We start from the raw sequence: 278,672 nt of genomic DNA, 5'->3' as shown, positions 1-278,672 counted from the left end.
TCCATCCTAGGACATTGCCAGTAACCTCCAGGGTATCATCTAGCACTTTGAAGGTTCAGCTATAGCCCACTTTCTACAACTATTTCCAGAACATTGATTTCCCAATTTGATCTACTAGCCTAAGGTGTAATCATCTCAAGACATGTAGAAACATTACCACCTTGAAGGCTTAGACTAAATTTTTGACTCTGAATCAAGTGACTAAGGCAGTTTTTTTAGAAATGAAAACGCACAGTTACTAAAAGTAAGCTTGTGATGGAACTCTTTTTGTACTGACAAGGTTTGTGACTTTTAAACAGGTGGCAAGTATTTTATCTTGAGTGTGCTCAGCACTTTTGGTTGCATTGTGTAGGTCTATAATATCATTATCATTTATTTATATAGCATATTATTTATTTATATATAGCATATTTCACAACACTGTAAAGTAAATGTGTTTATACAACTAAATCACATTTATTACATACATAGAACATATGGAGTTACATACATCAAAACCAATACCAGTACAATTGGTAAGGAGCATACAATCTAAAAGGGAAGGGAATAAGTCACAAGGTGGGGAAGTGGGCAGGATTTGAGTAGCAGGTCAGTTGAGGAGTGTAGCAAGCGGTTGGATGATTATATAGAGATGAGGTCAGAGATGTAGGGTGGGGCAGAGTTATGAAGTGCTTTGAATATCAGGGTTGTTAATTTGAATTTTATTCTGAAAGGTAGCGGAAACCAGTGTAGGGATTGGCAGAGTGGCATGGCAGAGGAGGAGAGGTTGCTGAGGTCTATGAGCCTCGCAGCAGTGTTCATTATGGATTGGAGAGGTGACAGTCTCTGGAGGGGAAGGCCAAATAAAAGAGAGTTACAGTAGTCTAGACGTGATATGGCGAGAGAGTGAATAAGAATTTTGGCAGCATCTTGGGTGATGAATGATCATGTTTAGGATATGTTCCTTAGCTGGAAGTGACGTGATTTAATAAGTGACTGGATATGAGGAGTGAATGACAGAATCTAGGATCACCCCAAGGCACCGGGCCTGGGGAGATGGGGTGATAGTGGAATTGTTAGTTATGATCAGGGCCGGAACTAGGGGTAGGCAGAGTAGGCACGTGCCTAGGGCACAAAGGTGGAGGGGCGCCAGGCACGTACTTACTCCTACCCCTAGTCTGGTCCCTTCCCTGCCGACCGCCCACCTGTTCTGATCTGTGCGCGTATGCATGCGTCAATTTGCGCATGCACAGAAGCGGTTTTTTCGTGCATGCGCAGAAGCGTCTTTTTGCGCATGCGCAGACGCGTCTTTTCGCGCATGCGCAGAAGCGCTCAACCAGCCGGCGCAGCAGCCGGGCAGGCTGCCTAGGGCGCCTGCCCGGCTTGGCCCGGCTCTGGTTATGATGGATAATATATGTATGCAGTAGCCTAAAGCAGCCACACAAGCCGCAGTATTCTTGATAGCAGCTTTGGGATCAGTAGTGATGGACATTCAAGGGAACTTCTTGGTGGTTTAACCAGGTGTCAAAAACAGAAGCAACATTTACATTAAATATAGTTATATATCTTTTTATGAAACCTTTGTCAGTAATAACATTTGTGACCTGCATTTTGATTTGATTTTGGTTTATAAACATCCAAAATTAAAGGAGTTAACCTGGTAACATTGTGGGGATATACAATGTGATGGCCCATAATCTATCCCTCTGAGCACTGATGATATACTAAATAGTTTCCAGAGTTCTCATCACAAGATCTGCTTCTGACTTTCTGCCATATGGTTGAGTTCCAATATCTGGTTACAGTAATATCCAGGCCCAGATTTTTTGTGAAGAGGCCACAAAGGCCCAGGCCTAGGGTGGCAAAAGACTCCCCAGTGCTCCGGCGCAAGCGAGCTTGCCCACATGCTCCCCCGCTAAGACCATGTCTAAGCATAAATGGGCTGCTTCCTTCCCACTGTTTTTGGCCACCTAGTGGTCCATTTTTACAGTTTCTCATCTCCAGCTTACTCTCTTTTATAAACTGTGTACTGAATAACCTCAAGATATTTTACAGCTTTATGACTGCTGACACACAATAATTCAGAATTAAAATGTTCACATAGTTTCTCATTTTAAAAGCATTTATATAGCTTTCCTTTGAAACTTCCTTACAACAGCCAAGCTACCAAAAACATACCAAGAAACTTTGACCAAAAGTTATAGCAGTGTGTAATAAGCTTGTTTTTATGCAATTATATTAGGCCAGCCAGGGAAACACACTGAGGCCCAGCATGGCAGTAATATATCAGCAAATAGTTTGTTTAAATGATAATTTATGTTCATAAATTACATTTATAACTTGATCTCAAGGGTTTATCAGGGGGCTATTACATTTTTGGTTTTTAACTCTACCTAGAAATAAATCATAATCTGACATACTCTAAAGGGGAAATGTATTAAAATTGAGATATCTGATTACCTTAAAGAGGTTGTTCACCTTTTGAGATAACTTTTTTCAGGGTATAAATAGTTATGGGCGAATTTATTCGCCAGGCGCGAATTCACGGTGAATTCCCGTGATTCGCCGCCGGCAAATCAACTCACGAAACTGCCGTGAAAATTCGCCGGCGTCAAAAAAATTGGATGCCGGTGCCGTTTCGCAAATTTTTCGCACAAATTCACCCATCACTAGGTATGAATAGAAAGATGAGTAATAAAAAGTACCAATAACAATACATTTGTAGCCTTACAGAGCATTTGTTTTTTAGACAGGGTCAGTGACCCCCATTTAAAAGCTGAGAAGAGTCAGAAGGCGCAAAATAAATGAAAAAAAATGAACAAAGTAAACAATGAAGACCAACGGAAATGTTTCTTCCAGTTAGCCTTTCTATAACATTCTAATTGTTGACCTGAAGGTGAAACACCCCTTTAAAAAGTTGCTGCAACTTTTTGAAATGCATCAAATAACTAGTGTTATAAATAAAAAAGGCACTTGTTCCATGTCAAAATGTAGGATAAATAGAGCAATGTCTGAACTTATTGTAAACTAAACCCCATCTATATATTTTTCATTTTATAATGTTTGTGTTTAAGCCCCAGAGCACCTCCCCAACAACATCATTGTCACTACCCCCTTCTTGCCAATAACTTACATGAAAGATGGTTAAAGAAAGTGTTGTTGCCAGAGGTGAAAGTTGCCAAACTTGCTGTCAGCCCTGCTGGGGCTAAAACATATTTTTTTCAGGGGATTAATTTCTCTTTAAAGGTAAAAAATACATTGTAATAAACTTTACAATTAAATAGTTTTCTGGTTGCAAGGCAGGGTCATAGACACAAACAAACACATATCGTATATCTGACTTTGAAGAAAGTCAAAATAAATACGGAAACTATTCCAAACCCATATAGTCATATAGTGATGAGCAACATTTTTTTACCATGAAAATGATGGCCATAGACTCAACTTGATGAAATCATTTCTCACGCATCGAAAATTTGTCACCAATTTGTCGCACGTCAAAAAAAAAATGTATCCCATACATTTCTGCAAATTTTCGATATGTATGGGGAAATGGGTCAGATTCGCCCATCACTATTGGACTGTTTGGTATTGGGACAGTGGAGTTTACAATTCATTCGAGCTATAGTTAAAGAATCTTGATTGCTTTTTCCCAAGTGTTATCACTATTTTCACCTATGGCTGTGGCAATGGCTGCAGCCCAGAATGCCCACTTTGCCCTGTGCTAGGCCTGAGGATCAAAATCAAGCTTCACCACATTTTCTTCCATAAGTTCAAAGAATCCCAAATATGACAGTGCAGGAATGTATATATTTTATTGCAACTCTGTTATTTGACTTATATACATGTTTAAAACATACAATATTCTAAAAATATATATATGTATATATATATATATATATATATATATATATATATATATATATATATATATATAAATGCACAAATAAGATCCGCACTCACAGGACTTATGAAAATTATAGAAAATTTATTGCAAGAGTCTAACGTTTCGGCCTCCTCCGAGGCCTTTTTCAAAAGATTCAAACAGATTGAAACTGTTGATACTGCAGCCAGGCGTTTGAAACTATGTATCGAGAGTGCCGGCTTCACGAAGGACTATATATATATATATATATATATATATATATATATATATATATATATATATATACATATATAGTCATGGTAGTCATGGTACCATTGTAAAATATTAATCATCAACAGAGAAATACTGTATATTTGGTGGAGAATGCCTTTTGTAAATTTAACTTGAATTGACCGTGGAATTTTACAGGGATTCTGTCATGATTTTTATGCTATAGCTTGTATTACTAAATTACATTGTGTATACTGCAAGTAGTTCATTCATACCATTTAAAATTGTATTCTTGAACCAATGAATGTATCTTTTTTTTTTAGTTGTAATATACAGTATGGGGCAGATTTATCAAGGGTCGAATTTCGAAGTTGAAAATACTTTGAAATTTGACCATCGAATTTTTCAGCGAATTTGGACATCCTGCGATCGAAGTAAAATCGTTTGATTGAACGATTTTACTTCGATGTGTAAAGACTTAGAAAATGGTTGTAGAAGGTCCCCATAGGCTAATATAGCACTTCGGCAGGTTTAAGTTGGCGAAGTATTGAAGTCAACGTTTTTTCAAAGAGACGGAACTTCGATTATCGAATGGTCAAATTTTCGAACTATTTTTGCTTCGAAACAAATTCGAAGTAAATCCGAAGTAGTAGTATCCTATTCGATGGTCGAAGTATCCAAAAAATTACTTCGAATTTCGATTTTTTTTTACTTTGAAAATTCCCTCGACCCTTCACTTCGACCCTTGTTAAACCTGCCCCTTGGTGTGTAGGCAGCCATCTTAGTCATTGTGCCTGATCATGTGCTTTCAAAAAAGGAATTGTTTCTCCTACTTCATCTAATTGATATCACTCCAGCTTGCAGTAAAGAGTGACTGAAGTTTATCAGAGCACAAGTCACATGGCTAATGGCAACTGGGAAACTGATCTATTATCTAGCCTCATGGCAGATTTCAAAATTAAATATAAAAAATCAATGTGTTCTTTCAATGCAGGGTTCTGCTGGAAAAGCTCTATTAACTGATGCATTTTTTAAAAAAATATAAAAAACACTGACCGTTTGTAATCATTTTCAGTCAAACAGTAGTATTCTGACTCCAATTGCTGTAGTAATGGCTGAATCCCCGTGAGACCTCCCTGCTGGGCCTGTATGGAGCTGTAACAACCACTGAGGACAATCTTTGCCAGATAGCTGAACTCACCAGACACTTGTAGTCCACAAAGCTGCTTTATTTGAGGTGGATAGACAAATGTAGCAGTGGATGAATAAGTGCTGCAGGTCAAAAACAATATTTCTTTCCTAACCCTTAGAGTAGCTCCTCACTCATGGAAGGCAGGAACACAAGAGGATGATGGGAGGAACTGACGTCACACATAAGGAAGGAATAGGGTTGCCACCTTTTTGAAAATTCTTTACCGGCTGGTGGGGGGCGGGGACATAAAGGGGCGGGCCGTGATGTCAAAATGGGCGGGGCCACGTCACAGACGTTAAAAGAAGGAAAAGAAAAGATAAGTCCCAGGGGATTGGGGGCAGGCCGAGGGCTCTTTTTAATCGTATTACAAATTTACCAGCAGCTACATTGAAAATACCGGCCGGGTGGCAACCCTTGGAAGGAATAGGAGGGGGGTTTACAAACAAGGAAATACAGAGCCTGCTGAATAGCTTTGGTCACTAGGTGGCAGCATAACAATGGGTATGCAAATAAACATAAGCAATTTAACATATATATTCTAACCCTGATTACTTTAACTGCTGGGGCAGCACAAGTAGGCATGTTATAGCATATCTTCCATGAACGTATTTATATTTCTGATATATTCTGTTATTTCATTAAGTTTCCACACGACAGAACAGTAATTTTCTTACCCTCTGACTTAGCTGGATGATAAGATTCAATAGCAAAGTCCAAAGTAGGGACAGTAGGCACTAAACTATGTTTACTCTCTGGAAAATGTTAGTGGCTAATTATGTTACAAGGTTATTATATGGTTTATGATGTTGAAGTGATAATAAAAATATTTATATATGCCAAGTGTGACCATTATGGAATCTCTCCATGTTGTACAAACATTTCTTAGTCCTGTCTGAGAATTATGTAATTATCACAATGCTTATGATCAGAGTAAGGTGTCTAATCCCTCACCTTTCCTTCCAAAAAAAACATTGTGTTAAAACATTGATTAGCAATGGGGAAATATACCTCCCTTCTATAAAAACAAAGCCTTCAGCTGTAGACTCTTGTTTCAAATCAACACTTTAGTATACCAGGCACACAAATAAACTGACTAGAGGGGCAGATTTATCAAGGGTCGAAGTCAATTTGAGGGAATTTTCGAAGTAAAAAAAAAAATCTAAATTCAAAGTAATTTTTTGGATACTTCGACCATCGAATAGGATACTACGACTTCGAATTTACTTCGAATTCGATTCAAAGTAAATTAGTTTGATTATCGAATATTCGAATATTCAAAGTACTGTCTCTTTAAAAAAAAATTTGACTTCAATAGTTCGCCAAATTGAACCTGCCGAAGTGCTATGTTAGCCTATGGGGACCTTCTTTGTAGGCAAAGTAAAATGTTCGATCGAACGCTGAAATCGTTCGATCGAATGATTTTACTTCGACCGCAAAGCGGTCAAATTCGGTAAAAAAAACTTCAACTTCGATATTCGAAGTCGAAGTATAGCCATTCGATGGTCGAATTTGGAAGTATATTTCACTTCGAAATTGGATCTTTGATAAATCTGCACCATATATCTACTATATAAATTATGAAACTGCTGTTGCAGATTACACTTTCCAAATGTGCCTTTAACCATCAAATCCCACAATTTCAAATTACATTTATATAAATATATATATATATATATAGATAATGGGTTGAGTGCAGAGGACTCTTGTATTTGACTATATATATATATATATATATATATATATATATATATATATATATATATATATATATATATATATATATATATATATATATATATATATCTATATATATATAATTGAAATATATTTCTGTACGAAAAGTATCTTGAAAGCTGGCCTTTTGGTGTTCTCTCTTTGGATCCAATTGAATTGTCTTGTTTTCTTGACATGGGCAGGGACAAATACCTGCCTTTTTCCCTCAAACTGGCCTAGGACAACCAACTCGCTCACCATACATTTTATTTGTTGGAGTCTTTTGTCCACAGCTTTATTGCACAACAGATTATTTAACAATAGATAACACATATATCAATAACAATAATATTAACAACATTATAAACATACAATATGAACAGTGATATACCATTAACTTTTTAATCCTCTGCAAGGCCCCTGGCAATGGACCCAATTAGGTGCATGCAATCGTTAAGCCACCAGCCGCTTGTGCCTTCTAGCATGATGGGTACACAGGACTGCATGCTACCCCCAATACAACATACCCTCCCAGAGACCACCGCTCTTAGAGAGGAACACCACCAACCATTAACCAACTTGGTACTTGGTAAAAACTCCACTTAGTTAACTCTCCCCATTGCCAGGGACCCGCCGCCCGGCTGTGACAACGGGCTATTCCCTCTCATCACCTCTTGGTTAGTCAGCCCAATACTCACCATTCCACATCAACTTATCCTGTGCCCAACTAACCCAGGCCACAATTGTGACAACTAGCACAAAGGGTAATACAAGGGAGGGAGGGTGGGACTCCTTTTCTTCTTCCAAAATGGATGCCCTCCTTAGCAGTTAGTGCTACACATCCCTTTACAACTCCACCCCCCAACTACGTCACTAAACCCATTGCTAATCCCCTGCCAGGCAGCTTTGTCCCGCCCCTGTCATGCACCCTTTGCCAGCATGCACTGTCCTGGGTTTCACTATCCTGCTACCTAATGTTAGTCGTATTCTTTATTGTATAGAAAAAATAAACAGCTGCTAAACTGGCCATACACAGGCAATTTAGCTAACCCCTTCAGACTTAGCAGATTATTTGCCCCTGTATTGGTTCTAACTGACTTCCTCCCAGCCATTTAGACTAGAATCAGGCAGATATTAGAGGGATGTAAGTCATTAACAGAAAAATATATGTAATACTAACAGGTTTTTTTTGTTTCAAAAAGACTGATGCATACTTTGTTCTTTGCACCAGTGTATCCAATTAAACGTCTTCTTGAAAAATATTGGTGCCCAAAAATAAAAAATGCTACCTTGACGAAGATCTCAAAAGTACACTCTCTATTGGTTACAGTATGGGGTTTATTTATCAAAGGTCAGGTTTGTGAGGTTTTTTCTACCTCGAATAAACTCAAACTTATTTATGAAAATAATAAATGTGTACAACCGGCTCTAATCCTTGCACTATAAATGATTGATCAAATAATAATTAGTACTGAACCATATCTCCGAGCAATGCAATAGGCTGCAAAGTAAAGTTGAACTGCAGCTCACTCGATGGAAAAGATGACCTGGGTATGAAACCCAAGGTCCGTCGCCTTTGGACCTTATCTATGCAATATACGTGTTGAAATGAAAATAATATCAGCTTCTATCGCACTCACCAAGGACGGCAGTTGGCTCGGGAGCCATGCCCTGAACCATAGCTTGAGGCGAGGACTCCTGGAGCCAGCCAATAAAGTAAAAACAAAGTTTATTCCATGTTAATAAAAGTTACACATCCTAACGCGTTTCGTATCCGCTGATACTTAATCATAGGCACCATGATTACGTATCGGCAGATACGAAATGCGTTGGGACGTGTAACTTTAATTAACATGGAATAAACGTTGTTTTTACTTTATCGGCTGGCTCCAGGAGTGCCTGCTCGTTTTGTTTGGTTATTTATGAAAAACCCCAATGTAAAAAATTTGATTGAATTCAATAAGGGAAAAAAGCTTGAATACCTCAAATTTATCGAGATTATCATGAGTGCCTATGACTAAGTACCAGTGGGTATGAAATGCGTAAGGCAGAGCATCAATGGGTCAGTATGCTTACTTTTTTAAATTATGTATTGAATAAATATTGATTTTTAATACTGAACGAAACATTTTTGGAGTATAATTTTTGTAACTGATATTTGGGCCCTTTTGGACTGGGGGCTGTATTCCAAAAAACCTTGGCCCTTAGGACTGGCCTTATATACGCAGCAGTTGGGCGTTATTAGTACTAAAAACCTCAAATAACTCGAATTGATCAAGTTTATAGGCTAAAAACCTTGAATACCTTGAATTGATCAAGTTTTCAAGATCAAACCAGTGTAAAAAAAAATGAAAATCATGAAGGCAAAAAACATCTGCAAATGGTTAAAGAGACCTGTACCATTGACTTCTACATGACCTCGACAGGTTTTAGCTGGAGTATTTTCAGATTTGGGCTTTTAGCAGCTTCGAGGTATAATAAATCTCCAAAAATGTTTGCTTTTTTACTGAACAATTTGAGTTTTTTAGTGAAACCACCCTCAAAAACACAACTGGACATTTGATAAATAACCCCCTATATGTTGTGTATTGAATAAAATTATATTGGGAAATGCAATGTTCCCATTTATAACTCTTTTTTATATTCACCCATTAGACCAGTGATCCCCTCAAGCAACATGTTGATCTCCAAAGCCTTGGATGTTGCTCCCAGTGGCCTCAAAGCATTGGCTTATTTTTGAATTCCAGGCTTGGAGGTAAGTTTTGGTTGCATAAAAACCAGGTGTACTGCTAAACAGAGCCTGCTGTAGTCTGTCAGACCACATAGGGGCCACCAAATAGCAAATTACAGCCCTTATTTGGCACCCCAGGAACTTTTTGCATGGCTGTGTTACTCCCTAACTCTTTTTATTTTTGAATGTGGCTCATCGGTAAAAAAGGTTGGGGACCCCTGCATTAGACTGTTTAGGCTAATATAACAACCCTTTTGAGTAAAATGAGTTTGTTGCTAATTGCAGAAAAGAAAAAAATAAAGTAGCCCAATAAGTTGTTGGGACAGAAGCCAGCCATGATGATGTTAGGAGGGCTGTCATCCTTCCCCTAGGGGTGTGATTGGCTTGGAGGCCTCTGTGTTAAGGGCCTGAAAGATACCTGAATAGTTGGCTATGAGCAGGTGAAGGATGTTGAGTACAGCTAAAATCAAGCATTTTAGTTGATGGTGGAAATGGTTCTTCTGAAAATCTACTGCCAGTACCCAATCTTATACAAATCTATTCAGACATTATTGTGCAAAAAAATATTTCTGAGTATTACAGGCTTCATGTAAGATCCATCCCACATTAAATATTGTTTTATTGATCCAAATTATGCTGGGACATACACCTAACTATAAGGAGTAAACAATAACAGTTTCTAAGTACTGGATAAGTGAAAAGACAAGAGCTGTGTTGCCTGATCATAGTTTGTTGTTCGGCAGTATTAAACAACAAACACAGAGATTATATTATGTATAACCAATAAAGTTTAGTTACAGAGAGGTATGTATTTTTTGACATCTCTCTGAGCTGCAGTACTGACAATGGTCTTGCTTTATTATACCCAGAGCTGGATTTACATTGCCATTCATTGCCCCCATTCTCTCCATTTTTTTGTGCAAATTTTCATTGTCGGGATCAGAGCAATGGGGATCGGTGTTTCTGAACAAATGTGGGTGAGGTTTCGCAGTATGCCACCCCCTAATATCTTACCGCCCTAGGCCCAGGCCTTGGTGGCTTTTCCACAAATCCAGCCCTGATTATACCTCTTAGTTGTTCCTATTTAAACAGGACAATACAGTTTCTAAGGCATGAAAAGGGTCGGAGCTAACATGGCAGTAAAAATAGTTTGGAAGGCGTGCAGCATATCAGGGTTAAATCTAAGGGCATCGGCCAAATTCGTCCGATATTGATTAGTGTCAAAAACTCATTTAATCAAGGTTCGTTATTAAAACCAACTACTGTCTCCTTGGATGGTATGGGTTATCCAGAAAGCTCCAGATTATTGGAAGACCATTTCCCTACAGTCTGTTTTATTTAAATAATTCTAATTTTTAATTACTTTAAACATTTTCTAATGTTTCTCTGTAATAATAAAATGTTGTACTTGATTGTAACTGAGTTGCATGAATCCACATTGGGGGCAAATCAATCCCACTGGATTTTAAAGATTTTAGCAGACTAAAGGCATGGAGAGCCAAATTACAGGAAGAATCCCAAGATCCCAAGTATTCGGCATAATAAATCCCTTACCTGTACTGTATTGTTTTGCTGGCTATGAGATTATCAGAAATAGTTTTCTACAAGTCAGCAGCCAGTAGACTTGGACTGGAATGCATGGGAGGGGGGATGAAAACTGAAGGTAAAGATAAAAGGATCCATAAAGTTCAGATGACATGATAGCTAAGGTACACGCTGCTCCTATCTATGTAACATGCATACTCATAGATAAACCTACCTTATAGGTGTTTTCACTTTATACCTTCTATGAACTATGCATGCATGAGCTTACCCATACACGCTGCTCTTATATATATTATATATATAGTGGTTTGTGTGTGTATCAGCATTTCCTCTGCCCCTCTGGCGCTAGTGAGATCAAATTCTCATTACATCTAATTGCTGATTGGTGGGATCAGACCACAGTTAGGGAGTATTTCTAGTAAATGGAATAATATATATTTAATATAATTATAACAATGACTAGGGTGAAAACACTGCTCTCCGAGCTGTTGTTCCATCTCCACGTTGGCCACAAGTGACAATTGATGTTGTTAACAGCAAACAGCTGTAGTTTATTAAACCACTAATCCTATCAGAACAAATCGCTCAGTCTTAGCAAAACATTGCCACACATTTGTTAATGTGGAACAGGAGGTTCTGTGACTACTGCCTACAGTGCAATGGTCTGCCTCTGGTCTACAAAAGCCCGGGCATAGGATGGAGATATTTAGGGGTGGTCTGTTTGCATCCCACTGTATGAATATGAAATGTGAATATTGTTATATTGAGCTCTTTTATGATTACCTTTGGTGTGACCTGCTGAAGTGTCTTTGTGCTTATTTACTTTTTTAGGCCAATATCTGCCAACTTTCCTCCGGTTTGGGCTTACCTTAAAATAGGTGAAAGTCTCGAGTCTGAAGAATTTTGCAACTTTTTATTTGGCAGCTCTGGAAGGTACAGATGGAGCATACTAGACATTTGTTTTACCATATTATGTCACTCTCAGGAGTGGAGGAATTAATAGGCTACTTTAGGATTAAGGGCCCAGAGTGCTCAGGGGCCCATCTAGCTTTTTCAATTATTATTTTTATTGTTATTTTTATCTACACTGTGCTGAGCCGAGCCTGGGACCAGTCGGGTGCAGTTCACGGTTGGTACCTGCTTGCTGGGAGAAGATTTGGCAGCCAGGAGGCAAGTTACAGGCTTGTGTGTGTCTGTAAAGCATGCGAACTTGAGTTTGTGATGGGTTTGCAGATGGGTCTGCACTATAAAAAGTGGCTTCAGAGGATGTAAAGGTCCGCTTCATATTTAACATCTACTTCCAGACCTGATTATCACCTTACCAAGAGCCTGTGGAAAGAGTAGCCTAGAGGCCTAACATCTCAATAATCCACCACTAGTTATTTAAATATATAATTTCACACCTTTTTAACTTTGCTCCATCTTTATGATAGTCCTTTTGTTATCCACCCCCAGACAAGTCCACGTACATCTAGCCTGTGTGCATTTAGGTAGGAATAAATATAGAAATAGGTAAGGATTTTGACCATCCAAGACCCAACAAAAAGCCCATCATGAAAGCAGCTTTAAAAGATAGGATTCCCATGTCAGGGATATGACTGACTGCACACCAATGTAGAGTGCTTTGCTGGCTTTGCTGTTGTCTTTAACCTTGTGCCCTCCTGTTGTAATTTTCCTTTTAAACATTTGTCATGACATTTAATTCTGTTTATTTTGTTAATCATCATTAAGCCAAAGTGGCAAAGGTTAGAATTCCAGCACATTTGCTGATGGCATCTCATTCTGGTGTGTAGTTTCAATGGCGTGTAAGAAACACATCAGAGTTACATAACTAAATCTTCATTAACGTACATCAGATTTTAGTCCGGTTTAATAACCAGCCATTGTCTATCTTAAATTCCAAGCTCTGCAAGGAAGAGATACCAATTTATTTGTTTAAAAGACAATGGAGGAAATTTACAAAAGGGCAAATTTTCGCCTCAGAAGGCTCCGCCACACTCCGTCAGGCGTTAATTCGCAGTGCATATGCCTATTTGTCAAAATGCGACGTTGGCAGGTGATAGCTGGCAAAGAGTCGCCAGCGAAAAATTGTCAGCACAAACATTTCATTGTGAACTTTTGCTAGCTTTAATTTCTGTTTAGCGAAACTTCGTTAACACACTTACGCTTAGGTGAATTTGAATAGGGAGGGTACATATAGGTCATATATATATATGTCTTTATTAGAGATGTTGGTGCAAATGCTTGAAGTGGGCACTTATTATTACAAATAGTGATGGGCGAATTTATTCGCCAGGCGCGAATTCTTGCGAAACTGCCCCGAAAATTTGGCAGTGTCAAAAATAATGGATACCGGCGCATTTTTGCGGGCAAATATGCACCGGCGTCCAAAAAAAATGGACGCTGGCGCCATTTTGTAAATTTTTCGTCATTTCTCAAATTTCGCTGGAAATTCGCAAATTTTTGGGCAAAACACCCCACATTCGCCCATCATTAATTACAAATGTCGAAGGAAGCAAAATAAAGACTAAAGAGATCCTCTAATGCCCTAGACATGAGCCCACCCTAAGGCAAATGTGGCATGCCCCTCAAATTAAAAGATGTAACAGTTGCAACTTTTAAACATAATCCCACTTTAAATTATAAAAAAGTGCCAGTCTTTTTTATGATTTTTAGGGCATACAGGATATGATGTCACTGACATAAGATTGCCTGGTGCAAATTCGCTGTGAATTTCCATGTTTCGCCTCCAGCGAATAAATTCGCGAAACTGCAGCAAAAAATCACGTGTCATAAAAATTTGGACGCACGTCGGAATAGTCACTCGCGTCAAAACTGTTGCACATTAACATCATTCGGACGCTCGTTGATTTTAATGCAGATGTCAAAATTGACAAGAATTGATGTGGGCATCAAAATTCGTGTTTCGCAAATTTGTCACCATTTTGCGAATTTAGTGGGAAATTCGATAATTTTCAAATTACTCAATAACAGCCCATTGGAGTAATTTACAGACACCCCATATGCAAGTACAAGGGCGCTGCTAGGGTCACTTAAGAAAAGCAACTCAAATCCATGACAAGCAGCAGAGCAATAACATGACAGTGACTAGGGGTACCTACAAGATTGTTACATGCACTTCTTGTATGAATTTGCTCCTAAACTACAATAGCTGTGGCTGCGAATTATTGTCTGTGGTTAACATCTTGAAAACATACAGCAATTGGCACCATAAAAATGTTTCAGCAACTGCGACATATATTAAAGGTACAGTTTCCAATTTCATTCAATTGTGCTGCATAGATTGCATGTCATTTAAGAGATATGTTTGCAATCAGTGCAGCTCAGCAACATGTATATAAAAGTGTCCCTGATTTCTCAAATAATTTGGTGACCTTCATTAAAGGGGTTGTTCGCCTTTAAGATCGCTTTTTGTATAATGTAGAGGCACATGCAATTGGGTTTCATGTTATATTATTTGTGGTTTTTGAGGTATTGAGCTTTTAATTCAGCAGCTCCCAGTTTCAGCAATATGGTTGCTAGGGTCCAAATTACCCTAGCAACCATGTATTGCTTTATTGCTTTGAGTAAGAGGCCTGGATATGAATATTAGGGGCCTAAATTGAAAGACAAGTCATAGAAAGAAGCAATAACTCCTCCTAGACATTCGTTACTCAGCTGGCATTCGTGACACTGCTCTTTCATGGTTTACATCTTATCTGTCTGACCGTTCCTTTAAAGTCGCCTTCACTAACTCTACTTTTAATACATTCCCTCTCTCTGCCGGAGTTCCTCAAGGCTCTGTTCTAGGCCCCCTGCTGTTCTCACTCTATACTACTTCTTTAGGAAAATGTATTCAGTTGTCTGGACTTCAGTATCACCTTTATGCTGATGACACCCAACTCCTGACCTCTCTCCTTCTGTCCTTTCCCAAGTTACAGACTGTCTCTCTGCTGTCTCCTCCTGGATGTCTCAGCACCACCTGAAACTGAACCTTTCAAAAACAGAACTCATTATATTTCCTCCAAGATCTTCCCCTGTCCCTCAGATATCACTCACAGTAAACAACACCACCTTTCATTCTACCACACAAGCATGCTGCCTAGGAGTTATACTAGACTCGCATCTGTCTTTTTCACAACACATCCAAACACTTGCAAAAACTTGTCGTATTCAACTGTGCAACATTGCCCGAATACGACCAAATCTCAGTTCAGAATCAACGACAACACTGATTCAGTCTCTCATCAGTGATGGGCGAATAAATTTGACTGTCACGACTTTGCGTTGAATTTCGGGATTTCGCCGCTAGCAAATAAATTTGCGAATCCCCCACGAAAATTCATCTGCGTCAAAAAATTATGGACGCATGTCCGAAAAGTAATTCACATCAAAATGGCTGCATGTCATTGAATTTTTTTTCAGATTTTCATGATTATTTCGTGATTTTTTTGCCGTTTCGTGAATTTTGCAGAAAATTCGCAAATTTTCTGGGAGAAATTCGCCCATCACTGTCTCTCATCATCTCCCGCCTTGATTACTGCAACCTACTCCCGCAGGTATTCCAACAAGTTGCCTTTCAAAACTCCAATCTGTTCTAAATGTGACTGCAAGACTCATCTATCTCACCACTCAACATCAGCTGATCCCATATTCATGTCCCTTCACTGGCTCCCAATCTCCTCTAGAATCAAATTCAAATTACAAATGCTCACATTCAAGGCCCTTAATAATGAAACCCCTCCCTATATTTCATCTCTGATCTCCAAATACTCTCCTTCATGCAACCTTTGCTGTGGTTCTGACCTTCGCCTCGCTTCTCCTCTCATCACTTCTGCCCATTCTCGTCTTTCCAAACTTTCAAACGCTCCTTAAAGACCCACCTGTTTAAAGAAGCTTATTCAATATACCTTAATTAATCATTGCTGTATCAAAAAATTACAAAATTGTTTCTATAATCCTAACGTCTCAGTTGTACCCTAACCTTTAGTTTGTAAACTCTTATTTGTAGGGCCCTCTAATAGGGATGGGCGAATTTGACCCGTTTCATTTCGCCAAAAATTAGTCGCCATGTTCTGTATCTTGTCTCTCATTGTCTTCTATTCATTAGGTGATCTTGTAATGTTACAATACAATTTTAAATAGGATAATGCTACTCTGAATTCACAATGTAAGATTTCCTGAACATTCCTTTGAACCAGATTATTATACAATCTGGCAATAAATGGATGATGTAAAACCCTTACAGACTCACCTTTATCAGGGTATTTTATAGAACCTTTCACCATTCCCTTTAAAATAAGACCAATGCAATATGTTGGGCTGCTCAAATCTAGCAGAGATATCATTAGTATTAGCTACTATCAATAATCACTTATATTACTGATGCCTGTCTATTATCTTGCAATCATATTTTAAAATGTTATTTTTTAATGTATTCTAGAAAAACTTTGCATGTGCATGTTAATATTGTACTTGCTTAATTGTACAGTGAAAAATGGAGAGAGGGCAATTGGGTTTTTGCTTTTTTTTTTTTATAAATTTTGGGACTTCTTTTCAGTAAATATTTTCCATAATTCCCTTCCAGTAGTAGTTTATGTCTAAAATTAAGTTTGAATGAAGAATCATGTTCGCTCCTATTTTGCAAGCACAGGTGTTTTCTGAACAAGTTTGTCTCAGTTATTTATTGAGTGGCTGTGTTGATCATTACTTCATTGGTTATCTGCATCAAAGTGCCTAATAAAATCATTAACTGCTCAGAAACCATAATAAACAGCATTGTCAGATAATTGTTTCTTCATCCAGATAGATAAACTTCATATGTATGTGTGTATATATATATTTATATATATATATATTTATTTATTTATTTATTTATTTATTTTTTATTTGTAGCCATAAAACATACAGGCAGATCTGTTTTTAGGGTACCTGTCCTGTGACCCACCTATACAGAATAGCAGCTGTATGAGATCTAAACAAGAAACCACAAATTAACCTTTGTGTTCGTGCAGGGAGAACAGCATGGCTTATAGGAGTAGCAGGGGTAATAGCCTTAGAAAAGATGGGGTAGCTATTGAACATCAGCTGTGATAGTGTTTAATAGATGGTGGAGAGATTATTCCTCCTTATAAAGACTGTGGAGGCATAGTAGTGCAAGATAGTGCCAATAGTAAAAGTGGGATAATAGTCCCTGGGAAGGGGGTTTGACTGTTGGATAGCAGGTTTAGTAAGGAGAGATGGTGTCAATAGTAACAGTGGGATAATAGTCTCTGGGAATGGACTGTGGCTGTGGGATAGCAGGTATAGTAGGGAGAGATGGTGTCTATAGTAACAGTGGGATAATAGTCTCTGGGAAGGGAGTGTGACTGTGGGATAGCAGGTATAGTAGGGAGAGATGGTGCCTATAGTAACAGTGCGATAATAGTCTCTGGGAAGGGAGTGTGACTGTGGGATAGCAGGTATAGTAGGGAGAGATGGTGCCTATAGTAACAGTGCGATAATAGTCTCTGGGAAGGGAGTGTAACTGTGGGATAGCAGGTATAGTAGGGAGAGATGGTGCCTATAGTAACAGTGCGATAATAGTCTCTGGGAAGGGAGTGTAACTGTGGGATAGCAGGTATTGTAGGGAGAGATGGTGCCTATAGTAACAGTGCGATAATAGTCTCTGGGAAGGGAGTGTGACTGTGGGATAGCAGGTATAGTAGAGAGAGATGGCACCTTTAGTAACAGTGGGATAATAGACTCTAGGAAGGGAGTGTGACTGTGGGATAGCAGGTATAGTAGGGAGATATGGTGCCTATAGTAACAGTGGATAATAGTCTCTGGGAAGGGAGTGTAACTGTGGGATAGCAGGTATAGTAGGGAGAGATGGTGCCTATAGTAACAGTGCGATAATAGTCTCTGGGAAGGGAGTGTGACTGTGGGATAGCAGGTATAGTAGGGACAGATGGTGCCTATAGTAACAGTGCGATAATAGTCTCTGGGAAGGGAGTGTGACTGTGGGATAGCAGGTATAGTAGGGAGAGATGGTGCCTATAGTAACAGTGCGATAATAGTCTCTGGGAAGGGAGTGTAACTGTGGGATAGCAGGTATAGTAGGGAGAGATGGTGCCTATAGTAACAGTGCGATAATAGTCTCTGGGAAGGGAGTGTAACTGTGGGATAGCAGGTATTGTAGGGAGAGATGGTGCCTATAGTAACAGTGCGATAATAGTCTCTGGGAAGGGAGTGTGACTGTGGGATAGCAGGTATAGTAGAGAGAGATGGCACCTTTAGTAACAGTGGGATAATAGACTCTAGGAAGGGAGTGTGACTGTGGGATAGCAGGTATAGTAGGGAGATATGGTGCCTATAGTAACAGTGGATAATAGTCTCTGGGAAGGGAGTGTAACTGTGGGATAGCAGGTATAGTAGGGAGAGATGGTGCCTATAGTAACAGTGCGATAATAGTCTCTGGGAAGGGAGTGTGACTGTGGGATAGCAGGTATAGTAGGGAGAGATGGTGCCTATAGTAACAGTGCGATAATAGTCTCTGGGAAGGGAGTGTGACTGTGGGATAGCAGGTATAGTAGGGAGAGATGGTGCCTATAGTAACAGTGCGATAATAGTCTCTGGGAAGGGAGTGTGACTGTGGGATAGCAGGTATAGTAGGGAGAGATGGTGCCTATAGTAACAGTGCGATAATAGTCTCTGGGAAGGGAGTGTAACTGTGGGATAGCAGGTATTGTAGGGAGAGATGGTGCCTATAGTAACAGTGCGATAATAGTCTCTGGGAAGGGAGTGTGACTGTGGGATAGCAGGTATAGTAGGGAGAGATGGTGCCTATAGTAACAGTGCGATAATAGTCTCTGGGAAGGGAGTGTAACTGTGGGATAGCAGGTATAGTAGGGAGAGATGGTGCCTATAGTAACAGTGCGATAATAGTCTCTGGGAAGGGAGTGTGACTGTGGGATAGCAGGTATAGTAGGGAGAGATGGTGCCTATAGTAACAGTGGGATAATAGTCTCTGGGAAGGGAGTGTGACTGTGGGATAGCAGGTATAGTAGGGAGAGATGGTGCCTATAGTAGCAGTGGGATAATAGTCCATGGGAAGGGAGTGTGACTGTGGGATAACAGATATAGCAGGGAGAGATGTTGCCTATAGTTTTTTTTAATTATTTTTTTATCTGTTTCTTCTTCTCTGTATGCACTTATGACTATGCATAAGGTTATCAGAAAGGCCAGGATACAACTAATATTATCAGAATACACATATCCCTGTTCAGACTAAATGTGGCCATACTCTGAATGATCTTCCACTGTCTGCAACAGATCAGCCTGCAGACCCAACACACAAATACCAGACAGTCTTCTTCACTTTCTCATTTGATAAAGCACCCACTGGTTTGGGCCTCTGGCAGACTGAGTTTCTGAAGAAGACACATCACACCCCTGTCTTTCCCTACATGCCCAGATGGTAAGTCAGTTGGCCAAACTCCCTGACCAAATCTGAACATGTACGGCCAGCTTTAGCAAGTGATAAAAACCTAGTGGGCCCCGCTGACCCAGATCCGCACACGTCTGCTGCCCCCACAGACCCACACTGCCCCATTATCTCCCCCTCCGGCTCTTATTGAGTGAACATGTATGTGTGGGGTTGAGGGGGCCCAGAGGGGGATTTGGGGCCTTTGTGTCAGAAGCCCCATTTTGTCTCAGACCCCCCCCCCCCAGTCCAATGCTGGGCAGATATGATTTTGTACTAATAAGATCACTGACCAGATTTTCTAAAAAATACTTGACTGAGGAAGAAACTGCTATGACTTTACATTTTTAAAAGAAAAAATACTTTTAGGGGCTGTTCACCTTCTAGCACAGTTGGTTTTAGATAGTTCACCAGAGATAAAGACTTTTCTCAATTACTTTCTATTTTCTATGTGTGACGCGTGATGTTTTTCTAATATTAAGGAGTAAAGTGCAATTTTTCACCTTCTAAAGCAGCTTTGGGGGGGGGGTCGCTGACCCTGTAAACTGTTCTAAATGGATACATTTAGTTGATACATCTCTTATCTTTGTCCCTGCTGAGCAGAAACTCTGGGTTTCATTACAGACAGCTGTTAGAATTGATACAATAGTTGCTAATACTCCAGAGATGCTGCTGAGAAATGGATCAACTCAATGTTGCAGAATTGGAACAGTTTAGAATCTGCACCTGAATTATTGAGCTGCCAGACTCAAACACCAGAGACACGAACATTCAACTTTAAACTTAGATTTTGGAAAAACAGTAAAAGATCAAAAAATGGAAAGCAATTGAATAAAAGTCTTTATTTGTTGAGAACAATCTCAAAACAACTTTACAGAAAAAGTGTTTGGAAGGAGAACAACCCCTTTAATAAACATCACTGAGGGCAACAAGTAGAGGTGCAGAACATTCATTTACCCAATACAGGGAACGCTAAACATTTACTAAGCTCTGTCACTGCCCCCCACCCTGCACCATTTCACATCTCACTATTTTAGATTTTTTATAATGTTTAACCCAATACAGACTTTATAAAAGGAAAGCTGAGTTGTATGGCATGCATAACACCAAATAACCATTGCTTACCCTTCTTCAGGTAGTAGGTTGCATTGTTGTCTTTTATAAAAGAAAAACCTTTATGTGCCAGAACATCGGAGGTTTTCAGAATGACCGAGTTTGTGATTCCTTCCCTTAAGACATTTGCATCTTTGGACTATCTTGTTTTTGCTGCACTTTTTATGGTATCCGCCAGCATTGGCGTGTTCTTTGCAATCAAGGAGCGAAAAAAGACGACTTCTGCTGACTTTCTGGTCGGGGGCAAGCAAATGACATGTGGGCCTGTAGCCCTGTCCCTAACTGCCAGTTTTATGTCTGCTGTGACCGTGTTAGGAGCACCCGCAGAGGTGTATCGATTCGGAGCCTCGTTTGGTCTTTTCTTCATCTCCTATACCATCGTTGTTATTTTCAGTGCTGAACTCTTTGTGCCAGTCTTCTATAGGTCTGGAATCACCAGTACATATGAGGTAAGGTGAACTCTGAATGTCAGCCATATTGTTTCATACAACACTTATTATGACCACAATATCTTTTGAGCTATGGAGGTTAAATTGAGGTACAGATTGTCTCATTAAATACAGTAATGTATTACACTATACTGCTGTGGTCATTGGACTTGTTCAGCTCAAGCTTCTCTTACAGGTCCAACTGTTGCTCAGGGCTCTTCTCAGCTCATAACAATGTAACGCTAACTTGGACTATACAGACCAAAAGTACTTAATGTCCAGCTAGTGAGAGGAGCATGAGTTACATGTGACTAAAACACTTCAGCCATTGCTAAGTGGAAGATTTCAGGAATGGTGTAGTGTTAGTACAACTCTCAGGTTACTGTGCAATAAATATAAGCATAATGGACGCCAGGAGCTTCTTATGATGAAACATAAGAGTAACAAATTTATTTGTTCTAGACAAATGACCACAGGTTTACTTACAGTCTTGAGGTTTATGCAAGTAGTATTAGCAGGCTGAAACAGGTTGGATGACACAGCTGAGGAATTTGACTCCCATAGGCATTGTAGTCAAGCAGTAAGGAACATCACCAGGCAGATATAACTTTAAGTGGTCCAGATCCCACCCAGTGGAATGGTCAAGGAGAAGGAGTCTAAGCATGACGCCCTATCCAACTGTGGTCCCTTCACTAAAGGCAATCAAGAGCCTTGGGAAGCTACTCCCTGCTACAGATCCTTGATGGAGCACAAAGCTGCTCTTGCTATATGTACTCTCTAATCTATAACAGATATAACCCTGTCTCTAGCTAACCCCGTTCACGGGATTCCGAGGTCCCCGATTTAGACACTAGAGCTGCTGGTAACTTTAGGGTGATGACTTTACTGGGCCTTGGTGTACCCAGGCTCAATGAGCACATCCAAATGTTTAGGACACCAGCACCCAAAGACGAAGATCCAGCCCTTTCCAAACACTATATTGAAGTGTGGTAGGAAGTGGTCATTACACCTCTTGGCCAATAACACTGGAAACGTAAATATAACTAGATACATGGGCTTTTGCCCAGCAACTAGGGAAAAGGAGGAAGGGTAGGGATTTTAAGGCATAGGGGCAATTTAACCCTATGGGTCCCTACAACAAGGTTACAGACGTAGAAAAATATTGGCGGATAAGTCATTCAGCCATAGTTCCAAGTATATATAGGACAGCAAAACATTTACACCCAAGATCTCACCATACGTGATGTTCACCTGGGCTTTTAAGACTATATAGGAGATCAGATAGGCACTCTCCTCTATCTTATCCTAATTGACATTAAACCTTTGCTGGTTTTAGTTCTCCTTTAATGTACCTCCTCACAGCTTGTTTTTCTTTAAAGGGTTGTTCACCTTTCAGTTAAATTTTAGTATGATTTAGACAGTGATATTCTGAGACAATTTGCAATTGTTTTTCATGTTTTATTATTTGTCGTTTTAAGTTACTTTTCTTTTTATTCAGCAGCTCTCCAGTTTGCAATTTCAGAAATCAGGTTGCTTGGGTTCAAATTACCCTAGCAACCATGCACTGATTTGAATTAGAGACTGGAAGATGAATAGGAGAGACCTGAATAGAAAGATGAGTAATAAAAAGTAGCAATAACAATACATTTGTAGCGTTACAGAGCATTTGTTTTTTAGATGGGGTCAGTGACCCCGATTTGAAAGCTGCGAAGAGTTTGAAGAACAGAAAAGAATGCAACTAATTAAATAAGATAAATAAATAATGAAGACCAATTAAAAAGTTGCTTAGAATTGGCCATTCTATAACATACCAAACGTTAACATAATGGTGAAGCACCTCTTCAAGTAACCTTGTCAATTCATATTGCTCCCAATTCTGTTGTGCCTCTACTTTCTTTACCTATGTAGCAGATCCCCAGAGTGCTAGAAATAGCAAAAACCTTCAATTTTTCATTATGGAATTAGCATGTAGTCAGCAGGGTTTGTTTCTTTTTGTGTATCAGTAGCACCAGAATTTATTACCTTACAGCTGGAAAAAAGTTAAGGAGGGGGTTGCATTACACTGTGAGCCTAAGGGGTATGGGGAACTGTTCCCAGTCAGCGCAGGCAGACTACTATTGTTTTCTTTCGATCTGTGGAATATGTACTGTATGTCTGCGTAAAAAAAACAAAGAAAGAAAAATATTATATGTATTTTATGAAGTTCACATAGAGGCAGATTTATCAAGGGTCGAATTTCGAGTTCATGGGAGTTATTTTTAAACTCCCATGAACTCCCATAAACTCGAAATTTCCCATAAACTCGAAACTGAAATCTATATATAAAAAAAAAAATCAAATTTTTGTTACTCAGGTGAATAGGATCGACCCGCAAACTTGAATCTAATTTGAATTGAATTGAAATTTCAGAAAAAAACTCAAATGTCAAGAAAGCTGCAAACAACTCCAAATCGATCCCGAGACGTCCTCCATAGGTTAAAAATGCAATTCAGCAGTTTTGAGGTGGCGAATAGTCGAATTTCTAGTTCTTAAAGGGCCAATGTATGATAAATTTTGAATATCGTATTCGATTTAAAAAAAAAACTCGAATTGAATTTTAACAATTCACTAGTTAAATTCGACAGTTTTGGCCGTAAAAAAAAAAACATGAAAATCCGAATTTGAAAATTCGAATTTTCACTTTGACCTTTCATAAATCTGCTCCATAGTGTTGATGCATATTTTTACATAAAACTAACTTACAAAACTATGTAAAAAAGGGGGTATATTTTTCTTTTAAATTAGCGTTACTGGGTGTGACTTTTTAAGGACCTTACCCTGTAAGCTTCACTGAACCAGGGACTGAAATTTATGATGAACATGTCTGTAAAGTGATGCGTAATCTGTCAGCACTATTTCAATGAAGGGTAGTAATAATAATAATAATTTGTACCTAGGGTGGTTTGTCTTTTCAGTCCATGGTTCAGTCTTCAAGAGATTAGATATATTGTAAGGTCTCTCAATGAAACCACTACCAAAGTCCAAGGCATAACACTTTGTCAATGATATTCTTCTTAAAGAAACAAGAAAGTACAAAACATTGGGGTTCAATTCCTTAGGCACCACCAGTTAGAAAATGTGTTGACCAACTACCAACCAGCACAAAAACACATAATTTAATGGAGAAATTCAAATAATGCCAGTGTCATTGCCATTGACCAGCTGGTGGTCCAGATCATGTGCCTTTATGTCTACTTCTTGTCTAAGGGGCAGATTTATCAAGGGTTGAAGTAAAAATTCTAATTTTGAATTCTGAATTTATAAATTCGAATTTTCAAGTTTATTTTAGTGTAATTGGACTAGGGACTCTGTGGAATCAATATAGAATAGTTTGGAGATATCCTGAAAATAAAATCAAATTCAATTCAAATTTGGTTTGAGTTAGCGGGTCGATCCCATTCACCCGAATTTAAAAATTCTATTTTTTTAAAAAAACTCTGATTGGTCATTTCCCCCCCCCAAATTTGGAGTTCCTGGGAGTTCATTTTTACAAACTCCCATGAGCTCAAAATTCGACCCTTGATAAATCAACCCCTAAATGTTACTATGTTTTTAAACAACCTCATGTACTCACTTATGTTATATCAACATAACAACAATCGCTCCACTCCAACAATTCCACCAATCACCACAAAGGCCCAGCTAGAAGGGAGGCTATTAAAGCAATGGTGATCTGTTTCTGGCAGCTCCAAACATGATTTAAACCAAGGTTACATCCTGGAGGTGGGGCGAATGTCCTGCATAGCACCACCAATTTTGACTTGACTTGAGGGTTAAAACCTCAAAATTATATTATCAGATGTACTTCATACTAGGTAGGCCAAGGAGTAATGGTGTTGTCACATGATTTACAATGTTAGAATACCATCTGTCTGACCATTGTATAAAATACTCTTGCAGGTATTTAATGATGTAAGTTACTATCTGTTTATACGCTGACTAGGGTTTGACGCTCAGGTTCTGGTTTAATAAATAAGAGATTGCACAAGCAAGAAGTGCTGAGTGCCATGACTTAATGTGTAATACATTGACGCTCATGATACCATAACCTGGTAGATTTTATTTTGGCTGGGTATCAATAGATTTTATCACCTGGCAAATGTTTTAAGGGTGGAAGCTAATACGTCAGATGATACGCAGTGGCTGGGAGTTAAGTGTGAGAATACTGCCGTCTGATTTTTCTGGGCGGAGGCTGATACTCTCAGTAGCCTTATCTGACATTGGCTGAGATTTAATGCAGGCAGTCAAATTTACCGTTGCTGTAAGTCGGGCATAAGTGAATTAGTGACTGTGCGCTTATCCAAAGATTTATCCAAATGCCATCATAAAGTCTCTTGGACAAAACCCAAGGCCATGTCAAAAATTGCATCTGTTCTAAGGGCTTCAAAGATATTTTACATCATTCCCTGCACTAGAGAAATATAAATTTAATGTATTAACAGTCTTAGGTTTTACAGCTGACCAGTAAATGTTACCTGCTGTCTCTTCATTGGGTGCCATGGGTTACTAGATAAGTAGCATAATACTATTTATAGTGATGGGCGAATTAATTCGCCAGGCACGAATTTGTAGCGGAATGCCGTGTTTCGCCGGCAGCAAATAAATTTGCAAAACTGTGCCGAAAACTCTGCTGGCAAAAAATCCACCGCGACAAAGAAACAATTGACGTGCGTCAGAATAGTTATGCGCATACAATTTTTGCACGTAAAAATTATTCAGACACCCATTGACTTTAATGCATTTGGACAAAAAAGTCGCTGATATAAAAATTGTTGTGCATCAAAATTATTTTGACGCCGATTGATTTCAATGCATTTTGCGAATTTTTCACCGTTTCACAAATTTTTCAGTTTTGTGATTTTTTCAGTAAATTTGCAAATTTTTCAGTGAATTTGCAAATTTTTCAGTAAATTCGCAAATATTTCAGTAAATTCGCAAATATTTCAGTAAATCAATCCTAGAACCCCCAATAAGGGGTTTTTAGTATCTGTAACACCCATTCAAATCATAATTTCCAATGTAACGGGCATGGGGAGGGGATGATTTAGATAATTATTTTCCACAATTCTTCCAGAATAAACTGTGAAATAGGAAGGAATTTTTACCTTCATCTAATAACTGCACACGTCGGAACTGTAGCACTTCTTCTATCCCTAAAATTAAGGATGCACTAAATCCAGAGTTTGGTTTTGGATTTGGCCAAACCAGTTTCAAACCCCAAAAGTCATGTGACCCTGGATGATTGAGGGGAAGGGGAAAACATTTTTTACTTCCTTGTTTTGAGCCAAAAAGTCACGCAATTTCCCACCCCGCCACTAATTTGCATATGCAAATTAGGATTCGGATTTGGATCGGCTGGGCAGAAGGGTTTGGCCGAATCCAAATCCTGCTGAAAAAGGCAGAATCTTGGCAGAATCCCAATCCGAATCCTGGATTCGGTGCATAACTACTAATTTTAATGTACAAATAAGGGCCAAATGCAAAAATGTTGCATTTGGTGCATCCATAGTTATTATTGACCAAACCAACACAGTCATTTTTATTTCTGTCCAAAACACAATCTGTTCCCATTTATAATATCTCAAGGCAAGAAGAGAGGCAATCCCTTGGCAATTTTAAATGGGTTGTTCACCTTCAACTTAGCTTTTAGGGGGTTATTTACTAAACCTCAAATTTATCTGGTATGGCTTTTTGGGGCAAAAACGCAGATTTTTAGCTGAAAAAAATTCGAAATTTTCAAGATATTTTATATCCCGATGCTTAAAAAAAAAAAAAGCCTGAATCTGAAAATCTGCAATCTTGGACTTGTTAAGGTCCTGTATAAGTCAAAGGGAGAGGCAACTATCTCAATTTCAAGTTATTGTGGTTTGTACTACTGGGCTGATCTGGGCTTTTTGTGCAAAAACTCAAAAAATCAAGCGATTCACAAAAAAATTGAGTGATCCTGGTTTTCACTCAATTTTATTGAGTTTTTCCATAATTTTGATTAATTTGGGTTATTTCATTGATAAGGTCAAATTGGGCATGGAAGTTTGATCATGGTTTTTTTCAATAAAATATTTTTTTCAGATTTTAGTAAATGACCCCCTTAGTATGATGTTGAGAGTGATATTCTGGGACAATCTGCAATTGGTTTTAATTTTTTTTATTATTTGTAGCATTTTTAGTTATTAAGCTTTTTATTCAGCATCTCTTCAGTTCACAATTTGAGCAATCTGGTTGCTAGGGTCCAAATTACCCTAGCAACCATGAAAAATCAATAGGAGAGGGCCTGAATAGAAAGATGAGTAAGTTGCAATGACAATAAATGTGTAGCCTTAAGACTAGTGATGGGCGAATTTGCGCCGTTTCGCCGAAAAATTTGCGAATTTCGCTCGAAATTCGCGAAACGGCGAAAAATTCGCGAAACGGCGCCGGCGTCTCGTTTTTGACGCCGGAGCCCGTTTTTTCGACGCCGGCGCCCGTTTTTGACGCCGGCGTCCGTTTTTCGAAATAATAAATTTTGACGCCGGCGAATTTTTTCGGCGAATTTTCGCGGGCGTTTCGCGAATTTATTCGCTGGACGCGAATCGCACAAATTCGCCGCAAATTCGCGCCTGGCGAATAAATTCACCGTTTCGCGAATTTTTCGCCGTTTCGCGAATTTCGAGCGAAATTCGCAAATTTTTCGGCGAAACGGCGCAAATTCGCCCATCACTACTTAAGACCATTGGTTTTTTTAGATGGGATCAGTGACCCCCATTTGACAGCTGGAAAGAGTCATAAGAAAGGCAAATAATTCAAAAACGATAAAAAATAAATAATGAAGACCAATTGAAAGTTGCTTAGAACTGAACATTCTATAGCCTACTAAGGGGGTTATTTATGAAAGTCCGAATTAATCTCAATACTTTCTGCTACAAACTCCGATCAAATCAGAGTTTTATTTTTTATTACATTTTCTGGAAAATTTGCTTTTCGGGAAAGTATCGGATTTTCACGAATTTTTGGGATTTTTCCATCAAATTTTCATGATTTTTTTGGATCTTTCACCGAAAACTTCTGGGTATTGCACAAACCCTGCGCACATCCAAAAGATCATTGGGATTCTCCCATTGATTTATATGCAACCTCAACAGGTCTGAGATGCTGGATTTTCAGATTCGGAGTTTAATAAATTCCAAAAAATTTGTGATTTTTTAAAAGTCCGATTTTATTTAAAAAAAATCACAAATTTTTCCTTATTTTTGCATTCGGAGTATAGTAAATAACCCCCTTAAAGATAATGCAAAGGTGGACCACTGCCTTAAGTGGCAAAACTCTGCGGTAACCTATATCACCTAGAGATTTGCCTTGTTCTGGCGGTTTAAAAACTAGTAGGTTGTTATGGGTCATTGCACTGGGGGAACCTGATGGTAATAAATGAGCCTCCAAGACTATGATCTACGAACGCACTTTGCATTTATTTCCATAAAAACAAACAAAAAAAAATGGGTTCCTTTCTATCCATAATCAGCACATATTCCAAGAAGCCCTCAACGTATCTCTGAGAAACTGAGTGACAACAGATCAGCCCAGTAAGATTAAGGTCCATAAAAATTTCCCTTCACTTAAGCCTCCGCCTGTGTTATCTCTTTTACAATCCCTGCTGTTGTTAGGGAAAAAAAGTGTTAAGATGCATGTATTTGTTTTATTTCAATCAGAGTAATGTTTAACTTTAAAAAATATAACTGGAAGAAAAAAACAGCGTTATCAAGGGATCGAGCGATACCATTGGCTGCCTTCTATTTCCGTGCCTTGCTGAAAGCATTTATCCTCTGTTTAGCTGGAAATCATTTCTTTTACAAATCAGGCATGTCCTATTAATTAGCTCCCATCAGAAACCTCTCAGAATGATTTAAATCAAATTAAATAGAGGGTTTGCTTTTTAATTTACCCACTAAAAGTTCAAAAGGGAGACATTTTAACACCCTGTTTCTGCCTCAACAACATATCTAGTCATGTCCCAATTTGCAAAACCCGACATCAAAAACTTTGTAGTGTGGGACTATGTTGTTTTTGCTGCCCTGCTGGTCGTTTCGGCTGGAATCGGAGTCTTCTTTGCCATCACCGAGAGGAAGAAAAAAACATCTAGTGAGTTTTTGGTCGGAGGAAGACAGATGACATGTGGCCCCGTGGCCCTTTCACTGACAGCTAGTTTTATGTCAGCAATTACAGTCCTTGGAACCCCGTCAGAAGTTGTTCGTTTTGGAGCACACTACCTTTTTTTCATCATTTCCTATACTTTTGTAATTATCTTCTCAGCAGAACTATTCATCCCTGTGTTCTACAGGTCTGGGATTACTAGTACATATGAGGTAAGGTGTCTGACTTCATATATACAGTAGGTATGGGATCCGTTATCCAGAAACCCATTATCCAGAAAGCTCCCAATTACAGAAAGGCCATCTCCCATAGACACATAATCCAAATTTGTTGAAATGATTTCCTTTTTCTTTGCAATAATAAAACAGTACCTTGTACTAAGATATAATTAATCCTTATTGGAAGCAAAACCAGCCTATTGGGGTTATTAATGTTTATATGATTTTCTAGTAGACTTAATGTATGGAGATCCCGACCATTCTGGATAAGAGGTCTCTTACCTATATATATATATATATATATATATATATATATATATATATATATATATATAAATATATATATATATATAAATATATATATATATATATATATATATATATATATATATATATATATACATATATATATAAATATTATATAGGTACGTTTAAAGGGGTGGTTCACCTTAAAGTAAAATTTTAGGAGACTCCCATAAACTCCCATAAACTTGAAATTCGAAAAAAACGACTTATCAAAATTTGTCAAAAAAATCTAATTTTTCAAATTCAGATGAATGGAATCGACCTGTAAACTCGAATCAAATTTTGAATTCTCCAAAAAAAAAACTAGATTTACAGGACCAACTCAAAATTGATCCTAGGAAGTCCCCCGTAGACCAAAACAGCAATTCCGCAGGTTTAAAGTGGTGAATAGTTGAATTCTTAAAGGGCCAGTACATGATAAATCAAATACAATTTTTTTTTAAAAAACTCGAATTGAATTTTAACTATTCCCTAATCGAATTCCCCTTAAAAAAACCTCTAAAATTTGAATTCAAAATTTGAAATTCAAATTTTCACTTCTACCCTTGATAAATCTGCCCCTTAGTATTAAATAGTTTTAAATAACTTTTCAATTGGTTTCCAATATTTCTTTTTTATAGCTTTTGAATTATTTACCTTCTTTCCAGCATTCAAATGGGGGTCACTGACTAAATAAACAAATGCTCTGTAAGGCTACAAATGTATTGTTATTGCTACTTTTTATTAATCATTTTTCTATTCAGACCCTCTCCTATTCATGTTTCATTCTTTTATTCAAAAGAATGCATGGTTGCTAGGGGAATTTCGACACTAGCAATCAGATTGTTGAAATTGCAAACTGGAGAGCTGCTGAAAAACCATTGCAAATTGTCTCAGACTATTACTCTCTACCTCATATTAAAAGGTTATTTATAGGTGAATAATCCCTGTAAAAGATTGGATCAGAAGCAAATGTATCATTATTATAAATTACATCCTTATTTACAGTATTATACTGCTTGGCAGGCTTTAAACTTAACAGCTCTCTTTCAAGGCCAAGAGTGTCAGTGAACCTATCTATGTTATTTCTGCCTTCGGTTAACCCTCAGATTGCTGACTCTCAGTTGAGTAATAAGCCTGATGCCGGCAGTCTAAAAATGCAAATATCTCAGAAACGCTAAATTAATGTAAACTGTGCTCAGGGCAGAACTCTGGGCGATTTGGCATCACCAACATCTGTGATACACGTTATTTAGTAAATGGCAATTGGACTAGAGAAAAATGATGGGTGAAAATTTTCTCCAGGTTTGACCACAAAAAACACCTATAGACTCCAATGTGTTATAAAAAAAAAAGTTGCTTCGACTTTAATGTGTTTCACACATTTTCACTTTTTTATGGCGAAGGGAAATGGCGTAGATTCACCCATGAGTTTAAACAGTTCTTGAGCTGGTTACATATCTAATGCAATGTACCTTCTAATGTCTCATGCTCCTTGTGAACATGTAATTGAACATGTATTTAGAAGCTGAGGCCTATTCTTTCCTTTTCTATCTGCTCTAAAGTGTCTCCTTGTTTTTTTCTTCAAGTATTTGGAAATGCGATTCAACAGAGCTGTCCGATATGCGGCAACAATTATGTACATTGTGCAAACGGTAAGAATTTTTCGAATGCAGAGGCATTTATAAACATTATAGTATACTTGTATGGTCTTAACAATATTAATGGGACAATTTATGTATTTATTCCATGCCACTTGGATCATACAAAAAGTTCTTGATCGCAAAGGACATTTTGAATTCAGTGTGTGTGCAAAATTGTGTGTAGCAAATGAAAGACATTTTCTGGAACCCACACTTTGGCTCAGAGATGTTTATGGCAATTGACAGATGCTCTTTAAAAACATATACTTAAACTGCCAGTACAATATTTGCTAAAACTATGGCACAACAAAGCCTTATTGCCCTGATCCAGTGGATTGCCATGTGCTAGAGGACTGTGCGTTCATGGACACTAATGATGGCAACTGGGATGTATTCTTTGCATTGGTAAATGGCCAACTATCTTACTAATCCACAACAATTACTGTAGTCTTCACATATAATTGATGCTCTGCTTCAATGATCCCCAACCAGTGGCTCATGAGCAGCATATTGCTCACCAACCCCTTGGATTTTGCTCTCAGTGGCCTCAAAGCATGTGCTTATTTTTAAATTCCTGGCATGGAGGCAAGTTTTGGTTACATAAAAACAAGTGAACTGCCAAACAGATGCTACTATAGGCCCAGTCCATATTGGGGCTACCAAACTGCCAATCGAAGCCCTTATTTGGCATCCCTAGGATCTTATTGCCTGTTTATGTTGCTCCTCAACTCTTTGTCCATTTGAATGTGGTTTACAAGTAAATAAGAATGTTGGAGTCCCCTACTCTATTTGATTTAGTGTTGCATGGTCCAGTGGTCCAGGCATACAATTCTAATGTTTCTTTTGTGGCCATGAAATACTGTAAGTCATGATAGAGGTTTTTTTGCTGATAATTTCCCTTGAATCTGCAAAATATCCCATTTATTTGCTTATTTGCGCAATTTGCAATAATCTTCTTTTTCCAAATGTTGTCTCTAGATACTTTACACTGGAGTGGTGGTATATGCTCCTGCTTTGGCACTCAACCAAGGTAGGTATTGTACAAATGCCAGAGTATTTTGGTATAATGGGACATTTTCTTCTAAAATTCAGTTAGTATGGGCTAGAGAGTCTACATTGCAAATTGTTGTCTACAGTTTGGGGGCAGATTTAACAAAATCTGAGTTCATGAAAAAAAAATGCGGAAGAAGAAAAAAAAAGCTGATAAAACGATTTTTTTTCTTGAATGCAAGCAGAAGTCTCATGCCAGCGAGAATCTCTTTGTCCCATTCATTTTGAATGAGGCTGAAAATCAAGAATGTTTTAATAAACTGGGAAAATAAATAAGTAATTGAAGTTGTCAGAGAACATTCCCATTGACTTCCCATTGACAGCTTTTACTTGCCAAGTTTTTTCTGGCAAATTTTTGTGGTTTTATTGTTTAATAAATGGCGACTATTCAGAGTTACAAAGAATATTCTCTAGTATATTCGTACTCATTTTTCTCGAATCATGAAAAAAACTAAAACTCGATTTTTGATAAAACGCCCCCTTTATGTACGGGTTGCTGAGATTAGTTGAATTAAAAAGTTTAAAAAAACAACAATTTGATTTGATGACTTGATGTGAATAATCATTAAAATGTCGTTATCCTTCGGACACAAACATGTGTTTCCAATACATTTTTGTTAATTCTGTAAAAACAGACGTAGCACTGCAATACTTATTTCATAACAGATCATTGTTGAAATTCTCTCCCAAGAGTATTGTAATCAATAGTTTTGTGGACTCATCAAAAAGGGCACATTTTTGCAAGAATATTATAACCTCGCATGAAGTGTTGGAGAAATGCAGCAGGCACTAAAACCATAAATGAGTAAACTGTATGCCATAAATTTATAAAACTGGCTGGGCAGGGAGGTTTTAGCAAAAGTGCAGTGACTTACACATCCTTGAGTCTAATGCAGCCAAAGAATTCTGCACATGAAATATAAGACAAACAATCTCACAAACAGTTATAAAATAAAACAGCATATGTATGTATCTGAGTAATAAGAGTGAAAAAGAAAGAGTGATGAGCCAGCTGAGTGGTTGCTTTAAGAATAAAATTTACTGGCCTGTTTATAAACATGTGAATCTGTGTAATTCTAGAGGTTTTTCCTACTTCGAAGAAACGCACAAATAATAAAAATAGAATGTTTGCTTATTTATTTAAAAAAAACTTGACTCAAGAAATCATAAAAATAAATTGACGGCCACAAATTTGGGAGTTTGCATGCTCAGAAATCTCAAAGACTATTCATTTGTGAGTTTACAAGCTCAAACCTTTTCAAAAAACTCATTCAATTGAAGAAATCATTAAAATATTGTCTAGGACAGCTCTTATTGACTTTTACATGACCTCACGTGTTTTTAGATGCTAAACTTTTATCGAGTTTTTCAAGTTTTTTAGCTTGATTTGAAGTTGTAATTTGAGTTTGGGAGTTTTAGCACAAAAACACTTGAATCTCAGTAAAACCCAAATTTAATGTTGATAAATCAGCCCCTTAAACAGTCCAACATTCATTCTATGAAGGCCAATATTGAAGTCCTTCCTCTTACTCTGCCCAAGAGGGATATCATGCAACTTTTGCATGAGGTCCAGTAACCCATAGCAGCCATTTTTCATTTCTCAGCCATCTCTTTGAAAGCAAATATATTTCTATGGTTTCTGTGGGTTACTAGATGTTTCAGATTAACCCTGGATATTTTTCTCATTGTATTTACTCTCCAAGGTCTGAATTTTATTTGTCTTTGATATTCCCAAAGAATAACTAAAATAATCTATAAAAAAGCCAACAAACTCTGAATTCTACTGTTAGGTTCTACATGAAGGCCAACCCATGAAATGGCTAACTGCACCATAGTGAATTGATTGCATACCATTATACAAAGTATTTGCTAGTAAGCAAGAACACTTGCACTTGTAAATCAGAGCAATCCAATGTCTGAGATGTAGAACAAAAACCTTTAAAGGGATACTGTCATTGAGAAAAAAATTTTTCTCAAAATGAATCAGTTAATAGTGCTGCTCCAGCAGAATTCTGCAATGAAATCCATTTTTCAAAAGATTTTTTTTATATTCAATTTTGAAATCTGACATGGGGCTAGACATTTTATCAATTTCCCAGCTGCCCCTGGTCATGTGACTTGTGCCTGCACTTTAGGAGAGAAATACTTTCTGGCAGGCTGCTGTTTTTCCTTCTCAATGCAACTGAATGTGTCTCAGTGGGACATGGGTTTTTACTATTGAGTGCTGTTCTTAGATCTACCAGGCAGTTGTTATCTTGTGTTAGGGAGCTGCTATCTTGTTACATTCCCATTGTTCTTTTGTTTGGCTGCTGGGGGGGAAAGGGAGGGGGTGATATCACTCCAACTTGCAGTACAGCAGTAAAGAGTGATCGAAGTTTATCAGAGCACAAGTCACATGACTTGGGGCAGCTGGGAAATTGACAATATGTCTAGCCCCATGTCAGATTTCAAAATTGAATATAAAAAATCTGTTTGCTCTTTTGAGAAATGGATTTCAGTGCAGAATTCTGCTGGAGCAGCACTATTAACTGATTCATTTTGAAAAAAATTTTTTTCCCCATGACAGTATCCCTTTAATGTAAATTACCAGTTTATGGAGAAACTGCTGTCTAATCTGAGCAACTCTTCTCAATATCCAAGACCCTGATTATCCCGAAGATTTGATCATTTTACATCGAGGCAATTAGTAACTTTGATAAAGATTTACAGCGGACTCCATTAAATCATATGCACTAAAAATAGATATAAAGGTACTTGGCAGCTATCAGATGAGTAATTAACTTTATTACAGTGTAGTTTCTTATGTAGAACCAAACTTTACTGCCTTATTACAGTTGTGCTTAAATTAAAGTTCATAAAGGCCCAAACCATCCTCCCCCCAGGCATAATATTTAGATTAGCGTTTTCCTCCAAAAATAAATGAGTATGCACCCTACAAAGACCCCTCTACCCACCCACATGGTACACTGGAATACATGTGTAGGCTTGCTCTAAGTCTAGTATCCTATAGCAACCAATAAGATGCTTGTATTCAAACAGAGGTCCTACACATTATACTTGCATAACATTTGGCAGTAGAATAATCGATAGAATAATAAAAAATTCATTGTTTCTATTCTTTCAGTGACTGGATTTGATCTTTGGGGATCAGTATTTGCTACTGGGATTGTCTGCACTTTTTACTGCACTCTGGTATGTATCAATAATAGCACAAATAAACAAGACTGAAAGGTGCTAGGGGGAAACTAGTCAATTGAAGATCTCCCCAATTATCAATGAGCCCTAATAACTCCTGGTAATTTAGTGTGGCCTGGCAACAATGGTAATGATTTACATTTTCAAATACATCGAAAAAAAAAACTAAGACGTGGGGTGGGGAGGAGTAGAGAACTCCTGTAGATCATTCCAGAGCTTAAGGGGAGAGAAAACAAGTAGCAATAGTATTTGAAGTGAAATAATAGAAACTATACCAGGTCATTCACTACAGCAGGGGCAATGTACAATTTTAAAGGCATAGTACAGAGTTTTACCAATAATGCAACATTTTCCCCATATTTCTAACGTAATTGAGGCCGTGCTTTAAGTTGTGTCTAAAACAATTGTGCCTGGTGTGTCAACATGGACCCAACTGTGTCTTTCCCTTATGAGTATGGAAGTTCAGGAACTCATATTGATGTAAGTATCTTGATCCATTTTGGAACACCAACTTGAAAAGCAAAGGGATCACTACTCTGGGGTAATGTGTTTAGAGCTGTAGAATCTGCAGCCTCTAATTGTTTTTGATCTACAAATCCCGACATTGATCAAAAGATGAAGATGACATAAACATGATTTTTTGTTTGTTTTTAGGGGGGCTTGAAAGCTGTTGTATGGACTGATGCATTCCAGATGGTTGTGATGATAGTTGGATTTTTATCTGTATTAATTGAAGGAACGATTCAAAATGGGGGGCCTTCTAAGATCTGGGAGACAGCCATGAATGGATCCCGAGTAGATATTGCTAAGTAAGTAAAAATATATTTCTATATTCAGTTACAGATGAAGCAGGGGTTAATGTCACAATGTGGAAATTGTCCTGTTACCTGTTTTGGCAACATATCGATTGACTTGAATTTCAGGAATCCCTGAGTTGTAAGTGTTTGTTTGCATGTGAGTTTTCTCTATATATATGTTTTCTCTCTGAAACATCATACAAATAATCTTTATCTGTCCTATAAACAGTTGGTTAATATGTCAACCAATTACCCCCACACGCAGGCCAAAAAGCTTGCAACTTAGTCATGAAGAGTCAGTATCTATTAGTCCATGTATGTCAACCATCACACGAATTCTACAAAGTGCAAGGCAAAGTTTTTTTGCACTTTTCACTCTACTTTGCATGCTAAATGAATTGCCTCAGGGCCCCTTATGAGTACAGCAATGTCAGTGTTTGGTAGCTCTGTATTCATGAGGTGCACACAAGGGGAGGCATGTGGTCTTCACCCCCACCAGCTCCTTACCTGCTCCCTTAACTTGCATGTCATTCATACTAGCATGTTAGTGTGCATTTGGGTGCACTGTCAACAATGTCAAGTCAAGTGTAAATGAGAACTAGGGGGACAGTTGTGAATGAGCCCCAATAATTAAAGGACTATTAACACCAACATGGAAATAAATCATTTGAGTTGATATACCAGCAATGTACATGTAAAAAAGCTTCTTTGATAATAGGTATGCACAACCTATCCAAAAGCCGTGCCAAACCAAACTTCATATAACGTATTTTTTTTTTAAATGAACACATATATTACCCTTGCACTGTAATTAACTGAAGTTCAATAAGTTTCTTCTGGCTGATAATAAGTAAATGATAGACCCATGTTCTGATGCATTGGTGCAAAGTCAACCCATAGCATAAGTAACAGAAAACTTAGATCTCAGCATATTGAAACCAGTTTTTATTGCAGTGAGGTAAAGACACTGATTTAGCAAATAATCTCTTTCTTGGAAAGCTGAACTGATAAAGAGTGATCATCTGATGAATCTACAACTGTCCTACCTACTGCTATGACTTTGGTCAGCAGTGTTGTATTCTAACACAGTGATGCATCTAAAAAAATAAGGCTATTTGGTAGCCCCTATGTGGACTGGCAGCCTGCAGGAAGCTCTACTTAGTAGTACTCTTAATTAGGTAAATAATTCTTGCCTCCAAGCCTGGAATTAAAAATTAAGCTCCTGCTTTGAGGCCACTGAGAGCAACATCAAAGGAGTTGGTGAGCAGCATGTTGCCCATAAGCCACTGGTTGTGGATCACTGCCCTAAGGTTAAGATGGGCAACCTGAAAAACTTCAATGTTCTCTGAGGAAGCCCTATCAGGAAATGGAATTGCTGGGTACTGCAGTTCACAAAAAAATGGACATTAATGGGTTGACCACTATTAACAACATTTGGTCAGTATGCCAGGGACAGTTGTCCAGGTGTGGCTACAACTTTTGCAGTCACATATAGGAGATCATATGAGTTTCTTGAAACTCCCATATTCAATAGGGCGCTTGCTGTCATATTTCCAGAGGGTTTCCTTGGACTCGGATCACTCCCAGGAAATCACCCATTTACCAAGTTTACCTGTACTTTGCCGAATGCCCAAGGCAATATAAGCTGGGGGTTCATGGCCCACCTGGGCCACCCCCTTCAGGGCCCACTACCTGCATTCCCTTTGTGAACTCTGCCCCCCAACCCATGCCCCATCGCCTACCTCTGTCTCCTCTTTGGACCTGCCATTTTCAGTCAGTAGGGAGGGCAGCAATCCTGGGTCAGTGGAAGGCCATGAGAGACCCATGCGGCCCTTCAGCAAGGTACAAGTGAGCAAAACTATAGCAGCTTGTACACTGGGTTTCTTTGTCCTCTGCACCTTGATCTACACTTGGTAAATGAGTCCCAGGGCTACCTTAAATTTACAGCACTATGCTCTGCACACAGCACCTCTCCACCTTTGTAATCCATGTCAAGACACTAAGGCGGGGTCATTGAGCCATGCTCTATCTGAAGTCATGGTAAAGGAGCCCTATTCTCTCAGTTGTCCTTGTCTTGAGATGCAAAATGTATAGTTACTGTTACACCGTATTCAGTAGCATCTTGGTTAATTAGTGCTTATTGACTAGCTAGAATTATTTTCAATGAACATGCTATTTGATAAAAAAAACCTGATAGTCAGATAGTTAAAGGGCAAGGTTTATGTTCATGGCTGATAAGGAGAGCAATACAAAAGATGCAAAATCATTACATTAAATCTTGGTGCAAAGCTTTTACTGACTTGCTTTACTCAGTTAAACTCCACCATTATAGATTAGGAGGGAGTTATTGTATATTTGCCGTATCACATACAAGAAGATAACACAAACTTCATGTACTGTATTCTACTTTTATAGCCATTAGACCTTAAAATTAGGACTTCAGATTTTTTTCTGCTATGATTGTGCTTGTCTATAAAAATTGTGAATGTGCATAATTTTTAATTTGCTCAATTTCACACTTTTGTAACGTTTTATTTGTATTCTTCTGTATATCAGTTTATAACATTGTGAGTTACACCTTTATGTTTACCATTTGGTATTGATGGCATCCTGTTAAAGCTCTATGGGCTGGCTAATGACACGTGGGGCTGAAACTTGACCTGCTGAAAAAGTAGGCCACTAATCAGCCCCAATGCTGGAACTAGCCCCTTACCTTGCCTGAGCCAAATTCATTGCATCAACCTGGATGCAGGCATATGAGAAACTCATGAGTTTGCATTCTGACATTCATTCATTGCATTCTGTAAAGGGTCATTTACAAACACAGTGTATGTCTGACACAACTGTGGCCAGTGTATAAAAAAAAATGTGCAACTGCCAGCTAAAAGTATTTGCAGTTGAAGCCAAGTCTGGATTAGCTTCGACTATCCATGCTCATATCCTCATCCTGGGAACAGGACATACCCTGGCAGTACTCTGCTTTGTATGACCGGGTACAGAAATTCAGAGCACTATAGGGGTTTCCCAATGGAGGAGGGTAGGAAGGAAACCTCAGGATGTAATTTAGGATTTATCCACTAAAATTGTTCCTGCTCTCGTATTTTGGAGTTAGTCATGGTTGTGTGTTCTCTAATGCTTCTGACTTCTGTTGACAAAGCCTTATAGACTAAGTCAGAGAATAAGCTGAATAGTCAGCAATTTAGTACTACTGATATACAACACAGATTACTGCAGTGGCTGGTTGCTCAATTAGTATTCAAATAAAGGGGTTGAATGATTCACTGGCCAAAGAGATTTTCAAACAATATCAACCCTATCACAATTTTAATAATCCAATTTTTATTTTTTTGCATTTTTATTTCTTAGTTTTGATGTAGACCCATTGAGAAGACACACGTTTTGGACCATTGCTGTGGGAGGCACATTTACATGGCTGGGAATCTATGGTGTTAACCAGTCGACAGTACAAAGATGTATTTCCTGCAAGACTGAGAAGCATGCTAAACTGTGAGTCTTACTAATGTATTGTTGTGTTCCATGCCTTTGTAATGGTTAGAAAAGTGTCTTTGTGTGTGTGTGTGAGTTGAATTTGAGGCAGTCCAAAGGAGTAAAACTAGAACATGGCTTTTGCCTTCACAGTATGATGTTCCCTTTTCATGAAAAAAATAAATAAATATATATATATATATATATATATATATATATATATATATATATATATATATATATATATATATACTTACTGACTACTGAGATATATTTTTGTTTAATTAAAATTAAATAAAGTTTAATTAAGTCAGCCATCAGTACCAGTTCACTATGTTAAAGGTGGCAAAATATTTAGGGCTGCAGCTATCAAACTGCACAAAAGCTGTCCCTAAACTCCACCGGCCCAGTGATACTTACACCATCTTGAAAGTCCAATTGGGCTTAAATTGCTAAACACACTCTTGTTGGGTTGGAAGTATTATGATCCTTCCATACTATTGCATGCACCCCAGCCCACCATGACCTTCTAATGCAGAATAGGTCAATAGTGCTGGGCCAGGGTGATTTCAGAGTAATATTGTTAAAATTAATTGGGTGCACTGCATAATTGGAAATTTACCTTAATTTATTGTCAATGTCACTGTTTGGTATGTCTAGTGAAGAGCCCTTACCCCAGCCCAGCCCTGCTCAGCTCATAATTGCACATGCCTTCTGTATAGTTAGTGAGGACTATGCCAGGTCTATACTAATAAAGATCTATATTGTCTGTATTGTGCAATGTTTTCCTCTTGGCCATGTTCTGGAACAAGGGCCCAACACTGGGTGATCTCAATGTCTCCACATCCTTTTTAATTTTGTCTTTTACAATAGGAAAACTCTAATTTTTGAGTGAAGTCCAATCCCAATCTTTTTTTAGATAACTCCCTAATCTGTTCTTTTTTTCAAGTGCACTCTATCTGAACTTGCTTGGACTGTGGATAATATTGGTGTGCGCTGTATTCACTGGACTAATCATGTATGCCCATTTTGTGAGCTGTGACCCTTGGACTGCAGGCTTTATAACAGCACCAGACCAGGTGGGAAACACATACTTATTTTAAACAGAGATTCGGATATGTTGCAGATATTTAGCAGAAAAGACTTAGGAATGACTGGACAAGTATGAAACGATGAGGGATATTTATAAAGATGCAAAACATTTAAATTCTCTGTTTTTGTAATACTTGGGGTCCTTAACAATCAAATTTTTTTTCCAAAAATTTGTGGATTTCCCATATTTTCAAAAATAGCTCTAAAAATTCAAGATTTATTAAGTGAAAAAAGCACGAAATCCTCTAATACAAAACTTTGCCAGATGAATGTTGTTGAGGTGCTACAGAAGTCAATGGGAGCTGTGCTGGTCCTATTGGACCATTTCAAATCAATTCGGACATTTAGAGGTCTTTTAAAAAAAATTTCTCTAGGAATTGTCCGAAAAACTCATTAGATGTTTTCAAGGTAGTCATATCTTTTTTTAGTGCATCGCTCAGATTCATTTTCAATCTGTAATTTTTGTATTGTTTTTTTAATAAATGTCATGACATTCATAGTTTTAGAGTTTGTGAGTTTAGTCGTGGTTTCAAAAACCACTATAATATGACCTTTGATGAATAGGCCCCAACAAGTGTAAAACACATGGTTTAAGAACAGGCTGATTTTTTGAAAAAGCAAATCTAGAATTCTCAAGATGAATGTATTGGTTTGAATGCATCTCGATTTGAGGTTTGAGTAGAATTTGATCCTCAGGAGAGAAATCTTTTGAATAAAATTTGTATCTCAACCTTCAATAAATCGGCCATTCTGTATAACTCTTGCTGTTTTTAAGGTTCCCTTCTCTACCTCTGCCATTTCCCTTAACTTACTAACACTAGTAGAACCACAATTTTAGATGACCAGAAAAAAAATTTAAAATATGGGAAAATGTAAAATCATGGAAATGCAAAATTCATTATACATAATATATTGGTATATACATATATTTTGACCACAAAATGCGGTAATATGAGGGAAAACTTATAATCAGGGCATGCTAATGTTTCACTGTATATGTAAATATACAGTAGGATGAAACTCTTGGGGGCAGATTTACTAAGCTCAAGTGAATGGTTTGAATTTCAAAAAGTTCGAATTTCGAAGTAAATTTGTAGGTACTTTGACCATCGAATAGGCTATATTTGACCATTCAACAACAATTCGAAGTAAAAATCGTTCGACTATTCGACCATTCAATAATCAAAGTACTGTCTCTTCGACTTCATACTTCCAGAGTTTTTTTTGGACGAATAAAAATCCTTCGATCGATCGTTAAAAATGGATTCAATCGTTCGATCGAACGATTTCTTTTCGAACGCTAAATTTGGTGAAAAATCCTTTGGCTTCAATATTCGAAGTCAAAGGATTTCAATTCGAGGGTCGAATTTTGAAGTTTTTTTAACTTCGAAATTCGACCCTTAGTAAATCTGCCCCTAGAAGTACAGCACCACAAATCTTGTTGAATAAAAAGCTCCCTTAGTGTAGTGCATGAATTATAAATGCTACTTGACTTTACATCATTTACAATACTATCTCAGAACAAACTCTTTGCAAAAATTTATTTTTCTGATGTACAGAAATTTTTTTACACCACTGCAAACCCCCCATTTATAGATTATATACATTATGCAGTATCACTAAAGGCAAAATTATAATTTTAAAACAAGGCAGAAATTCAGAGCTTTCTTTAAGGGTGGGCATCTGCCATGGGTCCTGCAGCCCCAGCCATACAGCAGTGCAGAGCATTACCCAAGGACTTCTTATAACTTTATCTTTTTTTTAGATGATGCCATATTTTGTAATGAACATATTTGAAAAAATGCCGGGGCTTCCTGGACTATTTGTTGCATGTGCCTTCAGTGGAACATTAAGGTAACTTTTATTTCGTCATCATCATACTATTAAAATGGAATAAAAGAGAATGTATAGTCTATTCATAAGCAGGACTTTGTGTTTAATTAAACATAAGAGTAGGCTACACATAGGACATTACTTATCAACAAAGCTTCTGTTTACAAATATGAGTGGGAAATGGCAAGCTGCTTCATTTTTGGATGTAGAATTCTATATTATTCCCAGAATCCCAATGAAACAATCAGTGTCGGACTGGACCACCGGGATACCAGGAAAATTCCCGGTGGGCCCAGGTGTCAGTGGGCCTCTTGCTTCTAACCATTTGCTCTATTTCATGATCATTCCCTATTCCTTTATGGTAAAAAAGAGGCTTAATAATGGAAGTATAGTAATAATAATAAAGTACAGTAAGTATATATAAAAGACTAGGAGAATAAAGAGGTTGACTACAGAGAGGAGGAATAATCGTTTGGTCACCGTTTACCGATGGGCCTACCATCTAAAGTTTTCTGGTGGGCCCCTGGCATTCCAGTCCGACACTGGAAACAATGAAGGCTTGAAAAAAATGTTAGAATAAGAGACTGGAATATGAAAAGGGGAGGGTTTGAATAGAAAGATGAGTACCGTATATACTCGTGTATAAGCCGACCCGTGTATAAGCCGAGGTACCTAATTTACCTAAGAAAACTGGAAAAATGTATTGACTCGTGTATAAGCCTAGGGGCCCCATGTCAGATTTCAAAATGTGAATGTGACCCAGCCGCAACAATTGGGGGACACTGGGCAGGTACCTGTTACTGTCTGTGACTGACTGTGTCGCCGACCGGATTTCATGTTTGCTTCCCTCTGCCACCCCTATTTCATGTTTGCTTCCCTCTGCCACTTCCCCCCCCATCTGTCGCTCTCCCCACCCTGGCTGCTCTTCCCTCTGTCCTTCCCTCTGTCACCTCTGCTCTTCCCTCTGTCCTTCCCTCTGTCACCTCTGCCCCAGCCGGACTGCCTGTGACTGCCTGTGTCGCCGCCCGGAGCAGGTCCAGGAGCTCCGGGCGGCGCGTCCTTCCCTGCCGGCGTTCGCTTTCAAAATGGCGGCGCCCATGGCCGCCACGTGGGTAGCGGCCGGCGCCGCTACCCACGTGGCGGCCATGGGCGCCGCCATTTTGAAAGCGAACGCCGGCAGGGAAGGACGCGCCGCCCGGAGCTCCTGGACCTGCTCCGGGCGGCGACACAGGCAGTCACAGGCAGTCCGGCTGGGGCAGAGGTGACAGAGGGAAGGACAGAGGGAAGAGCAGAGGTATGACCCGCGTATAAGCCGAGTTTGAGTTTTTCAGCACATTTTGGGTGCTGAAAAACTCGGCTTATACGCGAGTATATACGGTAACAAAAAGTAGCAATAACAATAAAGCTGGCCAAAGGTGTAAAGATTTTTCAAAGATCCAACCATCTTCGTGAGACCACGATTATCTCGAAATGATCGTTTAAATGGACAATGTGTCCTACAAACGCTGATCAAATCAGCTTGGGTTTTTTATGCTTATTTATTTTTTTCCCGAAGATTTGCTTTCATGGGAAAAAATCCAATTTTCACGATTTTTTCGGATTTTTCATCTGATTTTAACGATTTTTTTGGATTTTTCACTGGAAAACTCAGATTTTTGCCTGAAAACTAAACCGGGTATTGCTCGAAACCCAGCACAAATCAAAAAATCATTGGGACTTCTCCCATTGACATATATGCAACCGGATTTTCTGATTCAGACTTTTCCATCCTCAGGGTTTAATAAATTCACAAAAATTTTTGATTTGTTAAAGGTCCGATTTTATAAAAACAAAAAATCAAGATTTTTTTGTGATTTTTTGCTTTCGGAGTTTAGTAAATAACCCCCTAAATGGCTCACAGAGCATATGTTTTTTTAGATGGGGTCCGTTGGAAAAGTGTCAGGAATGTTAAAGCCAATTACTTGAAGAGTTCAAGCAGTTAAAACTGCTTAGGTGTAACAGCCAATCAAAGAGAACTCAGCGCAGGGAACGACAGGCAGAAGTCACTAGGCAGGCTGAAGTCGGAAGCAGGCAGAGATTGGTAGGCAGGCTGAAGTTAAACAAAGTCAGGGACAGGCCGAGGTCAAACACCAGAAGATCATAAATATCAAAAGCAAGCCTAATCACACAGGAAACGTTCACAAGTGAGAATCACAAGCTAGGAAAATAACCAAGCGCTGTTTACTTCCTCAGACGTCTATTTAATGGGACGATTTTGGTGCCAAACGGTAGGGCGCAGCGTGATGACGCTGTGCGTCAAACATAGCGCGTCCGCATTTGTTGCGACATGAGCGTCCGAATAAACGGTCGCACACGTGCGCGCAAAGACGCATGCACAGGCAACAAGCGCCAAGAATGCACAGAACCCTGCACACCCCTACGCCTGCGCACAGGCGAAGGCTTAGCTGAGTCCAGTGGTACTTTACTGAAAGACTCAGAATAAGTCAACAAATAATTCAAAAAACTATAGAAAAAAAAAAAGAAAACATCAAAGTCGCTTAGAATTAGCTATTCTAAAAGTTAACTTAAAGGTGAACCATCCCTTTAAGGGGAGGTGTAATAGCAGAGGCAAAAGATTTAAAAAGTATTTTTCCTTTCTAGTAGTCCATAGCCACCAATTTATGGTTATCGCTTCCTCTATTGGTAAAACTATCCTCAGTTCTGACAAACAATGAATTTTAAAAGATTTAAACATTTTATACTCTCCAAGGCCAGTAGCCTAATTATGCAGGAAAAAATAAGAGTATTTTTTTAGTTCTAAACACGCACATCCTACTGTCATATGACTTTAATATAACTCTCACAATTAAAAATGGAACAGCTAATCCCCTTATGTTAGATAAAGATAAGATAAGTGAGGTAGTTCTGGCAAGCTGGCTTCTGATTGGTGCAGATTTGGGTGAAATATTTTTGAAAGTTTCCCATATACCTTAAAATAGGAGGAGTTCCTGAACTCTACCATATATAAACATAAGGAGACAACAATAAGGAAACATCTTCATACTACATTATCAGAATTCCTGCTTTATTTGCATAAATACACCTATAAAACCAGCACATCATCTAAATCATATTTCCTCCTCCATGACCTACTCTTCCTCCATGATCTATTTATTTTATATGAATCATCACATGATGGGTTTAATTTCTTGCTTTTCCCTTCAAAACTCTTACATGATATGAAATGTGTCTGTCGCTTCTAGTACGGTGGCTGCCAGTATCAATGCTCTCGCTACTGTAACTTTTGAAGACATCGTCAAGAACTTTTTCAAGAATATCTCTGATAGGAAAAGTACTTGGATCAGCAAGGGATTATGTGAGTCACTTATATATCTCTGCTTGTTTCATGTTTGCAAGCCTCTTTCCCATATACATCCTCCTCCAGGAAGAATGTCCAAGAGGAAAAAGAAACATGGCCAACCCATTCCCTTTCATTCTCTAGGACGGGGGTCCCCAACCATTTTATACCTGTGAGCCACATGAGATGTAAAAAGAGTTGGGGAACAACACAACAATAAAAAAATGTTCCTGGGTGTCTCAAAATTGATTGGCCATTTAGTAGTCCCTATATAGACTGGCAGCCTACAGGAGGCTTTGTTGAGCAGCACACCCGGCTTTTATGCAACCAAAACTTGCCTCCAAACCAGGAATTCAAATAAGAACCCGCTTGTGGTCACTGGTAGCAATACCCGAGTTGGTGAGCAACATGCTTACAAGCCACTCAAAAGCCACTGGTTGTAGATCACGACTCTAAGGAAAACCTCTAGATGCTCCTGTAGCCATGGGCCAAATATAGTGAAATAAATACCAGTTTCTCTAAGGATGTTTAATAGGGTAACATATTGCCAGCCTTGGCTAAGCTCTTATCTCTTTCAACTAGTTAATAAATAAAAGTTAATAAAAGCTCATTTAAAGGAATAAAAATATAAGGCAGTTTTCACCTGCACTGGTAAAACTGGTGTGTTTGCTTTGGAAACACTACTATTGTTTACATAAATAAGCTTCTGTGTAGAAATGAGGGCAGCCATACAAAGGAGAAAAGGCTCAGGTTACATAGCAGATAAGCTCTGTAGAACATAATGGTGTATCTGGTATCCTCTGTTTAACCAGTGCCATATAGCCTTTTTTCAATTGCCACCATTGCTACTAAACAGCTTGTTTATATGAACTATAGTAGTGTTTCTGAAGCAAACAAATCAGTTTTACCAGTGCAGTGCAACACTATATGATATTTTCATTAATTTAAAACACTTTAGTTTTTTGGTGTTACTGTTCCTTTAAACAATGGGCTCCACCAGCAGCTACAGCCACAGTCCATGCCCATGAATGATTGTACGTATTAGTGATATGTCATGGACGTGGGATGTATGTATGAACAGCAGTATCTGTTTTATTCTAGGTGTTTTGTTTGGTATTCTGTGCACTGTAATGGCCGTTGTAGCATCCTTTATGGGTGGAGTTGTGCAGGTAAGTAGTACTACATCTTGCCTATATAGTGGTGCTGTCCTGCAGAATGGGATAGCTGCCTGGACCATCTACTTGATAAGATTCTTATTTGATATGACATTGGGCAGCTGTAATAACCTAATGAGGCATTGCATGACACTTTTGTATTTCCAACAATATTTTCACCTAATCGAATACATTTTTTCCCCATAGGCTGCTCTAAGTATTCATGGAATGTGCGGGGGACCTATGCTCGGCTTATTTACGTTGGGCATCATATTCCCATGGACAAACTGGAAGGTAAAGCCATAACTCCTTTGACCATTTAGCACTAGTTATTTAAGTGACTTAAGTGAGATTTTCATCAAGCAGATACCATTTAGCCCTATTTAGTTAAAGGGGGAGTTCAGCTGAGTTAATTTTTAATTTGATGTAGAGAGAGATATTCTGAGACAATTTGTAATTGGTTTTCATTTTTATTACTTGTGGTTTTTGAGTTATTTAGCTTTTTATACAGCAGCTCTCCATTTTCAGCTATTTCAGCAATCTGGTAACTAGGGTCCAAATTACCCTAACAACCGTGCATTGATTTGAATAAGAGACATGAATAGTAGGGGTCTGAATGGAAAGATGAGTAATAAAAAGTAGCAGTAACAATACATTTGTAGCCTTACAGAGAATTTGTTGTTTAGATGGGGTCAGTGACTCCCATTTGAAAGCTGGAAAGAGTCAGAAAAAAAGGAAAATAATTAAAAAACTATATGAAAAAAAAATAAAAATTGCTTACAATTGTCCTAAAAAATACTAATAGTTAACTGAAATGTAGTGATGGGCAAATAAATTTGGCTGGCATGAATTTGCGGCGAATTTCCGCGACTCGCCGCCAGCGAATAAATTTGAGAATCTCACGGTGAAAATTTTCGATTTTCACAATTTTTTCAGGAAAATTCAGATGTTCACGATTTTTAAGAGAAAACCTTCAAATTTCATGATTTTTGAGTGAAGTCCTTAAAATTTCACGATTTTTGAGTGAAATCCTTCAAATTTCACAATTTTTGAGTGAAATCCTTCAAATTTCAAAATTTTTGAGTGAAAACCTTTAAATTTCAAGATTTTTTCGGGAACTTTCCAATTTCACGATTTTGCGCAAATTTTTCTCTGTTTCGCTAATTTTGCGGGAAATTCGCCCATCACTACTTAAAGGTGTACCTCCCCTGCTAATAATTAACTTAAAGGTAGTGATGGGCGAATAAATTCGCCTGGCACAAATTTGCCGCGAATTTCCACATTTCGCCGCCAGCGAATAAATTCGCGAATCTCCCGTGAAAATTCGCCGGTGAAAATTTTCGATTTTCACGATTATTTCAGGAAAATGGCAGATTTTCACGATTTTTAAGTCAAAACCTTCAAATTTCACGATTTTTGAGTGAAATCCTTCAAATTTCACGATTTTTGAGTGAAATCCTTCAAATTTCACAATTTTTGAGTGAAATCCTTCAAATTTTATGATTTTTGAGTGGAATCCTTCAAATTTCACGATTTTTGTGTGAAAACATCCGATTTACACAATTTTTTTTGTGAAAACGTTTGAATCTAAAGATTTTTTCGGGAACTTTCCGATTTCACGATTTTGCACAAATTTTTCACCGTTTCGCGAATTTTGTGGGAAATTCGCTAATTTTTCGCCCATCACTACTTAAAGGTGAACCACCCCTTTAACATAAGTTGCTATTACTCTAGTCTCCATTGCAGCTTTTGTAGCACCCAAGCTTAATTTGTAGATAGAATAATACAACTGTTTGCTTAGACAAAGAACTGGAGAACCATTTTTGGCACTTAGCAACTAATGCTGAATTGTGGGGAGAATTGGCATTTGGGAATTTCTCAGAGGTCAAAATTTCTAATTAGAAAAAAGTGCCTCTAGTCCTAATTAGTCCTAATCAGAAATGTTTCATGAAAGCATGTACCGTCCTTCATCTTAAAATTACAAAAAAAATAATATTTAATTTTTGCTAATAGCCTGCATTCCTTTTATAGGGGGCATTAGGAGGTCTCATGATCGGATTCACCATGTCTTTTTGGGTTGGTATTGGAGGATTCATTTTCCCTGCCCCAGTATCTAAAACGATCCCACTTCTATTGAGAACCGATGGGTGCCTGCTAGCCAACATGACTGTTAATGCAACAGAGACAATTTCAACAACAATTGCTTCAGTACTGGCCACCACTCCACCTCCGGCAAGGTAACATTATATTGTATAACGTGTCTCTCTTATATAACTCCCATGATGGGAAATTAATTGTACAGCGGGATGCAACATCACTTGGGTTGTCAATACTTTTATAGGGGTGGTTCACCTATAAGTTAACTTATAGAATGGCCAACTAAGCAACTTTTCAATTGGTCTACATTATTTATTTTTTAATTATTTGCCTTCTGCTTCTGACTCTTTTCAGCTTTCAAATGGGGGTCACTGACCCCATCTAAAAAACACAAATACTCTGTAAGACTACAAATGTATTGTTATTGCTACTATTGTTATTGCTACTACTTTCTATTCAGGCCTCTCCTAATCATATTCCAGTCTCTTACTTAAATCAATGCATGGTTGCTAGGTTAATGTGGATCCTAGCAACCAGGATTGCTGAAATTGCAAACTGGAGAGGCACTGAATAAAAAGCTAAATAACTCAAAAACCACAAATAATAAAAAATGTAAATCAATTGCAAATGATCTCAGAATATCACTCTCTACATCATACTAACGGGCATATTTATCAAGGGTCGAATTTAGAGTTTATGGGAGTTTGTAAAATTTCCCACAAACTTGAAATTTGTAAAATTTCCCACAAACTTGAAATTTGAAAAACAGACGACCAAAATTTATTAAAAAATTAAAATTTTATAAATTCGGGTGAATAGGATCGACCTGCATATTTGAATCAAACTTTTTTTCTTTTTAAAGTCCACCAAACAACTCCAAATGGATTGTAGGAGGTCCCCCATAGGCTAAAACACAAATTTTCCAGGTTTTAGATGGCAAATAGTTGAGTCTGAATTCTTAAAGGGACAGTACATGATATCTTTTGAAATTTGAATGTCACACTTTTTTTAACTCAAATCAAATTTGGACTATTCCCTAGTCAAATTACACTAAAATAAACTCAAAATTTGAATTTTCAATTTGACCCCTAAAAGTTAACTAAAAGGAGAACTTTAAAACACTTTTTAAAACACTACTGATTACACTGGCAGGCTTGACAACAGAAGCAATATTTTCCTCTGTAATTGATGTATTTAAACATTTCTGACAGTCAACAGTTTGCATGTATTTGGATAAGATATGATGGTTTACTTAGTTAACTGTATAATCCATTATTTCCAGGTCATTGTTAGCAGATAACTGGTACAGCTTGTCCTATCTGTACTACAGTGCTGTTGGATGCCTAGCATGTATTATATCTGGGCTGCTGATTAGCTTTGTTACAGGTAAGAATTCTTACTTCCTGACTGTTTTCAGTACGTTCTTCTGCAGAATATATTTATTTATGAGTCATGTCCCAAAAAGGGTTGCCAATTTAATGTGGGTCGGTAAGTCACAATTTACAGAATATTTTTAGTTTGCAGACAATATTAATTTATCTGCAAAACTGAGATTGGTCCACAGTTGTTATAATATTGTACACCCAAAAATAAGTTACAGTATGTTGAATATGCCCTACAATACTATCAAAAGGCTGCATATTAGAAGTGCATCTCAATATATCTCTTTGTCGGCACAAGAGCAGGGTAGGACAGTGCTTCCTAGAGTTCCCCCCAATGGCAGAGGTCCCTATCCTATTTTAAAGTTTCTGTGGTCTACTCTGGAATTAGCCCCAAAAATCAAATCATTTCTGACTTTTCGGCCAAAAATCCAAAAAATTGGGGTTTTCGGGAAAGAGCCCGAAAAAAACAATGCGGGGGAAAAAACTCGTACAATTTGGGTTTTCATTCAATTTTATTGAGTTTTTACCTTAACCGATTAAATCAAGCTTTTTTTAATAATAAATAAGGTAAAATCAGGTATTAGAATTTGGTCATGGTTTTTTTATTTAAATAATGAGATAAATTCTGTTTTTTTTTTGTAAACAACCCTCTTAATGTCATAAATGTTATTGCTGTGATATGGTTTAGTGGTGGAAATAAGTGAGAGCTGAAGGCAATTGTTATGGTTTGCAACACACCAGAGCCTAAGCCTACTTTGAGATTGCATGGTTCCCTGTGTCAGGGAAATTTAGTTACTGGAGACCACTTGAAGTGAAAGACAAAGTTTTTTTTGACACAAACTCTGTGGATTATGAATTCACAAAGCGTTAGGACCCAGAACAAAGCAATCACAGAGTTTTAATGGACTCGGAGTTACCAATGGGAGAGAATAGGGATATCTCTCCACAGCACAGAAAAGCAAAGAACTGCTCTTACAGCCAAGCAGGTGGCTCTGCCTCAAGGCAAGGGTACTAGTGACCTAGGCTATCCCGAGAACAGAATCCATCCAAGTCAGTGGGCTCAAGTGATAATCTACATAAACAGAATTTAATTCTATTTCACCTGGAAGATAAATTGATCCTGCCCAGGAGTACAAAGAACTTAGTGGGACTCCTAACCAGTGTGGAATATCAATACATCAGTGCAAAATCGTTTCCAAGCTGTTGGTGGTGTTGGTTATTCTTAGAAGTGCACAAGGAACTGTTCTTTATTTAGAAAACAAAAAAAACAACAAATGCCTGTTCTTGCTAGTTAATGCTAGTTAGCAAATAAACTTAGGCACTGCCCTAGGCATTTCAAAAGAACCTTTTGACACCATATGGGAAAATGTTATTGATCCTTTAAATGTTAATACCTGAGTATTAACCTAAATTTCAGTATCAATCTGACATTAGTATTGAGCATTTATTTTTCCCCATTTTATGTACCAGTGCTTTTTATAATCTTGACTATCTGCCTTTAGCAACCAAGGTTTGGTCTGAACCCTAAACTTTACCTTATGCAGGTCATGAACATGGAAAGAATATTAAGCCCCTGTTGATAAGGCCCGTCTGCAACCTTTTCTGTTTCTGGTCCGACAAATACAAAACCAAATGCTGGTGTGGCGTGGAGCATGACAGAGAAGAAGAAGACTTTGTAAGTATATTTTTTGTTAGAGTTTAATAGAAAAGAAAAAACATGTTGAAGCAATATTGCAATGCCTCCAACAAATGCTGGAGAAGGTGTGGCCATGTAGGTAACTCTGTCAACTTCTAGTGAAAAGGCCCAGAAATCTGTACATTTTGGAACAACGTCGATGAACAGATTTGTCAGATCCTAGCAATTCCCATCACTCTAATTCCAACTTTAGCTCTTGTCTTCTTCTGGGAATAGTACAAGCAAACATACCCAACAAACCCCTTTCACTTCTATACTTCATCATTCTTATTAGATCATTAATCGCCAGGCCCCCAAGTGTTAATCTACTATTCACAGACACACAATCTGAACTAGAATAATACAATTGTACAAAAGTATTTAAATAATTGACCTGCCAGACTGCCTGGAGAGAGCTACCTACCACAGGATCATCTTTAATAGTGATCTGATATTGCACCAAGTGGCCTCAAAGGTAATAACTATCTTGAGGTAGTGTTGGACTGGCCCACCGGGATACCAGGAAAACTTCCAGTGGTCCCAGCTGTCAGTGGGCCTTCATGCTGCTAAACATTTGGCCTATCTCATGGCCATTCCCTATTTCTATGTGGAAAAAAAGAGGCTAAATAGTTGGAAAACTAGATTATAGTATGTAAAGAGAGAATAGGAGAATAGAGGTTGAGTGAGAAGAGGAAGAATAATCGTACTGAGTCTTAGGTTTTTTGGTGGGCCCTTGGTCTAAGGTTTTTTGGTGGGCCCCAGGTCTAAGTTTTTGCATGAGCCCTTTGTGTCCTAGTCCGACACTGCCTTGAAGGCAAGATTTAGAGGCTTATGGATAAAGAATATTTTCAAACAAAGCCCCATAAGGTCTAATAGTCCTCTAAGTGCTACCAAACAACTATCAGGACCCAAGGCACCAAGCTAGCAATATAAGTATTGCATATCTAAATCTACAGCAAATCTCTATCCACACTGGTTTGGTATACCCCATTCCATCCTTCTCTTGCCTTTTTGCTGTATCTAGAGTCTTCAATATCTCTATCTCTCCCCAGTTTTTGAGTTGTTGTAAGAAGCATCAATGACAGTGATAAATAATGTCCTAATCACTATGAATAACACACTGTTTGATAATTAATTATTCGTCCTCTGTGTGTGTAAGACAATATTTAAGGAGTGAGGGGAAATCTGTGTCACAATTATGCCTAGTGGACAATACAGCAGCTACAATGACAAGTACTTCCAGCTCCTGCTTCTTCAACTTTACGCTCAAAAAATAAGCATAATGTTAAATAAAGGTGGGATTGATGGTAGTTTACTTACAGAAAGGTTTTTTTCTCAATTACTAAATGGACTTCTTTGAGCCAGAGAGGAAGCTTTGGTCATTTAATGCTTTTTGTCATTGTATGACCACACAAATTTTTTTCTGCCGCATATGCAGCTTTAACAATTTTTAATCAAGATTATGAACTCTGAGAGATGTAACACTGTACTGTTTGAATTAAGGGTACCCATATGGTAGGTTTTGATCTACCTGTAGATCTTAAGCTGATGACCAGGTGATCACAGTAGTAGATCATTGGACAAAACAGGTCCGTTAGATCACCCTTCCGGATACTTCACTTCCTGAAGACGGCCTGAGTCAGCGTTTCGAAACGTTGAAATACATTTTCCACTATTTTCACCATTTCAAGACCTTGGAGTGCGGTTTTATTTTTTGGATTATTTTTTTTGGAATATATATATATATATATATATATATATATATATATATATATATATATATATATATATATATGAAACTACAAGCATTTTTCAAATCAAACTATTGAAACAGGCAAACACTTACCAACGGTAATAAACAGAACAGCTAACAGTCATAAAATATCTTCAACAATAAATAGGTACAAAGTTTAGATCTCACTTAGTTAAACTATTTGACTTTTGCTCTGTTTCCAGATATTTTCTAGATTTTAATCTGCTTTAATCATTAATAGTTAAGAGGAACATGATCTCAAACCTGTGAAATTCTATTCCGACTATTTATAACGTTCAAGGGTAGATGTACTGAAATTCAAACTGTATAATTCTAAAGGATTTTTCACAGCCGGAATGTTAGCACATTCACAAAAAAAGAAAAAGAAAAAATAAATACATTTATCAAAGCAGATTTTGGCATTTGGTGAGTTCTAAGCACCCGGGAATTATTTTGCTCTATGGGATGTTAAAGGAATTGTTCAGTGTAAAAATAAAAACTGGGTAAACAGATAGGATGTGCAAAATAAAACATGTTTCTAATATAGTTAGTTAGCCAAAATGTAATGTATAAAGGCTGGAGTGATTTGATGTATAACAAGTCAGTCAGAGCACTACTTCAGCTCTCTTGGTTTACACTGACTGGTTACCCTGGTTACCAGGCAGTAACCAATCAGAGACTTGAGGGGGGGCCAAATGGGTCATATCTGTTGCTTTTGAATCTGAGCTGAATGCTGAGGGTCAATTACAAACTCACTGAACAGAAATGTACCATGTGGCCCCCCTTCAAGTCGCTGACTAACTCAGAGTTATAGAGCTGAAAAGCAGGAAGTTGGATTCTGGCTGTTTTATTAGACATCTGTTCACGCCAGCCTTTATACATTACATTTTTGGCTAACTAACTATATTAGAAACATTTTTTATTTTGCACAGCCTATCTATTTACCCAGTTTTTATTTTCACACTGAACTATTCCTTTAAAGCTAATAGACAGCTGATCTCGAATACCCATTTGCATTATGATATCCATAATGCAAATTTTAAGCAGGAATTAACATTTTGGAAAGTTTTGTTCCAGTGTGAAAGACATCATCTGAAATAAGTGTTGTGTCAAAGTAATGGGATTTCACCATATTATATCAAGTCAATTATATTTCAATATAACAATTTCACTTTAAGATACTGATATGATTTTTTTATGCTTTGTAAGTAGGAATCAAAACAGAATTCAGTCCACCCTCAATTGGTGCAAGTGTAGAAGGACCAACTTGACTGTGCATGTGCTAATCGAGGATGGTACCTACCTGAGCTCCATTGCCAGATTTTTTCGGAAGTGACGTTGGACTTTTTTTTTAAATAATTTACCATAAAGGCATCCAACGACAACCCCCCAGATCTGCAGCCTTAGGCAGGGGCTCTTGAGTGCCTTTATAGTAAATATGGCCCTGCTTAGAAATAGAGATCATATTTAGCCGGTTTTTCCATTTTAAGTCTGACTTGACCAGTCAACAGGAGTCTCAATTTACTGTATTACTATATTTACAGATGTGGTTGACCTTTAAGTTAACTTCAAGTATGTTGTAGAATGGCCAGTTCTAAGCAACTTTTTAATTGTTCATCATTATTTATTTTTATATAGTTTTTTTTCATTCTTTGCCTTCTTCTTCTGACTCTTTTCAGCTTTTAAATGGGGTCTGACCCCATCTTAAAAACAAATGCTCTGTAAGGCTACACCTCTCCTCTCCAGTATTCATGTTCCAGTCTCTTATACAAATGAATGTATGGTAATGCTAGGGTAATTAGCAACCAGATTGCCAAAACAGCAAACTGGAGAGCTGCTGAATAAAAAGCGAAATAACTCAAAAACCCCAAATAATAAAAAATGAAGACCAATTGCAGATGGTCTCAGAATATCACTCTCTACATCATGCTAAATGTTAACTCTTTTAAGCCAGTTCTTGCATTTAGGGACAGGTTCTAAGAAGTTTTGTAATTATTTTATTTCTCTTTACTAATAGGACCTTAAAGATAACCCTGAAAGCGACGTCAAGATGACTGTGACGGAGAAATCCAGCCAGAATGGATACGACAACAACTCCTGCAAGAAGCTTCCACCTGGTTATAATGAAGAAGAGAAGTCGTACACAAATGTGAATGAGGAAAAAATCTCTTATATGTAGTGATAGTGAATAAAGCATCGAAAACGAATCCCCAACTGTTATTCAGATGGAGCAGACTCATGGCACACCAGTCATTTACAATTCAGTTGGAAGATATCACCTCTGGATTGGTTTCTGTGTGTGCAATATAAGCCTTCCTTCCTTTGTACGCCTGTTGGGTCTGTACGAATTGTAACTAGGAACTGTATAGTATTTATCCATTTTTATGTTATCTTGGAATCAGCTCGTATGTCAGCGATTATGAAGAGAAAGTCACCCATGCAATAACTGTATTGGGCACAGAAAAACATGTAGAAAATACCCATTTTTTTAAAAAAATTACAAATTGGATATTACTGGACTGAAGCATTATAACAATATTTGATGTCATGTAACTGTAAGGGGGTTATTTATTAAAGTCTGAATTCAAGTTTTTTTAACTATAAAATCCAAATTATTAGTGGGAGATTTATTATACCCCGAGGATGGAAAAAGTCTGGATCCAAAAATCCAGCATCTAAGACCTGCCGAGGTTGTATATAACTCAATGGGAGAGGTCCCTATGCTATTTGGAAGTTGCTATGGTCTGTTAGCCTGATAATAAGACTATATTGTACTTTTCGGGCAAAAATCCCAACAATTCTGGGATTTCGGGAAAAAGCCAGAAAAAAATTGAGCTATTTGGGAAAAAACTCGTACGATCCGGATTTTCGCTACATTTTTCCGTGTTTGTCCCCGATCTGATTAAATTGTGATTTTTTTTTTTAATAATAAATAAGGTCCAATCGGGGATTCGCGTTTGGTCTGACTTTGTTCTTCAAAATAATCAGAAAAATTCGGACTTTGATAAATAAGGCCCTCAATGAATGATGTTTTTGTTGTATTATTTTGCCTGATTTAAAAAAAATAAAGAGATATTAGTTTATTTAAAGTGGTACTAAAGACAATATTTTGCTTTTATTTTACTATTCAACCAGCCAAAAATATAATATCATTGGCTGCTTTCTCTTATGCGCACACTCTAGAGGTAATATATGTTCACAAGTGCAGTTAGCAAATTGCAGTTTTGAGCACAATTGCCATGTTTCGCAGTTTTTGACCCCCCAGAATTTGCTGGGGGCATCTGTGCCCGGGGGGGGGGGGGGTTGTGTCTGTGGCAGATGCATCAAAATGCACTTCTACTTTGTCACAGATCAGACACAATGGTGCCGAATATTTTCAAGGTCCTATTGGTGTCATTTCCGGTGTTCAGTGTGAGAGGGAGGTCCAGAGCCTGGAGCATCAGTCCATGATTTGGAACAAGACACAGGAGGTTCTCCAAATGACTCCCAGTTAATATATAAAATACATATACATATAAACAAACCTAAACTAACTTGCTTAAATGGCAAGTTTACCCAAAGGCAACTGATCGACCAACCTGTCTTTGCTGGGGAACTAAGACTTCTGCAACATTGTTTGAAAAGTAACCCGCAGGAGTTAAGCAAATTCTGCTTTCAATAGCACTTGATTTTACAAATAACTTTAAAAGCACTGAAAAATTGTAGTAAATGTATATTGGAAAGTTGCTTAGAAATATTTTTTCTTTTATTAGGCAAACTTTAATTTTGGTTTTTACTTGCCCTTTAAAACCCATAGAACATTTGTAATGAATGTATAATGCAAGGTTGCTTTGAAAAGTTTTCTTTTATTAGGCAATCATTTTTTTTGGGAGGTTGACATTCCATTTAAATAAAAATTCAATTCCTCTAGTCTAAATGGGTGGCCTCATGTGCAGTGATCCTTTTTATGGAAAAACAGATCTGTCTATAATAACCCTCTAATGTACATGTACAGAGTAATCATGTCTCCTTGCAGAGAAAACAACCCCAACCTTGACAGTCTCCCCTCATAATTTAAGTCTTCCATCCCTCTAACTAGTTTAGTTGCACATCTCTGCACTCTCTCCAGCTCATTTATATCCCTCTTAAAGGGGAAGGAAACCTAGTCGGCGCAAACCACCCACCCCCCCTCCCGTGTGTTACCCACCCTCCCTCCTCCCCCCTGGCCTACCCGTCCCGCTGGGCAAATGCCCCTAACTTGTTACTTACCCTTCTGCGCAGGTCCAGGGAGTTCACAGACGACATCTTCTTCCACGCGATCTTCTTCCTGCTATAAAACGGCGCATGCACAGTAGGATCATTTCGCCGGTACGATCTACTGCGCATGCGCGTGACTTTTGGCGCATGCGCAGTAGATCCGTACCGGCGAAATGATCCTACTGCGCATGCGCCAAAACGCCGTTCACAGCAGGAAGAAAATCGCGTGGAAGAAGATGTCGTCTGTGAACTCCCTGGACTGGACCTGCGCAGAAGGGTAAGTAACAAGTTAGGGGCATTTGCCCAGCGGGACGGTAGGCCAGGGGGGAGGAGGGAGGGTGGGCAACAAACGGGTGGGGGGTTTGCGCTGACTAGGTTTCCTTCCCCTTTAAGGACTGGAGTCCAAAACTGCACTGCATACTCCAGGTGAGGCCTTACCAGGGACCTATAAAGAGGCATAATTATTAGTGATGGGCGAATTTATTCATCAGGCGCGAATTTGCGTGATTCACCGGTGGGGAAAAAATTAGCAAAACGCCCACAAAAATACGCTGGCGAAAATTCGCCGGCGTCAAAAAAATTTCAGAAAAAAACGGACGCCGAAAATTGAGGCGCTGAAATTCGCAAATTTTTCGGCGAAACGGCGCAAATTTGCCCATCACTAATAATTATGTTTATAATCACAGGTATACCAAGACCTTGTGAATGAGGATTATTATATGATACACCCAGAAGTATTAGACAGAATCAGAGAGAATTGGAAGCTCAGTTCCCCAGCGTTGGCGAGGCATTGGGTTAGTATTTCTAAGGAATGCTATTCTATGGATAACATTTAATCTCTTTTTCTGCTCTGGATGAAAAACCTAATACTGAAGTCCAGATAGGGAGGAATGCGGGACACTGGGTACCTTTGAATCGGAGCAGGGTGACTATTATGAAATGTTGTATAAACTGTAAATCATATAACCTTGCTGTGAATAGATGCAGGGTCAGACTGGACCATTGGGGGCCCACTGGGTTTTTCCAGGTATCCCGTTGGCCTAGTAAGACCTTGAATATATGGAATCCATGACCAAAACAAAATAATAACATAAAATTGCTTTTGGAACCTTAAAAAAAATCTTAAAAATTACTGCTTTGAGCTAAGGGGGAAGTAAATGTAAATGGTTTAATGTACAGGTGGTCAATAACTAAACTAACTAAACTAAAGCCAAACTGTTTTAAAACTGCGCGTTCTGTAGAATCACACTTGTAGTAGATGTGTATACAAAACTAATCATGAACCCTTTTTATTATTGTATTATTATTGTACAATATGTCTGAAGTAATAATGATAAACCATATTTTCAATGTTTATATTACCCATCTAATTCTGCAGGAAATGGGCAGCGGTATGAAACTCATAATAATTCCATTGGAAAAAAACAATAATATCATTTTCCACAAGATGGTGCTCTTGTACTTCTTTCCATAAAAGCCGAAAAACATTCAATTGAAAATGTCTTGCATCGTGCACCCTGAAATGATCATTGACACCATAAATAGATTTGATTAATTAGGACTGATTTGCATCTGTACAAATATTTCTTTTTTTTATATGGAAGTGTACTTTTTTACTGTCAATTAGTGATGGACGAATCTGTGCAGTTTCGCCAAAACATCTGCGAATTTACTACGAAACGGCGAAAAAATTCACTAAAGGCATTGAAGTTAATGGGCGTCAAAATAATTTTGATGCACGTCAATTTTGACATGAGCATCAATTTTTATAAGTGCGACTATTTGGTCCAAACAATGGGCATCTGAATCATTTTGACGCGCAACAATTTTTATGTGGGCGTATTGTCACCGAAGTTTCGCGAATTCATTCGATTGCGGTGAAACATGGACGTTATATGCGAATTTGTGTCTGGTGAATTTATTCGCCCATCACTACTGTCAATGACTAAATCAATCAGTAAAACTGTTGTTAAATTTTTAACTTTCCCAGGGCCAACACTGTAGGAAAGTTGGACAATGTATTACAATGTGCATTCCCTGGCTCACAGCGGTGAAAGTCAAGAAAGAATGCCTACAGTGCTGGGTACATTTATCATAAAAAAAAGAACCGGTCTGGAATAAAAAGTTATTTCATTAAATTGCAGTACTTATCAACGTGAATAAGATGTTCCTTGTTTTTAATATTAATAATGACTATATTAACTTTTAGTATGATGTAGAGAGTGATATTCTGAGGCAATTCGTAGTTGGTTTCATTTTTATTATTTGTGGTTTATTTAGCTTTTTTTTTCAGCAGCTCTCCGGTTTGCAGTTTCAGCAGTCTGGTTGCTAGGGTCCAAATTACCCAACCAAGCATGCACGGATTTGAATAAGTGACTGCAATATGAATAGGAGAGACCTGAATAGAAAGATGAGTAATACAAAATAGCAATAACAATGCATTTGTTGCCTTAAGGTGGCCATACACGGGCCGATAAAAGCTGCCGACAGACCGAGTCGGCAGCTTATTGGCCCGTGTATGGGGGCCCCCGACGGGCTTCCCCAATCAAGATCTGGCTGAAAGTCGGGCAGATCTCAATCGGATGGGACTAAAAATCCCGTCGGATCGCGGCCGCATCTGTTCGTTGATGCGGTCCCGCGATCCGACCGCCCGTTCGTTAGGATCCGATCGTTGTCCCTAGGGCCCACGATCGGATCAGCCCGATATTGTCCACCTCAAGGTGGGCATATCGGAGAGAGATCCGCTCGTTTGACGACATCGCCAAAAGAGCTGATCTCTCCGTGTATGGCCACCTTTACAGAGCATTTGTTTTTAGATGGGGTCAGTGACCTCCATTTGAGAGCTGGAAACAGTCAGAAGAAAAAGGCAGGTCCCTATTGTTGTCATGGAGGGGTGTGGAGACATGTTGTAGCCTGGGTGAGTGGATTATGTCCCACTGCTAGTGTGAGACGCAGACTTCTTGAAGTCTTGAATACCTCCTAAATCCTTTTAGGGTTCAGAAAGAAATCAAATAAACATCTACAGTGCTTATCACAGGTCCATCACACCTGGCTCCATCCGACAGCCGTTACAACTTGTACTCTGAGGAGTTATCTTTCTATGTTATCGAACCAATAAAACCAATCACAATCTTACACATGTGTTACAAATAACATATTTTATACACAGGGCTAATGGCTTTAGTAATCCTTGAATGAACTACATGTTAAATAATAAAAAAGGATTATTTAACATGTAGATCATTCAAGGATTACTAAAGCCATTAGCCCTGAGTATAATATATGGCATTTGTAGCACATGTGTAAGATTGTGATTGGTTTTATTGTGGGGAGGGACTATGAGAGCTAGTATCTAAGGAACAAAAAGGAACTGACTAGACAGATATTGCCTATGACTAGGTAAGCATGAAACGCATTAGGTGCTATATAGGGAATTCTTGAATAATGTTTTTTATAATATTGATGTAATAAACTAAACTTTTTACTTACTAGCATGCTCTGGAAAATTATTTAAGTATATATATGGTTGTAACTCTGTTTGGTCACTAGAGGACTCCAGCATGCTACCATAATGTTTACCAGACTCTACTCCCAAGCTGATTAATATAGAAGCTGTAATAGGTCACTATAGGAGTGACAGATCAGTTCAGGAAAGTTAGTGAGTAGCATCCAAGGTTTAATTGATCAAGAGTGAATACTGTGTGTGTTTATACCACTGTGGTAATCCCTTCCTCCATACCATAAGCGAGGGCCCCACCTGAGGATTAATTATATTGTGCCTATCGGGAGTTGCTGGGAGTTGGACCCCTTGCCCGGGTACCGAAACCAATGGATAGTAACCCAAAGGAAGGTTTAGGAAGACCCTGACCCATCCACCTGTTACACTTAAATATACTTTAACTTAGCCTCTTGAGTGCTCCCACCACCCCCTCATTTTGTATATTATTCATAAGCTACAAATTCATGATCCGCAAACAGGAATTGTTCATATAGTTTCCGATTTCAGTACAGAGTTAATTTGGCTTGAGCTTTGTTGGAATCTTCTCAAGAAAAAATACATTATTGATTTAGAAAGACAACTTACTTTTCACCCAGACTGAAATTACTGCTTTTTATCTGCAAAAGGTTATTGATTGTTTTTCAGTGATAATGACATAAAGGAATGAAAGATACTCCTTTCAGGTTATTACATTAGGAAATTGGATTAGATGTTTGTTTTGTGGTGCATAGAAGCAAAATAATAGCCAGCAAATCTGAGCTACAGCATCTGCCTAATAGGAAATGCCAATGCTTTTGACGAGTAGCAAATTATTTCATATAAAGTCATATAAATATATATATATTTCCTATCATGGATTGAACTAGGGGTCGACTGAAGAGGCAATTGCCTAGGGCGCAATGATTGGGGGCGCTGGGCAGCTACCGCTTACATGGTTTTCTGTGGAACTTAACCAGATATTCCTACTAACAGCTGGGCAACGTTGGTTGAAATCAAGTAAACAGATTACAATGCTGCGAATGGGCGCCGACGGGTCGCAGGACTGTATCAACTAGCCGATGCGGTCCAGAATCGCAGCAAAAATCAAACTTACCTGATCTATAGCTGCCCGATTTTTGACCTGATATAGATCGAGAGGACCCGTCGGGAGCCCCTACACACGGGCAGATAAGCTGCCAAATTGGTCTGAAGGACCGATATCAGCAGCTTTAATCTGCCTCTGTATGGCCACCTTTACTCCCATACCTTCCCTCTGTCATCCACCCCTCTGTTGCTCTCCCCTCCCTCCTGTCACCCTTCCCTCTGTCACTCCCCCCCCACTCCTCTCCGTCATTCACCCCTCCCTCCCTCCCCTCCATCTCTCTCCCCTACCTCCCTGCTCTCCATTGCTCACCCCTCCCTTCCCTTCATCACTTACCTCCCTCCTCTCCTCTCCATTGCTCACCCCTCCCTCCCCTCCATCGCTCACCCCTCCCTTTCATTGTGGTTGGCACGTGTGTGTGGGGGGGATGGACAGGGCGGCCAGGTTGCCAGCCTGTTTCCTATGTTTGACTTTGTTTCGGTGGACATGAGTAATTTTTGGTGGATGAACAACAATGGATTAGGGCTTCTTTTCATGGTTTGGCTTTGGCCCCTGCTAATGGTGACAGCATTCCTTTAAGCTACAGTGCTCAATAATATTTGAAAATATTCTTTGTATATTTTACAAACATGGGATGTCCCTATCCACAAAGCAAGGGCTCTACAGAATTGGTTTGATGAGATGCAAGTGGAATATTTTGACTGACCTGAAAAAAAGCACTGAACTGAGATGAACTGGAATGACAACTGCAACTCAAGTTTGACCACCCAACAGAAGTATGCAGAACGAATAGAGGCTGTTATAGTAGAAAAGGAAGGACTAACTACATATCTTGGTTTCAGATTGAGGTGTTTGAAATATTCCATCTTGAGGTTTTGGATATATCTTGGTTTCAGATAGAGATGTTGGATTTATCTTGGTTCCAGATTAAGGTTTTTGACATATCTTGGTTTCAGATTGAGGTGTTTGATATATTCCAGTTTGAGGTGTTGGACATATCTTGGTTTCAGATTGAGGTGTTCGAAATATCTTGGTTTCAGATTGAGGTGCTGGGCATATCTTGGTTCCAGATTGAGGTGTTGAACACATCTTGATTTCAGATTGAGGTGTTGGACATATCTTGGTTTCAGATTGAGGTTTTGGACAGTCAGGTGTGCTAGAATAATAATAATAACTAGAATAATAATTACTAAACCTGTGCCTAACATGGAAGCAGAGAGAATTCTGAATGTGGCATTTTTTTGGCGCTCTTAGAATGGAGCACTAAGCATTGGGCCTCACTCTGAATACATCATTGCACAATGTCTAATGTAACACTTAGGTGCAGGGTGCAGCCTCAATAACCAAGGTCATATTTGCCCATGCTGGGGGGTGAAAAGCTTGTACTATGCAGGCACTGATTGGGAAGGAAAGAGGAAGGAACCTGGTGGTAACTGGTACACTGCTGTGAATTGGGGGACTAAAGATTTTCAAAGAGTAGTTGTTGACTTCATCCCAGATGAAAGGACAGCCCCTGGATGCATTCCCTGTACAAATGAATGATTTGTAGTAACATGAGGGCCGAGATATGCAAGGCTGCTGCACAGTGGAGCACCATGATTTTTTAATTAACAGTGCCTGTTGATATTACCTGAGAGGTTTTGTTGCAGTCAGTCAAACTAACATTCAAACAAAATATTTCTTTATACCGTATATAAAATGAACAAAACAAGTGAATTGTAAAGAAATAGCTCCCTCTAGTGGTGTGGTGATAGTACTATTAGTATGCTCTTGGCTATACTGATCATGTATTCAAAGTCTTGAGATTACAATTATTTTACTCAGCAAACTCCTGTACATGAGACTGGGAGCTCCTTATATCGGACACAAACAGGCACAAGCTCTTTATGCTTTATTTGCATTTATTTGTTCAAAATAATGACAACCCGTTATTTTTATTTGAAATCGTGTCTTTTTTTTTTTTGGGTGGGGGTTATAATAGGTAAGAATGAACCATAAGGTGACAGTGCAGTAAAATATCCTTCAGCAGGACCATGCAAAATACTTTCATTTATTTGTTTGTATTCAAAAAACGGTGTAAGGTTTATATAACACACTTACACATAATAACTTCATTACAAAATCTTGCTCGCATAATATGCTTAGAATGGCAGGGGAATGCTGGCTTGGGTGGTAGTTGGGCAAAGTGTTCCTCTGGCTTGTCTGAGCTAATTATTTCATTATGATTGAATTTGGGGTTAGTGAGATCAGCACTTAAAGGACAGAGCTAAAAGTAACAAAGAACTAGGCTAGAAAATTCTACCCAATATGTTTTGAGTTGGTGGACCACTTTAATGTCTATAAAACCCTTTAGCAGTAGAGATATGTGCCTACAAACTTGCTCCAAGTAGCTCCTTCTGCACATGCTCCGAGCTGCTGTCAGTTACCTGAGCTTAGGGGCCGACACCAAATATACAGTATATTCATAACATAAAATTCATAAAACAAGGCTGATTAGTAATTTATTCAGATTTACTTTGCATGGCAGCATAGAGACCAGCGCATTCTGTGGCCAAACTGGTTAATAATAATAAGCGCTGTAGCTTCTATGATAGATGTAACCTGACTTTCTACAAATGGTTTGAAGATTTATAATAATGACCCCAAAGCTTAGCTTTTCAACAGCAACCTGAAGCATCATACTGAGCATGTGCAGTGCCGCTGACACTCAGAAGATGGCCTAACCAAATCCAACATGGGAGAGCTCCTGTGGAGAACTTTGAAGGGTTGGATATTACTGTTAGGGCAGAGACAGACAAAAAGATTCGGGGAGATGAATCTCCTGAACTGCCTTTCCAATGGTTAGAATCAAAATCGTGAGGCAACTTCGGGCGACTTCGGAAAACAAAGTACTTCGAGTGCCATCCCGTAGGTGATTTAGATTCTAGCCGGCAGGAAGGCAGTTCGGGGGGAGATTAGTCGCCCGAAGGAAAGGTGATTTGTCGCCGGGCGACTAAATCTCCCCAAATCTTCTCAACTGTTTCTCCCCCGATAGGGCTGCTTTTTTTTAGGCTTTAGTTTACTTCAAGGCAAAGGGATACATTCAGGGGGGCAAAAATATTATTGTATAGGATAGAAACGACAATGGCTAGAAGTTTACACCAGGCTACAGGGTCAATTCCGATAAATTATTTTATTTTAGTTGTAACTGGTCTTTTAACCCGTAGACTTAAAAGAAAAGCTGTCAGTCACAGTTATTTTCCATAACGTAAAAACTTTATGCTTTCAATAATAATATATATTCTCTTATACTAACTCATTCAACCACAGGGTTTGGGTTTTTGGGTTCTCAGAGAAAAGAGTAAAGCCAACTGCTTTGATTACTTTGCCCAACGCCATTTACAAAACTGCCAGCTTACCCCTGTAAGCGAGGGCAAAGTGTTTGCATGGCAAAGCCCGTCTTTATTTTGTGTTACTTGACATTAACAAACCAATTAGAAAATACTGCTTATAAAAAATCAGCCACATGCTTGACGGAAGCATAAAAATGAGTCGTTTTCCTGAAACTCAATGCATATACTTTGTAAATTCATTTAAAAAAACCTACTAGCTACATTCAAATACATTGCTATTAGATCACAATGTCAATATCTTTCCATGTTGCTTATTTATTTTTTTGGGTTTTCATTTTTGTACATAAGACGTTGTCTTGTCTAAAACCTAATCTATTCTGTAACCACAAAAGGCATACGTTTTTCATCCCTGCCAGGGTAAACTGCATAGATATTATCTCTTGTTCAACAAGTTTTCTTCTAGTTATTAATAATAGTAATAATATTAATGATAAATCTAAAGCTGCAAGAGTGAGCACCTATGGATTATACAGCACCCACTCTGGCAGAAAATGTAAAAAACCTGTAATAAAAATGATGGCTGTTATGAAAGGGGTGGGCAACTTTGAAATTAACTTTTAGTGTGATGAAGACAGCGATATTTGCAACAGATTTATCAAGGAAATTTGAATTTTTAAATTAGAATTTTGAGTTTATTTTAGTCTAGCTCGACTAGGGAATAGTCCAAATTTGATTCGAGCTTAAAAAAAAATTGAAATTTATCATGTACTGTCCCTTTAAGAATTCAAATTCGACCATTCGCCATCTAAAACATGCCAACTTGGTGTTTTAGCCTATGGGGGACATCCTACAATCAATTTGGAGTCATTTGGTGGACTTTTGGAAAAAAAAAATATTTTTTTGGTGAAAAAACTCAAATCAAATTCGATTTGAATTAGATTCGAGTTTGCAGGTCAATCCTATTCACCCGAATTTTAAAAAAATGCTAATTTTTTTTATAGATTTCAATTGGTCTTTTTTTTTGGATTTTGAGTTTATAGGAGTTTTTATAAACTCCCATAAAAAACTAAATTCGACCCTTGATAAATATGCCCCTTAAAAATGTTTTTTTTAAATGTTGTGCTTTCTGTTCACTGTAGATTAGAATTCTTGTTGCTATGGGATCGCTGACTCTAGCAACCTTTCTATGTTTTGAATGGCAAGCAGATAGATAAAAAAGATGATCTGAAAAGAATGATACTTAAAAAATAAGAAGAATACAAATTTAGCTTAAGGATTACTTGCCTGACTGGTTGCTGGGGTCACTGACCCAGCAACCAAATGGTATTTACATTTGCCTTCTTTTTGTTTAGTTTTTTGTGTTTTTTTAGGTATTCATTTTTTTTTTGTTCAGCAGCTCTACCAGTTTAGAATTTCGGCAGCTATCTGGTTGCTAGGGTTCAATTTACCCTAGTAACCAAGTAGTGCTTTTGACAATGAATACAAACAACAGTTACTGTATCAAAAAAATTGCAGCCACACATTTTTGGCTACTGGGTTCAGTGACCCCCCATTTGAAAAATAAAATAAATTATAAAATTAAAAAAATATTAAAATTTAAAAAACAAATATTAAAAAATGTAAAAAATGAGGACCAATTACAATTACTGGGTAAATTGGTAGAAAAGGAAAATTTTACACTGTGGGGAGATGGATCGGTGTGGATTTCAATGTATTAACATGTAAGAAATCACCTTGGACCTCTATGACTCGTATAAAAGGATCTAGCCTGAAACCTTTCTTTGCATATACACCCAAGCACTGCTCCTATGCTAAGAAAATTCTGATAGATCAGGACAATCAAACTGGTGTACAATTTAAAGGGGTCAGGCCGGGTCCCCTTGCAAAAACATCTTCAGAGGCTCTCTCCTATCCCATTGTCCCACCCACTTCCCTCCCCGCCTAGGTCCCGCCTCTGCCCTGCCCAACATCCTGCCCCGACTCCTCCCTTTCCCCCAGACTTGCTTCCCCCTCATTGATAAGAGAGAGCGGCTGGGGTGGAGGGTTTTTTTTATTCGCAATAGAGGAAGCAGACCCCACAGTTTGGGCCCACCTGTGACTGCGGGGTCGGCTTCCTCTATAGTAATGCCACTGGGTTGTTCACCTTTAATTTAACTTTTAGGGGCAGATTTATCAAGGGTCGAATTTCGATTAAAAAAAAACGTTGAAATTCGAATAAAAAAAGACCAACCGTAATTTATTTATTTTTCGGGTGAATAGGCCGTTTTCGTTTGAATCGTATGTATCAAAGTCATAGCGCATTCGATTGAATTCGAATCAAAGTTTAAAAAAAAAAAAACTTTGATATTTCAAAGTCCACCAATTGACTCCAAATGGGTTCTAGGATGTCCCCCATAGGCTAAAACAGCAATTCGGCAGGTTTTAGATGGTGAATGGTCGAAGTCGAATTTTTAAATACACAGTACATGATTAATTTAGATATTTGAATTTTCAAATTGTTTTCAAATTCGATTCTGGACTATTCCCTAGTCAAAGTACACAAAATATAGCTCGAAATTCAAATTTTTTTTAATTTGAATTTTCACTTCGAACTTGATAAATCTGCCCCTTAGTATGATGTAGAGAGTGATATTCTGAGACAATTTGCAATTGGTTTTCATTTTATATAATTTGTTGATCTTGACGTATTTAGCTTTTTATTCAGCGGCTCCCCAGTTTGCTATTTCAGCAATCTGGTTGCTAAGGTCCAAATTACCCTAGCAACCATGTGTTGCTTTGAATAAGAAACTGGAATGTGAATAGAAGAGGGTCTGAAAAGAAAGATAAGTAATACAAAGTAGTAATAACAATACAGAGCAGAGCATTTGTTTTTTTAGATGGGGTCAGTGACCCCCATTTGAAAGTTGGAAGGAGTCAGAAGAAGAAGGCAAATAATTAGGTGCCTCAGTCGATACCTGCCAAGTTCTGCCTCACAGTTTTTTATGTGATAGACAACAGACCATTCTTATAATGGCAGACAGATAGATACCATGAGATATTTGTGTATGTGGCATGTTACATGCTAAGCCATTTGTGGCATTTAAGAGAGTCCCTGCATCTGTCAGACCTCTTCTACTCTAATTCCAGAATCTGCTGCAATGGCAAGAACTTGTAAGGAATAAACAAAAACATCAACTTCATAGAACAGTGGATCCAAAACTGTGGGCCTGGTACTAAGGCCAAATGACTGATACAACATTGGTTTTTCCTATATCTGTAGCTTGGATATGAGCTGAGCACAACTTAGACCTTGGAAATGTCCAACAACCCTTGTTTTAGACAAATGCTTGTGGGCCTTTTTCAATTTAAACCCCAACTTGGAGGTCCATCCTTTGGTCAGTGCCCCTTACAGCTCATAAAATGGCAATAGATATAGAAAAAACACTAGTGAATCAGTCGTTCGGCCATAATTCAAAGAATTTCCTAGAGTATCTAGGAAATCAAATGTATTTTTAACCCCCATCACACCCAACTTGTCCTTCAAGGGCTGGGCATTCAAGGTATATCTAGAAGAGCAAGGAAGTATTCTCATCAAATCTGATCCTAACCTTCCTTCAGTCTGAGCCTTCCTCATCCCTGCTTCTTGCCCACCCAGTTCAAACCCCAACTTGGAGGTCCATCCTTTGGTCAGTGCCCCTTACAGCTCATGAAATGGTCTGAGCCCTCCTCACCACAGTTTGGGAACCACTGCCTTTAACTTATTGTTACTCATTAAGTTTAATGTAAGGTTATGTATGTTATGGTCTATACTAAATACAGTATGGGGGTAGTGGATTAAATATTTTACCAAGTCCCATCCTCTGAGTCTATCCCCACATTATGAAAACCTCAGGTCGTCGGTGAGCAGAATGGAGTCAAGTTGAAATGGTATCTCCATGCATTGCATGGTAACAAGGTATTTCAAAGCTGCTGATATCAGTGGCAGGAGCTGCGCTTGCTCCGGGCAGTACACAGCCTACAAGATGCAAAAATAACTCTTCTGTCTTATCCAGAAAGCACAAAGCAAATAGTATTTTCAAGTCAATGTGGTCTTTGGAAACATCCCAAATGAAAAAGAACTTCATGCATTGCCTTCAAACAAGGAAAAATATAAGAGGATACTTCTTCTATTATCCCGAGGTATCTGCTTTGAGGTTCTTCCTTAAGTTCACCAAATGGACCAGTCCATTCTGGCTTCTGTTCCAGTTTACAAAAAATACAATATACACATACATTATATATATATATATTACATATATATATACTGTATATGTTGTAAAATAAGATCTTGGTCCATTCGGTTTGTGCAGAGTCAAACTTTTGTGCTGTCAGCTAAGGCCATTCATGGTTATAGTGCTTCCCATTCTTTTTCCTCTCCCGCTGTAAATGTTCCAGCTCAGCCTCGTACATCATCTCCTGGACCAGGTACTTTTCTCTCCTCATTCGGTCACACAAGTCTTTCGGCATATCAGGGATCAGGTAGGCAATGAAAGATTTGATTCCAAATACAAGGTGCTAGGAGACCAAGAAGAACAATTTTTATTAATTGGTCCTTCTCTACTTCTAAAACTCAGTGAGCTTGATAAATAAAATAATACAAACGATATCTTGAAAACTGTAAACAATTCTAACATTATTACATAAAACCATGTTGTATTTTCCTTGCCATAAATTGCTAAGCATCACTTCATTGTGCAGTTTTAAGGGGCAGATTTATCAAAGGTCGAATTTTGATTTTCTGTGAATTTTTTTATAAATTCAAATGTACTCAAAACTTGAATGATATCTTATTTAAGAAGAAACTCAAAGTCTAAAATTCAAACGAATGTTACTCACCCAAAAACTCAAATCAAATTTGAATGAAATTCGAATGAAACTCGGTTCGAGTTTTTCTAAGGGTCACATTTACTAAGCTCAAGTGAAGGATTCGAATTTCTAAGTTTTTTTTGGGTACTTCGAGCATCGAATAGGCTACTTCGACCCTCGACTATGACTTCGACTTCGATTCGAACTAAAAATCATTCGACTATTCGACCATTCAATAGTTGAAGTACTGTCTCTTTAAAAAAAACTTTGACAACATACTTCGCCACTTTAAACCTACCGAGCTACAATGTTAGCCTATGGGGACCTTCCCCATAAGTTTTCTAAGATTTTTCTTATTGAAGTAAAATCCTGCGATCGATGGATTAAAATCCTTCAAATCGTTCGTATCAAAGTCTATCATTGTTCGATCGAAAAATTTTTGCTTCGATAGGATTTGCAGTAAATCCTTCGACTTCGATATTCGAAGTCGAAGGATTTTACCTCGAGGGTCGAATTTAAGGGTTACCGTAATTAACCCTTGATATTGGACCCTTAGTAAATGTGACCCTAAATGTCAGGAAGGCAATTAACATCTTCAAATGCGTCAACGGACCATTGAATCCAGTAGGTTTTAGGTGGCAAATATTCGAATTAGAATTGTTTCCATGTCCGGGGTGTGATAAAGCTCACATTCAAATTTATATTCAAGTTGGTGCTTTTAAATATGAATTTGTGAGTTTTGACACAAAAAATAAATTTTGAAAATTTGAATTTGAATTTACCATTGGAACTTTAATAAATCTGCCCCTTAGTCAAGTATTGCAGTGTTTGTGCAATACAAATGTATTCCTGGCAGTATAGTAACAGACCAGCAGAGGGCAGCTTTTTCATGTCACTTAAAATTAATATGAACACTAAAAAAACAAGTGCCGCATTCACACAGATACTAAGGAAATAACTCATCAGGAATTATCACTGTGTTTTAGAGGATACTATCCTGGCCTTGTCATTTTGAATGGTATTTCAACCTGTTGGGGATTCGCTGTACTTGAGTCTGTAAAAGTGATGAACATGGAAATTAGTCACTTTCATTCATGCGGGGTTCTTTTTTTTTTTGTTAATAGTTATATGTATTTTTACCTACTTTTATATTAAAAAAACACTATAAGGTTCTTTTTCTAAACTGTAAGTACAAGAGTACACCCCATAGTGCTCATCTAACAACCATTTTCACCTTGGAGAATGTTGTTCTCTGCACCAAACGTCGGATCAAAAATTTGCATAGAGCAGTTTCAAAAAGCCCAAAGGCAGGCGGGGAGGATAGGGCCCTGATACAGGCGCATACCTCCCAACTCTCCCATTTTTACACAGGACAGTCCCAATTTTGATAGCTCCTCCCGGGTTTTTATTAAAATGTCCAGTTTGATCTCCTGCACTTACGCCAGAAAAAGATATAACATTTCTAAAACTTAATTAAATAAGAGGCTTTTTGGCAGAGAGCCCAGAATACAGAGCCCTGCACTTTGATACATTTGTAACAATTTAAGATAAGCAAAGATACAATTGTAACTATTTAAGATAAGCAGATCTCTTGGGAGAACTGAGGCTTGCAGCTTAAAGGGCAATTCACCTTCATTAGCAAAATTTTAGACAAATGCTTATGGGCTTTTTTCAGTTCAAACCCCAACTTGAAGGTTTATCCTTTGGTCAGTGCCCCCTATAGCTCTTAAAATGGTTATAGATATAGAAAAACACTAGTGAATAATTCATTTAGCCATAATTTAAGAATTTCCTACAGTATCTAGGAAAGGAAATATATTTTCACCCCAAATCTTACCCTACTTGTCCTTCAAGCTGGGCTTTCAAGTTATATCTAGAAGGACAAGGAAGTATTCTCATCAAATCTTCCGACTGAGCCCCCCCCTCATCCGTGCTCATTGCCCACCCAGGGGGGAAGCCCCACAGTTTAGGAACCACTGCTTTAACTCATTGTTACTCATCAAGTTTAATGTGATGTTAATGTGATGGTCTTTTTGTCCCTCTTTCAGATTTTCAAATGTTGGGAGGTACGGGCTATAGGCCTCCTGATTCACAGGTGAGGGGGACACCTACATGTCTCTGCCAAAAGTCTTTGGATTTGGATTGAGTACTGTTTAACCAGGGCCAGATTTTGGGCCTCTAGGTCCCCCCCCCTTGCACACACACATCCAGCTGGTCATAGCTTTTTCACATGGCCCCTGCTTCCTCTGCTCCAGCACAATCATTTCTATGGAGGACAGGAAGGCTGGGAGACTCAAGCGGCTGTCAAAATCTCCTACCCAGTTCCCAATAGAGATGCTGCTTCGACAATTTTTGATGCTCAATGGGAAAGAGAGATAAAAGCGTAGGAAGGCTGATATGTTTTTCTAGAAAAGGTGGCAACCCTAGGCCTGAGCCCTTGGGGCATGCCACAGGTATCTGCTCAGAAATGGATGGCAGAAGTCTGCCAAGTTACATAATACAGGACAGAGTGTGCAAAGAGCATTCTCCTGATCATGTTTACATGCTACGGGCCTTTCATGGAACCCAGATCAGAAACTATGAACAAAAATGTTGAGGGACAGAGGGACAAAATCAAGAACTGCCCATGGAAATTAGGGCCAGTTGGCATCTTTAATATTGACCCGAGCTGGGCACCATACCAGCCTATGTTCATCATGTAAAATTAGAGGCCATAGTCACCATTTTGCAGTAAGAAGGTAAATCTGACTCAAAGCTTGTTCCCTGCCTTGGCTTACACCAGTGTTACATCCCACAATCAGGCTGTGTCAGTCCAAGGCCTTTTGGGTAAAATATTTAGGAGGAAATAGGTGATCTTTGAACCATTCACAGTTTCTCCAAAATGGCAAATAATGGAATATTTTACTTATAAAATAATCTTACCTCAAAAACTATAATGAAAGCCAACCGTGCAGCAAGAACATGCCAGAACTGTAAAGTGAATTCGTAGGGGTTGGAACTCCAAGGAGGCTCTCGGTAATCTCTGTATCTGTCAATACAATTGCACATGTCAGAAACCAGTAACTGTAGTACAGGTATGGGACCTGTTATCCAGAATGCTTGGGATCTTGGGTTTTCCGGATAAAGGATCTTTCATTAATTTGGATCTTCATACCTTAAGTCTACTAGAAAATCATGTAAACATTAAATGAACCCAGTAGGCTGGTTAAGCTTCCAATAATTATTAGTAATATCTTAGTTGGGATCAAGTACGAGCTACTGTTTTATTATTACACAGATAAAGGAAATCAATTTTAAAGATTTGGATAAAATGGAGTAGGGAGAGGGCCTTTCCATATTGTGAAGCTTTCTGGATAATGGATCCCATAGTTGAGTAGTAGTTTAAAAAAAAAATCACAAATTTTTAGGAATTTATTTGGAAAATCCGGCATCTCAGACCTGTCGAGGTTGCATATAAGTCAATGGGAGAAGTCCCAATGATTTTTGGATGTTCGTGGGTTTCGTGCAATACCCCAAAGTTTTCGTGTGAAAAATTGGAAATAAAAATCGTGAAAATTAGATGAAAAATCAAAATTTTCGGGAAAATGTAATAATAAATAAGCGTAAAAAAACCGAGCGGATTTGATTGGAGTTTGTAGCAGAAAATATTGAGATAAATTGTGACTTTGATAAATAACCCCCTTAAAGGTACAATTTTGCAATCCAGAGCTTTAATATATGAGTCTTCTAAGCATCATGCAGAGTGTGAGGAATAGAATTGATGGGATAAAACATTTCTAAGGATCAGGGGAGTGAGTAACTGGGGTGTAAATGGTGGGAGGAAGCAGTGTCGGCCTAAGATGCCAGGGGCCCACTATGAGTCCACTTTCCAAACTATTATTCCTCCTCTCCTCACTCTTCTTTATTCTCCCAGTCTTTTATATCTACTTACTATATTCTTCCATTACTAAGCCCAGCGGGAGTTTTCCTGGTATCCCGATGGACCAGTCCGACACTGGAAGGAAGGGATGATGGGGTGCTGAGAGTAAATAATCTTTGATGGGGTGCTGAGAGTAAATAATCTCCTAAATAAATTGCATTAATGCTTTAGAATGAAATGAGTGCCTTAAAGGGATATTAATGACTAGTGATGGCCAAATAAATTCACCAGGCTTGAATTTGCAGTGAATTTCCGTATTTTGGTGACGCAAATTAATTCACAAAAGTCCGGCGAAAATTTGATGGCAAAAATAAAAATTGGGCGCACAAGTCGCGCTTCAAAATTATTTGTATGCCCATTGGCTTTACTGCATTTGGACAAACTAGGCTCACGTATAAAAATTTCGCTGGTGTCGAAATTGACGCGCGTCAAAATAATAATTTTAATGCCCATTGACTTCAATGCGTTTACCGAATTTTCCTCCGTTTCACGAATTTTGCGGGATATTCGTAAATGTTTTGGCAAAGCGAAAAAGGGACAAATTCGCCCATCACTATTAATGACCTTTTCTTATAAGTAGAAATACACTAGAGAGTAAAACCAGGAGTGGTCACTTTTAACAACCAATTAGGTGTTTGCTTATATTTTCCAACCTCGTGAAACGGAGGAAAATTCCGTAAACGCATTGAAGTCAATGGGCATTAAAATTATAATAATAATCCAGGCACATTATAAAGTAGGAGGGAGGACTAAACCCTCTGATTGAAACCACTGCCCATGTCAGGAGATACTTATCCCAAGAAATGCTAGCTAGCATGGGGGAATTCATCCAGTTTCTCTTCCCCCGAAAAATCTGCGAATTTACTAAAAAATTAGAGAAACGGCGAAAAATTAGAGAAACGCATTGAAGTCAATGGGCTTAAAATTTATTCTGACGCACGTCAATTTTGACGCCCCCGACAATTTTTATACACACAGCTATTTTGTTACTTTAACTTAGCCTTGGATTGCTTCCACACCCCCCTTTTTTGCACTTTATAAAGTAGCAAATACTGTTCCTAAAAGTAGATTAATAAGCACTTCTGTACCTGCAATATCCGGAATATCCCTGGCCGAGCTCTTTCAGATCAAATACAGACAAACTGCTATTTACATAGCCTTGGAGGCATCTGGAAAACAGGAAGGAGAAAAGAAATTCTGATTAAATAAAGTCTACTTTTAAAAAAAAAAAAAAAAAAAAAAAGAATTGGAACAATTTACTCCAATGCGTTTGGCGCAAGAAAAAAAAAACCCATTGCGAAATGCATTGGAGTCAAGGGTTGTTTTATTTTCTTGCATATATTTCTGTAGTTACAATGTAGAAACAATGCAGTTTTATTCATCACCAGATATAGGATGTCTTATCCTTAGCATCTTTTTAACTGGTCGTCTGATCTTTTTTATATCTTGTAGTATTTGAATTATTTGCCTTCCTCATTGGTTGTTGGGAGTCTCTGACCCCGGCTGCCAAAAACTGTTGCTCTGTGAGTCTATGATTTTATTGTTCTTGTTTTGGTTACACTTGTGGGAAGGCTGAAAAGGCTTAAGGTATGGCAACTTTAGGGGCAACATGATGCCCACCCACATCTGCATTTGTTCTGGAGTCCTGACGACTGGTCACATGGGAGATTTGACATTGTTTAAATCCAAGTCCCCAGTGATAAATTTAGTGCAAGTCAGTTGCTTGAGTAGGTGCAACATCTAATGGGGTCTGTGGATGACACACTTCTTCAAAGGGGTTAATCATCTTTAAGTGAACTTTTAGTATGTTTTATATTTCTAACTTTTCAATGGGTTTTCCTTATTTCTTTTTTATAGTTTTTGAATTATTTGCCTTCTTCTTCTTCCTCGTTTCAGCTTTTGAATGGGGGGTAACTGACCCCATCTATCTAAAAAAAACAAGGCAACACACTTAGGGGTTGTGTTATTTACTAAACTCTGAATGCAAAAATCATTTTTTTTAATAAAATCGTACTTTTAGAAATGATCACAATTTTTTTTGGAATTTATTAAACCCCAAGGCTTGAAAATTCTGAATCAGAAAATCTGGCATCTCAGACCTGTCGAGGCTGCATATAAGTCAATGGCAGAAGTCCCAATGATTTTTTGATGTGTGCAGGGTTTCGTGCAATACCCTGAAATTTTCCCGGGAAAAAATAGATTTTGCGGGTGAAAAATCCGAAAAAAAATTGAAATTCGGGTGAAAAATCTGGAAAATCGTGAAAATTTGTTTTTTTTTCCAGCAAAGAAAATGTTTGGCAAAATGTAATAATAAATAAGGGTAAAAAACCCGAGCAGATTTGATCGGAGTTTGTAGCAGAAAATATTGAGATAAATTCGGACTTTGATAAATAACCCCCTTGTTTTTATTGATCAGCTTTCTATCAGGCCTCTCCTGTTCATATTCCAGTCTCTTATTCAAATAAATGCATGGTTGCTACGCTAATTTGAACACTAGCAACCAGATTGTTCTAACTGCAAACAGGAGAGCTGCTGAGTAAAAAGATAAATCACTCAAAAACCACAAATAATAAAATAAGGAAAACCAATTACAAATTGGCTCAGAATATCACTCTACACATCGGGGCCGATTCACTAACTTCGAGTGAAGGATTCGAAGTAAAAAAACTTCGAATTTCGAAGTGTTTTTTGGGCTACTTCGACAATCGAATGGGCTACTACGACCTTCGACTACGACTATGATTTTGAATCAAACTATTCGAACTAAAAATCGTTCGACCATTCGACCATTTGATAGTCGAAGTACTGTCTCTTTAAGAAAAAACTTTGACCCACTAGTTCGCCATCTAAAAGCTACCGAACTCAATGTTAGCCGATGGCGAAGGTCCCCATAGGCTTAGCTAACTTTTTTTGATCGAAGGATATTCCTTCGATCGTTGGATTAAAATCCTACGAATCATTAGATTCGAAGGATTTTATCGTTCGATCGAAGGAATAATCCTTTGATCGTTCGATCGCACTATTTGCGCTAAAATCCTTCGACTTCCATATCCGAAGTCGAAGGATTTTAATTCCCAGTCGAATATCGAGGGTTAATTAATATTCGACCCTTTGTGAATCAGCCCTATCATATTACAAGTTCATTTAAAGGTGAACAACCCCTGGTATTAATTCCAGGGTTCCTTTGTATCCATGTACCCTACACTTAGCACCTTATGCAGAAAAGTGGATACAATTATAAGTATTGAGGAGTCTTCAAGTACTGTGTCATCAAATATCAGAATGACTCTACATGCTGAAATGGAAAAGGTGGTGTAAAACAAGAGGAAGTTACTTTTCATGTCGGTAGCCTTCATCTAAACATGGTCCATACTTGAATGCATACACAAACCGGGGGATATAGTCAGAGGTGATAGCAATAACAAAGGCATTGGTGATAACAGCAAGGACGCCAATCCCTTCCAGAATTCCATACCAGATACCTGAATAAAAAAACAGATGCAAGGTTTAGGCAGGGAGCAACTGCATTAGAGGCGACAATAGCATGGAACACTCAATGTGACCTTGGGTAGATCTCCTGATAAACCCATACTAAACATAACAGTATAGTACTAAACATTACTATAGATCCTGAGTTAAGGGGGAGCAAACATGGTCTTATTACTCAGTCACATTGTCTACTGGGGGATTTAAATGCAGTACAAACTTACAATGCTAATACTTAGGGGCCGATTCACAAAGGGTCGAATATCGAGGGTTAATTAACCCTCGATATTCGACTGGGAATTAAAATCCTTCGACTTCGAATATCGAAGTCGAAGGATTTTAGCGCAAATAGTGCGATCGAACGATCGAAGGATTATTCCTTCGATGGAACGATAAAATCCTTCGAAACTAACGATTTTAATCCAACGATCGAAGCCTATGGGAACCTTCCCCATAGGCTAACATTGAGTTCGGTAGCTTTTAGATGGCGAACTAGGGGGTCAAAGCTTTTTCTTAAAGAGACAGTACTTCGACTATCGAATGGTCGAACGATTTTTAGTTCGAATCCTTCGATACGTAGTCGTAGTCGAAGGTCGTAGTAGCCCATTTGATGGTCGAAGTAGCCCAAAAAACACTTCGAAATTCAAAGTTTTTTTACTTCGAATCCTTCACTCGAAGTTAGTGAATCGGCCCCATAGTGTAGGCAGAGAATTATTCACAGGTGTGTGTTTGTTAAATGCACTTAAATGGAGAGCTCAGCCCAATCCCAAGTAAAGCACTTGTTGTAGGTGCAGGGTGCTTATCCGGAAGACCCTTCCCTTGCATAGGGGTCAGTGGGATAATAGCAAAAATTCAGACGCACACCTATCAGTTGCAATTGTGTCCAAAAGGTGATTTATTAAAGCCCATATATACATCACAAAAGGGCAACATTTCGGACCCCTCCGTTTGTTTGTTGGCTGGGGCTTAAAAGCTCTCAGCTTTCTCACTAGAGCTCTGAGTTAAGGGTAATGGTCTTACTACTCAGTCACACTGATTTTAAATGCAGTACAAACTTATAATGCTCACAAATAGTGTAGGACTCATGCACAATGAGGGGCCTTGACATGGCACATGAGCTTACATATTTTGACCAAAGTGTGGTACTAACACCTTATTTTTTGTAATAATTATTTTTCAAGGTAAAACTTTATCCTCTGGCAAATTTTCTCTTTCTCTTGGTAAACATAACAGAAGTTAGACATTTTAGTAATGTAATAAAAGGCACAAAGGCTGGCAACTGAAAAAATAATTTTGCCTAACCACTAATAAGACATGGGTTGGAAGTTCTAATCTATGGTGTACTAGGTCTCATACTAGAGGTCAATGGGGGTTTCTTACACAAAGACCCCCTTGTTAGGCTGGAGTTCCGGTGACTGGATGCAACCTTGTCATTTTTGTAAACCCAACCACTTAGGAACTTGTTGTGCTGTGACCAGTGGTGAGGAACATTTTGTCAACCAATATTTTCCACTGGATGGCATGGGTGGCACCTACCAGGTGATAACCCTAAGAAAATTCTCTGTGCTGGCCATATTGTTGAAGACAATTTTTTTCTTTCGCTCTTGTTCATGCCAAGATTTGTGGGCAGGCCGCAAAGACCCAGGCCTAGGGCAACAAATTGCTGGGGGCGGCACGGGGTGTGTGTCGAGCAGGTCGAGAACAGACAGGGACGAGCAGGTCGGGAACAGGCGAGTCAGGAGCAGGGAGGTGTGCAAATGGGTAGGTGACAGGGGGTGTGTGCAAGCAGGTTAAGAACAGGTGGGGGGAGAACAGTGCAGGGGGGGAAGCAGCCTAGGGGTGCACCATTTTTAAATCCGGCCTTGTTCTTGTTAATTAAAACAAAAGTATCCCTATGACTAGAAAGCCTTACATTCACTCAAAGGAGAAGGAAAGGTTAAAACTAAGTAAGCCTTATCAGAAAGGTCCACCTAAATACACCAGTAGTCTCAAAGTAATGCTGCTCTGAGTCCTTTGTCAAAAGAAACACTGCATTTCTTTCCTTCTATTGTGTACACATGGGCTTCTGTATCAGACTTCCTGCCTTCAGCTGAGACCTTCTTGCCCCAGGCGTGAGCATGCTCAGTTTGCTCCTCTTCTTCCCCCACTCCATTCTCTGCTGTAATCTGAGCCCAGAACTATAAGTGAGCAGGGAGAGACTCAGGCAGGAAGTGGTGTCACACCAAGCTTATATGGCAGCTGCTATCCTAAACAAACAGAGAGTTTCCAGAGCTTTTTACTCAGGTAGGGTTAAACATTCTACAGAATAAATATAGCATTCTAGCTTGCACTATTGTGGCTAATCTATTGGCAATAAAATGCCTCTGAAGCTTTCCTTCTCCTTTAAGGAAAGCAATGTATTTCCAAGTTGCACTGTTAGATGAAGTAGAGAAGTGTATACAGTTCATTTTCTTTGCCCTGATTCAGTAGGGCAGGTTTACTAAGGTTGTACTTGCTGCTGCAAATTCTCAAACGTACCGATATCAGTTGCGCGAGCCGGCATGGGTCTTCTCCACTGCGTGACAAACTTGTAGGCATCCAGTCTTATCTCAATGATGTTGTTGAGCAATGCCAGGAGTGGAGCCAAGGGAAACGCAGCAACGAATATGGTAGTGAAGCCGAACTGTACAACTGAAAAAGTTGGGTTTGGTTATTCTAATTACGAATTATTTGACTGATGGTTAAGGTAGGTTTTAAACATAGGTTATTCATGTCCATAGCCAGCAGCACTCTACTACAGAATAATGATAGTTTGTTCTCACATCAGAATTCGCTCTCTACCTCTGACCTAGTTTACCCAACCTGAGTTATGTATGAAATATGTGAATATTCTGGGGCAATTATGTAACATTGTGAAGTGAAGCAAGCTCCTTTTTAATATCACGCAAGTAAAACAAAACAAAATATAAAAGAGGAATTTGTGTTCTATGCTCTTTACTGCAGGGATATTTGGTTTATTTATGCCTTAAAGCCTTTCCCACGATGCACCTGTAGAGTTGAAGGAATTTTGGTGTCTTCTTGCATTTTACATTGGGGGTGCTAAAGGGGTGCAAGGTGCTCCATAGTCCTTTGCATAATACTTGTGTAACGTTTAAGTTAACTTCTGGTATGTTATAGAATGGTCAATAGTGATGGGTGAATTTATTTGCCAGGGGCGAATTTCCGCCTTTTGCGGCTGACGTATAAATTTGCGAAATTGGCCTGGGAATTCAGCGTTGGGATTTTTTTGACGCCGGCAACAATTCCTACGCCTGGAGACAATTTCGACGCGGGTGACAATTAAACGGATGCCCGTTGACTTTAATTTATGTCAAATGTCAAAATGATGCAAATTTTTGGCGAAGCTAAATGAGACTAATTCGCCCATCACTAACGGTCAATTCTAAGCAACTTTTCAGTTGGTCTTCATTATTCATTTTTTCTATTTTAATAATTTGCCTTCTGACTCTTTCCAGCTATCAAATGGGAGTCACTGACCCCATCGAAAAACAAATGCTCTATAAGGCTACAACTGTATTGTTATTGCTACTTTTTATTACTCCTCTTTCTATTCAGGCCTCTCCCATTCATATTCCAGTCTCTTATTCAAATCAGTACCTGGTTGCTAGGGGAATTTGGATCCTAGCAAACAGATTTCCAAACTGGAGAGCTGCTGAATAAAAAGCGAAATAACCCAAAAACCACAAATAATAAAAAAAAAAAAAAATCAATTGCAAAAAAATGTCTCAGAATATCAATCGACATCATACTCAAAGTTAACCTTACAAGTAAACAACCAGTTTAAAGGCACAGGTGGATAGGGACAGATCTGGGGCGTAGTTCGGCAGAATGGAAAAGGGAGCAGGGATTGTATTATATTTGAGCATAAGTGGGGTGACTAGAGGTGAAACAAGGAAGATCATAGACACGACTGGGCAGGGGGTAAGTAATGTGTATGCCTAAATGTACAAATACATTGTAGCCAGTGACAGATGACAATCTTAGTACAGTTTCCCCAAATATTCAATGCTTACCCATTTCTAAATATTCTTCCATAAGGCCATGTGCATTCATTGGCTGCAAGTTCCAGTCTTTTTCCCACTGGGGCAAAGTACATTTGTTTTCTACCATCTGGCCACCTTTCTTGATCTTCCTCCGAGACCACCAGTTCTGCAGCAGTCTAAATAAGGCACAGGACGATCAGGATTACACGACTATCTGCATATATAACATATATAATATATATAACATATATAATATATATTATAGCTTGTAACCGAAATGGATGAGTGTACCTCTGTTTGCAGGGCTACTGCTTAATCACTTTAAATATTCACTGTGTGTATGTGGAGTCACCAGATCATCACTTGAATACTTTTACAGGTATGGGATCCATTAACCGGAAACCCGTTATCCAGAATTATGGCAAGGCCATCTCCCATAGACTCCATTTTAATTAAATAATTCCCATTTTTAAAACGATTTCCTTTTTCTAAGTAATTATAGAACAGTAAATTCTACTGGATCCCAACTGGGATACAATTACAGGTATGAGATCCGTTATCTGGAAACCAGTTATCCAGAAAGATCCGACTTACAGAAAGGCCGTCTCCCATAGACTCCCTTTTATCCAAATAATCCAAATTTTGAAAAATGATTTCCTTTTTCTCTGTAATTATAGAACAGTAAATTCTACTGTATCCTAATTAAGATATAATTAGAGGTATGGGATCTGTTACCCAGAAATCCGTTATCCAGAAATATCTAAATTACGGAAAGGCTGTTTCCCATAGACTCCATTTTATCCAAATAATCAGAATTTTGAAAAATGATTTCCCTTTTCTCTGTAATTATAGAACAGTAAATTCTACCGTATCCTAATTAAGATATAATTACAGGAATAGGATCTGTTACCCACAAACTCATTATCCAAAAAGATCTGAATTATGGAAAGGCCTTCTCCCATAGGGGTAAATTTATCAAAGAGTGAAGTTCCGCCACTAGAGTGAAATTCCGCAGCTCTCAATTCATTTCTATGGGATTTTGAAAGGCGTATTTATCAATGGGTGAAAGTGAAAGTTCACCCTTTGATAAATACGCCTATAAAAATCCCATAGAAATGAATTGAGAGCTGCTGAATTTCACTCTAGTGGCGGAACTTCACTATTAACTTCACTCTTTGATAAATATACCCCCTACACTCCATTTTATCCAAATAATCGAAATTTTGAAAAATGATTTCCTTTTTCTCTGGAATAATAAAAGAGTAGCTTGTACTTGATCCAAACTAAGATATAATGAATCATTATTGGAATCAAAATCAGCCTATTTGGGTTTGTTTAATGTTTGAATTACTTTCTAATAGATTTAAGTTAGGCAGATCCAAATTACAGAAAGACCCCTTATCCAGAAAACCTCAGGTCCTGAGCATTCTGGATAACAGGTTCCATGCCTGTAATCCTTACTGAAGGTAAAATAAGCCTATTGGGGTTATATAGGGGCCGATTCATCAATAGTCGAATATCGAGGGTTAATTAACCCTCGATATTCGACTGGGAACTAAAATATCGAATATCGAAGTCGAACGATTTTGCGCAAATCCTGCGATCGATCGATTAAATCCTTCGAATCGAACGATTTGAAGGATTTTAATCCAACGATCGAAGGAAAATCCTTCGATCAAAAAATCACAGGCAAGCCTATGGGGACCTTCCCCATAGGCTAACATTGACTTCGGTAGGTTTTATCTACCGAAGTAGGTGGTCGAAGTATTTTTTAAAGAGACAGTACTTCGATTATCGAATGGGCGAATAGTCGAACGATTTTTACTTCGAATCGTTCGAATTCGAACGAATTCAACCAATTCGATGGTCGAAGTACCCAAAAAATACTTCGAAATTCGAAGTTTTTTACATTCGAATCCTTCACTCGAATTTAGTGAATCGGCCCCATAATGTTTAGATTATTTTTAGTAGACTTAAGCATTTTGAATACCAGTTCCCATACCTGTATAGCAATCCAAATCATGGATCTGTACAATTTGTTTATCCATTTCTCATAAATAATGATCATCAGCTATCAGCCGGAGAATAGTTAGACTACTGTTAATGGCAAATGATACATTTTGGCCACCACCACCCTACAGTAGAGAACAGAGAAGGTCAATACACTAAAACTCACGGGTATCCAAGTTCCATGAAGTTATTCCATATCTGCTTCAATACCATTATGACTCCCATTTGTAAGCACAGGTCTATGAGGCAGCCACTGGGATGACACTAGGCAAAAACAATGAGACGTTTAAGGCAAAGGTAAAAGTCTAGCTAAATATGATTGAAATATAGTCAGCTCATCTAGTACATTAATGAAGAATAATATGTAGAAAAGTAATATTAATATGAGTCATGTCTCATTTGAGCAATAAATCTGTCCTTGTTACTCAACTGCCTGCAAAGTGCTGATTAATTAGAGACATTGTTTTGCAATATTTTATGGGTGTTTTTTTCCACCGTAATGATTCCTAATAGCCAAAACAGACTCAGAACCAAACAAAGGCTGTTTTCATGCTCCTTTAATGTATCTACCCCGTTCAAGGCCCTACTGTTTTTTCTATGTTCTACTGCTTTTCTAAAATGTAGGTTTTAAAAATGAATTAGTTTCATTCCCCCCCCGTATCTAAGATTGGTGGAGACATTTCTCAGCAGCATCAGAGTAATTGTAGTTACTAATGTATCAATTGCAACAGCTGATCTGTTAGTAAAGCTCAAGGAGCATTCCCAGTAGTGGCTGGAACTTTAAATGTGTTGTCCAGACACTCTGTATAATTTGGCCCACTTTCCCTCTTACCAATATTACTCCCAGGGTGATTGTAGGAACACTTAATAAACAGAAGGTTCCATATGTCTTGTTGAACTCAGGAACTTCTCTTTATTGGTCACCAGCACAACTTCACAGTTGCACACACACTTTTCCCCATTACTGTATCTCTTAATCAGAAGTCCCAAGTCACCAGGTCCCATCAGCTGCCTACCTTCCCTGCCTCCTCTGTAACCCAGAGACAGTGTACATCTAAACAGCACCACGGGTCTACATTGCCTTGAGGTACTAGGCCCTGTTGCACTGTCTACCCTGTCCCCTCTCGTCTTGGTCCATAATCTGGATGAGGTACCGCCAAGACACTGGTTCTTTTCTCTCTCCTTGTTGGAGCTCAGCCACACAACCTACAAGGAGCTCCATCAAATTACTTTACCACTAACTAGCCAATCTAATGCTTCTAAGTACCTCTCTGAGAGACAGTGTACATCTAAACAGCACCAGGGGTCTACATTGCCTTGAGGTACTAGGCCCTGTTGCACTGTCTCCCCTGTCCCCTCTTGTCTGGGTCCATAATCTGGGCGAGGTACCGCCAAAACACTGGTTCTTTTCTCTCTTCTTGTTGGAGCTCAGCTACACAAACTACAAGGAGCTCCATCAAGTTACTCTACCACTAACTAGCCTATCTAACGCTTCTAAGTACCTCTCTGTGGTTGCGGGCCTCAGGTTTCCCAGCTTCTTATCTTCATATCAGCCAAAGAGGAAGTTATCTCCTGATCTCTCCCTTATAAAAACTTACCTTGGGTGAACCCTTACCCAACAGCGCCAATTAGAAATAACATTACTTCTAATTTCCTATAAGGCTGCATGGCTGCAAGGATTTTGTTAATCCTTGCTAATCCATAATCCCCTCAATGTATCAAGAAATCTATAGTCTGAACATTTTGGTATATCCAGTATATGTGCCTGCATGTGCTTATGGACTTCCAGTTTACAGAATTCCCTATCATGAGTAAGTATTAATTGTGCCTTGTTGTTTTGATACTCCTTCAGAAATAACATGTAATATGTTTTCATTTACCTCTTCCAGTCTCCACCTTTGAAATAGCCTGTTGTATTTCCCCGGCCTCCCTGCAAATCTGGAAATACAATGTATATGTTTATTGAGCAACTCAGTCCAATACAATAATACACTAAAATTGGCCATTCCCTCACTAACTAATCGACCTTCTCTGGATTTTCCCTAGTTCCATAATGTCTTTTAAGAAATGTAATCCAGTATTTTTTATTGCAAACGACAGGTGTTGGGCATTCAGATTAATATAGTAAAAAGTAGATTTTATTGTCTAAATCTAGAAACCCAACCAGCCTATGTTTTCAAACACAGGACCAATAGATGCTTGCCCAACCTTAATGATCATCCAAATACTTTCTCATTTACAGATATGCCCCATTCATTTAACAGCATTGAAAGAAATAGTAACATACCTGCCCAGGAAAAATGCAATGTAAAAGATTGAACTGTTTAAATTGACAAATTGGAAAAGGAACATTTTCAAGGCAAAACTATTTTCCCATTCAGAATCTGTTCTTGGGTGCTCTAGACAAAAAAGCACATAAATACAAGTTGAAGACTTAAATACTCTAAAATGAAGAAAATGTCTAGAAAAAAATGTATACAGACAAATGTGGGTAAATCAAACTACTATTTTTGCATAGGAAACTAATTTGATATTCTAATTCAGATTGTTCAGGTATGTTTTCAGAAATGAGTTAGACACCTAAACATAATTAAACATGTAGAAAATTGAAATAAACTAAAATAGAATAATATAATTAAATACATATGGTGGAGAAAGCTGACAACTCCAATTCTCCAACAATCTTAGGTCATTTTAGCAATATCTCCAACTGTCTTCCATTGAGGTTTAGTCATGAAGACTGCATTGCTGCCACTTTAGAAGATGCCACCATCTTCTTCTGGTCTTCCAAACATTCTATACCAGTACAGAACTTTTTTTCTGAGATTTCTCTACCGAGACAATTCTAGGTACAGAAATCTCAGAAGAAATGGGAGATGCCTGGAAACAGGAAGATGATGGAAACTAGTAAGCAACTGGAATCACTGGCAGTTACTAACATCATCGTGATTTTTCCTTCTCCTTTAATGCAAGCATGGGTGGAATAGCTGTGAAGCTGCAACAGGCGATGGCATGCCTTGTAGGTTTCTATATAAAAGGAGGAGAGTGTTGTTTTTTTGTATTCCTTCAGGAGGAGGTGGATGTCATGAGCCTGGGATGTGGCAGTATCTAGTGAAGATGTGTGTACACAGTGAGATCCCAAGTCTAGAATTTAATGAATGAGGATAATCCAGAAGAGCTTTCAGTAATAAAAACAGGCACTCTAGTTGAAAGGGCTAGTGAGTGATTATTCTAAGGCTCTATTGAGGCATGTAATAGGTTATTATTTGTGCTGAGTGTTTCACTAATGGTGGAACTGAGTGTGAAGATCTATGGTACAGGAGAATACTGTGATATTTTACTTTGGGGGAGCTGGGATGGCTTTAAGGTTGATGACTTCTGAGTACCTCAAAATAGCTGTGCTACTGACCCATCTGTTTGTGCTTCTACACTTATATCTGCAGTGTCGGACTGGCCCACCGGGATACCAGGAAAAGTCCTGGTGGGCCAAGGTGTCAGTGGGCCCTTGTGCTGCTAAACATTTGGCCTATTTCATGACCATTCCCAAATTCTATGAGAACAAAGAGGCTAAATAGATGGAATAATAGATAATATTATGTAAAAGAAAGAGACTAGGAAAATAGAGGAGTGAGATAGAATAATAGTACTAAGAGTGGGCCCCTGGTCTAAGATTAATTGGCGGGCCCCTAGTCAAACGTTTTTGGGTGGGCCCCTGGTGTCCCAGTTCGAAACTGGATATCTGTAAATGATTTCTTACTGGAGTTCATAAAGAAATCGGTCTGAATAATTCGATTTCGTTTCATCAACTATAAACACTAGTGATGGGCGAATAAATTCACCTGGTGCGAATTTGCGGCACATCTCTGCGTTTCGTCGTCGCGAATAAATTCGCAAAACTCCCGCGAAAATTCGCCCGGCGAATTCACACAATTTTTTCGCGTTTCACTTCTTTTTCACAAGTTTTTAGCAAATTTTTTACCGTTTCACGAAAAATTTGCCAATCACTAATAAACATCCAATCAGTACCTTCATATGAATACCGTCCATGGTCATATTGATGGACATGTGAAAGCAAATAATATGTACTCACCCAAATTAGTAAGAAGATATGCAACTTTTTCATAAACCTAAAAAGAAAGAAAATTATTATAATCAATTTAGTATCAATGTTTATTAAATAAACCCCGTAGTTTTATATGTAGCAAATGTTTCAGCAGCGAAAAGAGGACCCAGCTTTGTATCAATATTCTTGGTTTTGAAAGGACATAGTAGACAGGTTGGTGCCCACATACTTTATATTCTCATAGATAAAAACTGCATTCCCTACACTTATGAATGTCCTCATCTGCCGCTAGGTTAAGCAAGGGTTTATTATTTTGATTGACTCAACTGTGGTTAGGCAGTGTTTATAGTCTGGTCTTCCTCTGACTCCCAAGATCAAAAGGAAGGAAATACTATGAAATCGCATTCGCTAGCAAGTTTTGCATGATAAGTCATAAGTGCTTGTGCTGAGAGTTCCTTGATGAGGGGGTAAAGTACCAAATTCTTTGCATATCTACTTAGCAATTCCTTTTCATTGACAAGTTTTTAAAGATCATGAAGAAGCCATCAGATATTTAATACATCTCCTTGATGCTTATGGATTTCTGCTTACTATACTGGAAACTCAGTAAAGTACAATGTCACCACCATGTGACACATGGGGGCATATTCACTAACCCACGAAAAGTCGACAGCGACCAATTCGCACCCATCGCCACACTTCACAAGATGAAAGTTCGCTCAGACAACGATAATTCACAAAAATGCGGAGTTTCGTTGTGGGCAACGAACGCTTGCGACTTTTTGCTAGCGTTACTTTGCCAATGCGAGAATTTCAACGCAAAGATGCGCTAGTGTTCATTTCTGGCTAGCACAAATTTGCTAGAGGTCTTGCACTCAGGTTAATTTGCATACGGCTAGGAAATTAAAGGTTGACTGGACGTCTTCATGTTATATTTTGCAAATCAAATACATTACATTTCCACTGTTAATTACACATGTTCTGTGCAGGACCAATTTCTAAGACCAGGACCGGACCCGAACTCGCAACCCGCATATTTACCCACTTTGAACCGTTACTCGACCCGGACCCTCAACTGCCTTATACGCAACCCGCAACTCGCTGACCACCATTAAGTGATATTGCTGCAAACCGGAAGTGACATCATCAAATGTGGCCGATAGTCGAGAGGGAGAGGGACAGAAGCTCGCCGTGTGATGTAAGAGAGCTGTGCCAGAAGTCAGATGGGAGGGGGAGATGAGTGGAGGGAAAGCTGCAGCCAGGTCCGGACTGAGATTAAAATTAAAATAGGCCCTGGCATTTCAGGTACACAGAGGCCCAATCAGCCCACATAGAGGCCCAAACAGCCCCCATCAGCCCACTAAATACTGACTTTCTGTGGGACCTTATAGCAGCCCCTCTGGCATTTGCCAGAACCCACAGATTGCCAGTCCGGGCCTGGCTGCAGCACCCACAGACCCGCGACCTCGCAGACCCACATCTATACCCACACCTGAAAATCCCAGCCTCATTCCGCAGGGTATCTGCTTTTTTTGCGGGTAACGCACGCGTACCAGCGGGTACCCGACCCGCTGCAGGAATCTACCAGGGAATCTTATAAAGACAAATGAGTTGTTATAGTGCCCTACACATGAGCCTACTGTATAATTAATGTTCCATATGTTAAAAAATGTATAGGGAAAACTGGTTACCCAAAAAAAAAAATTAAGGACTTTTGCAGGCTTTGAGCTGGTGAAGGCAAGTCTGTCAAAACAGCTAACATTCAGTAAAATCCGCATTTTAGCAAATTTGCGGAGTAACGCCCATTTGCCAGAGTGAATTGTCGCCAGGCGATAGAGTGTGAATGAGCGATAGCGCCTATAGTTTTTGCTAGCAAATTGGCGCCTGTGCCTGTTAGTAAATCGGCGATGTCCCTGCAGGCGGTAACGCTGACAAATTGTCACCAGTGTTTGCCACTTCGCCCTTTAGCAAATCTGCCCCATGGACTTTTGGAGCAATGAGTGGCATCCCATGTTATTACTTTGGGGCATTGTTCATTCTGCACAGTCAAATCCATATCCAGAAAATCAGAACAGGTGGCAGCAAGGACATAAGCAGGCCATCAAAAAAGCAGGTGCCAGCTTGGGCAAAAAGGACTGTCAAGAATCCCTTGTAAATTTTGCACATAATTGGTAGCATTATATAGTACTGTTTTTACTAATAGACAGCATTCTAACTTGGAATAGTGCATACTTACAACATTGAGTGACATGATGATCATGAAATTTATGCAAACCCCAGTGCCAGATGTTGCAAACTGCCAGTACTTTTTAATAAAATGCCAATTAAACGATGCAAACTGCTCCATAGCAACCAAACGGTAGACAACAACAGCAAAGACTGCCGTTAACACCAGCGATATCTGAAAGCAAATAGGAGAGGAATGCTGAATCATCCTTGGACAAACCTTGCAACTTTTAGTACATTATTCTTAAAGTAGAAGGAAAGTCGTTTTAGCACTTGGGGGTGCCAATTGTTAGGCACCGACGTGAATGTATTTACTTACCTGAAACCCCGGGCTGGTGCTCCTATCAGCAGAAAATTGCACCGGTCTGGGGTTATTCCAGCGAGCACCACGGAGCGCTTCTTTTCCGGCTTCTTCCTTCTTCAAACTTCTCGGGGCAGGCGCATGCGCAGTAGAATGAAAAAGCCGTCTTTTTAGTTAAAGGAAAACTATACCCCTATAAAAGAGCTCATAGGTAAATAAACCATTTTCATAATAATATACTTTTCTAGTAGTATGTGCCATTGGGTAATCATAAATAGAAAATTGCCATTTTAAAAAAATAAGGGCCGCCCCCTGGGATCGTACGATTCACTGTACTCACAAACATACCAACAAACCATACTTGTTAGGTCACATGAGCCAATTATCAAACAGAGTTGTGTCTTTTGCTTCCACACTTCTTCCTGTTACAGTTAGAGCTGCAGTATTTCTGGTCAGGTGATCTCTGAGGCAGCACACAGACCATCACAAAATGGTGGAAAAGAGATGCAAAAGATTATTTACTTAAATAAATTGTCCAGTTTGATAAGATTCTTTAATATGCCAATTAATATGATGTAAACTATCTGTTGCTTAAGTGTTAATTTTGGGGGTATAGTTTTCCTTTAAAGTTCAGCTTCTCCCTCTAATGCGCATGTGCAGCCGTGCAAAGAAAGAAGAGGCCGAAAGAGGATCTCTCCGTGGTGCTCACTGGAATAACCCCGGGCTGGTGCAGTTTTCTGCTGATAGGAGCACCAGCCCAGGGTTTCAGGTAATTAAATACATTAATTTGGCACCCCAAAGTGCTAAACTACTTTCCTTCTCCTTTAACTCCAAACATGACGCCTTTGACTGGAATAATAATGACTGTGGATCAACAAGACATTCTGGACATGAAAGATACTTATTAGGCACCACAGTGTCATTCTGATGTCGCCTTGGAAAAAGTTAGTACAGGTATGGGATGCTTTTTTTTATCCAGAATGCTCAGAATTACAGAAAGGTTGTCTCCCATAGACGTCATTTAATCCAAATGATTTAAATTTTTACTAATAATTTCCCTTTTCTCTGTAATAATAAAACAGTATTGTGTACTTGATCCCAACTAAGATATAATTAATCCTTATTGGAAGCCAAACCAGCCTATTGGGTTTATATAGGGGCTGATTCACTATGGGTCGAATATCGAGGGTTAATTAACCCTCGATATTCGACTAGGAATTGAAATCCTTCAACTTCGAATATCGAAGTCGAAGGATTTAGCGCAGAAAATTCGATCGAACGATCGAAGGATTATTCCTTCGATCGAACGATTAAATCCTTCGAATCGAACGATTCGAAGGATTTTAATCCAACGATCGAAGGAATATCCTACGATCAAAAAAACTTAGGCAAGCCTATAGGCTAACATTGACTTCGGTAGCTTTTATCTGCCGAACTAGGGGGTCGAAGTTTTTTTTAAAGAGACAGTACTTCGACTATCGAATGGTCGAATAGTCGCACGATTTTAAGTTTGAATCCTTCGATTCAAAGTCGTAGTCGAAGGTCGAAGTAGCCCATTCGATGGTCGAAGTAGCCCAAAAAAACCTTCGAAATTCAAAGTTTTTTTACTTCGAATCCTTCACTCGAATTTAGTGAATCAGCCCCTTAATGTTTACATGATTTTCTAGTAGACAAAGTATGATAATCCAAATTAAAGAAAGATCCATTATCCGGGAAACCCCAGGTCCCGAGCATTCTGGATAACAGGTGCCATACCTTAACAAACTTCTGTACAGTAGTCTTACAGTAGTTCAACTGGGTTTAAAGAAACAACTAAAAGCAGAAGGTTGGTTACCATGAAGAATATCCCTGATACAGACACCATCAGTCTACTGAGCTTGTCACTGAAAGGTTGGAAAGGCTCTGGCTTGCCTGTGATTGGATTAACACGCTCCAGTTGGGAATATTTGGCTTCAAACTGAGGACGCAGTTCTTCCTGAAAAATAGTGCAAATTTGTTTATACTTTAATTCAATATTTAAAGGGGTGCAATGTAATGATAGTTTGCTTTATGTCTAGTAACCAATGACATCAAACAAAGGTCCAAAAAATTCTGCCCATAGGTTTCTATAGGGTAGGTTGCTAGATATGTTACATATAGTAGTTATAGCATGGCAATACAAAACAATGATCTAGTATTTTGTGTCGGGGGGGGGGGGGTAGTACCAGCTAAACACAATTAAAAGGGTTGTTCATCTGTAGATAGTTATATTCTTAGTTATTTAGCTTTTTATTCAGCAGCTCTCCAGTTTGCAATTTCAGCAATCCGGTGGCTATGGTCAAATTAAGGGTTGCCATGTGGCCGGTATTTTACTGGCCTGGCCGGAAAAATTATGGCTGATCCCAGTGTTATTAATAGGGAAAAAAAGATAAATATATAGAAAGGCCGGTATTTTTTTCCAGAAAAGGTGGCAACCCTAGTCAAACTACCCCAGCAACCATGTGCTAATTGGAATAGGAGACTGGAATAAGAATAGGAAAAGGCCTGAATAGAAAGAAAAGTAATAAAAAGTTGCAATAACAATAAATGTGCAGCCTTACAGAGCAGTTGTTTTAAGATGGGGTCAGTGACCCCCGTTTGAAAGCCGGAAAGAGTCAGAACAAGAAGGCAAATAATTCAAAAACTATAAAAATAATTAAATAGTGAAGACCAAATGAAAAGTTGTTCAGAATGAACCATTCTATAACGTATTAAAAGGTAAATTAAGAGTGAACCATTCTTTTAATACCATCATTTTCTATCATATTGGAAATGGAGCACTTTTTATTTACAGTTCTTGCTGCGAAAAATGTACTGTACCCTTCTACAACCTTATTATATTTTAGGTTTCCTGTGCACTGAAATAAAGATTCCCAGCTGCAGGATTTTTATGTGTGCCGGTTGGAATTTATAAGCTGTGGCTGAATAATTGGTGGCTACATTTTTGGGGTTTTGTTAATTATGTTTTTGTAATGTCAGATAAACACATTTCCACATTAGCTATTTACATTTTTATAATTAGCTCCATGTAGTCCTTTTGTAGTGGATTTCCTGTAATCTTAAACGCACCAGAATAAACAACAATGCTCCAAGGAAAATACTGTTATTATGTTTCAATAATTTTTATAATTAAGGGTTGAACAGGAGTGGCAATGCATGATGGTGAAAAGCAGGAAGATGAGGAGGAAGATGAGGTACGTTCCTAGCACCCCCGCTCTGTTTTGCCATAGGCACGTGCCTCTTCTGCCTATCCCTAGTTCTGGCACTGGGTTCATGTAACTATTTATAAGGTTGCATTGTACTGGCCTCGTCATTGTTCTGTGTAATATGATTTCAAGTGCCGTTGCTTCATAAATGTGTCACTTGATAGTTGTCATCATTTCAATCCAACAGACATGGCAATCAGCCATTTTTTTTGCACTGTGCACAGTGTTTTGTTCTTTACAAATTGCCGCAGGAGCCTAGACATGCGGGTGCTGTCTGCGTTAGGCGGAGCTCTAATTAAGAGAGTCGAGGGTAGGCATTTAGAAATTTTCCAGAATCGCTCAAGTTTCTCTGACTTTTTCCTGATAAACAAAAATGTTTCAGATTTTTGTTCGAAAAGCCCAGAATAGTCGGATTTTTGGACTAATTCTAGCGCAGATCACAGAAACTTCCAAATTGGATAGGGACCTTTCCCATTGACTAACATACAACCTTGGCAGGTCTGAGATGCCGGATTTTTGGATTCTGATTTTTTCCATCAGAGGGGTTTAAGAAATCTTGGGTTTTTTTGGACAAAAAAATGGAAAAAGTCAGAATTATTCGGATTTAAGTCTTAAAAACCGAAATTTTCGGACTAATTCCAGCACAGATCACAGAAATAGGAAAGGGAATACTCCCATTGACAACTTAGGCAGGTCTGAGATGCCGGATTTTCATATTCTGACTTTTTCCATCCGAGACGTTTAATAAATCTCGAAAAATTTTAGTTTTTTTATTCCACTAAAAAAATAAATTTTTCCCAGAATTTATAACATTTTTTTAAGTTTTTGGCATTCTGACTTTAATAAATAACCTCCCTCATGTAACTTCCAAGGTCTAGTCAATGATAGACTAAAGAAAACCTCTCCATGTCCAAAAGGTCTTGATACACTCAGAATAGATGCCAGATGGGATCAATAGCAAACCCACACCTGCTATCAGTGTTCTGTAAGTGACTATTCCAATGGATTTCTATTTAGAATTGTTGCCAGGTAGAGGACGGTTTATTGATAGTAGTAAAAAATGCATGAGCTTTACCTCTTCATCTTCCCAGTCAATGAGATCCCAGTCATATGTCAGAACAGCTCTTCTCCTCTTCCAAAACTCAAGGAAGACAGTAGCTGAAAAAGACACAAATATTCCTAGTTTTAAAACAATAAACAAACACAAAAAATATATATGTATCTCCTTTTGAGCACTGTCACAATGAAAACAATCTAGTAAATACGTTTTAAGAATACAGTAGGACCCAAGAAGATAATCATGCTATTGAAGTTCCACCCTTCAAATTAAGCACATTGTGGCAGAAACTAGAATAGCTACTCAGATCCCTAGTACACTAAAGTTTTATTTGCCATGGTATTTGTCTGTTAAGTTGATGTCTCATGATATAGATCTTAGTCTATACTGGTATACTGGGGTTGGAAATTTTGATTTTAAGTTTGACTTAGACTCCACTGGAACTGAAGCAAATTACAGAATTGTAAAACCTCGATTTTATGGGTAAAACCTAATTTTACCCCAGTATAAGTCAAGTCAGCATCAGTTACCCTTCATTTATTAAGACCACGGAATGCCCAGCAGGAATGCCTGTAAATCTACAAAGAATTTAGAACAGAGTATATTCAAGTTTATACTTGTGCACTCATTATCTTAGTATTAGACCAAGATTAGATGGTTGACTTATTTGCACTGCTTTGTTTTGGTCAAACATTCAGGGTCTTATTTATAAAAATCCAAATTTATTAATTAAAATAAAAAAGTCCGACCAAATCCACGATTAGACCTTATTTATAATTGAAAAAGCACGATTTAATAGGATCAGGGACAAACCTGAAAAAATCTAACAAAAATCCGAATTGGATGTTTTTCCCAGGATCATATCTTTTTTCCCCAGAATCAATTTTGGAATTATGGAATAGTCGGATTTTCAGGCTAATTCCGGTGCAGACCACAGAAAAATTCAAAATAGGATAGGGGCCTTTCCCATAAACTTATAAACAACCTCGGTAGGTCTGAGATGCCGGATTTTCAGATTCAGACTTTTTGCAGCATCTGGCATAATACATGCCAAAAAATCAAGTTTTTTCCCCACTAAAAATTCTGATTTTATAGTAACAAAAATTGAACTTTTTGAGTTTTTGGCTTTTGGACTTTAATAAATAACCCCCTCAGTGAGGCAGTTGCTTTTCACCCAGATACTGTATCTATCAGCATTTTTTGCCATCATTGAGCCATGGAACCTTGTACATTGGTGGCAGTCATTTATTCCAAAAAGAAACAAAGATGTAACAGAACACTTGTAACAAAGGCAATTGTTTGGTTTCATATCTTTCAGAATACTCAACTGTCACCTTGATTATAACATAGGGTAGAAGGGAGGGGGACCAGGAAGGGAACATGGTTAGGCAAGAAAAGGTGTAGGGTACAAAGCCCTCTTTTGAGTTAGAGTTACAAATTAATTTCTCAACAAAAAGTACACATCCCCTTATTTTATATAACATGGACACACAGCACGAGTTCAGTCATCCTAGTTCTCTCACACATCTATACCAATTATACACAAGGTTCTATATCCAGCTGTTGTACTCTTCATCCTCAGCTTACGCAGTAGCATCCGGAGTAGTCACCACCAAGGAAAGTGAATGAAGAAACTCTTACTTTATGGAAACCTCACCTTCTAACATTTCATGCAAAGATCTCTAGTGGAACCAGGGCCACTTTATTACATGAACATAATTATCGCAGCAACATGGGTTGTCTACTGGGTTTGGTTACCACCATAAACATAGCAGTACAGAAGAACCTATCCATATCTATATACCCAACTAAAGTGGAAGAGGTTTTGCTCTGACATCATTTCAGCACTGCACAGTGTCTGAAAGCTCTTGCTTTCAGACACTCCACTTGTTGTATAGCTATCAAGTATGTCTTCCATGACTTTCTCAACACTAGATTATCATAGGGAAAAGAATTTGGCAACCTTTGAGACATAACTCTTTTAGATTACAATGCTCTCTCTATATGAATGTGCGTGAGACCATTGCTGAACAATGAAGTCTTTGTAAATAATCCCTTAGTTCCTGATTACTTACTTATATAACTAACTTTTTTTTAGATAAAGTTTCAGAATATGGATATTATGCTGGGGCCACAAAGCAAGTATGAAAAATACAAAATAGTCAAAAGAAAAAAAGATTGAGTTGCATTTAATAACTTCTTAAACTCACGTGACAAAAAGAATGTGGAAGGGGACAAAAGAATTAGTTGGGTTTGGTTCTCCTGGACTTACATGGTTATGAGAACAAATATGGCATCAATGTAAGTACAGTAAGTAGTCAGAATATGCCAAAAAAAACTGTTACAGTGATTGAAAGCAATACTAAAAACAATTAAAAACAATGGATCTCCCTTGCAGTGCTATAGCTCAACTGTACATAGACAAATTTATTGAGATATGTTTTCAGCCAAAATTTTCAAAATAAAAGAGGGATCATTTGGGCAACATTTGTGCCATGACCACTCCCAGTTACCACCAGATATGCCTTCAATCAACCTCAAAACAATCTTGTAAGCTTCATCCCTTTGGAGGGTCCAGCATTCAAGACTAGCCCACCAATACTGGTACCATTACTAGTCCTTAGCCCATTTTTGCAACTTTAATAAGATAATATTAAACCCGAATCTACCAGTTTTTGGAACATTTGTTTTATTTAACTCATTTCATTTTACTAATTGTATTTGGCTTCATAAAACTGATGTGGATTTGCGTCATTGTGCCTTGCAAAGATGTCTTTCATGAGTGTAAAGGTCAAAATCCACAAATATTAAAGTTAACCATGGCCCTATGATGCACCTTCTGAGTTACACAACTTTGCCCTACTCGTAAATTATCCTGAATATTACTATCAGAGTGTAAAAAGCCTATTCCTGGTGGGTTTGTTACTCCCCAGATGACACTTTAATGCTTTGTGATGAGCAGCCAGTTGTCCGGTCCAACACTTCTATCGGGTTTGCAGCAACCAGTCTCAAAAAAATTCCTATCTTGCCTGGGTGGTTCAAACTATTGATCTGAAGCATCTTGTGAGAGTTTTCTTTATTTTGCAGTTCTGCTAAGTAAGGTAGGCATCCATCACAAAGAACCTGCTTTTGAAGTGTTGCCCTTCCCTCTGCACTAAGAAGATCGCTGAGCCATGTAATTCAAGAGCCATTAAGAGCACTTTTCCTGAATCAGGCTATTCATTATAAAAGCAGAAGCAAGAGGTGGAATCTGCAAGCACGTTATTGTGATTGCACTGTTTCCATGACCCCTGTTCAAATGCCCAATATCTGCCGTGATTCATAAGGTTCAGATGTAACAGAAACTTTTATTTACTATGTCCGTCATGTTTATCATGCAGTTCTAGAAGCAGTGTTTTGGGGAGCAGGTACTTTTAAGTACAGTTGCATGCTTATGCTATAGCTTTAAGCTTCATTGCTCACAGGCAGCAGCATGATGTTGAAAGCTGCAGATGAGCCCTACATTTATTACTATTCTACATCTAGGGAAAAATACAGGGCCCATTCTACAATATTGTCCTGTGCCAAAGGATCCCTTCATGGGACTCGGCAACTATTACTCTTGAACAGGACATCAGATGTGGTATAGCCAGCATAAATAAAAAGGCAACATGGTCTCTTTCTGTTGCTCCTAGTGTGCCCCAGTCTAGGACAATTCTTATCACCCAGTTTCTATATTCATTCATAGATACAAGTGTCATTAAATGTTTTTTACTTACACATTTTATATCCTGGGATTGTGAGAAGGCCCTGGATCTAGGGGCTTGGTGCATTTTGTAGTTTTACCCCCTATAGGTTGCTTCCAGCACCCACAGAATGAAGAGTTGAACCTCTCTTGGATAGTGATCGGCGAATCTGTCCTGGCAAAAAAATTCCCGAAATGACGAAAAATTTGCGAAAAACATTGAAGTCAATGGGCATCAAAATTATTCTGACGCGTGTCAATTTTGACTCAAACAATAGTTTTATACGCACAACTATTTTGTCCAAATGCATTAAAGTCAATGGGCGTCCAATTAATTTTGACGCATGACAATTTTATTGGGGGGGGTTACTTTTTCAGACCCCCTATAGATATTTTTTTTTTTTACGAGAAAAGCCTACGCACAAAGGCATGTCCCTGTGCTTATTTAGCATCCTCCCAGTACATGGCCAGTTGCATAATGAGACCACTTTGGAATGCCATCATACCTGTTAAACTGCTCAGGCACATAGAACACTGGCTGGACAACTTGATTGAAAGATAATTTCAGTTATATTGCACAAATCAAACATTTATGTTGGCTGTTGAACTCCGTCGATATGTTTGTGAGAGGGCTCTAGAGAACAGTGGAATTATTTGCACCACTGGCCAGCTCTATCCACTTTATCTAGTTACTTTAAAAAATGACTGGACTATTTTAAAATAAATTGAACTGATTTATTTTTCAACAGAAGCATATTAATTGTTGCTGCCTGAAACAACCAGGTTGTAATGGCATCCTGTGTTAAAGAGCCTTCAGATATAACACGCACAAGGACTACTGCTGCATTAACATATTGTATTATTAATCCTTTAGACTGTAAACTCGGGTAAGCAGGGCCCTTAGATCCTATCAGAAGGGAAGAGGCTGGCTCCTTCAAAAGGGATTGTAGAGTGTACCCCAGCATCTTTGATTTACAAGGAAGAAAAGAGATGTTAATGAGGTCTAGGGCCTGGGGTTAGCTCCATAAAAGAGGTGCCTAATGGGAGCCAGCACTATATAGGTAGGCAAGCAAATGGTAGGCATATATTGTGCTACTCACATTAGTTGGTTAGAGCTATGAGTTGGGCAGATAAGGCTCCACTGAGGTAGAAGCCAGTAGTCAGTATCCCAGCTGTAGCAGTCAGGGCCACCAGAGTCGGACTGGAGGGTCCGAGGCCCACCGGGGCTTCCTCCATAGGGGTCTCCACTTCCCCCTGCCCCAGTCGTAATCGCCGCTCCGACACCCCAACTGTGTACCGGCTCCCTTTCTGCAACTGTGATTGGGACCAGGGGAGATATCAGGGGTCAGTGCTGGGTCTCAGACAGGAGCAGGTCTGGGGGAGTGGGGTGTCTGGGGCCCACCGGGGCTGCCACTTCAGCTCGACTCCAACCCTCCCATGTGTATCTTATACTACTCTATTACCACCACAATCAAGTGGGAACTCCAATAGGTTCCTGCTGGGCAGCAGATTTTTCCCTGCATGCCCAGTCCAACACTGGCTTTAGTCTGGCCCACACACCTGTGTTCCCATTGCTACAATAACATTTCTATACCCCAGTACAAACCGTTACAGGCTGGTAATCAGTATATAAAAATGAAGCATTTCTAGACATATTCTTTTTTTTAGGCTTCACTTTTCCTTTAAATAAATGCGGTGATGGAATGCTGAAACGCACTGCAGTGCTCTGAGTAAGTATAGTATTGACACGTCCATATTTCTCTCTTTCTTTTCTGCAGATGATGTCGGCACTGTCAATACCAATTTGCTCCTCCTGTGCTCTGCTAATGAAGAGAGCAGATTTATTGAAGCCATTTTTGCTCAGAAAAACTCAACTCAGCGATGGGTCTGTCCCATCTAGTAAGCAGGGATATTTCAGACACCTTGATGATGAATCACTGCCTAAAAATAACACTGTATGTGTTTTACTCTACTGACGCAAGAAACCACATCTATTTGTTATTTGATCATTTAACTCCTTTGGAGCACAGACGTCATTGTTGCTAAATGAACTCTACAGAACACTGTATATTATAGATCTGATCTGGATCATGGACTCGATAGATGGGACTTCAAAATGGTTATATACAATTCTGCCAGAAGCACTCATAAGTCTTGGTAGTGGGACTAGGAGAAAAATAAACGGTGCTTAGCATCGTTTATAATGAAATCCGCAACTTTCAGGCTACTATTGAACTACAATTCCCAGCATTCCTGGGAGGTACTGTATGCTGTTAGTTGTAGCTCAGCAGTTGAAGGTTCAACAACCTTTATATATACACCTTAAGGCTAAAGTTGATCATACAGGGGCCAATATATTCTGCCCCATCAAACCACAATAGTGGCTCAAAGGGGTGGTTCACCTTTAAGTTTACTTTTAGTATGTTGGTTAATTCTAAGCAACATTTCCATTGGTCTTTATTAGTTATTTTATAGTTTTTGAATTATTTGCCTTTTACTGACACTTTCCAGCTTTCAAATGGGGGTCACTGACCCCATCTAAAAAACAAATGCTCTGTTAGGCTACAAATGTATTGCTATAGCTACTTTTTATTACTCTTCTTTCTATTCAGGCCTCTCCTATTCATATTCCAGTCTCTTATTTAAATATGTGCATGGTTGCTAGGGGAATTTGGACCCTAGAAATGCATTGCTGAAATTGCAAACTGAAGAGCTGCTGAATAAAAAGTGAATTAACTCAAAAAGCACAACTAATAAAAAATGAAGACCAACTGCAAATTATCTCAGGATATCCATCTCTACATCATACTAAAAGGTGACTCAAAGGTGAAAAACCCCTTTAATGGCCCATGTACAGATCATTTCTAACATCCTGACGGACTGATATCTTGACGATATTCAGCCAAATATTTGACAGGATCGAAATTCCTGCTGGGGCTGATGCTGTTTTCTCCCAATGGGGCTACATAGGAGTAGTCGGCATGAAAGCTGGTTTTTGTTCTGTTGTGGGAAGCTGGTGGGCAAACAAGTAAGGGTGGGTATAGAGCAGGAGAGGCTCAAGAGGTGATTTGCCTTGCAGTGATGTGCGGGCCAGCCCAAAACCTTCGCGTCCCTTGGGTTGGGCGGGTTTAGGCCAACTTCCCCACAAGATTGCTGGGTTACGGGTTGGTTCAGGTTAAGTTCTTTCTTGTTCTCTCCTGGCTTGTGACCTTACAGTGCCGGTTTCCGCCTCCACTTGATGCTTTTTATAGGCTATGTACCTGCCCCTTCCATAATGTCAGAGCAGGTTAACCACAGGCCTATAACTAGGGTTGCCACCTTTTCTGGAAAAAAATACCAGCCTTCCTATATATTTATCGTTTTTCCCTATTAATAACATTGGGATCAGCCATCATTTTTACCGGCCATGTGGCAACCCCAGTGTTGGACTGGCCCACAAGGATACCAGGAAAACTCCCGGTGGGCCCAGGTGTCAGTGGGCCCTCCTACTTTAAAACATTTGGCATATTTCATGGCCATTACCTATTTCTATGAGAAAAAGAGACTAAATAGATTGACTAATAGATTATAGCATGTAAAGAAAAGAGACTAGCATAAAAAAGTTGTGTAAGGAGAGTAATTATAACAGACTGAAAGTGGGCCCCTGATCTAAGGTCTTTTGGTGGGCCCCTAGTCTAAGGTTTTTGGTTGGGCCCCTGGTGTCCCAGTCCGACACTGGGCAACCCTACCTATAAATACAGAGGTGCTTGTGGTGAAGGGGCAGGAAAGGGTTGGGTGTGGGTCAACTTTTTGGGGCAGATTTACTAAAGGTCGAAGTGGCCGTCGCTAGCGAAAATTCACCAGAAATCCCATCTGCAGGGACATCACCAATTTATTAACAATCAGAGAGGAAAATTCACTAGTGAAGGAGACCGTCGCTAGCGTAGTTTCGCGCCCTATCGCCAGGCAAATTTCAACTCATGAAAATGATCATTACTCAGCAAATTCACTCTTTCCCAGAGTTTACGTTGCCAGCTTAGAATTGATAAACTGATAAGATGAAGCTACTTCCTCCTCAATCTTATGTCAGTGACATCATATCCTGTATGCGAAAAGTCATAAAACTTGAAAAAAAAAAAACGCTGGCGTTTTTTCATATTTGAAAGCCGGATTGTCTTTAAAAGTTGCAACTATTAAACCTTTTTATTTACCATTTGAGGGTCATGCCACCTTTGTTTTAGGGTGGGCTCATGTCTAGGGCGTTAGAGGGTCTTTATTTTGCTTCCTTGGACATTCCTAATAATAAGTGGCATTTGCACCAACACCTCTTATAAAGTCATATATGAACTATATGAACCCGTCCTAAGTGACATATTAATGCTAGTGAAACTTAACCAACGCTCGGCTGCAGAGACACAATTTCGCATAGTGATATCGAATTTGCGCCTAGCAAAGTGGCACAAAGTGTGGCGAAGCTTTCACAGGCATATATTTGCCGTTTAGTGAATTTGCCCCTTTTTTCTTCCTGTACATCTTTGTTGCCTTGGGCAGAAGTTAAGTTTGCCACCCTAGCCCTGGCCAAAACGTGGAAAAGAGTGGGACAATGACATAGCAGTGGATATCACTGTACAGACCAGATACATTGAGGATAGAGCTATGAAATCACTAGATCACAATCAGGAGGACTTTTATCCAGTTTTACAGAACTAAACACCGAGTTTGTTTTGGACCAGACGGCCCCTTGAAAAATATTAGCTGTCCAGTTATAAACCAGAAAGGCAGCAACCCTAGCGCTAGAACTTCTTGGTTCAGCTCTGGATCTTTTGAGGACCTCACCAGTGGATAAGTAGCTTTACTGTACTGTCCCTCCCTATAAGGCAAAACTTTTTGTCATATATAACTTTTGGTCTACGCTTGTCCCAGTTCTAAAGTGTGTTCCGTCTCTTCTGGTCAATTCACAGATTTCTGGCTTGCGACTCCAAGTATGCTGGGAGATGTAATCAAATAACAGCTAGATGGACAAAGGTTAGGCAGTCCAGGATCCTTATTATTAGGGATGTACCGAATCTACTATTTTGGATTCGGCCGAACCCCCGAATCCTTTGTGAAAGATTCGGCCGAATACAGAACCGAATCCGAACCCTAATTTGCATATGCAAAATAGGGGTGGGAAGGGGAAAACATTTTTACTTCCTTGTTTTGTAATGAAAAGTCATGCGATTTCCCTTCCCATCCCTAATTTGCATATGCAAATTAGGATTCGGTTCGGCCAGGCAGAAGGATTCCGAATTCTGCTGAAAAAGGCCGAATCCTGGCCGAATCCTGGATTCGGTGCATCCCTGCTTATTATAAAATAAATATTCCAACATTGCGGGAGCGAGTCCTAGAACTACAGGTTTTCGGTGTCTTCGCATTAATACATTTAGAGTTCTGATTTATTGAGATTTCGTTAGTAATGTTACACCCTCATGTTTGAGTTCACAGAGTAGAAAGCTCTTCTACACAATTGTCATTATTAAGCTGCAGGCTCCAGCTGATTAAAAACCCTGTTTAAAATTACATTGGAACAATAAGAGAATCAGGTCTGTCTGGTTCTCAGGTGCTCTGTTACACACAGGGAAACCCGGCCCCACCTTAAATTTCTGCCTCCCTTATTTTCTTTACTTTATCACATTGTGTCATTCACCTGCCAGCCGCCTGTGGATCAGGACTAGAACTAAAGTCACTCGCCTGTCTTGGAACACTTAGCACTTTTAAGGTAATATTTTTCATGAATATTTGTATTTCTTTATCAAAAAATAGTTCTTGAAAGCAGGTGCATCTGAGGTGTGCAACATACAGACGTTTTACTTTGCAGCTCAGTGGATTCTTTCATAAAATGTTCAGTATATATTAGATGAATGGGTGTTTTTATTATTGGATGGTTTATTAATTAAAAATGAAAATTAAATACAGTTGTATCTCATTGTTGCTTCAGCTCGTGGTAAATCAATGAATCCTAGTTGTTAATATGAGAGATGTTGTTCTCTTTATGTATATTATATTTATTATATATATATATATATATATATATATATATATATATATATATATATATATATATATAATACACAAAAGCCATGAATATCTTGTAAATTATATCCATATAAATGGTGACTAGTGATGCCAGCAGTTATAAACTGTGAGTAGTGATGTCATTTTGGTCACATGACTCACTAAAACTCGTGTATTATAATAAATAAAGCACCCTTTCGGCCTCGTGCTTTTACAGTATATCCTTGTATTTGACAGTAGGGGGTACTTTATTCACAATATTAATATATATACTTGTATATAACAGACATCGATTTGGAAACGCTAACAATAGAAGGCTTTTCTTTGCAGACCTTATAATTATGGTATGAAGCCAGTTATCCACAATGCCAGGGGGTTTCTGGATAATGGATTAGTGATGAGCAAATACATTTGTCAGGCGCGAATTAGCGCCGTTAAAGTGACAGAAGAAATTGTAGGTCGATTGTGGAACCGCTCTTGGTTGCCCTTGAGAATGCTTTGAATCACAGAGCAGAACGTCTCTGTGTAAACCACTGCATAGACTGAGAGTAATGACAATTTCGAGAGGTATACAGGTATGAGATCCCTTATCTGGAAACGGAAAGGCCATCTCCCATAGACTATTTTTTATCCAAATAATCCACATTTTAAAAAATGATTTCCTTTTTCTCTGTAATAATAAAACAGTAGCTTGTACTTGATCCCAACTAAGATATAGTTAATTCTTATTGGAAGCAAAACCAGCCTATTGGCTTTATTTAATGTTTACATGATTTTCTAGTAGACTTAGGGGGTAATAAAAGACACTAAGTTTGCCCAGTAGCAGTAACTCATAGCAACCAATCAGCAGATACAATTTACTGGTCTCCTGTTTAAAAGCAAACATCTTATTGGTTGCTATGAGTTACTGCTCCTGGGCAAACTTAATACCTTTTATGGCATCCAAATTAAGGAAAGATCCATTATCCAAGCATTCTGGATAACAGGTCCCATACCTGTAGAAGAAATATGTAATGAGAATAAACAGCATATGTTAGGCTTTTTATTATTTTATGGATATTCTAAGGAGCACTTTGGAATAGCCAACTGGTTATAAACAGAACTGACATATGTTACAAACCATTCAAAAACAAATACCAAAAATATGTTTTTCCTCATTAATTTTAGCTAAATGCATTATGGGGTTCTAAAGAATAAACAGCAGCTATGTAAACTGCACTTTCACCTGGGAACTGCATTGTGTTACTGCTGTTATTATTTGTCGATAAAGCACTATGTATTTTGGGATGCGGTAGAAGAGAACCTATACTGTAGATATACAAACAAATGAAAAGTGAGAAATTAGCAGGATTAAAGGGGGTTTTTGCCTTTAAACAAAATTTTAGTATGATGTAGAGAGTGATATTCTGAGACAATGTGCAATTGGTTTTCATTTTCTATTTTTTGCAGTTATTTAGCTTCTTATTCATCAGCTCTCTATGTAACACATTCAGCAATCTGGTTGCTAAGGTACAAATTACCCTAGCAACCATGCTTTGATTTGAATGAGAAAAATAAGTGAAACTCGATCGCGTCAATTGGGACGCGGGCGTTAAAGTCAATGGATGCCCGAATAGTGTTAATGTGCGGGGATTTTATTTGCCACAAATTTTTGCAGCAGTTTCGTGAATTTATTCGCCAGCAGCGAGACGCGAAAATTTGCACCAAGTGAATTTATTCGCCCATCATTAGGGGGTCAGTGACCCCCATTTAAAAGCTGGAAAGTTTCAGAAGAAAAAGGAAAGTAATTAAAAAATGATAAAAAGAAAAAATGAAGACCAGTTGAAAAGTCTCTTAGAATTAGCAATTCTGGGACTAAAAGTTAACTTAAAGGTGAACCCCCCCTTTAAGGGTCACATTTGAACTGAGCTAAGAAGTAGGACATAAAGCACTCAGAACGTTCTGAATTTTTGCTCAGACTTCGCCAATTTAGGGTATGGTACTGGGGTTAGTTTTATACTCCCTGTCATGATGTTTCACTCTAAGGGGAAAATTCACTAACAGGCGAAAATTCGCCAGCGATGGCTTCACGCACATCGCAACACTTCGCCAGGCGTAAATTCGCCTGGACAACGATAGAAGTTGCGCACAGGATACCGAACTTTTAAGCCAGCGAAATTACGCTCAGCAGTTCGAAGTTACGCTAGCGTTGGCTAATTAGCATACGGCGTGCGGTTAAAGTACAATGGCTGTATATGCTGCAGCAAATACGTTACACTACACAAGGCCAGGGAACCTTAATAAAATTATATAAAAGTTGTTATAATGTGTTAGCAAATGTAGGGGGGAAGGAAGATACCTGAAAAAAAAATTTACAATCTTTTTCAGTCTATCACCCTTTAAATAGGAAAAAACGCCAGCGTTTTTTGGGACTTAGAAAAATGTTAAACTTTTTTTTGAGGAACTCCTATCTACTCTATTGCACTTCGCTTGGTCTGAGGTGGCGAAGGCAAGTCTGGCGATAGAGGTAAGGGTCAGTAAAATCAAAAAATTGGTGAATTTGCGTAGTAACGCTCTTTCGCCAGACCGTAAATTACACCAGCTACCGTTAGTAAATTGGCAAAGTGCCGAAATGACGTCACGCTGGCGAATTATCGCCAGCATTAGTCACTTCGCCCTTTAGTGAATCTTCCCCCAGGGCATTTTACTCCAATCTGGCTCATGATACTCCAATCCAGGGCACACAACTCTAATCCAGAGAATAATATTCCAGTCTGGGTAAGGAAACTACATTGCAGGGCACTGTCCTCAAATCGAGGTCATAATACTTTAGCCCAGGGCATGATACTTCAATCTGGGTCGTGACTATACAGTGCAGAGTATTATACTCAAATCTAGGTCATAACATTTTAAACATGCCACATATGCACGTCAGCCTAGTTCACAGAAGTACAGAGTTATGTATAACATTCCACTTTGGGTCATCCTGGCGATAAGCTCAGAGTATGATTTTCCAGTGTAGTTCATAGGATATTACTCTCATTTAGATCATGGCACTGCAGGGCAAAATACTCCAATTGGGGTCAAAGACTACTAAAGGGCGTGATATCTCAATCAGGTTACTAAATTATAGTTCAATACTCTAAACAATGACATGAAACTGAAATCCACAACATAACACTTAGGGGGTTATTTATTAAAATTCAAATGTTTAAATCTCGAAAAATCTGTGTTTTTTTCACTAAAAAAGGAAAAAAAAAACCTCAAATGTTTAGAGGAGAAAAAAAACTCAGATTTTTCAAGATTTATTATACCTCAATGCTGCAAAAATCCTGAATCCGAAAATCCACCTTCTCAGACCTGTCGAGGCCCTGCATAAGTCAATGGGAGAGGCACTTATCCCAATTGGAAGTTTTCGTGCTCTGCGATGGGTTTTCGGGCAAAAACTTGAAAAATGTGAGCAAATCGGGACAAAAAAAAACCCCAAAATTTGAGCTATTCAGGAAAAAGCCCGAAAAAATTTGAGGAATTCAGATTTTTGCTTGATTTTATTGAGTTTTTCTATATTCTAATTAAATCAATTTTTTTTATTAATAAATAAGCTAAAATCAGGCATGGAAGTTTGGTCGTTTTTTTAATACAGAAAAAATGTGGATTTTAGTAAAAAAAACTCTTATTTACTAAAAATTCAAATTGAGATAGGTGCCTCTCCCATTGACTTATACAGGACCTCTACAGGTCTGAGATGGAGGATTTTTGGATTCTGTTGTGTTTTCCTCAAAAATGTGTTTGTTTACTTAAAATAACTCGAATTGTTTGAGATTTTACCATTCAGATTTTAATAAATAACCCCCTTAATATTTGAATGTGGACAATTAAACCCCAGTATGGAGATATACCAGTACAGAACATATGTTCTCCAGCCTAGCCAAGATAATGAGCTGTAAATGTCTTGTGAGGCAAATTAATTCAATTTTGCAACAGGTTCCTCAACATACAGTAGAGACCCCTGCCTTATTCTTGTGTCCTCCAACAAAACAAATACGGTTCCTAAGATTATTTAGATGTATCCCCATTGTTCAGCTAAGAGTTGACAGTATCATAGTTGTCCCAACAAGGGTTGAGACAGGAAGCCCAGTAACCAACAAATCCATGTGACCACATTGGTGGATTTTATCTGTGTTTTTATTATTTTCTGTGTGTATGGAGCATTGCTATTCCATTTCTTATATCCTCATAAGGGGCTTGAGAATGGAGGGTCTACGGTGGAAGTGCAAGTCTCATAAAAAAACTAATCCAATGACATGTAAAAACTGAACAACAAATGGGACTCTTGGGAATAACACACATTCAGGGGAATGTAATTAAAGTCACAAAACTCAAAACAATTTGCGCCGATAAGACTAAAAATCCACATCTTGCAATGTAATATTGTTCCTTAAACTGTTATTGCATTGCGAATTGTAATTGCGCACTCTTAAGAAGTGCTTGAAGGCGTCGTATTCTTTTGGAGCAAACATAACGACTTTTTCAGTAAGAAGATTTATTACATTGACTGGGCATTGTCGCAAACTATAACATTCGCAAACGGCCATCCAGTCTCGGAAGTGGTCGGTTATCAGTTTCCGTGCTCGCAAAAGCTATATTAAATTTGCTCAAAGCAAAATTTGTTCACGCAAAGGCATAACTTTTCGCATTGCGAATAGTTTTTCCATTAGCGACTTATATTACATTCCCCCTATTGTGTTTCTATGCTAGAAGACGTTAATGGGCTTCTGCGACATTTCGCCGGCGGAAAATTTTTGGTGAAACGAAACTAGTCCAATTCGCCCAAGCCTACTCTCAACCTGTGTATTTTTGCAGGATGAGAGAAGCGGATCTGCTCTGTGCCACCATCTTTGTTTATTTCAATTGTTTCCACTTGCGTGTTCTCTCACACAGCGGAGTGGAGCAGAGGTCTGCCAGAAAATATCTACCTTTGCCTATTTGAGCTGACCTCCACTGAGTGGGAACACACACAAGTAGAAGCAATTCAAATCAAAGTTGGGCCACAGAGCGGATCTGCTTCTCTCAGCCTGCAAAAATATGTAGGCTGAGAGTCTTCAGCCCGTGTGCCCATAGCCTTAGGGTCATTAGACTAATCTAAATAAGCAGGTTTTGCATGGAGCTACAGTCAGGCTGAAGAACAAGTACATAAAGATCTTGTTGTGTAGCTCAGGTTTAAAACCTTGCAGTACTTTAGCCTTTAACTGTGAGTAAAAAGCTGGGTGCTGTAGAGTAACATCATCTGGATGGAACCAAAGATGAAGCAGACCCTGCGGCTGAGGGGGGCTCAAGAGGAATAGGGGCCCCATGAGTCCCTAATTCATATACAAAACAGGTCAATCTGTAGACATTTTGTGGCCCTGAAAAATAATTAGCTCTGGGGCTCAGTAATATCTAGTTACACCACTATATGGAACAATAAGATGACCCTAGTCCAGGCCTACCTCCATCTCTTTGCTTCTTCTGTGTCACTGGCTAACCCCGGGGGTGGAGAGGTGACATATAATCATTGCAACACATTGGCCAAACCTTAGTTTCAATAAAAGCCAATTCCTAACACATACATAATGTATGCAATGTTATTAGAGATACAAGGCAACACACTCTTTAAATTAAACCATTTATTACTGTGTTTAATGGTACAACAACCAGTGGGCCACTGCATCACTTACAAAATGAAACCCAGGGGGTGTAAATGGATACAGCCATCCACGCAGTATAACATATGCACTATTTTATGAGTAGCCAAGATAAAAATAGCTAAGCCAATATTGTTTTACAATGCCTTGCGTTGCTATGACATCTTTTTAGGATTAAAGTAATATAAGCCGTGCAAGAAGAGTATGCACTTACACGCAGGATCTGTTTTTCTTTAAAATTGTTCAAACAGACTTTTACAATGAAAATATAATAGGAACAGTGATATTTCACTTGGCCTGCAATCTAATTAGCCACTTTCAATTTCCGGCCTTGTGTTACATGTTCTCTATCAGGCAATCTAGGCAAGGGGTCATGTTACTATTGACCTATGTGTGAGGAAATACATTTTGTTGCATTTACTTCCGATTGATTCTCATTTTATACCTTCAGGTTCAAAGTATATTTACATTTATCTTCTCCTGTAGTTTATATTCCCATTGGCCTCAGGGCTGCTTTTAAGCATTTCGAAATCTTCCAGTTGTAGGTATTGATGTATTTAAAATGTCGACTAACGTCTGCATATGAATAATTCCTTGTACTGAAAGTGTTTGGGGTAACAAATTGGAACACCACCCATAAAAGTATACTTTACTAAGCAAATGCAACCTGGAGCTGGCTATAAAACTGTCTAAGCTTTGGCCTAAGCTAGGGGTCCCCAACATTGTTTACCCATGAGCAACATTCAGGTGTCAAAAAAAATGGGGAGCAAACTCAAGCATAAACAATCTTCCTGGGTGTTGCAAGATAATTACTGTGATTGCCTATTTAGTAGACTCTATGTGGACTACCAGCCTACAGGAGGCTCTGTTCAGCAGTACATCTGGTTTTTATGCAATTAAAACTTGCCTCCAAGCCTGGAATTCAAAAATAAGCACCTGCTTTGAGGCCACTGGGAGCAACATCCAAGGGTTTGGGATCAAAGGTCGAAGCTAAAAGAATAAATTGCAGAAGACTTATTGCTGTAAATTACAAAATACTTCATTATGTGGCTTGGTTGTGCCATGCTTATATGTAACGGTTACACCACATTTGAAATCCTATTACTATGAACCAAAAAAGCACAACAGTAAAACCACAATGTCTACTGTCTATCTTCCACAGGGTTTTATCGTAATTAATGTACCCGTATTGTAAAATATATTATAAGTCACAAAGGAGTTCATTAACCATACAAAAGCACAAGGGCGAAGGTGGGTGTCCAGCACAGACAACACCTTAGCACATAAAGGGCAAATCTAGACATGCAAGGTGCATTCTGGGTAAAAAGACATTTTTGAATGCTCTGTAATTCTGTTTTTTATTTAAAATCATGATAATACACAACTGCAAGAGATTACAATCTCTCTACATCAAGGGGCAGATTTATCAAGGGTCGAAGTGAATTCAAGGAAATTTTCAAAGTAAACAAATTCGAAATTCGAAGTCATTTTTTTGGATACTTCGACCATCGAATAGGATACTACGACTTCGAATTTACCTCGACTTCGATTCGAAGTAAAAATCGTTCGAATATTCGACCATTCGATAATCGAAGTACTGTCTCTTTATAAAAACTTTGACTTCAATACTTTGCCAACTTAAACCTGCCGAAGTGCTATGTTAGCCTACGGGGACCTTCTACAACTTTTTCTAAGTCTTTACACATCGGATAAAAATCTTTTGATCGTACGCTAAAATTGTTCAAATCATTCAATTCAAACGATTTAATTGTTCAATCGAACGATTTTTATTCAATCGTAGGATTGCCAAATTTGGTGAAAAAACTTCGAATTCCATATAAAGTTTTTCAATTCAATGATCGAATTTCGAAGTTTTTTGTACTTCGAAATTCGACCCTTGATAAATCTGCCCCTAAATATTGTATCTGTTCACTGGGGATACATGCATTTTTGGGGCAAGATGCCATTCATGTCACTCACAACTATACAAAGTGAAATCTCATTTCAACTGGTTAGAATGAAGTAGAATAAAAATGTTTAAAGAAATGATATTTTTGGTCTCACTGGTCCTTTAAAAGTACCAAAAAAATCTGAAAAAAGAACAATCGCTAGAATGAAGAAATTTCACATACTGTACTTGCTTTGTACCAACGGTTTTCTTTTTTGAGTTTGGGCAGGACAGGAGCGGTCAGGTTTTGCAAATTCCGTTTTAGGGATTGAATTTGAGGGAAGGTGAAACACCGGAGAGCTTTGTCAATCAGTTAATCGGTCACATGCCTTCCACAGATTGTGAAGGCAACAGAACAATAAAAGGTAAATAAGACTCCTAGTCCCTTCCAGTACAGTGAGGGAAGTGTTTATTTTAAGCCATACTTTCATCCCTCTGTTTGCCTTTATTATAACGTTTATCAGAAAAATACACAGTGCACTTTAGAGAGAGATAGAGAGCAGATTATGGAACTGCAATAGAGGCTGCCATTATAAAGAGCTCAGGTAGGGAAATGGGCTAGGCAATGCGTCAGGGACATTTGGTGATATAAAAAGAACGTACCAACTGCCCCCTCCCCTGTAACAAAGATTTGTTCCCCAAGTATCCACCTATATTATTTTTGTAACAGTATGAGAGTCCTTACTAGGCTCCCCCCAAGTGTTAAACCACAGGCATAAGTATTTTCAATCCAACGTGACGCCCTTGCTCTGGGAAAGGTCCATTATCATCATTTCATTAGTTACCATAAATATTCCTGTTTCAGAGTTTACAAGTCTAATTAGTGCTCGACACTCTTCTATTAATAAATATATTCCGTTATAATAGAATTACAAGTTTTAAAACTGCTGCAGAATTGACACATTATTTACAGGGATATGATCAGTTGCCCAGAAAGCTCCAAATTATGGGAAGGCAGTCTCCCATAGACTCCATTTTAATCAAATAATTCCGTTTTTTAAAAATAGAATTTCTTTTTCTCTGTAATAATAAACCAGTTCCTTGTATTTGATCCCAACTAAGATTTAATTAATCCTAATTTGAGGTAAATCAATGCTATTAGGTTTATTTAGGGTAAGGGCAGACGTGAAGATTCGGGGAGATTTAATCACCTGGCGATAAATTGCCTTTTTCCTACGAGGCGACTAATCTAAATTGCCGGCGGGATGGTACTTGGAGCACTTCATTTTCCTAAGTCGTCCAAAGTTTCCTTGTGTGGCAACTTCGGAAAACAAAGCGCACCGATTACCACACCCCTGAACAGAATGTAAATCGCCGGCGGGATGGCAATCGTGTGCTTCGCTTTTCGAAGTCATCCGAAGTTGAGGGAGTTCGGGGAGATAAGTCGCCCAAAAGAAGTAGACATTTGTCGCTAGGTGATTAATCTCCCCAAATCTGAGCATGTGCCTCTGCCCTTAATGTTTAAATTATGTCTGGAGATCCAAAATATGGAAAGATCCCTTATCCGGCAAACCCCTGGTCCCAAGAATTCTGGATAACATGTCCCATACCTGTATAAAAAGTTAAGGCACCAGCGAGAAGCCATGAGTTTTACAACTTCCTCGGATATACTGTAAATAACAATCTTTGGAAACCATCTAGCTTTTCTATAGGGCTGCCATCTAATCACATTGGTAAAGTGGTCTAGCAACAGGGAAAATCCAACTGCAGCAGCAACAGAGGTTCTCAGTCCTTGGACAACCCTTCTGATGCAGCAGTCAAAGATGGTCATTGCACATGCGCAAGTTATGAAGAATATGTTTGGTTTTAGGGCAGGTCATAAATAACAAATATCTATAAATTTGAGAGTCCCTGAAAAAAAATATTATATGTGGACATGTAAATTCTAAGAACCTTTTTCTCTCTGTTTTTGAACTATGATCTCCAGCAACTGAACAACGAGGAGCAGAAGTTATTGTTCAATAATTCAAGTGTCACAGACTGGGCAAACATAGGACCAGCACCCAGTCTTCTTTAGCTTTGGTTCTACTAATCCAGGGGTCCATTTTTTTTACACATGAGCCACATTCAAATAGTTGGGGACAACATAAGCATTCTTAGGGGTGCCAAAAAAGGACTGTAATTTGCTATTTAGTAGACCCTATGTGGGCTGGCAGGCTACAGGAGGCTCTTTTTGGCAGTACACCTGGTTTTTATGCAATTAAAACTTGCCTCCAAGCCTAGAATTCAAAGATAAGCACCTGCTTTGAGGCCATTGGGAGCAACATCCAAGGGGTTGATGAGCAACAAGTTGCTGGAGAGCCACTGGTTGGGGATCACTGTGTGACTAATCAGTCCTGAAATATTAGTGCTGTTGTACCTCTTGGTTGGTGCATCAGCATTATGGAAAAGCAGGGTTGTTTCCTGAGAAAATAATAATAAATGTGTGTAATCTGATGTTCATTTATATATTTCTCTCCAGATCCCTGGAACAAATAGCATAATGCTCCCTCTATTCAGATTGGTGTTGACTTTCTCTCTGCTTTTTAACTATGGTTATGGACAGACTACTGCAGAAAATGTGACTACCCCCTCAGCTACTATGCACCAGGATACCAATAGTACCATACGGAATGAAACCTCAAGCCCAAATAACAGCTCCGGAACTGACATAGCCAACACCACCGAAAAACCAAAAAGCACAGTGGGATTAACAAGCATTGTTACTTCATCTCTCGGCACCACGATGAATGAGAGTACTACCGCAAATGTTACAACAACTTATTCTCCAACTACAGGCACAAACCACTACACAACTAACTTTGCTCCAAATGTCACCACAGTCACGACCAATAACAGTACAAGGAATAATTTTACAACTTCGCCTCCAAATACAACTCATGAGAACATAACAACCACAAACCGAAACTGGACAACCACATCAGTAAATAGCAGTTTTTCACCTACTAGTAGCAACACAACAGAAACCCTAATAACCACAACACTAGGGAGCACTAACAAGTCTACTGCAGCAACAGCCAACACAAGTGCAGCAACAGCCAACACAAGTGCAGCAACAACATCTTTATCGGCTCAAACTACAAGTATCCCATTGACGGCAACAAACACAAGTGATACAGGGATTTCGGGAAACTCAAAAGGTAATATATGCTCCCCCCATTCAGTCATTATATATAAATATTACATATACATATCAGTTATCCAGAAAGCTCTGAATTACAGGAAGGCCATCTCCCATAGATTTTATCCAAATAATCCAGATTTTTTAATTAGTTTGAGCTGACTTGTACTTGACAATAGAAGGTAACACAATAAATAATTCCTAGTAAATACACATTAGGCTCGAAGTGGAGGGTCTGTCTTCTTAAGGCACATTGGGAGCCTTTACTACCTACTCTAAATATGTGTTAAGTACAAGATTCCCTTCAGGAGCACTCGGTTAATGAGGCGAGTTGAGTTACTCGCCTCAGGCGGTCGTGCCCCCTGGTTGCCGCTCCTGATAACTAAGAGCCGAATTTCCGTTTTTCCAACTCAGAAATTTGTCTCTTCCAGTGCAGAAGGCGAATTCGCGCCTGGAAAATAAATTCGCCCATCACTACTCATCTCCCAAAACGCCTTCCCGCTATCAAGAATGCAAATCGGCGGCGGGATGTTTTCCGAAGACTTTGGAAAACTGAAGCGATACGTATGCCATCCCAACGGCAATTTATATTCTTGCTGGCAGGCATTTGGGGAGATTAGTAGTGATGGACAAATTTATTCGCCGGGTGCGAATTTTTGGTGAATTTGCGTGTTTTGCTGCCAGCGAATAAATTCACAAATTCGTTGGCGAAAGTGTCAAAGTTTTTTACCGCTGGCATCGGAAAGCCGGCAGCAATGATTAACAATGAATAATGGATGCCCATTGACTTTAATGATCGCTTCGCTAATTTTTCGCCAGTTTCGTGAATTTCTCAGGAAATTCGTGGCGAAGCAAAATGGGGCAAATTCACCCAATCACTAGATATTAGTCGCACACAGTAGAAAAGATTTGTTGCTTGGTGTCTTTACATGACCAGGAGGATATGTTTGAGGCAATCAGAATATTTGATAATGAATATTGAACCACAATGGAGTGCATTTGTTTCAGATACTGGCCCACAACTAGACTAGACTAGTGTTGGGAGATATAAGGCAGCTATATTTTCTTCCAGCTGTCAATTGGATTTTAAAGGGTGAGGTTCCAAAAGCAAAAGATACAGTATATGAGTTTGGCACGTGAAGCCATTTTAGGGCTTGGCTTTTGAGAAATTAAACCTGTTTGCTCTTGTTCTGTAATGTGAATGAAACTGGCAAGAATAGCTCGGTAGCCTTTTATGCAATCAATTATTCAGAATGGCAGGGTGACTGTTTAGTTGATAGACCAGCTAGCTGGATATTTCAGGCCATCTGTATCTGTCACTGGAAATATCTGTCCGGCCCCAAGTGAATAAATAGATCTTAGAAAAGAATTCCAACTGATGGCACGAGAGGGAAGCATTTGTAACCTAAAACAGTAGAAGCTGGGAAACCTACGCATCTCGAAACTGATACTGAGGCTTAGAACAGAGGCTTTAGTGATGGTTATAAATAGAAAGGAAAAGGTGGAGACGTGAAAGAAAGAGAAAAAAGTAACAATGGAGGGCGTGATTCTGACCCAGAGCAGCAACAGCCCGAGCCGCTGCAGGTTTTTCTTATATATTTGTAAATGTAAACAATTTAATAATGAATCCATTGATCTGTCTGGAATGGTTTCCATAATTAGCCTAGACCCTAGACTGAGTTTTGTTGTCTCATAATCTTAGTGACTAAAGTTCTTTACTGTTCATTAGTCACAAAAATACAAAATCAGGTGAGGTTTGATAGGTAATTCGTGCATGGTTAATAAATAAAGTAATTATAGGATGACAGTACGTGCTGATGTAACATCGACATGCTGAATCTTGACAACTCATTCCATGATCTCGAATGAATAGAAGGGTAAAAATGAAATTATAATGTGAATATAAAGCAGAAGCAGCAATTACAGAACAATTCCTCCCCGCTTGTGCTGTATTTATGCAAATGCTTCCACTCACTGACTGTATTTTATACTATGGAGTTCCTGCATATAATCGCTGAGATTGCACCAACAGAATAAGTTAAACATTTAGCTCACCTATGAGGTCCAGGGTTCCCATCGCAACCTGTTTTCCTATGATATTTGTCTTGCACTCACTGACGCATGTATTGATGCATGCATATGATTTAATAATACAGGTATGGCATCCGTTATTCGGAAACCCATTATCCAGACAGTTCAGAATCAAGGAAAGACTATCTCCCATAGATTCCATTTTATTCAAAATTTGTAAAAACGATTTCGTTTGTCTCTGTAATAATTCAAAAGGACATTGTACTTGATCCAAACTAAGATACAATTAATTATTTTTGGAAGCAAAACCAGCCTATTGTGTTTTTTTTAATTTTTACATGATTTTCTAGTAGACTCAAAGGAGAATTAAACCCACCTTTCAGCAAAAGTCCCCACTGGCCCCCCTCCGCTGGCCCTCCTCCTTGCCTACCCCCTGCACAGTCTTACCCCTGAATTCTGTCCCCTCTAGAAATAGTGACCGCACATGTTGGGGCAGATTTATCAAAGGTCAAAGTGAATTTTCAAATGAAAAAACGCCGAATTTCGAAGTCATTTTTGGGTACTTCGCCCATATATTAGGCCAAATTCGACTTTGATTCAAATTGAAAATACTTCACAAATTCGACCATTTGAAAATCTAAATACTGTCTCTTTAAAAAACTTCAACACTTCACAACCTTAAACCTGCCGAATTGCTATGTTAGCCTATGGGGACCTCCTAGAACCTATAACCAGTATTTGGCTAAGTTTTGAGAAGTCAAAGGATTTTTTTGTAAAATTGTACGATCTAACAATCTTAATAATCCTTCGACTTCAAATGTCTGACTACCCTATACGATGGTCAAATTTCAATTTTTTTTTCACTTCGAAATTCGACCCTTGATAAATCTGCCCTGTAGAGTCAGCGCAGCGGAGCTAACAGGCGATATCTTTGGCTATTCGGTATTCTTCATAATGTATTGCGCCTCATGTGCAGTTGGAGCAATCTTCCAGTTCGCAAAAACTGCGCATGCACCGAAAGTAATGGAGATTGCCAAAGTGCCCCGAAAAGTACTGAAGCACCAGAAGATGTCGCCCGTGAGATTCGCTGCACTGACTCTACATGTGCGATCAGAATTTCTAAAGGGGAAACAATTCAGGGGTAAGACTGTGCAGGGGGGTGGCAGGGAGTGGGGCCAGTGGGAACTTTTGGCTAAAGGGGGGTTTAGTTCTCCTTTAAGGTGTGAAGATTAGTGATGAGCGAATTTATTCAGTAACTTGAAAAAAGGCCATGCAGGCCTGAAACGTCATGTTTGTTCGAGATTTGAGCCAGGAATCCAATAAAGGCTTTTATTATTCAACAAGATTATGTTGCTGTGATTTTGCTATCGAACAAATTTATTCGCCAAATTTATTTTATTCAAAATATATTTTACCCCTGCGTTAGAATTCTAATGCCGGCCACAATTAAAGGCGCTCATTGACTTTACTGGGTAAATTCACAAATTTTACAGAGAAGCGAAACGGGAGAAATTCACCCACCACTAGAGAAGATCAAAATTACAGAAAGATTCATTATCCCAAAAACCCCAGGTCCTGAGCATTCTGGATAACAGGTCCCATACCTGTATAGACGTGTAGCCTGCCCTTTGAAGGAGATTTATCAGTTTTTGAAAATCTAAACTCAAAAAATAAAATGGCATGAATGTTGAAAATGCACTTCCCATGCTGCCATTTTTTTTTTTAAATTCCAATTTCTGGAATTGTTTTGATCGCTAAATCTAGACAATTTGAATTCGAGAAAGCTTGAATTCAATCTTAGGGAATTGTAATCTTAGTGAATGTAGACCAGCTGATACAGAGGCAAAATGACCACCGATGACTTGAATAACGTTACCGTAATTTTAAAGATAAATCTTGGGATCCCTATAAAAGTTCAGTGTGCTAAGTATGTTGTTCACATTTCTATATATGTTCGTCACGTTGGTTATATATTTAGGATCCTTGCCAGTAAATAAGAAAGAAGAAATGCAGTGGGGACAAGTTATGTGAATACTGGGAAATACTGTATATTACAAAATTATAAATATATATATAAATATAAAAAGCATGAAAAAGGTATTAACAATCATTATCACTTGAAGGAAAAGAAGAATACCTCATTGTTGTGAGAGGCATTTGATTGGAACGAGTTGAAATAAACTGGTATATTTTTCATTTACAGATGCAGTTGATAGTGCCGGGGTGGTGCTGGGTGCAATAATTGGCTCAATCCTGGGCATTACGCTGGTTTCCCTGGTTGTTTACTTCTTGTGTGGTGCAAAGAAAGGCAACTCGTTTTCTCATCGCAGACTTTATGAGGATGTCAGAAATGAACCAGGTAATTTATTTAAGTCAGAAAGTACTAGATAGAGTAGCCATATACAGGGTCGGACTGGGCCATATGGGGCCCACCATGTCTGTGAAATGCCCTCTTCCCGGTACCCAACCTAGTCCCCCACCACCAATGTGCATCCTTATCTGGCCTCCTGGTCCGGATGGGGAGGGGTTATGTACCAGATGGGGGAGCCTGATGGGTCACCGGGGCCCATGAAGGCTGAAGTCAACGAAGTTTGTTCACGGTGGCCCAGGCCAACACTGTCCATTTACTATCAACTTGCTTACCTGCAAATATAGTCAATTGGAACTGCCTTCTGGGAGTTGCACAAGGCCCAGCTCAGAGGTGGCAAGGACCAGCAATTTGCACTTCAACTCAATTTCAAAAAGCTATATGACATGAAATAATTGTATTTAAAAGTCACCTTAGAATTCCATGACCTGTACAAATGTGTTCAGCCTGATGCCAAGGAGCAAATCAAATCAGTGACTTCTGACATAGCTTACCTTTACAGTAAGTGGTATAGTATACCCTATATACTTCTAATCTAACGGATGTCAGAGAAAGAGGATTATGACACCATAATGTTTCATTAATGGGATGAGCTATACAGTTATATGGGCTGCCATTCAGGGTAAAATAGACATTTAGGACACACCTTTATGTAGCTGATTACAGACAAAAAGGCCAGATGATTCAAAGAGAAAAACATATTTCATGGTTTATGACATGAAAACTCTATATAAAGGACACCTATCAAAAAATATTATCCCCAACCAAAGTTGCTGGTTAACAGCTTGCATTATGCATGCACATAGTAAGCAAGTTGCGGCATTCACTCATTATGCACATGTGTGTGCCCCAACATGTCCACTTGCACTGGGAGCTCCCTCCCACAAATAAAATATTCTAATATTTATTAAGACTTTTGTGATATAAATTGGGTGCAGTTTATGTGGACATTTAAAAGCACTGAAGTGCTAGGCCGAAATGGATCCACCAAAAAATTCTAGGATTCAGCCAAATAACAAGCTGAATCATGGAATTGGTGCCACTGTCAGACTGGCTGGAGGGACACTGGGTGAAAATCCAGTCGGCCCAGTCGGCCCAGACCCACTCCCCATAGCCACATTCAATTAGTTCATTCCCTGACCTCCATCATCCCCCCAAACCTGATCATGAGGAGCAAAGAGAAGAGCTATGTGTCGGCAGAGGGGCAGAGGGGCATTGCCTAGGCCAACACTGATTGGTGCTGGTCTATTTATTACAACTCTTTATAAAAACTCATAATTTTTCACAAATTATCTAGTGCTCAGGTTGATATGACTGGTGTCAAATCAATGTGCCCCATAGACACATTCAGTGATCACAGTAAGTGTAGGACTCTAGAACAGGAGATATTGTTGGTATAGGTTGTTCAGTTGTTTTCAAGTAGATGGCACTGACCACTTGCATTATAAATGAAAGATTGAATGAGAATGATCTTGTTTTGGGTTTCTGAAGCAGAACGGCTGCCACAAGTGACTTCTTCAGACTATGTCTGCCTCAAGAGATCTTGTTTTTTTATATCAAAGGCATCATCTGTTAACCAACACTGTTCTGTTCTTCTCAATCCAGTTCCTCCAAAAATTGAAACTGATTGTTTTGTTTTTTTAGTGTTAAGACTGGATAACCCAATGAACCCTTACGACGTTAGCTACGGGGATTCGTCCTACTACAATCCAACGGCTCTGGATGCGTTTTCAATCAATAACAACCACCCCCGAGAAGTGATTGCCATGGACGACATGACACCTCACCAGCCTTCAGCATAGAAGGCAATTCAGACGATCCAGCTCCATTGCTCTACAGTTTGTAGACATTTGTTCTCATTGCAATGTCAGTGAAGGGTTTCCCAAAAAAATATCTTCTTGGTACTATCATGCTGGAAACTTCAGCCTTAAGACTTGTTTTTACAAACCTAAAATGTTTTATCCAATGACCATGGCAGACGGCAAGGTCATCTTCGGAGGTGATTCAAAAGAATTGTTTTGCTTGTATATCCAAGGCTGAGGAAGAGCAACGTCTGCTTCCTACAAATGAGACTGTACATCTGCAGGACTGGGAAATCATTTTACTGGAACCAGCTGGATTTGCTGGCACGGAATTCTGCCAACCTTCCAAGCCGCTAAGTGAATAAACTGCAGTTGTACTTTTTTTTAATGACCTATAATTTGCCAGGTCAAATTCAATTCTGTTGCTATTTGTGTGCTGCCAGAATGACTCTTCCCATAGAGATTCTGCCATAGGAGTATAAAGCATCCTGTATAATATGGCTGCTAAAACAGAATTGTAGTTTTAATGGAAGAATAATACTGTAGAACAGTGCCGTCCATCTTTTCTATGTAGAGGGATAGTTTTCCGATTCCATGTTTGTGGGTTGGATTATATTTAAGTAATCATTTTACAGAAATAAGTCTGTAGAGCCATAAAAATCCTTTGGAGACCCACATTCAGCCTATGGGGCTCTAGCTGGACAACCCTGATGTAGGACATATAGAAAGAAAACAAAGTACCCCTTATTTTTTAGCAGCTGCTAATCTAAATATTTGTATTTATTGTTGATTTGCCATATTGCTTCATCTGCTGATATACTATCCAACATTATCCAAAGATTCTGATGCCAATGCTACTGTATTGCCAACATATTTAACTGAATATTAAAGGTCTTATTGACTAATGACAGGGCAGGATGGAAAGTGAAAAAAACACAGAGCTCCAGTTTTGTTTTGCTTTGCACCCTGCACCTTTTCTGTCTATATTTACCGTAGTTCCACTGTATTCATAAGGAGTAGGTTGGGGCAGGATTTGGACATCTCCTTGGTTACGCCCTAGCGTACATATCATTCAGAAACCCAAGCTAGTTCTAGGGAACCCTTGTCCTTACAGCCGGCTTGTGGCATACCCCCTAGTAGTGATGGGCGAATTTGTCCCGTTTCGCCCAAATTTTAGCAAATTTCCCTCAAAATTTGCGAAACGGTGAAAAATTCATGAAACGTAAAAAAAAAACCGATGACGGTCGACAATTCCTATTTGATGCGCGCCTTATATATCCAATTGCCTTAAAGTCAATAGGTGTGCGGTAAATCGTCGCTGGCGTCAGAATTATCGCCAGCTTTGGAATTGTTGCCGGTGTCAAAAAACGTTGCCACTGTCGAAAAATTTATTCGGCGGAGAGACGAGATGCAGAAATTCGGTGCGAATTCACGCCTGCCGAATAAATTTGCCCATCACTACCCCCTAGGGCTTGCACTTACCCACCGTAAACAAGGTAGCAAAGTCAACACTTTTTAATGCAATCAATAAACATAAGCAAAACAAGACTTGGTGATTCAGTTGTTGATAAATATGCCATAAAGGGCCTAGACAAATGTGTTAAAAATGTATTTATAAAATATATACAGATGTATTTAATTTGTTGCTATTGCTCCACTCAAATTCCTATCTGGGTGCTTGTATGCGTAGGCGAAACAACTATATTACTACCTTAATGACCATAAAACTGTTCCTAAAACAAATCTAAGATTTATCTAGACACACTCTGGGTCATTTATCAACACTGGGAAAATTTGCCCATGGGCAGTAACCCATGGCAACCAATCAGATTGCTGCATTCATTGTTCTACTTGCTAATCACTGATTGGTTGCTATAGGTAACTGCCCATGGGCAAATTTGCCCAGTGTGATAAATGAGCCCCACTCTATTGTTAGATGATAATAACTACTTAAAAATGTACAATTGTGATCTCTATGAGAGCATATTGGTTAGGTGTTGTGTAAAAGGCCAGGTACTCCCGTGTGACTTCTACTATATACTTATATTGAATAGAACTGGGTAAATTATCTCTCAAAAATACACAATGGCTTGTTGTGTAGGGATGTGGTGTGAGAAAATGGGGGGTCAGTGTAGGTAGACTTTGAGTCCTTTCCTGCAATGAACTAGAGACACAGTGGTCTTACGGAGGACATACATGAGTTATGTAGAAGAAGAAAAAACACATATTTTTTTAAATGGAATTATAGGGTGATATTTGACAATAGACCATAAAACGAATGAATGTAAGCTCTTCATGTTACTTTGTGCCAAACCTGGCCCAGTGCCTTAACCTTCTCAATCCAGTAAACAACCTTCCTGAGAAATAATTGTTGAATTGAAGGTCATTTATTCTAAACATCTGCATGTTTGATCCTTCCCACCAGATCCTGCTGAGTGGAAGTGTCAGCTAACTGTGAAATAATGATCCATCCTTGACATTTAGAAAACTTATACCAATTTATAGAAAACAACAAACAAGGCATAAATATGTCTGGAGAAACCAAAACTGTGAATGGAATGGTTTGGGCAAACACTCCATTCAACAGGTCCAGCTCACATTTTGGAGCTTTCTTTCCATAGGATACTGTTCCTTTAGAAAGAAGGACTCAGAGCAGGAAGATTACCTGCCTATAAAAGGAACTCCTAGAGGTGCTGGGGGTGCTGTCTGAATGGAAAGGATTGGAGTAAGTACAGGGTTTACCCAAATACAGTATCTTTGCATATACTGCTGAGATGACAATAAAGTTTACTTTGATTTTGACTTGATGTTTGATTGGTAGCCTACAGGGGACTCTATGGGGCAGATTTACTAACCGGCGAGTTTTCGCCAGCGTCCATTTAGCACCCATCGCAACACTTTGCCAGGTTTTGTCCTGGGCGCAGACTGCTGGCGACTTTTCTCTAGCATTACCTCTGCAGTGCGAGCATTTCAAAGTGAAGATGCCCTAGCATTCATTTCTGCTTAGCAAAAATTCGCTAGTGATCTTGCGCAGGTCAATTTGCATAGGGCGGGAAATTTAAAGTTGTATGGACTTTATGTTAAATGCTGCTGCAAATACTTACAAATTGCACTTTTTAAAACATAGGTCTAGGGACAATAGAGATATTATAATGCCCTACACACCTGCCCACTGTAAAATTAATGTTCCATGTGTTTGAAAATATATGAGGAAAACCGCTTGCCATAATCACGCTGAAAAAATGAAAAGTCGCCAGCGTTTTTTTGGACTTTGATGCATTAATGTCTCACAGGATATGATGTAAGTGACAGAAGATTGAGGAAGACGTAGCTACTTTATTGCACTTCACCCGGTCTGAGGTGGCGAAGGCAACTCTGGCGAAAGAGGTAACGTTCATTAAAATCCGCTTTCGGTGAATTTGCAGAGTAACGACCGTTCCCCAGAGCAAAAAGTCGCCTGGCAGTAGAATGCGAATCACCACTAGCGCCGGTCAATTTCAATAGCGAATTGGCACCAGTACCTGTTAGTAAATCGGTGATGTCCCTGCGGGTGGCAACACTAGCGAATTGTCGTTAGCGTTAGCCACTTCGCACCTTAGTCAATCTGCCCCTATGTATTGAGGAAACAACCAGTCGCACTCTGAATAACGTTGTATCAGTGTTCAAAAGTTAAACATTTATTAAGCCCATATGCCAAGGCAACGTTTCGAGCCTACCAGGCTCTTTATCAAGCCCCTCTTGATAAAGAGCCTGGTAGGCTTGATAAAGAGCCTGGTAGGCTCGAAACGTTGCCTTGGCATATGGGCTTAATAAATGTTTAACTTTTGAACACTGATACAACGTTATTCAGAGTGCGACTGGTTGTTTCCTGCATGTTGTTTGACCCAAAGACAGGAGTGGGTCTCACAGTACAGCACCTGACGCTACAAAAGCGACACTCGGAGAGGTGAGCACTCCATGTATGTGTTTCTGCCTATGTATTGAGGAAACACAAGTTTACGTTGTGTCTAGAAGACAGGAGCTATTTTAATGTTATTAAATGTCATTTGAATGCTGTGGTGTTCATGCAAATGGCCTGTAGATGTCACTGTGTTCATACTTATACGGTGCATACTTCCTGGTAGCTTAAAAGTGAAAGTGAAAGTTCACTGTTGTGTAATGGCTGCATGACTCTGCTAATAAAGCACTGTTATACTCTACTCATCCTCGGCTGCCCAAAACATGCTGAAGTGAGAACCCCTGTGTTTCAAAAAACCTAACGTGGAAGAAGTGTCTATTGTGGATTCCATATTATATATTATAGTCCCAAAGGAGGAGCATTCATACAAGAATATATTGTCTGCCTGGGTGCTGGTAAGAAATAGTGTCATAGTCCCCTTAAAGTACAGCACTCAACAGGTCTTGTACAATAGGTCTTATTGCTATATTCCCTTAAAGGTCACAGTCGGTGACCCAAATACTCTTTGTAAATTATATAAAATGTATTTTTGTTTGCACAAGACCTGTTAAATAGTGTACTTCACAGGGCTATATCTATATGAACTAAATGAAGTGCTACAAGTATATGATAGCTTGGTGTATATTCTAAGGCGTCGATAAGAGATGTTTATTACAATTCCTGCTCATAGACATCACTTTATATGTTATAATGAATTGTTCCAATAAAACATTTGCTTAGAGGTACAGATATTTATTCACATTATTTTTGCTTGTAGCCTGTTTATGGAATCATAATCAGACAAAACACTTTCCCTTCAGTGTGGACAGAGAAAGCAATTTCATTATTCATTATTAACACTTTCAGTAAATCAAAACTCTGCAGGAAAGTTATAAGGTGTAACTATTCATAAATATTTTGGAGGATTTTTTGACAAAATTTAAGACCTGCCTCACTTGTGAGGTTAATTGCAGATGGCATAAGACTAAGGGGGGAATTCACTAAAGGGCACGTTTTAGCCAGCGAACGCTCTGCCACACTTTGTGCCATTTTGGCAGGAGTAAATTTGTTACAACAATGCTATCATACTAAAATGTGTAGCCTGAACGCTGGCAAAGTTTTACTACCATTAATTCAATTTTTAATTGATTGTATTTAGAATGTTTCTTATTTCAGTATGAGGACGGTTATATTAAGATTTCATTTTCACGATAGTTCTCATTTCACATAAAAATCTTTAATACTGAGAACTTTCGAAGGCAATCCTGCTTTAAAATATGACTATGACTTTGGCATACAGGATATGATGTTAGTGACATAAGATTGAGGAGGATGTAGTTTCGACTTATCAGTTCGCCAGGTCTAAGGTGGCAAAGGAAACTCTGGCGAAAGAGGTAACGTTCTGTAAAATTCGAACTTTAGTGAATTTGCGGAGTAACAGTCGTTCGTCTGAGCAAAAATTTGCCTTGCGATAGACACAAAATTACGCTAGCGACAGTTCCTTTCACTTGCAAATTATCCTCAAAGCCTGTTAGTAAATTGGCGATGTCCCTGCTGATTTGATTTCTGCCAAATTTTCATTATCGACGGCCACTTCTCCCTTTAGTAAATCTGCCCCTAAAGGTGGCCATACACAGGCTGATAAAAGCTGCAAACTCTGTCTCTCTAGCAGAACCAGGCCTGAGGTTCAGGGCAGCCAAGGCAAGCACCCCCAGCACCAGCCCACTTGTTCATCTCATGAACGTGCGCACCCCCTTGTACACAACTCCTGAACATGCACAACTTCTGACAAGCATGCCAATGCATAGATTTTCCGGTGCCCAAACAGGGGAAGGGAAGTAGAAGAGGTATATGTCAGAGCCATTCCACTGTTGCACTGTAGGCATGAGCCTATTCTACCTACCCCTAAGGCTTGCCTTGTTGGAAGCCTATTGGCCTGTGTAAGGTGCCCACTGATGGGCCTGAACAACTGATATTAGGCCTCTATAGCACCCAATGTATGATATGATAAGACAACTACATACTATTGTTATGCTATGGGAGCATGTGCCCCTGTCTTTTTGTTTATAGTAATTCATTTTGATCAGAAGTAAGTTGTCCAGTCATTGGAGGAAACAAGAGTGCCTGGAGAGGTTCACCTACACGTGGTCAGAACACATGTCCACCTTGTAGATAGAGCCCTGACTGGAATTGAACTAAGGACCCCAATGTTGCAAGGCCTTCAACACTGTCCCACCATGTACTGTACTTGTAATGTAAACTCAACTGATGTTTGCCCTAAATCTACAATGACGATAAGGGGGATATGACCAAAACTGCAAAGTTTGCTCTAGAGCTGAAATATTAGGATTTAAAGGTCTACTGTTTTATTGCAAATATCTCTCTGGTTGCTATGGGTTCTGAGGCCATAGCAACCATCTAAAAAAAAACATCTAAAACTTGCATGTGTTATTACATTGCTCACATATGTCTCCATAAGGTTTGTGCTGGAAGAGGGGGGGTAAAAAGCAAAACACATAAGCAGACATTAATTAAATGCAGGGTAGGGTGCAATGTGCACCGAGGGGCAGATTTATCATGGGTCAAAGGGGAAAAAAGTAAAAAAAATAAAAAAGTAAAAAAAAAATCTAAATTCAAGCTATTTTTGTGAACTTCAACCATCGAATAGGCCAAAATTCGATTTGAATTTGAAAAAAAATTGACTATTCGAATATTGAACTTTATCATGTACTGTCTCTTTAAAACTTCGATTTCAACCATTCGCCACCTAAAACCTGACAAATTCCTGTCTAAGCCTATGGGGGACCTCCTAGAACCTATTTGGAGTCATTTGGTGGACTTCAATCGAATTCGCTAAAACTTCGAACGTATCAAATACGTCTTATTCTCACGAAGTTAAAAAACGATTTTTTTTTAATAAATTTCGATTGGTCTTTTTTTATTCGAATTTCGACGTTATGGGAGTTCAAGAAAACTAAACAAATTAAACTTCCCCTTTTAGATCGATTGATATATCAGCACTTAAAATGTTTTGACCTATAAATGCTCTTCTATTTCCATCTGTTTAGCTTCCTGCCAACCTTAACTTAATACTCCCAGTATTGTCCTTACTGCCGTTGACATTCTTCCCTGCAACCCAACACCCTAAACAAAACTTCAGATATACTGACTTATTTTCAGAGTTTGATCAATTTAGTGGCTATGCAGGAAATCCAATACTCTTGTGAATTTTGTGGAGTTAAAAAATCTCTGCCCTGTATCGGCAGTGTTTGTCTCTGGAAAATGATCTACCACCTATTTAAAATGTCTTCAATATAAAGTATATGTAGAATATTCTTCCAGCAAGAGGTAATTACTGCACTATATATCGCTGGGTACACCAACTATGCCATACTGTATATTGCTGTGGCAACATGAGAGACATTCATTCTGTGTATTAGGGATAGTTTTGTATACAGAATGTATTTAGGACAAACGGCACCCCATACCATACGACAACATTTCCTGGGCCCCCTGAGCTGCACCCACCGCAAGCCCCACCTACAGGTCCGCCCCCCACACAAAAATATTGGTGGCTAGGGTTTCCACATGTTAATAAAAAATAAAAAGATATTGGTGGTCAGGGCCCCCATAAAAAACATTTGTGGCCAGGGCCCCCCCATTAAAAAATATTGGTGGCTAGGACCCCACATGAGAAAAAATTGGTGGCCAGGGCCCCTTAAACGTCCATGCCTTCCCGAAGTCAGCAGCTTTCAGAAAGATGGGGGGCCGGCTAATCAAGTAAGTGTGGCGTGGCCGGGCCCCCCTGACCCTCGGGCCCCCTACAACTCTCCCCCCTGTCCCCCCCCGATGGCTGCCCTGACACCAACTATGCCATACTGTATATTGCTGGAGCCATTCACAATGTCATATATTGCTAGGAAAACTCAGCTGTGTTGTATATTGCTGGGGTCACTGTGTAATATATTGCTGGGGCCTCTGCCTCATATATTGCTCAGTACACCAACTATGCCATTCTGTATATTCTTGGGGCCACTCACTATGTAATATTTTTCTAGGACAATTCTTGCTAGGGAACCTTGCTATGTCATATATTGCTGGGGTCTCTGTGTCATATATTTCTTGCGCCAATGGTATATGATGGGCGAATTTGACCCGCAGCCAGCAAAATTTTGCCAGAAATGCATTAAAGTCTATGGGCGACAAATATTTTTTGACGCGCATCGAATTTTTTAAAAACGCACAACATATTTTTCTCCCGGTGATATGTGGCGAAAAAATTAGCTTTTACCTATATTAGAAATTACTGGAGCAGTTACAGCATATATTGCCAGTAGTGTAACTACTGATGAAGCACAGGGGGGCCCGTGGAGAACTGCTTCCATAGTAATGATATGAGAGTATGTGTGGCAGGGGGATTGAGGGTGATCTTTAGCGAGTGACCTGAGATTATGTGGAGAGGCACCTGAAGTTACCCCTGTATATTGGTGTCTCCAAAGTGCCGCATAGTTTATTGCCCACATATTTGTTTTTCTTGTTTTTTCAGAGAGGGCTATTTCTACTCATGCAAATGAGCCCATTCCATGCAGTAATCTAAGTAATATGCCCAAACACACAAAACAAACTAACCCGAAACATGTTAAAGGATCTTTTCAGGAAAAATATCAAAAATGTCATATCATGCCATATAGTATTTGTATGTATGTATGTGAATTGTTATTAACTTAAAGTGGACCTGTCACCTACGTATTAAAAGTTGCATAATGAAAGTCCTTTGCAAATTAAACGTGAAACACAAATAATTTTTTTCATTAAAACATCCATACCTGTTATAAAGGTGTTTAAATATCTGAGCTTTCAATCAAATATTTTCTGCCCCGCCTCTATGCCTGAGGCACAGAGGTGGGGCAGTCAATTACTTTCACTTTCCATTCAGCATTTCCTACATGTCATTTCACTTCTTACACTGCCCCTTTCCTCCCCAGGCCCTATTATCATGTAGGACAATGTGTATGGGCATTAGGTTCCCCACTCTGGTGCTTACACAAGATTTTGGCGTGATACACAATTTATCTTAATAACAATGTCCACAAAATGGCTGCTGCCTGCTTGGTGTGATAGTGTAATTCCGAGAGTGAAGAAAACAAAATGTAAATAATAAAAATAGTGTAAGTAAAGTTTATTTTGCTCAACAAACTTGATAGAAAAGAATTTGGAATTGTTCCTTAGGGTGACAGGTTCCCTTTAATACCCAGTGCTGTACATAGTAACAATACAGTAATAGTAAAGCAATGTAATAAATATGAAATGATCACACAGGGTAACAAATAGTAGTTGTCATCGGTTATTGTACATTACAACCCTAAGGCTAATGTCATACACAGATTTGTGTTTTGGATAAAATCTGCCCCATGTGCAGAACAACATTTGGATTGCGTTACTGTCTCTGCACTCATTTTTGGCGTGGTAAGGGGGCAAAATCCGCCGTTAGTGATGGAAAAATTTCTCCCGTTTCGACTTGCTGTCGAAAAATTTGCGTAACAAAAAAAAAAAATTGCTGCCGGTGACAATTCAGACGCTAGCGACAATTTGACGGACATTAAAGTAATTTAATTGTCGCTGGTGTCGGAATTGTTGCCGGCATCAGAATAGTCGCCGGTGTCACAAAAATTAATTTTTATGTTTTGCAGATTTTTCGCATTTTGCGTGAAATTTGCAAATTTTTCGGGCGAAACAGGAGAATTTTTCAACTGCCAATTTATTCGCCAGCTACGAAACATGGAAAATCGCATCAAATTTGCACCTGGTGAATAAATTCATCCATCACTATCAGACGTTTCTCAACCAGCAAAAAAAATGTCATTGTGAGTGTGACATTAGTCCTTCCTCAGGGCTCCATAGCCACACACCCACCAGCACTAGTATTGCAGCATTGAAATTCACTGTCCGAGAGATAAAGAATAGAAAGCAAAGTCGTTTCTAGGCAGATAAGCTAAACTCCCATGCAGCAACTCTCCTCCAGACAAATGGATCATCATGAAAAAAAAAACTTACCCCATATGGCCATAAATATCGCAAAGAATACCGTGCCCCCGTTGTCAAACAAATGTGTCACCTGGAAAAGATAACATTTGTCATATGTTATTCAACATGTCTTCAAAGTAACTTTTACTAAAATCCTAATTTATCTCATAATTAAAATAAAAAAAGCTTGACCAACCCCCCATCCCTCATTTTGCCTTATTTATTAATAAAATAACTCTAATAAATCGGATCAGGAAAAAATCTGATAAGATCTAGCGAAAACCCAAATCGTACAATTTTTTCAGAGTTCTTTGCAAAATCACTCGATTTTTTCCCCACTTTTTGTTACAAAACTCCAAGGGGAACAATTAACCCTCGATATTCGACCATTGAAGTTAAATCCTTCGACTTCGAATATCGAAGTCGAAGGATTTACCGCAATTCGTTTGATCGAACGATTAAATCCTTCGAATCGAACGATTCGAAGGATTTTAATCCATCGATTGAGCGATTTTCCTTCGATCAGAAATTGCTAGGAAGCCTATGGGGTCCCCATAGGTAGGTAGGTTTTAGGTGGCGAAGTAGGCGGTCAAAGTTTTTTTTAAAGAGACAGTACTTCGACTATCGAATGGTCAAATGGTCAAATAGTCGAACGATTTTTAGTTCGAATCGTTTGAATCGAAGTCATAGTTGAAGGTCGAAGTAGCCAATTCGATGGTCGAAGTAGCCAAAAAAATACTTCGAAATTCAAAGTATTTTTCATTCTAATCCTTCACTCGAGCTAAGTAAATCTGCCCCCAAATGTATTGGATTATCGGTCTAAACCCATCACAAACCATGATATCTTTAAGTTGGGATAGGGACATCTCCCTTCGACTTATCCATGAGCTTGACTGGTCTGAGATGACGGACTTTTGGGTTTGGGCTTTTTGCAGCATCAGGGTATAATAAATCTCGAAATAGAGTCATAAACACTGATAGGTAATGGTTTGCCAGACTTGTCAGTTAAAAAGTGTTTTTTATTTCAGTGCACAAATATACAGCCTTACGTGTTTCGTATCAATAGGATACATAATGATAATAAATCTCGACAAATTCAAAATCCCAGTTTTTGCCCCAAAAAGCCAGACCAGAAAAAAAATTAAGTTTAGTAAATAACCCCCTAACTGTCAGTCTTCAGTCCCGTTTGGCTTCACTCAAAAAATCACGAACCGTCGAAAAATTCAATATACTCGAATTTTGATGCCCGCGTCAATTTTGATGCCCGCACGGAAATTCACTGCAAATTCGCACCTGTCAAATTTATTTGCCCATCAGTCTTTTCTTCACAAATTGCTGGGGTGTCTCATTAACACATTATAAGGGGAAAAAATATAGGCATTTTTATGAAGTATTTCTATTAAAGAGAGGAGGGGCTGTGGCCATGGAAGATTTATTTTTGACAATTTATAAAGAAGTAGTTGCTGCTGCCATACTGATTGCCTCTTGTGCTTATCTAAGTTACTAACACAGTATATCACAAGTGATATTTTTGGATGTAAATTATTATGTGATTTACCTACAATTTTCCCAGCATTCCAGCAATACGCTCACAATAAGTTGTGCACATTAAGGGGAATATTTATCAAGGGTCAAAGGGAATTTTCGAAGCAAAATATATTCGAAATTCAAAGTAATTTTTTGGATATTTTGGCCATCGAATATGATACTATGTCTTCGAATTTACTTTGACTTCGATTTGAAGAAAAATCGTTCGACTATTCGGCCATTCGATAATCGAAGTACTGTCTCTTTAAAAAAACTTCGACTTCAATACTTTGCCAACTTTAACCTGCCGAAGTGCTCTGTTAGCCTATGGGGACCTGCCAGAGCATATTTCTAAGTTTTTGGGTTTCGAAGGAAAATAGTCCGATCGTCCGATAAAATGAATAAAATCCTCCGACTTCGAATGTCAGAGGATTCTATTTGATGGTCGAATTTCGAAGTACTTTCCACTTCGAAATTCGACCCTTAATAAATCTGCCCCTAAATGTTTCATGAGGCATAGGCACTGGCAGGCACTAGGCACAGGAAAGGCGACATCTAGGTGGCACCGCTAGGAGCTGTCTGTCGCTGGCTAGTAGTTTGGTTGTGAATGGGCGGCTCCTGAGTCGCACCAGGTCTTTTATTGCCTCACTTTTGTGGCATCATGTGGTTACGCCAGATCAGCTGGAATTCTCATTGGAGGATTATTTTACAGCAGCTGTGTGCCCTGGGGAAAAAATGTATTGAGCAATATTGCTTTAAAAATACAAAATTGGTGTTACTGGTGTGGTTGCGGTACAGTAGTGTTTAGTGTCCCACAGAACTATATACAGGTATAGGATCCATAAAGGGGGAACCCTTTATCCAAAAAAGCTCAGAATTATGGGAAGGCCATTTTCTGTAACCGAAAATTCATGTTCCTATAACTGGAAATGTAATTTTTTTTTTTTTGCTGGTGGCAAAAATTTTCCATGTGTTTTGTAATGAAAAATAATTGTGTTATTTTGTACAGGAAAAAAATGCCTATTGAGAACTCCATGAAAACAGCACTACCTTCGATTTATCAAGGCAACTGATATTTAGTAATAATGTACAGTAGGGGGCCAATTCATTAACTTCGAGTGAAGGAATAGAAGAAAAAATACTTCTAATATTTCAAAGTGTTTTTTTCAGGGGCGTAACTATAGAGGAAGCAGACCCTGCGGTTGCAGGGGGGCCCAAGAGTGTATGGGGCCCAGTGAGACCCTAATTAATTAGCAATTTTAATATATCTTGGTAAAAAAGGCCAACTTATAAATATTTTGGGGCCCTAAATTGAATTTGCCATGGGGCCCAGTAACAACTAGTTACGCCACTGGTTTTTTTGGCTACTTCGACCATCAAATGGGCTACTTCGACCTTCGACTACGACTTCGACTTCGAATCGAAGGATTCAAACTAAAAATCATTCGATAGTCGACCATTCTATAGTCGAAGTACTGTCTCTTTAAGAAAAAACTTCGACCCCCTAGTTCGCCACCTTAAAGCTACCAAACCCAATGTTAGCCTATGGGGAAGGTCCCCATAGGCTTGGCTAAGTTTTTTTGGTTGAAGGATAATCCTTCGATCGTTGGGTTAAAATCCTTTGAATCGTTCGTTTAGAAGGATTTAATCGTTCGATCGAACTATTTGTGCAAAATCCTTCGACTTCGATTTTCATTCCCAGTCGAATATCGAGGGTTAATTAACCCTTGATATTCGACCCTTGATGAATTTGCCCCTAGGTGTTACCCTTTATGGGCAAAGGAAAAATGTAATTTTCTCAATTAAATAGCAAGCTCTTGAATATCTCAGTTAGCCAAGTGACACTAGTTACCTAAGGGGCAACTTTTTCTGACACTTTGATCAATACAATGAATTGAACTATAATTAGGATTTGTAGTGTTTTTCCTAAAGCAACAAACACTAATTAATCTCAGCATTAATACAAACTGCCGATTGTCACGGCCTGAGAAAGGCTAAAGAGGATTAGTCCGAAAGTGGCAGAACTGAAAAGTAGGTTCCCGTCACCCCCAGATATGATCATCCTCCCTCTCCAGCCCCCCACTCTTTAACCTTGAGCCCACCTTCATTTTTAGTTGTATGATTGTGAGCTAAGGTTTGATTGGCCTAATTAGTGATGAGCAAAGTTTTTCGGCAGGCATGGATTCGCAGCGAAATTCCACATTTCGCCGTCGGGGAGACAAAAAACGCCCCATTGATTTTAATGCATTTCGAGTGAGAAAGAACTTCAGAAAAAAAAACTCCCATTGACTTTAAAAAAGTTGCCAAGACAAAAAAGTCAATGTAAGAAGAAATTTCTCTGTAATAATAAAACAGTAGCTTGTACTTGATCTCAACTAAGATATAAATAATCCTTATTAGAAGCAAAACCAGCCTATTGGGTTTATTTAATGTTTATATTATTTTCTAGTAGTCTTAAGGGATGAAGATCAAAATAATGAAAAGACCCATAATCCGGAAAACTCCAGTTACGATTCTGGCTTACAGGTCCCATACCTGTACATACCTGTACAAATTTGAATGTATTTGATTGCAATTGGCGGTAATTTGGAGCGTTCTGGATAATGGGTCTCCGGATAATGGATCTCATACCTGTATATAGGAAGACTTTGTACCAGAGAGGGCAAAGCTGCACAAATTAGAGCAGTAGACATGTTGTAATGTTATGTGTCTTTCACTAGAAATAAGCCAAGATCAGCCAAGAAGCAAAAGTTACTCTACATAAACTACATTCCTTATTCTTAGTGACCTGAAAAGACCTAAACGTGTATCTATTTTTTTTATTATTTATTTGCAGACGTGCTTCAGTCAATACTTGTGATGTATCTCGACTAATGAAAAAGCAAAGCTGCAGAAAAGCTGACAAAATCTGTACATTGATCAAGCTCCGAAAAAGATGGATTTGCAGTCATTGTAGGATTTATGTGAAAATCTCTGCCAGGAATATAATGAGGGAGATCGAAACAAGAAGCAGAGTTTGAACAGAGTTCAGTTGTTTTCAGAGTGTTCACCAGAAAGAAATACTTTTTGCAATTACTTTCTATGTTCTATTTGTGACCACTTTTCTTATATTGAAGTCTAACATTTAATTTTTCACCTTCTTATGTCTTTCTGAAGCAGCTCTGGGAGGAGGGGGGACACCGACCCTGTAAACTGTTCTAAACTGATACATTTAAAGGGGCAGATTTAACAAAGGTCGAAGTGAAAATTCGAATTTAAAAAATTTGAATTTTGAGCTAATTTTGTTGTACTTCCACTAGGGAATAGTTTGAATTTGAAAAAGTTAGAATTTTGAAATTTATCATGTACTGTGTTTTTAAAAATTCGACTTCGACCATTTGCCATCTAAAACCTGCCGAATTGCTGTTTTAGGCTATGCGGGAACCTTCTAGAACCTACTTGAGTCAATTGGTGGACTTTCAACAATCAAAGGTTTTTTTTGGAAATTTTTCGAATTCGATTGAATGTGCTAAAGTATTACTTCGATTCATATTTGATCAAAAACTGACTTATTCGGGCAAAAAAAAACCTCCAATTTAATTTCGGTTGGTCTTTTTGAATCCGAAGTTTTTCAAATTCGAAAATTCGACCCTTGATAAATCTGCCCCTTAGTTGATACATTTCTGATCTTTGGCCCTGCTATCCCTGAGTTTCATTAATACATGAAATCCCCCTAATTTTGTAGGCAATAATGTATACTATGGTGCCCCTTTATTGGAGCTCCCTATAGATCTGCTACGGTCCCTGTCTTAGCAGTCCCTACCAGAAGCACAGTAGAAGGGGGAAAGCCAATCACAGCCCTGCAGTTACACAAGCAAAGACAGGCTTCAGTTCCCTATCAGGTAAGTCTAGCTGCTGTCCTACAGTGCAGTATACTGAGTGCTGCACAGCCTGGGAAAGGAGGCAGCAGGAAGTGGAACAGATGGGAGGGACTAGTAGGGGTTTTGCAGACATTTTCAATAAAGTAATCAGAAACAAAACATTTTAAAGCACATTCCTTCTATATCTAAAGTAGTTGAATGCACTGACACATTCTTGTTTTTTACATAACATGTTTCCTTTAAAGGCAGCCGTTAGAATTGATACAATAGTTACTAATACTCCAGAGATGCTGCCGAGAAATGTATCAACTAATGGAGCAAATTGTAACAGTTCAGAATCTGCACCTGGATCAAAGAGCTGCCAGATTGACACCAGAGACTGGAACATTCCACATTACACTTTAATTTTGGATAAACAGTAAAAAATAAAAGATGGAAAGCAATTTAAAAAAAAAGTCTGGGGAACAATCTAAAAACAACTCAACTGTAAAAAGTGTTTAGGCATTGAACAAGCCCTTTAATGAGTGACTAGTGCTGCATTTTATTAAAATGGTATGCTGGGATCTGGTCAAGTATATACTGTACTTGGTGCTTAGATCTACTACTGCATCTGATCACCTGCACTTGACTCAACCCAATATTTAAAGATGCCTTAGTGGATTATTGGCAGATACTGGAGGTTATTTACTATGAAAAAGTGCAAACAATGAAACAATCTGCCATGTTTTCTGCTCCCTGTCCTGCATATTGGAAAATTACTGTAACGTTCTCGTCTATTAGGAACCTTTAGAAGCAGTGAGTACACAGTGGGCACCCCTATGGATTCCGTTGTTCACAGATGCCCTTTTGGGGCACCTGGCTTTCTGCTGCAGAACCAACAAGGAGTAGTGTGTAAATTGTAACACGTCCAAAAAGGAGGTACCAGCAAAGATTAGGCAAAACGTAGTCGAAGAACAGGCTAAAGGATCAAGGCAGGCGGCAAGAATCTAAGTAAAAAAACTGTCAGGAGTCAAAAAACCAGGAATTCAAAACAGTCTAAACGCTTCGGTAGGGTCTGTAAACAGAAGCCAGCTTGGGCGCTGTTACAATGGAGACAGGGCCTTTTAATGAGGAATTGGCGCCAAAAATTCAAATTCTGTGCCAGATCATGATGCTCGCTCAGCCTCAAATGCTGGCGAAATGACGCCATCATCATTTGCGCCTAGCCAGAGAGCAAGACAAATGAGGAAGTGCAGAGCACCAACAGACCGGGACAATCTCCCGGCGCGTCTTACAATTACCTCCAAAACGGATCAGCATTCCCCCCTTCATCCCACTTCCAGCCCAGCACTTTTGACCTAGGTCATAGTAATGGATCTCAACTGTGTATTATACTTGGCTACTACCCATACCCAAGGTGCATCTACTCCCTTCAAGGATGCACTGCACCTTTAATGCAGCTGCAAAGGATTTATTTGGCAAAGTTCACATATCAATGGCTCAGTTACGACCCACCCAGTACATTTACGATCGGATTGAAATGGCCAAAGTTGTCGAACAAAGTAACACCCTTCATTAAGGGGCAGATATATTGAGGTTCAAGATGTGTTTTCCATGAAATTTCGAGTTGTCAAGTTTTTGGTCAAAACTCACTTTTTCGGGTAAAAAAACAAACAAGTTTTCGTTTTTTTTTTTTGAGATTTATTATACCCTGACCCTGGAAATAGCTTGAATCTAAAAATACACAATCCAAAACCTGTCAAAGATCCAGGGACATTCATCAATTTGAAGAATAGAGTTCTAAGCGATTTGTTCTGATCCAACTAGATACCGTGTAGACCCCAGTGGATAAAATACCTGTACAATGTAACAAATGTTGATCTGTCTAATGGAAAACAACTAAATGCCATCTCCATGTTTGGCCAGCTAAACAATACAGTAGCCAATTCTGCATTTTATATTTTTTTATATATTCAATTAAGTCTTAAAGCCTGAAACAGCCAGAATTCAGGTTATGGCCTTTTTGAATTGGCTGCTTATAACATGCAATAGTTCAATCAATGTTTGTTGATTCAGTGAAGTTTACAGTAGATTAGAGCCGCCAAGTACATTCCTCATGCATAATTAATATCCAGGGGAAAGGCAGGATGAAGTCAGACATATTCAGTGGACACAGGTAATCTACAAGGTGTATTTGTCTGACCATGAAAGGTGGTTGCAAGGTATTTACTGTATGACCTTTACAGGACACTGTATGCAAATATTGCATAATACAAAGCAACTTTTCAAGTTCACAAGATCCTTAAAAATGAATAAAAGTTCCTTCAAAGGACGACACGCTGTGTTTTCTCCACTGGCCTAAAAACAATGGCAGAAAAAAGGTCAATCTGTCCTGTGAGTTTATTTACAGAAATAAATGAGATCCAACCATCGCTGTCCACAGGCTGCAAATACAGTCACGTTCAACATATTTTCTCAATGGTGCAAAAAGACAGCACAAATCATTATTTTTTGGTCAACCATGACCTTGAGAACTAGTGCTGCAGCAAGCTACAGTAGGGTAAAAACATACCCCTTAGAGTTGTTCCTACAATTTACACCATACACCAGATAAAAAATCTTGTAAATGAAGAGAGAGAAAGCCTTTACCTTTGCATAAATACAGCTCTCATTCAGCCGCTGGAGGGTACAGTTCTTTTCACACATTGGGCACATGATAGTTTCATTGGCTTCACAAATCTCTATACTTTGAACAAAGAAAGAAAGAAAATACAGAAATTAAATGAAATCAGATATGGACTTGGGTACTAAGTTTTAGTAGTAAAATATCCTAATATTTAATGGTTCAACCTAAGCTTGGTAAGAGATAGGCACAGCCTAAAGCTGTCCATACACATTAAGAAACACAGCACAAAATAAATGGAACTTTGCCCCGATTTGACTACCTTCTTGCAGAGTCAAATCAAGCTGATCCAATCCTTTGGCTATCAACTGGATCATAACAGGGGTCTATACCGGCCATTCAGGAGAGGACCTCACCATGTGCTGATGTGGTTTCAAACCTGATTTTTGTGGTGGCCATCGGGAACAACCGATACACAACAGCTTAAATCTGCCATTTTAAGGAAAGCATAAGGCTTCTATCATGCTAGTGGATTCTGAGAGTTGTAGCTGCAGAATTCACTAATATACTGTATAGGAGGTAGGTCATTCATAGGCCTCAATGGGCTAACAAACAATGTTTACTGTCACTCTACTTTGAGTGGTAGGTTAGCAAATAAGATTTGTTATATACAGATGAAGCACAAAATGCATCATCAAAATGCATAAATAGGTCTTCGTGGTCTTCTGGATCTTGTAGATTTCATATATACTGCATGAAACATTCACCAGTTTGATCAACAGTACCCAATAGCTGTGTCCATAATACTTCTAATACCTCCCAGAAATGATCTGCTGGGACATTAATTGAGGCTCAAAGGATAGATATACACTGCTTTTCAGATTGTCTTTAAGGTTTATTGGGTGTTGTACAGTGATGGATGAATTTCTCCCGTTTCGTCGAAAATTTGCGAATTTCCGGCCAAATTCGTGAAACGACGAATAAGTAGCGAAATGCAAATTTTGATGCCGGCTTCAACATTTTTTCACACTGGCGACAATTCCAACCTGCATTAAAGACAATGGGTGCCTATTAATTTCGCCGGCATCGGAATTGTCACCAGCATCAAGACATTTGCTGCGAATTCGCGCCTGGCGAATAAATTCGCCCATCACTAGTTTTGGATCTCAGACATGGGCAAAAGCTAACTCAGGTGCAACTAACACATGATTCACTTTTTTGCCTTTTACTGTATAAACATAGAAACCAATTAAAAGGTTTACCTAATGGCTGTTTGACAAATACAAACACAATGTGTAAAGTTCATAAACACACTTTTCCAGTGTACTTGCCAGTGCAAATGCCTGCCTCACAATTTGCATTCTCAGAAGCACTGCATAACTTATCGGCAATGATTTTGCTGGTGTCAATTGAGTTGTAAATTGCATAATTTCTAGTGAGGCAATGGAGTTTGCCGGCAATTTATTAGGTGAAAGTTAGAAGCATCTCTAGTTATAACTAGCAAAGATAGTCGTGGAATTAACACTTACTCAAGGCAGGGTTCCCTTACATCCATGTACCCTGTACTGTTCATCCTTGTACCTTATTCAGAAATGCAGAAGCAACACACATTTTGGCAGAGTATAGACGCAAGTACCTTAATGAACAATGTAATTGTGGGAAATGTGTGCTTACATTTGTAAATAAGCCCTTTAGTCTATGTTCTTGCATTTGGAATTCTTTTGATACAAGCAGGCAAAATGGAAAAGAAAGGCAGAAATGTATCATGTAATGTTCTTCAACAGTTTTAGGTGAGCAGAAACCTGGCACATCTCACCTTACTTGGCTGGAATCCATGGTAAATAATCCATACAGAAACACAAACAATCCAACAAGTGCGGCAGGAATAAGCATGCCGGTGTACCAGCCCAACCATGCAAAGTAAAGGCCAATCTTCTCTCCAAAATATCTCCTGCACAGAAAGCAAATTACAGAAAGTTTAAAGGAGACCGGTCACATTTAATGGATAAGCTACTTTCTTTATAGCATTGGATAACTAGACTCACATTTTTTTAATAAAATATATTTTTTAATATACAGCTAACGTATGCAGTGAAAAGTACCTTGTACACCATCCAGGTTATCTGAAAGAAGCATTGTTATTTCTGAGCACAGTGGTTTCTCTGCTTGCCAGACCTGAGCAGTACAAATCGCTCAGCACAACTTAGGGGCAACTGGATATAAGGTCTCCAGATCTAAAATTAACTTGGAATTTTCTGTATCGCTCTTGCTTCTTTGTCTAGTGTTCTTTACTCTCTATACTATTTCATAGGAAATGTTAAACCCTTGATGCCTGAAGTCCCATCCTGTTCTGACCACACTCGCTGGCCTGATCAGTCAGCCATTCCATCTAAATTTACACTCCATAGACATAGATATCCAGACACCTGCATGTCCAAAATACAATTCCCAAACCAAGGGTATGAAAATAAGGTTGATTGTCTCTTTGTATGCTGTAACAGCTTCTGATCTTCAGGGAAGACTATGCACTAGATCAGTGGTCAGCAACCTTTTCTATCAAAAGAACCATTTTGCCCTCTCTTTCACTAAAGAAAAATAGTCTGGAGCCGCAAAACATGACACAGCTTATAAACTTTAAAAGTTTTAACCTTTTTTTAATTATAACTGTTACAGAATACAACAAACAGAAGTGCAGTGTGTATGTGTAGACCTACTTTGAAATAAATTAAACACTGAATAGCCCTATTAAATGTTAGTGTCCTCATCTGTTTAATGTGACTTCTGTTTCTGAAGCTCCATGCTGATCTTCCTTCTCTTGTCTTGAGTGTGTGAACGCGGTAAGGACCATAATGAATCATATTGCTGAGGCTCGGTCTTGCCTGTCACTCCTGGGACGTCTATACAGCCCTCACACCTGCTGGCGGCTTCCTGAGTGTGTGATCATGGTAAGCTAACCATTAGCATACCGCGGTCGCACACTCAAGAAGCCACCAGCAGGTGCGAGGGCTGTATAGAAGACATGACAGACAAAGCCACAAGACCAAGCCGCAGCAAGCAGGATGAAGAGCCGCATGAGGCTCCGGAGCCGGGGGTTGCCTACTCCTGCACTAGATGCATGAATATTGTTGGATGGGATCCCATTTATCTGCAAAACCATTAGTTACTTTGGGCACTGATGTTGGGGATCGGGTCTAGAAATGGGCAAATAAATTTGGCAGGCCTGAATTCATGGCGACTTTCCGCATTCCGAATTGCGCCCATTGCTAATCAGGTCTCACATTCAGTGTTCCAGTTCAGTAGTTTGAAGTTTGGGCTCTGTGTAGGCCACTAAGGTTCTCCTACTCTCATCTCTGTAGACATTATTAGATTAGATTTACACAGTATGGACATTAATATCCAGACACCTGCATGTCCAAAATCTCATTTCCAAACCAAGGGTATGAATATATCCCTTTGCTGCTGTAATAGCTTCTGATCTTCTGGGAAGACTACCCACTAGATGCTTGAACATTGTTGATGGGATATGGTCCATTTCTCTGCAAAACCTTTAGTTACTTTGGGCAATGATGTTGGGGATCGGGCCTGTTTCATATCAGTGTTCCAGTTCAGTAGTTTGAAGTTTGTGCAGGCCACTCAGGTTCTCTGATTCTCATCTCTGGAGGCATTATTTGGTTGAAACAGGAAATGACCATCTCCACACATAGTCATAGTTGTCAAAAATGTCATTGAACACTGTTGCCCTTAGGTTTGCTTTTGGTGGAACCTGGTGCTATAGGCCTGATTGTTTGCTTAAACAGCCCAGAATCCACCACCAATCTTTACCATGCAAACATGTAATTTAACACTAGAGGACATATTTCTACCACTCCAGAGTCCACCTTTATGCCACCCCAGAAATATCTGCTATTGTACAGTTAGTTGTATGGTCTCTGATGTGCATATATACCCCATGCTCCCAGCAAATAGTTCTTATTCTAATATTTTGGATCTTAGAACTAAATATTATACTTCTTTTAAATGAAGTGTTTGGAATTTTTTGTGGATTTGGATATCGAATACAGTACTATGAGACCCAAAATAATTAATGGGATCAAACTTCTCTGGCACAAGACGCGAATAAGAATGTCTAAAGTGTTTTGAGTACTGTCTAGTAACGTGAACACTAGAAGTATAAGCTTTGGTGGTCAGATCCTCATTGAGGAAGTGATTCATTGAAAAAATACATAACTCTGTAACATTACACAAATGGTGCTACTGATATCTTATAAATACCCTACACTCTCAACCTACACTTGATAAAGATTTTGATAAATATTTGCCGAGCACTACAAGGCTGTATGGAATGCACTTACTGTTTCTAGTGGCGGAACAATGATCGAGGCTCACCTGATTAAATCCAACGGCTGATACTTATACCACATTCCCCAGCGCGCCCAACGTTCATAAAGCAAATGCCTGTGGTTCTGTGCCCCATGGGTTTTGATTGGGTGCCTGCTTTTGTAACTCCCCTGCAGAAGATAAATGAGTTCAACATCATTAACCCATTGACTATGAATTCAATGTCTCACTTGCCATGTTTTTCCCTATTATCACTGGGGTCTTAGATACCATTCCAACAATGGAAGTATCTTTGAGGAATTCTACAAAGATATTCTTTGTATTATATTGCTAAACACTTGAAATGCACAGCAGCAAAAACACCTCCTGTACAGTAAGCCTTGGTTTTATAGTTAATTATCTCTTGTCAGATTAGGTATTTAGTAATAAAGGAGCCTTGGATCAGTTTGTCTATAAGCCATTTTTCTATTAACCTTCATTGTCAGAGTCCTGGAAGGAATCAATGCTATTCATGTCAACAGATTTAATCAATAGAACTGTATATACAAATACCATATACAGATGCAGCCACTTTGGTTTGTCTGTTTGACACAGAATAACTAAACACAGATATCCCATTTATCTCATTTAACACAGAAAACTGTGTCACAACATCCCATCTAATTAAAGCATTCACCATTGTGAACAATGGTGCTTTGGTATGCTAATGAAAAGGTTAAATGCATTAAATGAGTTAAGATAACTTTAGATAACACAGTTTCTTCAATTAACTCTGAGTCATGACGCATTTAACTCACAAATCCATGTGGCTTCATCTGTATACTCGAGTATAAGCCGTCCCGAGTATAAGCCGAGGTACCTAATTTTACCTCCAAAAACTGGGAAAGCTTATTGACTCGAGTATAAGCCTAGGGTGAGAAATGCAGCAGCTTCTGGTAAGTTTCAATCAAAAAATTGAGGGTTTCTGCTCCCATCGGAGGTGCCGGCGTCTTGTTTTTGGATGCCGGCGACCATTCTTGGACACCGGTGAATATTCTTGGAGACTATTCTTGGACGCCGGCAACTATTCTTGGACGCAGGCGACTATTCTTGGACGCAGGCGACTATTCTTAGACGCCGGCAACCATTTTTGTGCTTGACCCAAATATAAGCCGAGGTAGAGTTTTTCAGCATATTTTGGAGGCTGAAAAACTCGGCTTATACTCGAGTATATACAGTACATTTTTTTAGGATGCCAGATGTACCTCATGTGGTGGAAAAGCAGCTTCATATGTGCCGTTGCTGAGCAGTCTATTGATACCTAGGAAAAGAGACATGCATTTCTTTAACTTTATATCTCATTGGCTCAGTAGCTCTAATTGTACAGTAAGTCTCAGCCATCTACTGTTAGATAATGTCCTAGCAATCCCCTTCTTGCTAGTTATACAAGCTACTTTTTTGCTAAGAAAACTAGGCCATGACCTATATATTAAGCACTCGCGACACACATATATCTTTTCATAGAGAAAAAATACTGTCGGGGAAACTGGAAATACTGATCCATTTGCCATCAGCTGTCACACTGGTGGATGAACAGAAATTGGTGGTGTGCAGTTAAAAATGGAGCCATCAAAGCTTCACTCCAATCACACTTAACCTTGCGGATTGTCAATTTTTAGTTAGCCCCAAATATGGATGTCAATGTCAGTCTGTTTGAGAACTATCAGTCTAATGAGTATCCACACTCTAAGGCAAACTTTTCTTTCATTTGTAACGGGTGCACAGTTATAATTTATGTATATCCACGGGTATCAAAACTGGCACACCCATGCAAAAATCTTCACCTCTTTATTTTCACTACATCATATCAGACTCCAACGTTTCGGTGCTTTCCTTTGTTTTCCTTGAAAAAGGTCCTAATGAGGACCGAAACGTTGGACTCTGATATGATGCACTGAAAATAAAGAGGTGAAGATTGAAACGCGTTAGGCTTTTAGTGGGGAAAATAATGTATTTTAACTTGATATAATGTGTCAATTTTTATTTTGAGTTGCATGGGTATCTTTTTCCACTGTTCATTCTAATCTGGCCTAATAATATCACGGTAGTTAGACAGAGATAAACATCATGGCTGAATTGTAAGAAACAAAATTTAACACCTACAGTGTGTGAATAGTTTTGTAGCTGATAAATGTTTGGTATGATGCCTTTATACTGTCCATTGGCCATTATCCCCATATTATATTTAATATTAATCAGGATATAATCTAGAAAGTGCCAGAGTGATGTAGTTTGGGCCCACAGGGAAATCAACCTCTAGGACCACATCCTCCATCAACTATATCATCTCTTCTGCATGCTCCACATATGCTACCACCACCACCATTGATTACTTTGGCAAAGGCCCCCCTCTTCTAGCAATACTGTGGCACATTGCAGGTGTGAGTATTCGGGCAGAAGCAGGGCCATATGGATTTTTCCTGGAATCCCAGTGGACCAGTCCAACCCTAAATCACAATCACAAGGGCTTTGTCCCTCGTAGCAATTTGAATTTCAACCCAACAATTTAAAATATACCAAGAAATAACTAGATGTCACTCAAAAGTAGAGACTATATTACACAATCCTAAAGCACTAGCTAAAAAGACCACTTTAGTAATACTTTACCGTACCCATCTTTGATTTCCCATCTTCATATTTTGTCCTTTGCAAAACGTGGTGCACAATCCGACTTCTCGTGGAGTTGCTAAAGAATGTGTCTCTGTTGTTTATTGTAAAACTGTCACAAATATCAAGGAAAAGAATTAATGTAATAATGCACTACTGATACCAGAGTATTTATAAATTAATTCTGCACCAAAGACTATTCTTGACTGGTCACACAAAATCTATTCGCCTAAGGCCAAGTTTATACAGCAGTATCTTACCAATTTTGTTGCACATCTGTGCATTTAGCACATTTTCAAAGCAGTCAGGTTTGACGCAATTGCAAAGTTACCAAGCAAGAAGCGTTGTCACAGAAAGGCTATTATATATGAGAGTAACTGGATTCCTGTTTAAGCATGCCCTTTTGCCTTTAAAGGAGAACTAAACCATACAAATAAATATGGCTAAAAAAAGCCCTATTTTATATACTGTATTTATTGCACCAGCCTAAGGTTTCAGCTTGTCAATAGCAGCAATGATCCAGGACTTCAAACTTGTCACAGGGGGTCACCATCTTGGAAAGTGTCTGTGACACTCACATGCTCAGTGATCTCTGAGCAGCTGTTGAGAAGCTAAGCTTAGGGGTTGGCACTAATTATCCAGCAGAAAATGAGGTTGGTCTGTAATATAAACTGATGCTACAGGTTTGCTGATTATTAAATTCTGATGCTAATTGCACTGGTTTCTGTGCTGCCATGTAGTAATTATATGTATTAATTACTAATCAGCCTTATATTGTGACATTTCTATTCTATGTGTACTGTATATTGTGAGTGGGTCCCTAATCTCAGTAAGTGACAGTAGCACAGAGCATGTGCAGTGAATCAGCAGAAAAGAAGATGGGGAGCTACTGGGGCATCTTTGGAGACACAGATCTTTACTGCTAAAGGGTTGTGGTTGATTTGGGCTAGTACAGAAACCCAAAACATAATGTACAACTTTTCTAGCTACTTCTTTAGTTAAGCTTTGGTTTTCCTTTAAGAACCACCTTTGACTTTGGGCCTGGCCTATAGCTACTCAGATGGCACCAGGTCTTCCTGCACAAGGCTCACTACTCTGAATAAGGCGGCTGAATGTAAAACTCATTGATAAGGACATTGCGGTATGTAGTCAGATGGACCATGTTAAAACCAGTAAACATACTTTATTAATAGAAAAATATTTCCATATCAAACAATATGGCAACTTAAAATGAAAAAGTACAAAGATTGGCTGAAGACAAAAATGAGCAAAAGTAAACAATAAAATGTAAATCTGACACGGATTTTGGAAAGCACCCTATTAGAATTAGTAAGCACCAGACTTTCTTTTACACTACACCTAATTATTATATTACAAGGTATACCTTACTATACCTTATTACTACTATTGGATTTCCAAATCTTTTGATTGCAGATTAGTGCCATCTGGTGGAAAAATTTCATAAAATTAGAAATATTTTTGGTTGCTGAAAGTTTTAAAGCTACTGTATTTAAACAAGTTTGGGAGTTGTCTATCCACCATATCAACTATAAGAGCTTTGATTCCTAAAATATATTTAGCCCAAGATCAGAGAGTGGAACCTACTATTGTAGAAGTTTACTATGTCCTGCCCTGTTATGCTAGGGACCTGGTGTTTTCCCGATAAGTGATCTTTCTGTAATTTAGGTTAATTAGCGTTTAGCGCCAACTGGGCACTTACTCAGTCTTTAAATAAGTGTCCAGTTGGCACGAAGCGTGTTAGGCTAAACGTCCTCATACATATTTTTAATTTTTAGAATTATTTTTGCTACTGCATTTACTATCCATGGGTCTCTTTCAATTATTTTTTAATTAATCCAGTTTTGGTAAACCTGGAACTGGGGTTTGATCACAAAACCATGATTTACATCGCCTCTCAGTTAATATATATACTTTTTCTCAAGAGAGGATATGCACACTATTTTTGTTGATTTGTTTATTTTCTTTATACAGTACCTTAGGTCTACTATTAGATAATCATACAAATATTAAATATGCCCAGTAGGCTGGTTTTGCTTCCAATAAGGATTAATTATATCTTAGTTGGGATCAAGTACAAGCTACTGTTTTATTATTACAGAGAAAAAGGAAATAATTTTTTAAAATGTGCATTATTTGTATAAAATTGAGTCTATAGGAGGCAGCCATCCGTTAATTCAGAGCTTTCTAGATAATGGGTTTCTGGATAACAGATCTCATACGTGTATTGTTATTCTCAAAGAATTCTAATATTGTTTATCTAATTACCTCCACAAAAACTGTCCACTACCATAGAGGTCAAACTAACAGGCCTGTAGCTACAAGGCTAAGAACGGGATCTCTTTTTGAATGATGGCACTGCATTTTGATAAAAATAAGTAAAATTATCTGGAAATCACACAGAGCAAAGCTTTTTTTGTATCCTATAGTCTATATCATATTTAGAAATGACAGTAGATACCTATTCAAGATAACTTTTTCTGAGTAGAGAAGACCTCAATTGTCTCTTGTTTACTGGAATGTAGAAAGCCAGATTGATCATCACCCCTAGCTCATTTGGCAGGAATAAACTGGCTGTTGACTTTTCATAAGAGTTGGGCTGCCATAACTTTCCTTTTCACAAATCTAGAACTGCCATCTCACTGATATTAACTTACTGATGCATTCGCGCACGGCTGAAGGGAGCTGTGTAGCAGTCTGTCTCTTCGAGGTCTGGAAGGGCTTCTTTGTCGAGCTTCATTGGGTTTCTGGGCAGCCAGCTTTTAAGCTGTCTCATGTTCCTCTGCAAACTGAAGGTAAATAGTCTTGTATATCAAACGGCTGTGTATAAAATGACTATTCTAAAGACAGTTTACAGAACAAAAGAATGAAATATACTGTACATGCTCTTTTATCGGTTGTTATGATTACAGAATGGTTCTGCAGCCAGACTAACAGCAGAGGAAATAAGCAGGGAAAGCAGAGGACAAGTTTATGTTTAGCATAAATCACATGATTCATTGTTAGATTAAAGATGACCTTTAAATGGTTGATCATCACATACGGCTGATTCCAATTATGACAAAGCATACTCTTTATATTAGTCATTAGCAAGTACATGATCTTTCAGAGGACAACAGTTAATTAGCTGAATATATAGGTATAGGACCCGTAATTTGGATCTTCATCTACTAGGAAATCATGTAAACATTAAATAAACCCAACAGGCTGGTTTTGCCTCCAATAAGGGTTAATTACATCTTAGTTTGGATCAAGTACAAGCTACTGTTTTATTATTACAGAGAAAAAGGCAATACTTTATGAAATTTTGCGTTATTTGGATAAAACTGAGTCTATGGTAGATGGAATTAACGTAATTTAGAGCTTTCTGGATAATGGGTTTCCAGATATCGGGTCCGATACCTGTACAATCTATCAATGATTATAATTTGTTAAAAAACAATGGTGTATATCCTGTGCTGTTCCCTTATCTTTCCATTTGCACGTGCCCTTTATTGGTTTTACCCTTTCTCTCTAGTTGCCTTTCAGCAAAGAAGGGATATAAAGATTTTGAAATCACAGAATCAACATCAAATGAGAGATTAGGGTCAACATAGCAATATCAGGGAAAATAAACACTGTCTCAATCCTGAATAAAAGTGAAAAAATCTGAAGAGGTGACACATGTGGGGTACAATACAGATTCACATAGACTGAGAAGTCTTCAGCAGTGACATAACTACAACTGTTTGGACCCTACTACAAACACATTTTCAGGGGTGCCTGGCACCCACCTTCAGCCACAGCCTATGATAATTAACTACATAGTACATAATAAACTAATGGAGGATCCTGTTGACTAAATTATCTTAAATTTTGCTATTGGGGTAACCACAAGCAAGCAGAAGTTGGGGTGTCCAAAGCTGTAGAGGCAATTATTAAATGCTTATTGAAACATTGAATATAATAATCATTTAAAGCGGTGGGTCTCTTTAAGTTAATTTTAGGATGATGTTAGCTTGGGAGAATTTGACCACTTTCGCTTCACCAAAAATTAGATGCCAGCAAAATGCCGCAGACGCCCATTAAAGTCTATGGGGGGTCTAAATTTTTTTGACGCACGGCAAAATTATTTTGACGCGCGTCATTTTTTTTTTACAATAAACTTGGCAGTTGGCAAATTGTTAAACAAAGCCTACATTACCCAACATGCATTAGGAGACACAGGCTTGGCACATTAGGGCAAGAAAAAACCTTGGTTGGTTTCCAAAGTACAAACCAGCCAAAGGCCCAAAAAGTAGCCCAAATACGTACCTCGACCAGGGCGGGATTTACATAGCGGGCGCCCCTAGGCCTGCCGTAATTCATCAACCCCTCACTTTTATTAATTCAAATTTTCATCATCGGGATCAGAGAGATGGGGATTGATGCAAAGGAAATGTAAACAACTATTGTATCTCCTGCTCATCCCTAGTGTTTCTGAACCAATGTGGGTGTGGTTGGGCAGTGGCCTCTCCACAAATCCGGGCCTGACCTTGGCTAGTTTTTACTTTCAAAACCCGCCTGGGCTTTAAATTAGTAGCCCGATTTGGCTGGAAAACCGCCAACCCGACAACCATTGGCTGCTATGGGTTTAGATCTTTTATTACGTTATTATTATTATTATTCTGAGTCAATTTGCAATTGGTTTTCATTATTTATAATTTGTGACTTTTGAGTTATTTAGCTTTTTACTCAGCAGCCCTTCAGTTTGCTATCCAGTTGCTAGGGTACACAGATACCTAACAACCATGCACTGATTTGACTAAGAGACTGGAATATGAATAGGAAAGGGCCCGAATAGAAAGAAAAAAGTACCAATAACAATACATTTGTAGCTTTACAGGGCATTTGTTTTTTAGATGGGGTCAGCGACCCCTCTATTTGAAAACTGGAAGGGGTCAAAAGAAGGCAAATAATAAAAAAATCTAAAATAAATAAATAATGAAGACCAATTAAAAAGTTGTTTAGAATTGGCCATTCTATAACATACTAAAGGTTAACTTAAAGGTGAACCAACCATTTTAAGTATCAGGACCATTTATTTTTATTTATTTTTTACATTGGGATACTCAAAGCTGTTGCCGCTAGTTAATAAGCCTACAGCAAAAATGCTACACAACTAAAATATCAGTGTCAAGCACTGAATAGATATAACACAGTGTCGCACTAATGTCCTATAGGCAGGAACACCCCTGGGCCAATTAGGGAAACTTCTTTCACAACTACCAAAGGGCATAGGTAAAGTAACTGGGACTTTATTAGGGGAATTAACCCTATGAGTAGCTACAGTGGCTCAGGTTGTCCTGGGTTCCTTTCCTAACAATGTTGCCTGCGCGTCTTTACCTTGTCACCTGGGGCAAGAATTTTTAAATTATTTCCATGAGATGAGCGCTATATTAAATTGTTATTTTCACAATAGTTTCCCCTTTGATAATATCTGTCCTTTCCCTCTTCTCCTTATCCTACCCCTCCCCCCGATTATCTTTGTTGTTAGCTCTTGTGTATAACTTATAAAGCTGGAAAGGTTTAGTATTCTTTTAGCTTTTAGCTCATTCTGTTCTAATTGTCTGCTTTAATATTTTATGAGCAGAACTGTATTGAGTGCACTGCCTTTGTTATATTGTCATCTGGCGATAATTGCTAAAGTTGTACATTGAGCAGCTTGAGAATGAAGAGGTTCAGCTAGAGAAGCCTTAACAGCAGCTCGGTGGAATTTATGTGTTTGATGGAGAAGCTGGGGGCGGATGTTACACAATATGGGGATATGTAATATTTGTTAACCGGCCACCCACACCGCCCACATGCTGGAATACAAAGCAACTGTCAGGGTGTATTTATTTAAAGAACTAAACATATTGAGAAACCTAAGGAAAGTGAAAAGGAAGGAAAAGATTGACAAAAGTTAACACTTAAAGAGCTGATTGATAACACTTAAAGTTCTGGCTTATGTACACAATATCTATATCTACTGATTTTCTACATCAGATAGGTGGCAAGGGGTATAATAATCATGGGACGTGACATTGGCTGGATGGAGTTCTGTTGAGAAGTGGAACTACGGTTGCCATGTGCCCATTTTTTAACTGGACAGTATGTTTTTTTTTAAAGAGCTGGCTTGTTCAAAACCTCCTGCGCTGGTTTAGCATTATAAAACACAAATATTATCTCTCCGGACCTACCCCTGAATGTCACCAACCCACCCCTTGATATCACAGTAGTACCCTTGATGTCACTAGCTGCTCCTGATATCATCACCCTGTTTGTCTGTTTTTGTAGCCAGCAAAGGTTGCAACCAGGGTCTGAACTTGGATTAGGCAGGATTGGCAGTTGCCTAGGGGGCAGCTGCTGGAAACAGTGTTGTAACTATTGGGGGTGCAGGGCAATGGTTTAACTATAGAGGATGCCGACCCCGTAGTCCTAGGGGGGGCAGACTGTGGGGGTCTACTTCCATTATAGCTAATAAAAAAAAAAACCTCCTCCCCAGCTGCTCTGTTTCCCGCAAGTCGGTCAGGAGTGGGCGGAGTCGGATGGGACATTTTCTCCTATTAAGATTTCCTGTACCCTCATTGGTCCTTTAAGAATAAGTCCCGGTAAAGCTGTACAGGGATTGGATAATCCAATCCCAATGCAGATTTACCGGGATTTATTCTTAAAGGACCAATGAGGGTTAAGGAAATCTTAATAGGAGAAAAACTTCCGTGCACAGAGCTTCGGTGTCCTATTTTGTGCAGCTGGCAGCACGCTGAAGACAGGGGGGGGGACATATAAACAGCAACTCACCACTAGGGATGGGTGTATTTTTTCGCCTTGTTTTTCCGCAAAAATGACGCCCATAGACTTGTATGGCGCCGTGTGTCAAAAAGAAAATTGTTTTGACGCCCATAGACTTTAATAGGCGTCAGCGACATTTCGCCGGCGGCAAATTTTTGGATCAAATTTGCCCATCCCTACTCACCACAATAAAGAGCCTGGATTTCTATTGAATTGCAAGGACAATAACAGAACTACATTTCCTAGCATGCAGCAGAGCATCCCTGCATGGGCCTTGCAACTACCAATGAGAAGAAAGGGTGCAAAATGCTTTGGAGGAGGGGACTGCCCTATGACTGAGGGGTACAGGGGAGAGCTGTGGGACAGAAGGGAACTTCTGACTGCTGTGTGTGTACAGCATCTCAATATCTGCTCATATCTGCTACTCAAGTGATCCAGTGTTTTAGGAGCACAGACTGTGAGTAAACTTCCATCATCCTATCTTAGTGGGGAACTGGGAACTTATTAACATTATACAGTGTTATAGTTTACTGTATACGTTACATAATAGTGATAAACTGCTACTGTTTTATTATATGCATATTGTTTAATATTGCTGGTTATATTCAGATCCCTCCCATTTGCTTCTCTTAAATAATAAAAAGGGATCTTCTTGTTTAAACACCATTTACCTTGCTGTGGTTAATCTGGGAAAGATACGGAGTGTCACTGAGTGTGCTGGAGTTACCTATTCATACATATTAGCTTCACCCAAGGGTGTGCTACACTAGTTAAATCACTGGATGGGGGGACACATATTAACCTCTAAAAAATGGATGCATAATCCACGCCACTCCTGCCCACCTGGACTTACGCTAAACTCTTTGAAAGGGCAAGTGGGAACACGGGAGTAGATTTTCCAAAATAAAAACTTTACACACTGTAGGGCTCATTTATGAGTGCAAGCCCAGTTTGCAAACTGGATATGACTTAATGTTTACCCGCCTACACACAATAGTGTTGTATCAGATGCGTTAAAACAGAAGCAACTGCACTTGTGTTTTGACTCAAATTCTGCTCATTTGTGTTAGTTGTGCGTCATTTCTGCCACATTTCTTACTGATAAAATACTGAACACATTGCAGCCTACAAGGTCAATAACATTAGTATTTAAAGGGTGAGCACAATCAGCCAATTGATGTTCAATGTTCAGCAGTGCAACATCTGACTATTGGTTGTTCACCTTTAAATGTAACTTTTAGTATGTTGCAGAGAGTGATATTTTGAGACAATTTGCAATTGGTTTTAATTTTTTGTTATTTGTAGTTTTTGAGTTATTTAGCTTTTTAATTCAGACGTTCTCCAGTTTGCAGTTTTAGCAATCTGTTGCTAGGCTCCAAATTACCATAGCAACCATGCGTTGAGACTTGGCCAAAACAAAAAATTGGACGCGTACCGGAAAAGTCGATTGCATCATGCATCAACACTATTCGGACACCCATTGACTTTAAAGGAGAAATCAACCTGTGGGGAAAAAACCCTACCCCCACCCCAGGTAGCCCTTCCTCCCCCCCAGACTAACTACCCCCCTGGGGAGATGCCCCATACTCCTTACTTACCCCTCGGCGCATATTCTTTCAGCGGAGTTCCAGGCATCCATCTTCTGACTCCTCGGTAAGCTGACTGAGAGACCGGGAATATCTGTGTAATTCCACGCATGCACAGTTGTTGCAAACTGGCAAACTGCTCCAACTGCGCATGCGCAGAAAAAATGATATCTCAGCTTACAGAGGAGCCGGAAGATGGATGCGTGGAACTTCGCTGGAAGAATCTGCGCCGAGGGATAAGTATGGAGTATGGGGCATCTCCCCAGGGGGGTAGTTAGCCTGGGGGGAAGAGGGGGGAGGGCTAAATGGGGTGGGGGGGGGTAGGGTTTTTTCCCCCACAGGTTGATTTCTCCTTTAACGTCTCCGTTAAAATTTACGCGAGCATCGTCATGAATTGACGAGCGCGTCAAAATTCTAGTTTTGCAATTTTTACGGCAAAATGGGAGAAGTTCGCCCATCACTAGTATAAGGGCTTCAATGGAAAGATCAGTAATAAAAAGAAGCAATAACAATACATTTGTAGCCGTAGAGAGCAGTTTTTTAAATGGGGTCAGTGACCCCCATTTGAAACCTGGAAGGAGTGAGTTATTTTAAATAATTAAAAAATTCTAAAAAAAAAATAATAATGAATAGCAATTGATAAGTTGCTTTGAATTGGCCATTCTATAACAAACTAAAAGTTAAGTCTTGCAAACACAAGGCAAAATGGTGCCAGTAATATGTTTGTATGCTCTGCATTCAATAAGTACAGGGAAATTACTAATAATTTCTTATAGCCCTGTGCCAGGCAACACGATTCTACAAGGCAATAACTGTGCCATTGCACTTCCCTACTGGAAACTCTTAGCCCTGCTGAATTGCACCTCTCTTCTTCATGCTTATTTTAGTTTAGACATGCTTTGTGTAGGGCACGTGTTCTCTTTACCTGCAACAATATGAACGTAACCAGGCTCATTCTATATCTAATGGCATAGTATGATAATTATTGCCCATGCTGATCATTTAGTGTTGTGAATTCGCTGTATTTCTGAAACATGCACTAGATATGGAAGAAGTTATTCAAATATAATATGCAAGGTTTAAATATATGATGGCAAGGGCAACCAAAGCTAAACTGCATTTATTGGAAAGAGCTGCTGGTGAACATAACAAATACATATGCAAAGAGTATAGTGACTTGTTTGAAGCACACATGCAAATAATGGGCAGCAAGTTGCACTGAACTTGTGAACCATAACAACCAATCAGCACTTAGCTGGTACTGGTTTTTGGCGGTTAGAATAAAAATAGCACATTATGATTGGTTGTCTTTGTCAATGACTTTGTATAAAGCCCAATGTCTTTGTATAAAGCCCAATGTATTGTGGGAAGGCATTTATTTTACTTTTTGGACTGTTCATTGATGATCCAAACCGGCCAACCGGTGTTAGCTATCTAACTAGTGTACATGTATGGGACCTTGTATCCAGAATGCTCGGGACCTGGGGTTTTCCAGATAATGAATCTTTCTTCATACCTTAAGTCTACTAGAAAATCATATAAACATTAAGGGGCAGATTTATCAAAGGTCGAAGTGAAAATTCGAATAAAAAAAAATTCTAATTTCGAGCTAATTTTTGTGTGCTTCGACTAGGGAATAGTCCCTAAAAAATTTGAATGTACTGTCTCTTTAGAAATTCAACTTCGACCATTTGCCATCTAAAACCTGCTGAATTGCTGTTTTAGTCTATGGGGGACCTCCTAGAACCTATTTGGAGTGAAAAAAAATCGAAGTTTTTTTTAAAAAAACTTTGATTCAGATTTGATCAAATGCACTATTACTTTGATTCATACAATTTGAATACAATTGAATAGGGACTCTTCACCCGAAGAAAAACAACTTTGAATTTTTTACTACATTTCGGTTGGTCTTTTTTTATTCAAATTTCGAAGTTATGGGAGTTACTTTGAATTTCGACCCTTGATAAATCTGCCCTTAAAAAAACCCAATGGGCTGGTTTGCTTCTAATTCAAATAAATTATATCTTAGTTTAGTTCAAGTAGAAAGTACTGTTGGATTATTTGGATAAAAGTCTATGGGTGACTCCTTCACGTAATCTGGGTTTCTGGATAGCGGATACTATACCTGTATTAAAATCTGACAAGAGGTCAGACCGTGATCTTTAATATGGTTTAATATAGAACCCAATGGCAGGTGATACCCCCCACCCCCACCCTTGTAATGATCTCATTCACATTCAGATTTTTATAGTTTCAGTCAATCTGGCCCACCATGTAGATGATTAAACTGTCCAAAATAGTAAATAGTAATTCTGAAGTCAAGCATCTTCTAGGACCAACAGTAAGGGACAAAAAGCCTTAGATTAAAATAAAAATGGCAGATACTGAGTATTGCCACATATTTACATACATATTTGCAGATTAAACCAACAGCTCTTCCGTTTCAACTCAGTTCCACGTTAGTTTCAGGGACCCTTTAATATGCAGATGTTTCCAATGCATTCTACAAAGAGCTAGGTATTGCATTCTAGGATATGCTAATTTAAGCAAGCACAAGCATTACCGGGTAAAGGCGTTGAAGCAGTTGTAAATTTATACATTATGCCGTCAGGAAAATCCCATCACTATTCAGCTACTGGTGGTCATTGACGTTCTAATGAGCGTCGTTGTATTGACATTAAGGTTTTGCATTATCCTAAAGATGTTCAAATTAAAACTGGCCCAAGGTATCTCATATATATCAACTCAAATAAGTAACTTGGATTGGATTGGATTGGTGTGCTGCTTGGCTGCAGTGTTCTTAAGATCTTTGTTACTGTGTTGCAGTTTCCCACCAAGAATGTTATAGTAGATATTCCTGGTCCTATCACCTGTCCATGAAACCTCATCAGTTATTAATATATGTTTACCATTGTAACCACACAATATGTATTAATGCCGCTTCCCTGCATTTAATGATGCCCTAAACCCGCAAAAGGTGTTCCAGTAAGTGTCTTCTAAACTTTCTTCTGATCACTAATGGTGGCTTTTCCAAAGTGATGTTTCTCTACACACTCAAATGAAAGCAAGAGAAGAACACCATCAACAAAACATTTACTCACACTTCTTTGGAGGGTATAGGAACCCTTAAAATATTTCCCAACCTATTGTATTTACCCATGAACTAATGTACAACATATCTGTGCAATATGTCTTCTGAAAGCAGGTAGAAACCAAATACTATCATAGAGATATTTCAAAAGGAATCCCAATGAGATAATTTAAGGTATCTCAGATAGTTATCTCCACAATTACTCATTTTTATAACTCCCAATAACCCCATTTTTTGGTTGATTGACTATATAAAAAAATAGCTTGCAAGGCCTTTGGTGAAGACTAAAGCAACGCCTTTTGCAGTTCCTCTGTACATGATCCTTTTGTTTTGATAGCACCATCAACACATCTCCATGGAATACAAGTCCAGCTCTACTTTTAGCATAAATTTACAACTGCAGCGGATTTGGGATTTTGTTCTGCAAGATGGGTATTTGGAAAAAGAAAGAACTGCATCACCCACCAACCTGCCCATGGTTTTGCTCCTCCAGTCAGTGTAATAACATTTTTTCCTGTAAGAATAGCATTGAATGTTAATTGACATAGTTGAGAATGACTTCCCTTTCATGGGAGTTTTAACATAAGAGGAGATACTTCACACAGTGTTAAATGTAAATCTTGGAGTCTGATGGAGATACATGAACCATAAATGTAATCAAATTTGAAACCATACTGTATATTAATGAACTGCTTTTCAACTAAAATATTGCATATTACTATAATTAGTAGAAGGGAATAGCTACTCGTGCGACTTGTTTTTTCCCCCAAAACAAAATTTTCGGAAAAGCATATTAATAAATAAGGAAAAAAAAAAACCTGTGCGGATTTGGTCGGCTTTTTTTTAATATTTAATAAATAGCCTCCTTGGTGTAGACTCTATAAACAGGGAGATTTATTGATATATTTATATATTATAAATAAGTATAATATCATGGGCTATGAGAAAAAGCTTATCTACAAATTTAATTCAAAAACACATTTTTCCATAGTCTATGGGAAAAAACAGAGCCTCCTGTAGACTGCAATCCACACAGGGCAGGGATCCCCAAACTTTTGATGAGCAACATTCAGAAGTTAAAGGAGTTGGGGGCAACATTAGTATTGAAAAATGTCATAACTCCTAGTAACATTATACCTTGCCCCATTGTCTATCAAGCCCCACCCCCAACTAGAATGGGCTTATAAACAAAATAGAAAAGACCATTAGGAACTTGCAACTAGCCTGCTAGCATGACAGATTTTAAAGGGGAACTAAACAACCCAAAAATGAATTAATGTAAAATTCCTTTGTCGATTAACGTCAAGCTATTAGCAGTTTTAAACTGCTAATTTAATGGCAGAAAATGAACTTACTGAACAAAGAAGCACCTCCGTATACCTTTCTGCTCCGTTCTATCATCCATTGTTAGTTCATTGTCAACTAAGTGATAGAACTGAGCCGAAAAGCTTCTTTGCTCAGTAACTTAATTTTTGGACAGCTGGTGCCCGGGGGGGGGGGGGCACTGTTGTTTCAAATTCATTATATTAGCAGTATAAAAAAAATCTCTGAAAACAATTTATGTGAAGCGCATTCTGAGCAACTTTGCTGTTTTGGAGCGTTTCGATCCCTTTTAAAAGGAATAATAATTCCCAAATGGAAGGGATTGTTCCCCTTTACTAAACATGCAAAGTAGCTTCCATAATTATCTGGGTAATTCATTTATTATTTCCCCTATGTATGATATCACGCCCCCAAATCAATATTAACAGTCATCTTTTATATAAACAAATAATTTGTATTTAATGGACATGGGTTGCGATATGGTGGTCTCTATATTATACATGCATTCTTAATAGTTCTCCTGTATTTTCTTGAGCAGGAATGTACCTAACATTAAGTTGCCTTAAAACCAATAGGTTTCTATTTTTAATTTAACAGAAGTGCTTTTGCAGTTGACGTAATAAAGTAATAATGTTTAATGCACTTTCATTGGCACAAAGGAGTAATTGCTTGGCAGACGGCTTTGCCTACTGAATACCCAGAGCTAATGTAGCAGTGCAATGATATTTGCTGGAACCTGCTGTCTTCCCCTTAGAAGAGCTGATCGTGTTACAAAGAACGGAAGAGGAGATAAGAACGAGTAAGACCTGGACCAGAAAGGATCTGGGTCACGGAGACTTCATAAGGAGGGATTTCCAAAATGCAAAGTCCCAGTTGATCTTTTACTGCATCCTAAAATCCTCATGCCTTAAAATATATTGTTTATGTTTTATCTACTTTATCTACTTCCAACCCGAAGAGGGGAGCCTTAACACCAGTGTTCCACACACCCATGTCTGAAGAAATAGAATAATAGGGAGGAGGAAAGCAAAATATAGGAAATGCCCCAAATGGCCCTATAACCTATAGAGGGTTTAGATCCCCTTTAAAGGAACAGTAACATCAGAAAATGAAAGTGGTTTAAAGTAATGACGATATAATACACAAAAGCCATGAATATCTTGTAAATTATATACTTATAAACGGTGAGTCATCAGTTCTAAACGGTGAGTTCTGATGTCATTTTGACTCACTGAAACTTGTGTATTATAATAAATAAAGCACCCCCTGTTGCAAAGGATATTAGAAGTTACCTCGGAGTTCCATGACCTGTATAAAAACACTCGGCCTTCGGCCATGGTCATGAAACTCCTCGGTAACTTATAATATCCCTATATTTTACAAGAGGGGATACTTTATTCAGTATATAATGTACTTTTGCCTTTCACTAGTAAAACTGACGTGTTGGCTTTATAAAAACAACTATATTATATAGAAACACGCTGCTGTGTAGCAATGGGGGCAGCCCTTTAAGCACAGGATGCAGAGTAGATAACAGATAAGCTATGTAGAATCCCATTGTATACCACAGATGTTATATGCGGTGTAACCTGTGCCTTTTCTCCTTTTTCATCTTTGAATGGCTGCCCACATGACTAAACAGTAACTTGTTTATATAAACTATACTTGGTCTGCGATCCAATGGGACTTCCTCCCAGATATCTATCGGGGAGGCCCATTGGAGGGCCCCATACACGGGCCAATAAGCTGCTGACTCGGTCTGTCGTCAGCTTTTATCTGCCCATGTATGGCCACCTTAAGTTGTGTAGTTATTATCGACAGACTGATATAATTAAGAAAAAGTTCCCAGGAGACAGGGCTTCCTAGAGTAATTCAAGCATTACACACATTAAAGGGCAGTGATACCTAAAGGGCATTCTGATGTTCATCCGTTCTGCGTATTTGCACAGCGTGTCCCACGGACAGTGGATTTTGACGAACATGATATCATTGTTGGTTAAGGCGTTCTGTATGGGGATGGAAAGAAATCATTATTATTGTAATGCAACCTAATAAAGAAGAAAGTCAGTAGTCAACAGTAAAAGTAGAAAGACACACGTGAACTCAAACTTCTCCAATTAAACATACTGTACACATCAATGCCCAACAGAAGTCTTGGATCTTGATCATTTGCTAAGAGGACCCATCCATAGAATATTGTATCAACATTTTCTAGATTGTGTTGTCCTGAATTAAGCACAACATAGGGAGCATTCCAGGAGAAACCCACATGCCAACCACCAGAGAGAGGCAGAGTGAGGTCCAACTCTTGAATTGTCCTCTAGAGTAAAATTCCGCCACTTTCCATTCATTTCTATGGGATTTTTAAAAGAGTATTAATACATGGGTGAAAGTTATCCTTTGATAAATACGCCTTTCAAAATACCATAGAAATGATTGGAAAGTGGCGAACTTTCCACTTTTACTGTAGAGGACTGTGGCTCTCTAACTTCACTTTTTGATAAATATACCCCTTCGTCCAGGGTCACACTAAACGGATCACGGCCTGCTGAGAAACCCCGCTGCTCCTTTTCTGCTGCGCTACCTGCACTTGGAATCATTACCTCCGCTCAGGCTGAAACGACACGAAATGCAAAAATCTTGTGTTTTGGCGCCAAAATCTTCCGCATCTGCCTGCACCTGAGTGGAGGTAATGATTTTATAATAATGATATTTATATAATGATATTATATTTATATATACATATTATAGTAATTGCATGTAGATATACTGGCACGTTTCAGGTTAATATGCTGATTATCCATTTTCTGTAGCAATTATACTGGCATGTCTCGGCTTAATATGCACATTTTCCATTTTCTGTAGTAATTATATTGGCACATCTGGGGTTAAAATGCTCTTTACCTATTTTATTGAGTGGTTAAACTGGTTACCTGTGCTTAATAAGCCCATTATCCATCTGTTTTTGTAGTAATTATACCGGCATGTCTGGGGTATGATTTGGAAAATGGGTGAGGTTTTCTAGGGGTGTGTTCACAAAAAAATTTCACAGCGCTGCGCACATCTGATTATTACGATTTATATCCTCTACTTAAACAGCCCCCCTAGCTATATAAGTATGTAAGCTGTGAGTGACTTTATGGGCTTTGCCAATAAATTAATTTCCTACAAACTTGGCACCTGCTTAGTCTAGAAAACCATTTTGCTTGCCCCCATAACATTTTCTGGAGATGCTCATGGCTTCACAATTACTATTTAGCATTCTGGTAAGCAGTGACAAATTTTTAGGGGTGGTTTGACCACCCCTGTTGTCTTCCTAAGCACAGCAGCAGTAAAAAAAAAATACCCAGGGTGCTGCAGGCTAATTCTGTATATTGGAACAAAATTCAGGGTAACCTCGATTTCCTTGATTGCCAGACCCAATTCACTGCCAATTTCTGCATTTTGCCACCGGCGAATAAATTAATGAAACTCCCATTAAATTCACCAGCAAAACTTCGCTTGCGCCAAAAAATTTAGATGCCAATCAGAAAAGTAGCTGGCATCAAATCCGTCGCACGTCAACACTATTCGGACACCCATTGACGCTAAGGTCAAAATTTAGACGGATTGGCACGGGCGTCAAAATTTGAGTTTCACTCATTTTTCACATTTCGCTAATTTATCGAGAAATTCACGAAACGGGAGAAATTCGTCTGTCGCTATAGCCCAGTAATACAGTCTTTTAAAAAGTTTCTCCTAACTGCGTATAACATTTTGTCATTGGAACACAATAAACACCAGCATGAGCTGAGAATAATTTCATGCCTGTGTGTGAGCCTGCTCATTTCCACCGAGGCTTGTGCTGGATTTTTGCCCTTTATAGAAATGCCCTTAGGTTTCTGAAGTATAGGGGGGCAGTTAGAACCCAGGGAAGAAGGTTTCTGGCTGATTATAAGCCCAGTTATGTAATAACACTGTTTGTGGATACTGTATTTGCAACAGAAATGCACCCCCCATACCTTGACTTTGCTATCAAGCGGATGTTAGTTGACAACAAGATGTTTTCTATTCTGATTTTACTATAGCCACTGTAAAGGTCTGCCAATGACACATTATTACAATAAAGCCACAAGCACAGGGCATTATTAGAATGGATTATCCTTGATGTGTCATTAAGTCCAAGCAGCTGCCATCTCTCGTGTATCAGTGGCACTTATGTATCTCCTATGGGGTGCTGCTAGAATACATACCTGTTTGTTTATATATATATATATATATATATATCCTGACAACGGTTCAGAGAGAACCGAAACGCGTTGATGTGGGGTAGATTGTAACACTCCAATAAAGTAGTATTTTTCACAATACCCGTGAGTGCTCTTAAATGATCCAATATGCTAATTCCTGAAGCAGCACCCGGGGTTTGATGCTTTGAGGGTGAGTGCCGGTTCTACTACACCATTGATATATATATATATATATATATGTGCAGTACTTTCTGCTGGAGAAATGTCATTCCTTGATCATTTGACATCTTAGCACTAGTGATGGCCGAATAAATTCGCCAGGTGCGAATTTCCTGCAATTTCCGTGAGAATTCCCCAGTATCAAAAAAAATTTGGACGCGTGTCGGAAAAGTCACTTGCGTCAAAACCGTCGCGCGTCAACATTATTCGGACACCCATTGACTTTAATGCCAGCGACAAAATTGATGTGAGCGTCAGAATTGACGCAGGCGTCAAAATTTGCGTTTCACAAATTTTTCGACGTTTCGCAAATTTTGCTAGTTTTCGGCAAAGCGAAAAGGGACAAATTCGCCCATCACTACTTACCACTAGTTGTCACCGATGTCTCATTATTATAATATCAACTCTGGCCTCCCTTATACCTGGAGCAATGTTAGTGCATTCCATGCTTCTTAAAGGAGAAGGAAAGGTCTTTTTACTTGGGAGTGCTAAAAGTTAGCCACAAAAGTTAGTCACCCCCAACTGATCGCATGTTCTTACATGAAACCCTGGGCCAATCCACAATCAGGTGAAAACTGCACTGGCCCAGGATTCTTCCAGCGAGCACCACGGAGTGATCAAATTCTGGTTTCTTTTTCTCTCGCGGCTGCGCATGTGCAGTAGAACGCATGCGTCTGCCCCTGGAAATTTGAAGAAAGAAGCCTCCTAATAGGTGCACCGGCCCAGGGGTTTCAGGTAAGACATGCGATCACTTGGGGGTGCCTAACTTTTGGCACCACTAAGTAAAAAGACCTTTCCTTCTCATTTAAGGGAGGTCAAGTAGAAGTCCATTAACTCCATATAACGGGTGGTTCACCTTTAAGTTAGCTTTTTGGTATGTTATAAAATGGCTAATTCGAAGCAACTTTTTAATTGGCTGTCGTTATTTTTATTTTTTTTATAGTTTTGTAATTATTTGCCTCTTTCTTCTAACTCTTTCCAGCTTTCAAACGGTGGTCACTGGCCCCCTCTAAAAAGCAAATTATTGGTAAGGCTATTGTAATTGCTACTTTCTATTCAGGCCTCTCGTATTCATATTCCAGTTCCTTGTTTAAATCAATGCATGGTAGCTAGGGTATTTCTGGGCCCTAGCAACCAAAGTGCCGAAACTGCAAACTGGAGAGCTGCTGAACAAAAAGCTAAATAACTCAAAAGCCACAAATAATAAAAAATGAAAACCAATTGCAAATTGTTTCAGAATATCACTCTCTATATCATATTCAATGCTAACTTAAAGGTGAGCAACCCCTTTAATTGCTGGCTCTTATGCACCAAAATTGTCTTATGGTAAACAACAAGCTCTGCCCTAAGTGTGAGTCCAGTATGTGGCCTTGTAGTTTGGTATAACAAATACCAGTTAAGTGATGGGAGTGTATATCCCATACCCACAGATCCTGAAAGTTAGACAGGTTTGGGTTACAAATTGGGGTTACTGGTGTAGGTTTGGTGGGTCCAACTCATACCTGCCATCTTGAACCCCTGTGCATTACCTTTCAGCGAGCCCTCTCTGTTGGTAATATCAGATACAAGCCTCTCCCCCTCCATGACATCACTGGTGGGTATGGATCCAGTTCAAAGTCTGCGGATATGGGCGTGTGCATATTTCTAGGGGCAGGCCAGGGTTGGACACTGGTCATAGTTTTTTGCCTCATATCACTTATATGAGACATTTCACAGCAGTGGTCGAAACACCCCATGTGCCACCAGACAGAGCATATGTGAGTTGTTTGCAGCAGGAAAAATATTAAGTTGGCAGCACAATATAAAATATGAATAAAACTACTGAAAATATAATAGACTGTTTGTGAATGGGTTTATTAGATGCACACTACAGTTTGTTGGTATGTTTTAATCACACCTCCCAACTGTCCCGTTTTTAGAGGGACAGTCCCTCTTTTGACAGCACAACCCACAGTCCCTCGTTATTACTGGAAAGTCCTGAACAGACAGAAAAAGAAACAATGTTTCTAACTTAATTTGGCAGAGAGCCCAGAGTAGCCACAGCAGCTGATAAGATACTTTTGTAACAATTTTGAGATAAGCAAATAAGTAACTGTAACAATATAAGATAACAGGTCCTTTGGGAAAAGTTAGACTCATGGCTTAAAGGACCATTTACCTTCATAATCAAAACTGTAATAACTGGGGAAAAAACACAGAAATATGTTCAAACTTTCATAACCTGCCAAATTTTGTAAAATGAACATGTTAATTAGGGGGTGTGGCCACAAAAATGGGCATGATCAAAAAAAAATTGCCCATCTTTTGTCCCTCTTTTTATTTCCAAAATTTTGGGAGGTATGTTTTAATTACAATGACAGTGTTTTGGGAAGATCAAAACTCTGGGAACCTGTTTCCCAAGGAAGTGCCTAAGGACAGTCTTTAAGTGTCCACTGAGCACCCTTTGTATCGACAGTTATGTTTCAATGTATATACAATTTATTCTTCTACTTGTTTGTCCCTGGGAGCAGCTGAGTGTTTTCTACTGCAAATTAAAAGGAGAAGGGGTTTGTACCTATAAACTTTTCTCCCTGATCTAATTTTTATACACTGCCTCAGGTTTGCTCCCTACATAAACTCTGTTCAATTTTATATGAGCCCAATGATGAAGCAGTCAGAATCCCTTTAGGGGCACTCATTAAAGACCATCTTACTTCTCTCTCCAACATTAGACCTTCAGCTCGGAGATTCTTTTCAAAGGTGCTGCGTTTTTCAAGTTGCACGCTGGACTTTTTATACACCAAGATATAATCAATGCGCTTTATTCCGTCTTTGAAAAAGAGTCCCAGGGACGCAACAGTGCCCACTTGATCCTGCAACATTGAGAAAGAAAGGGTACATTAGAAATTTACATACTCCTGAGTTATTATTATTATAACTAAAGTGTGCCCAAATGCATTAAGTTACTATTGTACAGGTGAAACATCCATTATCTGGAAACCCGTTATCCAGAAAGCTCTGAATTACATGAAGCCTATCTCCCATATACTCCATTTTAATTGAATAATTCACATTTTCAGGAATGATTCCCTTTTTCTCTATTATAATAAAACAGTATGTTGTACATAATCCAAACTAAGATATAATTAATCCTTATTGGAGGCAAAACCAGGATTAATTAAATTTCAAATGATTTTTTAGTAGACATAAGGTATGGAGACCCAAATTACAGAAAGACCCATAATCTTTGGATCAAGATACTGTTTTATTATTACAGAGAAATGAAAAACATTTATAAATAATTAAAAAAATAATAAATTCAAAAATACATTTTTGAATTATTTGCTTAAAATGGAGTCTATGGGAGATGGTCTTCCCGTAGTTCTAAGCTTTCTGGATAATAGATTTCATACACATACAGCCATGTTCGCTTTTCCAAACGATAACATGAAACACATAGGTAAAGAGAGAGTCAGCACCAAGCTGACTAAACCAGAAATGCAACCCAATCTCTTGGTTCTTGACCAACCAATGACCCTCAAACGTATATATTTTAGGCCTTACATTGAACAATGTGGAAAGTTCCAAAAAGGATTTAATTGGCTTCATTTAGAAACTGAACCATCACCTCATCCATAATACAGGCAGGTTGCATTATAACTGGGCTGATATACATATATAACCCATTGCTCTCCTATTCAACTGCTGTTTGCCTATGAGTGGCAAGGTGGCCTTAGGTCTCTGAGCCTTATAATTGGACAGGGGTCCCCAACCTTTTTTACCCATGATCCACAATCAAATATAAAAAGAGTTGGGGAGCAACAAAAGCATGAAAAAAGTTCCTGGGGTGCTAATTATGGGCTGTGATTGGCTATTTATGTGGATTGACAGCCTAGGAGATTCTGCTTGGCCGTAAACTTGGTTTGTATGCAACCAAAACTTGCCTCCAAGCCTGGAATTCAAAAATAAGCATCTGCTTTGAGGCCACTGGGAGCAACATCCAAGGGGTTGGTGAGCAACATGTTGCTCCCAATCCACAGGGGATCATTGTAATAGGAAACCATTTCTTGGAAAACCGTTCCAGCTTAATCCATGAATGAGTTTCTCAGTTGTCACCTTCTTGAAAAAGGCTCCATTTTGGTACAAAGCTTACATGTGACCATAGCTAAAATAAAATATATGACTATCTCGCCATCGTCTGTTAAGAAAAAGCATTTCCTCCTCCTGCATCAGTGTCCCTTTAAAGGAGAAGGAAAGTCATTTAGCACTTGAGGGTGCCAAATGTTAGGCACCCCAAGTTAATTTACTTACCTGAAACCTCGGGCCGGTGCTCCTATCAGCAGAAAACTGTAACGGGCCGGGGTTATATCAGTGAGCACCACAGAGTGATCCACTTCGCCTTCTTCTTTCTTCGCGCTGCTCCTCATGCGCATAAGAACTTTAAAGGGATCCTGTCATCAGAAAACATGTTTTTTTCAAAAGCATCAGTTAATAGTGCTACTCCAGCAGACTTCTGCACTGAAATCCATTTTCCAAAAGAGCAAACAGATTTTTTTTTAAATCTGACATGGGGCTAGGCATATTGTCAATTTCCCAGCTGCCCCTGGTCATGTGACTTGTGCCTGCACTTTAGGAGAGAAATGCTTTCTGGCAGGCTGCTGTTTTTCCTTCTCAATGTAACTGAATGTGTCTCAGTGGGACATGGGTTTTTACTATTGAGTGTTGTTCTTAGATCTACCAGGCAGCTGTTATCTTGTGTTAGGGAGCTGTTATCTGGTTACCTTCCCATTCTTCTTTTGTTTGGCTACCGGGGGGGGGAAGGGAAGGGGGTGATATCACTCCAACTTGCAGTACAGCAGTAAAGAGTGATTGAAGTTTATCAGAACACAAGTCACATGACTTGGGGCAGCTGGGAAATTGACAATATGTCTAGCCCCATGTCAGATTTCAAAATTGAATGTAAAAAAATCTGTTTGCTGGAGCAGCACTATTAACTGATTCATTTTGAAAAAAAAAAAAAATTCCCATGACAGTATCCCTTTAACTAAAAAGTTGGCTATTTCATTCTACTGCACATGCGTCTCCGCCGGGAAATTTGTGGAAAGAAGAAGCCAGAAGAGAATCGCTTCAGGTAAGTAAATACAATCACTTGGGGGTGCCTAACATTTCGCACCCAAAGTGCTAAATTATTTTCCTTGAACTAAGCTCTAAAATGATGTTTTCGGTAGTACCAGTCCTTGGCACTGCTGACATTTCCTTCATTGTACTTTATATTCAGCCTCTGCTTCGAAACTAGAATATTTATATCACTAGCAGAAGCAGGCTAATTATTTTTATGAGTTTGACCTTCACGGGAAGACACGGCTCCTTCCCTCACTTCTTCTTTGTCTCTACGGTACCGTTACTTGTTTAAATAAAGTATTGGTGAAACTGTTGTTTTTGTTCATTGCATTAACCTGATTGGTTGTTTCATCAACCTCCTTGTAGAAAGAAGCTGTAAACAGACCATGTAGAAGGCACTTGCAGAGCTCAGTGTATATAAGCTGAGATGCTTCTCTTTGGGAGTTAAAAGCTTCCATAAATAAGATCGACAGACACACATCTGATGTTCTGGGGCATTCAGCCATGCAAGACTGATATGTCAATAAATGCTCTAGCTATCCATGACTAGCTAAAAGCCATTCCGAGTAAATATCCCCACTACACAGTGATATTCATTGTCTGAGTTATGTGTTTACTCTTGAAGTCGGAATGCATTTTATTGTAGGTTGGTAAAGGGAAAATGTTCCTTGATGACTCACGTAGTGGGAGATCAGTTCCACCTGATTTTGATAGACACTTTACTTACAAAATGTTCATCTGGATCAATTACGAACTGTAGCTTCAGGCTTTCGCTTGCTGCTAATTGCCAGTAATGGTCTGATATTAAACAGTTGCACTGTTAAATATAAATGACATGGTATTTGGTATGGTTAGCAAACATACAGATGGAGCAAATACATGCCCTTTTCTAAAGGGGACAATGACGTCCGCAATCATATTTGCATTTGTACAAATTCCCCCATAGTGAGTTGGCCATTACCCAACTTCTGTATAATTGTGCTAGGCTTGGGCGAATTTGACCCGTTTCGCTTAGCCAAAAATGCTACACCAGAGAAATGTCACCAACGCCCATGGGCGTCGAAATTTTTGGGCGTGCAACAGCATACAAGTCTATGGGTGTAATTTTTGCATCGAAACAAGGCAAACAAATTCACCCATCCCTACTGGGAGCGGCTTATTCCTCCCCAATGATGTAACTATAGAGAAAGCAGATCCCGTGGTCACGGGGGAACCGGACCATGGACTTCTGCTTCTGTAGCTGAAAAGAATACCCTCCTCCCCGGCCACTTTCTGATTAAATTCAACTCAATCTATTGATGCAGAGAAACCGTATGGGGTTCATTTATGTCTGCAAGTGCAGAGGACAAAGGAATATTTCAAGTGCAATAGCCATTTTTTTTACCACATTAGTGTTTTTTTCCCAGAATTCCTTTGTCATTGCTGGTGCAAAAGGGCATTGAATTTGATGCGTTGCACTTGGCACCCAAAATGAACCAGGTTTTATGGCTACCTGTAGCTGTTCCTGTTGATTTTAATAAAGAAGCATGCCTGTGAGGACTGCTCAACTTTTTTTTCATTTGAAACTACAGGTGTGGGGCCAATTATCCAGAATGCTCGGGACCCGGGGGTTTCCGGATAACGGGTCTTTCCGTAATTTGGATCTTTACACCTTTCTAAGACTACTAGAAAATCATGTAAACATTAAATAAACCCAATACTATGGTTTTGCTTTCAGTAGGGATTAATTATATTTTAGTATGGATCAAGTACAAAGTACTATTATTATTACAGAGAAAAGGGAAATCATTTTTAAAAATTTGGATTAGTTGATTATAATGGAGTCTATGGGAGATGGCTTTTCCATAATTAGGAACTTTCTGGATAACGGGTTTCCGGATAACGGATCCCATTTCTGTATATGTAAAGCCTACTTTATTCATATCCAAGGAGACCTTAGGCCTGTTGCACATAAAAGTAGACAACTAAAGCTGTGAGAAGCTCTTCAGTATCAAGTGTTATACAGGTATGGGACCTGTTATTCAGAATGCTCGGGATCTGGGGTTTTCCGGATTATTGATCTTTCCTTGAAAAATTAGGGGGTTCTTTTTCACAAAAAAAAAATGGATTTTATAGTAAATAAACTCGACTTTAATAAATAACCCCCTATATAAATGGAGTATAATTGTTTTGCATCCAATAAGGATTAATTATATCTTAGTTTGGATCAAATACAAGGTTACTTTTTTATTATTACACAGAAAAAGGGAATACATTTTGAAGTTTGTTTTTTTGAATAAAACGAAGTCTATGGGAGAGGAACTTCCCATAATACAGAGCTTTGTGGACAATCAAATTTCCCGCGAAATTTGCGAAATGGCACCGGCGTCTCGCGAAACAGCATTGGCAATTTTTTGCTGCGGTTTCGCAAATTTATTCGCCTGCGGGAATTAGCTGTGAATTCCCGCCTGGCGAATAAATTTGCCAATCACTAGTTTCCAGATAATAGATCCCATACCAATAGTTCTGTTAAAGGGATGATTCATCTTTTATTTAACTTTTAACATGTTATAGAATGGCTAATTTTAATCAACTTTTCAAATAGCCTTTATTTTTTTCTTTGTTATTGATTTTGAACTATTTTCCTTCTTCTAACTCTTTCCAGTTTTCAGGGACCCCATCTAAGAAATAAATGCTCTGTAAGGCTACACATTTATTTTTATTGCTACTTTGTATTACTCGCCTGTCTATTCAGCCCCTCTCCTATTCATATTCCCAGTCTCTTATTAATATCCATGCATGGCTGCTAGGGTCATTTAGAACATTCAGATTGCTGAAATTGCACACTGGAGAACTGCTGAATAATAAGCTATATAATTTAAAAAAAAACCCTACGAGTAATAAAAAAAAGATAAAGAATATCATTCAATACATCATACTAGAATTTAGTTCAAAGGTAAACAGCCCCTTTAATCACCCAAAGCATATTTCATAATAGTTTTTATAAAATCTCATCACTAACACACTGTACTTTTTTAGGTTATATTCAAACAGAGGAGGCAGCATTACATAGTAACTAGAGAGATTACTGGGGAGAATTCTCTCCCAGAAAAGCTACAAATAGTCCCACCAGTACAACAACTGCTGTATCAGACAACAAATACAGTGATACTGTATACTTCCCGTTTATTATCTTTTTCGTTGTCGCTACATAATCACGTAACCAAGAGGTCGAGTTTTCAGCAAAAAAAAAATGCTCCATGAGGCAGATAATGTAACCATGTAATTCTGGAAATACTATTGTTGGCTGCACTTTTGATGTGATAGTATTTCTGTATATATAGAATATATATAGTGGATAATGTACCCCCTACTGTAATTTCTAAAGATATTATAAGTCACTGAGGAGTTATGTGACCATATAAAAGCATGAGGCCATAGGCCGAGTGCTTTTATACAGGTCATATAACTCCGAGGTGACTTCTGATATCTTTATAAATTTCTAGTAGGGGGTACATTATGCATTATAATCTACATTTTGTGGGGGGGTCGGAGGGGTCGGCGTCAAAACTTTGGTCGTGCCGGCGTCCGTTTCGGACACACGGCGTCAAATTCCGACGCGCTGTGGGGAATGAACATCTGCCAGCGTAAAATTTTGCTCTAGTTCTGGTTACCCATAGCAACCAATCTGTTGTTATTATTATTCTTTGCAGGTCAGGACGTGGGTCAGCGACTTGCTGATTGATTGCTATGGGGCTGATCTCCGGCCAAGCAAAAGTGCAGGCCTAGAATCAGCCCGAATGCTGACATTAGCTTTCTTCTTTGCCTCCACCTGCTGAGATTAGAACCAGTGTGGCATTAGCCTAACCCTGAAGCAAATTTTAAACCTGTGCATTTCCCAGATAGATGCCTTGATAATGATAAGCACTTGAAATCCTATAGTGGAAAACATTATTATTATTGTTATTAATACTACTACTACTAATAATAAAGATTATAATAATACAATAATACATATTCTGACATATTTGCCAACATATTCTACAGCACTGTACAGTAGAAGGGTGTATACTAGTGATGGGGCAATTTGTCCCGTTTAGGTGAAAAATTTGTAAATTTCCTGCGGGTTCACATTTTTTTTTGACACTAGCAAATTTTCGCGACGGTTTCTCGAATGTATTCACCAGTGGCGAAACACGGAAATTCACCACAAATTTGCGCCTGTTAAAATGTATTCCCCCATCACTAGTGTATACACAGACTACATACAAAATCACAACCAATCAATCTGTAAGCAAATCCTTTGAACAAATTCATGCTTTTTACATTTGTTTTGTTTCTATAACACAGAGAAAGAAAATAATAAATGAAAGTCAATAAGACAGTGGGCCCGGACGACACACACACTGAGTTAAACTTTCTGAATCAAAGACTCTTTGGATGGACAGAAAACCTAAAGCGAGTTCTGTACATGTGCAACCAAGCAGACAATCCGCTACTGTATAGATAAAAGGAACCATCATAGAAAGGCTTTGAAATGTAAATAGTCCCAGTTATCACAAAGGCACCATGTGTATATACATATATATATAAATATATATATAAATAAGCACACAGCTGTATCACTTATACAAGTAATTAGTCCATTCAAATAGAAGCAGTGCATTTATTCTAAAAGGGACACAGAAGAATTTGAGTACATTTGATTTTGTTTTAACTATTGCTTACTATGTGTTATAATATAGCTTCATATTTAATACCTATAGGATATATAAATATATGTATATAATAGACAGATAGAGAGATAGCTAGAGATAGATATATAGATAGAGAGATAGCTAAAGATAGATATATAGATAGAGAGATAGCTATAGATAGATGTCAGGATCTACCAACAATGTGTGGTTGGCAGGTAGGAGCCGAAATGCATGGTAACATGGCGACACCATGTTTGGTGTTAGAATAACCAGGAAATGGAAGTGTGCTCAGAATGAAGTTTAATGGTAAACTATAAACAATTGGTATTGGTGAAACGGAAGACAAATAATAAGAAGTAAAAATGAGAACTATAACAAACCAAAGGTTGGGGCAGGCTGATGCAAGTCCGTGTACACAGGCAAAAGTTCATAGGCGGGCGGCAGGTGATACAAGTCCTAGGAACAGGCAAGAGATCAGTGGCAGGCGGCAAACAATGCAAGTCCGTGAAACAGGCGAAGGGTCAAACCAGGAGATCAGATCAAGGATGTAGCAGGTACAAGGAATAAACAGGTCAGAGGAACAAGCAGGACAAGTCAGGAATCAGGGACTGGGTAATTTCAGGAACACTGGCACAAGGTGACTAGAACACAGAAATAAATCAATGATCCAGCAATGGCTGGCAGAAAGGTAAAGGCTTATATAGAGCCTTGATGATAAGATCACCGACACCTGGCTTCAATGAGATTAGGGGTGGAGACATGGAATAGCAGTAATCTACACTGACAGTTCGAGGTGTGAGCTCCAACTGCCTCCAGTGGCTCAGCATGAGAATGCACTGTCCAGTCAACCTGCAGACCAGGGATTCAATCCCCAATAGTCCTGACATTACCCCCCCTTCAAGTATCACCCTCCGGGTGATACTAAAGTCAAATGAAAATTTTTTAACAGGGAGAAAACCGCCAAGATCAGGAGTCAGGGTAGAGAAGCTGCCAGGGACAGGAACCAACACTGAAGTACTACCTGGAGCCACATCTGGAACCGGAGGCCCACCAGGATCAGGAGTGCCACTAAACTCAAGAGCCCATGCAGGCAAGTCACCAGGGTTGAGGGCCAGAACTGAAGAGTTGCCAAGGACAGAGGTTGAAGAGCTGCCAGTGTCAGAAACCAGATCGGAGGAGTCTAGAGTCAAAACGGAAACATTGCTATAGTTTTGAGTCAATACAGGAACCTCGGCTGAGTCAGAAACCAAATCGGTGGAGTCGCCAGGGTCAGAAACCGGATCAGCGGAGTCGCCAGGGTCAGGAGCCACATCGGAGGAGTCACCAGGTTCAGGAGCCAGATTAGAGGAGTCGCCAGGGTCAGGAGCCACATCGGAGGAGTCACCAGGGTCAGAAGCCAGATTAGAGGAGTCGCCAGGGTCAGGAGCCACATCGGAGGAGTCACCAGGGTCAGAAGCCAGATTAGAGGAGTCGCCAGGGTCAGAAGCCACATCGGAGGAGTCACCAGGGTCAGAAGCCAGATTAGAGGAGTCGCCAGGGTCAGGAGCCACATCGGAGGAGTCACCAGGGTCAGAAGCCAGATCAGAGGAGTCGCCAGGGTCAGGAGCCACATCAGAGGAGTCGCCAGGGTCAGAAGCCAGATTAGAGGAGTCAGCCAAGGCACCCATTACAGGTGGCGGACCAGCAGAGGCACCCATTACAGGTGGCGGACCAGCAGAGGCACCCATTACAGGTGGCGGACCAGCAGAGGCACCCATTACATGTGATGGCTTGCCCAGGACAACAGAAAGACCATCATGAACAGCAACAAGACTGGTAGACTCTGGAGCACCAGAACTATCAGATCTCGTAGTAAGTACGACAGGTCTAGAAATGGATTTGTCCTTGGGCCCAGAGGCCACAGTACACAGGTCCTCACAGACTGAAGCCGGCAAGGCTGCTGGCTCGGAGGCTGGAAGCGGCAAGGCTGCTGGCTCGGAGGCTGGAAGCGGCAAGGCTGCTGGCTCGGAGGCTGGAAGCTGAAGTACTGGCACAGGAGCTGCAAACGGAACCACTGGCTCAGGAGCTGCAGACGGGACCACTGGCACAGGAGCTGCAGACGGAACCACTGGCACAGGAGCTGCAGACGGAACCACTGGCACAGGAGCTGCAGACGGAACCACTGGCACAGGAGCTGCAGACGGAACCACTGGCACAGGAGCTGCAGACGGAACCACTGGCACAGGGGCTGCAGACGGAACCACTGGCACAGGGGCTGCAGACGGGAACCACTGGCACAGGGGCTGCAGACGGGACCACTGGCACAGGGGCTGCAGACGGGACCACTGGCACAGGAGCTGCAGACGGGACCACTGGCACAGGAGCTGCAGACGGGACCACTGGCACAGGAGCTGCAGACGGGACCACTGGCACAGGAGCTGCAGACGGGACCACTGGCACAGGAGCTGCAGACGGGACCACTGGCACAGGAGCTGCAGACGGGACCACTGGCACAGGAGCTGCAGAAGGGACCACTGGCACAGGAGCTGCAGGCACGGAGACTGGAACCGTCTGGGCTGCAGGCACGGAGACTGGAACCGTCTGGGCTGCAGGCACGGAGACTGGAACCGTCTGGGCTGCAGGCACGGAGACTGGAACCGTCTGGGCTGCAGGCACGGAGACTGGAACCGTCTGGGCTGCAGGCACGGAGACTGGAACCGGCTGGGCTGCAGGCACGGAGACTGGAACCGGCTGGGCTGCAGGCACGGAGACTGGAACCGGCTGGGCTGCAGGCACGGAGACTGGAACCGGCTGGGCTGCAGGCACGGAGACTGGAACCGGCTGCCTTGGCATGGTAACGGGCACAGGCAGCTTTCGGGGAGCCGGCACAGGCAGCTTTCGGGGAGCCGGCACAGGCAGCTTTCGGGGAGCCGGCACAGGAGCAAGGACTGGCTGGGAAGCCGGCACAGGAGCAAGGACTGGCTGGGAAGCCGGCACAGGAGCAAGGACTGGCTGGGAAGCCGGCACAGGAGCAAGGACTGGCTGGGAAGCCGGCACAGGAGCAAGGACTGGCTGGGAAGCCGGCACAGGAGCAAGGACTGGCTGGGAAGCCGGCACAGGAGCAAGGACTGGCTGGGAAGCCGGCACAGGAGCAAGGACTGGCTGGGAAGCCGGCACAGGAGCAAGGACTGGCTGGGAAGCCGGCACAGGAGCAAGGACTGGCTGGGAAGCCGGCACAGGAGCAGGTGACTGAAGAGCCGGCACAGGAGCAGGTGACTGAAGAGCCGGCACACAAGCTGGAACAGGCTGGACGAGAGCAGGTAGAGGCCCAATTCGTGGGAAAGCTGGGGAAGGACCAAGCCGCCGGAGGACCGGAACAAGAAAAATCTGTTGAATATCAGCTGGCCCTGGAGCAGGAACTGAAGGTTGAACAGTGGGCCTAGGGGCAGGAGGCACAGGTATTGATGGTAACTGGGTGATTGAACGGCCCTTGAACTTAGTAGTAAATGCAGTTTGTATTTCATCCCCATCTGAGTCCAGGTCTTCCCATTCTTCATCAGAAATATTTTCTAAATTGCCTCCATCAGAGAAAACATCAGAACAGGAGGATTGCAAAGTAATTTCAGATGTAGATTTGAAAATATCAGGCGATACTGGCCAGAGATCCCCTGTAGAATATGCCTTTAACAAAGTGAGAAACAGAATGGGATCCTGCAGAAAAAAAGCCTCTTCATCTATGCAAGACTCAGCCCATTCTAAGACTTTACCTCCCAAAAGGAATAATATAATTAGCCTGCTTTTCATGCACTCAGGTGCTTGCTTGAAAAAAGAGACAGTCGCAAACCTTTTACATACAAGAAGAAATTCATCAAACGTGTCCTTTTCCCCTTCATACTTTTTCACTGAGGCAAGCCACTTGGCAGAGAGTTGTAGTTCAGCAGTATCTGAAACAGCACAGCAGTTACCATCAGGCTCCTTGTAATTAGGCTGGATCATTCTGTCAGGATCTACCAACAATGTGTGGTTGGCAGGTAGGAGCCGAAATGCATGGTAACATGGCGACACCATGTTTGGTGTTAGAATAACCAGGAAATGGAAGTGTGCTCAGAATGAAGTTTAATGGTAAACTATAAACAATTGGTATTGGTGAAACGGAAGACAAATAATAAGAAGTAAAAATGAGAACTATAACAAACCAAAGGTTGGGGCAGGCTGATGCAAGTCCGTGTACACAGGCAAAAGTTCATAGGCGGGCGGCAGGTGATACAAGTCCTAGGAACAGGCAAGAGATCAGTGGCAGGCGGCAAACAATGCAAGTCCGTGAAACAGGCGAAGGGTCAAACCAGGAGATCAGATCAAGGATGTAGCAGGTACAAGGAATAAACAGGTCAGAGGAACAAGCAGGACAAGTCAGGAATCAGGGACTGGGTAATTTCAGGAACACTGGCACAAGGTGACTAGAACACAGAAATAAATCAATGATCCAGCAATGGCTGGCAGAAAGGTAAAGGCTTATATAGAGCCTTGATGATAAGATCACCGACACCTGGCTTCAATGAGATTAGGGGTGGAGACATGGAATAGCAGTAATCTACACTGACAGTTCGAGGTGTGAGCTCCAACTGCCTCCAGTGGCTCAGCATGAGAATGCACTGTCCAGTCAACCTGCAGACCAGGGATTCAATCCCCAATAGTCCTGACAGATAGATATATAGATAGAGAGATAGCTAGAGATAGATATATAGATAGAGAGATAGAGAGATAGATAGATAGATAGATAGATAGATAGATAGATAGATAGATAGATAGATAGATAGATAGAGAGATAGCTATATAGATAGAGAGATAGCGAGAGATAGAGAGAGATAGCGAGAGAGAGAGATAGCGAGAGAGAGAGATAGATAGCGATAGATGATAGATAGATAGATAGAAATATAGATAGCGAGATAGATAGATAGACAGACAGACAGACAGACATATAGATAGCGATATAGATAGATGATAGATAGATAGATAGATAGATAGATAGATAGATAATAAATAGATAGATAGATAGATGAATAGATAAAAGTTTCTGAAACTACCTGTATATTATTAGTTGTAAATCAATACACCCATGGTAGACTGGCTAACACAGTGCCTAACTTAGAAACAGTAACATACTTACAAGTCAAAATAAAATCACCTACCATGTTCTCCATACTCAGTGTCTCCATAATTCTGCCCAGAAAAGCTGGAAACAGTGCAAATGTTCCAACCGTGTGAATCACCTTCATGATATCTAGGGAAACACGGCTGCTCTATCCATTGCTATGAGACTGCAGCCGCACCATTTACTCAATGCTACGTTTGGCCAATTGACTGCAAAGGGATTTGCAGAGAGTTTTTAGAATCCCCGGAGAGGCATTTATTTATCTGACAATCCACTTTAACCTGAACGGAAACTAGCATCCCTTTCTCTTGGAATGGAGACAGGCAGCTCTGAATATCTCTCTATCATAATTTATTATCACCTTACTATTCCTTTTGAAACTATTTCATGCTCCTTCCATAAACCCCCATATTAATTCCTTTGGTGTCAAGCTGCTGACATTGTATAACTTTGGTCATTCAAAGCACAACATTTTTAGGACTCTGTTTTTCATTCTACAGGTATGGGACCTGTTATCCAGAATGCTCGGGACCTGGGGTTTTCCGGATAAGGGATCTTTCCGTAACTTGGGTCTTCGTGCCTTAAGTCTACTAGAAATTAATTTAAACATTAAATAAACCCAATAGGCTGGTTTTGCATCCAATAAGGATCAGTTATATCTTAGTTGGGATCAGGTACAAGCTACTGTTTTATTATTACAGAGAAAAAGGAAATCATTTTTAAAAATTTGGATTTTTTTGGATAAAATGGAGTCTATGGGAGACAGCCATTCCGTAATTCGGAGCTTTCTGGATATCAGGTTTCCGGATAAGGGATCCTATACCTGTACTAAACATAAATTAAGAGAAACATTTTTACTACAACTAGTAATGGTAACTTTTTACATTTTATTTAATTATTGTGTTAAAGGGGTTGTTCATCTTTAAATTAACTTTTAGTATGATATAGAGAGTGATATCCCGAGACAATTTGCAATTGGTTTTCATTTTTTATTATTTGTGGATTTTTTTAGTTATTTAGCTTTTTATTCAGCAGCTCATCAGTTTGCAATTTCAGCAGTCTGGTTGCTGGTATCCAAATTACCCTAGCAACCCTGCACTGATTTAAAGCACTGCGTATCTTGTCGGCGCTATATAACTAAATGATGATGATGATGAAGAGACTGTAATATGAATAGGAGAGGCCTGAATAGAAAGATGAGTAATAAAAATACATGTGTAGCCGATACAAAGCATTTGTTTTTAGATGAGGTCCATGACCCTCATTTAAAAGCTGGAAAGAATCAGAAGAAGAATGCAAATAATTTAAAAACTATCAAAATTAAATAATGAAGACCAATTGAAAAGTTGTTTAGAATTGTCCGTTCTATAACATACTAAATGTTCACTTGAAGGGGGTTGTTCAACTTTGAAACAACATTTAGTATGATGTAGAGAGTGATATTCTGAGACAATTTGCAATTATAGCCTTACAGCAGTTGTTTTTTTTTTTTACAAGGGGTCAGTGACCCCCATTTGAAAACTGGAAAGGGTCAGAAGAAAATGGCAAATAATTAAAAAAAAAGCTAAAAATTAAAAAGAAGTTTTTATCCATACTAAAGAATTAAAAAAGTAAGGAGGAGGTGAAAGCATGCCCCCCATTTATAGTAAATGTCTTCTTAAATTAAAATGCATTTCCAAGCTTAAGGGACAAGTCAACATAAATTCACTGGTTATGTTGATGTTTTAGCCCCCCCTCCCCTGTAAATATAATCACCTTGTTAAGAATCCGGGCCGTTAAGTGATCATATTTACTGGATGGCGCCTAACACATTGGCACCCCCAGTGAATTTGCCTAGTAAGACATTCTAACCCTGTTTTCCCCAACCTTTTTTACCCATGAGCCACATTCAAATGTAAAAAGAGTTAGGGAGCAACACAAGCATGAAAACATTTCCTGTCTGTGATTGGTTGTTTGGTAGCCTTTATATGGACTGGCAGCCTACAGTAGACTCCACCAGAAACCAGTTAATTTTCATTGGTAAAGCATTGATCCATGGTTTCCATTGTTTTCACATTGGTATTTCTCCACACACAGTTCTCTACACATTTGAATACAAAAATTACACAACAATGTGCCAGTGGTTGATAATAATAACAATAATAATAATAATATAACCAAAGAAAAGACCCAGGAGAGCCTCAAAAATGGTTCCATGCTTAGACCCTCAGCTACGGGAGTGGAAATCAACAAAAAAAATAGCCCTTTCTTGTTCTAAAGTTCTCAACCACATTTTGTGTACAGCTTTATATGCCCATATGCCTAAACCTGGGTTATTTAGCCCTGTTCCTGGAGACCACATAATAATAGCATTCTATATCAATTATAACCAGGGCCAGAACTAGGGGTAGGCAGAGTAGGCACGTGCCTAGGGTGCAAAGCTGGGAGGGCGCCAGGCACGTACCTCCTCTGTCACCTACCCCAAGTCCGGTTCCCTTCTCTGCCCGACTCTCTGCATTTCTTCTTCAATTCACGCATGCGCACGCAAAACAGGCGCCACGACTGCCGGGCCTGCCTAGGGCGCCTGGCCCGGCACTGATTATAACTATCAGATCATTTTCCAAATTTGTTTAGATATTTGGATTTTGAGCCAGGCAGTGAAGTGAGGACTGTGTTAGGGATACAGAATTTGATTCGGGATGCAGCCTTTTTCAGCAGGATTCGGATTCAGACTAGTCCTTGTGAAAGGCCGAACCTGATCCTAATTTGCATATTTCAATTAGGGCCAGGAAGGGAAATCACATGACTTTTTTTATCACAAAACAAGAAAGAATTTTTTCCCCTTTACACATTCCCACTGCTAATTTGCATATGCAAATTCAGATTTACTTCGGTATTCGGCTAAATCTTTCAAGAAGGATTAGGGGATTTCCCTGAATCCCAAATAGCGGATTCGGTGCATCCTTAATATATGTAGACCAATATCCAGCTGGACTGCACAGCCACCCTATCTCTTCTACCATGATCCACATACTAAATTGAATGCTCAAATCATCAAGATTTTGCCATCACATGGGTGACAAAATCAAACGAAGACTGAAATATTAATAACCTTTTTAGCAACCTTTTTTATGCAGACCCATAAAATCTTAGGTCACAGGAATGTGCCTTGTGATCCAATAAAAAGGTATCCATGGTTCAATGGATGGATAAGCAATATCCGCTTTTTGAGAACACAGTTTAGGAAAGAATTCTGACTATGCTTATGTGCCAAAATAAGAGGTATGAAGCTGTAAGAATAAGTGCTGGGTATATGCTAATAGACACATTAAAATGCAGAATTGAAGAGCAAAAGAAAAATACACATTTTCCTAATCTATCTAGATAGCAGCACTTTTGGCCCCCTGATAGTTAGTAATTTTATGATCAAGTCAGCCAAATGACTGTCTCAGCTGTCTTGATAATGAACTCAGCCTCTCTCACCTCTACGTGGGAGTTTGTTTCATGGGTCTTTGGAGTAAAGAATTAACAACAGCAAGGAAAACAGAAAAGGTACCCCGAGGGGGTGTAAAAGGTTTATTAAACTGTAACTAAATCTTTAATGAGACCGTACAGTAAGGCAAGTGCAATAACGGCAAGATTGGATATATCATGTTACAGGTCATATAAAACATGGAATACTTTAAGTCCTCTTGATATTGCTATAAACCAGCTGGTTATTGAATGAAAACACAGCCTATTGTCCCATGGATGGGTCCAAATCACTTGCCTTCCACACTTATCTGAAAGTGACTAGTTCAAATACCAAACAGAGAAGTAAAATACCAAGCAATTTAACGCTAATAACTTGGCACAGGTCACCCAAATAGGCAAATTAACCTCTCTTAACTTCAAAAGATCTCTGACCTAGTCCAAAGTATGTTTCTTTGCATTTGGCCAGAACGTGCACTTTCACAAACCAGAGGCCAGCGGTATTCAAACTTCTGTAAACGTCGATCAAGAATACCCCATCCTGTGATAGGTTGATATTGAGGTTGATATTTAAATTAACTTGTTCCTATCATGGTGAACCAATGTGTCACTAATGAGAAGAATGAACATTTGCTCGCATCTTATCCCCTTATGCCTTTAACTAATGGGATAATTTCCAAGACAAATGGAATGGGCTGACATTTTAGTCCTGTAAAGGCCCCATACACGGGCCGATAAAAGCTGCCGACAGACCAAGATGGCAGTTTATTTTCCCGTGTGTGGGGCCATCCGATGGGCTTCCCTGATCGATATCTGTCTGAAAGTCGGCCAGATCTCGATCGGGCAGGTTAAAAAGTTCTTTCGGATCGCGGCCACATCTATGCGTGTTTGCGGTTCCATAATCCGACCGTCCGCATCGGATCAATTATGATGCGATCGTTGGGCACCGAGGCCCATGATTGGATCAGCCCGATGTGGTCATATCATGGAAAGATCTGCTCGTTTGGCCAAGAGTGGATCTCTACGTCTATGGCCACCTTAATGGAAGGTCAACTGGAAGCTACTGTATGATGGAATGGTTTACAAGCCACATTATCAACACAAGTAATTAGTTGTGTCTTTTATAGCCACCTGAACCTGTTGGGGGCTAATGGGAGCTTAGAACTAATCCTGTAATCATGGGTCTGCAACAAGTGGATTGTGAAGGACAGGGAACCTTTGTGATGCTTTGAGAGATGCTTTCAAAGATCTTTGTCCTAGAGCTGAACTGCTCGAGAGATGTTGGGATCTGTAATTCTTTTAAATCTGGAAGTGCCAAAAGACGCCTGTATCTGGTTTAGTATTTCTATTTTATTCTGTTGAAGTATTGCCACTTTCACTTTTTTTAATGTTGCAGATGATGGGAAAGTTGAACATTACCCAGAGGATATCTACTGGTGATGCTTTCCAACTGCACATCATTGACAATAATTTAGTGCAGTCACCTGTATCTTTTTAATTGGAGTCTGCATCCTCTTCTATTGTTATTGGCAAATGTTGTTCCTGGGTTTATTTAAGCATAAAGAAGTACTCGATAAAGAAGTATTTATTATGATGCTACATTCCAGTTGGACTAAAGTCATGCAGCCGAAAACAGTAGTGTGTTTTTTTTTCGACTCTACCTTTGGGGCATTGATAGTGTAGCAATTTGTTGCTCGCGGAGCAGCTAGTTAGTCTGTGTGTCAGTTTGTTGGGCTCACCAATGAAGTGTTAATGGTTGTCGTTTTACCTGTCAAATGTTATTAGGAAGCCAGTTGCATCCAAAAGTGAATGCTTGGTGCTGAAACAAATGTGCCTTTCTTCATCAATGACATTGTGCTCCTTCTATTTGCTACTATCCCCCAATGGGATATTAACCTAAAGCTGGCCAGTCATGGGACAATTTTTGGCTTCCATGCAGAAAAAGCTGAATGTGTTGCATTTTCGCTATACTTGAGCATATCCAAATTGCACTGATCTGAGCAGTCTAAATCCTTGGATTGCTGTCTTTAGTAGTAGAAAAAGCTCTCCAAGGAAACATAGACTACAGTTCTCATATAAATAAGTGCAAATAGCGTGTTTTTTACCCTCTGTGTGGCATTTCCCCCAAAGTTCCTGTGTACTTGTTGGTGCACACTAAGTAACATCTACTGCAACTTGCATGTTATGCACCAATATGGGTGCAAGTCACTGCTCACTTTCATTAATACAGTGTAAGTTACAGAGTACAATCTCTGGACACTAAATGTAAGGAGAACCCCTCTAATCACCATCATGTCTATGCTGGCAGTTGTCCATGTTTCCCTTGTGTAAATACATGCAGTTACTGTACATGAAGTAGTTACATGAGAGTAGGCTAAATGGGAGTAGTGGGGCTGGCCTTTGTGGGTTTAGCGTGTCTTCCTTTCTATCAACTTGTGAAGTGTTTTGGAAAGCTTCACCTTGGTGAACCTTTGTCTTTATTTAATTACTTTAACATAAAGGAAATAATAATCGCAAATTGCATGCTGAGGAATTGAGAGCTCTAGTTGGCCATAACTCAAGGCCCCCACAGTTTAGCAAAACCTTTCTTTACAGAAGGAAAAATGCTGTAGTTTCTGCATCATGAGACAATACTAAGCGTTTTTGGAAAGCTGTAGTTGGCAGTTTTGAGAAATTATGCATTTTAATATTAAGAAATGCCTGCGACCTCTGTATTAAAGTGAGTACATAATAGTTCCACTATCTCAGCAAACCTTTGGGGCTGCCTAGTGAATATCTTAAAAGAATAATGCGATTGTGTTTCTGACACAGCAGCGAGTCTCATGATAAAACTGCAAAAGCTATCGGACACTCATTAAAATTAATTTTCCTTCCAGGTCCCCCGCTTACTGACCTTCAAACTGGGATTGAGGTGTATCTTGTAAAAAGCAAATAGGCATTTTTCCCAGATATCACCCTAACTGGCCATCAGGCTAAGCCCCCGGCACTGTCCAAGGCTTCCCTGGAGGGAGAGGGGCAGTGGCATAACTAGATATTATTGGGCCCCACAACAAATTCATTTTAGGGCCTCCTAAATATGCAGAGGTTGTCCTTTTTTACCAAAACATATTAAAATGGTTCATTAATTAAGGCTTCACCGGGCCCCCTATACCTCCTGGGCCCTCCTGCAGCCACATGGTCTGCTTCCTCTGTAGAAATGCCCTCAGAGAGGGGGACCTATAGTCTGGGGCTAGTTCAAGCTGGTAGAGAAACCTGGTTCTTTTGGTATGCAGACTGAAGTACACAGTTTGAGAATAAGCCCATATGCTTGCATCAGACTTTTTATGTTCCTGCACCCGGGACACACATACCTCCCAACTGTCTCAATTTTGACAGCTCAGCCCGCAGTCCCGGTTTCTTAATGAAATGTCCTGAGTTTCCGATTGTTTCCCTAAACCATATACTTGCTTAAGAAGGATGCAATGCAAGAGGCGTTAGTGTGTTATAATCACTAAAGTCATACCTACCCTAACTGGTTTTGTTGGAAATCTTTCAAAGATGTGTTTATCTCTATTCAGCAAATCTTCTTTGGGCTGGAAAACATTGGAGGAAAGAATTAGGAGAGTTATTTATAGGCTGATATTTGGCAGATGTAATTCCCAGTCAATTAGGAAACCAACTACAAACAGAAAAACACTGATGCCATTATATACTTTTGCCCTGCATTCAAGGGTGAGTTGTATCTCCATTAAGAAAGTATCCCATTTTCAGTTTTTAAGGAGGTGTTAGTGGTTTAGCTTGTAACTATTTTCTATCTTCAGGTGCTATTATGTTTTGGGCTGTGTGACCAAAAGGTGCAACTAATACTTCTATCCATGCCCCTCCAGAACCAACCTTCTGGCCTCCAAAACTGCAGCATGGGGGCCTCACGTAGCTTCACTGATCACTGTACCTGGTTAATAAAATGTAGAGTAGCTCAGAAAAGCTGGAGGGCATCATCTTCTCTTCTCTGAGATTGCCTACTCAATTCAAGCCAGGTCAGATAAACCTTCAACTGTTCATGTTCCACAAAAGGCAAAATTACAGAGAAAAGGACCTAAAGTGGCTCAGGGTGAAAACTACCAGCCCCCACCACGCCATACTTCCCAACTGTCCCGTTTTGAGCGGGACAGTCCCGATTTTGACAGCTCAACCCGAAGTCTTTGTTACTGAAATGTCACGACTTTCTCTTTGATCTCCTGCACTGATACAAAGTTTCTAACTTAATTGGCTTTTGGCAGAGAGCCTAGAATGAATACTTAGATACTATTGTAACAATCTAAGATAAGCAGGTCTCTTGGGAGAACTTAGACTCATAGTTTAAAGGGGAATTCAACCCCCAACTAATAAAAACCCCTACCCTTCATAGCCCCCCCTCTCTGCTCCCCCCACACAGGTGCTAACACCTGTAAATGCCCCTAAGCCTGTAATTACCCCTCGTTGCAGAGTAAGTACAGCAGAGTTCACGGGCTCCATCTTCCGGTGCTTTGGTAATCTTCGGGTCTTCTTCATTTCGTAATTTTCGTCACTTTCAACACATGCGCAGTTATCACAAATCAGAAGACTGCTCCACCTGCGCATACGCCAGTATGTCTCTTACTTACCGAAGATTTCCAAAACGCTGAAGATGGGGCCCTTGAGCTCCGCTGCGCTGACTCTGCAACGAGGGGTAATTTGTATAAGCAGGCCGGGATTCATTATGTCAGCGCCCCTAGGCCAGACAATTCTGAAACCACTGCTTCTCCTCCAACAGTGATATCTCTCTCTATTTTTCATAGCCTGTACTTAGGGATATTATACAATAGTCAATATTATTATATCCCTGTACTACGAATAGGGTTGCCACCTTTTCTGGAAAAAAAATACCGGCCTTCCTATATATTTATATTTTTTCCCTATTGATAACATTGGGATCAACTATAATTTTTACCGGCCAGTTGGCAACCCTAACTATGAAAAAATCCACTGGAAAAATCTGATGCCCCTTTGAGTTTTCCTTAAAGAGCCAGCGGTTTGTTTTCTTATCCCTGCATGCTGACATTGTCAATAAAACCATAACTTACTATGGACAGGAGACAAACACAGCATTATAATGCCCAATGGCGTGGACCTGCGCTCACCCCTGCTTGTTTGTTTGTGGCAGTGGGTGGTGAAAAATAGAATGCAGAATGGGCCAGGACAAGGTAATTTTATACAGCAGACCCTGCTGCCTTCCACCCCTGCTACCATGGGGTCTGCTTTATAGTAATTATGCCAATAATTACACCAGTCTTATATGTAGAGGCACTAGGTGCACTGCTGTTGTTGCCTATGAGGCATTAACCAGCAATTAACTCACAACTATGTGTACATATAAATAAGAAGTTGTATGGACATTTCTAATGGAAAATATACATTAAAATAATCCGTATCCTTGTCTCTTGCATAAGGTGTATGTATTCATACCCTATGTATATTTACTATGCACCAAATGTTCTACATTTCACACAGATATTGATTCACAAAACAAAAACATTGGTTATTACCTTTTGGGACTTCCAAGAGCCCTGCTTTTGCCTGGTGAGCTTCTGCTGAATAAGCAGAGATTGATCGGTGCGGCTGTCGTAGGCACCCTGCTCGGAATCATCAGTGTAAGTATCCTTTGTTGAATCTAAACACAGAACGAGGATGGTCACGGCTGTTAATAATATTGCTATTTGGCACGGAAGCGCCTTGTAGTACAGAGCTTCACTAATGCAAATGCCACCTCTCTCTCTCTCCCTCTCTTAAAGGCACATAAATATTTAAATATACTGAAGGTTTGTCCTGGGAAAGTTTTGAAATGCAGCTTATACTTAAGAGGAAGCACATATATATATATATTTATGTGTAATGTGTATATATATATATATATATATATATATATATATATATATATATATATATATCTCTTCACAAGGGCAGCACCCTGCTGATATCATGTTCCCTAGGTGCACGGTAAAAAATTCAAATACTTCAAGAAGACCAGGCCATGAGGAAGGTCCCTGTGTGGACCGAAACGTCACGTCGGCTATTCATGCACTATATATATATATATATATATATATATATGTATATATATATATATGTATATATATATGTATGTATATATATATGTATGTATATATATATGTATGTATATATATATATATATATATATATATATATATATATATATATATATATATATATATATATATACACACATACACACACACACACACACACACACACACATAAACATGAAGAGCGCACTACCACGTATCCAAGAGAAACCTGGTGTATATATATATAATATGATCATCTTGGTTGCTTGATGCAAGAATAAAAGAATAACCACATAATAAACAAAGGCAGAAATGTCTTCATAATTTTGCTGTGGGGCCCATTAAGTCCTATGGTACCCGGCATACAGAGGTCTGATTTCTTAGAAATATACATAGAATCTCAGCCAGAAGGCTCGTAGCCCACTGGGTGCATTTTTCAGTCATGGTTTTTCAGCCAAAATGCATATATTCTGTCAGTGCTTGTCATTCAGGGGGTGGGGGTGGTTCCCCTTTAAAGGGCATGTAAAGGCAAAAAAATAAAATCCCATTTTTACTTTCTTTAATGAAAAAGAAACCTATCTCCAATATATTTTAATTAAAAAATATGCACCGTTTTTATAAGAAACCTGACTGTAGGAACAATAGGAAGGTACAGGATAGCAGCTCCCTAACACAAGATAACAGCTGCCTGGTAGATCTAAAAACAACACTCAATAATAAAAGCCAAGTCCCACTGAGACTGATTCAGTTATATTAAGTAGGAGAAATAACAACCTGCCAGAAAGTAGTTCCATCCTAAAGTGCTGGCACAAGTCACATGACTGGGACAGCTGGGAAACTGACAATATGTTTAGCCCCATACCAGATTTCAAAATTGAATATACATTTTTTTTTTGCTCTTTTGAAAAATGGATTTCAGTGCAGAATTCTGCTGGAGCAGCACTATTAACTGATGTGTTTTGAAAAAAAAACATGTTTTCCCATGACAGTATCCCTTTAAGGGGTAAATACAGGGTTCATTCAGGTTGGAAGCAGTGGCAAAGGGAGTGGGTCTGGGCCAGCGGGGTCCACCAGGTTTTTTCCCCATGTCCCGTCGGCCCAGTCCAACCCTGTGTAGAAAACTTTTAAGTAGGTGCTGCCATACTACTTAGCCAAACATTACTCCTAGTGGCCATAAAGAGCTGTGTGTTCCAGTGCTCTATGACAGTAATGCCTTGGTCAGCAGCTTTGAATCAATAGAATAAATAACAGAGAAAGAAGATTCTGTTCATACTAAGGCACAATCTTCTATGTCACCTTCTGTTTAAAGGGGTTGTTCACCTTTGACTTAACGTTTAGTATGATGTAGAGAGACAATTTGCAATTGTTTTTTATTTCTTATTAGGGATGGGCGAATCTGTTTAGTTTCGCTTCGCCAAAAAAATTGCGAATCTACTGCAAAACTCACAAAACTGCTAAATATTTGCGAAACGCATTAAAGTCAATGGGCGTCATAATAATTTTGACGCACATCAATTTTTCACCTGCGAATTGTCGCCGCAGTTTTGCCAATTAATTTGCATGCGGTGAAACACAATTTCAGCAATCTGATTATTAGGGTCCAAATTTCCCTAGCAACTATACACTGATTTGAATAAGAGACTGGAATATGAATATAATACTGTAGACCTGAATAGAAAGATGTGTAATAAAAAGTAGCAATAACAATACATTTGTAGCCTTACAGAACCATTGTTTTTATATTGGGTCAGTGACCCCCATTTGAAAGCTGGAAATACAAATAGGAGAGGGTCTGAAAAGAAATGAGTAATAAGTAACAATAAATGTGCGGCCTCATTAGTTTTTTTAGATGGGGTCAATGACCCCCATTTGAAAGATTCAGAAAAAGGCAAATCATTAAAAAAAACTATAAAAAATAAATAATGAAGACCAATTGAAACGTTTCTTAGCCATTCTATAAAAGTTAATTTAAAGAGAAAAAATAGAACATTATCTCCTTTGACCTTGAAAACAGACGAAACCTGCTGTAGTTTGGATATATTTACAGAATGACATCCCATTAGATAATTGCTGTAATCACATGACTGCGAGTGGGACTCCTGGAGCAGAGCAGCAGAGGAATCCTGACAAATCACTGGATGATGCAGCTGCTGTAGGAAAAACACCTTCTGCCTCCTGGTAACTCAATCCCAGGTGAGAAGCCATGCAAGAAATCGATTGTTTGTGTTTACAGCAATAAACATGGAAGTCCAAGGATAAGAGCCTTATTTAGCAGAGAGACAGTAAACAGAAATATAAATAACCACCAATGGGGAATGGAAAGAGTATTTTGCTTTGGAACAATATTGTAAGCCGAGATATTATTCAGAGCAGGGCCTCAGTCAGCAGCAACAATGTAATAAGCCTGTTATTGAACTTGCTGGGAGATGATGTTGAACAACAGCAATAGATGTCCCATATAGAACAACTCACCTTACTGAGCACATGATTGTGCCTGAGACCCTTCTCGTAAGTGTGATAAATCTTTGGGGTGCAGTTTGTTGCATTGTGCATAGAGAAAAGGTCTATTTCTAAGAAAAGGGTATCTCTAATATAGGGTAGAGAGACAGAATTTGCATTTGCTTTATTGAGAACCCTCTTTAGGGTAGATACCGTGCCCTGCAAAATGATTTACTACAAGAATAGGATCCGTTATCCGGAAACCTGTTATCCAGAAAGCTCCAAATTGAGGAAAGGTCATCTGCCATAGACTCCATTTTATCCAAATAATCCAATTTTTTTAAAAATGATTTCCTTTTTGTCTGTAATAATAAAACAGTAGCTTGTACTTGATCCCAACTAAGATATAATTAATCCTCATTGGAAGCAAATCCAACCTATTTGGTTCATTTATGGGGCCGATTTATCAAGGGTTGATTTAAGAGTTCATGGGAGGTTTTTTAAACTCCCATAAACTTCCATGAACTCGAAATTCGTCCAAAATTCGACCAACTTTTTTTTTCAAATTCCGGAGAATGGGATAGACCCGCAAACTCAAATCGAATCGAAAACTTGATGTTCAGGAAGGCTGCAAACTCCAAATTGATCCCAGGACTCCCCCCATAGGTTAAAACAGCAATTCAGCAGGTTCAAGGTGGCGAATAGTTCGAAATTCATAAAGGGCCAGTACATGATACATTTTGAAAATCAAATTTGAATGTTTTTAAAAGCTCAAATTGAATTTTAACTATTCCCTAGTCGAATTTCACTTAAAAAACTTGAAAATTCAAACTGAAAAATTCAAAATTCGAAATTTGAATTTTCACTTCGACCCTCGATAAATCTGCCCCTTAAAGGGGGTTGTTCACCTTTTACGATAACTTTTAGTATGATGTAGAGAGTGATATTTTGAGACACTTTGCAATTTGTTTTAATTTTTTGTTATTTAGCTTTTTATTCAGCAGCTCTTCAATTTGCGGTTTATCCATCTGGTAACTAGGGTCCAAATCACCCTAGCAACCATGCATTGATTTGTATAAGTGACTGGAATATAAACAGGAGAGGGCGGAGTAGATGGATCGGTAATAAAAAGTAACAATAACATACATTTGTAGCCTTACAGAGCATTTGTTTTTTAGAAGGGAGTCAGTGACGCCCATTTGAAAGCTGCAAAGGCAAATAATTATAAAACTATAAGAAAATAAATAATGAAGACCAATTGAAAGGTTGCTTAGAATTGGCCGGTCTATAACATAATAAAAGTAAAGGTGAACCACCCCTTTAATGTTTACATGATTTCCTAGTAGACTTAAAGTATGACGATACAAATTACGGAAAGATCCATTATCCAGAAAACCCCAGCTCCCAAGCATTCTGGATTACAGGTCCCATACCTACATTAAAGTTTATGTAGTTGTTCCCTGGGACCCTTCGATGGGGGTTGCAGCTGGGGCTGGGGGTCCTGGAGGGGGGTGGGGGCCCTACGGTGGAAGTCCTATTAGGTCTGGACTCTCCAGTCTGATGCTGCCGCTGGACCTCCGTGAGTTATTTGTGGGTGGGGCCTAGTTACACCACTGGTAGTGGGGTGGACTAGGTGTGTTTAGGTTACATAGTTGCAGTGGTGGGCTGGGTTTCTTCATAGTGGGTTAGCCAATAGGGCTCTGTAGGCTCACCAACAGATGGGCATGTTGGAATTAGAATGGGGATATTGGGAATTAATGGAAAGGTGGTAAGTCCATAGGGAGGTTCCCAGGGTAAGCCTGGAAGAAACCCCTTATAGGTGATCAACAGGGGACTCTACCATGGTGGGGCTAGATGGAGGAGGGTAGGGAGGTAGGATTGGGCCAGATCAGAAGTGGGCAAATTAAGTCCAGAATTACTAGGCATTACAAATGTACTGGCAAATACATTGCTAGTAAATTTGTAATACCATCCATGTCGGTGACTTACCAACCAGGTGGCAACCCTATTTGCCGTTGCCCCAGACACAAGAGCAAGAACGCTCATAAGGACCATGCACTTAGCAGTTGCTCTTGGTTCAGTGGCCTGCCAGGTGAAGAATTTGGTGAAGCCAGCAGATATCTGTATTTAACACCTGCACTTGTCATGTTTGTAATATTGTATAGTGAACCACCCCTTCAATGTGGTTCCCTATTGAATTGGTGGTTCACCTTTAAATTCACTTTTAGTATGTTATAGAATGGACAATTCTAGGCAACTTTTCAATTGGTCCTCATTTTATTTATCGTTTTTGCCTTCTTCTTTTGGCTCTTTTCAGCTTTCAAATGGGGGTCACTTACCCCATCAAAAAAAAAAAAACAAAGGCTACAAATTTATAGTTATTGCTACTTTTTATTACTCCTCTTTCTATTCAGGCCTCTCCTATTCATATTCCAGGCTCTTATTCAAATCAGTGCATGGTTGCTAGGGGAATTTGGACCCTTGCAACCAGATTGCTGAAGTTGCAAACTGGAGAGCTGCTGAATAAAAAACAAAATAACTCAAAAAGCACAGATAATAAAAAATTAAAACCAATTGCAAATTGTCTCAGACTATTACTCTCTATATTATACTAAAAGTTAAATCAAAGGTGAACAACCCCTTTACGGAAAGATAACATGTTACAAACATGGCTAGTGTGCTTTTACTAATATTTAATAAAAAATTTAATTAACGAGACACGTGTGGCTATTATTTAATGCCAAGGGGTTCATTAATATGTGAATACCGAGTTGGAATGTCTCTGTTTGTTTGTGAATTGGTTTGCACAGATTCACCCGCCAGACTCTCGCTAAGATGAAATACCTATAATGAATATCTATTCTGCAATTACAATCACTGATAATGAAAACACTACAGTCCATTAAAGTGTTTAAGGTCTTTATGCAGACTGAGCAGCACCACAACGTCATTATTGGACAGGACTAAACGTTACGTTAATTAACATTTGTCTCGGGGGAAATATGATTTCGGCAAAGTGGATTATGGCAGCAAATAATTCACACATACAGTCAAAACATTTTGGACGCAAATTGGAAAAGTCGCTCACTAGTGATGGGTGAATCTGCGTGAACTTTTCGGCGAAGCAAAACGGTACAAATTAAACCAACACTAATAATAACGGTCAAAAAAAGATGGGTACTAATTGGAATGCCACTAATTGGATAACATGGTTATTTTTGCTACTTGGACTGTCTGCGTCTATGATATAATGGCACTGACACAAGAATAAAAACAACTCATCCATGTCTTCTAGGGTGCTTGATAAATACAGTTCAGATATGGGACCTGTTATCCAGAATACCCAGGACCTGGGGTTTTCTGCTCAGTGTCGGACTGGGACTGCCACCTCAGGGGCCCTCCTCCCCAGTCACTAAGGGGCGGTATTTACTTAAACTCAACTTTTTCAAACTTGAGCAAACTCCCAAACTCGAATCGCCTCAATTTACCAATAATTCTTCTAGAAAAAGTTGGTGTGAAAAAACGTTGCAACAAAATCGTGCATCAATTTGAATCGTTTTTTTCCTCTAAAAATGAGAGTTTTTCCACTTTAAAAAAATCTATCAGAAAAATTTGAGGTTTAATAAATTAGGGGAAGACCATCTCGTATAAAAGCCATTTAATTAAATAATGTACGTTTTTAAAACCAATTTCCTTTTTCTCTTTAATAATAATAATAATAATAATCTTGCACACAATTTTTTGGGTACTTCGACCATCGAATAGGCCTAAATTCGACTTCGATTTGAAGAGAAAATACTTAGACTATTCGACCATTCGATAATCGAAGTACTGTCTCTTTAAAAAAAACTTAGACTTCAACACTTTGCCACCTTAAACCTGCCGAATCGCTATGTTAGCCTATGGGGACCTCCTAGAACATATAGCCAACATTTAACTAAGTTTTTAGAAGTCGAAGTATAATCGTACGAACGTACGATTAAATCGTTCGAAACTTTCGTTTTGACGTACTAACGTAGTTCGATCGTAGGATGTTAAAAATCCTTCGAATTCTACTTCGAATATCAAAGTATGCAATTCGATGGTCGAATTTCGAAGTTTTTTCCACTTCGAAATTCAACCCTTGATAAATCGGCCCCTAACTGTAACAGGTAGAAGTGTTGAAGCAAAAGACACAACTCTATCTGTTAATTGGCTCATGTGACCTATCAAGTATGTTTTGGTTGGTATGTTTGTGTGCACAGGGAATCGTACGATTTCTTATTTTTTACAATTTTCTTTTTATGATTATCCAATGGCTCATACTACTAGAAAAGTATATTATTATGAAAATGGTTTATTTACGTGAAGCAGGGTTTTACATATGAGCTGTTTTATGTAATACAGGTATAGGATCCCTTATCCGGAAACCCGATATCCAGAAAGCTCCGAATTACAGAATGGCTGTCTCCCATAGACTCCATTTTATGTAAATAATCCAAATTTTTAAAAATGATTTCCTTTTTCTCTGTAATAATAAAACAGTAACTTGTACTGGATCCCAACTAAGATATAATTAATCCTTATTGGAAGCAAAACCAGCCTATTGGGTTTATTTAATGTTTAAATTAATTTCTAGTAGACTTAAGGCATGAAGACCCAAATTACGGAAAGATCCATTATCCGGAAAACCCCAGGTCCCGAGCATTCTGGGTAATAGGTCCCATACCTGTATCTTTTTATAGAGACCTACATTGTTTGGGGGGTATAGTTTTCCTTTAAGAGATGGAGATCCAAATTACAGAAAGATCCCTTATGTGGAAAACCCCAGGTCCCAAGCCTTCTGGATAGCTGTTCATGCCTGTACCTGTCTCATTCCTGTATTGCTTTGTTATTGCAGAGAAAAAGGAAATCATTTTAAAACATTTTGAATTATTTGATTATATTATATGAGTATATGGGAGATACCTGTACTAGTAATACAGTAACTGCTTTCTAAAGGCAATTGAAGAATAAGTGATTGAGGGAAGCTGTGATATTAAGACTGATTATTGATATTTTGAAACCATAGTCCACCACGTGGGCAGAGTAAATGGTAATTTGTAGCAATATAACGCCATGATTTTGTAGGTCAAGTCTCCTGGCCAACGGAATGTTTTAGTGGTTTTGTTTTTTTGTGCTCATCCAGTTCTTTAGCAGAGAAATATTTGGGCTGATATGTCAGACAACCTAGTAGGAAGTTCACCTTGCTATAACTTGTCCAACAATTATACATCCACACGGTGGTAGCTGGCTATACCGGCAAATGGACATGGTCATAGATTATTTAAAGGTATATCAACGAAGAAATGTATTTAGTTATGTTTTACATACCTACGATATTTAAAAAAAAAAAAATATATATATATATATATATATATATATATATATACACATATATATATATATATATATATATATATATATATATTCTGTAAGGTAAATGGCTAATTCTTCTTGAATGCTCACTATCATGTTTAAGTAAACCACTGCCTTTTTTTGCTTATTTGGATTGTTTATTATTGGGAATTTACTTTTGTTTTCTTTACTCCAGAATTGACATCAAGTACAGTTGGGTCAATATAATTAGAGATCTGTTTACAGCATTGTAATTAAAGTTAACTGGGTAGCGGGGGATTAAAAAAGTGAGAGCTCAATGACAATTTCAGGCAAGATCTATCAACGCTGTGTTCTTGTTAGGCAAACTCTGATCTGAATGGTGTTTCTATTGTACAGTCCTATGTACTCTATGTCTCACTGATTGCTCACTGATTTGCTTTCCAACGCATTTGTTCTGCTTCTAAACCATATGATTATATGCAAGAAAATCAAGTTTCATACATGATATCACTGTGATGCTTGAGAAGTTCACTTACGGCACCATTAGTATTTATATACAGTGACGTAACTTTAGAGGAAGCAGACCCCAGCAATCACAGGGGGGGCCCGGACTGCAGGGTCTGCTTACGTGGAACCCCCCCTCCCAGCCGCTATCTTACCTTTGGTTGGGGAAGGGAGATGAAGACTACTTAGCGATGGGGAGTGGGCAGGCATGAGATGGAAGTGGGCAACCGAATGTGTTATAGTGATGTGCGGGCCAGCTCGATACCCGCGTGTCGACCTTGCACTCTTTTTTGAGGCTGGTGGGCAGGTTGAGCTCTTCTCCTTCTCTCCCCACCCGCCACCATCAAATGCCCTGCCCCTTTTGTGATGTCATCTATGGGGTGGGTCTATAAAAGGAACCCGGAAGTCAGGCTCGGGCGGGCATGGGTGGAGGGTGGCGGTGGGTCGGGAAAATCCCGACCCTCACGTTACTAGAGGGTTGGAAAATGCAGTGCACCAGGCCCTCCAAAGATTTTATTGCAGAGCGGCCAGCTCACTGTCGTTACTCCTGTTTATATAGTGAATAAAGTACCACGTACTGTAAAATATAAAGGTATTATAAGTCACCTAGGATATTAATATGAAGTTGTGCTTCCCTTACAAGAATTAAACATCGGACAACTACCAAAACCAAGTTCCTAATCAACAATCATTTAAAAAACAAAACAAAAAAAAAAAAAAACATTTAATCGGGCATTGAACTATATGTACATCCTCTCTTTACATCAATGCCACTAACAACCAAATGGCAAATTAGCCAGCCCTTCATTCAGTTATTAGACCGGGGCACTGAAGCATGCCATTGAACAGAGGGATACAGAGATGCCCCTGGATGTCAGAAAAAAGACGTGAAAATTATTTTACAAAATTTAAGTGTGACAAGTCCATTGATGCCTCAAAAAGGCACAGGCAATTTTTTTTGTATGCGACTTGTATCTTTAAGGGGCCCAACTCTGGTTGAGTTTTTAAAGGGGGAAAACTTGAATTTTTAGAGGGGAAAAAAACCTGGAATTTTTAGAGGTTTATAGCTCAAAGCTACTAAAAATCTGAATCAAAAAATACTCCAACTCAAACATGTCGAGGTCACGTAGAATACAATTGCACATATACCTGAAGATGTTTCTTGACATCGTGATCTGCACTGGATAATAGTGTCCAAAAATCCAATAAAGGGATGATACCTATCATAATCAAACCATCCAGACAGGAGATGGAGCAGGTGACACATGGGATGGAGCAATGACTTTTAGTTATTGCAGTTATTTTTTGAGTATTGCTGGGTTGATTTATGAACCACTTGTACCTTTTGAGCACTATCGCTTTATATTTTATAAAATGCTCAAACATATTGGAAAGTACATTGACTTCAACAGAAAACATTCACACTTGCACCAAAAAACGCATTCCTCTACTCGTCATTCCAAATGTAATCCAGTTGTGAAAAAGGTTTCAAAATACCTTTAGAAAAAAGAAGGGGTTGGGATTGGGACAAGCCAAGCAGTTAAATTGATTATGGTTCATTAATTGGAATTCAAGCTGTGTATCAAAAAATGGATGCTCTGCAGCACACTGCAGTCCTCCTATTCTCCAGCTCAGCAGATTGCAGTATCTTGGCATCCTCTTCAATCACCCTGTAAACATGAGTTACCCTTGGCGCTCCGAGTTACTGCATTCTTTTTGTTATTAAGAATTGTATCGGGCACCATTGTAGGCATAATAACAAATACAGTAACTATGATGTATTGCTGTTTGTATTTTAATTAAAACACAATACAAAGAACAACCGTGAAGAATTGTTTTATTTTCTGATGCTCCGTTTTGATCATGTCTACTCTAATGGAAAAATAACTCTAATGGAATAATAACTATTACCGAATGCAAATATGGAAAAAGCAATTAAGAAACAGAATACAGAATAACAAGAGGGAACGCACAAACAAGCAGAATGTATAGACTGTGTCTTATCAAGAAATATGACCTGCTGTCTGTTTAGTTGTCTGTTTAGTTGAAAGAATGCCACCATCATTGTCCACAGTATAGCATCACACTCTCAGGTCCCCATTGGCCACATCAGAATTGCTGTTTTTTTTTCCAGTTCATGATCAGGTGGTCAGTGACGTAACTAGATATTACAGGGCCCCATGGCAAATTATTTTTCAGGACCCCTAAATGTCTAGAGGCTGACTTGATTTAAGGGATGCACCGAATTCACTATTTTAGGATTCTGCTAGATCCTTTGTTAAAGATTCGGTTGAATACTGAACTGAATCAGAACCCTAATTTGCATATGTAAATCAGTTAAACAAGGGGGGAAGAGAACCACACGCTGTAAATGAAGATGGCCGCATCTTGATAGAGCTGGATTCCTCCAAACTATAATCCCCGCAAAGCACTTCGCTTAAGCACCTTATATTGGGGGACTCTGGACTAGAAGGGTCAGTAACTTTATTTCTGACACCCATATGGCCCACAGACGCCGGAGAAGGGGAAAAAAAGGCCCAGAAATTGAGACACATCACGCGGAGCATAGCGTCATATCTAGGGATGTCGCGGACTGTTCGCCGGCGAACTTGTTCGCGCGAACATCGACCGTTCGCGTCCGCCGAATGTTCGCGAACGTAACGCAACGTTCGCCAATTTGGGTTCGCCTTAGCTGGCGCTTTTTTTTTGCCATTTCTCCCCCAGACCAGCAGATACATGGCAGCCAATCAGGAAGCTCTCCCTCCTGGACCACCCCCACACCCCCTGGACCACTCCCCTTCCATATATAAACTGAAGCCCTGCAGCGTTTTTTCATTCTGCCTGTGTGTGCTTGGAAGAGCTAGTGTAGGGAGAGAGCTGTTAGTGATTTGAGGGACAGTTGATAGTAACTTTGCTGGCTAGTAATCTACTTGATACTGCTCTGTATTGTAGGGACAGAACTCTGCAGGGATTTGAGGGACATTTTAGGTTAGGTAGCTTTGCTGGCTAGTAATCTACCTTCTACTGCAGTGCTCTCTGTATGTAGCTGCTGTGGGCAGCTGTCTGTCCTGCTGCTGATCTCTCATCTGCATCTGTTCTTCAAACCACTGCCACCTAGCTGTGTGAGCTTTTTCACATTCTGTCTAAATATCAATAATAATACCGTCTCCAGAAACACCACCTGAGTGACGTAGTGTGATTTCTGCCCTTTACAGCACAAAACGCAGCGCTGTGTCAACAATGGATTTTTTAGAAACATATTTGCCCTTGATCCCCCTCTGGCATGCCACTGTCCAGGTCGTTGCACCCTTTAAACAACTTTAAAATCATTTTTCTGGCCAGAAATGTCTTTTCTAGCTTTTAAAGCTCGCCTTCCCATTGAAGTCTATGGGGTTCGCAACGTTCGCGAACCGTTCGCATTTTTGTCCGGACGTTCGCGAACATGTCCGCGAACATTTTTTCCGACGTTCGCTACATCCCTAGTCATATCTTACTAGGCCGCAAGCCTCCTCTCCACCCTCGATGGCATCGCAAGAAGACTCTTGGCTGGGTCTGGACTCCCAACCTGCCCGCTCCGCCACTCAGGAAAGTACACTGGGAGAAGTGGAAAAATTCAAAACAAAGCTGCAACAAGAACTAGCCCCGATGGCAGCCTCAACAACAGCAGACATATCCAAGCAAATACACAAACTCGGCCAGAGGACGGATGTCTTAGAACAAAAGGTTGATGATATAACCACCGTTCTGGACGCACATGAGCAGGACATCGCCGAGTTACATAAGACCACAGCGCGAGGGAGACACCCCCCCGCGGGACATTAGCCTGCACTTGCATTAGCACCAAACGCAAGTAGTCATTCTGAAAGCTTTGTGGCAATCTGACCAACTAGATTTCCAAGGCCACAAATTCCAGATCTATATGGACCTGGCTCTGGCCACCCTCCAGAAACACAAGGTATTTGTTCCTATAACCAAATCGCTTCAGGAACACCGAATCAGATACGACTGGCTTTTCCTGGTCAAGCTTGCATTCTTGTTCAATTTTAGTTTTTTTTATTTTCTCTCGATTTTTCAAACAGTTCTGAAATGCCTTGTTATTGGTGTCTTACATATTTTCACTTTCCATTGTACATTATGTATTCTATTTTGCTGCTCTAGTGATGGGGGTATGTGTAAAATGTTTATTTTTCCAAAATGACTCTAAAAATAATATCTCATAATGCACAGGGTCTGACTTCCCCCAAAAAAGGAAAAAGGCTTTCTCTTATTACGCAGATATAATTTACCTTCAAGAAACCCACTTCTCTAAAAACTCATCCCCCAAATTTTTACATAAGTAATTTCCTATTGTGTATATGGCTAATAGTGACAACAAAACAAAAGGGGTAGCAATTTGCATAAGAGCTGGTTTACCTATTCAACTTATTAATAAATTTGAGGATGCAGAGGGTAGGTTCCTAGCCCTGAAAGCTATACTCAATGATGAGAAACTCACCCTGATATCGTATTATGCTCCCAATACAGCTCAATACACATTTTTTGAAAGGCTATCTGCTTTTGTGTCAAATTGGGCTGAGGGTAATACAATCATGGGCGGGGACTCCAATGTTGTTCTTAACAAATACTGGGATAGACAGTTAATTAAGCAACAACCTCTGATAGATCAATCTCACTCTTCCACTGAGGGCAATGAAATTGGAAAACTCTGTTCTGGTATAGGCCTGGTAGAGATTTGGAGGGAACTACATCCTGGCACTAAACAGTTTACCCACTATTCTGCTCCCCACAAACTATATACCAGAATTTTTTTTTTTTGTTTGCGGGGAAAAAAATGAAAAAATCTTGAAAAATATGAATCGTACGAATCTTTCGGATTTTCCACCCTGAATCTGTTTTTTTCAGATTTTTTGCCCAAAAAACCCGAAATCTTCGGATATTGCACGAAACCCAACACAGATCAAAAAATCTTTGGGATTTCTCCCGTTGACATATGCATCCTCAGCAGGTCTGAGATGCTGGATTTTGGGATTCTGATTTTTTCCATTCTCGGGATATAATAAATTCTGAAAAATTAGTCTATTTCTTTTACTAAAAATTCGGATTTTATACTAAATAAAAATAATTTTACTGAATTTTGCCATTCGGAGTTTAGTAAATAACCCCCTTGGATTCGGCTGAATACTGCTGAAAAAGGTTGGATCCCAAACCGAATCCTGGATACAGTGCATCCCTACTTGTTTTATAAACATCTATTTAAATTTGATATTAATACAATACATATAGGGCCTCATGGGGCCCCTTTACCTCCTGGGACCCTCTGCAGCTGCAGGGTCTGCTTCCTTGCAGCTGGTTTAATGCACACAAATGGACACTCAGGTTTAGTTAATCAAGGAATATAGTCAAGCAGGGCAGAGGGCAGAAGACAAGGCAGGGGGAAACAGCAGCCATGTATCTCTAGAATTATATCAGAGAAGACATTATGGTTGCGATAGGATGGACACAATAGACATGATAAGCAAAAGTAGCATTAGAAATGTATCAAAGACAATGTGAATGGGATGAACAATAAAAAAAAAATATAATGTACTAGAAGGAAATTTCTCAACCAACATCCTCAAATGAAGGACCATTATTATGGCTACAAGGCCAGACAAAACAGTCCTACAGATAGAGAGACGATTGTCAATTGATTCAACTCCAGGCAGGATGTTACATAAACTTTATAACTAGGTCAAATGCATAAATACGTTTAAAGAGCAAATTTATATATTTGTATATATATGGACTAGGGATGGGCGAATTTTTTCGCCTTGTTTCGCCGTGGAAATGACGCCCATAGACTTGTATGGTAAAAAGTAAAAAAAAATCGAATTCCGGGTTATTTTTGTGTACTTCGAGTGGGGAATAGTCCAAAGTCAATTCAAATTTGAAAAAAAATTCCAAATTTTTTCATATACTGTCTCTTTAAAAATTGTTGTTTTAGCCAATGGGGGACCTCCTAGAACCTATTTGGAGTCAATTGGTGGACTTTGAAAAATCAAAGTTGGAAGTTTGGTCATGTTTGTTTTTTAATAAAATATTAGATAAATTCAGATTTTATTAAATAACCCCCTAAGTCTACTAGAAAATCATGTAAACATTAAGGGTAAAAAAATTTAAATTTTGAGTTATTTTTGTGTACTTCGACTAGGGAATAGTCCAAAGTCGATTCAAATTTGAAATTTTATTTTGAAAATTTGAATTTCGAAATTTATTATATACTGTCTCTTTAAAAAATTGTTGTTTTAGCCAATGGGGGACCTCCTAGAACCTATTCGGAGTCAATTGGTGGATTGAAATCAAAGTTTTTATTTTTTAAATACTTCGAATCAAATTCGATCTGACTTCGATTCGAACGATCGAATACAGCCTATTCACCGCAAAAAAAACCTTTTATTAAAATAAATTTCGGTTGGTCTTTTTTTATTCGAATTTCAAAGTTTTTTTTGAACTCCCATTACTTCGAAATTCGACAGTTGAAGTCCAATAGGCTAGAAATTTGGATTATTTTGGATTAAATGGATTTTATGGGAGATGGATTTCCCGTAATTCAGAGCTTTCTGGATAACAGGATTCCAGACAACAGATCATATACCTGAATGACCCAGAGAGATCTATGTTATATAAGAGCACTATGTGGTTTAATAACCTAAATCACTTTATTCAAGAAGAATGCTGTGATCACCTAAATAGGGTCTTCAGCTATTCTTACAGTCTTTTATCTGTAATGGCAGCAGTTAGGAGCAGTAATTTCTAGTATTAGTTATTTTTTTCTACTTATACTGATTCTGTTAATATTCAGAAAATTATGTCTTTATCATCCATGTGGTAAATAACCCATTGCATTTGCTATTCAACTGATATGATTCAGAACACCAGTGCTACTCCTGTTCTCCATTCTCTGAAGCAGTGCAAGTGATGACATCTCCTATTCTAGATCTAGGTCACCAGCAAGATGGGAATTCATGAGAGCTTTTATCAACTCCTCTCTGCTCTTTATCGCATTGTAATAAATCAAATAGGTTTTCAGAACTGCCAGGGTCCGCATCATTTTCTTTCTGGGGATCTGAGTTTGCTTGACATTGTTTTATAATAATATCTCTGATCTCGAATAGTGACTCATTTAAGAAGAACAGGAATATTTATTATTTAACTGACAGAAATGTCTACAAATAATTTACTGAATCCTCTGACTTGTTGACACCCTAAATAAATAAAGGGTAGAATAAAAAGGAAAAACCTGCAGGAAACAAATCTCTCCTTATTTAGAAGTGTAGAAGAGACTGATGATTTTTAAAGTGATACTGACACTAAACATTTTCTTCTCAAAATATTAATCTACATTAAGGGGCAGATTTATCAATTTCGAAGAAGTGGTATTCGACCATCGAATAGAATCCTCCGACATTCGAAGTCGGAGGATTTTATTCATCGTACGATTGTATTCCGATCGTAGTATGATTGTACTTCGAATCACACAATTCGAACGATTTTATCGTACGATTTTCCTTCAAAACCCAAAAATTTAGAAATATGCTCTGGCAGGTCCCCATAGGCTAACATAGCACTTCGGCAGGTTTAAGTCGGCAAAGTATTGACGTCGACATTTTTGTAAAGAGACAGTACTTCGATTATAAAATGGTCGAATAGTCGAACGATTTTTACTTCGAATCGAAGTAAATTCGAAGTCGTAGTATCCTATTCCATGGTCAAAGTATCCAAAAAATTACTTTGAATTTCAAATTTTTTTACTTTGAAAATTCCCTCGAATTCACTTCGACCCTTGATAAATCTGCCCCTAAAAATTACCTGTAGATCATGTTGATAATTTTTCGCTGATAGATCTGCTTGTGTGATTGAAGTTCCTAAACCTGACTGTTTTGCCAACCTGACTGTCCCTTCTTAAAGTTTCTAATGCTAACCGACTACTGCTACACAAATATGGCAGCCCCCTCATAGAGGAACATGGGGGGAAGAAAGGTAATGTACAAGCATCAAGTAAATATGTTTTTGGCAAAATTATAAAAAGTATTCAAAGACAATGTAATGATTAATATAAAAAAGCTTATAGTCTGGTGTCAGGATCTGTTTAATGTTATATTTTGTTCACACATTCTAGTTCTTCGGGTTTGTCCAATGAAATGTCCAAGGAAAAAAAAAAGAGTAAAAAAATTAGAGCTCACCCTAAAAACAAATGTGGCACGAGATTACAACTTGGAATCCCACATTAATATAAGAATTTATGCATTTTATGACTTTTTAGAATACAGGATATGATGTCACTAACATAATAATGTTGAGGATGCATCTTTACCTTATCAATTCGCCATGCAGAACAATTCTTACCTCTTTGCTGTTCTAGATCACTTTCTGTTGTCCCTTCGCTAACCGGCTGGGGTTGCACCCGATTTTGTACAGAAGTATGTTTGTTGAGATGCTGAGGGTGTGTTTGACTTTGGGCTAAACATGGCATGCTCCTCCTTGAGGGCTTCATTTGATGCACCTTGTCGGTTCCACTTTTACTTTTAAACATACCTGAAACAAAACCACACAATCACTAATGTTGTCAAAACCCTGCTTAAGACTTACTTTGATTTATTTTATTGCACACACACCCACTTCATTACAGCGTAAAGGAGAAGGAAAGTCGTTTACCACTTAGGTAAATATTAAGCACCCCAAGTGAATGTATTGACTTACCTAAAACCCCCAGGCCGGTGCTCCTATCAGCAGAAAACTGTACTGGCCAGGGTTATTCCAGTGAGCGAAAGGGAGTGGTCTTCTTACAGGCTTCTTCTTGCTTCTCACGGATGTGCATGCGCATTACAGTGAAAAGCTGAACTTTAACTAAAAAGTGTTTTTTTTTTTTTCATTATATTGCGCACACGTCTACCCCGGGAAATTTGAAGAAAGAAGAAGCCGGAAGAGGATTGGCACCCCAAGTGGTAAACAACTTTCCTTCTCCTTTAATTGCATGCATTGCTGTGTAATGATGCACACTTGCCTTTGCTCAATTGCACAAAGATGCCTCGAGGAACATTGGACATACCTATAAGACTTATTACCCCACTCACATATTTATATAAAAAAAGTCCAAAGGTTGCCAGCACTCTCGATAAAGTTACTTAAATTTGCCTGGGTGCAGTGCCAATAAATTATCCATAACTACTACAAGAAGGTCCGCTCTCTCAGGACTTATAAAAATCATAATATTTATTATAAATGACTAACGTTTCGGCTAGGTCCCTAATAGTATTTGAATTACTGATCATGTGACTTTTACCAGCTGTTTGTTCCCGCCACAGTGTATATTTAAGGCGGTTTAATGTTCAGTTTGTTACTTTGAGAAAGGCTAGGGACCTAGCCGAAACGTTAGTCATTTATAATAAATATTATGATTTTTATAAGTCCTGAGAGTGCAGACCTTCTTGTAGTATTTATATAAAAAAAGATATACGCATGCCTATACTAAACTACATGTAGATCTGTGGATTACTATAGCCTTGGATATTATGCTTGTCCAAGAAGTCATCCAAGCCCCCTCTTAAAGGCATTAATAGGACACTGACACTCCCTTGGAACAGACTTGGCAGGAATCCCACTTCTCCTCTGTGACATCCTTTAATGGACCTGGAGCACCTCAAGTAGAACCTTTAGGGAATCCTCTGATTATCCCTACGCTAACAGGCAATATCACCTTCGAGAGATACTTCCTACATTTCAGAACTTCTTTTTAGTGTACTGTTTAGTGGCGCTACACCTACACCTCCTGGCAAAATCTAGAACTGCCGGGGGAAACAACTTCCCCTCCCAACTCTAAATTAGACCCAGCTCCAAGTTGGTCATAGCCAAGGTATTTCCAACTAGTAGGATATTTCCAAGTCTTAGGGGAATTTAACCGTATAGCCCCCCTACATACATAACCTTGCATTTGTCAACATTTTGGTTATCCATTGGGTCCAACCATTGTGGTGCATTTGTTGTTGTTTTTGCCATAGTTGACCTATAACTAACGTATAGTGGGTACTGAAGTTTGCCAAATCAATTAGCCATAGCAACCAATGAGAATTTTTCTTCTTCTTACTTACTTACTTGTAGCAGGCTCATAAAACAAGCAGCCGATTGGTTGCTATTGGCAACTATGCAATTAAGCTAAGCAACTAGGTTTGCAAATCATTTCCATATTTTATTTATTCATTTATTCATTCGATATATATATATCTTAGTTTGATTGAAAAGTATATTAAAAATGATTCCTAAATGAAAGTACTTTCTGCCATAATATCCCACTGAATATTCCATTTTGTATATGCTTCTTTGACAGGCCAGGCACTTTACAAGTTTATCTATATTGCATCAACATGAATAATTGACTTGTTCATGATCTGTCTTGCAGCAACGCTTTGATAAGTCTCTGTTTGTGTCACTGTTTTTGGCACATTATTCAGAATGAAACAAATATCCAAAGATGCAGATAAAGCTAAATTCCGTTTGCACAAAAAAAAAAAAAAAACAAGAAACATACAAAATATGTATTATTTTGAAGATTTGATCCTTCGGGAAGCAAAAGAAAAAACTATTTTTTTCAAACTGTATTCTGTTTTTACTGAGTCCTATACTATACAAGTCCTATAAGTCTTATATTGCCATAATTTTGTCTACTAAGTTTGTATTTCCAGTTGGCATCAATTCTAGTATTTGCCATGCAAGTTATGTTTCTCTATTCTTTAGATGCAAGTGTGACAATTTAAAACTTTAAGACAGGATCTGACTGGGCTGGCGGGACACAGGGAAAAAACCTGGTGGGCACCTGCTCTCCATGATACCCTGAGTGTCCGCTCCCTGACCTTTCCCCACCCCGATCGCATGAAGAGAGAAGAAAATGTAAGTGCTGCCATAGGGTGGTTGCGGCTGGTGCGGTGGGTCGCAGGGGGTGGTGGAAGAATGAACAGGGGCCTGGGGGAATATGTGTGTGTCCCTGATGCATCAGCCCCCAGTGGGCCCCAACCCCCCCATCTGCCACTGAAAGCAGGGAGCTAATTGGTCCCTGAAGGTACTTCCTGGTCCAGAAGTGGCAGTAGCTCCAGGGTTCTTCTGCTTTAATAGGGGAAGAAGATCTCAATTCAGAACCGGAAGGGAGCGGCTGTGAGTGCAACTATACGGAAATGCAAGAAGCGTATTCTGACGCAAGTTTTGATGAGTTTTTACGCACAACTGACTGCAGGGAAATTTGCAGGAACCCAACTGTACTTGCAGTGCCTAAATGAGCCCTAGTTCCTATATAGCTGTTTATATTCTTTGCAGAACTGGCTCTAACTCCTGGAAACAAACTTGCAGAAGCCAGTTGGCGGAGAACTGATTTATTTTACATTTTTTGGGTGGGAATCCCCCTCTAAATGCACAGCATCCATTAGTGACATGAATAGGTATTTTGCTAAACATTTCCTTTGCCTATTAATTATACAACATGCATATTTTAAGTTTTGCACTAAAACTTTCAGATTTAGCAAATAATCATGAAAAATATCACCTTTTTCCATTTCCTGCAGTAGTGTTGTCGACTAGTACAGTGATCAATGAATGGCACGCAATCTGTTTGCTAAGCACTTATTATGGTGTCTATGGTAGATTACTTTTTAATTGAAAGTTGAAATGTGTGTAAAACTCTTCTCCAGTTCACTGATGTAATAAATGAAACATGATTAGGATGGATTCCTGCTTGAAGATCTGATTAGCTGTGTTTCTCAGCCCCTACACCTATAATAAGGAAATCATTTACAATCATGGCATATTAACTCATTACGTTCCATGACTAGAACTGAAATATTCTTTTTAAATGAAAAAAAAAATTGTATTTTTTTGGTTTTGTGGCAAACAATTCACATCAGATTTTTCTTGATCTATAACTATGGTTAGGCACAACATTGCCATCCTGATGACATTACTTATCTCACCTGGTAAAGTTTTCTTCTGTATGGCATGCAAGAATATATGTTTCATAAATTCAGCACCCCCATTGACTAATGCTGGAAAATCTACCTGGGTACAGTAACCCCCACAACCAAATAGTGATTTCCTTTCAGTGTTCATCTTCCAGTACATTGATGAGAGCCAATCAATGGATTAACTATAGGGAAAACAGTCGCAGGGGGACCCCTAATGTTACATGTAAATCACCCCTCTACAGCTGCTCTCCATATTGAGGGCTGTTGGGGAGTGCAAAAGCTCCCTGTTTGCCAGCACCATCACATTTTCCTAATGTGGCAAAAAAAAATAAAAAATAGCAGCAGACAGCGACAGCAGAGCTTCTGTGGGAATCTACACTGCCATCTATTCATTGGCTGATAGATTTGAACTTGTGTTTAGTAATCTGAGTTGAGAAGAACTGAGCATGCTCAGTAGCCAACACCCAAACCAAATTCCCAAGGGAGGGGCCGAGTGGGTTAGAGGAGGAGAAGGAATTATAAGTGATTTAGTGGATGCTACAGCCTAACTATTAACAACTGGAGTGGCAGTTGATTAAAGATTTCAAAGAGGCTGTTCACTGATTTTTTTTGTAAGGGGACTTTTAATATCAAGTAGGAGATTCAAGCTCCAGAGAAGGTTTATTTGTTTTTTTTAGACAAGTTTACTGCTGAGCCCTGGAAGCTGGAGTGTTTTGGAAGGAACAGGCAGGCCAAACACTCCATTCTAGTAAACTAGCTCACATACAGGAACTTTTTATAAGAAGGGGTTCCTGTGGAAAGGTGTTTAACTGTAAAACTGTTCTCTTTGAGCAGGACACAAAGCATTAAGGATTAGTGATGAAATTAGTCCCGTTTCGCGTTGCCAAAAAATTCACAAAATTCCCAAAAAATTTGTGAAGTGTAAAATTTGCTAAAAAGCCAGCGACAATTCGGACACCGGCGACAATTTGACGTGCATTAAAGTCAATGGATGTGCATTTAATTGTCGCCAGCGTCCAAATCAAAAAGCTTTGCGGCAAATTTGCGCCTGCCAAATAAATTCGCCCATCACTATTAAGGATAGCTGTTTGTGTATGGAACGGATGTGTGGATAGTGTCAGAAGGGAAGGGGTGCAATTTTCGAATATAAGGAGCAGAGGGATCAACTGATGGAGTAAGAGTTAAGAAATAAGACTGACCAATCCCCTGAAGAGCTCACAAGTATGTAAAGCATTGAGTGTCTACACCAGTGGTGTAACTATAGAGGAGGCAGACCTTGCAGTGGATGGGGGGCACGGGGAACAGGGGTACCCTGAACATGGAGTTTACTTCCTCTTCCTACTTCCTCTGAATCCCTAACTTCCTGGTGGCTCACCTATCTTTGGGGAGGGAGGGGGTTGGTAGAGGGCTGGTAGTAAGTAGGCAGATGGGGTGAGAAGTAGGTGGGCAGTTGGCATTGCTGATGACTGGTCTATGCCATAAATACTGAAATAATTTTAAAAAAAGAAGTGTCATCACATCTAACCATCAGATCCTTCAGCCACAACCAATAGAATAGCAGTCTTAACCTTACCCAGCATCCTACCTGGAGACTGGATTCAGTAGAACTCTAAAGTAACTCTGCCCACAATCCAGGGCTTTTATTTGTCCTATAAGCACGGGGCAGAAACAAATATAAATAATAAATAGAAGTGGACTAGCAAATTAAGCATTATAAATAATAGGACGGTATTTGGGCATTTCCATATCAATAAACTGGACAAATCGTAAAAATTCAACTTTTGAATGCAATGTTCTTTTTTTCCATATCTGTTAAATATCAAGTAAATCTAATTGTGAACCATTGTTTGGCTGTCTTTCAGATTATTGAAAGGCTTAGACTCTCCAGGTGCTGCTATGCTTCCATGCACAGCAATAGCCTTTTTACTGCAGCTGAAGTCAAGTGAAGTCAATAGCTCGGCTCTATAAGTGGTAAATTATAGCACAGCTCTAAGTAAAAAGAAGTGTTTTGGTAAATCAGAGCTATTGCTAAGTTATCCACAAACAAAATATTCTTGCTTATAAAATTGATTACTTTTTTCTGTCAAACTCAGACAATAATATTAAAATGTGCTCATACGTCAGTTTCATAAGCCACCTGTATTGTTCTACCTGGATTTTGTTATTTAGAGAGTTTATTCATTTGAGGGCACATTGATGAGAATACACAAGCGTTTTTTTGATCTATCCATCATGCATGGCCAAAACTAGTGATGGGCCAATAAATTCGCCAGGCATAGATTCACTGCGAATTTCCTAGTTTCGTTGCCCGCAAATAAATGAGCGAAGCTGCAGCAAAAATTCACCAGCGAAAAATCTGTCTCAACAAAAAACAAAATTGTTGTGTCATGATTGTCGCACACATAAAAATTGTTGCACTTCAAAATTATTCAGATGCCGAATGAATTTGGACAAAATAGTCGCGCATATAAAAATAGCTGCTTGCGTTAAAATTATTTTGACACCCATTGACTTCAATGCGTTTCACAAATTTAAGCCGTTTCGTGATTTTTTTTTCGCCATTTCGTGAATTTTTGGGCAAAGCCAAAAGGGACAGATTCACCAATCATTAGCCAAAACTGACCCTACACAAAATTTGGATATTATAGTTTTTTGAAACCACAACTAAACTCACTTTCTCTAAAACCACGAATGTCATTTATTAAAAGATCCCAACAAAAATAATTGAAACGGAAAATAATGCTGAACGATCCAAAAAAAAAAAAAAATTACAAATACAGTTATGGGACCTATTATCCATAATGCTCGGGACCTGGGGTTTTCCTGATAATGGAGCTTTCGTAATTTGGATGCTCACAACTTAAGACTACTAGAAAATTATGTAAACATTAAATAAACCCAATAATAATTTGCTTCCAATAAGGATTAATTGCATCTTAGTTTGGATCAAGTACAAGGTATTGTTTTATATTTACAGAGAAAAAGGAAATCATTTTTAAAAATTCTCATTATTTGGATAAAAAGGAATCTATAGGAGACAGCCTTTACGTAATTCAAAACTTTCTGGATAACGAGTTTCCAGATAATGGATTTTTTCTGACAATTCCTAGTGAAAAAACTTGAAAACCTTTGAAAGTCGGAATTGATTTAAAACAGTCCAACATGATCAGTGCAGTTCCCATTGACTTTTATAAGACCTCAACGGCTTTTACCTGGCAAAGATTTGTATTACAGATTTTCTGGGTTTTTACACCTAATAAATCTCAAATTTTTTTAAGCTTTTCAAAAAATGACAATTTTTTTGAGATTTGTGGGGAAAAAAAATCTAAATTTCATTGTTAGTAAATAACAGTTTCATCTTACTCGTAAATTTCCATTTATACAAATGTGTCTTTGCCACTAGTGATGGGCGAATAAATTTGGCAGGCGCAAATTCATGGCAAATTTCCAGGTTTTTGTCTTCGAATCAATTCAAGAAACTCCAGTGAAAATTCGCTGGCGGCAAAACATTTTGGACGCAAGTCTGAAAAGTCGCTCACGTCAAAACCGCTGCGCGTCAACACTATTTAGACTCCCATTGACTTTAACCCCGAAAACACCGGCGTAAATTTTCCAGTTTTGCTCATTTTTCCAGCGAAACGGGAGAAATTCACCCATTACTATTTGCCACTCGTGTAAATGTAAATACAGAGAGAATAAGTATTATGTGCCCACAAAGTGCTATACTTCCTCCTTTGCTTACAGACAAATGAACAGAGGAAAAAAACTATTTGGAGAAGACTTCTGTTTTAAATGATCCCACAACCTCCATTGAAATTGCATGATTTTTTATGTCCTGAAAGCTACCGCAATGCTGAAGAAAAGTACAACTGAAATCGAATGGTCAGGCCTGGAAGTGACCAATCATTTATCTGCACACATACAGTAGTATTCGCAATTTAGTATGTTGTTCAGCTCTCTGTTTACTCAATAAGAATCACTTAAATGCCAATAGAGCTTCCATTAACATTTTACAAAAAGGAGTCGATCGATAGATGTGCCAACTGTGGTGTGCTTTATTCATAGGGAACACATTTTGCAAATGGCGGCATGCCATATTTTGTATTATGTATTGCATTTTACTCCACAATCAATAGCGTTGCGTATGCAAACGATGTGGTTAATGTGTAACTAATGGAACCTCATGTTTTAACAAAGACAGATGGATCCCTGGGTTGGAGTGCCTCGGGTCATTCTAAACCAACAATTCCAATTGATGTGTAACTATACTGTAGGTACCTCATTTTTTAACAAATGATTCCCCAGGCGGTAGTGCCTTTGGTCACACTCTTAACCAATAAACTCAATGAGCTTCAAGAAAATCAGGCCATATGCTTATGTGTGTGATATGTGGGTGGTGTACAGCATTGGACTGGGGGGTCTGGAGATAACTGGGGCTGCCACCTTAGTGCCCCCCACACACCCACCTAGTCCCCCTGACCCATCTGGTGCCACAAATCCATACCTTGTTGTGTGCTTTGTTTTCTTTTTTTGCAGCGATGAGCAGGGCCAGAAGGAGGTCAGGGGGCAGCACCCAGGGTTTCAGCAGGAGCACCTCTGGATCAGAAGGACCAGGTTTTTCCCAGTGTCCTACCAGCCCAGTCCGATCCTGGTGGTGTAGCTTCTCACCCTTCTTTTGGTGCTCCTATATTATCCCTTTGAAGGTGTATGAGGTCTGAAAACTTTGATAAGTGCAAATACAATATAAACAAGCACTCAGGTAAGTTTTATGGTTTCCAATATTATGGGTGAAGACACACACAGCTACTAGTAGCAGCTTATTGTCATGGCTATAATATAGACTCTAGTGAAAATTGCATAGACCAGGAGTGTCCATACTTTACTAATGTGAGGTCTACTTTTAGAGATGTGATTATGATCTACATCCATAAAAGCATTCGTTGGATTCTGTTCCATGGAAAATATGAGTTTTAGCAGAGATAATTGGCTAATAAAGTGGCTGCTACAAGTAGCTCTGTGTGTCTTCACCCTAATGGGCAAATTCACTAACAGGTGAAAATTCGCCAGCACTTTGCCAGGAGAAACTTCGCTCAGGCGACGCTAATTCACTAAGTTGCCTCATTCAGCAAGCAAAGCGAAGTTGCGCTAGCGTTGGCTAATTTGCATATGGCGGGAGGTTAAATTTCAATGGACGTATATAACCTTAATAAAATAAAGTTATATTGCCCTATGCATGAGCCCAGTGTATAGTTTATGTGCCATATGTAAGGAAATGTAGGGGGAAGCCGGGTTCAAAAATTTTCTATTTTTTTTTGAGGAATTCCTATGTACTCTATTGCACTTCGCCTGGTCTGAGGTGGCGAAGGCAAGTCTGGCGCAAGAGGTAAAGTTCATTAAAATCTGCATAGAAGTGAATTTGCATAGTTACGTCCATTCACCAGAGCGAAAATGTGCCTGGCGTTAGAGTGTGAAGTAGCGCTACAGTCTATCTCCTTCACTAGCGAATTTACAACAGAGTTAGCCACTTCGCCCTTTTGTAAATTTCTCCCTAAGGGTCTGGCCACACGGGCAGATTCGGGGAGATTAGTCGCCAGGCGACAAATCTCCTCTTCTTTGCGGTGACTAATCTCCATGATCTGCCTTTCCCCAGATAAAATGTAAATCGCCTGGGGGCAGGCACACGGAGCCCGAAAGTTTCCTCGCGAGGCAACATCAACCTGCTGCTGCATCATCAACCTATTCTAATCATATCTTCCTAAACTCCAATATAGGATTCCTATCATGTTCCTAGAGATTCTTTATAATAAAAAGTTATTTGTGATTGTAACGTTTCTTCTCCGATGGCTGTTGGTCCAAGGTGGGGCACCATGACCTCATGTCTACTTCAGTAAACACAAGCTACTTTTAGCTTCATTTTCTCCCTTATTATAGTCAGGTTCACCTGCTTGAGGGTAGCCCTATTACACAGTTATAGGGCTTTTGTGGGTGCCCACCAATGACCACTTTCCCTTGGGCCCACTGATCCCTTAACGCTTCTGACATACATTTTGTAAATGAGGGATTTTACATCTATACAACTCTCTCTTTCTCTCCCTTCCTCCCAATTAAAGAGTTCTGTTCTGGAAATAGGTGAAGAAGTGCACACCCTTACCTTCCCTCTGTTGATTAGCCCGGTGCACAGTGTAGGATGGTACGACCACCCCAAAATATCGTAGAGAATAGGAAATACTGGCACTCAAGGCCAGTATTGCAGGGTTAACCATTGCTGTTGACATTTCAGGGCAAGCCCCTTTATCAAGCAAACCAATTAAAGAGTTTACATTTATCTCATATAATTATGCCAGCTTTAGGAGAATATATTTTATGGACTATAGTGTTGTTCATTTGTCATCCTACAAGTGGGATAACGTTGTACAGAGCAACTATAAAGATTCTCCCTTTTGCACAAATCATGTTTACCCTAAACAAAAAACAAAAGACCAGATTCCAATAGCTATCTGGTTTACGGTCCTTATGGAACAGATATCTTTTAAAATGTCATATGTGTCACTTATCTCTACCCAGAGATGCAATCTATCATAAATTCAACATCAAGGGGCCGATTCACTAACTTCGAGTGAAGAATTCGAAGTTAAAAAACTTCAAATTTCGAAGGTTTTTTTGGGCTACTTCGACCATCGAATGGGCTACTTCGACTTCGAATCGAAGGATCCGAACTTAAATCGTTCGACTATTCGACCATTCGATAGTCGAAGTACTGTCTCTTTAAGAAAAAACTTCGACCCCCTAATTCGCTACCTAAAAGCTACCGAAGTCAATGTTAGCCTATGGGGAAGGTCCCCATAGGCTTTCCTAAGTTTTTTTGGTTGAAGGATAATCCTTCGATCGTTCTATCAAACTATTTGCGCTAAAATCCTTCGACTTCGATATTCGAAGTCAAAGGATTTTAATTCCCAGTCGAATATCGAGGGTTAATTAACCCTCGATATTCGACCCTTGGTGAATCGGCCCCCAAGTCATATTCAGGTGGATCGGACCATTTTCTGCTCTGTAGTGCAGTTGCTTTGTTGGGCATTTCCAGCAATACTCTCATTTTAGCTCAAAACATATCAAGTGGACTGCCAAGGGGGTACCAGGGGAAAATCATTGATGTAAATTTTGCTATTGAGAAATTGATGTCAAACCTCTAGAAAGCTCTAAAAATGTTTCGCTTTGTTACAAGAGAAAATGCTTACGGAGCTGCTATGAGCCTATTTTAATTGGACTGGTTAGATTCCGTGCACCTACTGAAATATCAAAGGTCACATCAATTATTCTACATGTCATTTATCAATATGGTTTTGCAACCTAAGCCTTTATTGGTGTCTGAATATGTATTATATTTCTGCGCTGCATTTTATGCAAGATGATATTTAATACTCTCACAATGCCAATCCATCATGAAACATGAAAAGTGCCCAGTTGTTTGTGTTCTGTTGAGTAAAGCATTTTAAAGGCTATAAAGTCGCTAAAAAGGGTTCATTTAAGAACACAAGTGCAATTACAAAGCCTTTTGTTATTGTCACCTATACATGTCTCTTACATCCTTTGATTAGTGTCAATATAAAGCTTTAGGGTGTATTGTTGAGTTGACAAAAAGACCAAAGGGAAAACAAACAATCTTTATCAAATAATTACATGATGAAAAATGCCCAAAGCGTTTCAACCAAAAATAAGGTCTTCATCAGGAGAACAAAATTATAAAAACACAGCGACTTTTTGTTTTGTTTTTTGTTAAGGGACTAGGATTGCTGAATGGGTTGATTCCAAGGGATTGGCTCCTCGCTTTATTCTTCAGGGAATGCATTTCCCATTTCAATATTAGCAAGGTTCACATGGACACAAGGGAGTACTAGAATTAGTTTGATAAATGTGCTTTTAAAGAGAATCTAAAAACTGTTGGTCAACTACACTTCTCTTAAAATGTTCTTTCCATGTAATAATTGCTGAATTTCAAATTAAACAATTATTAATATTTTAAATCATGGATGGGTTGAGAGGCAAGCCGGGAGATGACACACTGCTCATACATAATTGATCATCATTTGTAGAAAAATTGTAGAAAAATATAGAAAATAGAAAAACTGCATATTTCAGTTTATGAATGAATATTTTTTTTTAAAATTCAAAAATGGAAATTAAATGATTTTTTCCTAGCATATTCATGAAAAAACTTGAATCGGATAAACAACATAGATTGCGCAAATAAAATCTTAGTATCAGTTTATCCCTAGTTTTATTAATTATCAGCAGTTTATCCCTTGCCATCTCTCAAACACTAGGAATGATATTCTTTGGGTGTATACAGGGATTTGATCAGCCAGAACATGGCCAATGAGCTTTGGTGGCAATCTGAGCAGTAGCCTCTTGGCTTGTGCAGATGAATTCATAGGGTGCAGAGAATGAGGAACATCAAAGGAAAGGTGTGTGCCCCTTTCTTTCCCCATATTCAAGTGAAATTTTCTCTGATGTTCCAGCCCTGTCCCAAAATGAGGACAACTCCAATGTATGTATGTAATCATACAGGAAAGGAAGGTTCTGTGCACACACTAAGCAGTGTCCTGCTTTATAATTACAATGAAAGTCAAATTCTCTATAAATTTGCTATGGAAATATTTGCAGCTATTTACATTAACGGCAGAGTGGCTACAGTCGTGCACCAAATGCTGCCGTGAGCTTAGTTAAGAACGTAAGAAGCAATTATATGCAGAACAAGCTGAGGCAGCTATAGCAGATAAAACGCAAATCAGCTTTCGAAAAGCCAAGCTTGCAGAATGCAAACACGGCTTATAACAAATGTTTACTTGGAAATTAGAGAATCGTTGTTAAATCCTGCAATAAGCTCCCTTCCATGTTTATAAACCCCACATACAGCCATGGCTGATGGCTTTTAGTTTCTTTCCATTCTGGGCTCAGTTAGATGGGTGCCAACCTTCCATATTTTTATGGTCATATGGGGCTCATTTACCAGTGGACACACAAGATGTAGTTTCTAAGTCTCTGAATAAAGCTACACACTCATTGGTTGCTATGGGTTTATGTCCAGATGCCAATTTGCCCAATGTCATTACACTGTAAATGAGGCCTTGGGGGTATTGGGGACGTGTGTTACTTCAATAAAATGGACTAGAGTCGGACTAGATGGACTAGAGTTGGGTGTGCCAGGGAGTGAGGATAAGTATTCTTGAGATACTGCAGAAACATAAAAACTTTTTAGCATATTATTTACATATACAGAACTGGAAAAAATATTGAACTAGAACAATCATGTCTGCACAAACATAAAGGCATTTCGATGCACTTTGTTCAAATATTAGCCAGTGGCGTAAGATTGGAGGCCTGGGCCTGCTTGTTATTTTGCATGAAACGGCATGAGATCTGTGATCTACGCAAAATCGTGGGTCACCAATGCCCCCCGGAATTCCAGTTGCCCTTGCTCCCCTTTGAGGTCTGACCCCTCTATAGTTACGCTACTGCTATCAGTGTGTATTTCTGTCTCCGAGCAGATCTTAAGGTTCAGCTGTAATATTAATGCAAAAAGATAACATTGCCTTTAACTTTATAACTCACTGTCATTCACTTTTTACACTGGGGGTATACCATCAGGGGAGAAACTACAGAGGAAGCAGACCCTGCTGGGAGGGTCCAGGAGGTATAGGGGTCCCACGAGGTCCTAATTCATATACAATTTTAAAAAAAATATTGTTGTTACAGGTCAACTTCTAGACATTTTGGTGGCCCAGTAATATCTATTTGCATCACTGTAGACCATGGGTTTTGCCCATAAATCTCTCTTTTCACCACACGTCAATTGTAATACAACGTTCCCTCTAATTCAGGATTTTACAATTGGAAGCCCAAGGGCTGACTGTTGCCTTCCAAGAACTTTTTGTAACACCCAGACTAATGATCCCTCTATTTTCTCTTTGAAAATATGATCTTCAGCACAGCACATGTTCTAGGGTGCTGAAAGCAGCCTACGCTTAGAGACTGGCTTACTATATAAATGCTTTCTTCCACAAAGCACACTGAGCATGTGCAAGCCCATGACACTCAATGGATGGTTTAACAAGATCCAAGATGGTGTGGACAGCTTTTAAAGCCTGGATCATTACTATTGTATGTATTTTTAATAGCTCTACTGGTACAGTAAATTGAATATGTATAATACAGTATTTCTAGCCATATTCCTTTTCAGGCTTTAGTTCTCCTTTAATAGGACATACATTTTTTTCTCTTTAAAAGCCTTGGTTTATTGCTTGCCTTTTATTGCAACAGTAACTTACACTGATGCCAGATCAGATTAATGCAGCTTAGAATGATCTGTTTAAGTATAAACAGTGTAAGATTAGCTCTAAGCCTTTTTGGTTTGCAAAGTACAGTAAATTGCACTACTTCTTTATATCGATCATTCAGGCCAAACCTCCACTGGTGATTTCTCAAGTTACTTTCCAAAACACAGAGAAATTCCATTTGATCTGGAAGAGAAATATTCAATTTCTGCATGAGCCAGACTCTTCATGCAGAATGGTAACTGTTTGTTTGTAGCGTCTTATAAAGATCAGATTCAGCTGAAACTCAAATAAATTGCTTTTAAAAGTTGCTTTAATTTGCTAAATGAAAGAGACTCTAAATATTCTTTGTATGTTCTGAAGGCACACTCTCATAAACTGGAAGTGCTGTGCATAGCTTCATTCTGATAAACGTCTCTCTGTGGCAGCAGATGATTGGCTAAAAATGGCACTTAAACTGCTATGAATATAGTTACATTGTTGTATCTCTCAACATATATATGTACCTCAACACACAAAACTAGCCATGGGGATCACTATAGCCTGAGATATTATGCTTGCCAAACAAAACACCCAAGTCCCTCTTAAAGATATTAACAAAATCTGTCATCAATACATCTTCTAGCAGGACATCCCACAACCTAGTGGCTTTCACATTCTGCATTGCTTTAGGTGGAATTTCTGTTATTCAAGTCTTAATGGGGACCTTATTGTCCTTTGTTCTTTTGTATGGGAAACAGGATAATGTTTGCTGATGTAAAGTAAAGAGTAATCTCATTGATAATCCTTTTTCAATTCCAATGTGGCTGTCCTTGTCCTAAGGGGCTGGCACATATGTGTCAATGCTTTATTATGCATTATGCTTGGATTTGCTTCTGCGCCAGCACTGACATCTCAAAGCTCATATCCTAATGCAACTTATGCATGTCCATTCTGATTTTGGTGCCCTTTCCTCCTTTGAAGAGCATTTGGCCTTCACTATCTCCATCAGCACTGGGGACATTGTGTATGGGAGATGTAAGCAACATTGAAAAAAATCACTTGCTCAGTGTCCACCCCTGAAATTGTCCCACCCTTCGCCAAGGCCCTTGCAGCCTTGCTACAAATCCAGGCCTGGGTGTTCTACCAGTTATCTAGCCCTTCTTGGTCAATTCCGTTGGTTCCTCCTGTTATAAGTAGGGAGGGGTGTGTGTATGGATGCTGGGATTTCATTTGGAGGGGTTGGACTTGATGGACTTTGTCTTTTTCCAACCCAATTTAACTATGTAACTATGACTTGGCCTGATTTTGGTACTCTGTTTGCTTTCTGGTTGATCTTCTGCCTGTTTACTGTTCTGAACCAGTGCAGCCTACAGTAACCCAGATCCATCTGACCTTGAGCTCATCTTCTCCCCTTTTTATAGTCTCACTGGCCTCTCTCCGTTTCACTGACCTCCTGTCTCCAACCATGTAATAGTGTATGGTGCTTGTGGGACTCCCTCTCTTAGGGTGGCCATACACAATAAGATCCGCTCATTTGGTGAGGTTTCTAAACAAGCCAATCTTTCCCCAATATTCCCACTAACAGCAGGGCGGCCATAGAGCTGAACGATAGGATAGCAACAAAGCCAATGCAGTCCTCGATTGCAGGAAAAATCAAACTTGCCGGATCGATATCAGGCCTATTTTTGCCCTGATATCTATCAGGGGGACCTGTCTAAAGCCCCCACACATGGGCAGATAAATGCTTCTAATGGACCGATATCGGCAGTTTTAATCTGTGTATGGCCACTTTAAAGGAGTTGTTCACCTTCAAATTAACTTGTAGTATGATGTAGAGAGTGATATTCTGAGACAATTTGCAATCGGTTTTCATTTTTTATTATTTGTGGTTTTTGAGTTAATTACCTTTGCAGCTCTCGAGTTTGCAGTTTCAGCAATCTGGTTGCTAGGGTCCAAATTAGCCTAGCAACCACTGACTGATTTAAATAAGAGACTGGAATATGAATAGGAGAGGACCTGAATAGAATGATAAGCAATAACAATAAATGTATAGCTTTACGGAGCATTTGTTTTTAGATCGGGTCAGTGACCCCCAATTGAAAGCTGAGAAGAATCCAGAGAAAAAGGCAAATAACTAAAAAAAACTATAAAAAATAAATAATTAAGACCAATTGAAAAGTTGCTTAGAGTTGGGCATTCTATAACATACTAAAAGTTACTTTAAAGCTGAACCACCCCTTTAACTGACTTTTGTTTGTTTACAAGATTCTACACCCAAGAAACTGATTTCAATTATATATAAAATACTAATGAGCTTAACAACAGCATATTTTGTAAAAGGGGGAGATACAGTATAAACAATGATTCCTTAATTAGATGAAATGTCACTCATGATCTATATAGTTTTCGCATATCTGCAAAGGGCAAAATGGTCAAAGTCAAAATTATTCATCAAACTTATTGAACGGTCTTAAACCAGAAATAGGCCTGGCACTAACTTGCCCCAGTTACCAGAATCAAAATACAATTATTGATTTAGTTTTGGGATGGCCCCGTATTACAGCTATATGGTAACACAATCTAGTCCCATTAAATAAAACCAGATGAGGTCAGTATTATTTACTGCAAAAAAATGAGTAGCTATAAAATGGATGAGCCCACTGGTTCTGAACCCACAACAGTGGGATACAATTTCATTACAGATACATTCAGTACATTGGTAGGGTTACATGTGACAAAATACAATTATAATGAACAATGGAAGGCATTGCTCAAGTTATGTACACCACAAACTTGGAAGGCTACAATGGTTGGTATTAAAAGCACCTGAAGTTTATTTAAACATCAGTTAAAAAGCTGCCTGACCTGAAGTCTCCTCCAAGTGTCTGGTATGCATCGCCAAATAATGGATCTTTACAACAGTGGATCAAACCTATTAATTAGTAGCTGTCGCTGATCAAGTTGACATATGTGACCATGTTGATGATGGCTAGAGGTACATACAGAGATGTCCTTTCTCTCAACCCCTTCAGACTCCTCTGATCCAAGAATGGTCATTTGTCCCCAAGATGTTCTACACTGGAAGTGTGTTATAATTGTTGGCTACTATACCCCACATATGGGGGCACATTTTCCTAGGGTCGAATATCGAGGGTTAATTAACCCTCGATATTTGACCGTCGAAGTAAAATCCTTCGACTTCGAATAACGAAGGATTTCGCGCTATTCCTACGATCAAACGATCGAAGGAATAATCGAACGATTCAAAGGATTTTAATCCATCGATCGAAGGATATTCCTTCGATCAGGAAATTGTTAGGAAGCCTATGGGGACCTTCCCCATAGGCTAACATTGGCCTCAGTAGGTTTTAGGTAGCGAACTAGGGGGTCGAAGAATTTTTTAAAGAGACAGTACTTCGACTATCGAATGGTCGAATAGTCGAACGATTTTTAGTTCGAATCGTTCGATTCGAAGGTCGTAGTCGAAGGTCGAAGTAGCCCATTCTATGGTCGAAGTAGCCATATTCGACCATTCGAAATTTAAACTTTTTTTCCTCTATTCCTTCACTCGAACTAAGTAAATGGGCCCCATGCTGTGTGTGATAGAATGAGTAATAACATCCTGGTGTAAAATCAAATTCACTGTTATAAGTTACTGTAGGAGCACATGTAATAAACCCTACAGATAATGATGACATTCCTTTCAAGGACTTAAGCAGTGGAGAAATAGCTTGATCCCACTTGAGCTTTTATACCAGATATCTATTCTCTGCAATCCATGCGTATTTCATTAATGCACTATTCACCTGACTTATCAAAGGAATATATGAACAAACCAAGCCTTTTAATGTAAGAGGCTTCTTGGCAATGTTCACAAAGCATATACAAACTGCCAGTTTGAAAACAATCCCACCAAGGCCACCCACAAAGAAAAACTTTGCCCATAGAAAATATGTAAGAAGAAAATAAAATATATAAAGGCTATAAAAGCACTTACAATTCATGGTCACCATGGGAACATTAAACATTGCTCATAATACATTTTAATGCCATTTGTAAAATGGGTTCTGTTTAAAAGCATGCCATTAAATGTACTGTCAACCGTGGTTAGCAGATGTGGCAGGAACGTAATGACATGTACAAGGAGTGTTCTGTTAACATTTCTCATGTACATTTATTGGTGCGATGCTTGGAGGTGATAGGATATGGATTAGGGATCAACTACTCATAATTTACTGTAAAATCCTCAGACTAAAACTATAGGGAAAGGTGGGGAGAAAGGAGTACAATCATCTGACACTGGTCATCCAGAGTGGCCCTATCTGATGGAGCTGCAGTAGTTTTGGTGGCAGTAAGGATTGTACTACATGTTGTAAAAATCTCAAAATTAAAGGGGACCTGTCACCTTAAGAAATAATTCCAAATCCTATTGTATGATGTTAGTCAAGCAAAATAAACTTCACTTACACCATATAAATGATTTCTGTCTTGTTTCTTTTAGTCTTAGAATTCACAATCACATCTCGCAAGCAGCAGCCATTTTGTGGACACTGTTACTAATGCAACCTTTAGATCATGCCAAAATCTTGCTTATGCACCAAAATGGGGCACCCGATGCCCATGCACTGGATACAAAATTAGACGTTGAAGAAGGAGGGGGAATGTTAGGAGTGTAGTGACAATCTAGGAAATGCAGAATGGAAAGTGAAAGTTATTGCCTTCCCGCCTCTAGGCATGGAGGAGGAGCATGTGATATATGATTGACAGCTGAGACTTTTAAATGCATTTATAACAGATACGGATGTTTTGATAAAGAAAAAGAATTTGGGTTTCATGTTTAATTTTATTATACAGCTTTTTATGTCTGAGTGACAGGTCCCCTTTAAGATTATGGAGAGATAGGTGGAAAGGCAGGTGTCTGCACTCCGTTTTTAAAGCACAGGGACCCCAATGAATACAGCATATCTTGGATTCAGCAGTGCTGTTATCATAAGGGGCAGGGGAGAGTGTTTAATTTGTGCTTCATTAAGATGTGCAAGCTAGGGAGCAATGTACTTCTTGTACTTCTTCCCCAGGTCTAAGTGAATGTCCCCTACAAAATTTTTATTTTTAGTCCCTTATTTCCCAAATTGATCTGCTTAGTCATTTCAGCTAATTTAAATGGACTGCTGCTCTAGCAGAGACCAAATAAACTAGGATTAGGAAAGATATTATAGGTTGGGGAGATTAGTTCTGACCCTGGAACAGTGGGGGGGCCATGCCTTCAGAACAGCCAGGGGCTCAAGGTGATTTAATCCGCCACTGATGCATTGAAACTGCTGCGCATAGAATCTGTTTACAGGGTCCTTGTCAAGCATTCACGTGTATATATATATATATATATTGAGCAGCAATACCTCCACTTGCTAATAGAGTTGGCAGGGCTTCCAGAGCTATAAATCACGGACTCCAAAAATGATGGAAGGACTGCTGAGAAGGGAATTCATCAAAATGAAAGGAGGATGGTAGGCAAAGCTTTGTGTAAGGCACTTTTTAAGACTGGTAACTTGAATATATTGTATATACTGTTTTTTACACACCACCTTCAACATATTAAAAATAGGCTTCATAATATTTTCCTTTTAAAGGAGAAATGTACCTTTATTTTAGAACAGTATGCCACAAATAACCTCCTTCCTTTCTTTTTTTTAAAATACTGCTTCCCTCCATGTGGGTATGATTCTAGTGAAAGTTTAACACAGTTTGAGGTCCTTAGAAACCCATTTGTACATCACGACAGATGCCTGAGACCTTAAAAGGACTGATTAGCAGAATGAGATAAGAATGGTAAGCATTGCAAAGAAGCGGGCTCCATGGAGAATCAACATATTTAGTAATGTAGAGACAGTACTTGTAAGTGCATAAGGAATAAAAGATACAGGTATGGGAGTTATCAAGAATGCTCAGGACCTGGTGTTTGCCAGAAAACTGATCTTTTCATAATGTGGATATTCATACCTTAAGTACTAGAAAATAGTGTAAACATTAAATAATAATAATAGGTTGATGTTGCTTCCAATAAGGATTAATTATATCTTAGTTGGGATCAAGTACAAGCTACTGTTTTATTATTACAGAGAAAAGGGAAATTACTTATTACTAATTTGGATTATTTGGATAAAATGGAGCCTATGGGAAACGACCCTTCCATAGTTCCATAATTTGGAACTTTCTGGATAATGGGTTTGCAGAAAATGGATCTTATACCTGTATAGTAAGTAACTTGTAAAATGTTGTACATTTTGAATTGTAGCATTTTGCTTAAAGGAGAAGGAAAGGTTAAAAATTAAGTAAGCTTTGTCAGAAAGATCTATATAAATACACAGTAATGCTGTTCTTAGTCATCTGTCAAAAAAAACCACAGCATTTCTGGGCTTCTGTATCAGACTTCTTTCAGTTGAAACCTCCAGGGCAGGACTTTAGCATGCTCTGTTTGCGCTCCTCCCTCCTGTAATCTGAGCCCAGAGCTATGAGCAAGAGACTGAGACAGTCATGTGAAGTAATGCCGAGCTAATATGGCAGCTGCTATCCTAAACAAACAGAGAGAGCATCTAGAACTGTTTACTCGGGTATGGTAAAGCATTCTACAAAATAAATATAGTGTTCTTGCTTACACTATTGTGGCTAATCTATTGGCAATATTATGTCTCTGTAGCTTTCCTTCTTAGTGACAGATAAAATAAAAATGTAAATCTTTGGTGCAGCTAAAGGAGAAGAAAAGATGCAATCACAGGGGGTGCCAAATTGTTAGTCTCTCCCCCAGTGATTATAATTGCTAACCCTAGACCCACAAAGTCATTACTATGTTATCGAACAACTTAAGCCCATTTTTTTTTATTATTTTTCCCATTCTGCCTGTGTATGGGGCCCAACTGAAAATGCAGATCATCTTTCTTTTTAGACCACTTCCTATTGCAGATCAAAAGATGTAAAGAGTTAAAAAAAAACACAGAAATAACAGATATAGTTGTAACCCTAATTTGGTTACTGTCTCTTTAAATTGCAAATAACCCTTGGCAATCCAGAGGCCCTGAGTCCCTTTTGCTTATGAAAAATACTGGGAACTGGGATTTACAGTGCAGTGTCTCCACCTTGGGAACACTGAGGAGCACACCTCAGAGAATTTCCAGTAGGACAAATAAAATACATAGTTTGCAAATGAAACAGATATAAACTTATATATAAACGTATATAAACAGTAGTGAAAGAACTTGGCCAATCTAATACACAATGCACTCCTGCACTGACCTACCTAACTCACTATTAGGTACCTAACTGTTTCTCCAACACAGTCCTTTTATTTATCAAAGTCCCAATCCTCTGGAAGGGGATAATAACCACATAGTTCAGCTTGCATAGAATGTCCCTTCCCCAGAGCTCTTATACCCCAGGTAGTACTACCTTTCTCAAAAGTACCTCTCTCTTTGGAATTAAGTAACTACTCCCACGTAGCAGGTAAATGCACAACAGCTGTCTTCAAATTGGGGCCCCACGCTTGTATCCGTGCCTGTATCCTCCCTTGGGTGGCTCACTCACTGGGGTTCTCTCAGAGGCTGTCACACTGGAGATTACAGGCAGCTCTGCAGCAGGATCAATCTCACCAGTGGCTCCTTTCACATTCTGAGTCTCTAGCAGCTTGGCAGGGAACAGGATGGGCTTCCTCTGCACTGACAATTTCACAAGACTTGGTTCTGGCTGAATCTTTTACCACACAACCTCTGTTAAACCCTGTCAGAGACCCTGTACAAAAGGCTCCAAAGTCAGGCACTCCCTCTCTCCCAAAGATGCACTGGGGCGCCCAGCCAATTGGATGGCTCTCCAGCCTGTAACTAGACTGGATGATGTCACAGACAGAAAACAGGAGAAGGGTTTCTTGATCCCCTACATTGTCTTTGTCAATAACCCTATTGTACTTCACTACTCAACTACACTTTGTTGCTGGACTACAAATTCCAGCATACTTTAACATATTATCAAGGTTAGGGCATGCTGGGAGGTTTAGTCCAGCAATATCATGGCTGTATTCTTAAAGCATATAATAATAATATTGCTCAATAAAACTTTCCCAACTCCCCGGGACCCACAGCTACATTAAAATGCAAATGAATGATTCAATGTGAATTCCAGCTGATGAGTGTAAATTTGACTCTATGTTCTTTGCTCCTGCAACAAGAGTTGGAATGGGGTTGCATTTGACCCGAACTGTTCGGATTTTGTAAGGCCTGTTTGGTTTTCAGCCTTATGAAACCTGAACAATAATCTGGCCAATACATGAAAAACATTTAAATACCAAGATACTCTCCTTTACATGGCTTAGTTACTATCAAGTGCAGTTAATTTCTTTCCGGTAAAATACCAGCCAGGTTGCAACTTTAGATAGGGTTGCCACCTGTGTGGTTTTGAACTGGGCATCAGCACTTTAAAACATTGAGAATACTGGATAGAAAGCCAGCCAGTTGCATCTAAGTGATGCAATAACCTTGCCCCGGTGTCATAACTCCACCAACATCATTGTGCCCACCTCTGATGTCATCATGCCTGTTCCTACATCACTGCCCCAATGTTATCTGCCCCGTCCTCCGTGTTCGGGTTTAGTCATCAGCAATGGTGGCAACCCTAAGTTGGAAGGTTTAAGCTCAGCTTCCCCAGCACTGAACACGTCTGTCCTTTATTCCCTTGTCTAATTCATTGTAATAAAATTAATACAAAATGGTATAATAATCTCTATAAAATGTTTGCAAGATGGCTGACAGATTGCAGGTAATCAGTATACTCATTGATTAATTATATTGCATCTATAATTAAGTTTTTGGTGAGGATAATTGATAACATCTATATAAAAAATGGGGGTGTTGTCTGATAGACTTATTTAGAGGGTTTAGAGTCCCTTTAAACGTTTAATTTAAAGGATAGTTGTTATCCCAAAATTGTTTCCCCCACTGGAGATGTGGGCTAAGAGATCCCACACTCTGGTTGTCAGAAATGCCTGTGAGCACTAGGCTGCCCACACTAGAAGAGAGGTCCTGGTGTGGGCAGCCATGTTTAGTGGTGCACATGAGCATAATGAGCAATTCTCCTGGTACACTTATTGTGCATACGCATTTGCATAATGAGTGAAAGCTCTTGCACTATTCTCCGTGCCACAACATAGTTGCCCACACCAGGAGCTCCCTCCCAGTGCAGGAGGCCAAGCACTTTTATTTTATAAAAACTATGGTATCCCCCACCCAGATTTCAGGCTTAATTAGCACCCACCTCTGGTGGAGGAATCAAGTTCAGGCTGACAGGTGCCCTTTAAAGGAGAAACAAACCCTTTAAGAAGCTCTTTAAAAAAAAAAAAGAAGAAACATGAACATCATCTGAAAAGCAATCAATCATAAACCACAACTTCAGATGACAATATTTTCAACTTTGGATCAGAGGTATATCAATTTCAGAGTTTATAGATATTCCCTGTTGTTATGATGATAAGTGCATCTTTTGTTACTGGAAGAGAAAGCTGAAATCGGCAGGCCCCTAAGTACAGTAAGTCATTAAGTACGAAGCGAGTAGAACACTTTCAATGAAACAGAGAATTTGTGCAATACCAGTTTATGGTTATGGCTTAAGTAAAATTGCTTTTGTGTTCAATTGATTTTTACTGGCAGTGGTAAATCCCAACCCTTTCCCAAGGGGCCAAACAGCCATATTTTAATCACTGTTTTTAAGAATACATCGGCCTTTCTCAAAAAACTAGCACTGAATTTACCCCAGATTTCGAATGTGTATGATAAAAAGGAATAGATAAAGAAATAGTACATAATAGTATATATATTTACACATACAATAAAGGTGGTTCACACTCCAATATCTGTATTTCTTACACCTTTAAAGGGGAAGTAAAATCTAAAATAGAATAAGGCTTGAAATGCTGTATTTTGTATACAAAAACATAAACACCACAAGCCTAATCAAACAAATGATTTATGCTTTCAAAGTTGGCCCCAGGGGGTCACCATCTTGTAACTTTGTTAAACATCTTTGCAAGACCAAGACTGTGCACATGCTCAGTGTGGTCTGGGCTGCTTAGGGATCGTCATAAATTATCAAAACAGCACAAGTCAAATAATATCTGCCAGAAGCCAATACAGCAATCAGAATATACAGACTGCACTGGGTCCTGTGTTGTCATGTAATATAATGTGGATTTTATAGTTTTTGTGTTGCTTAATATAAACTTTCTTCAACTCTGCAGAGTCAGTGGCTGCAGCAAAATAATCCTCCAAATAGAATCCCAGTTTATCTGTTTAAATCTGGTTCCATGATCTTTGTCCCTGCAGCTGGAGTTGGAAACAGTAAAGGAGATGTAAAGGCAAAAATAAAATCCAATACAAATCTCTGCATAGTTGCTGACTGCTCTACAGGGAAACAAACAAAGCTGATTGAGTTCTGCATGGCTGTGAAGTAAGGCGGGGGGCTCCCCCTGCTGTTCATAAGTATGATTGTTTCCCTGCAGAGCAGTTAGGGGCCGTCTGACAATTCCTATCCACAGCAGTAAATGAAGGAAGAATTTTACTGCATACAGTCAGGTTTCTTATAAAAACGGTACAATTGAAGTTTATTGGAGATATATTTCTTTTTCATTAAAGAAAGTAAAAATGGGATTTTATTTTTTACTTTACATGCCCTTTAAGTTAATTTTTAGTATGTTATAGAATGGCCAGCTCTAAGCAACTTTTAACTGGTCTTCATTAGTTATTTTTCTTTATTATTTTTGAATTATTTGCCTTCTTCCTCTGAATCTTTCCAGCTTTCAAATGTCACTGATCCTATATAAAAACAAATGCTCTGTAAGGCTACAAATGTATTGTTATTGCTACATTTTATTACTCATCTTTCTATTTAGGCCCTCTCCTATTCTTACTCTGGTCTCTTATTCAAATCTATGCATGGTTGCTAGTGTAATATGAACCATAGCAACCACATTGCTGAACACTGTTGGATAAAAAATGAAATACCTCAAAAACCACAACAATAATAAAAAATTAAAACAAATTGCAAAATGGGTCAGAATATTATACTCTACATCTTATAAAAGTTAATTTAAAGTTTAAAAAGTGAGACTGGGAGTCAAAATAGACCCGTGTATTTGACATACACATATAGATAGTGGCAAATAAATTCGTCAGCCATGGATTCACGGGAAAAATTCACTGCAACAAGTCACGCATCAAAATTATTCGGACTCCCATAGACTTTAATGCATTTGGACAAAATTGTCACGTGTCAAAATTATTTTGACGCCCATTAACTTCAATGTGTTACGCAAGATTTTCAGCGAATCGAAACGGGACAGATTCGCCAATCACTACACAGAGACCCAAACAACCCCTACACCAGTCCAGGGTCCCCATGACAGCCCTCATCAATATGTACTGCAGAATTGTAACTATCAAATCAAGTGTAGGCGGCATTTTGACACCAAGTGCCAGAAATAACCGCATCCAGACTTCCAGATTGCATCAACACTCAAGTGCAATTGCCCTTGCAGTCAGAAATGACCCTTTATGTGCACTATTGATAAGAATGGAAGGAACCTATTGATTCTTCAGTAGGAATGTAATAAAACCCGGTTGTGTTTGGAATAATCTCCAGGAGTTTTAGTGAGAGCAAAACCTACTCTTATTCTAAGTGCTTTCAACTTTACCCACATCCTGGCCAATAAAAGAAAGAGTCTGATGTTCCCCAAATTTAGCAAATTATCTAACATGGTTAGGAATCTAGTTCTCCCTCCATATTAAACTCACCCCCTACAACTTTAAAACTCAATCCCTACTCTATACAATATAAGCACAATTTATGATTGAAATGTTCTGCAGTCGTGAGATAATGAAGCACAATTTTGATTGTTAGCTTTTCAGAGAATGGATCTCCTTCCTCCTGTTTCTTTCTGAAGTTTGTTCCCTGAAGGTCAATCTTATCTGTCTCTCTTTTCTCTCTGTATCTTTGTGGCTCTGTCTTACAATTGATGGATTAGCACAGTCCAAAAACACAAATGAAATATGTTCCATACGCAGACATAACTATATTAGGGATTAATAAAAGAGGCTACTGTTAATTGTCAGCACCCGCAGCATCCAAGGCTTTGGCACCTACAGTGCACTTATTATTTTCAGCATTGCAGATGTTTATCTTTAAGAATTCTGATGAGTGCTGATAAGTATTAGATCAGCGACTCGCAGTTCTAAACAGAAAATGGAACAAATTAGCCATTACATTCTCTCCTGAATTGTGCCAATTAAATTGTGCCACACACACACTGTTCTTGTTAAAACTAAATGCCCGCAATGCTCATTTGACTGCACGTCTTATGAATATTTACTCAAACCGGAAAGATGGAAATCTGACGGAGTGGAATGAGTTAATCTGTATGGGATGCCGTACTGATAAAACAAGTGCAAAGTATAAAAAAGCAGCTGATGGTTGACTATGGCAATTGCAGGTGAAAAGTGCATTATAGCAATTTCAACATTCTCTAGATTAAACCACATGCTGTAGCAATTATATATATATATTGCCTACACAAAATTACGAACACTGAAATGCAAACCCTCAAATGTTCTACTAGAGCTAGAATGCCTATACTGACATACACTTAAAGGGGCTCTAATCTCAAAAATAACAGTTTGCCAAATGAAACAAAATGTAATAATTCTGTTCAATTTTAAGTTAACTTTTAGTACGTTATAAAATGGCCAATTAAAGGAGAAGGAAAGCTACCTAAGCAGTTTATTGCCAATAGATAAGCCACAAAAGTGCAAGCTATAACACTATGGGGCACATTTACTTAGCTCGAGTGAATGAATAGAAGAAAAAATACTTCGAATTTCGAACTTTTTTTTTGGCTACTTCGACTATCGAATTGGCTACTTCGACCTTCGACTACGACTTCCAATCGAACGATTCGAACTAAAAATCTTTTGACTATTCGACCATTCGATAGTCGAAGTACTGTCTCTTTAAAAAAAACTTCGACCCTTTACTTTGCCAACTAAAACCTACCGAACATCAATGTTAGCCTATGGGGAAGGTCCCCATAGGCTTTCTAACAAATTTCTGATAGAAGGAAAATCGTTCGATTGAACGAATTGCAGTAAATCCTTCGACTTCGATATTCGAAGTCGAAGGATTTAACTTTGATAGTCGAATATCAAGGGTTAATTAAACCTCGATATTCAACCCTAAGTAAATGTGCCCCTATATTTATTCTGCAGAATGCTTTACCATACCTGAGTAAACAGCTCTAGAAGCTCTTTCTGTTTGTTTAGGGTAGCAGCTGCAGTATTAGCTTGGTGTGACATCACTTCCTGTCTGAGTCTCTTCCTGCACACTTATAGCTCTGGGCTCAGAATATCATTCTCTACATCATACTAAATAAAATGAGCAACCCCTTTAATTCTAAGAAACTTTCCAATGTACATTCAATAAAGGGGTGGTTCACCTTCAATCAGATAGTTCACCAGAAATAACGAATTTTTCCAATGACTTTCCATTTTCTACCTGTGAACGTTTTTCTAATATTGCAGCATAATGTGTAATTTTTCACCTTCTGAAGCAGCTTTGGGAGGGGGGTCGCTGACCCTGTAAACTGTTCTAAATTGATACATTTAGTTGATACATTTCTTATCTTTGTCCCTGCTGAGCAGAATCTCTGGGTTTCATTACAGGCAGCTGTTAGAATTGATACAATAGTTGTTAATATTCCAGAGATGCTGCTGAGAAATGGATCAACTAAATGTTGCAAAATTGTAACAGTTCAGAGTCTGCGCCTGAATTATTGAGCTGCCAGACTCAAACACCAGAGACACCAACATTCAACTTTAAGGGGCAGATTTATCAAGGGTCGAATTTCGAAGTGATACATTTTTGAATTGAAATACTTCAAATTCGAATAGAATTTGGACGATTCCCTAGTCGAAGTACACAAAAAATAGCTCAAATTCGGATTTTTTTCATTTGAAAATACACCTCGACCAGTGGCGTAACTAGATGTTGCGGGGCCCCACAGCAAATTAATTTTAGGGCCCCCAACATATCCAGTGTTTGTCCTGTTTTACCAATATATGCTCAAATTGCTCATCAATGAGAGCCTCATGGGGCCCCCTGTACCTCCTGGGCTCCCCTGCAGCCGCAGGGTCTGCTTCCTCTGTAGTTACGCCCCTGACCTCGACCTTTGATAAATCTGCCCTGAATTGTAATGGTTATTTGTGCTTACCACAAGGAAGTCCCTATTTACTGTAGAGATTTATATGATCTCTGTTTATAGGCTAAAAGCTGACTGTGGTTTTATTCCTCTTTTATTTCTTCCATGGTTTTGCCATTTTGCCCCTATTTTAATGGATTGTCTATAACCTTAACACTATCACAGTCACAACCACCCGGCTACACCTAACAGCACCAAGAACAATGGGACCCCTTGGTACTACCTGTTATCCAGAATGCTCAGGACCTGAGGTTTTCTGGATAATGGATCTTTCCGTAATTTGGAAAAACATGTAAACATTAAATAAACCCAATAGTATGGTTTTGCTTCCAATAAGGATTAATTATATCTTAGTTGGGATCAAGTAGAAGCTACTGTTTTATTATTACAGAGAAAAAAGGAATAATTTCTAAAAATTTAGATGAAGTGTATGGGAGATGGACTTGCTGTAATATCAAGCTTTCTGGAGAACAGGTTTCTGGATAATGGATCCCATAACGGTACAATAATCTGAAATATCAAAGAACAATCAATATGCCACGTTAAGCTACAGACCCCTTTTACGTCAATTGGGAATAATAACAACAAGGCAACAGCCCTTTGTTGAGAGTCCTTTAAACTCTCTCTCCCACATATTCTGTTAATGGTGGAACACAGGACACTGGTATAAATAAAAGGCTTTGTACTGTACAATGTGCACGGTCTTTCAAGGAGCCTCTACCTCCGTTCTTTGTTTGGTACCACAAAAGGCATCATATAAAACACAGATATTTCATGTATAGTGTAAAAAAAGAATTACAAAATGAATTCATTCTTCTAAAGCCTTTAATCTTTGCACCTGGTTAAACATCAATGTCTGTAAACAATGAATAAACAGATGATTTGGTGATGAGTCAAAGGACATTGAGTATGTAATACGAATAATAGGCTGTATTATTCATAGTGGAAAAAGAGATTTTCAAGGTAAAACTATCCATTGCCTGCTTGGCATGTGTTACAGAGCTTAAAGGAGAACGAAACCCAAAAAACGAATGTGGCTAAAAATGCCATATTTTATATACTGAATTTATTGCACCAGCCTAAATTTTCAGCTTGTCAATAGCAGCAATGATCCAGGACTTCAAACTTGTCACAGGGGGTCACCATCTTGGAAAGTGTCTGTGACACTCACATGCTCAGTGGGCTCTGAGCAGCTGTTGAGAAGCTAAGCTTAGGGGTCGTAACTAATTATCCAGCAGAAAATGAGGTTGGTCTGTAATAGAAGCTGATGCTACAGGGCTGATTATTGAATTCTAATGCTAATTGTACTGGTTTCTGTGCTGCCATGTAATAATTATCTGTATTAATTACTAATCAGTAGTGATGGACGAATATTTTCCGAAAAATTAGAGAAAAATGTGCGAAACCTCGAAAATTGACACCTGCGTCAATTTTGACGGCGGTGTTAAAGTCAATGGGTGTCTGAATAGTGTTGACGCACAGTGCTTTTGACTTTTCAGACGCGCGTCCAAATTTTTTTGACTCCGGCAAATTTTCATGGGAGATTGCGGAAATTCGGCGTGAATTCGTGCCAGGCGATTTATTCGCCCATCACTACTAATCAGTCTTATATTGTGACATTTCTGTATTATGTGTACTGTACATTGTGAGTGGGTCCTTAAGCTCAGTAAGTGACAGCAGCACAGAGCATGTGCAGTGAATCAGCAGAAAAGAAGATGGGGAGCTACTGGGGCATCTTTGGAGACACAGATCTTTACTAATAAAGGGCTGTGGTTGCCTTGGGCAGGTACAGAAACCCAAAACATAATGTTCAACATTTCTACCTAATTCTTTAGTTAAGCTTTGGGTCTCCTATAACCTATGTTGACTAGTGATGGGCAGATTTATTCAGCAGAATTTGCGTGTTTCAATCGCCGGCGAATAAATTCCCGAATTCGCTGTGTCAACGTTTTTTTTGACATGCCTGCGTCAATTTTGACGCCGGCGACGATTAACAGACGCTCATTGACTTTAATGAATTTCGGCAATTTCCTGCGAAAGTCGCAAAACTGTCGACGCCGGCGACAATTTTGACACCGGTGAAGATTAACAGACGCTCATTGACTTTAATGAATTTCGCAAATTTCCAGCGAAATTCGTAAAACTGGCGACGCCGGCAACAATTTTGACACCGGCGACGATTAATGGACACCCATTGACTGTAATGAAACTTTCCGTGAAACTGGCGAAAAATTTGTGGAATGGCAATTTTGCTGCCGGCGTCAAAATCGTTGTTTCGCAAATTTTTCTCCAGTTTCGTGAATTTCCCTGGAAATTTGCACAATTCATGGCGAAGCGAAACGGGACAAAGTCGCCCATCACTAATGGCAAAATTGCGCCGTCCGTTAATCGTCGCCTGTGTCAAAATTGTCGCCGCTGTCGCCAGTTTTGCGAATTTCGCAGGAAATTTGTGAAATTCATTAAAGTGAGCGAAAAAGAATTTCTACAAAGGATTTAAGGATCATTTTAGGGAGAAAATCTTTTTTTTTTGTTCCTTATAAATATTTATATTATGCGATTAGCAGATTAGCAGGAGTTAGCCCTCAAAGGCAAAATATTGATGCTTTTAAGCATGTTCTACAGTATGTATCTGAAATGATGTTATTTGTAGGTACTATCGATGTGCAGAGGATTATAGGGCTAGGCTAGGGATTATATTCTGTAGACCTAAGAGGTTTAATGTGTTTATTGTTCCACAACAGAATACATTTCACTGAGATTATTGCCGGCAGCCTGACATCATTACCTAGTGATCTTACCAGTAGTAACCTTTACATCACATACAGGAAAGTGACCTACATAGAAGGTTATGCTCTGCCAAAATCTTTTTCTCTTAATGATATTCCTTTTAAAAATAGCGGTAATCTAAATTCCAGTTTAATCTGAAAGGTTTGGGCTACATTTGGGGATTTGGAGGAAGTAGAACATTTTTTTATTTTTTTCCCCCTCTTGTTGAACCACTGCTGCCATGAAAAATAGATTTGGTTGTCTTATGGCAGGTATGACAGGTATGGGATCTGTTATCCAGAAACCCCTTATCCAGAATGCTCTGAATTGCAGAAATGCCGTCTCCCATAGACTCCATTTTATCCAAATAATCCAAATTTTCAAAAATGATTTCATTTTTCTCTGTAATGATAAAACAGTAGCTTGTACTTGATTGAAACTCATATATAATTAATCCGTATTGGAAGCAAAACCAGCCTATTGGGTTTATTTAGGGGCAGATTTATCAAGGGTCGAATTCAAAAAATAAGAATTTCAAGCTATTTTTGTATACTTCGACTAGGGAATAGTACAAATTCGATTCGGATTTGAAAAAAAAAATTAAAAATTTGAATATCGACATTTACTGTCTCTTTAGACCATTCGCCAACTAAAACCTGCCGAATTGCTGTTTTAGCCTATGAGAGACATCATAGAACCTACTTGGTGAACTTTGAAAAAATTAATGTTTTTTTTTTTTAAATAATTTCAATCGAATTTGATCGAATACAGCCAATTCACCCGCAAAAAGCAACTTTGATTTTTTTAAATACATTTCGGTTGTTTTTTTTTTATTCGAATGTCGAAGTTATGGGAGTTCAAATAAAAATGCCATTAATTCGAAATTCGAACCTTGATAAATCTGCCCTTTTATGTTTATATGTTTTTCTAATATAGTTAAGATCCAAAATTATGGAAAGATGCATTATCGGAGAAACCCTGGTCCCAAGGATTCTGGATAACAGGTCCCATACCTGTATATATGTTCCTTCCATATGATATTTCCTCCAGGTTTATCATTTTTCTCTTTATCCAGTGTGCATCAGTGCAGGTGTGTACATACCTCACCCAAGATATATGAATAACAGATCTTTGCGTAATTTGAATCTTCATACTTTACGTCTACTAGAAAATCATGTAAACATTAAATTAACCCAATAGGCTGTTTTTTCTTCCAATAAGGATTAATTATATCTTAGTTTGGATCCAGTACAAGCTGCTGTTTTATTATTACAGAGAAAAAGGAAATTATTTAAAAAATGTGGATTATTTGAATAAAATGAAGTAGATGGGAGACAACCTTCCCATAATTCAGAGCTCTCTAGATAACGGGTTTCCGAATATGGATACCAAGATACAATATATGCAAATATGGCCTTTATTAAATTTTCTAGGCACAGTCCCAAGAAGCAGCCAATCAAAACATGTTAAACTTAGTAGGACAACTCCGGTTTCTTTATGAAATTCCAGAGGCGCTGGCAAAAGATTCTGTCTCACTTACATCCCTTTATTTCTCCGGGGGATCTTTGAATGACAGTCGTGAATGCTGAAAACTGTCTCTTGGGGCAGACACTTGGATTCTTCACATGGTGAAGGTGAAAAAATATGTCCTATTTTTTTAATATGGATTTAAAGAAATCTTATTTCTCTATCCATGTCCAGTAAATACTGTATGCATAAAGGCTATGCTGTACTGATAGTTTCTATCTGTGTATTTGTGTTTAGTCATTTGTTTGAGAAAAGCCCTGATTGCTTTAATAAGAAAACTATAAACGGGAAATTACTCTGAACAATTTTGTAAAAAATACGAATATCCCGAAAAAGAATTGGTTTAAAACGGACCAATAGGAGTTTTTATTTTTTTTTTTACAGTTTTTGAATTATTTCCCTTCTTCTTCTGACTCTTTCCAGCTTTTAAATCTAAAAAAATAAATATGGCTACAATTGTTATGTTATTGTTACTTTTCATGACTCAATTCAGACCTTCTCCTATTTACAGTATAGTCCAGTCTCTCGTTCAAATCAATTGCATGGTTGCTAGGGTAATTTGGACCCTAGCAACCAGATTGCTGAAATTGCAAACTGGAGAGCTGCTGAATAAAAAGTAACTCAAAAACCACAAATACAAAATGAATAGTGATGGGCGAATAAAAGCGGCTGGCACGACTTTGCGCCGAATTTCCGCGTTTCGCCGCCGGTGAATAAATAAGAATCTTCCGCAATAATTTGGCAGCAAAATTTTGCTGCCATCAAAGTTTTTTGGGTGCACGTCTGAAAAGTCGCTCGCGAATTTGCGAGAAATTCAGCCATCACTACAAATGAAAAACAATTGCAATTTGACTCGTAGGGGCAGATTTATCAAGGGTCGAAATTTCGAAGTAATGGGAGTTTTTTTGAATTTCCATAACTTCGAAATTCAAATAAAAAGAGACCAACCGAAATTCAAAAAAAAAAATCGAAGTTTTTCTTTGCGGTTGAATAGGCTGTATTCAATCTTTTGAAACTTGGATTGGATTTGGATTCTTTTTTTAAAAAATATAATTGTTTTTTCCACCAATTGACTCCAAATAGGTTATAAGAGGTCCCCCATAGGTTAAAACAGCAATTCGGCAGGTTTTAGTTGGCGAATGGTCGCAGTCGAAGTTTTAAAGACATGATAAATTTTGATATTAGAATTTTCAATATTTTTTTTTTTCAAATTCGGATTGAATTTGGACTAATCCCTAGTCGAAGTGCACAAAAATAGCTCGGAATTCGATTTTTTTTTTTTTTTTTTTTACTTTGAATTTTCGATTTGACCCTTGATAAATCTGCCCCAAAATATCACTCTCTACATCATACTAAAAGTTAATTTAAAGGGAAAATGACCCTTAAAGACATGATAAATTTCCATATTCAAATTTTCAGTTTTTTTTTCAAATTTGTATCGAATTTGGACTATTCCCTAGTCGAAGTGCACAAAAATAGCTTGAAATTCTATTTTTTTTTTTTACTTCGAATTTTCAATTTGATCCTTGATAAATCTGCCCCACAATACCACTCTCTACATCGTACTAAAAGTTAATTTAAAGGGGAACGACCCCTTTTAGAAGCAGTTTATTTGCAGCACAAATTACCTACTGTATCTACGAAGGTAAATGAGTCCTTCTGTTTTCGCTGCACCCCTATTTATCCTCTAAAATATCCCTTCCCATGGAACTGGCTGAAGAACTGTACAGAGGAAGAAGCTATTGAAATTGATGACAAATCTCTGTGCTCCGTTTGGTTGTTAGTGTAAACTGCAGGGCTTCGGAGAACCTTTTGCTAAATGTAATTTCAGCTGCATACATCTGTTTCACCAGGAGACAGCCAATAACACTGATTACAATATTATGAAAGAGAAAATGATTAATATACCTGTCTCAATCAAAATTGGCTGATGGGAGCAATACAGTAAGCGGCAATGAGCTTGAGACTTTGTTTATTTCTTTGTTTCTCTAATGTCAATGTGCTCAGTATAAAGAAAGAGCTCAGCAAAATAATAAAGGAGCTGGAACTCTGCTGCTAATAATTTCTCCATTCCTCCTGCTGACTGATGCAGTTGTGCTCTATCAAGCATAACCCAGGGATGGATGTCAAAAAGTCTTGTCGAGGTTAGGGTTCCCTAGCTGGTACTAAAGAAATATGACAACACTGCCCAAGAAAGAAAGAAAAGAATATGCACTTTTTAAAGGTTCCCCTTTATTTATTGTTAGTATGTTGTAGAATTCCTAGCAATTTTTCAATTGGTCTTCATTATTTATTTTAAGTGATGGGCGAATTTCTCCCATTTCGCGTCGGGGAAAAATTGGCGAATTTCCCTCAAAATTCACGAAAACGGAAAAAAATCATGAAATTGGAAAGTTCACGAAGAAAATTGTGATATTGAAACGTTTTCACAAAAAAATCATGCATTTCGAATGTTTGCACGAAAAAATCGAGCAATTCAAACGTTTTCACGGAAAAATCGAACAATTCGAACGGTTTTACAAAAAAAAAATCGAGCATTACCCTGGCCTTGAGGGCAGAGCCACCTGCTTGGCTGTAAGAGCAGTTCTTTGTTTCTCTGTGCTGTGACGCATTGAATTGAGGCGAGCGTCAATTCACAAATTTGTAGCAAATTTTTCGCCGTTTTTGTCAAAACGGGAGAAAATCGCCCATCACAAATCATTATTAATCAATGTGAAGATCGGCACTAGATGAGTCATCTGCTCTATTGTTACACAGTCTGATGCTTGACAACAAGCTTTTAGCATTGTAAGCTGCTGACCTACATGTTCTCTAACGCAAAAATTATACATTTTCCCTTTCGGAAGCCTTTTTTTCTCAGAAAACTATTTTCTCTGCATATATCAACAGTGTAAGCGATAACTAGAATAATGTTTTTTTTTTTTTTTTCACTTTGAGATGCCAAAGAAGGATCAACACATGAGCTCCAGAGAATACAATACAACCCTTTTTCATTCATGGCATCGCTGCTACCAAAATCCATCATTTTCATTAGAGATGAATACATCTTTCACGGGTTGGTTTCCATGAAAGAAATGTATCTGCCGTAATAAATTTCTCTTTTCTATGGAAAAAAGCAAAATGGATGATCATAGCAGAGAAGGGCACTGGTTGAGCTAAAACACAGAGATGCTCAATCTAGAAAAAGACAGGCGTGAATTCATGGCGAATTTACGCTTTTCGCCATCAGTAAATAAATTTGCAAAACTGCCGCAAAAATTCTCCGGCATCAATAAATTTGGGAAGCGCATCGGAAAAACGAGTATTCTGTTATTTTAAATGTTTACAACCTTAAGGTTTTTATTAAAGTGATCTTTCTGTAAATTTGGAGCGCAAATTAGCGGGGAATTTGCACGTTTCGCTGCTGGCGAAAAAATTGGCGAAACTGATGAGAAAATTTGGCGGTGAAAAATCTATGTATTGAAAAATCCGCCGTGTTGAAAAAAATTTGAATAGTCGTGCGCATAAACATTGTCGCACGTCAAAATTATTTGAGCAAAATAGGCACGCGTATAACAATTGCATAAATTGACGCATTGCAAAGTAATTTTGATGCCCATTGACTTTTATGCGTTTCAAAAATTTCGCAATTTTTTGCGAAACGGGACAAATTCACCCATCACTAATTATAAAAACAAACAATTGCTTTGTGATCAGCTTGGATTTATTCTGAGTTACTCAGTATTAGTATCAAGATTGCAAGGTCATTTATGAACGCAGTACTGTGTGCAAAGTGCAATTTTCAGATGCAAATCACCATGTTATTACCCACAATGCAATATATTTTCCCAGAATTGTACTTGCAGAAGCAATTGTGCTTGATGTGTCAAGATGAATGCAATTGCACGTGGGCATTTACAGATCATAAGTCAGTTACTGTTTTCAGTAGGGATTTGTGTGATTTCTTCTGCTCGGTAGGGATGGGTGAATTTTTTCGACTTGTTTTGCCGCAAAAATGACGCCCATAGACTTGTATGGCGGCGCGCGTCAGAACAACAATTTTTTGATGCCTATAGATTTAATGGGCGTCAGCGACATTTCGCCAGCGGCAAATTTTTGCAGAAATGAAACGGGTCAAATTCGCCCACCCATACTGCTCGGTGGTAAAGGGGAACTAGAGCTTAACAAATAAGTAGGGTAGAAATGTTGCACATTAATTTTTGGGTTTCTGTATCAGCCCAAGATGACAGTAGTGCTGATCTATGCCTCCGAATGTCACCAGGAGCTCTCCATCTTCTTTTCTGCTAATTTACAGCACAAGCCCTGGGTCACAGTACAAGGCTGATTAGTAATTAATACAATTTCTCGTTACATGGCAGCTCTGCATTTAGCATCAGAATATTATTAATATATTAATAATATATCAGCCCTTTAGCATCAGCTTCTAAGACAGATGAACCTTATTATCTTCTTGATTATTTATGATCAGCTGCCAGAACACACTGAGCATGTGCAGTGTCACTGACACTCCTAACAAAAATCCAAGATGGTGAGCTTCTGTAACAACACTGAAGGCATGGGTAATAACTGTTATAGAACCTTCAGGCTGGTGCAGTTATTTCTGTAGATAAAATATAAACCATAGTGTTTAGTTCTCCTTGAATATGTTATTAGCATGGGATTCTTTTAGGGCAAATCTGCTGCACCAACAAAACCCTTTTCAGAAAACCTAGAATTATCTCAATGGGTGTTGGTAATCACTAGTGATTGGCGAATTTATTCGCCAGGTGCGAATTCGCTGAGTATTTCCGTGTTTCACGGTCAACAATTCTGACACCGGCTTCAATTTAGAAGACGTCGACAATAAAACGGACTCCCATTGATTTTAATAAGCAACAAAAGTCGCTGCAAATTGTCGCGTTTCACAATTTTTTCACCCGTTTTGCGAATTTCGTGCGTGTTTCGCTCACATGCTCAGAAGGGGCAAGAATTGGAGGTCCAGAGGGGACCCTGGGGACTGCCAGGAGGGCCCTTGATTTTGCAGTCCTGGTGGGCCCCCAAGGCTCCGGTCCGACCCTGAAAGTAAAAATAATACATTTGTAGCTTCACAGAACATGTGAAAGTTGTAAAGGTTCAGAAGAATAATTAAAAAACTACTGTATAAAAAAAAGAAAATGAAGACCAATTGAAAAGTTGCTTAATAAAAGTAAACGTAACGTTGAACCACCCCTTTAACACAACTATAGGCAAGTGCAACGTGTGTTTGTATTCAAGTCCCTGAAATGGATTGCACCTGATCTGTCATACAAACTCTTTCCCTCAAGCTCCCAATTAAAAACAGTAGTGTCAGACACCCAAGGTTAGATTTGCATATAAATAAAATAAAAAAAAAATTGTTTACTACAGTAAAATTAAGCTAATTAATTGGGGGGCTACTTCAGTGTCCAATACAAATCCGTGTTAATCAATGTGCCTGTAAAGTAATGTAACTTACTGCTGAGCCACGCGTTTCATTCCTTGCGAGCACTGAAACAGCTAAATATCACGGAGAACATGAAATAGAATAGCGAATGCTACAGTTCAGCTCAGGGAAGTAAAAATCCTGCAGCCAAAACTCACCGGGGAACACTGGGGGTTGTATTGCCATAATAGTGTGTGTGGGACGCAGGTTGAACATTCTAATTTCGTTTGTTGCTGCTAAGTCAGGCTTTAATGTGCTCACTGAGTGTGAATGAAAGGCAGGAATGAATAAAGCTCTAATAGCAATAACAATAGGCATCTGAAATCTGCAGCCTAATAACATTCCTAAGGGGGAAATAAATCTTTCTTAAATCCCCTCATCTTGAACCTTTAGCTCTTGAAAGTTGGCACCTCAAAACTAATTAAAAAAAGAATATTGTTCCATGAGATTTATGCCCGTCGGCACATTTTTTTTAAACATAATGGAAAGACTCTCTTAAAGGACCAGTAACGTCAATTTTTTTTTAAAATTTGTTTGTATAGAACAAGAAAAAAAAAAAAACACCAAGACATGTATAACTTTAATATCGCCAAGTCTTTATTAAAAAATAACTTACCGAAACTCAATTTCAACTCCCTGCCTTCTATAGGAGATAGCCGGGGAGGAGAAATCGAGCGCCGCACGATGGATCGTCGCCCTGTCGGCTTTTCTGAAGAGGAGCACAAGCGGAGTTTCAGTAAGTTCATTTTTAATAAAGACTTTGCAATTATATATATATATATATATATATATATATATACTTATATATATTAGGGATGCACCAAATCCGGGATTCGGGATTCTGCCTTTTTCAGCAGGATTCGGATTCGGCCGAATTCTTCTGCCCAGCTGAACCAAATCCGAATCCTAATTTGCATGTGCAAATTAGGGGTGGGGAGGGAAATTGTGTGACTTTTTGTCAGAAAACAAGGTAATAAAAAATGTTTTCCCCTTCCCACCCCTAATTTGCATATGCAAATTAGGAATCGGTTCGGTATTCGGATGAGTCTTTCGTATAGGATTCAGGGGTTCAGCCGAATCCAAAAAAGTGGATTCAGTGCATCCCCTAATATATATATATTAAATATGTTCGCTGGAAGAGCAGGGGAGAAGTGATGGGCGAATGTGTCCCGTTTCGCTTTGCGACAATTTTAACGCTCACCCATTGACTTTAAGGCAATTGAACAAAATAGGCGTAAACATGGAACAATAAGATTTAGGCAAGGAAGAGCCTGAGAGGCAGAACAACTGCTCAAGTGAATTTATTTGTGTTTCACACTACATGTTTCGAGCCTCCTGGCCCTTTGTCAAGTGTAATACACAGAATGCTCAATGAAACTTTTAAAGCATACAAACAGGAAATGACCTCAATGTGATCTTCATTACCAATTATCACCCTCCCCCTAAAGGTGAATATTAAATCGAATAGCAATGTCCATAAAGTCCATGTAAATAGTCCATTGTGCAAAAGGTGTAGTCCAATTAAGAACCCTGTGAAAAAGTGCTGGAAGTAAAAATTATTAAAACCAGTTAAAAACATTATATAAGTAAGATTTACATGGTACTGTTACCAAACTATTAACCTACCACTTACTCATAATCAATTTTCCTTGCACAAATAGCTCTCTAAAATCTTCAATAAATATTTCAAATTTTTCAAATTTTACAAATTTTAGCGGAAAAATAACCCATACTTTACCATTAGAAGTACTCAAATATTTCTGAATGGGCAAAATTTCAAGGCCTGCGAAAGGGGATAAACAGCCATTAATATTATAGAAAGCATTTAACACTCCAATTTTCATTTAGACCCTTAGGTATAACCGTATCTAGTTTTTTAATCCAATACATTTCTCTTTGTTGGATTCTTTGGAGTAAGTTTCCACCCCTAGATGGCGCTCTAATCACTTCCAGTACCAGCCATTTTAATTGTGATACATTGTGTTTCTTTTCAGTGAAGTGTCTAGACACCGAAGTATCAGTATAAGTATCTTTCTTATAATTACGAATGTTGCCCCGATGTTCCTTTATTCTAGCTTTTACAGCCCTCGTGGTTTGTCCAACATAGACCATGCCACATGGACATTTCAAAAGATATATTACATTGCGTGACTCACAAGTAGCATAGCTATTGATTTGTAGTGGGGTACCTCTGGTAGGATGATTAATTTTATCCCCTTTTATAATTGATGGACAACAAATGCAATTTAGGCACGGGAATGTGCCTTTTTTTGGTTTACCAAGGAATCTCTGTGTATCCTTTTTGATGGGTTCAATTTCAGCTGGACATAAGGTGTCTCTAATGCTTTTCCCTTTCTTATAGCTGAACGTTACTGACTCTGGGAGTATTTTACTATAGATTTTGTCTTGTAAGACTATTGGCCAGTATCTACGGATGATTTGTTCTATGCCTCTACTTTGTGCACCGTATGTCGAGACCAACGGGGTTAATGTTGTTTTTCCTTTCTTTTTATAGGTGAGCAAACTCTCCCTGTCTATTTGTAACACTTCTTGAGCATGTTTTTTGATGGATTTTTGACTATAACCTCTATTGGCAAATCTGTTTTTTAAGTTATCAGCTGCTTCTATATACTGGCTGCTGCCTGATGAGATCCTCCGGGCTCTCAGAAACTGCCCTTTAGGTATAGCTTTGATGACATTTGGGGCATGATAGCTAGTAGCATGAAGGATATTATTCCTATCAGTTTGTTTACGGTATAAACTGGTATGGATTTGCCTTCCTATGATTTTAAGTTGGACATCTAAAAAGTTTAGTGTGTCTAGTCCAACTTCTGTTGTGAATTTAATGGTCTTATGGGCCTCATTTGCATTTGATATCATTTCTTCAAACAACTGTAATGGGCCTTTCCATAACACCAGGATATCATCTACATAGCGGAAATATCCCTGTATGTATGACTTAAATTTACTTTCTAGGAACAATTTTTTCTCCAGGTTGTAAACAAACAAGTTGGCGAGGGACGGTGCGACCGCAGCACCCATCGAGGTCCCCTGGCGTTGCCAATAGTGGTCATTCCCAAACCTGAAATAGTTTTTATGTAGAACCATAGCCAAACAATCTACGATAAAGTAAATTAAGTGATGTGAGAGATTAGTATCCAGGAGCACTTCTTCCACTATACTAATACCTTCTTCCTGTGGAATGGATGTATACAGACTTTGTATGTCTATGCTACATAGTATGGTATCTGGTTCGATATTAATTCCATTCAATTTGCATAGTAAGTCTGTGGTGTCTTTTAAACAAGTAGGTATTTCACTTACAAGCGGTTGTAAATACTTATCCACAAACTTCGACAATGGTTCTAAAACCGATCCTATTCCCGACACTATTGGTCTACACGGAGGGTTAACCAGTGCTTTGTGGATTTTGGGAAGAAGGTATAGTACAGGCGTCCGTGGATACTCAGTTGTGAGAAACTCTCTTACATTTGGAGTGATAACCCCATTTTCAAATGCATCTGTGACAAATTTATCAATTTCGTTTTTAATAGTCATGGTTGGGTCAAAATCAATTAAGGCATAGTGGTCTGGCACTGATAGTTGCCGCAATGCTTCTGTCATATAATCCATTCTATTCATTACCACCGTAGCACCCCCTTTATCCGCTTTACGGATTACAATAGATTTATTATTTTTAAGTGAGGTGAGGGCCTTCCTTTCGGTGAATGATAAATTACTATGCCCCATGTTACTTGTATTTATATCCCATAGTTTCCTGACTTGATAAGACACAATAGTTTCAAACGCTCTAAGTGAGTCATTAGTAGATTCAGGTACAAAATTACTTTTTTTCTTAAAGCTGGTCATTATAACATCAGTAGTGATATCTGTAGTGCTTAACTTAATATCAGACATATTAGCAAAGTAATGTTTAAGTTTTAGACCCCTAATGAATTTTTGAAAGTCAATCTCCCACTCTATGGGATCCAGAGTATATGTAGGTACAAAGTTTAAGCCTTTATTTAACAGAGAGAGTTCAGCCTTAGTCAGGTTAACCGTAGAGATATTCACAACTAGGTTATTTACCTGATCTGCTTGCGATTCCTTTTCGGATAACTCTCTCTGTCTGGGGCCTTCTTTGCGCCGTGTTTGTCTTTCCGATGTTCCTCCTGTGTTGGGGAGCGCTGTTCTAAAAAAGGAGCCGAGCCTGAGGACGAAGGTAGGTCTTCCCCGCTAGAGGTGGAATATGCTGAGGCGCCTTGTAGTTGTGTCGGAAATCCTTTCCTGCCCCCTCTCTGGGTGTATGATGCGCTTTGCGATGCACCTCTGCGTTGGTTTCTGAAGGGAGCTGGCAGTCCGGTCCTCTGCTGGTGTTCGGAGCGCTGCCACTTCCGCTCCTCTCTCCACGTGTACACCTTTCCTTCCTGATAGTCCTTGGCGTCTCTGTTGAACTTTGCGCGCTTCCTGTCAGTTATGGAGGAACGGAGTCTCTCCAGGATATCTTTATGGTCGCTGAGGATTTTGTTGCACTGCTCAGCGCCTCTTTCCTCTGTCAGTTTCGCAGTAGAAGCAGTTATGGCTGTTCTGATTTCATGCAGTTTCACGGTAAGCCTTTCTACAGTAAGTACCATCAGGTCTATGCTGCATTTATTGCATATTTCTAGCCAGCGCTGTTGTAAAAGCTGGTCTTCTGCGCACAAATTAGGCTTAATGTCGAGGCGCAGACCCCTCGGTATTCGTTTAGTCTTGATATATTCCGCTAATGTGCTCACATGTAGACTTGTATGTATTTCTTTCTTTTGTAGATTTAGTAATTCTTTTGCCACATCGCTCTGTGGGATTGATTCAATTGGTATAAGTTGCTCAGTTTCCAAACTAGACAGGATTCGATTAATATCTTCATCACTGTAGGCAAAAGTATTTGCGCCTTTGTTGGATAATTCTGAGTAATCTCTTTCTGTCATTTCTTTAACGCTGGGGTAATGGTAACAGTCTGGTGGAAAATATAATCAAATCAGTCTGGTGACTGTTACCTGTAACCCTTCTGCATACAAATCGTCGGCTTCAATCCTTGTTAAGTACCTCCACCTGGGTACACTTCAAACATGGAACAATAAGATTTAGGCAAGGAAGAGCCTGAGAGGCAGAACAACTGCTCAAGTGAATTTATTTGTGTTTCACACTACATGTTTCGAGCCTCCTGGCCCTTTGTCAAGTGTAATACACAGAATGCTCAATGAAACTTTTAAAGCATACAAACAGGAAATGACCTCAATGTGATCTTCATTACCAATTATCACCCTCCCCCTAAAGGTGAATATTAAATCGAATAGCAATGTCCATAAAGTCCATGTAAATAGTCCATTGTGCAAAAGGTGTAGTCCAATTAAGAACCCTGTAAAATAGGCGTAAACATTCGTGTTTCTCTGGAATTCGTGAAATGTCGGAGAATATACGAATTTGACGCCGTCAATTCGCGGGCGTCAAAATTGACGCAGCCGACAATTTATCTTGCGCCTATTTTGTTCAATTACATTAAAGTTAATGGGCAAGCCTTAAATTGTCGCCGCAGTCAAAATTGTCAATCTTTTGATGCGGCGAATTTTCACTGCAGTTTTGCAAATTTATTTTGCGGAAACTTGCAGTGAATTCACGCATGGGGAATATTATCGCCCATTACGAAGACACACACACAGAATGCAGGTACCTCATTGGAGCTCTCCTTAAAGGGACACTAAACCCAACCATAAAACTCCCGGCGCCACTTAATTCTCTACAGACTGAATTACACAAGGAAAACAATGGGAATTCTACTAACCAAAAACTCTATCGGTACATTCACCAATGCGAATCCTAACTACTAGTGCAATGTCCGTTATCTTGCTGTTACAGGTACTTTACTTGTTATCCAGAATGCTCGGGACCTGGGGTTTTCTGGATAAGGGATCTTTCCGTAATTTGGATCTCCAAACCTTGAGTCTACTAAAAGATCATTTAATTAAACCCAATAGAATTGTTTTGCATCCATTAAGGATTCATCTTAGTTGGGATCAAGTACAAGGTGATGTTTTATTTAGGGACACCCTGAATCCAGTATTTTAAATTCAGCCGAACCCTCTAATCCTTCGCACAAGATTCGGCCGAATACTGAACCAAATCCATATGCAAATTAGGGGTGGGAAGGGGAAAATTTTTCCACTCTTTGGTTTGTGACAAAAAGTCATGTTTTTTTTCTCCTTGCCCCTAATTTGCATATGCAAATGAAAATTAGGATTTGTATTCGGTTTGGCTGGGTAGAGGGATCCCAAACCGAATCCTGGCTTTGGTGCATCCCTGGTTTTTTTACAGGTATGGTTCCTGTTACCTAGAATGTGCGGGAATTGGGGTTTTAAGGATAACGGATCTTTCCATAATTTGGATCTTCATTAGGGATGCACCGAATCCAGGATTCAGTTTGGGATTCGGTCAGGATTTGGCCTTTTTCAGCAGGATTCGGATTCGGTCAAATCCTTTTGCTCGGCCAAACCGAATCCAAATCCTAATTTGCATATGCAAATTAAGGGTGGCAGGAAAATCACGTGACTTTTTGTCACAAAACAAGGATGTAAAAAATGTTTTCCCCTTCCCAACCCTAATTTGCATATGCAAATTCGGATTTGGTTTGGTATTCGGCCGCAACTTTCGTGAAGAATTTAGGGGTTCGGTCTATGGGAGAAAGCTTGTACGTAATTTGGAGCTTAATGGATAACAGGTTTCTGGATAACGGATCCTATACCTGTATTACAGATAAAAAGGAAATCATTTTTAAACATTTTAATTATTTTATTAAAAAGGATTCTATGGGAGATCGGCTTCCTGTAATTCGGAGCATTCTGGATAATGGGTTTCTGGATAACGGATCCCATACCTGTATCCGACAATGGCTTCATTATATTACATTGTAATAAAGGACAAACATTTTCAGTTCTGGGAAAACTGTGCTCAAAGCTTCCAACTATAGTTCAGAAACAGTTGGGGAAAGCAATAAGCAATGATGAAGTTTATGTCCCCTTTAATAATATAATCATTGGAGCGTGAGGTATACAAGTAACAAGGGGAAGGGTTGCTGGCAGCATTTGGCCGCATTGTCACCTTCACTGCTGCACAATATTGTTGGTTTGGCATTGTTTCAGCAATTGTATACGGCACACAGAGTGTTATATTGCTTCTGCTAATATCTTGTTTGATTACAGTGATAAACTACAAGCCAATGTCCCACAGCACTCCATCCCATAATATACAGCTGCTGGTGTAAAGCAGTGATCTATTATTCTGCTGTAAGTAATTGTGGAACCTGGGGCAAAATATTGATATCAGGTAGCAATCTTGAATCTATTGCCCAGCTTACAGCACCCCCTGACAGTCAAAAGAGGCACAGGTATGGGACCTGTTATCCAGAATGCTCAGACCTGGGGTTTTCTGGATAACAGATTATTCAATAATTTAGATCTTCATACATTAAGGGGGGTAGTTACTAAAACTCAAATTTTCCCCATTTTTTATTAAAATACAGTTGGCCTAATTCCCATACACGAATTTAACTCATTTATCAAAAATCAGCTTGAAAAAAGTCAGTGTGGGAAAAGTCTTTTTAGAATGTGATGCTCGAAGCGGACGACTTTTTTGAGCTGTCGTGAGAAAACGTGGGCTTTTTTGGATTATCAAACGAAAACCAGTGAGATAAAGGTATCAAGAAACATCTTAAAACTGTAAAAGGGATATCTGCCATTGACTTCTACATAACCCTGACATGTTTATTTCAGGATTTTTAACAGCTTCAAGGTATAATAAATCAACATTTTAGTTTTTTTTCCCTCTAAAAATTAGTTATCCCCTAAAAAACTCCACCAGAAAATAATGTAAACCATGAATTATTATTATTATTATTATTATTATTAACATGTATTTTTAGAGCGTCAACATATTGTGCAGCGCTGAACCCAATAGGCTGGTTTTGCTTCCAATAAGGATTAATTATATCTTAGTTTGGATCAGGTAGAATGTACTGTTTTATTATTACTGAGAAACAGAATCATTGTTAAAAATTTGGATTATTTGGATAAAATGGAGTCTATGAGTGATGACTTTCCATAATTCTGAGCATTCTGGATCATGGGTTTCCAGATAACGGATCCGATACCTGTACTTTTATTAGAGCTGAAGGGCTACACGTTGGGCAACACTGATATAAAGTGCATCCATACTGCCATGCATACTGCCCTCATGTAAAAAGCTTTGTGGGGTCTAATATGCCCTCACACTTGACTTTTTTTTATTTCGGAGGGATAATAAAATTCTATGCAAGCAGATTCCCCCATGAGCCCCCTGACTTGGATGGATTCTGTTCTCAAGATAGCCTTAGTCACTAGTACCCTGGCCTTGAGGGCAGAGCCACCTGCTTGGCTGTAAGAGCAGTTTTTTGTTTTTCTGTGGTATGGAGCGATATCTCTCTGCTCTCCCACTGGTAAATCCCTCTTTGGCCCTTAGTTGCTGACCCACCTCGATGTGTTCCAAGAAATCTGGGATCAACAAGGCCCAATACAGCGTTCAACCTTAAAGGGACAACCCCTTTAATAAAGTCATGGAACAAGGACCCCATGAACAAGGCTTTAGTCAGTTACAGGTTATATATTGTAATAACACTTTTATAGTATTGAATTCAGTGTATGCAGATTCCCTGGGAGCCACCCTGACGTGTATGGATTCTGTTCTCAAGCTAGCCTTAGTCACTAGTACCTTGGCCTCGAGGGCTGAGCTACCTGCTTGGCTGTAAGAGCAGTTATTTGTTTTTTTTGTGCTGTGTAGCAATTTCTCTATGCTCTCCCACCTTTTTAAAGTCTATAAAAACACAGATAATACATATATTATTATTATTATTATGCCACTCTTTGGCTTCTGCTGTCTTTATTCCCCCTGAAGTAGACTCATTATGCTTCATTAAGGGACAGAAGCTTAATTAACAGAACAGATATTGTTGTAACATTATACATACATATATACATATTTTAACAGAAGGCAAGGAATTTGATACCACATTTGTCAGGCATAGCTATAAAAGTAGTCATCTTTAATGCCATTAGAGATTTTATGCATTTATGTAATTTCAGAGCACTGACCACTTTTTCCCTGGATTTCATAATTAGATAGTAAAAAGATAATTTGCGTGAAATCAAGGATAATCTGCATCTAATCAAGTATTCAGTTTTCCATAGTGCTAGAGTCAAGTAGAGTCACATAATTGTGCTGAATTATTGCTGCACCAGTTTAAATGGCTGACACATGTACTTGTTATAGAACATTTTCCTGCCCCAAACTGGTACAAATAACTTAAAAGAAAGTGATGAGATTTAAAGGGACATTAACCTAACTGTAAAGATGTCTCACTGCGCCCCCTAGTACAGATGCAAAATATTCAGGATTCGGTTAGCATATGCAAATTAGGGGTGGGAAGGAAAATCACGTGACTTTTCATCACAAAACAAGGAAGTAAAAAAATTTGTTCCCGCTTTTCCCATCCCCATCCCTAATTAACATATGCAAATTAGAATTCAGATTTGGTCCGGTATTTGGCCGAATCTTTCACTAAGGATTCAGTGATTCTGTCGAATCCCAAATAGTGGATTCGGTACCTACCCCCTAGTTTTCGGTTGACATTGATGAAAGACTTACACATGAAAAACTATTCACCAACGATAATTCTACTAAAACCTTAGTGATACAAGACAATTGACCAATAGTGATGGGCGGATCTGTGCTGTTTCGCTTAGCCCACAGAGTAGCGAATCTAACGCAAAATTCGTGAAATGCTGATAAATTTGCGAAAAACTCATTGAAGTCAATGGGCGTCAAAATAATTTTGACGAGCGACAATTTTGACGCAAATGACAAGTTTTATATGCCCTATATGTCCAAAGGCATTAAAGCCAAAGGGCTTCTGAATATTTTTGACATGCGACAATTTTTTGTATGCGACTATTCTGACGCACATCAATTTTGTTTTGTTGCGGCAGATTTTTGTTGCAGTTTCGTGAATTTATTTGCTGGCGGCAATACTCGGAAATTCGCCCAAATTTGTGCCTTCTGAATTTATTTGGCCATCATTATTGACCAAAGAGAATGCTGATTGAGCACTATGGTAGTCATCTTACTGTACAGAAATTATTTTGTAATTTTGGCTTCATTATATTACTCTGGAATCCTGTGGACATGGGGATAAAGGGCAAACGTGTTCAGTGCTAAGAAAAACTGTTTATAGGGTCAGTCCACACGAGCAGATTCAGGGAGATTAGTCGCCCCAGCAATAAATTGCCTCTTCTTAGGGGCGACAATCTCCCCGAACTGCCTTCCCCCTGCCCCCTACCAGCTAAAATGAAAATCGCCTGCAGCAATGCACATGCAGCGCTTTGTTTTCCGAAGTTGCCTCACGGGGAAACTTTGGGCGACTTCGCAAAACAAAGCGCCGCATGTCCATTGCTGCAGTCTATTTTCATTTTAGCCGGTGGAGGGCAGGGGGAAGGCAGTTCGGGGAGATTGTCACCTTGAAGAGGCGATTTGTCACTGGGGCGACTAATCTCCCCTAATCTGCTCGAGTGGACTGACCCTAAAACTTCTCCAGTTGCAGCAACAAAGATCATGGAGCCAGATTGACACAGATCAGCTGGGGTTCTCAATGGAGGATTATATTGTATTTTAAAGCAGCCACTGGTTGTAGATATGGTAAAAGATTTTCTGAGCAATGTTACTTTAAGAACACATCCCTAATGTTTTTGTACTACAGCTCCCAGCATGCATTAACCTTCATAATATGATTCATTATTATGGGATTTGTAGTCCCACAACAACTGAGTTTAGTGCAGAGACACAAGTTTAGAATCGGGGAGATTTAGTTGCCCGTCGATAAATCGGTTCTTCTTTGGGGCGACTAAACTCCGTGAACTGCCTCCCGCCGGCTACAATCGAAATCACCGGCGGGATGGCACTCGTAGCGATTTGTTTTCCGCAATTGTCCGAAGTTTCCTCGTGAGGCAACTTCAGGCGACTTCGGAAAACGAAGCGCACCGATTGCCATCCAACCGGCGATTTACATTCTAGCCAATGGGAAGGCAGTTTGGGGAGATTAGTTGCCCTGCTGAACAGGAGATTTGTCGCTGGGCAACTAATCTCCCCGAATCTGAACGTGTGTCTCTGCCCTAAGCAGTGCATTACAGTAAGGATTAGTGTCCCTTTAAGACAGTAAATGGAATTTAGAAGGGATACATCTCTCCAGTGTAAAAGCTAGAGAGCAGTTTAAAGTTGCAGCAAGTAGAACCTAAATGGTACTGTAACTTACAAAGCAGACTATATAAAAGCATGGAGCAACCTTCCAGCAAATATGTTGGGGATCAATATAGTAGAGGAATTTAAGGACACAGGGGAGAGATATTCAAAGCAACAGCAATGGTTTAACTGTTTGCCTGCCGTAGAATATACATTCTATGTTATTGGCTGTCAAGGACCTGACTGATGGTGCTGTAGAATTTGCATTTCCATTCCTGGTTACTCTTTCAACTTTGTTACACTGCGTGCTTAGGCTGGTGGCACGCATGAAGATTCGGGGGAGATTAGTCGCCCATCGACTAATCTCCCCAACGCCTTCCCGCCGACAAGAATTCGAATCGACGTCGGGACGGCATACGCAGCAATTCATTTTCCGAAGTTGCCTCACGAGGAAACTTTGGAAATCCAAAGCGATTCGTATGCCATCCTACCGGCGCTTCGTATTCTTGCCATCAGGAAGGCATTTGGGGAGATTAGTCGACGAAGAAGAGAAGATTTGTCGCTGGGCGTCTAATCTCCTCGGAATCTTCACGTGTGCCACTGTCAGAACCCAAGATCAAAGGTCTCTGGCAGGGACAGAGTTAAAAGAATTTACAAAGCAAATGTGGGATAAGATGCATGGAGCAGCCTTGGGGATCAATACAATAGATACAGCGGGGGGGGGGATATTTGAATCAATTTTATGGGTTTAACTCTTTCCCTGCCATAGGATAGAAATATTCGTATTCACATTTCCAGGTGAACCTTTGACCTGCGAGATGCACCTCGTTTTTCACCGGCAACAAGCGGCGCGGCAAAGATGAAAAAGGGGTTAACAACTCCGGCACCAATGTGCTATTTATTTAACCCTTAGATCACCGGTTTTATTTCTCTAGCGGTTACAGTCCGTGTCAAAGAAAATAAAATAGTAACGACGGCATTCCGCACCGCAACTTAAGGGTTAACACTTCCATCGGAAGTCCGACGCGGAGCCAAGTTGAAGCCGTAAGTTTGAGAGCGCGATTCTGTTGCAGCATCCGTTGCAGTGAAGTTTGACTGTATAATTGGGTAATTGCAGGTGGAAGCGAAAGCAGCTCCTTCGCTAAGGACACAAGCCCCCCCCGGGCACACGGACTGCTGCATAATGACTCCAGCCCCCCCAACACACACACAAGGGCAGGCATAAAAGAACACAAATCCTACTGACCTTTATGCTGTCTAAAGCACTGAATAGACCCCGAGTGGTGAACCATCTTCTCTCCCTGATGTTCTGCAGCGACCAATAGAAATGAATGAAACCAAATTTAAAAAAATAATAATAAATGTTTGGAAAATGGGTACGATGAAGATCCTGGGCTGCCGCTACTTATAGAATCCAGAGAGCTCTGGAATACGACACCTGCTTTAGCAAAGCACTTAGCCTCAAAGACTCTACTCCCATATGTTGTCATAGAAACCATGGAGGGAGGTCCAGCGTCAGACTCCCCTTAGTGGCTGCTTGAAGGATAATTGTCGGCAATGCTGCTTTATTGTGTTTTTATCCCCCCTTTCTCCGCATGCTGCAGAACAGAATCCCGACGCTGATGCTGTTTCGGCTTTACACCAGCAGATACACGCGGCAGACAGCCTGATCCAATCCGCTCGCAACTTTCTTAAGTTTAAATGAAATGCTGCCTAACACCCACAGCACGGCACCCTATCTGTACCGATACCAAATAACAGCGGGATCATGTTCTTAACTCTTTCACAACCATGGCAGATTCAATAAATGGACGCAGCACAAAGAAAAGTCTTGACACAAAAGGGCTGTATTTATCAAAATCCGAATTTTTCTGAGTATTTATAAATAAAAAAAAAAGTCTGAGCAAACTAGAATTCACGATTAGACCTTATTTATTATTAAAGAAGCACGATGTAATCAGATCTGGGACAAACTTGATAAAATCGAGTGAAAACCCGAATCGTACGTTTTTTCTGAGTTTTTTTCAGAATCAGGCGTTTTGTTGAAAAGCCTGAATCTCAGATTTTCTGTCGGATTTTTGGGCTAATTCCAGAGCAGACCACAGAAACTTCCAAAAAGTATAGGGACCAGGGGTGTTTCGGTAAATGCGTTTCGGCAATGCCGCCGCCTGTGACGCTTACCTTTATAGCCGATTGGGGGTCTAGTGCAGGCCGCGTTGATAACGCAGAGAGCGAAAATCTCTGCACTACAAAAGCCGAATTTTCGGTTTAAAAAACGGAAATTCGGCTCTTTAAGTTACCAGGAGTGGCTTGTTGCCGCCCCTGAGAACGCCTGCGCAGGTGCCGCCTGAGGCAAGGTGCTCACCTTGCCTCTTGGCTGAAACGCCCCTGATAGGGACTAGTGATGGACGAATAAATTCACCATACGTGAATTTGTGGCGAATTTCCGTGTATCGTCGCCGGAGAATAAATTCACAAAACTGCAGCGAAAATTCGCCAGCGTCAAAAATATTTGGACACGCATCGGAAAAGTCGTCATAAATGGACGCACAAAGAAAAGTCTTGACATAAAGGGCCTTATTTATCAAAATCAAAAAGTATATATATATAAAAAAAAAAAAAAGTCTGACCAAACTAGAATCCCTGATTAGACACAATTTAATCGGATCTGGGACAAACTCGATTAAATCATGCGAAAACCCGAATCGTACGTTTTTTCAGAGTTTTTTTCCAAATCAGTCGTTTTGCTGAAAAGCCTGAATCTCAGATTCTTGCCTGAAATAGTCAGATTTTTGGGCTAATTCCAGAGCAGACCACAGAAACTTCCAAAAAGGATAGGGACTAGTGATGGGTGAATAAATTTGCCAGGCGTGAATTCGTGGTGAATTTCCGTGTTTCGCAGCCGGAGAAAGAATTCACGAAACTGCTGTCGAAAATTCACAGCGTCAAAAATTTTTTGGATGGGTGACAGAAAAGTCATTCGTGTCAAAACCCTCACATTATTCGGATGCCAAAATTTACGCAGTCGTCAAAATTCACGTTTCTCAAATTTTTGGCCAAAACGGGACAAATTCGTCCATCACTAATAGGGACCTCTCCCTCTTTAATACTGGAGAGTAGCGATGGGCGAATCTGCCCCATTTCGTTTTGCCGAATAATGGTGGAAAATGTGGAATAATGGTGTAACGGTGGAAAAAATGTACTTATAAACAACCTCAGCAGGTCTGAGAAGCCGGATTTTCGGTTCTAGCTTTTTCTGTCCTCGGGGTATAATAAATCTTGAAAAATGTGAGTTTTTTTCCCCACAAAAAAATGGATTTTTTGTAAAAAAAACCTTACATTTTTCATGTTTTTGGACTTTAATAAATAACTCCCAAAATGTTTGTATATTATTGTAACTGTGCTAATTCTGTGGCACACAAAGCACCATGGCTACAAATAGTGGCAAATACCTGCCCTTAATGGTGTTGCCTTACGTTGTATAACCATATACTGTACCCTTGGGGGGGGTTCTCATATAATTTCAGGTAGCCGATTAAAAACCACTTATTTCCTAATTGACCTAAATTTGAAAATCTCTGCTATTGAAGGCTAAACATTAGCATTCTATCATGCCTACTATCTTAATTGTTAAGTCCCATGGCCAGCACTGGTCTGGGGTTTGGGCTCACTGGGGATGCCACTTCAGAGGCCCCCATATCCCTTCAGTAGTGATGGGCAAATTTATCCCGTTTCGCTACGCCAAAAAAATAGCGAAACGCGAATTTTGATGCCCGCGTTAATTTAGATGCCCGCGTCAATTCTGATGCTCGCGTTAATTTTGAAAGTCAATGGGCATCTGAATAATGATAATATGCGCCGGTTTTGACGCGAGTGACTTTTCCGACGCTTGTCCAAAATCTTTTGACGCCGGTGAATTTTTGATAGCAAATTTTTGCTGCGGTTTCGTGAATTTATTCGCCACTGGCGAAACGCGGAAATTCGCAGCGAATTTGCAAATGACAAATTTATTCACACATCACTATCCTTCAGATAAAGGGATGGCGAGGGGTGCACTTTCCTCCTTTATGAACTTGCCCTCCTGCTAAGTGGCGGGGAAATGTTGTACTTAAATGAGTTATCTCCCACACTCTGATGCTGCTCTCCTTTTATCCTCAGGGTGATGGCAGCAATATTGCACAGCTCAGAGTACGAGGACAGATATGCAAATATATTCTTTTGTTTTTTTATGCAGTTTTGGAGGAGGGGGTGGGGGAATTTGGATATTGTTATTGTGCTGGGGTGGTATAAAGGGCATATGGACGAAAACAAGACCTTATGAATTGGTCGCTTGGTGGAGGGTTTTGGAATGTTGTCTATGGACAGAGGGATGGACCCTGCAGGCAGAACAGAAGAGTGTATGTGTGGGTTTGTGGCATTTTGATTTGCTGATATTATGTGTGAGTGTTTTATTTTATAATACAAATGCCCATATCCCTTCAGGGCCACCATAGTTGCAGATTTAGCAACTCACCAATGTTGCCCGCCCCCCCCCCATCCCATGGGTACCTTATACTTAAGCACTGTGGCCGTTGTTGGGGGAGAGTTTTGGAGGCAACATCAGATTTCCATGGAGAATGTGTCTGGGTTGACTGGGGGTCACCAGGTTTTTTTCCCAGTGTCATGTCAGCCCAGTCTTACGCTGCCCGTGGCACATGGGACCAAAAAGTGCAGTTTCCGTGCAACCTACCATTTACCTCAATTGTAATCTCTTTCTTACACTAGGGATCACAAACCTATTTTGTCCAAAAACTGCACTCACATATTTTATGGATAAAATCCATCTTTCACTGCCAAGTGTTTTCCATGCAAGGGGTCGATAGATAAGACATAAGAACAGTTACAGTGGAGAATTATGGGAATTGGCATTTGGAAAGCAAAGGCTTAAGGGTTACATAGAAGGGCACAGTTACTTACCTATGATTCCAGGGGCATTTTGTTACCCTATGCCAGGGGCCGGGGAGGGGTCAGGGTTGGGGTTGGAGGGGCCGGGAAGGGTCTGCGTTACATTTGGTCGTGTCAGTATCCAATTTGGCGCGCCACTTTAATTGTTCGGCTGCCCAGTTCAGGACTGTCCAAAGCCCGGCAGTTGGGGACCCTTGCCCTATGCCACCCTGAGTAGACCAATTTTATGGCATCACCGCAGGAGGAAGCTCATACCTAATGCAGAAAGTGCAATTGTGCTCTATGTACTAGAAGAGCCACAATTCCGATTTAAAAAACTGAATTTTGTCACAAAAAGTGGCTTTTTGTCGCATCTCTCCCACCTGCTCATGAAGAAGGTTGGAGGTAAAGGGATTCGAAATAAATTGCAGTTTAATGGGTGGTGGGGCTCATCTACTGGGTAGCCAATAAGAGGGAGTAAGGTAATGGTGCAGGTGGGGTTCATAGAACTGGGGCTAGGCTTGGAAGCAAAGTCAGGAGATAAAGGCTTAAGGGCTCATTTACAACTGCAAGTGAAGTGGTCAACTTGTGCTTTTCCCCACAGTCACTGGGGCTCATTTATCGACATTGGGCAAAATTGCCCGTGGGCAGTTACCCATGGCAACCAATCAAATTGTTGCATTCATTGTTCTAACTGCAGTTGCCTTAAAAAAGTCAAGCACTTACTATGGCTTACTGCCCACGGGCAAATTTGCCTAGTGTTGATAAATGAGCCCCAGTGAGTTGCACATCAAACCACTTTGGTTAAAGTGAGCTCTTTGCGCTTCTGTATAGTTGCTCGCCGTTCTACTCCCTACCTTCTGTTCCCAATTGGGTGCTGCTGCACCTATGGCCACAGGAAATCCCTGGAGCTGCCACCAACTCCTGACCAGGTTGTAGCTCCAGGGCTCTCACAGTGCACAGCGATGCAAACATCATTTATACGTTGAACACCAGAAAAAAATGCCTGTGGGGAATGAGCCAGGAACTGGGGAATGACAGGGCTAGGAAATAGGGAACCCGGAGGAGGGCATTAGGAATTATGGGTCTTTTAGTGTGCTGGGTTGCCTGTAAGGAAAGGTGGAGAAACGAGAGGTTAAAAGAGAATGGTTGCGAAGGGGTGTTCTCTTTTACCTTGAACAGCTCCCGTCTGCCCTCCCAGAGTAAGGGGGGTAGCAGAGTATGGGGATGTTATTAGTGTATAGTTGTAGCTGGAGGGGGCTCCACTGAGGGGAAGTCATTAATAGTGGTATGAAGTGTAGAGCACAACAGAGGTTTGGCTTGGGACCAAAAGTATGGAAGAGACAATCTAAAAGGGACAACAGACGGGCCCCTTACTCTTGGTTACATAGTTAAATCGGGTTGAAAAAAGACAAACTCCATCAAGTTCAACCCCTCCAAATGAAAACCAAGCATCCATACACACACCCCTCCCTACTTTTAATTAAAATTCTATATACCCATACCTATACTAACTATAGAGCTTAGTATCACAATAGTCTTTGATATTATGTCTGTCCAAGAAATCATCCAAGCCATTCTTAAATGCATTAACTGAATCAGCCATCACAACATCACCCGGCAGTGCATTCCACAACCTCACTGTCCTGACTGTGAAGAACCCCCCTACGTTGCTTCAAATGAAAGTTCTTTTCTTCTAGTCTAAAGGGGTGGCCTCTGGTACGGTGATCCACTTTATGGGTAAAAAGGCCCCCTGCTATTTGTCTATAATGTCCTCTAATGTACTTGTAAAGTGTAATCATGTCCCCTCGCCTTTTTTCCAGAGAAAACAACCCCAACCTTGACAGTCTACCCTCATAATTTAAGTCTTCCATCCCTCTAACCAATTTAGTTGCATTTAGTCTCTGCACTCTCTCCAGCTCATTTATATCCCTCTTAAGGACTGGAGTCCAAAACTGCACTGCATACTCCAGATGAGGCCTCACCAGGGACCTATAAAGAGGCAGAATTATGTTTTCATCCCTTGAGTTAATGCCCTTTTTTATGCAAGAAAGAACTTTATTTTCTTTAGTAGCCACAGAATGACACTGCCCAGAATTAGACAATTTGTAATCTACAAAAACCCCTAGATCCTAGAACCCCTAGGTTATTATTTTTTGCAGCTTTTGGCACTTATTGGATGTTACAAGAAAGGTAATAGTTAAATATTATATAAATGTAACTGTTTACATTGCCATCCAGTTAACGGATGTTAATATATGTTTTTTATTTCTGTAAATTTGTTAATAAACAGGAATATTTAATGGTAGAGAGATAGAGAGAAGAAGCAGACTATCTCTGCAATTATGCAAATATACTAACTGAGACATTAGGAGCACATTCACAGTGGCATTTTAATTCCTTAGCTTTAATATCACATTTAAAATCATTAGATATACGGCACACTTTATAGGAAAGGAATATGCTTGTTGCCCAGGATTTTTTTTGTTGTGTTGCAAAAGAATCATTTAAATGTCAGGTGATAAAATTATAATGATAATAAAAGTTGCAGGGTGGATAGCAACTGTGATTCTAACTTTATAGAAAAACAATAAAAAGGCAGATTTATTTGCACTGCATTAGAGCTGGATATTAATCATCATATTAATGGGGGCAGGATACAAAAAACTGACAATTTTTTGCATCTTGCTTCTATCAGTTGGGGGGGAGGGGCAGACTACCAGGTGTGCTTCCTCTACATAGGTATGGGACCTGTTATCCAGAATGCTCGGGACTTGGGGTTTTCTGGATAATGGATATTTCCATAATTTGGATCTTTATAACTTAAGACTACTAGAAAATCATCTCAACATTAAATAAACCCAATAGGCGGGTTTTGCTTTCAATAAGGATCAATTATATCTTAGTTGGGATAAAGTACAAGCTACTGTATTATTATTACAGAGAAAAAGGAAATCATTTTTAAATTTGGATGATTCGGATAAAATGGAGTCTATTTCCGTAATTTGGCGCTTTCTGGATAACGGGTTTCCGGATCCCATACCTGTATAAGGAAAAATGGAGTTTCACTGGGTACTGGACATTAGAATCCCATTATAAGGTGTGGTTCAATTTTAAGCTAACTTTTAATAGGTTATAGAATGGTCCATTCTAAGCAACTTTTCAATTGGTCCTCATAAATTAATTTTTTTTATAGCTTATTTTTTAATTATTTGTCTTTTTCGTCTAACTTTTTCCAGTTTTCAAATGGGGGTCAGGGGGGGCGGACTACCAGGTCTGCTTCCTCTATACAGGTATGGGACCTGTTATCCAGACTGCTCGGGACCTGGGGTTTTCCAGATAACGGATATTTCCGTAATCTTAACCTTAAGACTATTAGGAAATCATGTAAACATTAAATAAACCCTCCATCCGTCTCTTTCTCTTCTTCCGTTCACCCCTTGTTTAAGCAAAATCAATAAAAAGTTTACTATTAAAAAAAGCATTAAATAAACCCAATAGGCTGGTTTTGCTTCCAATAAGGATTAATTATATCTTAGTTGGGATCAAGTACAAGGTATTGTTTTATTATAACAGAGAAAAGTGAAATAATTTTTGGATTATTTGGATAAAATGGAGTCTATGGTACTTGGCCTTTCTGTAATTTGGAGCTTTCTGGATAATGGGTTTCCAGATAACAGATCCCATAACTGTAGTATAGAAATCTCCCCTCCCCAACTCCCTCCTACCTGAGAACGTGGCGAGGAGCTGGGCACATGAGCAGGCAAGAGGGCAGGCGGTGGGGGAGTGGGTTTGTGTAGGGTTAGTTCCAAAGATTTTTTCATGGAGCCATGAAGTTACGGTCAGGGCCATAAAGTTTTGCTTCTGCTCTGCTTCACCTACTGGTACAGGGCAATTGTGTGAGATCCAACACCCACCTGCAATGAGTTTAGGGGAAAAAAATGCTGCATTGTGAGAAAAAAAAATTATGCAGATTGTGCTCCAAATTGCACTTTGCTTGCTGCACTGGCGAATGTAAATGGGCCCCATAATCTCAGTGTTGACTGGTTTGCCCAGGAGGTAATGGTAATTAAATGTTACTTTATGGTAAGTTATTTTAATGTTGTTAGATACAGCCTTGAGTAGCTAATGGTTAAACATAGTGATGGGCGAATTTCTCCCGTTTTGCAGAAAATTTGCGAATTTCCCTCGAAATTCTCAAAATGTAGAAAATGAAACTCGAAAATGTACACTGTGGATCCATTTTGACACCGGCATTAAAGTCAATGTTCGTCGAAATAGTGTTATCGATTTTGACGCAAGCGACTTTTCAGAGGTGTGTCCAAAATTTTTTGGACATGGAAATTCGCGCCAGGCAAATTTATTCGCCTATCACACATATTCTTAACATGGTATTCGGAAATGTATAAAGTTAATGGTCATGTTAATTACAGTATGTTGTTGCAACTTAAAAGTTTGAAGGAGCATTGTGTTGATGAATTAAGGTGCAGATTGTCCATCCTAGTTGGTTGCTTCTGCATATATTTGGGGGTGTAGAATATGGGGATGGATCATTGTGATCTACTCTGCTAGCTGAAAAACACTGGCACTGTATACACCCCCTAATTTATGGTAATAAGATTTAAATGTGTGTTTATTTTCCAGTTGTAGCCTTAGCACCCATTGGCTTAGGCTGGCGTGTGAATTATTGGGGGGAACAGTTGCCTAGGGCCCTCAGTGGCACTCTGCATAGTAGAAGCGTTTGCTAATACACCGTACAGAGAGATACATGTATGGGATCTGTTATAAGGCAAACCTGTTATCCAGAAAGCTCCGATTACGGCAAGGCCATCTCCCATAGACTCCATTTTATCCAAATAATCCAAATTTTTAAAAATGATTTCCTTTTTCTCTGTAATAATGAAACATTATAAAAACAGTAGCTTGCACTTGATCCAAACTAAGATATAATTAATCCTTATTGGAAGCAAAACCAGCCTATTGGGTTTATTTAATGTTTACCGTATATACTCGAGTATAAGCCGAGTTTTTCAGCATCCAAAATGTGCTGAAAAAGTCTACCTCGGCTTATACTCGGGTCAGCGGGCAGTAGCTGAGATTGCAGTCACTTTTAATCATTCCTATACCAACAGTTCACTTGGGGAGAGACTGCAATATCCCACAATGCCCTCTGTTGGTTTTATGAAAGAATAACAGTGCGCCCTCTGTTGGTTATATCAAAGAATAACAGTGACTGCAATATCACACAGCGCCATCTGTTGGTTGTATCAAAGAATAACAGTGACTGCAATATCACACAGCGCCATCTGTTGGTTATATCAAAGAATAACAGTAACTGCAATATCACACAGCGCCATCTGTTGGTTGTATCAAAGAATAACAGTGACTGCAATATCACACAGCGCCATCTGTTGGTTATATCAAAGAATAACAGTAACTGCAATATCACACAGCACCATCTGTTGGTTGAATAAAGGATTAACAGTGATGGCAATATCACACAGCGCCATCTGTTGGTTATACGAAAGATCAGTGATGGTTTTATGACACACAGCACTCTCTGCACAATTCTCTGTCACCATCAACTTTGCAAAGAAGTCCGGTCAATCGCTGGGGGAGTCTCTTTGGCGGAAGGTGCGCTGCTGGGAGACAGGGCTGTAGTTGTGTCTAGGCTTATACTAGAGTCAATAAGTTTTCCCAGTTTTCGTAGGTAAAATTAGGTACCTCGGCTTATACTCGGATCGGCTTATACTCGAGTATATACGGTATATGATTTTCTAAATCATATAAACGCAAAGATCCTATCCTCGATTCGTACAATTTTCGGACCGTATGTGGAGAGTCCCAACATTTTTCGTCCGGCAGAGATCGGTTGTTTGGTTGATCGGACAGGTTTGATTTTGTTTTGACTGTCCCGCCGGAGCCCATTGCGCTCTCATCGTAATCTGATCATTCGGCCATAGGGCCGAACGTTCAGATTACCCCCGATATAGCCATGCCCGTTAGTGGCATATCGGTGGGCTCGTTTGGCAAGCGGTTTCCAAGAACTAAGCACAATTCTGACAGAATATTTAAGGGTAACAGATAAATTAAAAAAAAAAACAGATTATTTTTGTAATTATGCAAATATATTAACAGAGACATTAAGAGCGCATTCACGGTGGCATTTTAATTCCTTATCTTTTAGATCACAATAAAAATCCTTAGATATAAAGCACATTTTATAGGAATTTAATCTGCTTGTTGCAGAGGATCTTTGTGTGTGTGTGTGTTGCAAAAGAATAAATGAAATATGAGGTGATAAAATCGACAATAAAGATTGCATGGTAGATAGGAATTGTGATTCTAAGTTTATAGAAAAACAATAAAAAGGCAGATGTATTGATACTGTAACAGAGCTGGATACTAAACATCACATACAAAAATAGGACTGGATACAAAAAAGAATGCAATGGAAAAAAATATGTCCTTAAAATGAACAGTAACAGTAACACCAAAAAATTAAAAAGTGTTTTAAAGGAATGACAATATAATGCAGTGTTGCCCTGCACTGGTAAAACTGGTGAGTTCGCTTCAGAAACACAACTATAGTTTAGATAACAGATAAGTACTACTATAGTTTATATAAACAAGCTGCTGTGTAGCCATGGGGGCAGCCATTCAAGCACAGGATACACAGTAGATAACAGATAAGTACTACTATAGTTTATATAAACAAGCTGCTGTGTAGCCATGGGGGCAGCCATTCAAGCACAGGATACACAGTAGATAACAGATAAGTACTACTATAGTTTATATAAAAAACAGCTGTGTAGTGATGGGCGAATGTGCGACATTTCGCTTTGCCGGAAAATTTGCGAATTTCGCGCAAAATTTGCGAAACAGCGAAAAATTCGCGAAACGGCGTCGGCGTCTCGTTTTTGACGCCAGCACCCGTTTTTGACGCCAGCAAATTTCGCGAATGTATTCGCTGGCGGCGAATCGCGCAAATTTGCCTCACATGTGCGCCTGGCAAATAACTTCGCCCATCACTACTGCTGTGTAGCCATGGGGGCAGCCATTCAAGCAGAGGATACACAGTAGATAACCGATAAGTACTACTATAGTTTATATAAACAAGCTGCTGTGTAGCCATGGGGGCAGCCATTCAAGCACAGGATACACAGTAGGTAACAGATAAGTACTACTATAGTTTATATAAATGAGCTGCTGTGTAGCCATGGGGGCAGCCATTCAAGCACAGGACACACAGTAGATAATAGATAAGTACTACTATAGTTTATATAAAGAAGCTGCTGTGTAGCTATGGGGGCAGCCATTCAAGCACAGGACACACAGTAGATAAGAGATACATTCTGAATAATTCTATTGTGTACTAAAGAGCTTATCTGTTATCTGCTGTGTATCCTGTGGCTTTGTGTTCTGAAGCAAACACATCCGTTTTACTAGTGCAGCACCAACAGTACATTATATTTTTAGTAGGGATGCACCGAATCCAGGATTCCGGCAGATTCGGGCAAATCCTTCTGCCAGGCTGAACCGAATCTGAATCCTAATTTGCATAGGGAAATTGCGTGACCTTTTTTTCACAAAACAAGGAAGTAAAATATGTTTTGCCCTTCCCACCCCTAATTTGCATATGCATATGCAAATTAGGATTCGGTTCGGTATTCAGCTGAATCTTTCCCGAATGATTCGGGGTTCAGCGAATTCCAAAATAGTGGATTTCAGCATTTCGCCACTGGCGAATAAATTCGCAAATTTGCTGAGAAAGCTTTGACGCCGGCGCCCATTTTTAACACCGGCAATTGTTGCCGGCGTCAAAATCGGTGTTTCGCTAATTTTTTGCCCGTTTTACGAATTTCACGGGAAATTTGCGAAATTCGTGGCAAAACAAAACGGGACAAATTCGCCCATCACTATATATTTTCATTACTTTAAAAGATTTTCATTGTTTTCGCTGTGACTTTACCTTTAAAGTGCATCACGTAGGTTCTCTCATTGAGCATTGTATGCAATCGAAAAGTTACAAGAAATAGAGAAGTATCAAGAATTTCTGAATATAGGGTATTCTGCATGGAGGAATCTGCTGTGCCATGAGATACACTGGCGTCTACTTAGTGCCAGAAGTTGACATTGATTAATATATCTGCCTTGTGTTGCTGCGGGATTTGCATTTGGTACTAACAGACAGCAGAAGAGGTAGTGTTTAGGATATAAAGGATGATGCTGTAGCTGTACTGTCAGAGACATGTATGGAAGCATTTATTATATATAGTGATTTATATGTACAGTGAATATTATGAGGACAGTAATCGTGTGTGTCCACAGAAGATTTTCATAAAGCAAAAACAACCTGTTTTTATAGACTATGCCTGTATACAACAATTATTGTTAATTATTGGTAAAGCCCATTAAGTCGCTCAAAACTTACATAATTACATGACATGGGGAGCTGTTTAAGTAGCGAGTATAAATCACGACAAACTGCTGCAAAAAATGTGTTTTGTGAACACGCTCCCAAATACAACACCGATTTTCCAAAATGTACCCCCAGACTGACAGCACAAGTATTACAAAAACAAATTGCTCATTAATCAGATAAGCCAGAATAATCACTAAATAAAATAGATAACAAGCATGTTAAACCCAGATGTGCTGGTATAATAACTATGGAAAATGGACAACCTGCATATTAACCTGAGAAGTGCCAGTAGAATTGCTACAGAAAATGGATCATCTGCATATTAACCCTAGATATGCCAGTATAATTACTACAGGGAAGGATAATCAGCAAATGAACCCCAGATGTGCCAGTATAATTACTACAGGAAATGGATAATCAGCAAATGAACCCCAGATGAGCCAGTATAATTATTTCAGGAAATGGATAATCGGTATATTAACCACAGTATAATCACTAAAATAAAATAAATAACGGGCATTTTAACCCTAGATGCGCCAGTATAATTACTACAGAAAAATGGATAATCTGAATATTAGCCCCATATATGTTAGTATAATTACTAAAGTAAATGGATAAACCGCATAATAATCCCAGACCTACCCAAATAATTACTATAGGAAATGGATAATAAGCATATTAACCCCAGACGTGCCAGTATAATTACTTCAGGAAATGAATAATCAACATATTAACCACAGATGTGCCAGTATAATTACTGTAGAAATGACCAATGAGCACTCCTTTAACCCCAGACAAGCCAGTAAGATCACTAAAAAATGGCCAATGAGCATTCCATTAATACCAGACATGCCAGTGAGATGAATGCAGAAATAGATACAGACACTTGTACAGATAGAAAACAAGCAACAAAGTTATTCTTTCCTGCCTTTCCCACGCTCCTTAGATTACTCTTCCCACATCCCTCTGCCTGGCTTCTGTAAAAAATCCAAGATGGTTGTGCTTTCCACTGTGGAACACACAGCCATCTTCGAGGAGCAAGGTACAAAGAAGGATTACATGGGACATTTAAAGGAGAATTAAACCCTAAAAATTATATAATGACCTTATTTTATAAATTTTAGAGCGAACATGTGTATACCACATGGGGATTAGGACCAGCTTGCAATTGTTTTACAGATTGGTAGTGTGAATCCCTATGTCTGTGTAGGATCAGAAGTTAGAACTTCTACTAGAGTAGAAGAAGCAAATAACTTAGGGGACAGTAGCTGATATTGCACTGAGCAGGAAGTAGAAGATGGGGTTGAGTGCTTAAAAAATGGACCCCCTCCTCCTTCCTGCTTGGCTTGCAAACAACCCCAAAAATATACTTCCCCTGCTAATCTCTACTAGCTTCAATTCTTGACCTCTCGTCCAATTTGCTCTCCCCCCATTTCCACCTCCCGTTATACCCACACATCTCTCCTATTTGACCTATGAATAATTCATTTAAATATGGGCGTTTTGTTTTCTGGTCTTGCCTTTTTCTCAGGTGTCTCATTGTATGTTCATTGGTCGGAACCTCCTAACATTCCCATCGGAGGAACTGGAAGCCCAGTTTTCGCAATCCTCACCTGCTTTCAACCACCCTGATACTACCCTGTCAGCTCTACCCAACCCAACTACTGTATACACACCCTACAACAATTGGGAAGGCGTGGGACTGAAAGGGGTGGGGTCAAAATGTAAATGAGTGGAGCTATGATGTAAAAGGGTAGAACTATGATATAAAGGGGGTAGGCTGTGGCATGGGACTGCAGAGATTTGAGAAGGCCAGGTTACAGAGGTGTAGGGAGAATATTGGGGGAGTAGGGAAAGTAGCGTGATTGGGGAATGGTGATTGGGCTAATTAGAGGCAGACTGGGGCAGAATGAGTAGAGATTAGTGATGGGTGAATAAATTCGGCAGGCACCAATTCACGGCAAATTTCTGTGTTTCGGCGCTGGCAAAAAAATTCACGAAACCACCGCGAAAATTTTGGAACGTTTGAAAAGTCACTTACGTCAAAACCGTTGCGCATCTACTTTATTTGCACGTCCATTGACTTTAATGCCAGCGTCAAAATTGACACGAGCGGCAGAATTGACGCGAGCATCAAAATTCGTGTTTCGCAAATTTTTCCCTGAAGCGGAGACAAATTTGCCCATTATTACTAGGGATTAAATATTTACTGACGGGTGGCAACTCTAGTTTTGTTGCAGAATATACATGTACCTGTTATCTAGAATGCTCAAGACCTGGGGGAATGTTCATAATATGGATCTCCATACATTGTCTACCAAAAATTATTTAAACATTAGTAAAACCCAACAGAATTGTTCTGCCTCTAATACAGATTAATTATATCTTAGTTGGGATCAAGTGCAAGGAACTGTTTTATTATTACAGAGAAAGAGGTAATTATTTTTTATAAAAGTTAATTATTTGATTTAAATGGAGTCTATGGGAGATGGCCTTCCTGCAATTCAGAGCTTTCTGGGTTACAGGTTTCTGGATGACAGATCTTGCACTAGTATAAATAGCTGGATAGATAGGCAAGTTAATCAAGCTTAGGTCTTCAGAGTGGCTTAAAAATATAACACACTTGCAGGATTAATTGCTTGTGAGACAAACTGAAGGCTTAGTGAAACACATCAATGGTCAGTCTGACTGAGCTCTATTTTAAGTGCAGCTTTTTACATTAGCTATTCTTGTTTCTGACCGTCTTTTTAGTTTGAATAAATAAACCTAAAAGGGGATAATTACACACTTTGTACCAGTATAATCCGAACGAGTAAATTTAGCCTGAAGTGCTTTGCAGTTTTAAAATTTAATTTGTTTTAGCTTAATATTTCTCTGAATTGAGTAGCCCTATGAGGTGCTTAAAATGAAATACAAATACATGTTTACATAAATATGAATGCAAAAAAAAATTGGGGTAGAAATTCAGTGGAAGAATACGGTAGAGAACAGGAGTAGAGTTTTTTATGGAATCCAAGGTTCACCTTTGACATGACTTTAAGTATGATATAGACAGGGATTTTCTGAGACAATTTGCAATGGGTTTTCATTTTTTATTATTTGTGGTTTTCGAGTTATTTATCTTTTTATTCAGTAACTCTCCAATTTGCAATTCCAGCAATCTGGTTGCTAGGGTCCAAATTGCCCTAGCAACCAAGCATTAATTAAATAAGAGACTGGAATATGTATAGGGGAGGCCTGAATAGAAAAGTGAGTAATAAAAAGCAATAACAATACATTTGTTGCATGTGTTGCATTTGTTTTTAGAGGAGTTCATTGACCCTTATTTGAAAACAGGAAAGAGTCAGAAGAAAAAGACAAATAATTAAAAAAACTATATAAAAAAAAAAAATGATGAGGACCAACTGAAAAGTTGCTTAGAATGGACCATTCTATAACATATTAAAAGTTAGGGGTGAACCACCCCTTATAATGGAATTCGAATGTCTAGTACCCATTGCAGCTCCATTCTTTCTTATACAAGTATAGAATCTGTTATCCGGAAACCCATTATCCAGAATGCTCCAAATTAAGGAAAGGTCATCTCCCCTAGACTCCATTTTATCCAAATAATCCAAATTTTTAAAAATTATTTCTGTAATAATAAAACAGTAACTTGTACTTGATACCAACTAAAATATAATTAATCCTTATTGGAAGCAAAACCAGCCTATTGGGTTTATTTAATGTTTACATGATTTTCTAGTAGACTTAAGGTATGAAGATCTAAATTACAGAAAGATCTATCATCTGGAAAATCCAAGGTCCGTCACATTCTGGATAACAGGTCCCATACCTGTACTAACAGTATGCGTGTTTTATTAATGAAGCAGCCAGGGGGCAGCAAGAGAATAAAGGGAAAGTGTGCTACCCTAGGCCCAGGACATTGCGGTGTTGGCACAAAATCATGTCTGCACTGTGTCTGTGCCCATTTCCTGGGATGGACTTCATTATTTCTACCTGCAAATGCACAGCAGAAAATTACCATTTTCACTGGTTGTTTCAATGTTAACAATATGTACAGTATAAGGTATTTCTTAGATGCAGTGAGCTCCTGTCATTTTAGTGCTTTGCTTGCAAGTTATTTATCTGACCTGCTGAAGGTCATGAGCAGTTAACACATAACCAAAGGCGGCCATTATTGCAAGTGCAGTGACTTAACCACTAAATCAATGCCCATTGCCATATTTAGATCTTAACAAGCACATGCCAGTGACAGGCTTCTTCAGTTCACCAATGATAGTTGCACTATAGTTTCCTATAATTTTGCAACCACCTTAAAAATACATACGATACAATACAACCCTCTTGGACATTTTTTGATACCGCTATGGGCCCTGCAATCAGAATTCAGAATGCAGAACTGTTTTGTAAAACTTCAATAAAAATTATAATTTGAAAATTAAAAAAAATTTAGAATTCTCCTAAACTCTGTGTTTGATTGGTAGTGGTAACTGACCAGGTACAATGTATCTCCTATGTGTAGTATAGTTATGGGACCTGCTATCCAGAATGCTTGGGACCTGAGGTATTCCGAATAAGGGATCTTTCCGTAAATTTGATATTCATACTTTAAGGGCCTTATTTATTAAAATCCATTTTTCTGATAATCTTATTAAAAAAAGGCAGAGCAAACTAGGCCTTATTTATTTTCAAAAAATGCACGATTTAATCGGATTGGTAAAAACTCAATAAAATCAATCGAAAATCCGAATCGTATGATTTTTTTCAGATTTTTTTCACGAATTGCTCATTTTTTGGGGGCTTTTTCCCAAAAAGCCAGATTTTTTTTCTGATTTTTGAATTTTTAGAATTTTCCAAAATGGTGGGATTTTCAGGCTAATTCCAGCGCAGACCACAGAAACTTCCAAATAGGATAGGTACATCTCCCATTGAAATATATACAACCTCGGCAGGTCTGAGATGCCGGATTTTCAGATTCAAATTGTTACCATCTCTGGGCTATAATAAATCTCAAAAAGATTCTAGTTTTTTTCCCACTAAAAAATCTGATTTTATAGTAAAAAATATTTTTTTGACATTCAGACCTTAATAAATAAGTCTACCATGGAATCATTTAAACTTCAATTAAAGCCAATAGGATTGTTTTGCTTCCATTAAGGATTAATTATATCTTAGTTGGTATCAAGTACAAGTACTGTTTCATTACTACAGAAAAAAAAGAAAATATGTTTTCAATATTTGAATTGTTTGATTAAAATGGAGTCTATGAGCAATGATCTTACTGTAATTCAGAGCTTTCTTAATAACGGGTTTCCAGATAAATGATCCCATACCTGTATATGAGCCTCCATGTATCTCTCTCACGCACTGATATAAAATGATCTTGACACAGTTTTGAGCAGAGTATAAATAAAATCATGAGAGAAACTCCTTCCCCTGACAATGAACGTGTATATGATGATTTATGGTAATGTACTGAGAAGGAAAAAAAACATGTTTTTTTTTTGTTTAAGGGATCATTCTGTAATTGGGCTTTCTGTACATTAAGTCTGCTCAGTGCTAAAAATCATTTAAATATTAAATAAACCCAATAGGATTGTTTTGCCTCCAATAAGAATTAATTATATCTGTGTTAGTTAGTTTATTAGAGAGAATAAGGAATCTTTTTTATTTTTTATCTTGAATAAATAATTATTTGACTAAAAAAGGGTCTACAGAAGATGGCCATCCTGTAATTCTGAGCTTTCTGGCTAATAAGTTTCCAGTTAATGGATCCCATACCTGTATCAAAGATCTTGTGAGACAGAAAACCCAATAGCTGTGGAATGAGGACATTCTGTTATGGAAGACTAGACCTTTATCATGGGAAACTAAGTAAAATCATTTATCAGCCTAATCAGCCATGTAGCATGGATACAGCAGCGAGTTGAAATTATTAAGGTGATGAATGGTAATGCTTCCTCCTTTATTTCTATGAAAGCAATATATGTCACAATTCATACACGCTCATAAAAACAATGTTATTGTTTTATTGTGCCCATAATCTCATGAAATGTACATGGGACTGGAAAACTGGTGGCAACACACAATACAATCATTGGGCCAGATTCAATTTAAAGGTGAAAAATCACATGAAAACGCACGGACAAGATTAAATCTGAGTTGAAATTCAATGCAGAAAAATGTATCTCATTGTTTATTGTGTGAAAACTAGTGATTGGCGAATTTGCCCGCTGAATTTTTTTTCGAAATGGTGAAAAAATTTGCGAAACGGCGACAAATTTGCGAAATGCATTGAAGTCAAATTATTGATACGCGCGACTATTTTGTACACATGCAAGTCAGTGCCTGTCTGAATTATTTTGTCGCAGCAAAGTTTTCACTGCAATTTTTGCAAAAACAATTGCAGATGGGGAAACACAGACATTCACAGTGAATCCATGCCTGCGAATGTATTCACCCATCACTAATGAAAACTCTATTGAAGTCAGTGGGAGAAAACTGGTGTTAATTTGTGGCGAATTTCCACGTTTCGCCACTGGCGAATAAATTTGCAAAACAGCCACGCCCATTGACTTTACTGCAATTGGACAAAATAGGCACGAGTCAAATTGATGCCGGCATCAAAATTGTTGCTCACTAATTTTTCACCACTTTGCGAATTTCATGGGAAATTTGCAAAAAATTTTTGGCGAAACTGGACTAATTCACCCATCACTAGTGAGAGGCCCAAGTGGAGAGTTCTGGGCAGACAAGAGAACCACAACGTGTACAGGAAGGACGGGGAACAGGGAGCATAGTTAAGGGTCAGGCTGAGAGGTTGGAAGATCAAGACCAAATCAGGCAGTGAGGTATAGAATCATGAGTCAAAGACATAGTCAAGGGCACAGGCTGGGGTTAAAACCAATCAGGAATGCAGTACAAAGTTGGGTTCGGATAGAATGGCCAGGAACATGTTAGTGCAGGCAGTGAACAAGCCAAGGGTCAAAGAATTGATATCAGACTAACTATCAGGAAATAGACCTATGTTGAGCAGGGGGAGTTATGTGTGGCACCTTTAAATATTACATATACACCATGCACATTGATGTCACCTGCAGCCTCATAAATAAGAAGACGTGCATGAGCGGCGCACGCATCAAACCTGGAATGAGTGGCACATACATCAAACCCGGAAAGAGTGGCACATGAAGGGTTAACATGCCTACGTGCCGACCCTTGTAGACCTCTGTACTTGTTTTTCTGTACGACCCTGTACTGTCTCTTCTTAGACAACCTTGCATAAGTATCATCATGTACTATAAACAATATTATCAGCTTGCCTCAGACAAAATATCTTAGCTAACGCGAATGCACATATTTGTCTCTTTTTTCTATCATGTCCATCCTGAAGGATATTACAGACATATACTATGCCAATAACTATGCTGATACGACACTATATTGGGACGTCTTCACTTATAACCTATATAAGCCTATGTTTGACCTTCAATAAACGGAACTTGTTATTCTGATCCACTCGTTGGTGTTTCTTTGTGCAAGTTCCCCGGATCCGGAATACTAGGCATTGTTGGTCAGACGAAATCCAAAGGTTCCAGTAGCAGTCGGTTCTTTGTCCCCTTTAGCACATACATCAAACCCGGAACGAGTGTCAGCAGGAGCCGAGCAGAAGAGAAGAGAAAGAGGGCTTCCCCACAGGTGAGGTGGTAGGTGTCCTTGCTACCTCCCAGGTATTAAGAATGGCTAGTAACAAACCAAAATCTAAGATAAATTCCACATATTCATATTATGCTGAATAGCAAAGTCCCAGAATAATGCTGTATTGGCCATTGAAGTTCAATGCATAATGTCAACAAAGCAGCTACAAACACTACACGTGTCACTTTATCTATGTTTAGTGAGCTAATGGCAAATAAGAAGGAAGGAAAAATCTGCTACATATGACTACTCCAGGCTGGCAGTTAACTGCCACTCACAGTTTATCTTTATCTGTTGAGACCTTGTGTTGACACAACAGACATCTCATCACACCCGTGCATCTTTTTTCCTCTTCTCAGTGAAGTCAGTAATGGGAAGAGGTTATTAAAACAACATGTTTTTTTGTACCAGAGGAGATGATACAAATGGATTTATTATGACTGATCCTAAGGGAATCTCTCCTTTTTTCAATAGACTTGTAACGACTGCCCTGTCATTTTCATTCTTCCAATGACCTGTCCTTTGTAACCTTCAGAAAAGGAATCAATAAAAAGAAACTCAGCACTTGATGGATCTCACTATAACATATTCTCTACATGTTTCATTACATACATATATAGATATACTGTATACATATGTACATACTCACAATAAAGGGTTTCCCATTCAACAGTTATCTGTTCTACTAAAAGCAAAATAATTCTGTTTTTCTGAATTTGCTTGTTTTCAATGTATAATTTTCAACGCTATATCTTCAGTCAGATACTTTTAGCAATATTCTGCATTAGCTAGATCTATACAATATCCCATAAATGTATTTAGCCATCAGTCTCCCGAAGACAAAATGATGGGAAAATGCTTAAAAGGGTCAAAATAAACCTATGAACGGAGGGCAATGTATTGGAATATTGACTATAACTTCCATATTATTAACAGGGATAGTGGGTAGGCTCCTTCCGGTATTTTAAAATATTTATAAGACATCATTAAAATTGATCCTTTCCAGCATTCTACATGTAAACATACAAAAATCCAAACCTAATGTTTTTTTTAGGTGCCATTAGAATAAATCTAAATCAGATGTGCAGTGCATTACCTAAACCTTAAAGTACTTAGATACAAACGGAATTATTTCATGTACATAGAATTTAGGACACTGCTGGGTTGCACCTGTGCACCTAGCACGCAGCAGAAGCTGGAGAGTAGTCTTTTTCCATGAATCAATGGTTATAGGACCTTTTCATTTCAGTTAACCCTGAAGGCCTAACCTTTTGTCAGGGCTCCCTTCAGTCATAAGGTTACAGATATAGGAAAACATTAGTATAATAATCATTCAGTTACAATTCCAAAATTATCTAAGATAATGAATGCATTTGTACTCCAAATATTACAGTTCAAACTGTGTTTCAAGTTTATGTATTGTATGGGAGTACCAAGATCTTAACTTCAGGCTGAGCTGAGCCTTCATTAAGGGGAATGTAGATTAAAACCAAACCCAGTGTTTTGGGCAGAGCAAATGGCAGTTTGGGGCAGGTATACACTTATTGCCACCCACATTTAGGGGCCAAATCATTAACTTCGAGTGAAGGAGTAGAAGAAAAAATATTTGAATTTTGAAGGATTCAAACTAAAAATCGTTCGACTATTCGACCATTCGATAGTCGAAGTACTGTCTCTTTAAGAAAAAACTTTGACCCCCTAGTTCGCCACCTAAAAGCTACCGAACCCAATGTTAGCCTATGGGGAAGGTCCCCATAGGCTTGGTTACGTTTTTTTGGTCGAAGGATAATCCTTCGATCGTTGGATTAAAATCCTTCAAGTATTCACGCAAAATCCTTTGACTTCGATATTCGAAGGATTTTCATTCCCAGTCGAATATCGAGGGTTAATTAACCCTCGATATTCGACCCTTGATGAATTTGCCCCCAAATTATATTATCAGTGTACATTTAAAATGTTTGTGCCTATGTGAGATGTATTTTATGTGAAGGTATTTATTTTTAGAACATGGACAGAATTAGGGGATGGACCTTAACCTGAGAAGGATTAGGGGCATATAAAGTAGTTGTAGTTGGCTACAGATTTGTTTCCAGCATTGCTGATTATGTGTCATGGATATATAACCATGAAGCTTCATGAAGAGCAAGATAAGGCACAGAAGTGGACCTTTGCTATTAAGAGTTCTTAGATTGCCCTTTATGTTTCCCACTTGGGAAGAAAATAATTAATTTCATTCAATCATGTGTTACTAATAGTTCTGGGCAACTACAAGGTAATCGCATGGGTGTTTGGCTAATGTATATTTAAAAATTCAATGAATGGCGGCTTTATGGTAGGAGACCCAAGAAGACCACACTGTTGACAGAGGAACATAAGAAAGCCAGGGTGATGTTCATAAAATATGCCTGAACAAACCAAAATTCTTCTGTGAGAATGTCCCATGGAAGGCTTTTTGGTTAAGCACAACATTGTTACCAGTAACAGAAGAACACCATCTCTATGGTCAAACATGTAGGGTCACTATGTGTTGGAGTTACTTTGCTGCCCTGGAACTGGGTTGCTTGAGCCTATGCATGGCATCATGAAATTAGGAAATTACCAAAGAATTTTGGAATGCATTTTGAACCCAGAAAGTTGTCTCGCTGGCACAGATCATGGGTCTTCTAGCAGGACAATAACCTAATACACAA

The 278,672-nt window shown here is 39.1% G+C and overlaps 4 protein-coding genes across 6 annotated transcripts; 2 read left to right on the top strand and 2 right to left on the bottom strand.

Annotated features, from left to right (window-relative positions):
• Positions 1–20,817: 20,817 nt before the first annotated feature.
• On the top strand, positions 20,818–57,516 carry slc5a12.L (solute carrier family 5 member 12 L homeolog). Of its 2 annotated transcripts, none has more exons than XM_018257032.2 (15): positions 20,818–21,282; positions 31,517–31,582; positions 32,549–32,600; positions 35,745–35,812; positions 36,470–36,624; positions 39,979–40,119; positions 41,048–41,177; positions 42,956–43,044; positions 46,266–46,378; positions 47,462–47,529; positions 47,722–47,808; positions 49,546–49,751; positions 50,894–50,997; positions 52,538–52,668; positions 56,439–57,516. In XM_018257032.2, exons 1-15 carry the CDS (start codon positions 20,926–20,928, stop codon positions 56,598–56,600), a joined length of 1,929 nt encoding a protein of 642 aa, XP_018112521.1. In that variant the 5' UTR covers positions 20,818–20,925; the 3' UTR covers positions 56,601–57,516. The 2 variants fall into 2 exon arrangements, with proteins under 2 accessions (XP_018112521.1, XP_041445887.1); XM_041589953.1 differs by lacking the exon at positions 20,818–21,282 and adding an exon at positions 29,117–29,636.
• Positions 57,517–69,432: 11,916 nt separating this feature from the next.
• On the bottom strand, positions 69,433–256,691 carry LOC108713464 (anoctamin-3). Its single transcript, XM_041589950.1, has 27 exons — positions 256,180–256,691; positions 205,710–205,898; positions 188,484–188,608; positions 186,447–186,512; positions 167,277–167,435; positions 162,041–162,141; positions 159,282–159,326; positions 150,001–150,132; positions 147,331–147,437; positions 145,924–145,979; positions 144,728–144,849; positions 142,158–142,292; positions 140,368–140,464; positions 132,383–132,443; positions 95,720–95,802; positions 93,255–93,395; positions 91,130–91,294; positions 88,921–88,957; positions 87,118–87,229; positions 86,711–86,768; positions 84,997–85,094; positions 82,851–82,996; positions 81,316–81,468; positions 78,647–78,794; positions 76,401–76,481; positions 74,316–74,421; positions 69,433–71,102 (listed from the first exon to the last, which is right to left on the bottom strand). Exons 1-27 carry the CDS (start codon positions 256,223–256,225, stop codon positions 70,920–70,922), a joined length of 2,952 nt encoding a protein of 983 aa, XP_041445884.1. The 5' UTR covers positions 256,226–256,691; the 3' UTR covers positions 69,433–70,919.
• LOC108713850 (mucin-15) lies at positions 105,008–125,193 on the top strand. 2 transcript variants are annotated; one of them, XM_041589951.1, is made up of 4 exons: positions 105,008–105,162; positions 115,531–116,209; positions 120,425–120,580; positions 122,234–125,193. In XM_041589951.1, the coding sequence occupies exons 2-4, from the start codon at positions 115,552–115,554 to the stop codon at positions 122,389–122,391; spliced, it is 972 nt and encodes a 323-aa protein (XP_041445885.1). In that variant the 5' UTR covers positions 105,008–105,162; positions 115,531–115,551; the 3' UTR covers positions 122,392–125,193. The 2 variants fall into 2 exon arrangements, with proteins under 2 accessions (XP_041445885.1, XP_018113010.1); XM_018257521.2 differs by lacking the exon at positions 105,008–105,162 and adding an exon at positions 113,299–113,434.
• Positions 244,890–248,690, bottom strand: LOC121402944. Its single transcript, XM_041589952.1, has 2 exons — positions 247,725–248,690; positions 244,890–245,418 (listed from the first exon to the last, which is right to left on the bottom strand). Exons 1-2 carry the CDS (start codon positions 248,600–248,602, stop codon positions 245,412–245,414), a joined length of 885 nt encoding a protein of 294 aa, XP_041445886.1. The 5' UTR covers positions 248,603–248,690; the 3' UTR covers positions 244,890–245,411.
• Positions 256,692–278,672: the final 21,981 nt, after the last annotated feature.

The sequence above is a fragment of the Xenopus laevis genome, chromosome 4L, assembly GCF_017654675.1.
Source record: "Xenopus laevis strain J_2021 chromosome 4L, Xenopus_laevis_v10.1, whole genome shotgun sequence".
Taxonomy (NCBI): domain Eukaryota; kingdom Metazoa; phylum Chordata; class Amphibia; order Anura; family Pipidae; genus Xenopus; species Xenopus laevis.
Note: the sequence above shows the minus strand (reverse complement) of the source record. Positions and strands in the feature narration are given on the sequence as shown.

Bases quoted from the DNA above. Each gene is read 5' to 3' on its own strand.
- slc5a12.L (XM_018257032.2), top strand. From the start codon at position 20,926: ATGACCGAGTTTGTGATTCCTTCCCTTAAGACATTTGCATCTTTGGAC. The intron at 36,625-39,978 runs GTAAGTAAAAAT...TTTATTTCTTAG, and splicing joins TCCCGAGTAGATATTGCTAA to TTTTGATGTAGACCCATTGA. The intron at 47,530-47,721 runs GTAAGTAGTACT...TTTTCCCCATAG, and splicing joins TTATGGGTGGAGTTGTGCAG to GCTGCTCTAAGTATTCATGG.
- LOC108713850 (XM_041589951.1), top strand. From the start codon at position 115,552: ATGCTCCCTCTATTCAGATTGGTGTTGACTTTCTCTCTGCTTTTTAAC. The intron at 116,210-120,424 runs GTAATATATGCT...TTTCATTTACAG, and splicing joins GATTTCGGGAAACTCAAAAG to ATGCAGTTGATAGTGCCGGG. The intron at 120,581-122,233 runs GTAATTTATTTA...TTGTTTTTTTAG, and splicing joins GGATGTCAGAAATGAACCAG to TGTTAAGACTGGATAACCCA.
- LOC121402944 (XM_041589952.1), bottom strand. From the start codon at position 248,602: ATGACAGAAAGAGATTACTCAGAATTATCCAACAAAGGCGCAAATACT.
- LOC108713464 (XM_041589950.1), bottom strand. From the start codon at position 256,225: ATGGTTCACCACTCGGGGTCTATTCAGTGCTTTAGACAGCATAAAG. The intron at 186,513-188,483 runs GTAATAACCAAT...AATGTTTTCCAG, and splicing joins GCTCTTGGAAGTCCCAAAAG to CCCAAAGAAGATTTGCTGAA. The intron at 71,103-74,315 runs GTAAGATTATTT...TTGGTCTCCTAG, and splicing joins CTTTCATTATAGTTTTTGAG to CACCTTGTATTTGGAATCAA.